General features: G+C 46.7%; 1 pseudogene; it reads left to right on the forward strand.

Annotated features, from left to right (window-relative positions):
- Positions 1–671: 671 nt before the first annotated feature.
- On the forward strand, positions 672–195,814 carry LOC141157737 (meiotic recombination protein DMC1/LIM15 homolog; annotated as a pseudogene).
- Positions 195,815–225,248: the final 29,434 nt, after the last annotated feature.

Below are 225,248 nucleotides of genomic sequence, written 5' to 3' on the forward strand. Positions count from 1 at the left end.
ACCCAGATACAGTGAGCCATTTCACATACTACTGACCCCTGCCACTTCTGTCAAGCTCCAAGGCAAAGATGCTTGGATCAACGCCATCCAGTGAAAAAGGTCCTGATCCCCGGCAGCAGCAAAGATGATGACCCTGCCCCTTTGGACCATGCTGATGGCAATTGCATCCCTTGCCCTAACTCTCAATGAAGTACTAAAAGAGGACTGGGACAACAAACTGATAAGTATCACCAAGTCCTGCTGCGAGATATGGACTCTAAAGACTGTCCTAAGAACTGCTGAATATGCACCCATAGCCCAATATCCTGTAATACTATGTCATATCTCGCAGTGACCCTAACCCCATATGAGGCTTTCAACTATAGCTGTTTCCATGAAGAGACTTTTGATACTTCCGGTTACGCTGGAGGAAACCTCACTAGCAGCCATGTGGTATTGGCCAAGATTGTGAGGTGGGTGGAGAGTCCATGGTTACAGATAAATCTTATGGGTAGCTTAAAACATTGATATGAGCTGGACCTAGTACAAGGTAAATTTATAACACACAGGGTTAAGAAGTTTCCAGTAGGTGAGATTCCAGTAAAGCCTGCGATGCCCACACTCCGAGGACTAGGAAAGGTGTGAGAGCACTTCTATGATTCATGATGATAGACTTTTTCAGAAAAATAACCATGGAGTTTTGGACAATAGTGAGTTCTGGCTTACAGATTCTGCCCAGACTTGTGAACGACTTGACCCATTTAATTACCCTTCTGAGTCTAAGACATGCTGAAGGAATGAGGTTGGTTTTCCAAACAACCGAACTTGGTGTGCCAAACCTCCGATGCAAGGACTTTTGACTTATATACATTGTCTTGGGAGACCAATTGATATCATACCCTGCATATTCCCTAAGGATTTATATCTAGTATGTGGTCACCAGGCCTATAAATGGCTTTTCTCAGGTGCAGAGGGAACCCGCACCTTAGCATGCCTTATGCCTGCTGCATTCATACTTCTGCATGGTGACCTAGATATAAATGCTGTCCCCAAATATTCTCTATACAAATGAGCTGCAGACAACCACCCCAGACGTAATGGTAGACCTCATATAGTGGAAATGGGGATAGGGAATAAGAGTATATTTATTTACCCTTTCATTACATAAATGTTGGTACTGCTAATGAATATAACAGCTAGATCTGGTATATTTGTTATGACATCACTATATAGAGAGATGTGCAAGATAAGACATCATAGCCCGTCAGTTAACACTTCAGCAAAATATCACAGTGCTCCTCCAGTAAACACATATGATGACATTTAAACAAGGTATCCGTCGGTGAACGGGATCTGTCCCCTCCAGGTTCACATAGCATGGGGAAGTAGCTGATGGATAAATTGTCTGTAAATAATAAAAAGGAAGGAATTGTTATGGTAAATATTTATACCTTAATTTGATTATTATTTTAAACAATTAAATCTACCCATATATATTTGATAATTTAATATTTTAATATTAGCTTTATAAGTGTTATTCATAAAAGCATTAACACGGGGCATTGTATGTTATATAGAGCTGTCTTTCTGTTACAGCTTTCCTCTGTTTTTTTTTTCCAGTGCATAGTTAATTGGACAGAGCTAGTTTAATTCAAGGACATCTGCATCAGTTTCCAGAATTTACGACATAGTGATTTCCAATTAAAATACTTTCTGTGTTAGGAAAGGCACGTAGTCATCCCCTTTCTTCTGAGGGTGTAATAAAATACTTGTTGCTTGGGATCTGAGGGCAGACAAGAATTGTACACTCAGACAGTGGCTGTGTGTTATTTTCTTTTCTCCGATGCATCGTATTTATTTTATTTTATTTATTTAATTTGTACCAAAGATGGCAGATTTGGAGATAATTTGTATCTCAATCCAAATTAGCTCTTCTTGTAAGGGGCTACCACGACTTTACCTTTGACAGTCGGGTGCGTGAGACGCCATACATAACAGAATTGTAACTGAAGAAAAGCACGTTTTTCTTTTTTGTTAGTTGAGTGGCATAGGGATGCTTTACCTGATAAGTTATCTAAGGTGAGGTCTAATGTTAAATTGAGATCTCCACATAGAATCACTGTACCCTAGACTATGGGAAGTGCTTTGTCTATTAGGTCAAGTAAGAATTGGGCTTGACTTTGATTATCAGCATATGCATTAATAATTGTGAAGAGCCTGTTTTCAATTCTTAACATTAGATCTCAGTGGGTCCAGTGGCCCCTTGTAGAAGGGGGGTACAGTCATGTGTGGCGCCCCTGATGGTTCAGTCGCCACAGAGGTACTGCATCTCACCCAGAGGTGTGGTATCCCACTCTCAGGTAAGGATAGAGTGCTGCCCGGGACCCTAACACCTGCATCCAACACATCCACTTCAGTAGGGCAGGGCGAGATTGCTCCTAAGGGAGAGCACAGTCCCGGGTCCCTGGCTGGAGTGGAGGGGAACCAAGTGAGGGGGAACCATGTAGTGGGTGTGGGTGGAGGAAGAAGTTCAGGGGAGCACTTGTTAGGAAGATATAAAAGAGGGAACCATCTTGGAAAGTGAGGAGAGTCCGAGAAGCCAGTCTGAGAAGGAGGAGTAGAGGGAGCAGGGGCTCTGCACGAGCTCTGCACCAGTGCGGGCCTAGCCAGGGAGGCCCAAGACTGAGGAGAGGAAGAAAGAGAGAGGAGCAGGAAGGAAGGCTCCAGGAGGAACGAGGGGATTCTAGGGGTACGGGCAGTGCTGGAGGCCACCCGTACGCCCGAATCTACCTGGTGTGGAAGGATCAAGCCACAGAGGGGACCGGCTCCTAAACTAGTGGAGAACTACAAGGCTCAGCTAGAAACCGGAGGCTGCTGTACTTGAAAGGTGCAGTGGCCACAACCACAATTACATCGCCGAAAAGGTGGCCACAGAGGGTCCAGGGGACTGCAGGTCGCCCGACAAGACCCGAGGCTACCGGATTGGGACACTGATTGTGAGACGTAGGGCAGGAGGGCGAGAGCCAGCGCAGAAAGATGACTGAGGAAGGCACATAGAAAGGGGTCCTGTCAGGCACTCTTGAACCACCTGAGGGATTGCTGAACCCCATACCTGGTGAACGCAGCGCGACGTGGGAAGTTACACCGGTACCTGTAACTTGGATTGCAACAACTGTGAGTAAAACCTGAAGACTGCACTCCATTGTCTCCATGAATTACTGCTGCACCATCACCCCCTGCACTACACAGCACTACAACGCCCAGAAACATCCATAACATCTCAGTACAGCCCTGGAGCTAAGCTCTACCTGTGGAGAGCTAAACCAACTCTGCTGCATTTACACCAGCTCCAGAGGACCTGCTCCGCAGCGGTGGCTCCATATAGACGCATACCACAGGTGGCGTCACAAATAATATTGAGCGAGCACTAAAATGCTCGGGTGCTCGAAGCTCGGGCCAAGCTCACCGTGACACTCGGGTGCTCGACCCGAGCAACGAGCCCAATGTTAGTCTATGGGAGACCCGAGCATTTTTGCGGCAGCACCACCCGGCAATCTGTAGAAAGCCTAAAAAGTGCCCAAGACAATAGTGACAGTGCTCAAATGACATGGGGACAGCATGGGGATCGCCCCAGGAAGCATTTCTGACCCCCAGGTCACTGTTGTCAATAACATGGTCAGAGGTATTAAGCCACTTTTACGGGCTCACAATAAAACGTTCAAAAACTAAACTGAAACTGCTTTCCTGTGAAATATGTTAAGGAAGTTCCTTTCCAGGGTAAAGACTTGTGTATAAGGTAAAATAAATAGCCAAAAACAAAAATACTCCTCCACACCTTGGGCTATGTTCACAAGTAGCATTTTTTATGCATTTTTGCACTTTTGTATTGCTTTCAACCGTGACAAATGCATTCACCAGGAAATGTCATTTTAACATTTTACAACCTTATCTGGCCATGTGCTGTGTGACACATGCATACAGTGCTGAAAAGACATGAGAACAGCATGGGGAAGACCCCTGGAAGCATCTCCGACACCCAGGTCACTGCCTAAAAGTGTGCCCATCAAAAGTGATCCTTGCCGCATCAGAAGATGCAGACTTGCAACTATCCCCGTGCAAGTCCTTGTCCCAGGGTAGTGTTCAATTGTACCTCCCCCATTCTCTGCCACCCACCCCCAGGCTGCAATACCATACTGCTTGCTTGCTTGCACTTGAAATTGGGCCTTTTAGGCATGTGGAGGCGGAATCTGGCCACCACGTCATGGCTGCGTCGGCGGCCTGGTATCCATACTCAGTCCCCAGCCGCCTGGCGGCCGGGTGTCCACGCTTGGTCTCCAGTCGCCAGGGGGCGGCCGGGTGTCCATACTTGGTCCCCAGCCGCTCTGCGGCCGGGTGCCCACACATGGTCCCCAGCCGCCTGGGGGCGGCCAGGTGTCCATAAGCGGTCCCCAGCCGCCCCTATTTGAAGGACAGCCTAACCACAAACACGTGGACAAGTGAATGTGGCCAGGGATGGTCCATCTCACTGACGCCTTCACACTGGGTTAATATTGTGGAAGCCAGGACACAGTTGGACAATGAGATGCAACACGTCCTTCAGAAATAGAGGATTGCGGGTCCTGGGTCACTCAGGCTTAAACACAAAGTTCAGAAGGTTGACAGCAGCAGTAGTGGGCCTTCTACACAGCGAGTAAATTATTCATGATCATGAGGCCATCCATCTCCTTAGCTTTCTGTTCCTTGGAATGCAAGCGCATGTATGTAGTAGCTTCTAGGCCTGAGGTGGTCAGCGTTTTGGCGCATATCCTACCTCCTCCGAGGATTGCTGGATGTTTTCCTGCTACTATCCCAGTTCTATGACTCCCGTTAAAACAAAGCTTCAGGTGATGAATGATGGATGAGGTGGTGGCAAAGAAGAAAGAGCAGGATGAACCCGGACCATTCAAATCAATATCAGGCCAGTCAACCACACATGTCTTGTAGGATATGGTTCTGGACCAAAAGGAGCAGTTCGGCTACACAGTTATAGGGCATACAGTGAGTGCAATGCCTACCAAAAATTTCAAGGCACTCCAATGCCCCTTGGAAGTGACATGGAGGTCAGAGGGCCTTAAATAAACCATTTTTTCCATTTATAGCAACTGGGTCTCCTGTACACTGTTGGCCTAAGCAGTGAATGGAAGGCTTTCCAAAAATTATGTGAAACTGTTATGCCCCTTGAAACAGACGCGGATTACAGCGTACTAAAAACCTTCTACCCATTATTGGGGAGTGGGTCTCCCTTAGTGTTCACCTATGCATTGAAAAGCAAAAGCTGACTAAAATTAGGAGGAAATGCATTGCCCGTTGGAAGAGTCGTGGAGGTTAGAGTTAATTAAAAACAACATTTCAATGCTCCTTGGAAGAGCTGTGGAGTTCAGAGTGGTTTAACAAGACGATTTTAATGCCCCTTGGAAGAGACGTGGAGGTCACAGTAGCTTAACAAGACGGTTTTAATGCCCCTTGGAAGAGTGGTGGAGGTTACAATGGAATAAAAAGACAATATCAATGCCCATTGGAAGAGTGGTGGAGGTCGCAGTAGCTTAACAAGACTGTTTTAATGCCCCTTGGAAGAGTGGTGGAGGTCGCAGTGGAATAAAAAGACAATATCAATGATCCTTGGAAGAGTGGTGGAGGTCGCAGTGGAATAAAAAGACAATATCAATGCCCCATGGTAGAGACGTGGAGGTCACAGTAGCTTAACAAGACGGTTTTAATGCCCTTTGGAAGAGACGTGGAGGTCACAGTAGCTTAACAAGACGGTTTTAATGCCCCTTGGAAGAAAGGTGGATGTCACAGTAGCTTAACAAGACGGTTTTAATGCCCTTTGGAAGAGACGTGAAGGTCACAGTAGCTTAACAAGACGGTTTTAATGCCCCTTGGAAGAGTGGTGAAGATCGCAGTGGAATAAAAAGACAATATAATGCCCCATGGAAGAGACGTGGAGGTCTCAGTAGCTTAACAAGACGGTTTTAATGCCCCTTGGAAGAAACGTGGAGGTCACAGTAACTTAACAAGACGGTTTTAATGCCCCTTGGAAGAGTTGTGGAGGTTGCAGTAGCTTAACAAGACGGTTTTAATGCCCCTTGGAAGAGTGGTGGAGGTCGCAGTGGAATAAAAAGACAATATCAAAGATCCTTGGAAGAGTGGTGGAGGTCGCAGTGGAATAAAAAGACAAAATCAATGCCCCATGGAAAAGACGTGGAGGTCACAGTAGCTTAACAAGACGGTTTTAATGCCCTTTGGAAGAGACGTGGAGGTCCCAGTAGCTTAACAAGACGGTTTTAATGCCCTTTGGAAGAGACGTGGAGGTCACAGTAGCTTAACAAGACAGTTTTAATGCCCCTTGGAAGAGACGTGGAGGTCACAGTAGCTTAACAAGACAGTGTTAATGCCCCTTGGAAGAGGGGTGGAGGTCGCAGTGGAATAAAAAGGCAATATCAATGCCCCTTGGAAGAGTGGTGGAGGTCGCAGTGGAATAAAAAGACAATATCAATGCCCCTTGGAAGAGTGGTGGAGGTCATAGTGGAATAAAAAGACAATATCAATGCCCCGTGGAAGAGACGTGGAGGTCACAGTAGCTTACAAAATGCCCCTTGGAAGAGACGTGGAGGTCACAGTAGCTTAACAAGACAGTTTTAATGCCCCTTGGAAGAGACGTGGAGGTCACAGTAGCTTAACAAGACGGTTTTAATGCCCCTTGGAAGAGTGGTGGAGGTCACAGTGGAATAAAAAGACAATATCAATGCCCCTTGGAAGAGTGTTGGAGGTCGCAGTGGAATAAAAAGACAATATCAATGCCCCTTGGAAGAGTGGTGGAGGTTACAGTGGAATAAAAAGACAGTATCAATGCCCCTTGGAAGAGTGGTGGAGGTGGCAGCAGCTTAACAACATGGTTTTAATGCCCCTTGGAAGAGTGGTGGAGGTCGCAGTGGAATAAAAAGACAATATCAATGCCCCTTGGAAGAGTGGTGGAGGTCGCAGTGGAATAAAAAGACAATATCAATGCCCCCTGGAAGAATGGTGGAGGTCGCAGTGGAATAAAAAGACAATATCAATGCCCCGTGGAAGAGACGTGGAGGTCACAGTAGCTTAACAAGACGGTTTTAATGCCCCTTGGAAGAGACATGGAGGTCACAGTAGCTTAACAAGACAGTTTTAATGCCCCTTGGAAAAGACGTGGAGGTCACAGTAGCTTAACAAGACTGTTTTAATGCCCCTTGGAAAAGACGTGGAGGTCACAGTAGCTTAACAAGATGGTTTTAATGCCCCTTGGAAGAGTGGTGGAAGTCGCAGTGGAATAAAAAGACAATATCAATGCCCCTTGGAAGAGACGTGGAGGTCACAGTAGCTTAACAAGACAGTTTTAATGCCCCTTGGAAAAGACGTGGAGGTCACAGTAGCTTAACAAGACGGTTTTAATGCCCCTTGGAAGAGTGGTGGAGGTCACAGTCGAATAAAAAGACAATATCAATGCCCCTTGGAAGAGTGGTGGAGGTCGCAGTGGAATAAAAAGATAATATTAATGCCCCTTGGAAGAGTGGTGGAGGTTACAGTGGAATAAAAAGACAATATCAATGCCCCTTGGAAGAGTGGTGGAGGTTGCAGTAGCTTAACAAGATGGTTTTAATGCCCCTTGGAAGAGTGGTGGAGGTCGCAGTGTAATAAAAAGACAATATCAATGCCCCTTGGACGAGTGGTGGAGGTCGCAGTGGAATAAAAAGACAATATCAATGCCCCTTGGAAGAGTGGTGGAGGTCGCAGTGGAATAAAAAGACAATATCAATGCCCCGTGGAAGAGACGTGGAGGTCACAGTAGCTTAACAAGACGGTTTTAATGCCCCTTGGAAGAGACGTGGAGGTCACAGTAGCTTAGCAAGACAGTTTTAATGCCCCTTGGAAAAGACCTGGAGGTCACAGTAGCTTAACAAGATGGTTTTAATGCCCCTTGGAAAGACGTGGAGGTCACAGTAGCTTAACAAGACGGTTTTAATGCCCCTTGGAAGAGTGGTGGAAGTCGCAGTGGAATAAAAAGACAATATCAATGCCCCTTGGAATAGTGGTGGAGGTCGCAGTGGAATAAAAAGACAATATCAATGCCCCTTGGAAGAGACGTGTAGGTCACAGTAGCTTAACAAGACGGTTTTAATGCCCCTTGGAAGAGTGGTGGAGGTCGCACTGGAATAAAAAGACAATATCAATGCCCCTTGGAAGAGTGGTGGAGGTCGCAGTAGCTTAACAAGACGGTTTTAATGCCCCTTGGAAGAGTGGTGGAGGTCGCAGTGGAATAAAAAGACAATATCAATGCCCCGTGGAAGAGACGTGGAGGTCACAGTAGCTTAACAAGACGGTTTTAATGCCCCTTGGAAGAGACGTGGAGGTCACAGTAGCTTAGCAAGACAGTTTTAATGCCCCTTGGAAAAGACCTGGAGGTCACAGTAGCTTAACAAGATGGTTTTAATGCCCCTTGGAAAGACGTGGAGGTCACAGTAGCTTAACAAGACGGTTTTAATGCCCCTTGGAAGAGTGGTGGAAGTCGCAGTGGAATAAAAAGACAACATCAATGCCCCTTGGAATAGTGGTGGAGGTCGCAGTGGAATAAAAAGACAATATCAATGCCCCTTGGAAGAGACGTGTAGGTCACAGTAGCTTAACAAGACGGTTTTAATGCCCCTTGGAAGAGTGGTGGAGGTCGCACTGGAATAAAAAGACAATATCAATGCCCCTTGGAAGAGTGGTGGAGGTCGCAGTAGCTTAACAAGACGGTTTTAATGCCCCTTGGAAGAGTGGTGGAGGTCGCAGTGGAATAAAAAGACAATATCAAGGCCCCATGGAAGAGACGTGGAGGTCACAGTAGCTTAACAAGACGGTTTTAATGCCCCTTGGAAGAGACGTGGAGGTCACAGTAGCTTAACAAGACGGTTTTAATGCCCCTTGGAAGAGTGGTGGAGGTCGCAGTGGAATAAAAAGACAATATCAATGCCCCATGGAAGAGACGTGGAGGTCACAGTAGCTTAAGAAGACGGTTTTAATGCCCCTTGGAAGAGACGTGGAGGTCACAGTAGCTTAACAAGATGGTTTTAATTCCCCTTACAAGAGCCATGCAGTACAGGATATTAAAAACATTATTTCCATTATTGGGGAGTGGGTCTCCCACAGTCTATGCCTATGGCTTCCAAACAAAAGCTGCCAAAAATTAGGACAGAGGAACCTGCAATGCTGGCAACACGGACCACAGTCACCCTGGTTGTATAGTGGTCGTGTACGCTGGGGATAAGGAGAAGAGCAAAAAACAGGCGAAATGAGGAAGCGTATACCCATGTGTGGGTGTGAAGCGGTGCATGGGAATACACCTCCTTAAACAACACAGTGGATTTGACTTTATGTTACTCTGCTGTCATTTGGTGGTGATGAAAATTCTGGCCAATCCAGCCCTTGTTCATTTTGATAAGGGTCAGCTTGTCAGCATTGTCATTTGACAGGCTTATCAGTTATAATTCCCCCAGCGGCACTAAAAACACGCTCCGATAACATAGGCAGGGCAGGCCAGGACCTCCAAGGTGTACAGAGCGAGTTCATTCCAAGTGTCCAGCTTGGATACCCAATAATTAAAAGGCACAGAGGAATCACGGAGGACGCTGGTACGGTCGGCAAGGTACTCCCTCACCATCTTTTGAAACTTTCCACTCCTTGTGAGAGTACCCCGTACCTCAGGGCCTGTAAGATGGGCGGGTCTCAGAAAACTGTCCCAGAACATTGACAGTGTTCCCCTGCCTCTGCTGGATTGGAGTTGCGTCTCTCTCGCCTGTACGCCTTGGTTGGTCAATGAACTGTGACCTCTGCCGCTAGCGTGTTCAGATGGGAATTTTTTTAACATTTCTGCAGCAAGGGCCTTCTGGTACTGCCCCATTTTTGTAGACCTCTCCACCTCAGGAATAAGAGAGTGAAAGTTCCCCGTGTAGCGGGGGTCTAAAAGTGTCACCAACCAGTAATGACTGTCACCCAACATTTTGACAACGCGAGGGTCATGGTTAAGGCAGCGTAACAAAGTCAGCCATGCGTGCCAGACTGGTAACGGCCAAGACTTTCGTGTCCTCACCAAGATGACGGCTGACCATGCTCTCCTCCTCCTCCTCCCCCCTGTCCTCAGGCCACCCACGTTGAACCGACGGTATGACAGTTGTACAGGTACTACCGTCTACAGCGCATGATACCAGCTCCTGTTCTTCCTCCTCCTCCTCTCCCTCATTGTCCCCCAATGCACGTTGGGATGAGATGAGGCTGGGCTGTGTGTAATCGCCTGCTATGGGTTCTTGATCCATCTCATCATACTCTGGCTGCAATGCCTCCTCTTTAATTCTCTGCAGAGAGCGTTGCACAAGACAGACAAGTGGGATGCTGACGCTAATGATGGAGTCATCGCCACTCACCATCTTGGTGGACTCCTCAAAGTTTGTCAGGATGGTACATATGTCAGACATCCAGGTCCACTCCTGAGGGCTTATATGTGGAGTCTGACCTGAATATTGACGGCCTTGTTGCAGCTGGTACTCCACAACTGCTCTCTTCTGCTCACAAATTCTTTGCAACATGTGGAGGGTAGAGTTCCAATGTGTGGGAACATCACACACCAGTCGGTGTGCCGGAAGCTTCAAACGCTGCTGTAACACAGCAAGGGCAGTGGAAGCTGTAGCCGACTTCCAAAAATGAGCTGACAGGCGGCGTACTTTGACGAGCAGATTTGGCAACTCGGGGTACGATTTAAGAAACCGCTGAACCACAAGATTAAGCACATGAGCCAGGCATGGTACGTGTGTGATCTCACCTCGCCTCAGAGCCGCCACCAGGTTACGGCCATTGTACCACACTACCATGCCTGCATGTAGGTTCAGCGGTCTCAGCCACAGATCTGCCTGCTCTTTCACAGCTGTCCACATCTCACAAGCAGTGTGAGGTTTATCACCTAAGCTTATGAGTTTCAGCACAGCCTGTTGCCGCTTGGTTGAGGCAGTACTGCAGTGCTTCCAGCTTGTTGATGATGTGGTGATATCTGAGATGGAGGCTGAACATGAGGAGGAGGAGGATTATATACAGTAGCTGTACACTGTGGGGGAACTCTGACTGACATAGGGCCAGCAATCCTCGGTGTGGGGAGGATGTGTTCCGTCCCAAGATCCGACTGGGTCCTGGCTTCCACTATGTTTACCCAGTGTGCTGTCACGGAGATGTACCGTCCCTGGCCACAAACACCTGTCCACGTGTCCGTTGTCAGGTGGACTCTCCAAGTAACTGCATTGTTGAGGGCGCGGCAGATGTTTTGGGACACGTGCTTGTGTAGTGCGGGGATGGCACACCGGGCAAAATAGTGTCGGCTCGGGACCGAGTACCGAGGGATGGCCACCGCCATAAGGTTGCGGAAGGATTCCGTTTCCACCAGCCTAAAAGGCAGCATTTCCAACGCAAGCAGTCGTGAAATGTGCGAATTTAGGACTGTGGCCTGTGGGGCGTTGGCTGCGAATTTGCACTTTCGTTCAAAGCTCTGGGATAAGGACAATTGAACGCTGCGGTGGGATGTGGACGTGGATGTTGATGCTGTTTCTTGAGAAACTGCCATAACAAGTGAAGACTGAGAGGAGGGGGCATTTTTGCATGCTGAATGGACAGGGGATAGCCTTGCACGCACAACAGGGGGTTCTCTTACAGGCACAACAGCGGAAGAAGCAATGGTGACACCCGCTGACACTGGTCGTGGACCCTGGGGTTCGCCCCACAAAGTCGAGTGCTTTGCTGCCATATGCCTGATCATGCTGGTGGTGGTTAGGCTGATAGTTTTGTCACCCCTGCTGATGCTGGCCTGGCAGGTGGTACTGTAGCGCCCCGAGGGTTCGGCCGCTACAGGGGTATAGCACCTCTGCCAGAGGTGTGGTATTCCACTCCCAGGTAAGGATGGAGTATGGACCCGGTCTCAGTTAGCTGCATATAGCACACTCACCCCATTTCCGAGGGACAGCTCAACGGTACTCCCATTAGACAGAAATGCAGGTACGACAGACCATGTCCCTGGCTGGAGTGGGGAGGGGGGAGGAATACCCAGTGATGTAGGAGCAGATAGGGGTTGGTTCCTGAGCGTAGGTAGGAGCCCATTGGTTGCTGGTCACCTGGGCTCATGGCTAGAGGGAGGTATATAAGGTGGGCACCATCTTAGATCAGGGTTCAGTTCAGTCTGTGCGGAGAGAGGAGAAGACAGGGAGTAGAGGCTCTGTAGGAGCTCTACTCCAGAGTGGGCCTAGTGAGAGGCTGAGGAGGAGAGTGGAGAGAGAGAGGAGGTGAAGGGGAGCTGGGGTTACGTCTCAGCCCAGCTCCACGAGAAAGGAGAAGGAGAAACAGAAAAGAGGAGGAAGAGACAGAGGAACAGAGGGGCTCAGGAACAAGAAGGTGGAAGGGACCCTAAGAACCCACGAGAATACAGGCTGAAGGGTCAGACAGATTAAGGGTGCCGGATCCCAAGTTGGTGGAGGAGAAACTACCCTCAGCCAAAGACCGGACGTCGTGATCATTTATTGGTGCGACACCTCATTAAACCTGCTAGGAAGGCACCATATAGAACAGCGGGGAACGGGATCCACGTTTACCCGCACAAGTTCTCGGCAGCTGGACAAAAGTGGGTCACTGGTGAGGCAGGCTAGAGGAAGGATTGAAGGGGGTCCTGAGCCATACTTCTGAGCTGCCTGGGAGTTGACTGAGCCCCTCACCTGGTGGACGCAGCACGGCTTGGGCAGTCATTGCCAGCTGAAGTGACTTGGATATTAACCGTGAGTAAAGACCCTGGACTGCAGTACGTTGTCTGTGTGCTTTTTCGCTCCTCCGGCACTACCGGTACTGGGACTCTCACCACCATCACCCCCACCATCCACTACACTGCCCTGGGGCCGCACTCTTCCCGTGGGGAGTCACACCATCCCAGCTGCATACATCATCAGCCCCAGCGGACTGCCTTGCAGCGGCAGTTCCTAATAACCGCAATCCACGGGTGGCGTAGTCGGACATTATCAACAGCACATAGCAGACTACCATTGGTCTGACCACCCTGAGCCACGGAGCCGGGTTGCCACTACTACCCCCATCGTCTCCCTATTGCCCGGATCCGAGTGCCCCACGGCCCAGGGGGCGAGTCAGTACAAATGGCCTTTTTGGGGTTATCAGCAGAGTCTTTAAAAAACTCCAGACTCTGGAAGACCTACCGGTTGTACTGGCAACGTCCCTCGTGTTGGTGTTACGGGGAACAGTTGCCCGCCTTCTGTCTGCGGCCACCACACTGCTTCTTCCTGCCTGTTGGGGTACTCTGCCTCCCTCCCCCTGTGTGCTGCTGGCCTCGCTCTGCGTGTCCTCCTGCCACTTCGGGTCAGTTACTAGATCATCCACCACCTCCTCCTCTTCCACTTCCGCACCACGGTCCTCCTCCTCATTTCGTGGCAATTGTGTCTCGTCATCGTCCACCTCTTGTGACAAATTACCAGCGTCGTCTTTCTGTGGCTGTGGCTGTTCAAATATTTGGCCATCGCTACATGAGATCTCCTCTTCCACCACTTCAAGCGGAGCAGGCGAGGGGCACAAATATGGAAATGGACCAGTGAACAGCTCTTCAGACTGTCCAACTGTGGGATCAGTTGCTGTCTGACGACAGGGAGGAAGGAGCATCAGGGTGAGGAGGAGTATGCAGTCGAGACTCACGGCTACTAAGACTTGACCGTGTGGAAGACAGACCGGAGGTGGTGGTGCCCAGGTAACTGGAAGTATTCTGCTATCCAATTAATATCCTGTTCACACTGATCAGTTCGCAATAGTGGTGCTGTTGTGTGCTTCCCTAGTAATTCGGTCAAGAACTGGGAGCGAGAAGATGTGGCTGTTGGTTGTGGCACATTTTCACCTTGGCCACGGCCCCATCCTCTGCACGCACCATCACCAGAACGTCCAGTTCCACGTCCCTTGCCATGCACCTTGCCCATTGTAAATGAAGTAAAATAGCTTACACTCGCACTATCAATGGCAAAAGGGTCATAAAAAGGAGATTTGAACCGTGGAAGAGGAAAACCACAGTTCTAGTTCTCTGGCCTTACACCAGACTCTTTTAAACAGATATATTGGTGTCTGAATAGTCAGCGAGACACTGAAAATGTTTTTTTTATGCAAAAAAGTGGAGAATACAGAGATTTGAACCGTGGAACTGCAAAACCACAGTTATAATTTCCTGGTGTATACCAGACTTGTTAAAATAGATATATTTGTGTCTGAACAGTCAGCGACACACTCAAACTGTTTTTTTTTTATGGAAAAAAAGGCAAGCAGGTTGATAACACCCAGATTTGAACCGTGGAAGAGGAAAAACACAGTTCTATTTCTCTGGCCTACACCAGACTCTTTTAAACAGATATATTGGTGTCTAAACAGTCAGCGAGACACTGAAAATGGTTTTTTTTTTATGCAAAAAAAGACAAAAAAGGGTAGAATACAGAGATTTGAACCGTGGAACTGCAAAACCACAGTTATAATTTCCTGGTGTATACCAGACTTGTTAAAATAGATATGTGGCACCCCAGAGGGTCTGGTTGCCACAGTGGTAGTAATACCATGTCTGGGAGCAAAACAGGAGTTTCTTGGTCAGGGAACACACTATAGGCAACACCTCCTGCTCCAGACCAGAAAAGGGGAGGATCCTGCCCTATATAACTGGATCTGGAGGTGGGGTTGAGTCTGAGTCTGTTCAGTGTGAGGAGTCAAGCAGGACACTAAGGAGCAAGTGACGCGCCCCCTGGGCTGTGTGTGTTTTGGGATACCCGGAACCGGACCCATTGTGGATGCTGGGGGGTTGTAGTCCTTGCGTGGCGAGGACCCGGTCCCGTGGCTCAGGGCAGTCAACTCCAATGGTCAATTGGCAGCTTAACAGGTCTTGCTCTCATTAGGTAAGCCGGGGTGCAGTTGGTAGAACCCACTGGGATATGGTTATACAAGTCCATCAGAACCGGCAGTTTCTCAGGCCACAGGCTGCGTTCCTCCAGGGGCAACGTCTTGAGCAGGTCCAGTACTACCTGGTTCATTTTCTATTCTATTTACTATTCTGTGCGTTGGCTCCTGCAGATTCTGTAGACTGGGGCGCCTCCTCTTGGTGATAAGTGATAGCAGGGCGCCTGGAGGCCGCAACACCACCGGGTACGGGTTCTCGGAGTACCCGGATGGCTCTGTCCTTAAACTGTGCAAAGTCTAACCCAGGGTTCTGCAGGGCCATCAGGCGTAACTGAGTTCTGTGGGTGCTGGACAGCAGACCCTCAATGAATTGTTCAGTCAGCAGTTCATCTGCATTCCTCACACTATCAGGGTCTGCCTGCTTGATGGCTCTCAGGGCCTCTTGCAAGTTCAAAGCATAGTCTCTTATACTGTCTTGGGCCCGCTGCTTGCACCCATAAAATCTCATTTTGATCTCTGCTGAGGTGCGGGTATCAAAAGTGTCCTTTAGACGGGCTAAAATCTCCTTCACGGTCCCCTTGTCCCTGACTGACCAGGACTTTACTTCTCGTTGGGCCGCGCCGGTTAACTGGCCTATCAGTATGGTCACTTTTTGTTCCTCCGTCAGGGGGTACACCTTGAATAGGCTCTCCTTAAAGTCGCTCAGGATATGCGACTCCCCTGAGTACTGGGGCAACCAGGCCGCTCCAGGGATATAAGGCATCGTGAACGGCGTTACTGCGGCAGCGGCCGCGCTGGCGGTGACAGTTCCCTCCGCTTCCGTCACCCTCTTCCCCCCTAGTCAACCATGGCCTACGTTCCGTTGCTTTTCTTCTGTAGCCCGCGGCTCCGCAGGGGATCGTCGGGGTTGAGGACCTTGCGCAGCGTCCTGGTGACATCAGCGTCCGCTCGGCTCCTTTCAGGACCTTGCGCAGCGTCCGTGCGTAAGGCGGGGCTCCAGTTCTCGCGCGCCTTCGTCGTCCACGCCCCTCTTCTTCCCGCGCAGCGTCCCAGAGATGGCGCCTGATGGCGGGAAAATGGCCGCGGATGGCGGGAAACTCCACCAAAGTAAGTTTTACAGTCTTTCTTCAGGCACGCAGTACCCGTTGGTGGCGGGCACGAAATCCTGCCGACTACGCCAAAAGTTGACACGCCCCCTGGGCCGTGTGTGTGTGGGGATACCCGGAACCGGACCCTTTGCGGATGCTGGGGGTTGTAGTCCTTGCGTGGCGGGGACCCGGTCCCGTGGCTCAGGGTAGTCAACTCAAATGGTGGTCTATTTGTGTGGTTTTATGATATTTAAATGTCCGACTACGCCACCCGTGGATTGCGGTCAGAGAGTACCGCCGCTGCAGGGCAGACCGCTGAGGCTGATATTGGAAATGCAGCAGAGAATAGTATAACTCCCCACAGGAGGAGTATAGCCTCAGGGCAGAAAGTAGGGATGTTGGTGGTGATGGTGCGCGGGAGCAGCAGTAACCACACGGAGTCTGTCATGCAAGTCAGGGTCTTTACTGTTGGTGGTATTAAAGGACCCATCCGGAATACAGGTTAACAATGGAGGCCTGGTCAGTCTGAGAGCAACTGGGAAATCCCGCTGGTCAGGGGGAGTTTGTAGGCCTACCGTGCTGACTTCACTCTTTCTTGGCTATCCTGCTGTAGTGTAGTCCCTGAGTGTACCGTGTTGTTCTCACCCGTATGACTGGCGACTCGGGCCTTCCGTGCTTCTCACCCCTCCAGGGCAGTAATGGTCCCTCTCGTGTGGCTGAGCCTCCAGGCTTCCTTGGGCCAGAGGACTTGAAGTCCCCTGCGTGGTGGTTTTCTGCTGCTGGGCTTATAACCCTCACAGCCTCGGACTCCAGTGTCCGGCTTAGTAAGTCTCTGGTCAGGACAAACTCTGCTAGTTCCCCTCCTGGCCTCATGTTCCTCCTCTGCCTACAGGGACTCCTCAGTCTGCTGCTGACCTGTCCCTGTCTCTGGAACTAGACTCTGGCTGGTCTCTGGCTTCACTGACTAACCCCGCCCCAGATCCAGTTTATAAAGGGCCGGTTTCTCTCCTCCCTGGACTGAGGCAGGAGGTGCTGCATGCTAATTGTCCCTAACCAGGGAACCTCCCACCTGCTCTCAGACATGACATTGCTGCCACTGTGGCGACCAGACCTGGGGTGCCACACAAGGAGCTGAGGACTGGAGCTGGCAGAGCTCATCCTGGCCAGTGTACACCGAGAACCGGACACCGGAGTCCAAGGCTGTGGGATCCTTCAAGCCCAGGAGCAGATACCGCAAGGCTGGAGATTGCAGGTCTCCTGGACCCCAGAAGCCCGGAGGCTCAGCCACACGAAAGGACCAGTACCGCCACAGAGGAGCGAAGAATACACGGGATTTGAGTCGCCAGTAGTGTTGAGCGATACCTTCCGATATCAGGAAATATCGTATCGGATTGGATCGGACCGATACCCAAAAAGTATCGGATATCGCCGATTCCGATACCGGAAACCAATGCAAGGACACAAATATCAGAATGAAAATAAACCCTTTCTTTCCTTGTAGGTTAATTCTACATGAAGGAAAACAACTAAGAATAATGTAGAATGTATTACCCGAAAAGCCGACAATTCATCAGCGGCATACACCGGTACCCGACAATTTACAACAGAAAGAATGGAGCTTCACACATAGATTAGATAGATAGAAACATGTCAGTCACATATATATCAAGTACAGTGACAGTGTTGATTACTGTACTTGTCATTTAGTGTAAAGGATTTATAAAAAAAAAATAATAGTGTTTTCATGCACCGTCTCTTTAAAAAAGCCGGCCGGCAATTCAACAGCGGTACCCGACAATTTAGAATAGAAGGAATAGAGAATCACACATAGATTAGATAGATAGAAACATGCCAGTCACATATATATGAAGTACAGTGACAGTGTTGATTACTGTACTTGTCATTTAGTGTTAAAATAAAGGATTTAATTAAAAAAAAATTGGCACGGGGGTCCCCGTAATTTTAGGCTCTAGCGGAGGTTAAGCAAACAGCTGGGGCAGATGTTTGAAGCCTGGGAAGGGGATAATACCCATGGAGCTTCCCAGGCTACTAATATCAGCCCCCAGCTGAATACCTAGCCTTTACTAGCTATTAAAATGGGGGAACCCCCCAAAAAACTGACGTAGGGTCCACCCTAATTTAATAGCTAGCAAAGGCTAGGCAGACAGCTGGGGGCTGATATTAATAGCCCAGGAAGGGTGCCATTAATATTGCCCCCCTCCCAGGCTAGAAACACCAGCCGTCAGCCGCCCCAGAAATGGCGCATCCATAGGATGCGCCAATTCTGGCACTTAGCCTCGCTCTTCCCACTGCCCTGTAGGGGTGGCAGTGGGGTAATAGGGCTGGGGTTGATGTCAGCTTATAATGCCAGCTGACATCAAGCCCAGGTTAGTAATGTAGAGGCGTCTATAAGACACCCCCATTACTAACCCCATAGCCAAAGTTAAAAAAACACAAACACCCAGAAAAAAGTCCTTTAATTGAAATAAACACACAATTCTTTATTGTTCTAAATTAAACCATACTTACCATTACGCCCATTCCAGCTGAAGCCAACGATCTCCTGCAATAAAAGAAAAATAATAAAGCAACATCATCCTTACCTTTCCATGGTTCCCATGACAGCTTCAGCTCTGCTACATCGAGATGACAGGCTGGACCGCTGCAGAACGCTGCCATCCAGCCTGTCATCCCGCAGACACTGAGAAGCGCAGGCATGCTTGCACTCCTCAGTGTCTCGCTGTGAAGGCATAAAGATGAGCCGAGGTCATGTCCAATGAACTCGGCTCACCTCATGCACGTCACTGACAGCGTGGGAAAATTCTCCTGCACTCAGCGCTTCAGCGTGAGAATTCTCCCACGCTGTCAGTGACGTGCATGAGGTGAGCTGAGATCATTGGACATGACCTCACCTCATGCACGTCACTGACAGCGTGGGAAAATTCTCCTGCACTCAGCGCTTCAGCGTGAGAATTTTCCCACGCTGTCAGTGACGTGTATGAGGTGAGGTCATGTCCAATGATCCCAGCTCACCTCATGCACGTCACTGACAGCGTGGGAGAATTCTCACGCTGAAGCTCTGAGTGCAGGAGAATTTTCCCACGCTGTCAGTGACGTGCATGAGGTGAGCCGAGTTCATTGGACATGACCTCGGTTCATCTTTATGCAGTCACAGCGAGACACTGAGGAGCGCAAGCATGCCTGCTCTTCTCAGTGTCTGCGGGATGACAGGCTGGATGGCAGCGTTCTGCAGCGGTCCAGCCTGTCATCTCGATGTAGCAGAGCTGAAGCTGTCGTGGGAACCATGGAAAGGTAAGGATGAGGTTACTTTATTATTTTTCTTTTATTGCAGGAGATCGTTGGCTTCAGCTGGAATGGGCGTGATGGTAAGTATGGTTTAATTTAGAACAATAAAGAATTGTGTGTTTATTTCAATTAAAGGACTTTATTCTGGGTGTTTGTGTTTTTTTTAAATACTTTACTAGAAATTCATGGTGGTCATGTCTAATATTGGCGTGACCCCATGAATTTCGGGCTTAGGGTCAGCTGATAATGCCAAGCTGGCCCTAACCCCTTTATTACCCAGTGAGCCACCGCACCAGGGCCCTGGATGAGTTGGGTACAGCGCCAGAAGATGACGCTTCTATGAAAGCGCCATTTTCCAGGGTGGCTGCGGACTGCAAATTGCAGCGGGGGTGGCCCAGAAAGCTTGGGCCTCCCAGCGCTGCGGATTCCAGCCCCCAGCTGCCTAGTTGTACCTGGCTGGACACAAAAACAGGGCGAAGCCCCACTTCAATTTTTTTTTAATTATTTCATGAAATAATTTAAAAAAAAAGGGCTTCTCTATATTGTTGTGTCCGGCCAGGTACAAATAGGCAGCTGGTGGTTGTAGGCAGCCCGTTCCTGCCTGCTGTACCTGGCTGGACACAAATATAGGGCGAAGCCCCACGTCAATTTTTTTTAAATTATTTCATGAAATAATTTTAAAAAAAAAGGGCTTCCCTATATTGTTGTGTCCGGCCAGGTACAAATAGGCAGCTGGGAGTTGGGGGCAGCCCGTTCCTGGATGCTGTACCTGGCTGGCATACAAAAATATGGCAAAGCCCACGTCAAAATTTTTGGGAAAAATTAATTAAAAAATAAATAATAATTTAGGGACTGCATCTTTATTAACCCCTCAAGTGTCATTTAGTGTTAAAATAAAGGATTTATTAAAAATAAAATTGGCGTGGGATCCTCCATAATTTTAGTCTCTAGCAGAGGTTAAGCAGACGGCTGGGGCAGATGTTTGAAGCCTGGGAAGGGGGTAATACCCACGGAGCTTCCCAGGCTACTAATATCAGCCCCCAGCTGAATACCTAGCCTTTACTAGCTATTAAAATGGGAGACCCCCCAAAAAAATGACGTGGGGTCCCCCCTATTTTAATAGCTAGCAAAGGCTAGGCAGACAGCTGGGGGCTGATATTAATAGCACAGGAAGGGTGCCATGAATATTGGCCCCCTCCCAGGCTAGAAACACCAGCCGTCAGCCGCCCCAGAAATGGCGCATCCATAGGATGTGCCAATTCTGGCACTTAGCCTCGCTCTTCCACGCTGCCCTGGTGCGGTGGCAGGGGGTAATAGTGGTGGGGTTCATGTCAGCACCAGCTGCCATGAAGCCCAGGTTAGTAATGATGGGCATCTATAAGACACCCCCATTACTAACCTACAAAGTGTTAAAAATAAAAAACACACACTACACCCAGAAAAAAAAAAAATTATTTGAAATAAAACACACCATTTTATTTAATTCTTAGTTTACTAAAAAAAAAATAGTTACCTGTTCACGTTCCTGCGCTGATCTCCCATGCACAGCTGTCACATCTGGAGATGTGACAGCTGTCATTGCTGCTGTAAGCTCACGCTGCCGGGAACACGTCCTCTCCCGGCAGCGTGAGCCCTGACTGAGGTCACCGGAGTGCATTCAGTCAGCGCAGCTCCGGAGACCTCCTTTACGGCACTGCTGTACCGTGGGAATTTCTCACGGTACAACGTGGCCGTAAAGCAGCTAACCGGAGCAGCGCTGCCTGAACTCCGGCGAACCCGCGAGGCTGCTTTACGACCCCATCATTCTAGCCGCGGCGGCGGTTCAGAGCGGTCACATTCTATGTGGCTGCTCTAAACTGGAGATCTTCGTGGGACACTCGTGCACTACTACGAGGGGTAAGGATAAGGTTGTGGTTTATTATTTTATATTTTATTACAGGAGATCGATGGCTTCGGGGAATTAGGTGTCTAGGTGAGTATAGGTGTATTTTTTTATTTTTTATTTTATTTTAGGTGACGATCGGCGGGGACAGGTAATGTATGAACTAATTTATTTTAGGTAACCACTCGCCACCAATGACATGCATTTAAAATTTATTGGGGACCAAAAACAAAAAAAAAATATGGGGGCCTAAAAAAATAAAACATGTATAGGGGCAAAAATATAAACCTATGGGGGCCAAAATAACATATGGGGCAGTTTAAATAGCAGGATCAGGCTGATGGGAACTACTGCTCCCATCAAGCTGATCCTGCTGGCACGAGTGGACGGGGGACAGACATAGGCCGATGGGAGTAGTAGTGTCACATCGGCCTATGTTTGCCTGCACGCACACACCCGCAGACATCGCACGGACACCGCGCACACCCGCACACACCCGCAGACATCGCACAGACACCGCACACACACACCGTACACATCGCACAGACACCCACACACACCAATCATGACGGGTCTGGGAGGTGAGGCTGACCTGTGCGGCCGTGGGAAAGTTCATGTGAGTTCATGCAATGCAGTCAAGCATGAACTCACATGAACCCTCCGAGGGCACCGCGGCGACTTCAAATGAACAGCTGATCGGCATCACCTGATACCTCAGCTGTTCATTTGAAATAACCGGCGGGAAAGCGCAGCACAGAACGGGAAAGCCGGCGGTGAAGTCTTTTCACTGCCGGCTTCCCCGCCCTGGTTCTTCGCTCCCCGCTTCTTGGTGCTGTGCTCCCCGCCCGGTCCTAACTTACGATCGGGATGGGAGGTGGCGAGGGGAGCGGAGGATCGGGGTGGGAGGCTGCTGGGAAGCAGTATGGGGCTGTGTGATTGTTTAAAAGCCGGCGGCTTTTTACCGCCCGGCGGCTTTTAAACAATCAGGAGAATTCTCTCACGCTGGGATGGGATTCTGATGACAGGCTGGATCGCAGCTGAGCGCTGCCATCCAGCTTGTCATCCTTGAGAGACACTGCAGAGCGCAGGCATTATGGGAACTTCCGATTCCGGTATTCGATATTCTAAAAGTATCGGAATTAAGTATCGGAATTCCGATACCGCGAATATCGGCCGATACCCGATATTTCAGTATCGGAATGCTCAACACTAGTCGCCAGCCATACGGGTGAGCACAGCACGTCACACTCAGGGACGTGGGCTACAACACGACTATAAGTGGGATAGCCAACAGAGTACAGTCAGAACGGCAGGCCTACAACTCCACCTGGCCAGGGGAATTCTAGGATTGCTCCCAGACTGACCAGGCCCTCATCCCTAGCAAGTACTCCCATTGGGGCCTATATAATTACCACCAGTAAAGACCCTAGGACTGCACTGCAACGACTCCGTGTTATCTTTACTGATCCCGGCACTATCACCACCATCATCCATTCATGCTGCCCTGAAGCTACACTCTTCCTGTGGGGAGTCACATCACCTTGCTGCACACACCATCAGCTTCAGTGGACTGCTCCGCAGCGGCGGTTCCCAATAACCGCATTCCACAGGTGGTGTAGTCGGACTATTTAAACCAGATACACATAGACTACCCTGGTTTGACCGCCCTGGGTCACGGACCGGGTCGCCGCCACGGTGACTACTACCCCCAGCATCTACAAGGCCCGGCTCCGGGTATCCCCATGGCCCAGGGGGCGCGTCAGATATATTTGTGTCTGAACAGTCAGCGACACACTCAAACTGTTTTTTGTTTATGGAAAAAAGGCAAGCAGGTTGATAACACCCAGATTTGAACCGTGGAAGAGGAAAACCACAGTTCTAGTTCTCTGGCCTACACCAGACTCTTTTAAACAGATATATTGGTGTCTGAACAGTCAGCGTGACACTGAAAATGTTTTTTTTTATGCAAAAAAGACAAAAAAGTGGATAATACAGAGATTTGAACCGTGGAACTGCAAAACCACAGTTATAATTTCCTGGTGTTTACCAGACTTGTTAAAATAGATATATTTGTGTCTGAACAGTCAGCGACACACTCAAACTGTTTTTGTTTTTTTTATGGGAAAAAGGCAAGCAGGTTGATAACACCCAGATTTGAACCGTGGAAGAGGAAAAACACAGTTCCAGTTCTATGGCCTACACCAGACTCTTTTAAACAGATATATTGGTGTCTGAACAGTCAGCGAGACACTGAAAATGTTTTTTTTTTTTGTAATAAAGTTGAGAATACCGAGATTTGAACCGTGGAACTGCAAAACCACAGTTATAATTTCCTGGTGTATACCAGACTTGTTAAAATAGATATATTTGTGTCTGAACAGTCAGCAACACACTCAAACTGTTTTTTTTGGGGGGAAAAAAAGGCAAGCCGGTTGATAGCACCCAGATTTGAACTGTGGAAGAGGAAAAACACAGTTCTATTTCTCTGGCCTACACCAGACTCTTTTAAACAGACATATTGGTGTCTGAACAGTCAGTGAGATACTGAAAATGTTTTTTTTTTATGCAAAAAAGCGGAGAATACAGAGATTTGAACCGTGGAACTGCAAAACCACAGTTATAATTTCCTGGTGTATACCAGACTTGTTAAAATAGATATATTTGTGTCTGAACAGTCAGCGACACACACAAACTGTTTTTTTTTTATGGAAAAAAGGCAAGCAGGTTGATAACACCCAGATTTGAACCATGGAAGAGGAAAAACACAGTTCTAGTTCTCTGGCCTACACCAGACTCTTTTAAACAGACATATTGGTGTCTGAACAGTCAGCGAGACACTGAAAATGTTTTTTTTATGCAAAAAATACAAAAAAGTGGAGAATACAGAGATTTGAACCGTGGAACTGCAAAACCACAGTTATAATCTCCTGGTGTATACCCGACTTTTTAAAATAGATATATTTCTGTCTGAACAGTCAACGACACACTCAAACTGTTTTTTTTTATGGAAAAAAAGTCAAGCAGGTTGATAACACCCAGATTTGAACTGTGGAAGAGAAAAAACACAGTTCTAGTTCTCTGGCCTACGCCACTGTTTTAAACAGATATATTGGTGTCTGAACAGTCAGCGAGACACTGAAAATGTTTTTTTTTATGCAAAAAAGTGGAGAATACAGAGATTTGAACTGTGGAACTGCAAAACCACAGTTATAATTTCCTGGTGTATACCAGACTTGTTAAAATAGATATATTTGTGTCTGAACAGTCAGCGACACACTCAAACTGTTTTTTTTTTATGGAAAAAAGGCAAGCAGGTTGATAACACCCAGATTTGAACCGTGGAAGAGGAAAAACACAGTTCTAGTTCTCTGGCGTACACCAGACTCTTTTAAACAGATATATTGGTGTCTGAACAGTCAGCGAGACACTGAAAATGTTTTTTTTTATGCAAAAAAGACAAAAGAGTGGAGAATACAGAGATTTGAACCATGGAACTGCAAAACCACAGTTATAATTTCCTGGTGTATACCAGTCTTGTTAAAATAGATATATTTGTGTCTGAACAGTCAGCGACACACTCAAACTGTTTTTTTTATGGAAAAAAGGCAAGCAGGTTGATAACACCCAGATTTGAACTGTGGAAGAGGAAAAACACAGTGTTAGTTCTCTGGCCTACACCAGACTCTTTTAAACAGATATATTGGTGTCTGAACAGTCAGCGAGACACTCAATTTTTTTTTTTTTTTGGGGGGGGGGATACCAAAAGATTAATAAGACAGGTATTTGTACAGTCTGACTGAGGAAAAAAAACAAACAGGATTTAGATGAAAAAAAAAGGATTTTTCCTGGCCCCTGAGACCTGGGGTTAAGTCTAGCAATTTGACCAGCAGGAGCACACAGGACTGTAATGCAGTGTTTGTTGGTATAACCACTGTGTAACCTATACAGCCTGCCTGTCTGATATCTGGGATGGATATTAGTCCTGAGAAGGACTGTTTGTTTGATTTAGCAGGCTTTAGAGACCCTACACTAACTATTTTGCAGTATAAATCTCTCCCTAGCTCTGCAGCACTGACCCTACACTGTCTGATCCGGAGTGACTGGTCCAAGATGGCGGTGCCCGGTTTTAAATACTCGAGATGATGCTGTGCGGCCAGCCAATCACTGTAATGCCCACAAACAACATGGCTGCGGTATTGCAGTGACTGGCTGGCAATCCCTGCATGCTCATTGGCTCTGTAAAGAGCGCCAAACTTGCAGGGCGGAGACCCGAGCTCCCGCCCGAGTAACCCGGAAATTCTTGGTGCTCGCCGAACATCCCGAGTAGTGAGATGCTCGGGCGAGTACCGAGCAGTGTCGAGCATGCTCGCTCAACACTAGTCACGAACTGTATGTAAAAACTATAGATCCCCTGTAAATAATCCCCCTTTTGATTGACCGCCCTGGGTCACGGACCGGGTCACCGCCACTGTGACATCACCCCTAGCAACGACCGGCCCGGCACCGAGTACCCCACGGCCCAGGGGGCGCGTCACATGCGTCTAGGTTCAAACCCTTGAGCCTGTGCTTTATTGTTAGTTTCTCTGTCCACCAAGCTACAGCAGTTACACCTTTTCTCTGTCTGTTTAGTTTCTGTTATCCTTGCTTCAGTCTTTTTAGGATAACAGGTGTTTTCTTTTACTCATTTGTCTGCCCTATCACCTTTCGGGTGTAGCTTTATATACTTTCCCCCTACTGGTATTTCCTGCTGGTGATAGTCTCATTTGGATGTCTAGCCATACTGCTGTAGTTTTAGCCAGCCAGTGAAAGACCAGCTAGGGTTTATCTCTTTGCTGTTTATGTTCTTTATCCTGCACATATCTTCTGTTTTCTTTTTAGGAAGTAGGCGGCATAATTTCTAACAGTACGTAGTTAATCCTTTATTTTTTATTTCGTGGTTGTTTTACTCCCTTTGGGATCTCTTTCCATTTCAGCACACTTTCCCTTCTATTGTTAATATACATACTACTCTGCCTTCCGGTTCTTTAGGAGTTGTGTGAAGCGCTCAATGACCTTTCAGGCAACCTAGGTCTGAATTTTCATCATCTAGTCTGTGGTTATGGATATCTCAGCTCACATAGTAACCACTAGGGACTGCTGGGTCAGGATCTTCAGTCTGTACAGGAACCGGCAAGGTCAGTTGCAATTTTGAGTGTGTTACCTATTTTCCCGAGTGAGTTGCTACACCATCATAACAAGGAGCAGGGGGACACATGTGAGCCCCCGGACAGTCATGTGGGTGGTGGGCACCGCGGCTGTCTATGTGAGCTACAGGATAAGCTCTATTATTAGTCACATACATTTTTGTGGGGCTGTGACCAAGTGATGTTTTGTTTTTGCGCTTTTATTTCCACTCCCCCTTCTTCTAAGAACCGCAATTTTTTTTATTTTTCCATCTAAATAGCCATATATAGGATTGTTATTTGCATGACAAGTTGTAGTTTTGAATGACATCATTAATTTTACCATATAACAAACTGATCAGTGGGATACAAATCAGCACTAGTCACAAGTCTGCCATTACTTTTTGGGCTTCATTTTTACAGCGTTCATTGTTCAGATAAAATTATCTGATAACTTCTTGGTCTACTGAGGCTGTTGATGCTTTTGCTGCACTCACGACAGCTTTCTCTAAAGTTCCTATCCTCAGTCAAGCCGATGTTGATTTTTCTTTGACATAGCTCCCTGGTACTTAGAACAAGGAGTATGATGGGGAGCTGTTGTTGGGTTCCAGACGTGTCAGACGTCGACGACAACATCACGTTAAATGGAAAGGTTTTGGCCTGGAGAATATTGCTGGGGTTGATGCAAGAGATTTGCATGCTGGCCGCCTAGTGAGGGAGTTCTGTCTGCAGCATCAGCGGTTGGGGATCTCTTCGGGTCCAATGGAACCTCGTAGAAGGGGGGTACTGTCATACTCCTGGATTTGATCCCTTGAGTTTGTGTTCTGTGGTCGGCTCTATTTTCTGCAGAGCCACAGGAGACACACCTTTTCACTGGGTGTTTAGGTTCTGCTATTCTGGCTGCAGTCTGTTTAGCTTAACACGGATGTTTTCATTTCTCTGCCTATCACCTGTTGGGTGCAGCTTTATATTCTGTCCTCCTACTAGCGTTTTCTGCTGGTGATAGTGACGCGCCCCCTGGGCCGTGGGGTACTCGGCGCAGGGCCGGTCGTTGCTAGGGGAGATGTAACAGTGGCGGTGACCCGGTCCGTGACCCAGGGTGGTCAGTAAAAAGGGGATTATTACAGGGGATTTATATATATAGTTTGTGACACCACCTGTGGTATGCGGCTAAAGGGAGCCGCCGCTGCGGAGCAGGTCCTCTGCAGCGGATGTTAGTGCAGCAAAGCTCAGGTTGCACTGTCCAGCTTACAGCCTCCCTCGTCGTGCTGCGTTCACCAAGCAGGGTTCAGCAATCCCTCAGGTAGTTCAAGAGTGCCTGACAGGACCCCTTTCTATATGCCTTCCTCAGTCGTCTTCCTGCGCTGGCTCTCACCCTCCTGCCCTGCGCCTCACAATCAGTGTCCCAATCCGGTAGACTCAGGTCTTGTCGGGCGACCTGCAGTCCCCTGGACCTTCTGTGGCCACCTTTTCGGCGATGTAATTGTGGTTGTGGCCACTGCACCTTGCAAGTACAGCAGCCTCCGGTTCCTAGCTGAGCCTTGTAATTCTCCACAAGTTTAGGGGCCGGTCCCCTCTGCGGCTTGATCCCTCCACACCAGGTAGATTCGGGCGTAAGGATGGCCTCCAGCACTGCCCATACCCCTAGGATCCCTTCATTCCTCTTGGAGCCTTCCTTCCTGCTCCTCTCCTCAGTCTTGGGCCTCTCTGCTAGGCCCACTCTGGGGCAGAGCTCGTGCAGAGCCCCTGCTCCCCTCACTTTCCTCCTCCAACCAACCTGTCTTTTCAAGTTGGTTCCCTCTTTTATATCACTTCCTTTCCTGTGCTCCTCTCATCTACGTCCTCCACCCACACCCACTACATGGTTCCCTCTCACTTGGTTCCCCTCCACTCCAGCCAGGGACCAGGGACTGTGCTCTCCCTTAGGAGCAATCTCGCCCTGCCCTACTGAAGTGGATGTGTTGGATGCAGGTGTTAGGGTCCCGGGCAGCACTCTATCCTTACCTGAGAGTGGGATACCACACCTCTGGATGAGATGCAGTACCTCTGTGGTGACTCAACCCTTAGGGGTGCCACAATAGATTCTGGTGATCTGACATTCTATTGATGTTTGAGCCAGTCTGTGAGGTTTCAGCTAAGGATTTTCACTTTGTTATACTTTGCACCTATCTTTTGTTTATCTTTAGGAAGTAGACAGTGTATTTGTTAACAGTACTTGCTGTACTCTTTGTTTGGTAATTCATTATTTACTTTACTCACTCCGGGATCTTTCGTTTGTTCAGCACACTTCTCTTGTAGGTAATTCACACTCTGCTCTGTCCTCCATTTCTTTAGGAGGAACCTGAAGTTTAGGAGTTGCCATCTCCTAGTATGTGGTTAGGGTTATCACTGTACCCGCAGGCACCACTAGGGACCGCGGAGTCAGGATATCTAGTCTGTACAGGAACCGCCAGAGTCAGTTGCAGTTTTTTAGTATGTAACCTATTTTCCAGAGTGAGTTGCTACACAGGCATAACAGTAGGAGCACTATAATATACCCTTGTGTATGTGGCTCATTCCAGTTAATGAAAGTTTTTTGGTACACTAAGTTTTTTGTCTGGATATTTGAACATACCGTCCTGTGACAGGGTCTGATAGGGCAGTCAGAGAGAGCCGATGCTGAGTGGGGCCGCCATTTGCGTACTGCGTAGGGTACCAACCTCTGTGGCAAGGCAGGGACACTATAGCTATTTATTAGGGTTGTTATAGCCTTTATGAATTTATCTATTGGGAGCTTCCAGACAAATATATTCGTATTGGCCAGATTTATTTGTTTTTAATTCACTTTAGGAGTTTTTAGAGGTTTAAAATAAAAGTGATGTTTTATCATGACTATTTGACCATAGTGTGTAAGTTGGTGAATATGTTAGAATTGTTCTTGCACTGGTTTGACTATAATTCGGTGAATACTAAATACTGTATTACCCAGTGTGAAATAAAAATAGCATGTACTGAACTCCGTTCCAGCAATGTTGGCGCCGGGTCTCCCAAGGTTTGAATGACATTGTTATGCCATGTGAGTGCTGCAGCCAATCAGCAGCTGCTACTTCGCTCTTACTCCCCTTGGACGAAACTTGCATGTGCAAGTGAAGTGAGAGAATTGTAGCCCTTTAGCAACCTCTGATTGACTGCAGCTTTCATGTGGCATAACAATGTCACGTAAGTCCTGGGAGACCTGGCGCCAAAATTGCTGAAAGGCTGCCAATGAGGGAAGTAACTGTTATTTTTATTTTACATTGAAAAATAAAGTATTTAAGAAGTGGTTGTCCAAGTAGTGCACAACCCCTTTAATTAGTGCTATAAAATCTTGTCTCCAAGACATTTGTTAAAGTAAAATTGACAACCACTTTCACAGTATAAAAAGAGATTTAAAGATATTGGGTGTGGGGAGGGGGTGAGGAATTAGTATGCCCAAATTCTTATATTTATTATGCGTTTTAGTCATGATCTGTGGCTCGTACTACTAAGGACGTACCTTTGTGTGACTCAGTATACAATACTGTGCACCAAAAAATGCACCATCATTTTTACTCAAATGTCGGACAAAAAGTAAGCCTACTAATGGGTGGAGTTAACTTTCAGTAGACAGTCTAGATATGCGCCAATTTCATCAAACAACATGAACCACTGTGATAAATATGTAATAAAGTTTTAAAGGGGGATTTATAATGATGAGCATTTGTGTGCGGGTTATGAACTAACCGCACGCTGCAGTAAGGTGCAGAAATTAAAAAAGGAAAATGAAAGGTACAGCAGCTACAAGCTTTCACCTATTTCAGCTACAATGAATGCCATTTTTCTGGTGTACATTGTAGTATATTTGTCTTGTGGCGGCTGATCCTTTTCCAGTTTTGCTAGCCCCGCTTACATTTTTTTTTTAAAAGGGTCAAAGCTGTTGCAAATATTGCAAAATTTTGAGGCAAAGGCCCCTTGCACTAAATTTGGTAACTTTTTGATGCAAGAAAACTAGCACAAAGGGAATGATAAATTCCCCCACACTGTCTAAAAATAGTTTTAGTAAATTGGCTAAATGATTACTGTTATGGTTAATATTTTATAGCTTGCTTTGATCATAAATTAAACAATTTATATATATACAGTACAGACCAAAAGTTTGGACACACCTTCTCATTTAAAGATTTTTTCTGTATTTTCATGACTATGAAAATTGTACATTCACACTGAAGGCATCAAAACTATGAATTAACACATGTGGAATTATATACTTAACAAAAAAGTGTGAAACAACTGAAAATATGTCTTATATTCTAGGTTCTTCAAAGTAGCCACCTTTTGATTTGATGACTGCTGTGCACAGTCTTGGCATTCATAGTTTTGATGCCTTCAGTGTGAATGTACAATCTTCATAGTCATGAAAATTCAGAAAAATCTTTAAATGAGAAAGTGTGTCCAAAGTTTTGGTCTGCACTATATATATATATATATATATATATATATATATATATATATATATATATATATATATGTAGATCTAACCCCCCCAGCTTTGTTTTCACCTTCCTGACGAGGCCACATTTTACAATTCTGACCAGTGTCATTTTATGAGGCAATAACTCTGAAACATTTCAATGTATAACAGTAATTCTGAGAGTTAGTGGTAATTTTAGGCCAATATTTTTTGCGTTTGTTTGTGAAAATATCAGAATCTGGGCGAAAATATTGAAAAGTTTGCAATTTTTAAACTTTTAATTTATATGCCCTTAAACCAGATAGTTATATCAGACAACATAGTTAATAAATAACATTTACCACATGTCTACTTTACATCAGCATCATTTTTAAAATTACATTTTACAACAAAATTTACAAAAACAATTTTTTTTAGGGACAACATCACATTTGAAGTGACTTTGAGAGGCCTATGTGATAGAAATACCCCAAAGTGACACTATTTTTAATAACTGCAACCCTCAAAGTGCTCAAAACCACATTCAATAAGTTTATTAACCCTTCAAATGCTTCACAGGAATTAAAGCAATATAAAATAAATACATTTAAATTTAAATTTTTCCCACAAAATTTTTGATTTAGCCCCAAATTTTGCATTTTTCAAGTGTTACAGGAGAAAATGGACCATACAATTTCTTCTGAGTGTGCCGATACCCCATATGTGGTGAAAAACTACTTTTTCGGGGCACGGCAGGACTCTGAAGGGAAGGATCATCATTTGACTTCTGGAACGCAAAATTGACTTGAATCGATAGCAGACACGATGTTGTGTTTGCCCAGCCTCTGATGTGCCTAAACAGTGAAACCACCCCACAAGTGGCCCCATTTTAAAAACCATATTCCTTGAGGAACTTATCTAGAGGTGTGGTGAGCACCTTAAACCCAGAGGTGCTTCACAGAATTTTATAATGTTGAGCCATGAAAAGGAAAAAAATAATTGTTTCCCTCAAAAATGTTGGTTTTGCTCCAAATTTTTAATTTTCACAAGGTTAACAGGAAAAAATGGACCATACCATTTCTTGTGCAATTTCTTCTGAGTACACTGATACCCCATATGTGGTGGAAAACTACTATTTGGGTGCACGGCAGAGCTCGGAAGGTAAAAGAGCTCCGTATGACTTTTAGAGCGCAAAATTGGCTGGAATCGAGAGCAGATGCCATGTCGCATTTGCAGTGCCCCTGATGTGCCTAAACAATGGAAACCCCACACAAGTGACTCCATTTTTGAGACTACACCCCTCAAGGAACTTACGTAGAGGTGTGATGCGCACCTTGAATCCACAAGTGCTTTAAAGAATTTTATAACATTGAGTTGTGAAAATGAAAAAAATACATGTTTCAAGCAAAAATGTTGGTTTTGCCCCAAATTTTTAATTTTCACAAGGGTAACTGGAGAAAATGGACTGTACAATCTTTTGTACAATTTCTCTTTAGGACATAGATACCCCATATGCGGTGGAAAACTACTGTTTGGGTACATGGCAGGGCTCAGGAGGGAAGGAACGCCAACTGAATACTGGTGCTCAATTTTTGCTGGATACCATGTGACATTTGAAGAGCCCCTAACATGCCAAGACAGCAGACAACCCCAAAAGTGACCCCAATTTAGAAACTACCCCTCTACACATCTAGGGGTGTAGTGAGCATTTTTCACCTTCAGTAGATTCAAAGAATTATATAACATTCGGCTGAATAAATGGAAAATTACCATTTTTTCCACTAAAATGTTGCTTTGCCACCAAGTTTTTAATTTTCCAAAAGGAGAAATAGGAAAAAATGAATGGTACAATTTGTTATGCAATTTCTCCTGAGTACGCCAATACCGCATATGCGGTCAAAAACTTCACAATTGGGCGGTGAAGAATATATAATTGCATTTTTAATTTTTGTAAAGGCTAATAGGAAACATGGACATCACAGTTTGTTGTGCAATTTCTCCTGAGTGAGCCAATACCCTACATGTAATCGGGAACTACTTTTTAGGCACAGTGGAAAGCTCAGAAAGGAAGGAGTGCCATATTAACCCCTTAACAACATTAGATGGACTAATACGTGTCTGTGCCCTGGGACTTAAGAGCCAGACCCGTATTAGTACGTCATATCTTTAATGCGGCACCGCGACTTAAGTCGCGGTGACAGCATTAAAGTTACGGTGCCATCTTACCTCTGGGTAGATGGCGTCATCATCCCGGGGGGTGTCGCCGCCCCCCCCGCACCAGCGATCGCTGTGATTGGCTGTTCAAATCTGAACAGCCAATCACAGCATTTCTCACTGTTTCTGGCAATGTGATTGCCGGAAACAGTGATCTGCAGCCTAGGATCGGTGCTCCTAAGAGCACCGATCCTAGGCTGTTGCTAGGACACCCCAGCCCTGGCCCCAGACTGCTATGATCGGTGCGATCGCCGATCACATCGATCGCACCGATCGTAGCGCGACCGTGCGGTGACAGGGCGGTCATGGGGCGGTGACCGGCTTGTGACCTGCCTGTCACCGCCCTATGACCCCCTGTAATGTGATTCAAGCCCCCAGACTGCTGTGATTGGAGCGATCGATGATGACATCGATCGCTCCAATCAGAGTACCTGAATACAGGTGACCGGCGATCACAGGGATGTGTCACCTCTCTGTGACCCCCTGTGGTGCGTGCTCTGCTCCAGCTATGTCTGATTGGTGCAATCAGTGTCACCAATCAGATGGCTGGGGCACAGCATGCACCACAGGGGGTCACAGAGAGGTGATACCTCCCTGTGACCGCCTGGTCACCTGTATTCAGGAACTCTGATTGGAGCAATCAATGTCATCAATGATTGCTCCAATCAGATTACCTCCACCTGTCACCACCCCATCATCACCCTGTGACCGCCCTGCAGACCCTCACACTTGGTGAGGATTTCTAAAGAGCGGTCACATCTGATGTGTCTGTGCTGGGCCTTGTAGTGCCGCAGAATATTCTGTGACACCACAAGACCATCTTCTCACCCATTCCAGTCGCTGCTGCTGCTGCCGCTGCTCCTGGATCTTCTGCTCCAGCGTCCTGGATCTTCTGCTCCAGCGTCCTGGATCTTCTGCTCCTGACCTGTTGTGGTTCCTGCTCCAGAGCCTGCTGCTGATCCTGCAGAGAAGACTTTGGTAAGTCTGTTCTCCCCTCATCCACCCCAATCCCCCCTCCCCCCTCTTTTTACCCCCCTTTACCTTTTTTTCTGCTTCCTGCAGCAGTCTCCAGCTCTGGTCCGAGTCTCCAGCTCCGCTCCCGGTCACCAGCTTCGGGTTCCTGGTCACCAGCGCCGGGCTCCCGGTCTCCTGCTCTGGGCTCCCGGCCTCCTGCTCCGGTCTCCTGCTCTGGGTCTTCTGTTCCAGTCCTGCTGACCCTTTGGTAAGTCCATCTCTGATCTCCCCTCATCCACCCCAATCCCCCTCTTCCCACTCCCCTGTCTTTTACCCCTCTTCCCACTCCCCTGTCTTTTTACCCCCCTTCCCACCCCAATCCGCCTCACCCCAGTGTCCCTGTTAATTCTTTTGGTTCTGATCTCCAGCTCCAGTACCGGTTTCCTGCTCCGGGCTCCTGGTCTCCTGCTCCGGGCTCCCGGTCTCCTGCTCCGGGCTCCTGCTCCGGGCTCCTGCTCCGGGCTCCTGGTCTCCTGCTCCGGGCTCCTGCTCCGGGCTCCTGGTCTCCTGCTCCGGGCTCCTGCTCCGGGCTCCCGGTCTCCTGCTCCGGGCTCCCGGGCTCCTGCTCCGGGCTCCCGGTCACCAGCGCCGGGCTCCTGCTCCAGGCTCCCGGTCCTGAAAGAAGAACAGAGAGGACTTTGGTAAGTAATCTCTGATCTCCCCTCATCCAACCCAATTCCCCTCTTCCCAATCCCCACACATCTGTGCGCACATCCAGCAGCCGCCGAGTATTGATCGGTGACATAGTTCACCAATCCACACTCGTGCTCGCTGTTTGCACCACATACAGTATTTCCTTTTTCCCCACACTCTAAATAAAGTACTGACACACACACACACTCTCAATAAAGTATTGACACACATGCACCACATACATAACTAACAATGTCCTGCTCATCCCAAACTCGGTATTCAGCGGAGGAGGCATACGCTATTCTTGCCTCCGACACTGACAGCGAGGGTGAGGATCCCACATTTCTTTGTTTTTCCGACTCCTCGTCGTCTTCCTCCTTCTCTTCTTCCTCCTCTTCTTCAGGTTCTGCTGGCCCGCCCCGCCGTCGTCGCAGGAGAGATGTTCCAGCGCCCCCCACTACTGAGCCTATATGGACTTCGCCCCCCGAAAATTATGAGCCGCTGATTCCTGATTTCGTGGCGGAATCAGGAATCAAGTTTGACACCACCGGCCTCACAGAAATAGACTTTTTCAAAGTATTTTTCTCTGAGGATTTTATAAACCTCATGGTGGGCCAAACTAATTTATATGCTCATCAATTTTTAGAACAAAACCCCTCTTCATCATTTTCTAACTGGTCTCCTGTAGACGCAGTAGAAATGATGAAGTTTTGGGGCCTGGTCCTTCTTATGGGGATCTTGAAGAAGCCCGAGCTTCGGCAATACTGGAGTGTTGACGTTTTGTATAACACTCCAGTGTTCCGAATGGTCATGCCCCGGACAATCTTTCAGGCCATCTACAAGTTCTTGCATTACCAAGATAATGCAAGGTGTCCTGCACACGATGACCCGAACTTTGATCGTCTTTTCAAAGTTCGGCCGGTCATCGAACACTTCAACAACAAGTTTGGTGAAGTGTACGTGCCCCAAAGGGACATCTGTGTGGATGAGTCCTTAATTTCTTTTAAGGGGCGGCTTGGATTCCGGCAGTACCTGCCCAGTAAGAGGGCAAGGTACGGGATCAAGCTGTATAAACTTTGTGAGAGTACCTCAGGATACACTCACAAGTTTAGAGTTTATGAAGGGAAGGACTCCCGGATTGAACCCCCTGAATGCCCCCCTGTTCTGGGAGTGAGTGGGAAAATTGTGTGGGACTTGGTGCACCCACTGCTTGATACAGGTTATCACCTCTACGTGGATAACTTTTATACAAGTATCCTGCTCTTCAAGTCCCTCTCTGCGCGACGTACCGCAGCCTGCGGTACTGTCCGCAAAAATCAGAAAGGCCTCCCAAAGACGCTAATTGGGCAGCTGCTCAGAAGGGGTGAGAGCAGAGCCCAATGTAGCGACCACCTGTTGATGGTCAAGTACAAGGACAAAAGGGATGTCCTTTTCTTGACCACCATACATGGTGATGGCAGCACCCTCAGCACTGTACGAGGTTCCACTACACAGGTCGCCAAACCTGACTGTCTAGTGGGGTACAACAAGTACATGGGGGGAGTTGATCTCTCTGATCAAGTCCTCCAGCCGTACAGTGCTTTGAGAAAGGCCAGAGTGTGGTACAAGAAGCTGGCCGTGTACATTGTACAGATGGCAATGCACAACGCTTTCCTTCTGTCACAATGTGCAGGCCAGACTTCTGCGTCGTATCTTCAGTTTCAGGAAACAGTAATCAAGGCCCTGATATTTGGCAGCGGTGACAGAACAGGCCCCAGTACTTCTGGAATTGAAGGACCGAGAATTGTACCAGGCCAGCATTTCCCAGGGCAGATCCCTCACAGCGGAAAAAAAGGAAAGTCACAAAAGAGGTGCCGAGTGTGTTATAAAAGTGGAATACGCAAGGTCATCATTTATCAATGTAACACCTGCCCTGACAAACCTGGCCAGTGTATGAAAGACTGCTTCAAAAGGTACCATACTTCGATGGACTATTAAATTAATTTCTGACGTATGACAACCTGACGAACACTACACAGCTGACGTACTGTTCGTCAGGTTGTCATACGTCAGTTGTGTAGTGTTCGTCAGGTTGGCCTATACAACTGATGTATAACACTACATTACAAAATTCAAAAATCAACTACCACTACCAAAAAGGGGGCACTTGTTGGGCATTTCACTGTTTAGGCACATCAGGGCTCTGAGAACATGACATGACGCCCGCAGACCATTCCATCAAAGTCTGCGTTCAAAAGCATCACTCCTTCCCTTCCGAGCCCTTACATGCACCCAAACAGTAGTTTTTTTCCAACACATGGGGTGTATGCGTACTCAGGAGAAATTGCACAACAACTTATAGGGTGCAATTTCTCCTGGTACCCTTGTGAAAATATTTTTTTTTGCATTTTTGTGGAAAAAATGTTTTTTTTATTTTCACAAGTCAACATTATGATTTTCTGTGAAGCACCTGGGGGTTCAATGGGCTCACCAAACATCTATATAAGTTCCCTGGGGGGTCTAGTTTCCAAAATGGGGTCACTTGTGGGGGAGATCCAATGTTTAGACACACAGGGGCTCTCCAAACGTGACATGGTTCCAATTTGTTAGGGGACACCATGTTGCGTTTGGAGAGCCCCTGTGTGCCCAAACATTGGAGCTCCCCAACAAGTGACCCCATTTTGGAAACTAGACCCCCCAAGGCACCTATCTAGATGCATAATGAGCACTTGGAACCTCCAGGTGCTTCATAAATTGATTCATAAAAATGAAAAAGTGTTTTTTTTTTCACTTTCTCATTTTTACGAATCAATTTGTGAAGCACCTGGGGGTTCCAAGTACTCACTATGCATCTAGATAGGTGCCCTGTGGGGTCTAGTTTCCAAAATGGGGTCACTTGTGGGGGAACTCCAATGTTTGGGCACACAGGGACTCTCCAAATGCAACATTGTGTCCGCTAACAAATTGAATGGAAAATCGGCTCAAATTGTTAGCGGACACCTTTCCCACGATGCAGAAATTGTCCGGATTTTTTCCTCAATGTTTCTGCATCTCCCTGGCAGAAAAAACGCATGCGGATTTTACATGCGTTTTTCCTGCCAGGGACAAGCAGAAGTGAAGCGTTCTTCACATGCATTTCCGCATGCAGGTTGTCAAGCGCTTTCCAAGCGATTTTAGCATCACTTGGAAAGTGCTTGACAACTTGGTCACACTATATAAATCCATGCAAACGGCATGGATTTATATAGTGTGACCGTAAAAGAATGGTAAAATATAAAAAATAAATATTATACTTACCTTCTGATGGCCCCCGGTGTCCTTATCCGATCTGTCCTGGCTTGCCAGCAGCTTGCGGTAGTCTAAAAGGACCTGCCATGACGTCATTTAGTCATGTGACGGGTCACACAACCGCCGACGTCAGCGGTCGCGTGACCCGTCACATGACGAAATGATGTGATGGCAGGACCTTTTAGACGATCGCGAGCTGCCGGCAAGCCAGGACACATCGCTATGGAGACCGGGGGCCATTGACTCGCCCCCTGGGCCGAGCGGCACCCGGAACCGGGCTTCTGGGGTTGTAGTCTCCGTGGCGGCGATCCTGTCCCGTGGCTCAGGGTGGTCAGGCCAATGGCGGTCTTTGTGGGGGTTTTAGGGGTTAGTGTCCGACTATGCCACCCGTGGATTGCGGTCAGGGTGTAACGCCGCTGCGAGGCAGTCCGCTGAGGCTGGTGTGGTGTGCGCAGCAAAAGATGGGATAACTCCCCACGGTGAGAAAGCAGGAACGACTCAGAGTCTTTGCAGTGCAGTTCAGGGTCTTTACTGGTGACAATAAGGCAGACCCTCCCGGGAGTACTGGCTAGCATAAGGGGCCTGGTCAGTCTGTGAGCAAGCAGGAGTTCCCCTGGCCAGGTGGAGTTGTAGGCCTCCCCGTCTATCTGCACTCTTCCTGGCTACCTTGCTGTAAGCGAGTGGAAGTAGCCCACGTCCCTGAGTATACCGTGTGGTGCTCACCCGTATGGCTGGTGACTTGGGGCCTTCTGATAGCCTCCACTCCTCGATGGCGGTGCTGGTCCCTTCCTTGTGACTGAGCCTCCGGGCTTCTATGGCCAGAGGACCTGGAATCCCCTGCCGGCTGGTTTCTTCTGCTGGGTGAATATACGTCCCCACAGCCTCGGACTCCGTTGTCCGGTAGTAGTCTCTTCAGCCAGGACGAGCAATATCTCTGCTCCCAGTCCCTGGCACTCAGCTCCTGCTCCTACAGAGCTCCTGCTGTTTCTCTCCCTGTGTCTGCTTGTTCTCCCTAACCCCGCCCCAGACCCAGTTTATAAGGGCAGATACCTCCCCTCCCAGGACTGGGCAGGAGGTGTTGCATGCTTAAGGGCTCCTGACCAGGAAACCTCCCACTTGCTCTCAGACGTAATATTTCTATTACTGTGGCAACCAGACCCCTGGGGTGCCACATTCCCCCCTAGTAAATTTTAGTACTCCGGGGCTAAACACATTTTTAAAACATAATAACAGGGTATAAACAATAATACAATAACACATATACAATAAGTTTTCGTTTTTAGAGGTCACGGCGCGTCCGTGACCGGGTGTCCATGTCACCCACAACGGTGAAGTTTTGGCACAGAGTAGGGGACCTGTCCAAAGCAAACCCCAAACGTTGGCCCTGGGCGTGGCTGCAAGGCGAAGCGGACTACTTTGGACCACATGGGGCCATGCCAGACAGGTTTTTCTTCCGTGGTCGTCTCCGCAAGAGGCACAAGGTGCAACTATTTTACAATTTAGTTCCGGTTACTCAGCGTCCATAACCTGTCAGTCCAAATAAACCTGCAGGGTAACTAGAGAAACATAATCAGTAAACAGGCAACCAAAACATCAATTTACAGGTAAATTCACTTTACATTTTAGATTCTCCAGCGTGCGGGCATCTGTCCTCTAGTGCTCCTGGTGTACCTACGTAACCCACTATCTGGTTCTGCACTACAGGGTGTAGAAGGTGTTGCGGGCAGGCCTGGCAGCTTTCTGTGTACTCTTTGGCTTACTAGGGGCATGACAGGCTCACTACTAGCAGAGGGTTGATTCTCCTGGGCTGCTGGTATGGATTCTTCTGCCTCCTGGGCCGGCTGCTCTTCTGACACTCCCTGTTCTTCTGTAGGCCCTTGAGTGGCTGGCTGGAGAAAGGTGAGGACGGGTACCACGACTGCATTGTTGATTTGAGTCCAGGACCGGGGAAAGTCTCCGAGTACAGTACTGATCATTTCTTCCCTCTCCTCTGCGGGTTGAGGGTTCTCTTGATCTTCGTCAGGGCTTTGCAGCTGCTCGGGACACTTTTTCAGGTGGTCTCTGGAGACAATGGCTGTGGTCTCTCCTCCATCCTTATTGATGACACCTACTTTTGGGTTCTCATGGCTTGAGGGCAGTATGGTGTATGGGTCCTTCTCCCACTGGTCGTCCAACTTGTGGAGCCGCCTCTTTCTCTTCAAGACCTGCTCTCTAGGTACCAGGGGAACAGCGGGAGCATACTGGTTATAAGCCTTCTCTTGCCTTTCTCTTGCTTGAGACAGACTTCGCTCGACGCTCTCCTGTACTTTCTGATACTGCTGCTGCCGTTCTGTATCCCAGTCTGCCTCTGGCGAGGTGTCCTCAGGTGTCAGGACTCCCATATCCAGGTCAATGGGCAGCTTACCAGGTCTTGCTCTCATTAGGTAAGCCGGGGTACAGTTGGTGGAACCTACGGGGATGTGATTGTACAAGTCCACCAAATCAGGCAGTTTTTCAGGCCACAGATTGCGTTCCTCCAGGGGCAACGATTTTAGCAAGTCTATCACCACCTGGTTCATTTTCTCACATAGTAAGTTGGTCTGAGGGTGATAGGGCGTTGTTCTTATCTTCCTGCAGCCATACAGATTGCAGAACTCTTGGAAGACCTCCGCTTCGAAGGCTGGTCCTTGGTCCATCAGCACTTGCTCCGGATACCCGTGTGGACGGCAGAAGTGCAGCTAGAAGGCTCTGGCTGCTGTCTGAGCCGTTAAGTCTTTGACAGGGACCACCACCAGGAACCGGGAGTATTGATCTATGATGGTGAGGGCGTAGATGTACCCAGATTTGCTTGGAGCCAGTTTCACATGGTCCAGGGATACCAGTTCCAGTGGCTGCCTGGTGATGATGGGCTGCAGGGGAGTCTTCTGGCTGACACGGTCTCTTCTTCTTAGGCTGCACGGGCCACAGTCTCTGCACCACCTCTCGATGGCTCCTCTCATGCCTACCCAGTAGAACCGTTCACGCAACAAGAACCACAGTTTTTTCCATCCGAAGTGTCCTGCTCCGTCGTGGTATGCCTCCAGAACCATAGCCGCGTCTCGTCTTGGGACCACTACCTTCCAGGTCAGCTCATGTGTTCTAGAGTTGACCATTCTCCGGCACAGCTTCTCCTTGTAAAGGAACAGCTTACTTTTCTCCTTCCACAGTTGCTTGGTCTCCTCCGGAGCGTCTGGATCAAGACGGGCATCAGCCTGTGTCAGCATTCCCTTCACCAGACGGACTGCGGGATCACTGTCTTGTGTTTCTGCCCAGCTGTAGTGGGGTAGGGGATTGAACGTAGCAGAGCGCCTGTCCCTCACACGGTGGGAATACAGGGTAATCCCATGACGGTGGAACGCAGGGAGTTCGACTTCTTCTAGTTCTTCTGGATCTACCCCTACGTTCGGTAAGTTTGGCATCCTGGACAGGGCATCCGCGTTGGCATTTGAGCGTCCCGCCCGGTATTTGATGGTGAATTCATAGTTGGACAGGCGGGCCATCCATCTCTGCTCCAGGGCACCTAGTTTTGCAGTGTTCAGGTGTGTCAACGGGTTGTTATCCGTGTACACGGTGAACTTGGAAGAGGCAAGGTAATGCTTGAAACGTTCGGTCACTGCCCACACCACCACCAGAAACTCTAGCTTGAATGAGCTATAATTCTCAGGGTTTCTCTCTGTGGGCCGTAGTTTTCGGCTGGCGTAAGCGATTACCCGTTCTTTTCCCTGCTGGATCTGGGACAGTACGGATCCTAGCCCGATGTTGCTCGAGTCCGTGTGGAGGATAAAGGGCTGGCCGTAGTCAGGGTACGCCAGGATTTCATCCCCCGTGAGGGCCATCTTCAGCTGGCGGAAGGACTCCTCTTCCAGCTTTTCCCACCTGAAGGGCAGCTTCTGGTTTTTGGCCTTCCTGGATTGAGCTATCAGGAGGTCCTGCATAGGGGCTGCCATTTTAGTGAAACCGGGAATAAATCTTCGGTAGTAGCCTACCAACCCGAGGAACTGCCGCACTTCCTTTATGCTGGAGGGTCTTGGCCAGTCCTTAATCACGGTGATCTTATCGGGGTCGGGAGCCACTCCGTCAGCACTCACCACGTGTCCCAGGTACTGCACCTTTGGTTTCAGGAGGTGACACTTGGAGGGTTTCACCTTTAGGCCGTAGCTTGCCAGGGCGTCAAACACTTCTGCCAGGTGTTTCAGGTGGTCCTCATAGGTTTTGGAATAAACGATGACATCGTCCAGGTATAACAGGACCGTCTCGAAATTCCGGTGTCCCAGACAGCATTCCATCAACCGCTGGAAGGTTCCTGGTGCATTGCAGAGCCCGAACGGCATACAGTTGAACTCGCTGAGACCCATCGGGGTGGTGAATGCAGTCTTCTCCTTGTCTGCCTCTGCTACAGGAACCTGCCAGTACTCGCTAGTAAGATCCAAAGTGGAGAAGAAGTTAGCAGATTTGAATGCAGCTAAAGATTCTTCTATTCTAGGTAACGGGTACGCATCTTTGTGTGTGATACGGTTGACCTTTCTGTAGTCTACACACATTCTCATTGTGTTGTCCTTCTTTTTCACTAGAACTAGTGGAGCTGCCCAGGGGCTACAGCAGTCCCTGATTACCCCAGCCTCCTTCATGTCCCGCAACATCCCCTTTGCATGCTGATAGTGTGCAGAGGGTACAGGTCGGTATCTTTCCTTTATGGGTGGATGGTCTCCTGTGGGGATGTGATGTTCTACCCCCTTTACTCGCCCGAAGTCTAGCGGGTGTTTACTAAAGACTCTTTCGTACTCCTGAACCACCCGGTAGACTCCCTGTTTTTGGTGTGAGGGGGTGGAGTCAGTACCCAAATGCAGTTGCTGACACCAGTCCTCCATTTGTTTCTTAGAGCCGTTACCTTCCTCTGGTTGAGATGGAGGCAAGGGTTCCACGGCCCTTACAGAATTTTGGTTTATGGTGAACAATTAGGCTAGCATGGCATACCGGGGCAGGTATACTTCTCTCTCCCCAATATTTATGATGCGGACAGGCACCCTCCCATGGCGTACATCGACCACCCCCCGTGCTGTCAAAATGGTGGGCCTACTGTCTGAGTAAACGGGTTCCACCATTGCTTGGTAGTCTCTACCTCTCAGACCAATAGCTGCCCGGCACCAGATCATCATCTCACTTTTCGAGGGCATGGCAATAGGGAACGGGTCACACATTCTCACGCTACCTATCTCACCACCGGATTTTTCCACTTGTTGCCGCTTCATCAGTGCCCGGATCTCTTTTTGGAGAACACGCTGCTGGCTGGAACTGGCGTTCTTGGCAACCTGCTGTAAAATGAGAATCACCTCTGTAAGACAATTTTCAATCACGTTAGTCCCCAAGGTGATTTTAGGGTGACTCTAATGACGGTCTATGTCCACAATAATTAGTCCTTGTGCCGCCAGTTCGACTTTACCGATCTTAATGGTAACCTCTTTGAATCCCACCTGCGGCACGGGCTGACCATTGCTGGCGATGATACTCAGGTCGTCATCTGGGTAGCGGGTTATGTCCGAGTCATTCCAGTACCGCTTAAAGAGCACGTAGGGGATGGTAGTCACCTGTGACCCAGTGTCCAATAGGGCACTCATAGGAATGCCATCCAGTACCACAGGCAAGACCGGACGTCCCCCTACGTATTTATCACGCCAGTTCGATGGGCCTGATGATCTTATACCTGGGGGTTGGCCTTCTACCCCAGGTTGTGCCCGTTTAAATGACAGTACCTTGCCATGTGTCCGGGTTGATTGCAGCGGCGGCAGATGGGTTGTCCATCCTCGTTGTATCTGTCGCTGGGTCTTCCTCTGGACGTTGGGATCCTCCTCTGTCGGCGCCACGGGACGTCCTCCGGTCCGGATGCCAGCTGGATCTTTCCTGGAGGAGAGACCTGTAAAGACTGCACAGTTCTGGTTAGCGCGGCTACGATTTTGGTTAACTCTTGGACCTGATGGTGCAGGTCTGTAGCCGGGTTGTTATCCAAAGCCTGTGCACCAGCTCCTACAGACTCTGTAGACAAGGGCGCCGCCTCCTGGTGATAGGTAATAGCAGGGCGCCGGTGGGTTACAGCGCTACCCGGTGCCGGTTCTCGGAGCACCCGGATGGCCCTGTCTTTGAACTTTGCAAAGTCTAAACCAGGGTTCTGCAAGGCCATTGCACGTAACTGGGTTCGGTGGGCGTTGGACAGCAGGCCCTCAATGAATTGTTCAGTTAACAGTTCATCTGCATTCCGCACACTGTCAGGGTCTGCCTGTTTAATGGCTCCCAGGGCCTCTTGCAAATTCAAAGCATAGTCTCTTATACTGTCTTGGTCCCGCTGCTTGCACCCATAAAATTTCATTTTGATCTCTGCTGAGGTGCGGGTATCAAAAGTGTCCCTCAGACGGGCTAAGATCTCCTTCACGGTCTCCTTGTCCCTGACTGACCAGGACTTTACTTCACGTTGGGCTGCCCCGGTTAGCTGGCCTACCAATATGCTCACTTTTTGTCCCTCTGTCAGGGGGTGTACTTTAAACAGGCTGTACAGTCTCTCTTTAAAGTCGCTTAGGGAATATAGGGCATCGTGAATGGCATTACTGCGGCAGCGGCCGCGCTGGTGGTAGAGGGTCCCTCCATGTCTGTCATCTTCCTCCCCCCTAGTTAAGTGTGGCCTACCTTCTGTTGCTTCTTCTCCGTAGGCCGTGGCTCCGCAGACGATCGTCAGGGTGGAGGACCTTGCGTCGCGCTCTGGTGACGTCAATGTCGCTCCCTCTCCCTTCCAGGACCTTGCGCAGCGTCGGTGCGTAGGGTGGAGCTTCAGGTCTCGCGCGCTTTCGGTGTCCACGCCCCTCTTCTTCCCGCGCAGCGTCCTGAAGATGGCTTCCGATGGCGGGAAAACGGCTGAAGATGGCGGGAACCGACTGAAGATGGCGGGAACCGACTGAAGATGGCGGGGAACGGCTCCGGATGGCGGGGACCTTCACCACGGCAGGTATGACAGTCTTTTGAAGGCGCGCAGTACCCGGTGGTTGCGGGCACGAAATCCTTCTGACTACGCCAAAGCTGACTCGCCCCCTGGGCCGAGGGGCACCCGGAACCGGGCTTCTGGGGTTGTAGTCTCCGTGGCGGCAACCCGGTCCCGTGGCTCAGGGTGGTCAGGCCAATGGCGGTCTTTTGTGGGGGTTTTAGGGGTTAGTGTCCGACTACGCCACCCGTGGATTGCGGTCAGGGTGTAGCGCCGCTGCGAGGCAGTCCGCTGGTGCTGGTGTGGTGTGCGCAGCAAAAGATGGGATAACTCCCCACAGGAAGAGTATAGCCTCAGGGCAGGGAATGTGGATGATGGGAGTGATGGTGCACGGGCGTCCCAGTACTAGTAGTGCTGTATGCGGTGAGAAAGCAGGAACGACTCAGAGTCTTTGCAGTGCAGTTCAGGGTCTTTACTGGTGACGATAAGGCAGACCCTCCCGGGAGTACTGGCTAGCATAAGGGGCCTGGTCAGTCTGTGAACAAACAGGAGTTCCCCTTTCCAGGTGGTGTTGTAGGCCTCCCCGTCTATCTGCACTCTTCCTGGCTACCTTGCTGTAAGCAAGTGGAAGTAGCCCACGTCCCTGAGTATACCGTGTGGTGCTCACCCGTATGGCTGGTGACTTGGGGCCTTCTGATAGCCTCCGCTCCTCGATGGCGGTGCTGGTCCCTTCCTTGTGACTGAGCCTCCGGGCTTCTATGGCCAGAGGACAAGGAATCCCCTGCCGGCTGGTTTCTGCTGCTGAATGAATATACGTCCCCACAGCCTCGGACTCCGTTGTCCGGTAGTAGTCTCTTCAGCCAGGACGAGCAATATCTCTGCTTCCAGTCCCTGGCACTCAGCTCCTGCTCCTACAGAGCTCCTGCTGTTTCTCTCCCTGTGTCTGCTTGTTCTCCCTAACCCCGCCCCAGACCCAGTTTATAAGGGCAGATTCCTCCCCTCCCAGGACTGGGCAGGAGGTGTTGCATGCTTAAGTGCATTACTGTGGCAACCAGACCCCTGGGGTGTCACACCATCAGAAGGTGAGTATAATGTATATTTTTTACTTTATTCTTTTTTTTTACAGGTACTATAGTACCCGGGTTTGGATGAGAGTCTCCTCTTCTCCAAACCCGGGTACCATCCGCACATTGAACCGCTTGAAATCCGCAAGTGCTCATGTAGTGAGGCGGAAGTCATACGGTCCAATGCAAGTCAATGGCGGCGAAAACGCCGCGATTCTGAAAAATAATTGGTAGTGCTGCGTATTTTTCCACAATGATAATCCGCAGCGGAAATTTCCGCAGCATGTGCATAGCACATGCGGATTATCATTGCGGAACATTGCAGACCTTCTACCAAGCATTTTTTATGCATTTCCACAGTGGAATTGACCCTGCGGAAACGCTTAAAAAACGCATCGTGGGCACACAGCCTTAGACACACTGTGGGGCTCAGGAGGGAGGGAGGCATTTGGATTTGGGAGTGGAGAATTCGCTGGATTTCTTTTGGGTGGGGGCGAGGAGCCAATTTGCTTTTCCAGAGCCTTTGTGCTACCAGTAACGTGGAAGTCCCTATATTTCTGTTAACAGATGATGGACCTGAGTGGGGACTTGCTTTTCTTGTGGACTAAGTTGAAGCTTTTATTGGGAACATTTTACATAGCATTTTGGATCACATTTATCCTGTGCTCTATGCTGAACACTTACATTGGGGTTTTCATCTAAATGGCCGAATTGCGTGATTCAGATGAAACCCGCCAGGGATCCATTCACTATAATGAGGCAGCAGAGTTACTCTGGACTCAATCTGGCCTTTGTTCAGCAGTGTCCTGCTTTTCAGAGGTGCTCAAAACTTTGGCCGACCGCCCTTTTATGCACGCTTAAAAAGACGGACACCCCCGGATCATAGGACAGACGGCGTCCACGGTGCCTTCATCTGCCTCATTATAGGGAATCTTCCGTCGTGGGTTCCACCTGAATCACGTCCTTACTGCGATCTTTGGGAGGCAGAATGAACACATGAACATCAGATCAAGACTTGCTTTTTTAAATTTTTTACGCCGTTGCTCGTGCGGTTTAAGATTACACGACTTTATTCTTCGAGTCGGTGCAATTACAGGGATACCAGATTTATGTCAGGTTTTTATGTTAGTCTGCTATCATATACTAAAAGACACTTTTTTGCAAAAAAATGTTTTTGCATCGCCATATTTTGAGACCTATAATTTTTCTATATTTCTGCTGACAGAATCATGTGAGGGCTTGTTTTTTGAGAAGAAGTTGACGTTTTTATAGATACTATTTATACTGAGCTCTCGGCAGCGATCGTATAGGCACTAGAGATGAGCGAATATTTCAATGTTCGGTTCAGATTACAATATTTGCAATATTCACCGAACACCATTGGATTCAATGGGAGGCAAAACCAAACGCATACACAACACCTTCAAACGGGCCTAAAAACTGCCAAAACAGATCAAATTAGGGGCAGACACCAGGAAAGTGGCATCAATTGACCCAGAGTACAAGTAGTATAATTATTATTATTTATTATTTTAGCGCCATTTATTCCATGGCACTTTACATGTGAAAAGGAGTCACCGACTGGTACAAGAAGAGACAGGACCCTGCCCACGAGGGCGTAAAAACAATCTACATGAGATGGGTGAGGATACAGTAGGTGAGGGTACAGCTGGTCGTGCAGCAGTATGGTGTGTTATGCACACGCCCGGACTGACTGGCGTGTGCGGGTGTTGTGGTTCCACTGGACCATGGACCGGAGAATGCCTGGAGGGGCGTGACTAAGTATCTGGCCGATCCGACCAAGGTGGCACGACGGCATACGACGCCAGTGCACCAGGGAGAAACCGGGCAGAGGGACCAGGTGCTACTCCAGGTCAAACTCCGGACACGGGGGTTGACCCACACTGGGATTACTGGAACAGGCAGGTTAGGCTGGCACAGACTGGTGGATGTAAGCAAACACGGCAGGTATGCAGATGGGTGGATACAGGCGAGTATGCAGGCAGGGAGGTACTGGCCGAAAGGACGGGCTGGAGCACAGAGAGGTTAAGACTCAGTACAGACTGGGTCACAGAACCGCAGATGCGGTAGACAACCACAGCAGAGAGGGAACGCCCGAAGCGGTGGGCAAGAACAGAGCAGGACGGGGCTGCAGGAGCAGCGAGCACAAGCAGGGCAGGGCGGAAACCGCAGAAGCAGTAAGCAAGATAAGAGCAGAGCAGAAACCGCAGGAGCGGCAAGCAAGGCAAGAGCAGAGTGAAAACCGCAAGAGCGGCAAGCTAAGCAGGAGCAGAGCGGACACCGCAGAGCGGTAAACAAGGCAGGAGCAGAGTAGAAACCGCAAGAGCGGCAAGCTAAGCAGGAGCAGAGCGGACACCGCAGAGCGGTAAACAAGGCAGGAGCAGAGCGGAAACCGCAAGAGCGGCAAGCTAAGCAGGAGCAGAGCGGACACCGCAGAGCGGTAAACAAGGCAAGGGGATAGGACTCTGTTCACAAAGAACAGACGGAGAAGGAAAGGCAGAACCAGAAGCACGCACAGTACTTACATAGAAGTAGCGAGCGTACACTAAATTCACAACAGAGGTACAGAGACGACGAGAAGGAATTTAGGAGCGGGTTCAGACTCTGCAGAAAGACGCAGAAAACAGACATAGAGGGAAAAGGGAGACAAGGTTAAAGTAGAAACGAGGCACAGACAACAGGGAACAGAGGAACGGGAAGAGAGACAGCAAGGCAGGAGCACAAACAGGACTCTGTTCAGACGGGAACAGATACCGCAAGGCAGGAACACAAACAGGACTCTGTTCAGACGGGAACAGATACCGCAAGGCAGAGACACAAACAGGACTCTGTTCAGACGGGAACAGATACCGAAAGGCAGGAACACAAACAGGACTCTGTTCAGACGGGAACAGATACCGCAAGGCAGAGACACAAACAGGACTCTGTTCAGACGGGAACAGATACCGAAAGGCAGGAACACAAACAGGACTCTGTTCAGACGGGAACAGATACCGCAAGGCAGAGACACAAACAGGACTCTGTTCAGACGGGAACAGATACCGCAAGGCACAGACAGGCAGATCTAGGAATACGGCCCCTAGAAGGCGAAAGAACAGGCAAGAAGCGTGTTCACAAGAACAGACCACAGTTCAGACACAGAACTGGAAACAGGCAGGAAAACAGGATAGGACCTGGCATGTCAGAGACAAAAAGCCAACTGACAAGAAACAATGCTCAGGCGCCAACTTGAGGAAGAAGGTGGTATAAATACCCAAAGATGGACAGCAATAGGCTGAAGGTGCAACAGGGGCACGTCCGCAGCAGGTACAAGAAACAGGAAGTTCAGCGGGCGTCGCCCTATGCAGCCAAAGTGGAGCAGAGCAGAGCACAAGGAAAGAAGCCAGACCAGGAAGCTGGGCGGGAGATGAAGTTTGCGATCTTGCATGATGAGAGATGGAACACCATGCAAGAACGCCGCCAGGTATGCTACAGTACCCCCCCCTTACGCCCCCTCTTCTTCAGGCCTGCAAGGATCTTCCGCAGGGAATTTGGGGGCCAATCCCTCTCTTCAAGGAGATTACTTCTATTGTCCACAGGAGGAGACAAAACTGGTCTCATAATCTGGATGGCTAGGATGCGACTTCCCATCCAGCCATCTTCAGCAACAGATGAAACGGGTGAAGTACCAGAAACAGCACACAAAAAAGTCTCTCTACATTTATTTTTAGGCAGCACCCCAAAAAGTTCAGGAGACAACTGGAGGTCTTCTGCCGGGTTGGAGGGGTGCAGAGACTCGGGGGTAGCCTCTGCTTCGGGGTACATCTTGTCAAGCTCACAGGATGAAATGGGCAAAGTATCAGGTACAAGGTGTAGAGAAGACACTGCCTCTTTGTTATGTGGTGGTACCCCGGAGGATTCAGGAAACAACTGGGGGTCCTCCGCCAGGTTGGAGGGATACCGAGACTCGAGGGTAACCTCTGCTTCGGAGTACACAAGGTCAGACTCACTGGAAGAAGCGGGCGAGGTATCAGGTACCGAGTAAAGGAGAGTCTCTGTCCATTCGCTATCAGGTAGCACCCCGGAGGGTTCAGGAGACGACTGGAGGTCCTCCGCCTGGTCGGAGGGGTGTAGAAACTCGGGGGTAACCTCTGCTTCGGAGTACACTAGGTAGGACTCACTGGAAGAAGCGGGCGAGGTATCAGGTACCGAGTAAAGGAGAATCTCAGTCCATTCGCTATCAGGTAGCACCCCGAAGGGTTCAGGAGACGACTGGAGGTCCTCCACCTGGTCGGAGGGGTGTAGAGACTCGGGGGTAACCTCTGCTTCGGAGTACACTAGGTCGGACTCACTGGAAGAAGCGGGCGAGGTATCAGGTACAGAGAATAGGAGAGTCTCTGTCCTTTCGCTACCAGGTAGCACCCCGAAGGGTTCTGGAGACAACTGGAGGTCCTCCGCCTGGTCAGAGGGGTGTAGAGACTCGGGAGTAACTACCACTTTGAGGCACCCATTGTCAGGCCCACAGGACTGAGCGGACGAAGTATCGGGTACCGGGTTTAGGGAAGTCTCTCTCCAATTGTCATCGAGTGGTATCCCGGAGGATTCAGGAGGCAACAAGGGGTCCTCCGCCAGGTAGTGGAGGGTATACAGACTCGGAGGTAAACACAGCTTCGGAGCATCCTTGGACATGCACACTGGTTAAAGTGGGTGTAGAATCTGATGCCAGGTGCAGGAAGCTCTCCTGTGTGGACTCTGGATGGGTAGCAGTCTCTTCTGGCTGGAGAACTGGTGCACCACCCACGCACATCACCCGCTGGGGCTTCTCCGGGATACAGGAAGATGAAGCTTCAGTAGGGACTTCAAGGTTGGGGTCAGGGGGTCTCAGGGAGGACAGACCCTGGCGTGACGGCTTGCCTCTGCGTCTAGCACGTCTGGACTGCCTCTTGAGGTTGGGAGCAGTATTCCGGAGAGTGTAGTCATCCTGAGTGGATTCAGGGCAAGCAACAGTCTTTTCGGGCAGGAGAACTTGTGCGCTACCTATGCACATTACCCGTCGGGGCTGCTCCGGGATACAGGGAAGTGAAGCTTCAGCAGGGGCTTCAGGGTTAGGATCATCGAAAGCCAAAAGGAAGGCCACCAGGAAGGCCTGTAGGTCAAGAACGATAGGATCCTGTGCTTCCCATAGGGGGTTGATCCATTCCAAGGCATCACCCGCTAGGTTGGACATTATAAATCCCACCTTAACCCGATCAGAAGAATAAGCATTAGCATAGAACCGGAACTGCAGCAAGCATTGCCACACAAACGCACGGCATTGTTTTGGATCCCCGTAGTACCATGGTGGATCCGCGGGAGCAGGTGCAGCTTCAGCAGGGACTCCAGGGTTGGGGTCATCGAAGACCATTAGGAAGGCCACCAGGAAGGCCTGCAGGTCAAGGACGATAGGATCCCAAGCTTCCCATAGGGGGGTGACCCACTTCAAGGCATCCCCCGCTAGGTAGTCAATTATAAATGCCACTTTAGACCAATCAGAAGGAAAAGAAAGAGGGTAGAACTTGAAGTGCAGCATGCATTGCTCCATAAATGCACGACTTTGTTTTGGATCCCCATAGTACTGGGGCGGATCCGCAGGAACGGGTGCAGAAAGCTCCATCTGGACGGGTGCGAAATTAGCCTGGAACTCAGCTAGAGAAAAAAAAAAATTATTTATTTATTTTTAATGCACGTATTAGCTGGAAAACGTCTCAGAGAGCGAAGGCCGTGGGGCTCAACGGGAACCATGGCCTGAGCATGCTGTTATGCACACGCCCGGACTGACTGGCGTGTGCGGGTGTTGTGGTTCCACTGGACCATGGACCGGAGAGTGCCTGGAGGGGCGTGACTAAGTATCTGGCCGATCCGACCAAGGTGGCACGACGGCATACGACGCCAGTGCACCAGGGAGAAACCGGGCAGAGGGACCAGGTGCTACTCCAGGTCAAACTCCGGACACGGGGGTTGACCCACACTGGGATTACTGGAACAGGCAGGTTAGGCTGGCACAGACTGGTGGATGTAAGCAAACACAGCAGGTATGCATATGGGTGGATACAGGCGAGTATGCAGGCAGGGAGGTACTGGCCGAAAGGACGGGCTGGAGCACAGAGAGGTTAAGACCCAGTACAGACTGGGTCACAGAACCGCAGATGCGGTAGACAACCACAGCAGAGAGGGAACGCCCGAAGCGGTGGGAAAGAACAGAGCAGGACGGGGCTGCAGGAGCAGCGAGCACAAGCAGGGCAGGGCGGAAACCGCAGAAGCAGTAAGCAAGATAAGAGCAGAGCAGAAACCGCAGGAGCGGCAAGCAAGGCAAGAGCAGAGTGAAAACCGCAAGAGCGGCAAGCTAAGCAGGAGCAGAGCGGACACCGCAGAGCGGTAAACAAGGCAGGAGCAGAGCAGAAACCGCAGGAGCGGCAAGCAAGGCAAGAGCAGAGTGAAAACCGCAAAAGCGGCAAGCTAAGCAGGAGCAGAGCGGACACCGCAGAGCGGTAAACAAGGCAGGAGCAGAGCAGAAACCGCAAGAGCGGCAAGCTAAGCAGGAGCAGAGCGTACACCGCAGAGCGGTAAACAAGGCAGGAGCAGAGTAGAAACCGCAAGAGCGGCAAGCTAAGCAGGAGCAGAGCAGACACCGCAGAGCGGTAAACAAGGCAGGAGCAGAGCGGAAACCGCAAGAGCGGCAAGCTAAGCAGGAGCAGAGCGGACACCGCAGAGCGGTAAACAAGGCAGGAGCAGAGCAGAAACCGCAAGAGCGGCAAGCTAAGCAGGAGCAGAGCGGACACCGCAGAGCGGTAAACAAGGCAAGGGGATAGGACTCTGTTCACAAAGAACAGACGGAGAAGGAAAGGCAGAACCAGAAGCACGCACAGTACTTACATAGAAGTAGCGAGCGTACACTAAATTCACAACAGAGGTACAGAGACGACGAGAAGGAATTTAGGAGCGGGTTCAGACTCTGCAGAAAGACGCAGAAAACAAACATAGAGGGAAAAGGGAGACAAGGTTAAAGTAGAAACGAGGCACAGACAACAGGGAACAGAGGAACGGGAACAGAGACAGCAAGGCAGGAACACAAACAGGACTCTGTTCAGACGGGAACAGATACCGCAAGGCAGGAACACAAACAGGACTCTGTTCAGACGGGAACAGATACCGCAAGGCAGGAACACAAACAGGACTCTGTTCAGAAGGGAACAGATACCGCAAGGCAGAGACACAAACAGGACTCTGTTCAGACGGGAACAGATACCGAAAGGCAGGAACACAAACAGGACTCTGTTCAGACGGGAACAGATACCGCAAGGCAGAGACACAAACAGGACTCTGTTCAGACGGGAACAGATACCGAAAGGCAGGAACACAAACAGGACTCTGTTCAGACGGGAACAGATACCGCAAGGCAGAGACACAAACGGGACTCTGTTCAGACGGAAACAGATACCGCAAGGCACAGACAGGCAGATCTAGGAATACGGCCCCTAGAAGGCGAAAGAACAGGCAAGAAGCGTGTTCACAAGAACAGACCACAGTTCAGACACAGAACTGGAAAACAGGCAGGAAAACAGGATAGGACCTGGCATGTCAGAGACAAAAAGCCAACTGACAAGAAACAATGCTCAGGCGCCATCTTGAGGAAGAAGGTGGTATAAATACCCAAAGATGGACAGCAATAGGCTGAAGGTGCAACAGGGGCGCGTCCGCAGCAGGTACAAGAAACAGGAAGTTCAGCGGGCGTCGCCCTATGCAGCCAAAGTGGAGCAGAGCAGAGCACAAGGAAAGAAGCCAGACCAGGAAGCTGGGCGGGAGATGAAGTTTGCGATCTTGTGACGCGCCCCCTGGGACATATTCCTTTTTGAGGGGAATACCCGGCACCGGATCAGATGGGGGGTTGTAGTCTCCGAGCGGCTGTGACCCGGCCCCGTGCCCAGGGCGTCAAGCTCAGTGTTATGTGGCAGTCCTACAGATGTTATTAAGAGTTCTTTTGTGTCGACTACGCCACCCGTTGTGATGCGGTCACTGTGGCCGCCGCTGCAGCAGGGTCCGCTGAGGCTGATGGTGGGTGCGCAGCTTGGTGGGATAACCCCCAACGGGAGGGGTATAGCCTCAGAGGGGACAGGCGCAGAGGATGGGGGTTGTGGTGGTGTAGTGCAGACGGCAGTGAAGACAGAGTCGGGTTGTGCAGTTAAGGGTGTTTACTTACTGCAGATGTTGTACTGGTCACTCCAGCTGCTAGTGACCACCCGAGCCGTGCTGCGTCCACCAGGTCCTGGATCCAGCCAACCCCCAAACAAGTCCGGAGCGTGGCCCTGAGCTCTCTTTCTGTCCCGTTCTCTGGCCGTCCCCACCAGTAATCCACCTAGGTCCAGCTCCCTCGGGCCTTCTGTTGGGACACCCTTGGCCCTGGGTTCCCTGACCCTTCATGTGGTGTGCCTTCGGGGTGGATGTGATGGGTGGCCGTGGCAGATGCTGCCCACGGCCTCCGGTCTCTGGCTAGGGTGTGTTTTCTGCCCCCACCAGCTTGGGTTCCGGTACCCTGTGCCGACTCCTCACCCGGTGCTTTAATTTGGGTTCTTGGGTCCTCTCTGTTCTCCCCTCTGGGTACTCCTTCTCTGCTCCTCTCTCACTCAGGGTCTCTCTTCTCCCTTGCTGCAGGCTGACTTCCTCTCTGCTTGCTGTCTGCTCCTCTGCAGCTGTCTTGCTGTCTCCAACTGACTTGTTCTCTGCATCTGACTGACTCTCTGCATCTGATCCTCTGCATCTGACCCTGATCTTAGTTGGTGCCCACCTTATATACACCCTCTATGTGTGAGCTCAGGTGACCAGCACCCAATGAGCTCCTATCTTTACCCAGGCTGCTCCCCCTATCTGCCCCTACACTACTTGGGATGTACCACCCCCCTCCCACTCCAGCCAGGAACAGACTCGGTCGTACCTGCACATTTCTAAGTGGGAGTACCGTTGGTCTGTTCCCCGGAAATGGGATGTGTGTAGTGCATGCAGCCTACCGAGCTCAGTTCCACACTCCATCCTTACCCGGGAGTGGAATATCACACCTCTGGGTTGAGGTGCAATACCCCTGTAGCAGCCGAATCCTCAGGGTGCTACACTTGCATGATGAGAGATGGAACACCATGCAAGAACGCCGCCAGGTATGCTACATGGTGGAGCAAGGGTTACTGCAGGTTGTACGTTTGTCGGAAGAAGTGGGTGCTCAGCTTCCTTTTGAAGGTTTCCACAGTAGGTGAGAGTCTGATGTGTTGGGGTAGAGTGTTCCATAGTAGGGGAGATGCACAGGATAAATCTTGTAAGCGATTGTGGCAAGAAGAGATAAGAGGGAAGTAGAGAATTAGATCTTGTGAGGTTGTGCGCAGGTAAGAACAGGCAGACTAAGTTACAGATGTATGGAGGAGGCAGGTTTTTGATGGCTTTGTATGCCAAAGTTAGGCTTTTCAAATATAGTCTCTGGGCAACGGGGAGTCAGCGCAGGGATTGACAGAGGGGAGACGCCAGGAAATAGTGGGGTGACAGATAAGTTAGTCCACCGGCAGAGTTTAGGATAGATTGGCAGGAGTGGTAGAAAGGAGGCCACAGAAAAGGAGGTTGCAGTAGTCGAGGCGGGAGATAATGATGGCATGCACTGGTGGTTTTGTAGATTCATGGTTGAGGAATGTGTGGATCCCGTAGATATTTTGGAGTTGGAGTCGAGAGCAAGTGGAAAGGGCTTGGATCTGTGATTTGAAAGAGAAATCAGAGTCAAGCTTGCGGGACTAGGGAGAGTAGGCAGCCATTGACTTTGATGGATAGTTCAGTTGGGGGGATGAATAAGATCAGGGCCGCCATCAGGGCATTACTGCCCTTACTGTTGTATGGGGCCCGGTGAACAGCAGTAAAGAGCAGGGCCCGGTCCGGGGCCCCCTTGCTCTTGGGCTTCTGCTAACCAGGCCCGGGGGTATCGTGTGCCATTGCTGTGTGCCTGCATGCCGCCGCCGTCTCCTCCACGCAGGGAACCTTGGAGCTGCACGGCTGTCAAAACTGAACGGCCGTGCAGCTCCAGGGGAGTCCCTCCTCCCCTTCAGTGACACACTGCAGATGGCCGTACGCAATGACGTCATCGCGTACTCTCCGGCATTCAGCGCAAGGATGCTGCCAGGTCAGAAGTGGAGCTACAGAGATCGTATAACACTTAAGTATGAAAACTTTATTTTTTTTATAGAACTAAATGGTCTTGGGGGACAGTACATGATGAACTGGGAGTGAGGGAGAGCTAATGATGAACTGAGAGTGTTAGCTAATGATGAACTGGAAGTGGAGGAGGGGAGCTAATGATGAACTGGGAGTGGGGGGTGGGGAGAGCACATGAGAAACTGGGATTGGTGGATGGTGAGAGCTTATGATGAACTGGGAGTGGGGGTGGGGAGAGCACATGATGAACTGGGAGTGGGGGGTGGGGAGAACAAATGAATAGGGGGTGGGGAGAGCAAATGACGAATTGGGAGTGGGGGTAGTGAGAGCTAATAATGAATTGGGAGTGGGGGTAGTGAGAGCTAATAATGAATTGGGAGTCGGGGTAGGGAAAGCTAATGATGAATTGACAGTGGGGGTGGGGAGAGCACATGATGAACTGAGAGTGGAGGTGGGGAGAGCTAATGATGGATTGGGAGTGGAGGGTGGAAAGAGCAAATGGCGAAGTGGGGGTGGGGAGAGCAAATAATGAATTCTGGGTGGGGGAGCTCAAATAATGATAACTTGGGGGTGGTAGACTTGGGACAGCAAATTATGAATTGAAGGTGTGGGTGGGAAGAGCAAATGATGACTTGACGGTTTAGGGGGAGAGCAAATAATAATGAATTGAGGGTGGGGGCAACAAATGCTGATGAATTGGGGGTGAGGAGAATAAATAATGATGAACTGGGGGTGGGAGAGAGAGAGAGGACATGACAAAATGAATTAGGGTGGAGGGGGGCATGTAAATATAGTGAATCGGGAGAATGGGGAACGTTAAGGATGCAGGAGTGTGACTGGTAATGAATTGAGTGAAAGAGTACAGGTTCTAATTAATTTATATATTTATTAGGTGGGGAAAGTGGCTTTTTACAGTTAGTGGGGGCACAGTGGTGGATTACAATTTATATTTGGAATGGTGTGTTGTATAATAAATATATATTAATGGTGGGTGCATGTCTGTATTCACCTGTGTAGTGTAGAAGTTGGGGAATGTACTCTAGATAACTGTGTGTTATTTAATGCAGAGATGAGTTCTGGTTGGAAGAAGTGATCACGGTCTGTGCTGGATGAAGGAGAAAAGCGAAGATGAAGGACTTCAACTAGAGACGTCACTGGTAAGTCACTAATTAATTTATATATTTATTAGTTGGGGAAAGTGGCTTTTTACAGTTAGTGGGGGCACAGTGGTGGATTACAATTTATATTTGGAATGGTGTGTTGTATAATAACTATATATTAATGGTGGGTGCATGTCTGTATTCACCTGTGTAGTGTAGAAGTTGGAGAATGTGCTCTAGATAAATGTGTGTTATTTTATGCAGAGATGAGTTCTGGTTGGAAGAAGTGATTGCGGTCTGTGCTGGATGAAGGAGAAAAGCGAAGATGAAGGACTTCAACTAGAGACGTCACTGGTAAGTCAATGTGTTATCTGTACACTGACACTATACACTATATACTATGTACAGAGCTCCTTTGTATAATGTCACTGGTGATCACTGTATTACCTGTACACAAACACTATATATAGAGCTCCTGGGTATAATATCACTGATGATCTCTGTATTATCTGTACACTGACACTATATACAGAGCCCCTGTGTATGTCATCATTGGTGATCACTGTATTACCTGTACACTGACACTATACACTGGATACTATGTACAGAGCTCCTGTGAATAATGGCACTCATTATATTAGTATTTTGTTCTTTTTTATTAATGTTCGGTATTGTAGTATTCGGCCACTATGTGGTGGCAATATGTGGTCTGGTCACGGTGAGGAGGTATTTGTTTCTTTTATGTGGTATCATTCAGTCACTGTGGTGGTAATATGTGGTCTAGTCCTTTATTCCTTGTATGTGGTATTATTCGGTCACTATATGGTGGCAATATGTGGTCTGGTCATGGTGTGACGGCATTTGTTCCTTGTATGTGGTATTATTCGGTCACTATATGGTGGCAATATGTGGTCTGGTCATGGTGTGATGGCATTTGTTCCTTGTATGTGGTAATATTCGGTCACTATATGGTGGCAATATGTGGTCTGGTCATGGTGTGATGGTATTTGTTCCTTGTATGTGGTAATATTCGGTCACTATGTGGTGGTAATATGTGGTCTGGCCATGGTGTGACGGTATTTGTCCCTTGTATGTGATATTATTGGTCATTTTAAAAAATGTATGTGACACATTCCTTTAAAGAAAAATAAATAAAAATATACCTAAAGAAAGTACTAAATATTTTAAAAAATGTTTAATATGTTAGAGTAGAGTAGGGCCCAGCCAGAACAGTCTCCTTGTTGTGATGGCAGCTTAAAAAATCTTTTAGCCAAAACAAAAGCTGCTGGCTATGTATGTGATATGGTGTTCAATGTGAACTGTTAATGTGTGATTGGTGAGGACATGGTGCAGAAGTGGAGTTTTCCAAGAGTGGGCGGTGGGACTATGGAAGGTTCAAGAATTGGGGGCGGAGCTGGTGTGGAGCCTGGGCGGAGTCTCAAGGGGGCCCAAAAATTTTGCCAGTATGGGGCCCTGAAATTTCTAGTGGCAGCCTTGAATGAGATGGTGGAAAGATGATGAATTCATTTTTATTTGATTTGATTTATCCATGTTAAGTTTTAGAAATCTAGCAGAGAAGAAAGATGAAATAGCGGACACACATTGTGGGATTCTGGTTAGTAGGGAGGTTATATCAGGTTCAGAGAGGTCAATCTGTGTGTCCTCAGCATAGAGGTGATACTGAAAACCGTGAGACTCTATGAGCTGTCTCTGGCCGAAGGTGTAGATGGAGAAGAGTAGGGGTCCTAGAACTGAACCTTGGGGGACACCGACACATAGGGGGCGAGATGAGGAGGTGGTGTGTGAGTGTGAGATACTGAATGTCCTGTCTGTTAGGTACGAGGAGATCCAACAAAGGGCCAAGTCTGTTATGCCAAGAGATCAAAAAGTCTGTAGTAAGAGGGAAAGGTCCACTGTGTCGAAGGCAGATGCCAGGTCCAGGAGGAGGAGGACAAACTAGCATCGCTTGGATTTGGCGGTAAGTAGATCGTTGGTGACTATAGTCAGGGCAGTTTCAGTCGAATGGTGCGGTCGGAAGCCAGATTTTAAGCGGTCAAAGAGGGAGCAGGAGGAGAGGTGGGAGGACAATTAAAAATGGATGTGTTGTTCCAGTAGTTTGGAGGCATAGGGGAGAAGTGAGATGGGGTGATAGCGAGACACAGAGGATGGGTCAAGGGAGGGCTTTTTGAGGATGGGTGTGATCGAGGTATGTTTGAATCATGAGGGGAAGACACAAGTTGTCAGTGACAGGTTGAAGAGGTGGTTTAGGCTTGGGATGAAGACTGTGGTAAGGTTTGGAATGAGGTGGGACAGTATTGGGTCAAGTTCACAGGCAGTGAGATGTGATTTGGAGAGTAAGGCCACGGCCTCACTATCAGTATTTGGTCAGTATTCATTCAATATTTTTTCTCAGGAGTGGGAGCCTATACCACGTGAGGAACAATCAGAGAAAAAGTATAATAGAAACAAGTGCAACAATTCTGTATTTATCACCCCCTCCTGGTTTCGTCTCCCACTCTTGTGACAAAATACTGACTGAATACTGACCAAATACTGATAGTGGGGCTGTGCCCTAAAGATGATCTTCCGTGACAGCGGAGAAGCTGGTTTTGGAGGAGGAGAGTTGAGTAGTTATTGTTACGGATCAGGGTGGTGGAACCTCTGTGCCGCGGTGCAAGGAGGGACCCAGAGGGGCGTGACTAAGTATCAACTCAGACCGACCCTGGTCGTACGGCGGCTAACGACTCCGTGACCAGGGAGGGACCGAGCAGAGGGACCAGGTGCTACTCTGGGGACGACCTTGTAAGAGAGCAGGTGACTCCCACGGGTCAGCAGACTGGGACTGACTGGTATAGCGGATAGACACAACAGGCAGGCAGAAGTCTCTGGATAGTTGACGGGTGGTCACGGCAAGTGACGGCAGGAGTCTCTAGATGGTCTCGGCAAGTGCTCCCAGGTGGGCGGGCTGGCAGGCACGGCAGGTAACAGGCAAGTGCTCCCAGGTTAGCGGGCTGGCAGGCACGGCAGGTAACAGGCAGGTAACAGGCAAGTGCTCCCAGGTGAACGGGCTGGCAGGCACGGCAGGTAACAGGCAAGTGCTCCCAGGTGAGTGGGCTGGCTGGCACAGCAGGTAACAGGCAGGTAACAGGCAGGTAACAGGCAGGTAACAGGCAGGAAACAGGCAGGAAACAGGCTGGTGGGCAAGACTGGTAGTCAGGCTAGCAGCGGGACCTGAGGGCTGAAGCTGAGGTCAGAAACACTGTGCAACAACTTTCGTTTGGGCACCTCCATTTTGGAGGAGGTGCCTTATATATGGGAGGACCCTCGGCTGTTGGCCGGGGAGTCCTTAGGACGGCGCGTGCGGCCCCTTTAAGAGAGAGGGAGCGCGCGCCCTAAGCACACTGCCGGGGAAGCTGTGCGAGCTGGCAGCAGCAAGAAGAGGAGCGCAGGAGGACGCCACGCGGGGAGGTGAGAAGGACGGCGTCTCTGCCTGGCAGGGGGCAGAGACGCCGATGCTACAGTACCCCCCCCCCCCTTTACGCCCCCTCTTTTTTAGGCCAGAAAGAAATTTTTCAATGAGAAGTGGGGCATGGATGTTCTCCCTGGGTTCCCAAGTTCTCTCCTCTGGGCCAAACCCCTTCCAATCCACCAGAAAAAAGGTTTTTCCTCTTACCCTCTTGGTGGCCAGAATATTCTCTACCTCAAACACGTCCTCAGCAGAAACCGGAGCAGGGGAAGAACCTGGATTATTGGAAAAAGAGTTAAAGACAACTGGTTTGAGGAGAGATACGTGGAAGCAGTGGGGAATCCGTAAGGTGGCTGGGAGTTTTAACTTGTAGGCCACTGGATTGATTTGCCTAAGGACTTCAAATGGACCAATGAACCGGGGGCCCAACTTGTAGGAGGGTATTTTGAGCCGAACATGTTTGGAGGAGAGCCAAACCTTGTTTCCCGGACGGAATTGAGGCGGATCCAGATGTCTCTTGTCAGCATGTCTCTTCATCCGCTCGGAGGACTGAAGAAGTGCGGACCTAGTACTCTCCCAAATGGTGGAAAATTCGCTGACCAGAGACTCCGCGGCAGGGTTGTCCACAGAAGCGGAGACGGGAAACGGAATCCGGGGATGTTGACCATAAACTATAAAGAACGGAGACTTGGAAGATGATTCGCTCTCATGGTTGTTGTAGGAGAATTCGGCCCATGGCAGGAGATCCACCCAATCAGTATGGTGAGCATTAACAAAGTGACGGAGGTAGCTGGTAAGGATCTGGTTGATCCGCTCCACTTGACCATTGGACTGTGGATGATAAGCGGAGGAGAAATCCAGGGTGACATCCAGCAGCTTACACGTAGCTCGCCAGAAACGAGAGGTGAACTGAACCCCTCGGTCCGACACGATGTGGAGGGGTAGGCCATGGAGACGGAAGATGTGCAGGAAGAAGTCCTTAGCTAGCACTGATGCAGACAGGAGACTAGGCAGAGGGATGAAGTGAGCCATTTTTGAAAAGCGGTCGGCGACCACCCAAATGACTGTATAACCGGCAGAGACAGGGAGATCTGTGATAAAGTCCATAGCAATGTGTTGCCACGTAGCATCAGGTACGGGAAGAGGCAGGAGATGACCGGCTGGTAGATGTCTGGGAACTTTGTTGCGGGCACAGGACGAACAGGCTGAGACGAAGTCTACCACATCCTTGCGCAGGGTAGGCAACCAGTAATGCCGGGCGATGAGCAAGAAGGTCTTCTTTTAGCCGGCATGGCCGGCTAGTTTAGATGAATGACCCCAGCGAAGAACCTTCACATGATCCGGTACTGCTACAAATGTCTTACCGGGTGGAAGACGAGTCAGATCCAAGGGGGCCACATTCATCACTTTGGAGGGGTCGATGATGTGCATATGCTCCTCCTCTTGATCGGAGGACAAGAAGGAACGGGACAAGGCGTTGGCTTTGACATTATTGTCCGCCGGGCGGAAGTGTAGGACGAAGTCGAAGCGGGCGAAGAACAAAGACCACCGGGCCTGGCGCGGGTTGAGTCTTTGGGCATTCTGGAGATATGCCAGGTTTTTGTGATCCGTATAGATGATCACCGGGTATAGAGCCCCTTCAAGGAGGTAACGCCACTCCTCCAGCGCCAATTTAACGGCTAACAGTTCTCAGTCTCCTATAGAGTAGTTGCGCTCCGAGGAGTAGAGTTTGGAGAAGAAGCCGCAGGTTACCATTCTCCCGGAAGAAGACTTTTGGGTGAGCACCGCTCCGGCTCCAGAGGAGGAAGCATCAACCTCCAGGTAGAACTGTTTGTTGCAATCTGGGCGGTGCAGCACTGGGGCCAAGGAGAAGGCTTGCTTTAAGAAAAGGAAGGCCTCCTCAGCTTCGGGTGACCATTCGTTGGGACTTGCTCCCTTACGGGTGAGCGCAGATATGGGAGCTGTCCGAGAAGAGAAGTGCGGGATGAAGAGACGATAGTAGTTGGCGAAGCTCAGGAATCGCTGAATCGCCTTCAACCCCTCTGGACTGGGCCACTTTAGGACAGCAGAGAGCTTCTCAGGATCCATTCATAGGCCTGTCTGGGAGATAACGTAGCCCAGTAATGGAAGAGAGGTCTGCTTGAAGAGGCACTTCTCGTATTTTGCATAGAGATGGTTCTGCCTGAGCCTAAGCAGGACCTGACGAACATCCATCCAGTGTGTGGGAAGATCCGGAGAGAAGACCAAGATATCGTCCAGGTATGCCACCATGCAAGAGTAAAGAAGATCACGGAAGATGTCGTTGACCAATTCTTGGAAGACAGCGGGAGCATTGCAGAGACCGAAGGGCATCACACGGGACTCATAGTGACCGTCCCGGGTATTGAATGCTGTCTTCCACTCATCTCCTTGACAGATTCGGGCCAGGTTATACGCTCCACGTAGATCCAGCTTGAAAAGATCCTGGTGCTCTTAAGGCGATCAAACAACTCGGAGATGAGCGGCAGGGGATATTTGTTTTTTACCGTGATCTGATTGAGTCCTCTATAATCAATACAGGGGCATAGCGCACCATCCTTCTTTTTGACAAAGAAGAATCTGGCTCCAGCCGGGGAGGTAGATTTCTGGATGAATCCCCTAGCCAGATTCTCCTCAATGTACTCAGACATGGCCCGGGTTTCGGCCGCCGACAACGGGTAAATACGCCCACGGGGTGGAGTGGCGCCAGGTACCAGGTCGATCGGGCAATCATATGGCCTATGAGGTGGCAGTGTCTCTGCTTCCTTTTTATCGAAGACATGCTGGATGGTCACCGGAAGGAGTCTTCCATCAACGGAGGCGACGGACAATGGTTCAGCCAGAGGTTTGGTGGGAATTCGGTATCTCTCTACCAAGGACTGGGAAATGAGCTTTCCAGCAGCTCCAGAATCCAGAAGAGCAATTTCAAAGAGACGGTTCTCTCCCCAGGAGATAGAGACAGACAAAGTCAGGGATGGAGAGGGCTTACTTTTGCCTAGGACGACCTCTCCGAGCGGTCCTAGACACTGAAGTTTCCCGGCCTCTCCGGGCAGGAACGGATCAGGTGCTCGTTACTGCCACAATAGAAACAGCTCCCCTCAGCTTGACGTGACGCTTGGCGAGATTTGACCATCTTGGTCTGGTCGATCTGCATGGGTTCGGGCGAGTGCGCCCGGGGAGTGACTGGTTGAGAGGCGGGTCTCTGGAAAGTAGGAGCAACGCGGAGGAATTTTCCCTCCCGGGTGGTCTCTTTGGTGCGTTCTTGGAACCGGATGTCAATCCGGGTAGCGAGTGACACCAGGTCATCCAGGGTGGTAGGAATGTCCCGACCGGCTAGCTCATCCTTAATCCGGCCGGAAAGGCCCTCCCAGAAGACGGACACCAGAGCCTCGTTATCCCAGGCAAGCTCAGAAGCGAGGGTACGAAACCGTATGGCATATTGGCCCACGGTGAGACTCTCTTGGCGAAGACGCAGCAGAGAGGAGGCTGAAGAGGATTTTCGTCCTGGTTCATCGAAGACTTTCCGGAAAGCAGCGAGGAAAGACGATAGGTCGGACACCAGGGGATCCCCTCTCTCCCACAGGGGATTTAGCCATGCCAGTGCTTCCCCAGTGAGATGGGACATGATGAATGCCACCTTGGCCCGGTCGGAGATGAACTGATGTGCCAAGAGTTCAAAGTGCAGGGTGCACTGGTTTATGAAACCCCGAGCTAAGGCGGGGTTGCCAGAAAAACGTGGAGGTGCCGAGAGCCGGGGTCCATAGCAGGACGCCGTACTAGGAGTAGTTGGTGGAGCCGCGGAAGTAGGCGCTGCCTGACCAGAGAAGGACACAGACGGATCGGATAATGCACCTAGGCGAGAGTTAACAGACCGCAGGTAGGACAGGACCGACTCCTGTTGAGCCCTCTGACGTAAGACCTCCTGTTGCAGGTCGGATATTGTGGGGTTCTGGGGGCCACCGGGTTCCATGGCCCGAGCAAACTGTTACTGAACCGGGTGGTGGAACCTCTGGGCCGTGGTGCAAGGAGGGACCCAGAGGGGCGTGGCTAAGTATCAACTCAGACCGACCCTGGTCGTACGGCGGCTAACGACTCCGTGACCAGGGAGGGACCGAGCAGAGGGACCAGGTGCTACTCTGGGGACGACCTTGTAAGAGAGCAGGTGACTCCCACGGGTCAGCAGACTGGGACTGACCGGTACAGCGGATGGACACAACAGGCAGGCAGAAATCTCTGGATAGTTGACGGGTGGTCACGGCAAGTGACGGCAGGAGTCTCTAGATGGTCACGGCAAGTGCTCCCAGGTGAGCGGGCTGGCAGGCACGGCAGGTAACAGGCAGGTAACAGGCAAGTGCTCCCAGGTGGGCGGGCTGGCAGGCACGGCAGGTAACAGGCAGGTAACAGGCAAGTGCTCCCAGATGAACAGGCTGGCAGGCACCGCAGGTAACAGGCAGGTAACAGGCAAGTGCTTCCAGGTGAGCGGGCTGGCTGGCACGGCAGGTAACTGGCAGGTAACAGGCAAGTGCTCCCAGGTGAGCGGGCTGGCAGGCACGGCAGGTAACAGGCAGGTAACAGGCAAGTGCTCCCAGGTGAACGGGCTGGCAGGCACCGCAGGTAACAGGCAGGTAACAGGCAAGTGCTCCCAGGTGAGCGGGCTGGCTGGCACGGCAGGTAACAGGCAGGTAACAGGCAGGAAACAGGCAGGAAACAGGCTGGCGAGCAAGACTGGTAGTCAGGCTAGCAGCGGGACCTGAGGGCTGAAGCAGAGGTCAGAAACACTGTACAACAACTTTTGCTCGGGCACCTCCATTTTGGAGGAGGCGCCTTATATATGGGAGGACCCTCGGCTATTGGCCGGGGAGTCCTTAGGACGGCGCGCGGCTGTTATGAACTGCTACAAGCACTAAGGAAAGATAGGAAAACTGTCCCTACAATAGGACTAAGCTGATTCCCTATGATGCAGCGGGGGACCTGTTCCTTGTGAACAGACCCACCTAAGTCCTCGGCTAGTCTGAACGCAGACCTCTAGATATAAGGGAGGGGTCCCTACAAGAACTAACGACTGGGATATAGTTGGACACCTCCTAGCAGAAATTGTAGCAGAGCAAAGACAAACAAACAAAAAGTACTAGTGGTCAAAAGACCAAGCAAACTACAGAGTAAGGTACAAGGCACCTGACTAGCTTAAGAGTAAATGTAACACTGAAGTCCAGCAAGGCCAGGAGGGCGGAGCTGGATTATATAGGCAAAAAGTCATGTGACCAGCAAAATAGAAAAAAAACTAACAGGAGGGTTTTAACAGTACCCCCTCTTCTATGAGGATCCTCCGGATCCTCCAAGCCCAGGTCTATCAGGAAACCTCCTGTGAAACGCTCCGACAAGTCTAGGAGCAGAGACATCATCCGCCCTTACCCAGGAGTTATCCTCGGTACCGAAACCTTTCCAAGCGACGAGATACTGAAATATCCCTCTATGCCATCTAGAATTAAGAATGCGAGAAATTTCATATTCACCGTCTTCCTCCATCGGAGGAACAGAGACAGTGGCGTCCCTATCAGAAACATCAGCTTTTTTCAATAAGGAAACATGTAACACCGGATTAATCTTCCAGGAGGTAGGAACCTTCAACCTAACAGCAGATTGGTTAACTACCTGAAGCACCTTAAACGGACCTACAGACTTCGGGCCCAATTTCTTAGAAGGAATCCTCAACCGCAGATTCCTAGAGGACAACCAGACCATGTCACCAACAGTAAACAAAACCTCTTGACGTTTCCTGTCAAAGTACCTCTTGAATTTTTTGTTAGCCTCTTGAAGGTTGAGACGTGCATCAGTCCAAACTCTCTCCAAATCACCGGAAAAATTCTCCTCCTCCGGCACAGCTGATACCAATTTGGAGAATGACCCAAACAACGGATGTCTCCCAGTACAACAAAAAAAAGGAGAACACTCAGCAGAAGAGGATGTATGGTTGTTAAGAGCAAATTCCGCCAGTGGCAGAAACTCAGACCACCCCTCTTGATTGTCAGCCACAAAACAACGCAAAAACTGTTCAACATCCGGGTTCTTTCTTTCTGTCTGTCCATTAGACTCAGGATGATAACCAGATGAAAATGACAAATGGACTCCCAACCTGTCACAAAAGGCACGCCAAAAATGAGCCACGAACTGAGGTCCCCTATCGGAAACAATGTCGGTAGGAACGCCATGGAGCCTGACAATATCCTTAACAAAAGCCTTAGCGAGTGTCTTGGCGCAGGGCAGTTTGATGAAGGGAATCAAGTGACACATCTTGCTAAAACGGTCCACGACCACCCAGATGACAGTGAAACCCTCAGAGGAAGGAAGGTCAGTAATAAAATCCATAGCAAGATGCGTCCAAGGTGCACTAGGAACCTCCAGAGGGCAAAGCAACCCCGCAGCAGGAGCATGTGAAGACTTAGATCTAGCACACACAGTACATTGACGCACCCACTTAATGACTTCTTTCTGCCACCCAGGCTACCAAAAACTGCGACCTACAAGTCTCTTAGTCTCCGAAATTCCTGGATGACCTGCCAACCGAGACTCATGACACTCCACAAACAAATCTCTCCTAAAGTTCCTAGGCACAAACAACCTCCCATGGGGAGTGTTAGATGGGGCATCCTCCTGGGCTTTCAGAATCCCATCTTCCAAAACGGAGTCCAATGCTGCTATCACAACACCTTCCTGTAAAATGCTCTCCTCCTCCTCGGTACCAACCATGGGAGAAAAACTGCGAGATAAAGCATCAGCTTTTACATTCTTGGTACCCGGGATGTAAGTAACAGAAACATTAAACCGCGAAAAAAAAAGTGCCCACTTAGCCTGACGGGCATTCAATTGTTTGGCAGCATCAAGATAGATCAGATTCTTATGATCAGTGAAAACCTGAATGGGAAATCTAGCACCTTCCAAGAAATGACACCAATGTTCAAACGCGAGTTTAATCGCCAGCAATTCCCGATTACCGACATCGTAATTAAGTTCGGTCTCAGAAAATTTTTTTGAAAAAAAAGCACAGGGATGTACTCCATCCTTGTTTTCCTGAGACAAAACAGCACCGACGCCTTCCGAAGAAGCATCAACCTCGACCAAAAAAGGCTTGGTCTCATCAGGCTGCATAAGGATGGAGGCAGAGCTAAACCTCTCCTTGAGATACACAAAAGCTTCAATGGCCTCAGTAGTCCACTGGACCGTATTCGCACCTTTCCTGGTGAGATCAGTCAGCGGCTTAACAATTATAGAAAAATTCTTAATGAATTTTCTGTAATAATTGGCGAAACCCAAAAATCTCTGTATCGATTTCAAACCAATAGGCCTAGGCCATTCCTGCACAGCCTGAATCTTCACCGGGTCCATCTCAAAGCCTTCGCTGGAGACAATGTAGCCTAAAAACTAATTCTCTGCACAGCGAACTCACATTTCTCCAGCTTAGCAAAAAGTGAATTGTCACTTAACAACTGCAATACCTCACGTACGCTCTGCCAATGAGACTCCAGATCCGGCGAATAAATCAAAATGTTATCCAAATACACCACCACATTCTTACCGATCAGCGGTCTTAGGATGTCATTAATAAGGTTCTGAAAAAACGCTGGTGCGTTGGTAAGACCAAAGGGCATAACCAGATTTTCAAAATGACCCACCGGAGTGTTAAAAGCAGTTTTCCACTCATCACCTTCCTTCATACGTGACAAATTGTATGCCCCCCGGAGATCTATCTTAGAGAACCACTTGGCCCCCACTAACTGGTTGAACAAGTCAGGAATTAATGGCAGTGGGTAGGAATTACGTACTGTAATTTGTTCGCGAAAGTCCAGACATGGACTTAAACCGCCGTCCTTTTTTTTTTACAAAAAAAATCCAACAGCCACTGGTGACTTAGAAGGTCTAATGTGACCAGCGGCCAAGCTTGTCTGTGTGTATTCCTCCAAGGCCTTTCTCTCAGGGATAGTAAGATTAAATAAGCGACTCTTGGGAAGAGTTGCTCCAGGGACAAACTCAATAGTACAATCATAGTCCCTATGAGGAGGCAAAACTTGCGACTCCTCCTCAGAAAAAAACTTCCAAACATCCTGAATATGTACAGGTAATTCCCCTCTTTCCACAGCAGCAATGCGACCGTTACAACATCTATCATAACACTTAGGACTCCAAGACTTAATTTCATTGGTAGACCAGTCCAGTACAGGATTGTGCAATTTTAACCAAGGTAACCCCAAAACCACTGGAGCAGGCAAATTATTTAATACCGCCAAATCCAAATTCTCTTGGTGGATACCATTAATGGTGAGGGGAAATTTAAAAACCTTGTGAGTAATACATTTCAAGGGAGAGCCATCAACAGCAACCACAGAAATAGGAGATGACAAAAGTTTGGATTCTAATTTATTTTTTTCCAAAAAACCCTCATCAATCACATTGAGTGTAGAACCACAATCCACCAATACCCGAAATTCAATCAACTCCTCCTGGAATGAGGTACTTCCAGAAAGAAATACTCATTTTGAGTTTAAACAAGCTATGCGGGCGTAACTCACCTCCTTTTTTTTTTCTTTGCTCAAGCGAAGAACACAGTTCTTAATAAAGTGGTCAGATTTACCGCAATAAAAACACAATCCTTTAGCAAACCTGCGGTCTTTTTCCTGAGAGTGGGGTGACATCGCCCCAATCTCCATCGGTTCTCCACCCTCCGAGCAGACCCTCTGAAAACTAGGAGCTGCCATAGCAGTAGATTTCTCTTCATTAATCCTAGCACGCAGTCTCCTGTCCACACGTATGGCTAATTGCATTGCCTCCTGCAAGGTCCCAGGTTTTGGGAAGGCAATCAGCAGATCCTTAACCCTTTCACCTAGACCAGCAAGAAACAAACATTTTAATGCTGAGTCTTTCCATTCCACTTCAGCCGACCATCTTCTGAAGTATGTACAATAATTTTCCACATCACCTGATCCCTGCTTCAAACGTCTTAATTCAGTTTCAGCAGATGAGACTCGATCAGGATCATCATACAACAACCCCATAGCAGAAAAAAAATCTTCCACAGATCTAAAACACGGATTATTAGGTTGTAGAGAAAAGGCCCATCCCTGTGGTTCTTTGCGCAAAAGTGACAATATAAACCCAATGCGCTGTGATTCATTCCCCGAGGATCTGGGTCTTAAACGAAAATATAATAAACAAGCGTTTTTAAAGGAAAAAAAATCTTGCCATTTACCATAAAAAAAATCTGGCAGTCCTACCTTTGGTTTGACAAAATGCGCTCCAGGACAGCTACTCACGTGTTGCTGGAGCTCGGCCACCTTCAAAGACAGTCCCTGCAGGCGTTGAGCCAACTCCTGAACCGACACCATGCTGAAATCTGGATTTCTTTCCTTAGAGTGTTTTATTTTTGGGCTGGACTTACTGTTATGAACTGCTACAAGCACTAAGGAAAGATAGGAAAACTGTCCCTACAATAGGACTAAGCTGATTCCCTACGATGCAGTGGGGGACCTGTTCCTTGTGAACAGACCCACCTAAGTCCTCGGCTAGTCTGAACGCAGACCTATAGATATAAGGGAGGGGTCCCTACAAGAACTAAGGACTGGGATATAGTTGGACACCTCCTAGCAGAAATTGTAGCAGAGCAAAGACAAGCAAACAAAAAGTACTAGTGGTCAAAAGACCAAGCAAACTACAGAGTAAGGTACAAGGCACCTGGCTAGCTTAAGAGTAAATGTAACACTGAAGTCCAGCAAGGCCAGGAGGGCGGAGCTGGATTATATAGGCAAAAAGTCATGTGACCAGCAAAATAGAAAAAAAACTAACAGGAGGGTTCTAACAGCGGCCCCTTTAAGAGAGAGGGAGCGCACGCGCGCCCTAAGCACAGTGCCCAGGAAGCTGCACGCGCCGGCAGCAGCAGGAAGAGGAGCGCAGGAGGATGCCGCGCGGGGAGTGGGGAGGTGAGAAGGATGGCGTCTCTGCCTGGCAGGGGGCAGAGACACCGATGCTACAGTTATGAGGCGCTGTGGGGACTTTAAGCAAAAGTTTTGCCTTACATTGTCAATTTTCTGCTTGAAGAATGAGGCAAAGTCTTCAGCTGAGATGGGAGGAGAGGGAGGGGGAGCTGGTGGATGGAGGAGCAATTGAAAGTACTGAATAGCTGTTTAGGGTTGTGAGACAGGTATGATTTGAGAGATGAGAAGTAGGTTTGTTTTGCTGTAGTGAGCAATTGTGCAGCATTTTGACAACTTCTGTTACTGGACGGGCTACTCCACTCCCTTTCTTTGGCAGCCGTACTCTTTGTAGATGAGGGCCAGAAAGAACATGTTCTTCAGTAGATGGCAAGCGCTATATCAAGTGGCCTCTGCTTCTCTTCCTCCACCTTAACATCACACACAGTACAGTCTTCAGATGTGGCACCCCAATTACCCTTGTTTTCCACCGCGTCACAACTCTCCAACCGCCCAACTGACTGTGGAGAATCACAGATGGGCGAGTCTGCAGAGCTGTTCACACATTCTACTCCGGAACATCAGAGGTCTGATCCAAAGCTTCACAGACTCAAGATGGGGAAAGCATGTGCAGCGATGCCTAACATTTTTTTCAGTTTGATCCAGGGCTGGATGAAGTAGGGTCCGAGCAGAATCCAAACCCTCGTCACCAGACGTTAACCCCTGGGGGTGGAGGTGATCCTGATGAGACTCAGATACTTAAGGCACACGCGGACTTTTCTGTGCTGTCAGGGCAGGGAGAGGAGGAGGGTGACTCTCAGGGCGAGGAGTGGGAGAACAGAGAGGATGATGATGAGGTTGTAGATCTCACTTGGTGTAAACCCAGAGGCATGCAGCTGAGTATCTCAGCACAGAAGGTGGAGGAAGACGAGGAGGTTATGTTGCAGCTTCCAGCACAGACACAGAGTTATGCAACCACGACAAGCACTGCATCCTCAGCCCCAACTCTGTCCGTGGCCAGCAGCGTTCGCGGGTCTGCACTTGACTACTCTGGGTCTTTTTTGAGACCGCAAAAATTTATACAACTCATGTTATCTGCCAACTTTCTTAAAAACTACAGAGTAGAGTAAAAAAAGCAATAATTTGACTACTACATGCATGAACTGGCACATGCTCGATCAACATATGTTTATCTGGGAATCTCACTGTTCTATAATGCAGACTAGCGGGTCTCGTCAACCACCCGCCACCCCATCAACCGCATCTTCTGCTTCTTCCTCTGCCGTCACCGTGGCCAGTGTTCTCACACAGATCTCCGGCCACAGAACCTACACTTGTTTACCCGCAACAGTTGGAGTGAGTGAGAACCCGTCAGCAGTTATGGAAGTAGACATGAAGGAAGCAAAAAGTGGCAATAATAAAATATAGTGGGTTTAGGAGGCGCTATCGGCTAGTCACTAGCAAAGCAGCGAATTAGTGGACAGGGAACCACCGGTGTCCAAGTTGAGGTAGGGTTAAAATAATTTGTGTAAATTCGCGCTAATGGTAGTGGGTTTGGAGAAAGAAAACCAGAGGTGGATAACTTGATTTGCTTAGAGCTTTTATTGAGAAGATATAAAATATCAAATATAAAATATATGAGGGTGGGGGAAAAAATATATTTTTAAAAGGGTGATATGTATCACCCGGATTAATGTACAAATTTCTTTAAAATGCACCAGGCTAATTTTATAAAAACATAAAAAATAATATATAATATATAAAGAAATTTAATGATTGGAATTAATCTTCCTTCTCAGATACGACGGGTAGGTTAGATCGGCTGGGCCTGTTGATGGGTACTTGTAGAATGTGGATAGGGACTCTCGTAGTGCCTATAGCAAGAGAAGGGGAGAGAGGGTAGTAGTTTAGTGGGTATAGTTGTCTCGTAGTGTTCCACTGAGTCAACAGTTATAAAATTATAAAATTATAAAATTACCTGCTATTGATGCAGCAATCAGCAGGTAGTAGAGGGTACGCAGGGTATCCAATTGGGTTGTTTCTGGAAGTGGATCTAGGAGGAACAATAAAGGAGATGTCTGAATTGAAGAATAATGGGTGATGCACGATTATCTGGTCGGTCTAGTAGGGGTACCTGTGGAGGTGGAGTAGGAGGTAGACTTCGTAGTTATTGTTGCAGGTGGGACAAACCTCCTTGGGTAGTGGTGCCAGTAGGATAGAAATGAATCTAGATCGTTCTGAAGGAAAAAGGATAATATTAGGAATATAGTAACGATAGTACAGGCTATTGCCTGGGTTAAATAGAGTAGGTACCTGTAATGCCGGAAATTGGCAGGAAGTGTACAAAGAATCTCCCAGAGGGAATTCAGAAAAAGTTAGGGTTTATTTTAATAATATTGTCCCCTTAGATGGGTTCAGTAACTGGTTTTGGTTGCACCAGGAGGCTCTGGATGGGCCAGACAGGTCAGTGTCTAGTAGACTACCATATAGCAGGAGGCTCTGGTTCTAAAAATAAGTTAGCGATAAGTTAGTGATTAGTAGTGTCAGTCTTGGCAGTTTTACCAAGTTTATCACAGTGGATGCTTTATATTATGATATAAAGTTTTAATTACCTGCCAGGTAGCTGGTATAGAATATGGTGACTGGTCTGAGTGATGTCTCAAGTAGGTCGAGGTTTCTGATACTGTTAGCCGGAGATAGGTAAAGTACGGGGCTACAGCTGCATCAGGTGGCTCTGGCTGACCTAGAGATGGTCGGCGTCTAGCGGACTAAATAAGATCAACAAAAAGGTAAATAGAGCTGACAGGTTGGTCACTAGTCACTATTGTATATTTTTAGTACCTAGAATATGGTCTGGATGGCAGCAGGGTGGTTCAGCAGGAGGCTGTGGCTGATAGTACTTTGCCAGGTTGCTAGAGGGTACGGAGTGTATAGTGGAACTGCAGGTGCTGCTGGGAGGAGATGGATTATAGTCACGGTAAGGCTGTGGTGTGCGGTGGGGCCGTGGCCCGATTCTACTTACAGTACATTGTCCCGCGATGTCAGGTGGTGTCAGTGTTCCGGGGCGAAAGCGGAGTCCCGGCCGGTGACTGCCGCGTATTCGCCTGTTCCGGGTAGCAGATGTTCTGAATTGTAGGAATATAGATAGGGAAATCCCTATACTGGTCTAAGAAAAAAACAAACCTATTGTTTGTCTCATCTTCTGCAAATTCTCAGTGCTACATTAATTTTAATATTGGTATCATTCCTTGTGTGTAATAGACTGTATAAGCATTACAGTATTCAAACAATTGTCATATGTTATATTCTTATATTATTACCAGCTATTGAACCCATTATACGCCCGGGTGGCGAGCATTTTTATTGGTACATTTTAAATTTTATTAATGGCGCAGGAGTCAGCACGTTCGCATTTGTTTTAAAGACTTCTGCGAATTCGCATATACAGTGTCTTCAATAAAATGGCGCTGCAGTGTGGTATGCATAAGTGCTGACTCCGGTGCCTCACTGCGCTGGCGCCACCCATCCCGTCCAGCATATATAAGATGTACTGAGAATACAGGGGGTGTACTCACTTATGCTGAGCGCTGTATATATAACAGTGAGAATACAGGGGGGTGTACTCACTTACGCTGAATGCTGTATATATAACGTACTGAGAATACAGAGGTGTACTCACTTATGCTGAACGCTGTATATATAACATACTGAGAGTACAGAGGGGTGTACTTACTTATGCTGAACGCTGCATATATAACGTGCTGAGAATACAGGGGGTGTACTTACTTATGCTGAACGCTGCATATATAACATGCTGAGAATACAGGGGGGTGTACTTACTTATGCTGAACGCTGTATGTATAAAGTACTGAGAATACAGGGGGTGTACTGACTTATGCTGAACGCTGTATGTATAAAGTACTGAGAATACAGGGGGTGTACTGACTTATGCTGAACGCTGTATATATAACGTACTGAGAATACAGGGGGGTGTACTGACTTATGCTGAACGCTGTATATATAACGTACTGAGAATACAGGGGGTGTACTCACTCGTGCTGAACGCTGTATATATAACGTACTGAGAGTACAGGGGGGTGTACTTATGCTGAACGCTGTATGTATAAAGTACTGAGAATAAAGGGGGTGTACTGACTTATTCTGAACACTGCATATATAACGTGCTGAGAATACAGGGGGGTGTACTTACTTATGCTGAACGCTGTATGTATAATGTGCTGAGAATACAGGGGGGTGTACTTACTTATGCTGAACGCTGTATATATAACGTACTGAGAGTACAGGGGGGTGTACTCACTTATGCTGAACGCTGTATATATAACGTACTGTGAATACAGGGGGGTGTACTTACTTATGCTGAGCGCTGTATATATAACATACTGAGAGTACAGGGGGGTGTACTTATGATGAACGCTGTATATATAACGTACTGAGAATACAAGGGGTGTACTCACTTATGCTGAACGCTGTATATATAACGTACTGTGAATACAGGGGGCTGTACTTACTTATGCTGAGCGCTGTATATATAACATACTGAGAGTACAGGGGGTGTACTTACTTATGCTGAACACTGTGTGTATAATGTACTGAGAATACAGGAGGGTGTACTTACTTATGCTGAACGCTGTATGTATAACGTACTGAGAATACAGGGGGTGTACTCACTCGTGCTGAACGCTGTATATATAACGTACTGAGAGTACAGGTGGGTGTACTTACTTATGCTGAACGCTGTATGTATAAAGTACTGAGAATACAGGGGGTGTACTGACTTATGCTGAACGCTGCATATATAACTTGCTGAGAATACAGGGGGGTGTACTTACTTATGCTGAACGCTGTATGTATAAAGTACTGAGAATACAGGGGGGTGTACTTACTTATGCTGAACGCTGTATGTATAACGTACTGAGAATACAGGGGGGTGTACTCACTTATGTTGAATGCTGTATATATAACGTACTGAGAATACAGGGGGGTGTACTCACTTATGCTGAACGCTGTATATATAACGTACTGAGAGTACAGGTGGGTGTACTTACTTATGCTGAACGCTGTATGTATAAAGTACTGAGAATACAGGGGGTGTACTGACTTATGCTGAACGCTGCATATATAACTTGCTGAGAATACAGGGGGGTGTACTTACTTATGCTGAACGCTGTATGTATAAAGTACTGAGAATACAGGAGGGTGTACTTACTTATGCTGAACGCTGTATGTATAACGTACTGAGAATACAGGGGGGTGTACTGACTTATGTTGAATGCTGTATATAAAACGTACTGAGAGTACAGGGGGGTGTACTGACTTATGCTGAATGCTGTATATATAATGCAGGGGCGGACACAGACTGTAGTGGGCCCCTGTGCAAGAAATTTTGGGGGGCCCCCCTGCCCTTCATAAGGCAACAAAGTTATGTAAACATAACCCCCCATGTGCATCTCTCACCCCCCCATGTGCATCTCTCATCCCACCCATGTGCAGCTCTCACCCCCCGTGCATCTCTCATCCCCCCCATGTGCATCTCTCATCCCCCCCATGTGCATCTCTCACCCCCCATGTGCATCTCTCACCCCCCCATGTGCATCTCTCACCCCCCATGTGCATCTCTCACCCCCCCATGTGCATCTCTCACCCCCCCATGTGCATCTCTCACCCCCCCATGTGCATCTCTCACCCCCCCATGTGCATCTCTCACCCCCCCATGTGCATCTCTCACCCCCCATGTGCATCTCTCACCCCCCCATGTGCATCTCTCACCCCCCCCCATGCATCTCTGATTCCCCCCACTCCTAGTTAATTAATTGTATTTAAAAAAAATAAAACTTGTTATACTTACCCCCATGCAATCCCTGCAGAATCCTGGCGCTCGTCCACGTCGCTGCCACCAGGTTCTCCTGACGTTCGGCCATGTGACGGCGCCACATACATAGCCATCAGCTTTTGTTTTGGCCAAAAGATTTTTAAAGCCGCCACCACGATAAGGTAGACTCTTCTGGGCGGGCCCTACTCTAACCTATTAAAATTTTCTTAAAATATCCAATACTCTTTTTAGATATATTTTTATTTAGTTTTCTTTAAGGGAATGTGTCATATACATTTTTTTTTTAAATGACCAATAATACCACATACAGGGAATACCGCCACACCATGACCAGACCACATATTACCACAACATAGTGACCGAATAATACCACACAGAAGGGAGAAAAACTGCCACACCATGACCAGACCACATATTACCACTACATTACTAATATTACCACCACATTACTAATATTACCATAAGTGTCATTATACACGGGAGCTCTATACATGGTATGTATAACGTAAGTGTCCAGGTAATCTAGTGATCACCAGTGAAATTATACACAGGAGCTCTGTATATAGTGTCAGTGTACAGGTAATACAGTGATCACCAGTGACATTATACACAGGAGCTCTGTATATAGTGTACAGGTAATACAGTGATCATCAGTGACATTATACACAGGAGCTCTGTATATAGTGTCAGTGTACAGGTAATACAGGGATCACCAGTGACATTATACACAGGAGCTCTGTATATAGTGTCAGTGTACAGGTAATACAGTGATCACCAGTGAAATTATACACAGGAGCTCTGTATATAGTGTCAGTGTACAGGTAATACAGTGATCACCAGTGACATTATACACAGGAGCTCTGTATATAGTGTCAGTGTACAGGTAATACAGTGATCACCAGTGACATTATACACAGTGTACATGTAATAGACTGACTCACCGGTGACGTCTCTAGGTGAAGTCCTTCATCTTCGCTTTTCTCCTTCATCCAGCACAGACCGCCATCACGTCTTCCAGCCAGGACTCGTCTCTGCATAAAATAACACAGTTATCTAGAGCACATTCCCCAACTTCTACATTATGCAGCTGAATACAGACGTGCATCCACCATCAATATATGGTTAGTTATTATGCAACCTACCATTCCAAATATAAATTGTAATCCACCACTGTGCCCCCATTAACTGTAAATAGGCACTTAATATATAGAATCATAGAATGGTAGAGTTGGAAGGGACCTCCTGGGTCATCTGGTCCAACCCCCTGCTCAAAGCAGGATTCACTAGATCATCTCAGACAGATGTCTGTCCAGCCTCTGTTTGAAGACGTCCATTGAAGGGGAACTCACCACCTCTCGTGGCAGCCTGTTCCACTCATTAATCACCCTAACTGTCAAAAAGTTTTTTCTAATATCTAATCTGTGTCTCCTCCCATTTAGTTTCATCCCATTGCTTCTAGTCTTTCCTTGTGCAAATGAGAATAAAGATGATCCTTCTACAATGTGACAGCCCTTGACATATTTGTAGACAGCTATTAAGTCTCCTCTCAGTCTTCTTTTTTGCAAGCTAAACATTCCCAAATCCTGCAACCGTTCCTCATAGGACATGGTTTGCAGACCAGTCACCATTCTGGTCGCTCTTCTCTGAACTTGCTCCAGTTTGTCTATGTCTTTTTTAAAATGTGGTGCCCAAAACTGTACACAGTATTCCAGATGAGGTCTGACCAAAGAGGAGTAAAGACCGATAATGACTTCACGTGATCTAGACTGTATGCTTCTGTTAATACATCCCAGAATTGTATTTGCCTTTTTTGCTGCTGCATCACACTGTTGACTCATGTTTAGTCTATGATCTATTAGTATACCTAAGTCTTTTTCACATGTACTGTTGCTTAGCTCTATTCCTCCCATTCTGTATATGCTTTTTTCATTTTTATTGCCCAGATGTAGTACTTTGCATTTTTCCCTGTTAAAAACCATTCTGTTGGTTGCTGCCCACTGCTCCAGTTTATTTAGGTCTTTTTGAATCCTCTCTCTCTCTTCTCTAGTATTAGCTATCCCTCCTAGCTTTGTGTCATCAGCAAATTTAATCAGTTTACCCTCAATTCCTTCATCTAAATCATTGATAAAGATGTTGAACAATACAGGTCCCAGGACAGAGCCCTGTGGTACCCCACTTGAGACATTCATCCAGCTGGATGTGAAGCCATTTACAACCACCCTTTGAGTCCGATCACTAAGCCAGTTATGAATCCACCTAACAGTTGCCTGGTCCATTGCATACTTGGTCATTTTTTCAATAAGGATGGTGTGAGATATTTTGTCAAATGCTTTGCTGAAGTCAAGATATACTATATCTACAGCATTTCCCTGATCCACCCAGTCAGTGATTCTGTCATAGAAGGAAATTAAGTTAGTCTGACATGACTTGTTAGTTACAAACCCATGCTGACTCTGATTAATCACTTCATTCTTATCCATGTACTTACATACATGTTGTTTAATAATTTGTTCAAAGATCTTTCCTGGTATAGAAGTCAGACTCACCGGCCTATAGTTCCCTGGGTCCACCTTCTTCCCCTTTTTGAAGATAGGAACAACATTTGCTCTTCTCCAGTCTTCTGGGACTTCTCCTGTTCTCCAAGAATTTTCAAAGATTATGGAGAGTGGTTCTAAAATTTCTTCTACGATCTCCTTCAGTACTCTGGGGTGTAATTCATCTGGACCTGGAGACTTGAACTCATTTATGTTAGCTAAATATTCCCTCACAATCTTTCTGTTTACAGATAACTTGGATTCCTCTATTCCTTTAAAAGGACAGTGAAGATCAGTTGATGTTACATTTTCTTTCTGAGAGAAAACAGATGCAAAATAGGAATTAAAAAGTTTGGCCTTCTCAACATCCTCTCTTACCATTTCTCCATTTTCATCCTGTAAAAATCCTATAGCATCTTTGAATTTTCTTTTACTTTTGACATACCCCCAAAATCCTTTTTTATTGCTTTTGACATCTCTTGCAAGCCTTAATTCATTGTCAGCTTTAGCTAACCTGATACGTGCCCTGCAGGATCTGCAGACTGCATTATAATCTTCTTTAGATATGCCTCCCTCTTTCCATTTAATAAACATTTCTTTCTTTCTTTTTAGCATGTGTTTAAGTTCTGTGTTCATCCATCCTGGTTTCCTTAAATGCTTCCCATTCTTCCTACTTTTCGGGATTGTTAACGATTGTGCTTTGAGAATCTCATTTTTAAAAATTTCCCATCCTTCCTGGACATTTTTGTCCTTAAGGACATCCAGCCATTGGATCCCTCCTATTCTCTTTCTGAGTCTCTTAAAATCTGCCTTTCTAAAATCTAACCTTGAAGTCTGAGTCTTCACATGTCTTCCTCCTCTAGTTATCCAAAATTCTATAATAGCATGATCGCTGCCTCCTAGGGTCCCAGCCACCTTTACCTCCTCAACCATTTCCTCCCTGTTTATAAGGATTAGATCCAAAGTAGCAGATCCCCTTGTTTTCTCCCCTACCTTTTGGAAGATAAAGTTGTCAGCAAGAGAGGATAAGAATTTGCTTGACCTGTTAGTTTTACTTGAGAGAGATTCCCAACAAATGTCTGGATAGTTGAAATCTCCCATGACCACTACGTCATATTTTTTGGAGAACTTGGTCATTTGATACATAAAGAGTTCATCCATATCTTCAGCTTGCCCAGGTGGCCTGTAGTAAATGCCTACAATGGTGTCCTTTCCGTTGTTCTCTCCTTGTATTCTTACCCAAACAGTTTCCACAGAACTCCCAGTCTCTGAAGCTTCAATCTCTGTGCAGATATACGCTTTTCTAACATACAATGCAACACCTCCTCCTCGTTTATCAAGTCTGTTTCTTGCAAATAAGTTGTATCCTTTTAGCCTTTTATTCCAATCATGTGTATCGTCCCACCAAGTTTCAGTGATTCCAATGACATCATATTCCTTTTCCTGCATTAGTAGTTCCAATTCTCCTTGTTTGTTGCCCATGCTTTGTGCATTTGTATAAAAACATTTTAGTTTGTGATTGGTTTCTCTTCCTCCCATATTTTTATTATTTAAATTGTTTTGTCTTTGTTCTTCCTTTCCACTTCCAGTAGCAGAGATCTCAATAGTATTTGTCAGCTGTATGGCTTTTTCTGGCCTTTTGCTTCCCTTCCCACATTGTTCTAGTTTAAAGCTCTTCTGATGAGTGTAGCAAGGCGACTTCCAAATACATGTTTTCCAGTTTTCGTAAGGTGCACCCCATCTCTAGCAAGTAGTCCATCGTATAGGTAATTCATTCCGTGATCCAGAAATCCAAATCCTTGTTGACGGCACCATCGACGTAGCCAGTTGTTCACCTGTAGAATCTTATTCCACCTCATTGTTCCATGGCCATCCACTGGGAGGATGGATGAGAAGACCACCTGCGCTCCCAATTCTTTCACTTTCTTGCCTAAGTCTTCAAAGTCACTGCAGATGGTTTCCAGGTCCTTTCTTGCGGTGTCATTTGTCCCCACATGTATTAGCAGGAATGGGTAGTGATCTGTAGGTCTGAAGAGTCTTGATATCCTGTCAGACACATCTTTAATTTTTGCTCCTGGAAGACAGCACATTTCTCTTGAGGTTATGTCTGGTCTGCAGATAGCGGCCTCTGTTCCTCTTAACAGGGAATCCCCCATGACCACCGCTCTCCGTTTTTTCTTCACAACATTCTTCTTTCTCCATCCAGGAGGATTCTGAGGGCTTACAAGGTTATTCATTGCTGGCAAAGTCTTATTTTGCTGTATTTCTTCATGGTTCTCCTGCGTGAGAGCCTGGTACTGGTTCCTGAGCAGTATGGGTGCTGACTGCCTCTCGATCCTCCTGCTTCTGTGGGTCACATGCTTCCATTCCTCTGTTTCGTCAGGTGCAGTTCGAATTTCTTCTCTTTCTGAATCATGAAGAGATAATTCTGCTCTGTCTAAGAACTCTTCACCTTCCTTAATGATTTTCAAGGTAGTTAACCTCTCTTCTAGATTTCGCAACTTTTCCTCCAACAGGGACACAAGCTTGCATTTCTGGCATGTGAAGTTTGGCTTTTCCACTGGCAAGTCTGTGAACATGTAGCAGGATATTCAGCTCACCAAATGGCTCCTGGACTCTTCCATGTTCTTATTGTTAATGTTCTGAAAACAGTGAAAAAAGCTTAAAAAAAAAGCTTCAAAATGCGGCGCGCGGTTTACCGATGTCCTCTTTTCAGCTCCAACAGTCAAAATCCAGTGTTCTTTGAGCTCGCGGAGACTCTTCACTTACCCCAAAATGCAGTGGGAATATGCAAATTATCTCCTCAGGACTCCTCCCCTGGTTTACCGATGTCCACTTTTCAGCTCCAACAGTCAAAATCCAGTGTTCTTTGAGCTCGCGGAGACTCTTCACTTACCCCAAAATGCAGTGGGAATATGCAAATTATCTCCTCAGGACTCCTCCCCTGGTTTACCGATGTCCTCTTTTCAGCTCCAACAGCCAAAATCCAGTGTTCTTTGAGCTCGCGGAGACTCTTCACTTACCCCAAAATGCAGTGGGAATATGCAAATTATCTCCTCAGGACTCCTTCCCTGGTTGTATATAATTTAATTAGAACCTCTACTCTTTCCGCCAATTTGTTACCAGTCACACTCCTGCATCCGCAACGCCCCCTACTCTATACTTCCTGCTCCCCGCATTCAATATTTACATGCACCCCCTGCCCCAATTCATTATATCATGTCCGTGCTCTCCCCACCCCATCATCATTTATCATTTACTCTCCCCCACCCCACATTCGTTATGTGCAGCTCATTATCCCCCTACTCCCAATTCCCCCATGTGCAGCTCTCATACCCCCCATGTGCACATCTCTCACCCCCTCCCCCACATGTGCCCCTCTCTCACCCCCCTCCCCCACATGTGCCCCTCTCGCCCCCCCCTCCCCCACATGTGCCCCTCTCGCCCCCCCCCACATGTGCCCCTCTCGCCCCCCCCACATGTGCCCCTCTCATCCCCCTCCCCCACATGTGCCCCTCTCTCATCCCCCTCCACCACATGTGCACCTCTCTCATCCCCCTCCACCACATGTGCACCTCTCTCATCCCCCTCCACCACATGTGCACCTCTCTCATCCCCCTCCACCACATGTGCATCTCCCATCTCCCCCCCACACATGTGCATCTCCCATCTCCCCCCCACCACATGTGCATCTCCCATCCCCCCCCACACATGTGCATCTCCCATCTCCCCCCCCCACACATGTGCATCTCCCATCTCCCCCCCACACATGTGCATCTCCCTTCCCCCCCCACACATGTGCATCTCCCATCTCCCCCCCCACACATGTGCATCTCCCATCTCCCCCCCACACAAATGTGCATCTCCCATCCCCCCCCCACACACATGTGCATCTCCCATCTCCCCCCCCACACACATGTGCATCTCCCATCTCCCCCCCCACACACACACATGTGCATCTTTCCCCCCCCCCCCACACACACACACATGTGCATCTCCCATCTCCCCCCCCCACACACATGTGCATCTCCCATCTCCCCCCCCCACAAACACACACACACACACACATGTGCATCTCCCATCTCTCCACTCCTAGTTAATTGTATTTTAAAAAAAAATAAAACTTGTTATACTTACCCCCATGCGATCCATGCAGAATCCTGGCGCTCGTCCAAATCGCTGACAGCAGGTTCTCCTGACTTCCGGTCATGTGACGGCACCGTCACATGACCGGAAGTCAGGGGAATCATGAAGGCGCTGCTGCAACAGCGCAGCTCAGCGCTGAAATGTCCCGGACCCGGCGCATAGCATGGGGCCGGGGGCCCCATGAGGAGAGAGACGCACAAGAGGGGGGCCCCCGAGGGGGCCCCTACCGGCCGGGCCCCATACTGGAGTCAGGGCAGTCATGCCCTGATGGCGGCCCTGCTGGAGGCTGGAGGGGCCCCCTCTCCCTCGGGGCCCCCGTTCAATGAACCGGCTGCACGGGCGGTAGTTCCGCCCCTGATATAATGTACTGAGAGTACAGGGGGGTGTACTCACTTATGCTGAACGCTGTATATATAACGTACTGTGAATACAGGGGGGTGTACTTACTTATGCTGAGCGCTGTATATATAACATACTGAGAGTGCAGGGGGTGTACTTACTTATGCTGAACGCTGTATATATAATGTACTGAGAATATAGGGGGGTGTACTCACTTATGCTGAACGCTATATATATAATGTACTGTGAATGCAGGGGGGTGTACTTACTTATGCTGAGCGCTGTATATATAACGTACTGAGAGTACAGGGGGTGTACTTACTTATGCTGAACGCTGTAAGTATAAAGTACTGAGAATACAGGGGGTGTACTTATGCTGAACGCTGTATATATAACGTACTGAGAATACAGGGGCGTGTACTTACTTATGCTGAACGCTGTATGTATAACTTACTGAGAATACAGGGGGATGTACTTACTTATGCTGAACACTGTATGTATAACGTACTGAGAGTACAGGGGGATGTACTTACTTATGCTGAACGCTGTATATATAACGTACTGAGAATACAGCGGGTGTACTTACTTATGCTGAATGCTGTATATATAACGTACTGAGAGTACAGGGGGGTGTACTCACTTATGCAGAACGCTGTATATATAACGTACTGTGAATACAGGGGGGTGTACTTGTGTCACCCTGGCTTGGATGCCACAAATATATTAAAGCTGTGTCTGAGAGCAAGTGGGAGTTTCTCTAGTCAGGGGACCATTAGCATGCAATGCCTCCTGTCTCAGGCCAGTAGGGGGAGCTGGCTGCCCCTATAAAAGCTGGTACTGGGGGCAGGGTTAGAGAGAACTGGATGACCTGTCTCAGCACTGAGACGTGTCCCGGAGCAGAGCAGGGACAGAAAGTTGTATTGCACCTAAGAGGAAGTGTGGCAGGAGGAGAGCCACAAGCCAGAGACAAGAGGCGAAGTGAGCCTGTCTTGGCAGATAAAGGACTTAATTTACCAGACTTTGGTGTCTGAGGCTGGGAGGATTCCACATTCTCCAGCAGATAACCAGTCCGCAGGGGACTGTATATTCCTTGGCCTAAGAAGCCTGAAGGCCCTGCCACAACAGAAGGGACCAGGAAAGCCGTACCAGGCCGGGAGCAGAAAGGAACCCACGTTGCAGGCCATACAGGCGAGAGTACACGGAGAGCTCGGAAACGTGGGCTGTTACCCTATAAGGAGGAGATAGCCAGAGGGAGCGCAGAAAGCACGGTAGGCCTACACCCTCACCCTGACCAGGGCCAATCTCCCAATTGCTCTCAGACATCCAGGTCCCCTCCTAGCCGGGACTGTTTATGGGTCAGTTTACCTGTTTTAGTAAAGACCCTGGACTGCAACCTGTTGTCTGTTGTCTGTGTGCTCCTTCGCACCTCCAGCACTACCGGTACTGGGACTCTCACCACCATCACTCCCACCATCCATTATACTGCCCTGGGGCTGCACTCTTCCCGTGGGGAGTCACACTACCCTAGCTGCACACCTCGTCAGCCCCAGCGGTCTGCATGCAGCGGCGGCACCTAATAACCGCAATCCACGGGTGGCGTAGTCGGACATTATCAACAGCACATAACGGACTACCACTGGCCTGACCACCGGGTCGCCACTACTACTCCCATCGTCTCCCTGTTGCCCGGTTCCGAGTGCCCCACGGCCCAGGGGGCGAGTCAGCTTTGGCGTAGTCGGCAGGATTGTAACCAACCCGCCACAAACGGGTATTGCGTGCCTAGAAAAGACTTTGCACTTACCTGAAAAGAGGTTTCCCGCCATCCGGAGCCGTTTCCCGCCATTTCCAGCCGTCTCCCACCATCTTCCATCGGTTCCCGCCATCTTCAGCCGTTTTCCCGCCATCGGACGCCATCTTCAGGACGCCGCGCGGGAAGAAGAGGGGCGTGGAGGTCCAAACCACACGAGACCCGAAGCTCCGCCCCACGCACCGACGCTGCGCAAGGTCCTGGAAGGGAGAGAGAGCGACGCTGACGTCATCATGACGCGACGCAAGGTCCTCATCCAGAGCAGCAGCAGCGGAGCCGCGGCCTACAGAAGAGGATCGTCGGAAGGTAGGCCACGCTTAACTAGGGGTGAGGAAGATGTCGGACACAGAGGCGCCCACTACCACCAACACAGCTGCAGCAGCTTTGATGCCCTTTTCACTGCCCTACATCCCTGGAGCGGCCTGGCTGCCAAGTACTCAGGGGAGCCCCATGCCCTAACTGACTTTAAGGAAAGGCTGTACAGTTTGTTCCAAGTCTACCCCCTGACAGAGGAACAGAAGGTCAGCATACTAACAGGGCAGTTAACTGGTGCAGCCCAAAGGGAGGTAAAATCATGGCCCACTGAGGAGAAAAGGACTGTGAAGGGTATTCTGGCCCGGCTGCGGGGTACCTTTGACACACGTACCTCTGCTGAGATTAAAATGAGGTTCTATGGATGTAAGCAGCGGGCACAGGACAGCATCAGAGACTATGCCCTAAATCTGCAGGAAGCCTTGAGGGCTATTCAACAAACTGACCCTGGCAGTGTGCAGGAAACGGATAAGCTGCTAACAGAACAATTCATAGAAGGTCTGCTATCTAGCGCCCACAGGGCCCAACTGCGCCTCATGTTCTTTCAGAACCCCGACCTGACCTTTGCCCAATTTAAGGACAGGGCCATAAGGGTGCTCCGTGATTCTGCAACCAGTGGCGCTATAAACCCCCGGCGCCCTGCTCTCACCTACCACCAGGCGGCGGCGCCCTCCTCTATGGACCCCGTGGGGCTGATGCACAGGCCCTGAATCAAGCCCCGTCGAAATACCTGCACCACCAAGTCCAGGAGCTGACCAGGAGCGTCGCGGCGTTGACCAGGACCGTCCAGGTGTTGCAAGTGGACCCGTCAAGACCCATCGAGTTGGCTTCAAGTCCGTAGAATGTCCCGTGGCGTCGACAGAGGAGGATCCCGTCATTCCGAGGGAGGCCCACAGACCGCTACGCAGAGGATGGACTGCCCATTTGCCGTCGATGCAACCAGCCTGGACACATTTCCAGGTACTGTAATTTAAACGGGTCCAACCTGGGGCAGAGTGCCAACCCCCAGGCATAAGATCACCAGGCCCTTATAATTGGCGTGATAAGTACGTTGGGGGGCGCCCGGTTTTACCTGTGGTGCTGGACGGTATCCCCATGAGCGCCTTGCTGGATACTGGGTCGCAAGTAACCACTATCCCTTATGTACTTTTTAAGCAGTATTGGACTGATGCTGATATCACACAGTATCCAGACAGTAACTTGAGCATCATCGCCAGTAATGGCTTGCCCGTGCCGCAGATGGGGTTCAAGGAGATGACCATTAAAATTGGTAAAGTTGAACTACCGGCACAGGGAGTAATTATTGTGGACATTGACCGTCGTGAAAGTCACCCTAAAATAACTGTGGGTACTAACGTGATTGAAATTGTCTTTCAGAGGTAATTGTAATTCTACAACAGGTGGCGGTGAATGCTAGTTCCAGCCAACAGAGAGTCCTCAACAAGGAGATAAAAGCCCTGATGAGACGGCAGCAGGTAGAACTGTCTGGTGGTGAGATCGGTAGCGTAAGACTGAGTGACCCATTCCCCATTTCCATGCCTCCCAAAAGTGAAATGATGATCTGGTGTCGGACTGCAATCATGTTGAGAGGTAGAGACTACCAAGTCATGGTAGAACCCGTGTACTCAGACAGCAGGCCCACCATTTTGACAGCCCGGGGGGTGGTTAATGAGTGGAACAGGCTGCCACGAGAAGTGGTGAGTTCCCCTTCAATGGACGTCTTCAAACAGAGGCTGGACAGACATCTGTCTGAGATGATCTAGTGAATCCTGCTTTGAGCAGGGGGTTGGACCAGATGACCCAGGAGGTCCCTTCCAACTCTACCATTCTATGATTCTATGATTCTATGATTCTATGATCATGGGAGGTTGCCCGTCCGCATCCTCAACATTGGGGAGAGGGAGGTACACTTACCCAGGTAGGCTACACTCGCCAAACTGTTTGTTGTCGAACACAAAGCTATCAGGGCCATGGAACCCTTGCCTCCATCTCCACAGGTGGAGGGTAATGGCTCCCAGAAACAAAAGGAGGACTGGTGCCAGAAACTCCACGTGGGTGCTGACTCCACTCCCCTGCACCAAAAACAAGGAGTCTACCGGGTGGTACAGGAGTACGAGAGCGTCTTTAGTAAGCACCCGCTAGACTTCGGCAGAGTAAAAGGGATAGAACACCACATCCCCACAGGGAGCCACCCACCGATAAAAAAAAGACACCGACCTGTACCCCCTGCACATTATCAGAACGCAAAGGGCATGCTAAGAGAAATGAAGGAAGCTGGGGTCATTAGAGATAGCTGTAGCCCCTGGGCAGCCCCCTTGGTTCTGGTGAAAAAGAAGGACGGCACCATGAGAATGTGCGTGGACTATAGACAAATCAACCGTATCACCCACAAATACGCATATCCGTTGCCTAGAATAGAGGAGTCTTTAGCCACACTAAAATCAGCTAACTTCTTTTCTACTTTGGACCTTACTAGCGGGTACTGGCAGGTTCCTGTGGCAGAGGCTGACAAGGAGAAGACCGCCTTCACCACCCCGATGGGACTGAGCGAATTCAACTGCATGCCTTTCGGGCTCTGCAACGCACCAGGGACCTTCCAGCGGCTGATGGAATGCTGTCTAGGGCACCGAAACTTCGAGACGGTCCTCCTTTACCTGGATGACGTGATCGTCTATTCAAAGACCTACGAGGACCACCTAAAGCACCTGGCCGAGGTGTTCGAAGCCCTGGCAGGCTATGGCCTGAAGGTGAAACCATCGAAGTGTCACCTGCTGAAACCAAAGGTCCAGTACCTAGGGCACGTGGTAAGTGCGGAAGGAGTAGCCCCCGACCTTGACAAGGTCACGGCAATCAAGAGCTGGCCCAGCCCCTCGAACATCAAAGAGGTGAGACAGTTTCTCGGGTTGGTAGGCTACTACCGAAGGTTCATCCCCGGGTTCACTAAGATGGCAGCTCCTATGCAGGACCTCCTGATCGGACAGTCTAAGTCCAGGAGTCAAAAGCCACCCTTCAAGTGGGATAAACCGGAAGAGGAGTCCTTCCGCCAGCTAAAGATGGCCCTCACGGGGGATGAGATCCTGGCCTACCCTGTGTTATGTTCTGCTACCAGAGCTAAGGAAAGAGAGGAGATCTGTCCCTACGATAGAACTCAGCTTAATCCCTACGATGTAACAGGGGACCTGATCCTGCGATCAGACCTGCTAAAGTCCTAAGCTAGTCTGTACGGAGACCTATAGATGTGGGGAAGGAATCCCTACAAGTACTAAGGACTGGGAGGAATATGGGACACCTCCTAACAGAAATAGTAGCAGACAGACGAACAAACAAAATATATAGAACATTGAGGTCAGTAGACCAAGCAAACTAACAGAGCAAGACACAGAGCACAGGCTAGCTAGAAAGTAGATATACAATGAAGTCCAGCAAAGCCAGAAGGGCGGAGCAGGATTAAATAGGCCAACAAGGTCATGTGACCAGCAAAGGAAAAAAAACCTAAGAGCAAGGTTCTAACAGTACCCCCCCTTCTAAGAGGATCCTCCGGATCCCCTAGGACCAGGCTTATCAGGAAATCTCCTGTGAAACGCTCTGATAAGTCTGGACGCGGAAACATCATCTGACCTCACCCAAGAGTTATCCTCGGGACCGAAACCTTTCCAGGCCACAAGATACTGCAAACTACCTCTATACCGTCTAGAGTTAAGGATGCGAGAAATTTCATATTCCCCGTCCTCCACCACCGGAGGAACAGAGGCAGAGGCGTCACAATCCGATACAACAGCTTTTTTCAACAGAGAGACATGAAATACCGGATTAATTTTCCAGGAGGTAGGAACCTCCAACCTAACAGCAGATTGGTTGACAACCTGAAGCACCTTAAAGGGCCCTACAAACTTGGGACCCAATTTCTTAGAAGGAATCCTCAACCGCAGATTCCTAGAGGACAACCAAACCATGTCACCAACAGCGAACAAAACCTCCTGTCGTTTCCTATCAAAGTAGTCTTTAGATTTTCTGTTGGCCTCCTGAAGATTACCACGCACATCCGTCCAAACTCTCTCCAAATCACCGGAAAAATTCTCCTCCTCAGGCACGGAATATCCCAACTTGGAGAACGACCCAAACGACGGATGTCTCCCAGAACAACAAAAAAAAGGCGAACAACCAGCAGAAGAAGATGTATGATTGTTCAGAGCAAATTCAGCAAGTGGCAGAAACTCAGACCACCCCTCTTGATTGTCTGCCACAAAACAACGCAAGAACTGCTCAACATCCTGGTTTTTCCTTTCTGTCTGGCCATTAGATTCAGGATGATATCCGGACGAGAACGACAAATGAACTCCCAACTAGTGTTGAGCATTCCGATACTGAAATATCGGGTATCGGCCGATATTCGCGGTATCGGAATTCCGATACTTAATTCCGATACTATTGCAATATCGTATACCGGAATCGGAAGTTCCCATAATGCAATGAGACATTTTCATTTTATTCAGCCAATGAGGATCCTAAGAAGTGTGGGCACATCCTGTTAGGCATGTAGGCATCTTAACTAATGGCATGGCTGTGATTGGCTGCTGAAATGATGTCATGATGCACTATAAAAGCCACCGCCGCCATTTTGAGCTCACTCTGCTGTGAATTCAGTTAGGGATAGGACGCTGTTGTTCTGAGGGACAGTTTTAGCTACCTATTTGCTCTATACTGCTTTACCCAAGCTACTTTCTAAATCACTGTGCCTTGCAGTGCTAGTGCACAGTTCCCTGTGCTGTTCACCGCTATCTGCAAGGTCTGTGTGTGTGAGCGCAGCTCACCCTGTAGTGTGTGCTTCAGCCAAGTCTGGTTGTAGTGCACTCAGTGTGTGTCACTGCCTCATACATTGTCCTTTTTTGCCAATTCATAATTTTTCCTGATATCTCCTATTAGTGTGGTGGTTCCATCTGTATTCAGCTAAATTGGTTCCAAACACACTATATAGGAGTAGATAGAGAAATTTTTTTCCGTCTTGCAGCACTAGTGCACAGTGCTCTGCATCTGTACTGTTCACCGCTGTCTGCAAGGTCTGGTGTGTGAGTGCAGCTCACCCTGTAGTGTGTGCTTCAACCCCGTCTGGTTGTAGTGCACTCAGTGTGTGTCACTGCCTCATACATTGTCCTTTATTGCCAATTCATAATTTTTCCTGATATCTCCTATTAGTGTGGTGGTTCCATCTGTATTCAGCTAAATTGGTTCCAAACACACTATATAGGAGTAGATAGAGAAATTTTTTTCCGTCTTGCAGCACTAGTGCACAGTGCTCTGCATCTGTACTGTTCACCGCTGTCTGCAAGGTCTGGTGTGTGAGTGCAGCTCACCCTGTAGTGTGTGCTTCAACCCCGTCTGGTTGTAGTGCACTCAGTGTGTGTCACTGCCTCATACATTGTCCTTTATTGCCAATTCATAATTTTTCCTGATATCTCCTATTAGTGTGGTGGTTCCATCTGTATTCAGCTAAATTGGTTCCAAACACACTATATAGGAGTAGATAGAGAATTTTTTTTCCGTCTTGCAGCACTAGTGCACAGTGCTCTGCATCTGTACTGTTCACCGCTGTCTGCAAGGTCTGGTGTGTGAGTGCAGCTCACCCTGTAGTGTGTGCTTCAACCCCGTCTGGTTGTAGTGCACTCAGTGTGTGTCACTGCCTCATACATTGTCCTTTATTGCCAATTCATAATTTTTCCTGATATCTCCTATTAGTGTGGTGGTTCCATCCATATTCAGCTAAATTGATTCCAAACACACTATATAGGAGTAGATAGAGGAGCCTTTCTGCAGCATTGGGCCCTGCAGCCCCAGCCAGATTAGTATTAGCCTATTTTTTGCAGCCTCATCTATTGCATTGTAGGTTACCTTCCTACATTGTAATAGCTACAAAAAGTTTGTGATACTATCGTTATTACATCTTTAGGCACATCCAGTGTCTTTTTGTGACAAAAAAAACCTAAATAAAGTTCACCAAACACTCCACTTTACAGTTGTGTAGGCCACATTAGCTCATATTAAAGTCTAGTCCACACTTTATAAAATTAGTGTTTCTTATACCTGTTAGCAGCTGTTCAGGAATAAGCACACTAAGCCCTTAGTACTTTTCTGCCTATCTTTATCAGTCTACCAAGATGAAGAAGGCAGGGAGTAAGGCATGTGGTCGTGGTCGTGGGCGTGGGCGTGGAGTTTCTGCAGGGAGAGGACGTGAGGATTCTGTGCCTGCAGGGAGAGGACGTGGGGATTCTGTGCCTGCTGCGGGCACCAGTGACTCAGCATCCCCCAGTTTTACCAGGGAACAGTCCTTTATGCGCAGCTTTGTAGGAGCTAGCCGTACCCCACTGCTGCGCGAGGACCAAATTGAAGCCGTTGTCGGATGGATGGCAGCTAACGCATCGACTTCAATTAGTTCCAGATCCTCTCAGGTCCTGAGCACTGAAGAGCACCCATCTGTCTCTTCACCACCTGCCAAATTGCCCAGGCAGTCAGAGAGCCCTGGACAGGAGCCATCTCTACTTCTGTTCTCTGAATCTCTTGGCTTGGAAAGAGGGGGCCAGCCAAGCAGAATTCGAGAATTTGAAGAAGAGGTAGTATGCAGTGATGCGCAACCGTTTTGTCTCTCTGAATCTGAAGAGGCGGGTGGGCCAGTGCCTATGGTCAGCAGCACACCTCAGTACGCATCTGATGATGAGACTCAGGTGCCACTTTCTGGTGCGTACTGTGCTGTCGAGACTACCCAGGAGAAGCAGTTGTTTGAAGAGGGTGGTGTAGATGATGAGGTCCTTGACCCATCATGGCGTGAGGGACAGGAAGGTGGTGGGAGCAGCTCTGAGGAAGAGATTCCCCGAACGGCCCAAAAAGGAGGGAGAGGGAGGGGGCAGACTTGGTTGCCTGTAGCCTCCACTTCGGCACCCATTAGGAGCATGGCTCTTCCAAAATCCAAAGCGGGCGCTCCCAAGACTTGCAGTGCCTGGTCCTTTTTTGACACAGTTGCAGATGACATTTGCTTTGTCAAATGCAAGCTGTGTAATCAGAAGGTGAAAAGAGGGAAAAGTGTCAGCAACCTCAATACCACAAATATGTGGAAACATGTGCGGACCAAGCACGTGGTGGAGTTACACAAACACACTGAAGACCTAGGCCAACCTACAGCGCCACCTACCACCTCTTCAGCTCGTGTTGTAGCCTCTTCCTCCAGCTCACACACAGCTGTTTCGGCTTCCTCACAGGATCGCCATGGAAGAATCTCTGGCACTGTTGTACAGAGACACAGTGTAATTCCACCCACAGCACCACTTTCCCAGTCATCCTCACACTCCCAGGCCAGTCTACAGCCATCGTTAGCACAGGCATGGGAGAAAAGGCGCCCATACTCGGCAAACCACCCCCGAGCACAGGCTCTGAATGCTGGCATTGCTAAACTACTGGCCCTTGAAATGCTATCATTCAGGCTGGTGGAGACTGACACATTCCGTAACTTTATGGCATTGGCAGTCCCACAATACAACGTGCCCAGCCGCTTTTATTTCAGCAGGCAAGCCGTCCCTGCCCTGCAACATCATGTGGAGGGAAAAATTAAACATGCGCTACAAAACGCCGTCAGTAGCAAGGTCCACCTGACCACTGATGCGTGGACCAGTAAGCATGGACAGGGACGATACCTTTCCCTCACTGCCCATTGGGTAAATGTTGTGGAGCCGGGTACAGATCTTGAGAGTGGCGCTGTACGTGTTCTGCCAACTCCAAGGATTGCAGGAATCCAGTCTGTACACATTGACTCCTCCTCATACTCCAGTTCCTCTGAATCAGCGCTGCAGGAGCCGTCACGGTCTACCTCCACATCGACCCGTGAACGGTTACCTGTTATGATGACCGATATGAGCACAGCCGTGGCCAAACGTCAACAGGCCGTATTAAAATTAATTTCTTTGGGGAATCGAAGCCACACAGCGCAGGAGCTCTGGAATGCCATCAAGCAGCAGAGTGACGTGTGGTTTGTGCCAGCGAATCTCCAGCCAGGCATGGTAGTGTGTGACAATGGCCGAAATCTGGTGGCAGCTCTGGGCCTAGGCAACCTCACTCACATCCCATGTCTGGCACATGTGCTCAACTTGGTCGTGCAGAGTTTTTTGAGGGACTATCCGGATCTTGATGCACTGCTTCACAAGGTCCGCATAGAGTGCGCTCACTTGCGGCGTTCCAGCAATGCAAGATCACGCATTGCAGCTCTGCAGCGCCGATTATGTCTTCCGGAACATCGCATCATATGTGACCTACCCACCAGGTGGAATTCAACGTTACATATGTTGGAGAGGTTGTGTGAGCAGCAGGCAGCAGTAATGGAGTACCAGCTGCAGCAGGCGCAAACAAGTCGCAGTGCGCGCCGTTCACACTTCACCACCACTGAGTGGGCCTCTATGAAGGACATTTGCCACGTTTTGCGTGCCTTCGATTATTCCACGCGGATGGCGAGTGCAGATGATGCACTAGTCAGCATGACTATCCCCCTTATCTGCCTGCTTGAAAAAACACTGCAAGCACTAAGGGACGAGGTTTTGGAAGAGGTGGAGGATGAGGAGTCACAAATGCCATCTGCTTCTCTACAGTCTGCGCAATGTGGTTCCTCACAAAGGCCTAGGCAGGGGACACTTTGTGAGGAGGATGAGGAGGAGTCAATGGATGAGGAAGACATCTGTCCAGAGGAGGGAGGTACACAATGCTCTAGTAGTCAGTATCTAGAGCGAGGGTGGAGTGATGCAGAGCAGGCAGAGATCACGCCTCAAGCAGGGGACAGCGTTTCTTGGCCAGTTGGCAGTCTGCAGCACATGGTTGATTTCATGCTGCAGTGCCTCAGAAACGACCGCCGCATCGCCCACATTCTCAACACGGCTGATTATTGGGTGTCCACCCTCCTAGATCCTCGCTACCGGGACAACTTACAAAGCCTCATAACACCATTGAACCGGGAGCGTAAAATGCGGGAGTACCAAGACGCACTGGTGCATTCCATCATGTTCTCCATTCCAACCGAGAGCAGTGCTGCTAGTGCTTTACAAAGCAGCTCAGTGCGTCGAGGCAGTGGAGGAAGCTCTGCACAAAGAGGGAGCAGAAGCAGCGCCTCAGCACAAGGCAAGACCAGTATGGCCGAAATGTGGCAAAGTTTTGTGTCCCCGCCGCCACAAATGTCTACACCATCACAGACAGCTCCAGTCAGCAGGAGGCAACGTTTCCGTCAGATGGTGACAGACTACATGTCTTGCCCTCTTAGTGTACTCCCAGACGGCTCTTCTCCCTTCAAGTTTTGGGTCTGTAAGCTGGATACATGGCCAGAGCTTAGTCAGTATGCACTGGAGGTGCTAGCTTGCCCTGCTGCTAGTGTATTATCGGAACGCGTCTTTAGTGCCGCAGGTGGTGTACTAACAGACCGTCGCATGCGACTATCCTCCGATAACGTTGACCGGCTTACTTTTCTCAAAATGAACAAGGCCTGGATCTCTCATGAATTTGCCAGTCCTCTTCCAGAATAAATAATTGGTTGGCAACAGTATCCAGGTCTCCTGTTCTGTTCATGTTTCTACCACCTGAACTGTAATCCCTGAGCTCCAACACCGCCAGTTGGCGCTCGGAAGTGCCGTCTGCACAGTCAACACTTGCTGCCGTGTTATTGGGGTTCAGTAACGTCAGCTGTTCTCCTGCTGTGCGGACGGCAATTTCTCCTGATTTGTCCACATCCACTGTACTACACATTTTAAAGTTGCTCCAATTACTCCTCTGGCTCCTCTGTTTTCATTCTTATCCCTGGGCTCCAGCACTGCCAGTTGGCGCTCGGAAGTGCTGTCTGCACAGTCAACACTTGCTACCATGTTATTGGGGTTCAGTAACGTCAGCTGTTCCCCTGCTGTGCGGACGGCAATTTCTCCTGCTCTGTCCACATTCTCACTACTACAGATTTTAAAGTTGCTCCAATTACACCTCTGGCTCCTCTGTTTTCAGTATTATCCCTGAGCTCCAACACCGCCAGTTGGCGCACGGAAGTGCCGTCTGCACAGTCAACACTTGCTGCCGTGTTATTGGGGTTCAGTAACGTCAGCTGTTCTCCTGCTGTGCGGACGGCAATTTCTCCTGCTTTGTCCAAATCCACTGTACTACACATTTTAAAGTTGCTCGAATTACACCTCTGGCTCCTCTGTTTTCATTCTTATCCCTGGGCTCCAGCACCGCCAGTTGGCGCTCGGAAGTGCCGTCTGCACAGTCAACACTTGCTGCCGTGTTATTGGGGTTCAGTAACGTCAGCTGTTCCCCTGCTGTGCGGACGGCAATTTCTCCTGCTCTGTCCACATTCTCACTACTACAGATTTTAAAGTTGCTCCAATTACACCTCTGGCTCCTCTGTTTTCATTCTTATCCCTGGGCTCCAGCACCGCCAGTTGGCGCTCGGAAGTGCTGTCTGCACAGTCAACACTTGCTACCATGTTATTGGGGTTCAGTAACGTCAGCTGTTCCCCTGCTGTGCGGACGGCAATTTCTCCTGCTCTGTCCACATTCTCACTACTACAGATTTTAAAGTTGCTCCAATTACACCTCTGGCTCCTCTGTTTTCATTCTTATCCCTGGGCTCCAGCACCGCCAGTTGGCGCTCGGAAGTGCCGTCTGCACAGTCAACACTTGCTGCGGTGTTATTGGGGTTCGGTAACGTCAGCTGTTCCCCTGCTGTGTTCACGGCAATTTCTCCTGCTCTGTCCATATTCACTGTGCTACTTATTTAAAACTTGCTCCAATTACACCTCTGGCTCCTCCGTTTTTAGTATTTACCCTGGGCTCCAATACCGCTAGTTGCTGCTCAGAAGTGCCGTCTGCACAGTCAACGCTTGCTCCAGTGTTATTGGGATTCAGTAACGTCAGCTGATCCCCAGCTGTGTGTCCGGCAAATTCTCCTGCTTTGTCCACATCCACTGTAGTACGGATTTAAAACCTCCTCCAAATACACCTCTGGCTCTTCTGTTTTTAGTATTTACCCTGGGCTCCAGCACCGCCAGCTGGTTCTCGGCAGTTCCATTGGCTCTTGTACCTTCTGCTACCCATCCGGGTTCCAGTACCGTCAGCTGGTTCTCGGCAGTGTCTTTGGCACGGGTACTCCCTCCTGCCCAGCCTGGTTCCAGCACGCCAGCTGTTTCCGGGTAGTGTCAACGTCACTTTGCCTCCAATGCGTTGTCCTGTCGTGTTGCGGTCGGGTTAGCCGACTCTATGGTGCCTGCAGTTTAGGTGACTCCTATGTGGGCTGCGGGATCTGGCAATGAAGGCTGGTTCCATAGTGCCAATAGGACAAGCACCCTCTGTAGGACTGTGGGTTTTGGTAACTGCGGCCGGCTCGCGGCCTTGAACTTTTTTTTTACATGGGTACCTTCTGCTACCCATCCGGGTTCCAGTACCGTCAGCTGGTTCTCGGCAGTGCCTTTGGATTAGGTGCCTCCTTCTCGGTATCCAAGTTCCACCAACGTCTGCTGGTCCTTGGTAGTGCTTTCTGGCACAGGTACCTCCTGCTTAGTAACCGAGTTCCAGTAACATCAGCTGGTCCTCGGTAGTTCCATTGGCTCTTGTACCTTCTGCTACCCATCCGGGTTCCAGTACCGTCAGCTGGTCCTCGGTAGTTCCATTTGCTCTTGTATCTTCTGCTACCCATCCGGGTTCCAGTACCGTCAGCTGGTCCTCGGTAGTTCCATTTGCTCTTGTATCTTCTGCTACCCATCCGGGTTCCAGTACCGTCAGCTGGTTCTCGGCAGTGCCTTTGGATTAGGTGCCTCCTTCTCGGTATCCAAGTTCCACCAACGTCTGCTGGTCCTTGGTAGTGCTTTCTGGCACAGGTACCTCCTGCTTAGTAACCGAGTTCCAGTAACATCAGCTGGTCCTCGGTAGTTCCATTGGCTCTTGTACCTTCTGCTACCCATCCGGGTTCTAGTACCGTCAGCTGGTCCTCGGTAGTTCCATTTGCTCTTGTATCTTCTGCTACCCATCCGGGTTCCAGTACCGTCAGCTGGTTCTCGGCAGTGTCTTTGGCACGGGTACTCCCTCCTGCCCAGCCTGGTTCCAGCACGCCAGCTGTTTCCGGGTAGTGTCAACGTCACTTTGCCTCCAATGCGTTGTCCTGTCGTGTTGCGGTCGGGTTAGCCGACTCTATGGTGCCTGCAGTTTAGGTGACTCCTATGTGGGCTGCGGGATCTGGCAATGAAGGCTGGTTCCATAGTGCCAATAGGACAAGCACCCTCTGTAGGACTGTGGGTTTTGGTAACTGCGGCCGGCTCGCGGCCTTGAACTTTTTTTTTACATGGGTACCTTCTGCTACCCATCCGGGTTCCAGTACCGTCAGCTGGTTCTCGGCAGTGCCTTTGGATTAGGTGCCTCCTTCTCGGTATCCAAGTTCCACCAACGTCTGCTGGTCCTTGGTAGTGCTTTCTGGCACAGGTACCTCCTGCTTAGTAACCGAGTTCCAGTAACATCAGCTGGTCCTCGGTAGTTCCATTGGCTCTTGTACCTTCTGCTACCCATCCGGGTTCCAGTACCGTCAGCTGGTCCTCGGTAGTTCCATTTGCTCTTGTATCTTCTGCTACCCATCCGGGTTCCAGTACCGTCAGCTGGTTCTCGGCAGTGTCTTTGGCACGGGTACTCCCTCCTGCCCAGCCTGGTTCCAGCACGCCAGCTGTTTCCGGGTAGTGTCAACGTCACTTTGCCTCCAATGCGTTGTCCTGTCGTGTTGCGGTCGGGTTAGCCGACTCTATGGTGCCTGCAGTTTAGGTGACTCCTATGTGGGCTGCGGGATCTGGCAATGAAGGCTGGTTCCATAGTGCCAATAGGACAAGCACCCTCTGTAGGACTGTGGGTTTTGGTAACTGCGGCCGGCTCGCGGCCTTGAACTTTTTTTTTACATGGGTACCTTCTGCTACCCATCCGGGTTCCAGTACCGTCAGCTGGTTCTCGGCAGTGCCTTTGGATTAGGTGCCTCCTTCTCGGTATCCAAGTTCCACCAACGTCTGCTGGTCCTTGGTAGTGCTTTCTGGCACAGGTACCTCCTGCTTAGTAACCGAGTTCCAGTAACATCAGCTGGTCCTCGGTAGTTCCATTGGCTCTTGTACCTTCTGCTACCCATCCGGGTTCCAGTAACATCAGCTGGTCCTCGGTAGTTCCATTGGCTCTTGTACCTTCTGCTACCCATCCGGGTTCCAGTACCGTCAGCTGGTTCTCGGCAGTGTCTTTGGCACGGGTACTCCCTCCTGCCCAGCCTGGTTCCAGCACGCCAGCTGTTTCCGGGTAGTGTCAACGTCACTTTGCCTCCAATGCGTTGTCCTGTCGTGTTGCGGTCGGGTTAGCCGACTCTATGGTGCCTGCAGTTTAGGTGACTCCTATGTGGGCTGCGGGATCTGGCAATGAAGGCTGGTTCCATAGTGCCAATAGGACAAGCACCCTCTGTAGGACTGTGGGTTTTGGTAACTGCGGCCGGCTCGCGGCCTTGAACTTTTTTTTTACATGGGTACCTTCTGCTACCCATCCGGGTTCCAGTACCGTCAGCTGGTTCTCGGCAGTGCCTTTGGATTAGGTGCCTCCTTCTCGGTATCCAAGTTCCACCAACGTCTGCTGGTCCTTGGTAGTGCTTTCTGGCACAGGTACCTCCTGCTTAGTAACCGAGTTCCAGTAACATCAGCTGGTCCTCGGTAGTTCCATTGGCTCTTGTACCTTCTGCTACCCATCCGGGTTCCAGTACCGTCAGCTGGTCCTCGGTAGTTCCATTTGCTCTTGTATCTTCTGCTACCCATCCGGGTTCCAGTACCGTCAGCTGGTTCTCGGCAGTGTCTTTGGCACGGGTACTCCCTCCTGCCCAGCCTGGTTCCAGCACGCCAGCTGTTTCCGGGTAGTGTCAACGTCACTTTGCCTCCAATGCGTTGTCCTGTCGTGTTGCGGTCGGGTTAGCCGACTCTATGGTGCCTGCAGTTTAGGTGACTCCTATGTGGGCTGCGGGATCTGGCAATGAAGGCTGGTTCCATAGTGCCAATAGGACAAGCACCCTCTGTAGGACTGTGGGTTTTGGTAACTGCGGCCGGCTCGCGGCCTTGAACTTTTTTTTTACATGGGTACCTTCTGCTACCCATCCGGGTTCCAGTACCGTCAGCTGGTTCTCGGCAGTGCCTTTGGATTAGGTGCCTCCTTCTCGGTATCCAAGTTCCACCAACGTCTGCTGGTCCTTGGTAGTGCTTTCTGGCACAGGTACCTCCTGCTTAGTAACCGAGTTCCAGTAACATCAGCTGGTCCTCGGTAGTTCCATTGGCTCTTGTACCTTCTGCTACCCATCCGGGTTCCAGTAACATCAGCTGGTCCTCGGTAGTTCCATTGGCTCTTGTACCTTCTGCTACCCATCCGGGTTCCAGTACCGTCAGCTGGTTCTCGGCAGTGTCTTTGGCACGGGTACTCCCTCCTGCCCAGCCTGGTTCCAGCACGCCAGCTGTTTCCGGGTAGTGTCAACGTCACTTTGCCTCCAATGCGTTGTCCTGTCGTGTTGCGGTCGGGTTAGCCGACTCTATGGTGCCTGCAGTTTAGGTGACTCCTATGTGGGCTGCGGGATCTGGCAATGAAGGCTGGTTCCATAGTGCCAATAGGACAAGCACCCTCTGTAGGACTGTGGGTTTTGGTAACTGCGGCCGGCTCGCGGCCTTGAACTTTTTTTTTACATGGGTACCTTCTGCTACCCATCCGGGTTCCAGTACCGTCAGCTGGTTCTCGGCAGTGCCTTTGGATTAGGTGCCTCCTTCTCGGTATCCAAGTTCCACCAACGTCTGCTGGTCCTTGGTAGTGCTTTCTGGCACAGGTACCTCCTGCTTAGTAACCGAGTTCCAGTAACATCAGCTGGTCCTCGGTAGTTCCATTGGCTCTTGTACCTTCTGCTACCCATCCGGGTTCCAGTACCGTCAGCTGGTCCTCGGTAGTTCCATTTGCTCTTGTATCTTCTGCTACCCATCCGGGTTCCAGTACCGTCAGCTGGTTCTCGGCAGTGTCTTTGGCACGGGTACTCCCTCCTGCCCAGCCTGGTTCCAGCACGCCAGCTGTTTCCGGGTAGTGTCAACGTCACTTTGCCTCCAATGCGTTGTCCTGTCGTGTTGCGGTCGGGTTAGCCGACTCTATGGTGCCTGCAGTTTAGGTGACTCCTATGTGGGCTGCGGGATCTGGCAATGAAGGCTGGTTCCATAGTGCCAATAGGACAAGCACCCTCTGTAGGACTGTGGGTTTTGGTAACTGCGGCCGGCTCGCGGCCTTGAACTTTTTTTTTACATGGGTACCTTCTGCTACCCATCCGGGTTCCAGTACCGTCAGCTGGTTCTCGGCAGTGCCTTTGGATTAGGTGCCTCCTTCTCGGTATCCAAGTTCCACCAACGTCTGCTGGTCCTTGGTAGTGCTTTCTGGCACAGGTACCTCCTGCTTAGTAACCGAGTTCCAGTAACATCAGCTGGTCCTCGGTAGTTCCATTGGCTCTTGTACCTTCTGCTACCCATCCGGGTTCCAGTAACATCAGCTGGTCCTCGGTAGTTCCATTGGCTCTTGTACCTTCTGCTACCCATCCGGGTTCCAGTACCGTCAGCTGGTTCTCGGCAGTGCCTTTGGATTAGGTGCCTCCTTCTCGGTATCCAAGTTCCACCAACGTCTGCTGGTCCTTGGTAGTGCTTTCTGGCACAGGTACCTCCTGCTTAGTAACCGAGTTCCAGTAACATCAGCTGGTCCTCGGTAGTTCCATTGGCTCTTGTACCTTCTGCTATCCATCCGGGTTCCAGTACCGTCAGCTGGTCCTCGGTAGTTCCTCAGCTTTCTTGTACCTTCTGCTACATTTCCAAGTTCAAGCTTTTTGAAATGGTTCTTGGTAATCACTCTGGATCTCCCTGACGAGGACCCTGAAGACGAGGACCCTGAAGACCAACCCTAAGAAGACGAGGACCCCGAAGACAATGACCCTGAAGACGAGGACCCTGAAGACCACCCCGAAGAAGACGAGGACCCTGAAGACCACCCCGAAGAAGACGAGGACCCTGAAGACCACCCCGAAGAAGACGAGGACCCCGAAGACGAGGACCCAGAAGACCAACCCGAAGAAGACGAGGACCCCGAAGACGAGGACCCCCGAAGACGACGACCCTGAAGACCACCCCGAAGAAGACCAAGAAGATGACCCTGAAGAAGTTGACCAAGAAGACAAAGAAGAGAAGACAAGCACCAAGATACAGAAAAACAAGAGACAGAAAACCAAGAAGCAGAAATACAAGAAGCTGCAGAACAAAAAGCGGAAGAACATTAAGCATAAGACTAAAAATCAGAGCAAAAGATAATATCTAAATTATAAGCAGAAGATGACTAAGCAGTGTATGGGGGTGAGTCCGTTCCTCCTCGTGGTGCCCCTGGAAAAGACCTGCTGCTGCAGGCCAAACTGAACGCGGACAAATCCTGTTGTAAATCTTTTGTGACGGGCAGAACGAAAGGTGTAATGTCCAACCTTTTATAGATAACAACTACAGGAATGCCTGTCACAAATAAGAATATGATGAAGAAGAAGAATATGAAGAAGATGAAGAAGTAGAATATGAAGAATGTAAAAAAAAGAATAATACGAAGAAGGTGAAGAAGAAGAAGGTGAAGAAGAAGTGGATGAAAAAGATGCTGAGGATGATGAAGGAGAAAGTGTGGGAGAAGTAAAAAAGAAGGTGAAGAGCATGGAAGTAGTGAAACATAAATATCTGACAAAATATAAAAATACTTAACATAGTTAATATTTCCGTAACTCAGAACATAATAAAAAAATATTAATTCCTGCTATTCCATTTGACTGGGCTAAACCTCTATGCCTTTATTGTCTCCCCCACCTCCCCCAATACATTCTACATTATTCTTAGTTGTTTTCCTTCATGTAGAAATAACCTACAAGGAAAGAAAGGGTTTATTTTAATTCCGATATTTATGTCCCATTGACTTGCATTGGTTTCCGGTATCGGAATCGGCGATATCCGATACTTTTTCGGTATCGGTCCGATCCAATCCGATCCGATATTTCCCGATATCGGAAGGTATCGCTCAACACTACTCCCAACCTATCACAAAAGGCACGCCAAAAACGAGCCACGAACTGAGGACCCCTATCAGAAACAATGTCAGTAGGAACGCCATGAAGTCTGACAATTTCCTTGACAAAGGCCTTAGCGAGAGTTTTAGCGCAGGGCAGTTTGACGAAAGGAACCAAGTGACACATCTTGCTAAAACGGTCCACGACCACCCAGATGACAGTAAAACCCTCAGAGGGGGGAAGGTCAGTTATAAAGTCCATAGCCAAATGTGTCCAAGGAGCACTGGGAACCTCCAAAGGACAAAGCAACCCCGCAGCAGGAGTATGTGAGGACTTAGATCTAGCACATATAGTACATTGACGCACCCACTTAATGACTTCCTTCTGCCATCCAGGCCACCAAAAACTGCGACCCACCAGTCTCTTGGTCTCAGAGATTCCGGGATGACCTGCCAACCGAGATTCGTGACACTCAACAAACAAATCTCTCCTAAAGGTCCCAGGCACAAACAACCTCCCATGAGGAGTGTTAGAAGGGGCATTCTCCTGTGCTTTAAGAATCTCATTTTCCAAAACGGAGTCCAAAGCAGCTATCACAACACCTTCTTGTAAAATGTTCTCCTCTTTCTCAGCACCGACTATGGGAGAAAAACTGCGAGACAAGGCATCCGCCTTAACATTCTTAGTACCAGGGATGTAAGTAACGGAGAAATTAAACCGCGAGAAAAACAGTGCCCACCTAGCCTGACGGGCATTCAGGCGCTTGGCAGCATCAAGATATATCAGATTTTTATGATCCGTAAGAACCTGAACGGGAAATTCCGCACCTTCCAAGAAGTGTCGCCAGTGTTCAAATGCGAGTTTAATAGCCAATAATTCCCGATTACCAATATCGTAATTCAGTTCAGTCTCCGAAAAATTTTTTGAAAAAAAGGCACAGGGATGTAATCCATCCCCGTTATCCTGAGACAATACTGCGCCAACCCCCACAGAGGAAGCATCAACCTCAACCAAAAACGGCCTAGTCACATCAGGCTGCATAAGGATGGGAGCAGAGGTGAACCTCTCCTTGAGATACACAAAAGCTTCAATGGCCTCAGAAGACCACTGAACCGCATCAGCACCTTTCCTGGTGAGATCAGTCAGAGGTTTGACAATACTAGAAAAATTTTTTATGAATTTTCTGTAGTAATTGGCGAAACCCAAAAACCTCTGTATCGATTTCAAACCAATAGGCCTAGGCCATTCCTGCACAGCCTGAACCTTAACCGGATCCATCTCAAAACCTTTGCTGGAGATAATGTAGCCCCAAAAACTAATTCTCTGTACAGCGAACTCACATTTCTCCAGCTTAGCAAAAAGCGAATTGTCCATTAATAACTGTAATACCTCACGCACGCTCCGCCAATGAGACTCCAGATCCGGCGAATAAATCAAAATGTCATCCAAATACACAACCACATTTTTGCCGATCAAAGGTCTAAGGATGTCATTAATCAGATTCTGAAAAAATGCAGGAGCATTAGTAAGACCAAAAGGCATAACCAGATTCTCAAAATGACCCACAGGAGTGTTAAAAGCAGTCTTCCATTCGTCACCCTCCTTCATGCGCAACAGATTGTATGCCCCCTTAAGGTCAATTTTAGAGAACCACTTGGCCCCCATTAACTGGTTAAACAGATCAGGAATCAATGGCAGTGGGTAAGGATTGCGTACAGTAATTTTGTTAATCTCACGAAAATCCAGACAAGGACGTAAACCGCCGTCCTTTTTTTTTACAAAAAAAAATCCAACCGCCACAGGAAACTTAGAGGGCCTAATGTGACCGGCGGCCAAACTTGTCTGTATGTATTCCTCCAAAGCCTTCCTCTCAGGAATAGTAAGGTTAAATAAACGACTTTTAGGAAGAGTCGCTCCAGGGACAAATTCAATAGAACAATCATAGTCTCTATGGGGAGGCAAAACCTGCGATTCCTTCTCAGAAAAAACTCTCCAAAAATCCTGAATAGGAACAGGCAATTCTCCCCTATCCAAAGCTGCAATACGCCCGTTACAACACTTGTCATAACATTTATGGCTCCAGGATTTAATTTCACTGGTAGACCAATCCAGTACAGGATTGTGAAATTTTAACCAGGGCAATCCCAATATTACTGGAGAAGGCAAGTTATTCAACACTACCAAATCCAATTTCTCATGGTGAACACCATTAACAGTGAGAGGAAATTCACAGACCTTGAGAGTAATATTCTTCAAAGGGGAACCATCCACAGAAACCACAGCAATGGGGGATGATAAAGGTTCAGGTTCTAAATTGAGTCTTTCCACGAATCCCCCATCAATTACATTCAGAGTAGACCCGCAATCAACAAACACCCGAAATTCCATTAATTTTTTCTGAGCAATCGTGGAAGCAGCTAAAAATATACCCTTGGAATTTAAACAGGCAATACGGGCGTGACTGACCATTTTTTTTTCTTTCTTCATACGAAGCTCACAGCCTTTAATCAAATGACCAGATTTTCCGCAATAGAAACACAAGCCTTCAGAAAATCGACGGTCTTTTTCTTGAGAGCGAGGTGCCACCGATCCAATCTCCATCGGTTCACCACTGTTAGTACACACATTCTCATAACCAGAAACTGACATAGCAGAGGATTTGCTCTCATTAACCCTAGCATGCAGTCTCCTATCCACCCGTATAGCTAATTGCATAGCCTGTTGCAAATCTTCAGGTGTAGGATAAGCAATTAGCAGGTCTTTAACCCTTTCACTGAGCCCAGCAAGAAATAGACTTTTCAGAGCAGAATCGTTCCACCCTGTTTGAGTAGACCAACGACGGAAATGAGTACAATATTTTTCCACATTACCTGATCCCTGTTTTAAACGTCTCAACTCAGTCTCAGCTGATGCGACACGGTCAGGATCATCATATAATAGTCCCAAAGCAGAAAAAAAAACTATCCACTGATCTGAAGCATGTATCACTAGGTTGCAAAGAAAAGGCCCACTCCTGAGGCTCTTTGCGCAAAAGTGACATTATGAACCCTACGCGCTGGGATTCATCCCCAGAGGACTTAGGTCTCAAACGAAAATACAATAAGCAAGCATTTTTGAATGAAAAAAATTCTCGGTGTTCACCAAAAAAAAAATCCGGCAAACATACCTTAGGCTCCAAGAAATGTGCTCCAGGACAGTTACTCACGTGCTGACGGAGCTCGGCCACCTCCAGAGAGAGTCCCTGCAGGCGATGAACCAAATCCTGAACCAACACCATGATGGAACAGAAAAATCTTTCCTTAGAGAATTTGCTGGCTGGACTTACTGTTATGTTCTGCTACCAGAGCTAAGGAAAGAGAGGAGATCTGTCCCTACGATAGAACTCAGCTTAATCCCTACGATGTAACAGGGGACCTGATCCTGCGATCAGACCTGCTAAAGTCCTAAGCTAGTCTGTACGGAGACCTATAGATGTGGGGAAGGAATCCCTACAAGTACTAAGGACTGGGAGGAATATGGGACACCTCCTAACAGAAATAGTAGCAGACAGACGAACAAACAAAATATATAGAACATTGAGGTCAGTAGACCAAGCAAACTAACAGAGCAAGACACAGAGCACAGGCTAGCTAGAAAGTAGATATACAATGAAGTCCAGCAAAGCCAGAAGGGCGGAGCAGGATTAAATAGGCCAACAAGGTCATGTGACCAGCAAAGGAAAAAAAAACCTAAGAGCAAGGTTCTAACACCCTGATTATGGCCAGCCTTTCATTCTCCACACAGACGCCAGTAATGTGGGACTGGGAGCCGTACTGTCCCAAAACCAACAGGGCAGAGAACGGGTGATCGCATACGGCAGCCGGAAGCTGAGGCCCACCGAGAGGAACCCGGAGAATTACAGCTCCTTCAAGCTAGAATTCTTGGCGGTGGTGTGGGCCGTGACGGAACGCTTCAAGCATTACCTGGCCTCCGCGAAGTTCACCGTGTACACGGACAACAACCCGTTGACACACCTGGACAATGCAAGACTGGGTGCCCTGGAACAGCGGTGGATGGCCCGTCTCTCCAGCTATGACTTCGTGATCAAGTACCGGGCAGGCAAAACCAATGCCAACGCGGACGCCCTATCAAGAATGCCTCACTTACCTGAAGATGACGAAGACCCAGAAGAGCTGGAGTAGGTAGAACTCCCCGCGTTCCACCGGTATGGAGCCGCTCAATACTCCCACCGCGTGAAGGAGGAGGATCTAACAGCCGTGATGATCAATCCCCTACCTCACCACAGCTGGGCCGAGACCCAAGATAGTGACCCTGCAGTCCGCCTGGTGAAAGATCTGCTGACCCGGGAAGACGCCCACTTAGATCCGGACGCCCCAGAGGAAGCCAAGCAGCTATGGAAAGAGAAGAGCAAGCTGTTCCTCTACGAAGGCAAGTTGTGCAGAAGGATTGTCAACCACCGGACGCACGAGCTGACCTGGCAAGTCGTTGTCCCAAGGCGGGATGCAGCTATGGTCCTGGGGGCTTACCATGACAGAGCGGGGCACTTCGGTTGGAAGAAACTGGAGTTCCTGCTAAGGGGAAGGTTCTTTTGGGTCGGCATGAGTGGAGCTGTAGAAAAATGGTGCAGAGACTGTGGCCCTTGTCACCTAAGGAGGAAGGACCGTGCCAGCCAGAAGACACCCTTGAGGCCCATCGTCACCACGCAGCCTCTTGAGCTGGTAGCTCTGGACCATGACAAATTGGCTCCCCGCCGGTCAGGATACATCTATGCCCTGACAATCGTGGACCACTATTCCCGTTTTCTAGTGGTGGTCCCGGTAAAGGACTTGACAGCCCAAACAGCGGCCAGAGCCTTCCAGCAATACTTCTGCCGTCCACACGGGTATCCGGAACAGGTCCTGACAGACCAGGGTCCAGCGTTCGAGGCTGAAATCTTCCAGGAGTTCTGCAACCTCTATGGCTGTAAGAAAATTCATACAACGCCTTACCACCCACAAACCAACGGGATGTGTGAGAAGATGAACAATATAGTCATTGATCTCCTGAAGACGTTGCCCCTGGAGGAACGCAGCCTGTGGCCAGAAAAACTGCTGGACCCGATAGAATTATACAATCATATCCCGGTGAACGCTACCAACTGCACCCCGGCTTATCTGATGCGAGCCAGACCAGGTAAGCTGCCCGTAGACCTGGAGATGGGAGTCCTAACACCTGAGGACACCTCCCCGGATGCGGACTGGGATACGGAAAGGCAACTGCAGTACAAGAAGGTACAGGAGAGTGTGGAGAGGAGCCTGGCCCAGGTGAGAGAAAGGCAAGAAAGACTCTTCAACCAACACGCCCCTGCTGGTCCCCTAGAACCTGGTGAGCAAGTCCTAAAGCGAAAAAGAAGACTACATAAGTTGGATGACCAGTGGGAAAGGGAACCCTACACCGTACTGCAGTCTGACCACGACAACCCGAAGGTGTGCGTGATCACCAAGGACGGAGGAGAAACCACTAGTACAGTCTCCAGAGACCACCTCAAAAGGTGCCCCGAGCAACTCCGTAGTGCAGAAGAGGATCAGAGTGACCTTGAACCCGCAGAGGACAAGGAAGAAATGATCAGCACCGTTCTCGGAGAGTTCCCTCAGTTCTGGACTTGCATAAATGATGCCATAGTGGTTCCCGTCCTGCATTTCCTGCAACCGGCACAGCAACAACCAACACCAGAGTCGGAAGGTGAAGAAGAGCAAGCGGTTCCAGAGGCAGAAGAGCCTGTACCAACAGCCCAGGAGAGTCAACCCTCTGCTGACAGCGAGCCTGCCATGCCTGTGGTAAGCCAAAGGACCCGCAGACAGCTGCCTGCCCTACCTGTACACCCAGCTGGTAGCTGTACCCCTAACGCTAGTGGGGAAAGCCAGGTCAGTCCACCACCAGACAGTGGGTTAAGGAGGTCAACCAGGAGCACAAAGGGGCAGATACCCGCTCGCTGGAAAATATAGGGCGTACTAAAATTGTAAATAACCCTGTTGCCAAATGTTGAATTGTTTGCCAAGTTACATGCGAGATTAGTAATTGTGTGTTTCAGTTCCTTACAGTTGCCGTACAGACTCGAAGGTTATGGACTTTTAATAACCGGGACCTTGTATGGACTGCGTTCGGAGCCTAACCCAGGAATGAACTAAGACAGTAAAGGACTTGGGGTAGGACAGACCCCCACCTGGTTAAGGCTCCCTGTTGTGTTGGTGATATGGACACCCGGTCACAGACCACACTGTGACCTTAAGAACTCAATCTGTGCGTCGTCTGTCTGTTAATGTTTTATGGTCTTGTATATTATCTTTGTTTACTGTTTAGTCCCGGAGTACTAAATTCGACTAGGGGGGAATGTGTCACCCTGGCCTGGATGCCACAAATATATTAAAGCTGTGTCTGAGAGCAAGGGGGAGGTTCTCTAGTCAGGGGAACATTAGCATGCAATGCCTCCTGTCTCAGGCCAGTAGGGGGAGCTGTCTGCCCCTATTAAAGCTGGTACTGGGGGCAGGGTTAGAGAGAACTGGATGACCTGTCTCAGCACTGAGACATGTCCCGGAGCAGAGCAGGGACAGAAAGTTGTATTGCACCTAAGAGGAAGTGTGGCAGGAGGAGAGCCACAAGCCAGAGACAAGAGGCGAAGTGAGCCTGTCTTGGCAGATAAAGGACTTAATTTACCAGACTTTGGTGTCTGAGGCTGGGAGGATTCCACATTCTCCAGCAGATAACCAGTCCGCAGGGGACTGTATATTCCTTGGCCTAAGAAGCCTGAAGGCCCTGCCACAACAGAAGGGACCAGGAAAGCCGTACCAGGCCGGGAGCAGAAAGGAACCCACGTTGCAGGCCATACAGGCGAGAGTACACGGAGAGCTCGGAAACGTGGGCTGTTACCCTATAAGGAGGAGATAGCCAGAAGGAGCGCAGAAAGCACGGTAGGCCTACACCCTCACCCTGACCAGGGCCAATCTCCCAATTGCTCTCAGACATCCAGGTCCCCTCCTAGCCGGGACTGTTTATGGGTCAGTTTACCTGTTTTAGTAAAGACCCTGGACTGCAACCTGTTGTCTGTGTGCTCCTTCGCGCCTCCAGCACTACCGGTACTGGGACTCTCACCACCATCACTCCCACCATCCATTATACTGCCCTGGGGCTGCACTCTTCCCGTGGGGAGTCACACTACCCTAGCTGCACACCTCATCAGCCCCAGCGGTCTGCATGCAGCGGCGGCACCAAATAACCGGAATCCACGGGTGGCGTAGTCGGACATTATCAACAGCACATAACGGACTACCACTGGCCTGACCACCCTAAGCCACGGACCGGGTCGCCACTACTACTCCCATCGTCTCCCTGTTGCCCGGTTCCGAGTGCCCCACGGCCCAGGGGGCGAGTCATACTTACTTATGCTGAGCGCTGTATATATAACGTACTGAGAGTACAGGGAGGTGTACTTACTTCTGCTGAACGCTGTATATATAACTTACTGAGAATACAGGGGGTGTACTTACTTATGCTGAACGCTGTACATATAACGTACTGAGAGTACAGGGGGGTTGTACTTACTTCTGCTGAACGCTGTATATATAATGTACAGTGAATACAAGGGGGTGTGCTTACTTACGCTGAGAGCTGCATGTATAATGTACTGAGAGTACAGGGGGTGTACTTACTTATGCTGAACGCTGTATGTATAAAGTACTGAGAGTACAGGGGGGTGTACTTACTTATGCTGAACGCTGTATATATAACGTACTGAGAATACAGGGGGTGTACTTACTTATGCTGAACGCTGTATATATAACGTACTGAGAGTACAGGGGGGTGAACTTACTTATGCTGAACGCTGTATGTATAAAGTACTGAGAATACAGGGGGTTTACTTACTTATGCTGAACGCTGTATATATAACGTACTGAGAATACAGGGGGGTGCACTTACTTATGCTGAACGCTGTATATATAACGTACTGAGAATGCAGGGGAGTGTACTTACTTATGCTGAACGCTGTATATAAAACGTACTGAGAGTACAGGGAGGTGTACTTACTTCTGCTGAACGCTGTATATATAACTTACTGAGAATACAGGGGGTGTACTTACTTATGCTGAACGCTGTACATATAAAGTACTGAGAGTACAGGGGGGGTGTACTTACTTCTGCTGAACGCTGTATATATAATGTACTGTGAATACAAGGGGGTGTACTTACTTACGCTGAGAGCTGTATGTATAATGTACTGAGAGTACAGGGGGTGTACTTACTTATGCTGAACGCTGTATGTATAAAGTACTGAGAATACAGGGGGGTGTACTTACTTATGCTGAATGCTGTATATATAACGTACTGAGAATACAGGGGCGTGTAATTATGCTGAACGCTGTATATATAACGTACTGAGAGTACAGGGGGGGTGTACTTACTTATGCTGAACGCTGTATATATAACGTACTGAGAGTACAGGGGGTGTACTTACTTATGCTGAACACTGTATGTATAATGTACTGAGAATACAGGGGGTGTACTTACTTATGATGAATGCTGTATATATAACGTACTGAGAGTACAGGGGGGTGTACTTACTTATGCTGAACGCTGTATGTATAAAGTACTGAGAATACAGGGGGTGTACTTACTTATGCTGAACGCTGTATATATAACGTACTGAGAATACTGGGGGGTGCACTTACTTATGCTGAACGCTGTATATATAACGTACTGAGAATACAGGGGGTGTACTTACTTATGATGAACGCTGTATATATAACGTACTGAGAGTACAGGGGGGTGTACTTACTTATGCTGAACGCTGTATGTATAAAGTACTGAGAATACAGGGGGTGTACTTACTTATGCTGAACGCTGTATATATAACGTACTGAGAATACAGGGGGGTGCACTTACTTATGCTGAACGCTGTATATATAACGTACTGAGAGTACAGGGGGGTGTACTTACTTATGCTGTACGCTGTATATGCAATGTACTGAGAGTACAGGGGGTGTACTTACTTATGCTGAACGCTGTATATATAACGTACTGAGAATACAGGGGGGTGTACTTACTTATGCTAAATGCTGTATATATAACGTACTGAGAATACAGGGGGGTGTAATTACTTATGCTGAACGCTGTATATATAATGTACTGAGAGTACAGGGGGGTGTACCTACTTATGCTGAACGCTGTATGTATAACGTACTGAGAATACAGGGGGGTGTACTCACTTATACTGAGCGCTGTATATATAACGTACTGTGAATACAGGGGGGTGTACTTACTTATGCTGAACGCTGTATGTATAACGTACTGAGAGTACAGTGGGGTGTACTTACTTATGCTGAACGCTGTATATATAACGTACTGAGAATACAGGGGGGTGCACTTACTTATGCTGAACGCTGTATATATAACGTACTGAGAATACAGGGGGTGTACTTACTTATGATGAACGCTGTATATATAACGTACTGAGAGTACAGGGGGGTGTACTTACTTATGCTGAGCGCTGTATGTATAAAGTACTGAGAATACAGGGGGTGTACTTACTTATGCTGAACGCTGTATATATAACGTACTGAGAGTACAGGGGGGTGTACTTACTTATGCTGAACGCTGTATATATAACGTACTGTGAATACAGGGGGGTGTACTTACTTATGCTGAGCGCTGTATATATAAGGTACTGAGAGTAGAGGGGAGTGTACTTACTTATGCTGAATGCTGTATATATAACGTACTGAGAGTACAGGGGGGTGTACTTACTTATGCTGAGCGCTGTATATATAACGTACTGAGAGTACAGGGGAGTGTACTTATGCTGAATGCTGTATATATAACGTACTGAGAGTACAGGGGGTGTACTTACTTATGCTGAACGCTGTATGTATCAAGTACTGAGAGTACAGGGGGGTGTACTCACTTATGCTGAGCGCTGTATATATAATGTACAGTGAATACAAGGGGGTGTACTTACTTACGCTGAGAGCTGTATGTATAATGTACTGAGAGTACAGGGGGTGTACTTACTTATGCTGAACGCTGTATGTATAAAGTACTGAGAGTACAGGGGGGTGTACTTACTTATGCTGAACGCTGTATATATAACGTACTGAGAGTACAGGGGGGTGTACTTACTTATGCTGAACGCTGTATATATAAAGTACTGAGAATACAGGGGTTGTACTTACTTATGCTGAACGCTGTATATATAACATACTGAGAGTACAGGGGGGTGTACTTACTTATGCTGAACGCTGTATGTATAAAGTACTGAGAATACAGGGGGTGTACTTACTTATGCTGAACGCTGTATATATAACGTACTGAAAATACAGGGGGGTGTACTTATTTATGCTGAACGCTGTATATATAACGTACTGACAGTACAGGGGGGTGTACTTATGCTGAAAGCTGTATATATAACGTACTGAGAGTACAGGGGGGTGTACTTACTTATGCTGAACACTGTATGTATAATGTACTGAGAATACAGGGGGTGTACTCACTTATGCTGAACGCTGTATATATAACGTACTGAGAATACAGGGGGTGTACTCACTTATGCTGAACGCTGTATATATAACGTACTGAGAATACAGGGGGGTGTACTGACTTATGCTGAACGCTGTAGGTATAATGTACTGAGAGTACAGGGGGGTGTTCTGACTTATGCTGAACGCTGTATATATAACATGCTGAGAATACAGGGGGGTGTACTTACTTATGCTGAACGCTGTATATACAATGCACTGAGAGTACAGGGGGGTGTACTTACTTATGCTGAACGCTGTATATATAACGTACTAAGAATACTGGGGGTGTACTTACTTATGCTGAACGCTGTATATATAACGTACTGAGAGTCCGGGGGGGTGTACTTACTTATGCTGAACGCTGTATATATAACGTACTGTGAATACAGGGGGGTGTACTTACTTATGCTGAGCGCTGTATATATAACGTACTGAGAGTACAGGGGGGTGTACTTACTTATGCTGAACGCTGTATATATAACGTACTGAGAGTACAGGGGGGTGTACTTACTTATGCTGAACGTTGTATGTATAAAGTACTGAGAATACAGGGGGTGTACTTACTTATGCTGAACGCTGTATATATAACATACTGAGAGTACAGGGGGGTGTACTTACTTATGCTGAACGCTGTATGTATAAAGTACTGAGAATACAGAGGGTGTACTTACTTATGCTGAACGCTGTATATATAACGTACTGAGAATACAGGGGGGTGTACTTACTTATGCTGAACGCTGTATATATAACGTACTGAGAATACAGGGGGGTGTACTTATGCTGAAAGCTGTATATATAACGTACTGAGAGTACAGAGGGTGTACTTACTTATGCTGAACGCTGTATATATAACGTACTGAGAATACAGGGGGGTGTACTTACTTATGCTGAACGCTGTATATATAACGTACTGAGAATACAGGGGGGTGTACTTATGCTGAACGCTGTATATATAACGTACTGAGAGTACAGGGGGGTGTACTGACTTATGCTCAACGCTGTATATATAACGTGCTGAGAATACAGGGGGGTGTACTTACTTATGCTGAACGCTCTATATATAACGTACTGAGAGTACAGGGGGGTGTACTTACTTATGCTGAACGCTGTATATACAATGTACTGAGAATACAGGGGGTGTACTTACTTATGCTGAACGCTGTATGTATAATGTACTGAGAATACAGGGGGTGTACTCACTTATGCTGAACGCTGTATGTATAATGTACTGAGAGTACAGGGGGGTGTACTGACTTATGCTGAACGCTGTATATATAACGTACTGAGAGTACAGGGGGGTGTACTGACTTATGCTGAACGCTGTATATATAACGTACTGAGAGTACAGGGGGGGTTACTTACTAATGCTGAACACTGTATGTATAATGTACTGAAAATACAGGGGGTGTACTGACTTATGCTGAACGCTGTATGTATAATGTACTGAGAGTACAGGGGGGTGTACTGACTTATGCTGAACGCTGTATATATAACGTGCTGAGAATACAGGGGGGTGTACTTACTTATGCTGAACGCTCTATATATAACGTACTGAGAGTACAGGGGGGTGTACTTACTTATGCTGAACGCTGTATATACAATGTACTGAGAATACAGGGGGTGTACTTACTTATGCTGAACGCTGTATATATAACGTACTGAGAATACAGGGGGGTGTACTTACTTATGCTGAGCGCTGTATATATAATGTACTGTGAATACAGGGGGGTGTACTTACTTATGCTGACCGCTGTATATATAACGTACTGAGAATACAGTGGGGTGTACTTACTTATGCTAAATGCTGTATATATAACGTACTGAAAATACAGGGGGGTGTACTTACTTATGCTGAACGCTTTATATATAACGTACTATGAATACAGGGGGGTGTACTTACTTATGCTAAATGCTGTATATATAACGTACTGAGAATACAGGGGGTGTACTTACTTATGCTGAACGCTGTATATACAATGTACTGAGAGTACAGGGGGGTGTACTTACTTATGCTAAATGCTGTATATATAACGTACTGAGAATACAGGGGGTGTACTTACTTATGCTGAACGCTGTATATACAATGTACTGAGAATACAGGGGGTGTACTTACTTATGCTAAATGCTGTATATATAACGTACTGAGAATACAGTGGGGTGTACTTACTTATGCTAAATGCTGTATATATAACGTACTGAGAATACAGTGGGGTGTACTTACTTATGCTAAATGCTGTATATATAACGTACTGAGAATACAGGGGGTGTACTTACTTATGCTGAACGCTTTATATATAACGTACTATGAATACAGGGGGGTGTACTTACTTATGCTGAACGCTGTATATATAACGTACTGAGAGTACAGGGGGGTGTACTTGCTTATGCTGAGCGCTGTATATATAACGTACTGTGAATACAGGGGGGTGTACTTACTTACGCTGAGAGCTGTTTGTATAATGTACTGAGAGTACAGGGGGTGTACTTACTTATGCTGAACGCTGTATGTATAAAGTACTGAGAGTACAGGGGGGTGCAATTACTTATGCTGAACGCTGTATATATAGCGTACCGAGAATACAGGGGGTGTACTTACTTATGCTGAACGCTGTATATAAAACGTACTGAGAGTACAGGGGGGTTTACTTACTTATGCTGAACGCTGTATATACAATGTACTGAGAGTACATGGGGGGTGTACTGACTTATGCTGAACGCTGTATATAAAACTTGCTGAGAATACAGGGGGGTGTACTTACTTATTCTGAACGCTGTATATATAACGTACTGAGAATACAGGGGGGTGTACTTACTTATGCTGAACGCTGTATATATAACGTACTGAGAGTACAGGGGGGTGTACTTACTTATGCTGAACGCTGTATGTTTAATGTACTGAGAGTACAGGGGGTGTACTTACTTCTGCTGAACGCTGTATATATAACGTACTGAGAGTACAGGGGGTGTACTTACTTCTGCTGAACGCTGTATATATAACGTACTGAGAATACAGTGGGGTGTACTTACTTATGCTAAATGCTGTATATATAACGTACTGAGAATACAGGGGGTGTACTTACTTATGTTGAATGCTGTATATATAACTTACTGAGAGTACAGGGGGTGTATTACTTATGCTGAACGCTGTATATATAACGTACTGAGAATACAGGGGGTGTACTTACTTATGCTGAACGCTGTATATATAACGTACTGAGAATTCAGGGGGTGTACTTACTTATGCTGAACGCTGTATATATAGCGTACCGAGATTACAGGGGGTGTACTTACTTATGCTGAACGCTGTATATATAACGTACTGAGAGTACAGGGGGGTGTACTTACATATGCTGAACGCCGTATATATAACATACTGTGAATACAGGGGGGTGTACTTACTTATGCAGAGCGCTGTATATATAACGTACTGAGAGTACAGGGGGGTGTACTTACTTTTGCTGAACGCTGTATATATAACGTACTGAGAGTACAGGGGGGTGTACTTACTTATGCTGAACGCTGTATGTATAAAGTACTGAGAATATAGGGGGTGTACTTACTTATGCTGAACGCTGTATATATAACGTACTGAGAATACAGAGGGGTGTACTTACTTATGCTGAACGCTGTATATATAACGTACTGAGAATACAGGGGGTGTACTTACTTATGCTGAACACTGTATATATAACGTACTGAGAGTACAGGGGGGGTACTTACTTATGCTGAGCGCTGTATATATAACGTACTGAGAGTACAGGGGGGGTGTACTTACTTATGCTGAACACTGTATGTTTAATGTACTGAGAATACAGGGGGGTGTACTTACTTATGCTGAACGCTGTATATATAACGTACTGAGAGTACAGGGGGGTGTACTTACTTATGCTGAACGCTGTATATCTAATGTACTGAGAGTACAGGGGGGTGTACTGACTTATGCTGAACGCTGTATATATAATGTACTGAGAGTACAGGGGGGTGTACTGACTTATGCTGAACGCTGTATATATAACATACTGAGAGTACAGGGGGGTGTAGTGACTTATGCTGAACGCTGTATATATAACGTACTGAGAGTACAGGGGGTGTACTTACTTATGCTGAACGCTGTATATATAACGTACTGAGAATACAGGGGGGTGTACTTACTTATGCTAAATGCTGTATATATAACGCACTGAGAATACAGGGGGTGTACTTACTTATGCTAAACGCTGTATATATAACGTACTGAGAATACAGGGGGGTGTACTTACTTATGCTGAACGCTGTATGTATAACGTACTGAGAATACAGGGGGGTGTACTTACTTATGCTAAATGCTGTATATATAACATACTGAGAATACAGGGGGTGTACTTACTTATGCTGAACGCTGTATATATAACGTACTGAGAGTACAGGGGGGTGTACTCACTTATGCTGAACGCTGTATATACAATGTACTGAGAGTACAGGGGGTGTACTTATGCTGAACGCTGTATATATAACGTACTGAGAATACAGGGGGGTGTACTTACTTATGCTAAATGCTGTATATATAACGCACTGAGAATACAGGGGGTGTACTTACTTATGCTAAATGCTGTATATATAACATACTGAGAATACAGGGGGTGTACTTACTTATGCTGAGCGCTGTATATATAACGTACTGAGAGTACAGGGGGGTGTACTTACTTATGCTGAACGCTGTATATACAATGTACTGAGAGTACAGGGGGTGTACTTATGCTGAACGCTGTATATATAACGTACTGAGAATACAGGGGGGTGTACTTACTTATGCTAAATGCTGTATATATAACGCACTGAGAATACAGGGGGTGTACTTACTTATGCTAAACGCTGTATATATAACGTACTGAGAATACAGGGGGGTGTACTTACTTATGCTGAACGCTGTATGTATAACGTACTGAGAATACAGGGGGGTGTACTTACTTACGCTGAGAGCTGTATGTATAATGTACTGAGAGTACAGGGGGGTGTACTTACTTATGTTGAACGCTGTATATATAAAGTACTGAGAGTACAGGGGGGTGTACTTACTTATGCTGAACGCTGTATATATAAACTACTGAGAATACAGGGGGTGTTCTTACTTATGCTGAACGCTGTATATATAACGTACTGAGAGTACAGGGGGGCGTACTTATGCTGAACGCTGTATATATAACGTGCTGAGAGTACAGGGGGGTGTACTTACTTATGCTGAACGCTGTATGTATAAAGTACTGAGAATACAGGGGGTGTACTTACTTATGCTGAACGCTGTATATATAACGTACTGAGAATACAGAGGGGTGTACTTACTTATGCTGAACGCTGTATATATAACGTACTGACAATACAGGGGGGTGTACTTACTTATGCTGAACGCTGTATATATAACGTACTGAGAGTAAAGGGTGGGTGTACTTACTCATGCTGATCGCTGTATATATAACGTACTGAGAGTACAGGGGGGTGTACTTACTTATGCTGAATACTGTATGTTTAATATACTGAGAATACAGGGGGTGTACTCACTTATGCTGAACGCTGTATATATAACGTACTGAGAGTACAGGGGGGTGTACTTACTTATGCTGAACGCTGTATATATAACGTACTGAGAGTACAGGGGGGTGTACTTACTTATGCTGAACGCTGTATATATAACGTACTGTGAATACAGGGGGGTGTACTTACTTATGCTGAACGCTGTATATATAACGTGCTGAGAATACAGGGGGGTGTACTTACTTATGCTAAATGCTGTATATATAACGTACTGAGAATACAGGGGGGTGTACTTACTTATGCTGAACGCTGTATATATAACGTAGAGATTACAGGGGGGTGTACTGACTTATGCTGAACGCTGTATATACAATGTTCTGAGAGTACAGGGGGTGTACTTACTTATGCTGAACGCTGTATATATAACGTACTGAGAATACAGGGGGTGTACTTACTTATGCTGAACCCTGTATATATAACGTACTGAGAATACAGGGGGTGTACTTACTTATGCTGAACCCTGTATATATAACGTACTGAGAATACAGGGGGTGTAGTTACTTATACTGAACGTTGTATGTATAACGTACTGAGGCTACAGGGGGGTGTACTTACTTATGCTAAATGCTGTATATATAACGTACTGAGAATACAGGGGGGTGTACTTACTTATGCTGAACGCTGTATATATAACGTACTGAGAGTACAGGGGGGTGTACTTATTTATGCTGAACACTGTATGTTTAATTTACTGAGAATACAGGGGGGTGTACTCACTTATGCTGAACGCTGTATATATAACGTACTGAGGGAACCGGGGGGTCTACTTACTTATGCTGAACGCTGTATATACAATGTACTGAGAGTACAGGGGGGTGTACTTACTTATGCTAAATGCTGTATATATAACGTGCTGAGAATACAGGGGGGTGTACTTACTTATGCTGAACGCTGTATATATAACGTACTGAGAATACAGAGGGGTGTACTTACTTATGCTGAACGCTGTATATATAACGTACTGACAATACAGGGGGGTGTACTTACTTATGCTGAACGCTGTATATATAACGTACTGAGAGTAAAGGGTGGGTGTACTTACTCATGCTGATCGCTGTATATATAACGTACTGAGAGTACAGGGGGGTGTACTTACTTATGCTGAATACTGTAGGTTTAATATACTGAGAATACAGGGGGTGTACTCACTTATGCTGAACGCTGTATATATAACGTACTGAGAGTACAGGGGGGTGTACTTACTTATGCTGAACGCTGTATATATAACGTACTGAGAGTACAGGGGGGTGTACTTACTTATGCTGAACGCTGTATATATAACGTACTGTGAATACAGGGGGGTGTACTTACTTATGCTGAACGCTGTATATATAACGTGCTGAGAATACAGGGGGGTGTACTTACTTATGCTAAATGCTGTATATATAACGTACTGAGAATACAGGGGGGTGTACTTACTTATGCTGAACGCTGTATATATAACGTAGAGATTACAGGGGGGTGTACTGACTTATGCTGAACGCTGTATATACAATGTTCTGAGAGTACAGGGGGTGTACTTACTTATGCTGAACGCTGTATATATAACGTACTGAGAATACAGGGGGTGTACTTACTTATGCTGAACCCTGTATATATAACGTACTGAGAATACAGGGGGTGTACTTACTTATACTGAACGTTGTATGTATAACGTACTGAGGCTACAGGGGGGTGTACTTACTTATGCTAAATGCTGTATATATAACGTACTGAGAATACAGGGGGGTGTACTTACTTATGCTGAACGCTGTATATATAACGTACTGAGAGTACAGGGGGGTGTACTTATTTATGCTGAACACTGTATGTTTAATTTACTGAGAATACAGGGGGGTGTACTCACTTATGCTGAACGCTGTATATATAACGTACTGAGGGAACCGGGGGGTCTACTTACTTATGCTGAACGCTGTATATACAATGTACTGAGAGTACAGGGGGGTGTACTTACTTATGCTAAATGCTGTATATATAACGTGCTGAGAATACAGGGGGGTGTACTTACTTATGCTAAATGCTGTATATATAACGTACTGAGAATACAGGGGGGTGTACTTACTTATGCTGAACGCTGTATATATAACGTAGAGAGTACAGGGGGGTGTACTGACTTATGCTGAACGCTGTATATACAATGTTCTGAGAGTACAGGGGGTGTACTTACTTATGCTGAACGCTGTATATATAACGTACTGAGAATACAGGGGGTGTACTTACTTATGCTGAACGCTGTATATATAACGTACTGAGAATACAGGGGGTGTACTTACTTATACTGAACGCTGTATGTATAACGTACTGAGACTACAGGGGGTGTACTTATTTATGCTAAATGCTGTATATATAACGTACTGAGAATACAGGGGTTGTACTTACTTATGCTGAACGCTGTATATATAACGTACGAGAATACAGGGGGTGTACTTATACTGAACGCTGTATATACAATGTACTGAGAGTACAGAGGGGTGTACTTACTTATGCTGAACGCTGTATACATAACGTACTGAGAATACAGGGGGGTGTACTTACTTATGCTAAATGCTGTATATATAACGTACTGAGAATACAGGGGGGTGTACTTACTTATGCTGAACGCTGTATATATAACGTACTGAGAGTACAGGGGGGTGTACTTATTTATGCTGAACACTGTATGTTTAATGTACTGAGAATACAGCGGGGTGTACTCACTTATGCTGAACGCTGTATATATAACGTACTGAGAGAACCGGGGGGTCTACTTACTTATGCTGAATGCTGTATATACAATGTACTGAGAGTACAGGGGGGTGTACTTACTTATGCTAAATGCTGTATATATAACGTACTGAGAATACAGGGGGGTGTACTTACTTATGCTAAATGCTGTATATATAACGTACTGAGAATACAGGGGGGTGTACCTACTTATGCTAAATGCTGTATATATAACGTACTGAGAATACAGGGGGGTGTACTTACTTATGCTGAACGCTGTATATATAACGTACTGAGAGTACAAGGGGGTGTACTTACTTATGCTAAATGCTGTATATATAACGTACTGAGAATACAGGGGGGTGTACTTACTTATGCTGAACGCTGTATGTATAACGTACTGAGAGAACAGGGGGTGTACTTACTTATGCTGAACGCTGTATGTATAATGTACTAAGAATACAGGGGGGTGTGCTTACTTATGCTAAATGCTGCATATATAACGTACTGAGAATACAGGGGGGTTTACTTACTTATGCTGAGCGCTGTATATACAGTCATATGAAAAAGTTTGGGCACCCCTATTAATCTTAAGCTTAATGTTCTATAAAAATTGGTGTTTTTGCAACAGCTATTTCAGTTTGATATATGTAATAACTGTTGGATACAGTAATGTTTCTGCCTTGAAATGAGTTTCATTGTACTAACAGAAAATGTGCAATCTGCATTCAAACAAAATTTGACAGGTGCATAAGTATGGGCACCTCACCAGAAAAGTGACATTAATAGTTAGTAGATCCTCCTTTTGCAAAAATAACAGCCTCTAGTCGCTTCCTGTAGCTTTTAATGAGTTCCTGGATCCTGGATGAAGGTATTTTTGACCATTCCTCTTTACAAAACAGTTCCAGTTCAGTTAAGTTTGATGGTCGCCGAGCATGGACAGCCCTCTTCAAATGATCCCACAGATGTTCAATGATATTCAGGTCTGGGGACTGGGATGGCCATTCCAGAACATTGCAGTTGTTCCTCTGCATGAATGCCTGAGTAGATTTGGAGCGGTGTTTTGGATCATTGTCTTGCTGAAAGATCCATCCACTTTGTAACTTCATATTTATCACTGATTCTTGAACACTATTGTCAAGAATCTGCTGATACTGAGTGGAATCCATGCGTCCCTCAACTTTAACAAGATTCCCAGTGCCAGCATTGACCACACAGCCCCAAAGCATGATGGAACCTCCACCAAATTTTACTGTGGGTAGCAAGTGTTTTTCTTGGAATGCTGTGTTTTTTTGCCACCATGCATAACGCCTTTTTGTATGACCAAATAACTCAATCTTGATTTCATCAGTCCACAGGACCTTCTTCCAAAAAGAAATTGGCTTCTCCAAATGTGCTTTTGCATACCTCAGCCAACTCTGTTTGTGGCGTGCTTGCAGAAACGGCTTCTTTCGCATCACTCTCCCATACAGCTTCTCCTTGTGCAAAGTGCCTTGTATAGTTGACCGATGCACAGTGACACCATCTGCAGCAAGTTGATGCTGCAGCTCTCTGGAGGTGGTCTGAGGATTGTCCTTGACTGATCTCACCATTCTTCTTCTCTGCCTTTCTGATGTTTTTCTTGGCCTGCCACTTCTGGCCTTAACAAGAACTGTCCCTGTGTTCTTCCATTTCCTTACTATGTTCCTCACAGTGGAAACTGACAGGTTAAATCTCTGAGACAGCTTTTTGTATGCTTCCCCTGAACAACTATGTTGAATAATCTTTGTTTTCAGATCATTTGACAGTTGTTTTGAGGAGCACATGATGCCACTCTTCAGAGGAGATTCAAACAGGAGAACAACTTGCAAGTGGCCACTTTAAGTAGCTTTTCTCATGATTGCATACACCTGGCTATAAAGTTCAAAGCTCCATGAGGTTACAAAACCAAAAAAAGTGCTTTAGTAAGTCAGTAAAAAGTAGGTAGGAGTATTTAAAACAAGAAAATGATAAGGGTGCCCATACTTATGCACCTTTCAAATTTTGTTTGAATGCAGATTGCACATTTTCTGTTAGTACAATAAACCTCATTTCAAGGCAGAAACATTACTGTGTCCAACAGTTATTACATATATCAAACTGAAATAGCTGTTGCAAAAACCCCAATTTTTATAAAACATTAAGCTTAAGATTAATAGGGGTGCCCAAACTTTTTCATATAACTGTATAACGTACTGAGAGTACAGGGGGGTGTACTTACTTATTCTGAACGCTGTATATATAACGTACTGAGAGTACAGGGGGTGTACTTACTTATGCTGAACGCTGTATGTATAATGTACTGAGAGTACAGGGGGGTGTACTTACTTATGGTGAACGCTGTATGTATAATGTACTGTGAATACAGGGGGTGTACTTACTTATGCTGAACGCTGTATATATAACGTACTGTGAATACAGGGGGTGTACTTACTTATGCTGAACGCTGTATATATAACGTACTGTGAATACAGGGGGGTGTACTTACTTATGCTGAACGCTGTATGTGTAAAGTACTGAGAATACAGTGGGGTGTACTTACTTATGCTGAACGCTGTATATATAACGTACTGTGAATACAGGGGGTGTACTTACTTATGCTGAGCGCTGTATGTATAACGTACTGTGAATACAGGGCGTGTACTTACTTATGCTGAACGCTGTATATATAACGTACTGTGAATACAGGGGGGTTTACTTACTTATGCTGATCGCTGTATATATAACGTACTGTGAATACAGGGGGGTGTACTTACTTATGCTGAACGCTGTATATATAACTTACTGTGAATACAGGGGGTTGTACTTACTTATGCTGAACGCTGTATGTATAACGTTCTGTGAATACAGGGGGGTGTACTTACTTATGCTGAACGCTGTATAAATAACGTACTGTGAATACTGGGGGGTGTACTTACTTATGCTGAACGCTGTATATATAACGTACTGTGAATACAGGGGGTGTACTTACTTATGCTGAATGCTGTATGTATAACGTTCTGTGAATACAGGGGGGTGTAACGACTTATGCTGAGCGCTGTATGTATAATGTACTGTGAATACAGGGGGGTGTACTTACTTATGCTGAACGCTGTATGTATAATGTACTGTGAATACAGGGGGTGTACTTACTTATGCTGAACGCTGTATATATAACGTACTGAGAATACAGGGGGGTGTACTGACTGATGCTGAACGCTGTATGTATAACGTACTGTGAATACAGGGGGGTGTACTTACTTATGCTGAACGCTGTATATATAACGTACTGTGAATATAGGGGGGTGTATTTACTTATGCTGAACGCTGTATATATAACGTACTGTGAACACAGGGGGGTGTACTTACTTATGCTGAACGCTGTATGTATAAAGTACTGAGAATATAAGGGGTGTACTTACTTATGCTGAATGCTGTATATATAACGTACTGAGAATACAGAGGGGTGTACTTACTTATGCTGAACGCTGTATATATAACGTACTGAGAATACAGGGGGTGTACTTACTTATGCTGAACACTGTATATATAACGTACTGAGAGTACAGGGGGGGTACTTACTTATGCTGAGCGCTGTATATATAACGTACTTAGAGTACGGGGGGGTGTACTTACTTATGCTGAACACTGTATGTTTAATGTACTGAGAATACAGGGGGGTGTACTTACTTATGCTGAACGCTGTATATATAACGTACTGAGAGTACAGGGGGGGTGTACTTACTTATGCTGAGCGCTGTATATATAATGTACTGAGAGTACAGGGGGGGTGTACTTACTTATGCTGAGCGCTGTATATATAACGTACTGAGAGTACAGGGGGGGTGTACTTACTTATGCTGAACGCTGTATATATAATGTACTGAGAGTACAGGGGGGGTGTACTTACTTATGCTGAGCGCTGTATATATAACGTACTGAGAGTACAGGGGGGTGTACTTACTTATGCTGAACGCTGTATATATAATGTACTGAGAGTACAGGGGGGTGTACTGACTTATGCTGAACGCTGTATATATAACGTACTGAGAGTACAGGGTGGTGTAGTGACTTATGCTGAGCGCTGTATATATAACGTACTGAGAGTACAGGGGGGTGTACTTACTTATGCTGAACGCTGTATATACAATGTACTGAGAATACAGGGGGGTGTACTTACTTATGCTAAATGCTGTATATATAACGTACTGAGAATACAGGGGGGTGTACTTACTTATGCTGAACGCTGTATATATAACGTACTGAGAATACAGGGGGGTGTACTTACTTTTGCTGAACGCTGTATATATAACGTACTGAGAGTACAGGGGGGTGTACTTACTTATGCTGAACGCTGTATGTATAAAGTACTGAGAATATAAGGGGTGTACTTACTTATGCTGAATGCTGTATATATAACGTACTGAGAATACAGAGGGGTGTACTTACTTATGCTGAACGCTGTATATATAACGTACTGAGAATACAGGGGGTGTACTTACTTATGCTGAACACTGTATATATAACGTACTGAGAGTACAGGGGGGGTACTTACTTATGCTGAGCGCTGTATATATAACGTACTTAGAGTACAGGGGGGGTGTACTTATGCTGAACACTGTATGTTTAATGTACTGAGAAAACAGGGGGGTGTACTTACTTATGCTGAACGCTGTATATATAACGTACTGAGAGTACAGGGGGGGTGTACTTACTTATGCTGAGCGCTGTATATATAACGTACTTAGAGTACAGGGGGGTGTACTTACTTATGCTGAACGCTGTATATATAATGTACTGAGAGTACAGGGGGGGTGTACTTACTTATGCTGAGCGCTGTATATATAACGTACTGAGAGTACAGGGGGGTGTACTTACTTATGCTGAACGCTGTATATATAATGTACTGAGAGTACAGGGGGGTGTACTGACTTATGCTGAACGCTGTATATATAACGTACTGAGAGTACAGGGGGGTGTAGTGACTTATGCTGAGCGCTGTATATATAACGTACTGAGAGTACAGGGGGGTGTACTTACTTATGCTGAACGCTGTATATACAATGTACTGAGAATACAGGGGGGTGTACTTACTTATGCTAAATGCTGTATATATAACGTACTGAGAATACAGGGGGGTGTACTTACTTATGCTGAACGCTGTATATATAACATACTGAGAATACAGGGGGGTGTACTTACTTATGCTAAATGCTGGCAATGTGAACTGAGGTCTAAGATGGTAGACATGCAAGAAATAGGAGCATGTTCACACTAGCAAAAAAGAAACAAAACCTACAAAAGACAAAAATATATCTCATACCCTACCATCATTATATATAAATGTAAAGCAAAGTTGCATAATAAATATAGGGTACTTAGTGAACTATTTTTGATCAAAAAAAGTATACAAGCCGTCCCACCAGCGGCAAGGTGACCCTAAATTGGGACGGTACCTATACTGCCTATATTAAAAACCTTACTGTATATCAAAGTTGAAGCAATGCATATAAAAGGGTAGACAAATAGGACCGGGTCCCAACTCCAGACCACGCAGGCCCGTGGTAAGCTACATACATACCAGTCAGCTCAACAAAGGGGATGCCACACCCTTAAATTGCACAGAATGCAAACAAGACAAAAAAACAGGCAATGTGAACTGAGGTCTAAGATGGTAGACATGCAAGAAATAGGAGCATGTTCACACTAGCAAAAAAGAAACAAAACCTACAAAAGACAAAAATATATCTCATACCCTACCATCATTATATATAAATGTAAAGCAAAGTTGCATAATAAATATAGGGTACTAGTGAACTATTTTTGATCAAAAAAAGTATACAAGCCGTCCCACCAGCGGCAAGGTGACCCTAAATTGGGACGGTACCTATACTGGTATGTATGTAGCTTACCACGGGCCTGCGTGGTCTGGAGTTGGGACCCGGTCCTATTTGTCTACCCTTTTATATGCATTGCTTCAACTTTGATATACAGTAAGGTTTTTAATATAGGCAGTATAGGTACCGTCCCAATTTAGGGTCACCTTGCCGCTGGTGGGACGGCTTGTATACTTTTTTTGATCAAAAATAGTTCACTAAGTACCCTATATTTATTATGCAACTTTGCTTTACATTTATATATAATGATGGTAGGGTATGAGATATATTTTTGTCTTTTGTAGGTTTTTTTTATGCTAAATGCTGTATATATAACGCACTGAGAATACAGGGGGGTGTACTTACTTATGCTAAACGCTATATGTATAACGTACTGAGAATACAGGGGGGTGTACTTACTTATGCTAAATGCTGTATATATAACATACTGAGAATACAGGGGGTGTACTTACTTATGCTGAACGCTGTATATATAACGTACTGAGAGTACAGGGGGGTGTACTTATGCTGAACGCTGTATATACAATGTACTGAGAGTACAGGGGGGTGTACTTACTTATGCTGAACGCTGTATATACAATGTACTGAGAGTACAGGGGTGTGTACTTACTTATGCTGAACGCTGTATATATAACGTACTGAGAATAAAGGGGGGTGTACTTACTTATGCTAAATGCTGTATATATAACGTACTGAGAATACAGGGGGGTGTACTTATGCTGAACGCTGTATATATAACGTACTGAGAGTACAGGGGGGTGTACTTACTTATGCTGAACGCTGTATATACAATGTACTGAGAGTACAGGGGGGTGTACTTACTTATGCTGAACGCTGTATATATAACGTACTGTGAATACAGGGGGGTGTACTTACTTACGCTGAGAGCTGTATGTATAATGTACTGAAAGTACAGGGGGGTGTACTTACTTATGCTGAACGCTGTATATATAAACTACTGAGAATTCAGGGGGTGTTCTTACTTATGCTGAACGCTGTATATATAACGTACTGAGAGTACAGGGGGGGTGTACTTATGCTGAACGCTGTATATATAACGTACTGTGAATACAGGGGGGTGTACTTACTTATGCTGAGCGCTGTATATATAACGTACTGAGAGTACAGGGGGGCGTACTTATGCTGAATGCTGTATATATAACGTGCTGAGAGTACAGGGGGGTGTACTTACTTATGCTGAACGCTGTATGTATAAAGTACTGAGAATACAGCGGGTGTACTTACTTATGCTGAACGCTGTATATATAACGTACTGAGAATACAGAGGGGTGTACTTACTTATGCTGAACGCTGTATATATAACGTACTGACAATACAGGGGGGTGTACTTATGCTGAACGCTGTATATATAACGTACTGAGAGTAAAGGGTGGGTGTACTTACTCATGCTGATCGCTGTATATATAACGTACTGAGAGTACAGGGGGGTGTACTTACTTATGCTGAATACTGTATGTTTAATGTACTGAGAATACAGGGGGTGTACTCACTTATGCTGAACGCTGTATATAAAACGTACTGCGAATACAGGGGGGTGTACTTACTTATGCTGAACGCTGTATATATAACGTACTGAGAATACAGGGGGGTGTACTTACTTATGCTGAACGCTGTATATATAACGTACTGAGAATACATGGGGGTGTACTTATGCTGAACGCTGTATATATAACGTACTGAGAATACAGGGGGGTGTACTTACTTATGCTGAACGCTGTATATATAACGTACTGAGAATACAGGGGGGTGTACTTACTTATGCTAAATGCTGTATATATAACGTACTGAGAATACAGGGGGGTGTACTTATGCTGAACGCTGTATATATAACGTCGAGAGTACAGGGGGGTGTACTGACTTATGCTGAACGCTGTATATACAATGTTCTGAGAGTACAGGGGGTGTACTTACTTATGCTGAACGCTGTATATATAACGTACTGAGAATACAGGGGGTGTACTTACTTATGCTGAACGCTGTATGTATAACGTACTGAGACTACAGGGGGGTGTACTTACTTATGCTAAATGCTGTATATATAACGTACTGAGAATACAGGGGGGTGTACTTACTTATGCTGAACGCTGTATATATAACGTACGAGAATACAGGGGGTATACTTATACTGAACGCTGTATATACAATGTACTGAGAGTACAGAGGGGTGTACTTACTTATGCTGAACGCTGTATACATAACGTACTGAGAATACAGGGGGGTGTACTTACTTATGCTAAATGCTGTATATATAACGTACTGAGAATACAGGGGGGTGTACTTACTTATGCTGAACGCTGTATATATAACGTACTGAGAGAACAGGGGGGTGTACTTATTTATGCTGAACACTGTATGTTTAATGTACTGAGAATACAGGGGGGTGTACTCACTTATGCTGAACGCTGTATATATAACGTACTGAGAGAACCGGGGGGTCTACTTACTTATGCTGAACGCTGTATATACAATGTACTGAGAGTACAGAGGGGTGTACTTACTTATGCTGAACGCTGTATACATAACGTACTGAGAATACAGGGGGGTGTACTTACTTATGCTAAATGCTGTATATATAACGTGCTGAGAATACAGGGGGGTGTACTTACTTATGCTAAATGCTGTATATATAACGTACTGAGAATACAGGGGGGTGTACTTATGCTGAACGCTGTATATATAACGTAGAGAGTACAGGGGGGTGTACTGACTTATGCTGAACGCTGTATATACAATGTTCTGAGAGTACAGGGGGTGGACTTACTTATGCTGAACGCTGTATATATAACGTACTGAGAATACAGGGGGTGTACTTACTTATGCTGAACGCTGTATATACAATGTACTGAGAGTACAGGGTGGTGTACTTACTTATGCTAAATGCTGTATATATAACGTGCTGAGAATACAGGGGGGTGTACTTACTTATGCTAAATGCTGTATATATAACGTACTGAGAATACAGGGGGGTGTACTTATGCTGAACGCTGTATATATAACGTAGAGAGTACAGGGGGGTGTACTGAGTTATGCTGAACGCTGTATATACAATGTTCTGAGAGTACAGGGGGTGTACTTACTTATGCTGAGCGCTGTATATATAACGTACTGAGAATACAGGGGGTGTGCTTACTTATACTGAACCCTGTATATATAATGTACTGAGAATACAGGGGGTGTACTTACTTATACTGAACGCTGTATGTATAACGTACTGAGACTACAGGGGGGTGTACTTACTTATGCTAAATGCTGTATATATAACGTACTGAGAATACAGGGGGGTGTGCTTACTTATGCTGAACGCTGTATATATAACGTACTGAGAGTACAGGGGGTGTACTTATTTATGCTGAACACTGTATGTTTAATGTACTGAGAATACAGGGGGGTGTACTCACTTATGCTGAACGCTGTATATATAACGTACTGAGAGAACCGGGGGGTCTACTTACTTATGCTGAACGCTGTATATACAATGTACTGAGAGTACAGGGGGGTGTACTTACTTATGCTAAATGCTGTATATATAACGTACTGAGAATACAGGGGGGTATACTTACTTATGCTGAACGCTGCATATATAACGTACTGAGAATACAGGGGGGTGTACTTACTTATGCTGAACGCTGTATGTATAACGTTCTGTGAATACAGGGGGGTGTACTTACTTTTGCTGAACGCTGTATAAATAACGTACTGTGAATACAGGGGGGTGTACTTACTTATGCTGAACGCTGTATATATAACGTACTGTGAATACAGGGGGTGTACTTACTTATGCTGAATGCTGTATGTATAACGTTCTGTGAATACAGGGGGGTGTACTGACTTATGCTGAGCGCTGTATGTAGAATGTACTGTGAATACAGGGGGGTGTACTTACTTATGCTGAACGCTGTATGTATAATGTACTGTGAATACAGGGGGGTGTACTTACTTATGATGAACGCTGTATATATAACGTACTGTGAATACAGGGGTTGTACTTACTTATGCTGAACGCTGTATGTATAATGTACTGTGAATACAGGGGGGTGTACTTACTTATGCTGAACGCTGTATATATAACGTACTGTGAATACAGGGGGGTGTACTTACTTATGCTGAACGCTGTATATATAACGTACTGTGAATACAGGGGGTGTACTTACTTATGCTGAACGCTGTATATATAACGTACTGTGAATACAGGGGGGTGTACTTACTTATGCTGATCGCTGTATATATAACGTACTGTGAATACAGGTGGGTGTACTTACTTATGCTGAACGCTGTATATATAACGTACTGTGAATACAGGGGGGTGTACTTATGCTGAACGCTGTATGTATAACGTTCTGTGAATACAGGGGGGTGTACTTACTAATGCTGAACGCTGTATAAATAACGTACTGTGAATACAGGGGGGTGTACTTACTTATGCTGAACGCTGTATATATAACGTACTGTGAATACAGGGGGTGTACTTACTTATGCTGAATGCTGTATGTATAACGTTCTGTGAATACAGGGGGGTGTACTGACTTATGCTGAGCGCTGTATGTAGAATGTACTGTGAATACAGGGGGGTGTACTGACTTATGCTGAGCGCTGTATGTAGAATGTACTGTGAATACAGGGGGGTGTACTTACTTATGCTGAACGCTGTATATATAACGTACTGTGAATACAGGGGGTGTACTTACTTATGCTGAGCGCTGTATGTATAATGTACTGTGAATACAGGGGGGTGTACTTATGCTGAACGCTGTATATATAACGTACTGTGAATACAGGGGGTGTACTTACTTATGCTGAGCGCTGTATGTATAATGTACTGTGAATACAGGGGGGTGTACTTATGCTGAACGCTGTATAAATAACGTACTGTGAATACAGGGGGGTGTACTTACTTATGCTGAACGCTGTATATATAACGTACTGTGAATACAGGGGGTGTACTTACTTATGCTGAACGCTGTATATATAACGTACTTAGAGTACAGGGGGGGTGTACTTACTTATGCTGAACACTGTATGTTTAATGTACTGAGAATACAGGGGGGTGTACTTACTTATGCTGAACGCTGTATATATAACGTACTGAGAGTACAGGGGGGGTGTACTTACTTATGCTGAGCGCTGTATATATAACGTACTTAGAGTACAGGGGGGTGTACTTACTTATGCTGAACGCTGTATATATAATGTACTGAGAGTACAGGGGGGGTGTACTTACTTATGCTGAGCGCTGTATATATAACGTACTGAGAGTACAGGGGGGTGTACTTACTTATGCTGAACGCTGTATATATAATGTACTGAGAGTACAGGGGGGTGTACTGACTTATGCTGAACGCTGTATATATAACGTACTGAGAGTACAGGGGGGTGTAGTGACTTATGCTGAGCGCTGTATATATAACGTACTGAGAGTACAGGGGGGTGTACTTACTTATGCTGAACGCTGTATATACAATGTACTGAGAATACAGGGGGGTGTACTTACTTATGCTAAATGCTGTATATATAACGTACTGAGAATACAGGGGGGTGTACTTACTTATGCTGAACGCTGTATATATAACGTACTGAGAATACAGGGGGGTGTACTTACTTATGCTAAATGCTGGCAATGTGAACTGAGGTCTAAGATGGTAGACATGCAAGAAATAGGAGCATGTTCACACTAGCAAAAAAGAAACAAAACCTACAAAAGACAAAAATATATCTCATACCCTACCATCATTATATATAAATGTAAAGCAAAGTTGCATAATAAATATAGGGTACTTAGTGAACTATTTTTGATCAAAAAAAGTATACAAGCCGTCCCACCAGCGGCAAGGTGACCCTAAATTGGGACGGTACCTATACTGCCTATATTAAAAACCTTACTGTATATCAAAGTTGAAGCAATGCATATAAAAGGGTAGACAAATAGGACCGGGTCCCAACTCCAGACCACGCAGGCCCGTGGTAAGCTACATACATACCAGTCAGCTCAACAAAGGGGATGCCACACCCTTAAATTGCACAGAATGCAAACAAGACAAAAAAACAGGCAATGTGAACTGAGGTCTAAGATGGTAGACATGCAAGAAATAGGAGCATGTTCACACTAGCAAAAAAGAAACAAAACCTACAAAAGACAAAAATATATCTCATACCCTACCATCATTATATATAAATGTAAAGCAAAGTTGCATAATAAATATAGGGTACTAGTGAACTATTTTTGATCAAAAAAAGTATACAAGCCGTCCCACCAGCGGCAAGGTGACCCTAAATTGGGACGGTACCTATACTGGTATGTATGTAGCTTACCACGGGCCTGCGTGGTCTGGAGTTGGTACCCGGTCCTATTTGTCTACCCTTTTATATGCATTGCTTCAACTTTGATATACAGTAAGGTTTTTAATATAGGCAGTATAGGTACCGTCCCAATTTAGGGTCACCTTGCCGCTGGTGGGACGGCTTGTATACTTTTTTTGATCAAAAATAGTTCACTAAGTACCCTAAATTTATTATGCAACTTTGCTTTACATTTATATATAATGATGGTAGGGTATGAGATATATTTTTGTCTTTTGTAGGTTTTTTTTATGCTAAATGCTGTATATATAACGCACTGAGAATACAGGGGGGTGTACTTACTTATGCTAAACGCTGTATATATAACGTACTGAGAATACAGGGGGGTGTACTTACTTATGCTGAACGCTATATGTATAACGTACTGAGAATACAGGGGGGTGTACTTACTTATGCTAAATGCTGTATATATAACATACTGAGAATACAGGGGGTGTACTTACTTATGCTGAACGCTGTATATATAACGTACTGAGAGTACAGGGGGGTGTACTTATGCTGAACGCTGTATATACAATGTACTGAGAATACAGGGGGGTGTACTTACTTATGCTGAACGCTGTATATACAATGTACTGAGCACAGGGGTGTGTACTTACTTATGCTGAACGCTGTATATATAACGTACTGAGAATAAAGGGGGTGTACTTACTTATGCTAAATGCTGTATATATAACGTACTGAGAATACAGGGGGGTGTACTTATGCTGAACGCTGTATATATAACGTACTGAGAGTACAGGGGGGTGTACTTACTTATGCTGAACGCTGTATATACAATGTACTGAGAGTACAGGGGGGTGTACATACTTATGCTGAACGCTGTATATATAACGTACTGTGAATACAGGGGGGTGTACTTACTTACGCTGAGAGCTGTATGTATAATGTACTGAAAGTACAGGGGGGTGTACTTACTTATGCTGAACGCTGTATATATAAACTACTGAGAATTCAGGGGGTGTTCTTACTTATGCTGAACGCTGTATATATAACGTACTGAGAGTACAGGGGGGGTGTACTTATGCTGAACGCTGTATATATAACGTACTGTGAATACAGGGGGGTGTACTTACTTATGCTGAGCGCTGTATATATAACGTACTGAGAGTACAGGGGGGCGTACTTATGCTGAACGCTGTATATATAACGTGCTGAGAGTACAGGGGGGTGTACTTACTTATGCTGAACGCTGTATGTATAAAGTACTGAGAATACAGCGGGTGTACTTACTTATGCTGAACGCTGTATATATAACGTACTGAGAATACAGAGGGGTGTACTTACTTATGCTGAACGCTGTATATATAACGTACTGACAATACAGGGGGGTGTACTTATGCTGAACGCTGTATATATAACGTACTGAGAGTAAAGGGTGGGTGTACTTACTCATGCTGATCGCTGTATATATAACGTACTGAGAGTACAGGGGGATGTACTTACTTATGCTGAATACTGTATGTTTAATGTACTGAGAATACAGGGGGTGTACTCACTTATGCTGAACGCTGTATATAAAACGTACTGCGAATACAGGGGGGTGTACTTACTTATGCTGAACGCTGTATATATAACGTACTGAGAATACAGGGGGGTGTACTTAGTTATGCTGAACGCTGTATATATAACGTTATGAGAATACAGGGGGGTGTACTTATGCTGAACGCTGTATATATAACGTACTGAGAATACAGGGGGTGTACTTACTTATGCTGAACGCTGTATATATAACGTACTGAGAATACAGGGGGGTGTACTTACTTATGCTAAATGCTGTATATATAACGTACTGAGAATACAGGGGGGTGTACTTATGCTGAACGCTGTATATATAACGTCGAGAGTACAGGGGGGTGTACTGACTTATGCTGAACGCTGTATATAAATGTTCTGAGAGTCCAGGGGGTGTACTTACTTATGCTGAACGCTGTATATATAACGTACTGAGAATACAGGGGGTGTACTTACTTATGCTGAACGCTGTATATATAACGTACTGAGAATACAGGGGGTGTACTTACTTATACTGAACGCTGTATGTATAACGTACTGAGACTACAGGGGGGTGTACTTACTTATGCTAAATGCTGTATATATAACGTACTGAGAATACAGGGGGGTGTACTTACTTATGCTGAACGCTGTATATATAACGTACGAGAATACAGGGGGTGTACTTATACTGAACGCTGTATATACAATGTACTGAGAGCACAGAGGCGTGTACTTACTTATGCTGAACGCTGTATACATAACGTACTGAGAATACAGGGGGGTGTACTTACTTATGCTAAATGCTGTATATATAACGTACTGAGAATACAGGGGGGTGTACTTACTTATGCTGAACGCTGTATATATAACGTACTGAGAGAACAGGGGGGTGTACTTATTTATGCTGAACACTGTATGTTTAATGTACTGAGAATACAGGGGGGTGTACTCACTTATGCTGAACGCTGTATATATAACGTACTGAGAGAACCGGGGGGTCTACTTACTTATGCTGAACGCTGTATATACAATGTACTGAGAGTACAGGGTGGTGTACTTACTTATGCTAAATGCTGTATATATAACGTGCTGAGAATACAGGGGGGTGTACTTACTTATGCTAAATGCTGTATATATAACGTACTGAGAATACAGGGGGGTGTACTTACTTATGCTGAACGCTGTATATATAACGTAGAGAGTACAGGGGGGTGTACTGACTTATGCTGAACGCTGTATATACAATGTTCTGAGAGTACAGGGGGTGGACTTACTTATGCTGAACGCTGTATATATAACGTACTGAGAATACAGGGGGTGTACTTACTTATGCTGAACGCTGTATATACAATGTACTGAGAGTACAGGGTGGTGTACTTACTTATGCTAAATGCTGTATATATAACGTGCTGAGAATACAGGGGGGTGTACTTACTTATGCTAAATGCTGTATATATAACGTACTGAGAATACAGGGGGGTGTACTTATGCTGAACGCTGTATATATAACGTAGAGAGTACAGGGGGGTGTACTGAGTTATGCTGAACGCTGTATATACAATGTTCTGAGTACAGGGGGTGTACTTACTTATGCTGAGCGCTGTATATATAACGTACTGAGAATACAGGGGGTGTGCTTACTTATGCTGAACCCTGTATATATAATGTACTGAGAATACAGGGGGTGTACTTACTTATACTGAACGCTGTATGTATAACGTACTGAGACTACAGGGGGGTGTACTTACTTATGCTAAATGCTGTATATATAACGTACTGAGAATACAGGGGGGTGTGCTTACTTATGCTGAACGCTGTATATATAACGTACTGAGAGTACAGGGGGTGTACTTATTTATGCTGAACACTGTATGTTTAATGTACTGAGAATACAGGGGGGTGTACTCACTTATGCTGAACGCTGTATATATAACGTACTGAGAGAACCGGGGGGTCTACTTACTTATGCTGAACGCTGTATATACAATGTACTGAGAGTACAGGGGGGTGTACTTACTTATGCTAAATGCTGTATATATAACGTACTGAGAATACAGGGGGGTATACTTACTTATGCTGAACGCTGCATATATAACGTACTGAGAATACAGGGGGGTGTACTTACTTATGCTAAATGCTGTATATATAACGTACTGTGAATACAGGGGGGTGTACTTACTTATGCTGAACGCTGTATGTATAACGTTCTGTGAATACAGGGGGGTGTACTTACTTTTGCTGAACGCTGTATAAATAACGTACTGTGAATACAGGGGGGTGTACTTACTTATGCTTAACGCTGTATATATAACGTACTGTGAATACAGGGGGTGTACTTACTTATGCTGAATGCTGTATGTATAACGTTCTGTGAATACAGGGGGGTGTACTGACTTATGCTGAGCGCTGTATGTAGAATGTACTGTGAATACAGGGGGGTGTACTTACTTATGCTGAACGCTGTATGTATAATGTACTGTGAATACAAGTGGGTGTACTTATTTATGATGAACGCTGTATATATAACGTACTGTGAATACAGGGGTTGTACTTACTTATGCTGAACGCTGTATGTATAATGTACTGTGAATACAGGGGGGTGTACTTACTTATGCTGAACGCTGTATATATAACGTACTGTGAATACAGGGGGGTGTACTTACTTATGCTGAACGCTGTATATATAACGTACTGTGAATACAGGGGGTGTACTTACTTATGCTGAACGCTGTATATATAACGTACTGTGAATACAGGGGGGTGTACTTACTTATGCTGATCGCTGTATATATAACGTACTGTGAATACAGGTGGGTGTACTTACTTATGCTGAACGCTGTATATATAACGTACTGTGAATACAGGGGGGTGTACTTATGCTGAACGCTGTATGTATAACGTTCTGTGAATACAGGGGGGTGTACTTACTAATGCTGAACGCTGTATAAATAACGTACTGTGAATACAGGGGGGTGTACTTATGCTGAACGCTGTATATATAACGTACTGTGAATACAGGGGGTGTACTTACTTATGCTGAATGCTGTATGTATAACGTTCTGTGAATACAGGGGGGTGTACTGACTTATGCTGAGCGCTGTATGTAGAATGTACTGTGAATACAGGGGGGTGTACTTACTTATGCTGAACGCTGTATATATAACGTACTGTGAATACAGGGGGTGTACTTACTTATGCTGAGCGCTGTATGTATAATGTACTGTGAATACAGGGGGGTGTACTTATGCTGAACGCTGTATATATAACGTACTGTGAATACAGGGGGTGTACTTACTTATGCTGAGCGCTGTATGTATAATGTACTGTGAATACAGGGGGGTGTACTTATGCTGAACGCTGTATAAATAACGTACTGTGAATACAGGGGGGTGTACTTACTTATGCTGAACGCTGTATATATAACGTACTGTGAATACAGGGGGTGTACTTACTTATGCTGAATGCTGTATGTATAACGTTCTGTGAATACAGGGGGGTGTACTGACTTATGCTGAGCGCTGTATGTAGAATGTACTGTGAATACAGGGGGGTGTACTTACTTATGCTGAACGCTGTATATATAACGTACTGTGAATACAGGGGGTGTACTTACTTATGCTGAACGCTGTATGTATAATGTACTGTGAATACAGGGGGGTGTACTTACTTATGCTGAACGCTGTATATATAACGTACTGTGAATACAGGGGGGTGTACTTACTTATGCTGAACGCTGTATATATAACGTACTGTGAATACAGGGGGGTGTACTTACTTATGCTAAATGCTGTATATATAACGTACTGTGAATACAGGGGGTGTACTTACTTATGCTGAACGCTGTATATATAGCGTACTGTGAATACAGGGGGGTGTGCTTACTTATGCTGAACGCTGTATATATAACGTACTGTGAATACAGGGGGTGTACTTACTTATGCTGAACGCTGTATATATAACGTACTGTGAATACAGGGGGTGTACTTACTTATGCTGAATGCTGTATGTATAACGTTCTGTGAATACAGGGGGGTGTACTGACTTATGCTGAGCGCTGTATGTAGAATGTACTGTGAATACAGGGGGGTGTACTTACTTATGCTGAACGCTGTATATATAACGTACTGTGAATACAGGGGGGTGTACTTATGCTGAACGCTGTATGTATAACGTACTGTGAATACAGGGGGTGTTCTTACTTATGCTGAACGCTGTATGTATAAGGTTCTGTGAATACAGGGGGTGTACTTACTTATGCTGAACGCTGTATGTATAACGTACTGTGAATACAGGGGGTGTACTGACTTATGCTGAGCGCTGTATGTATAACATCCTGTGAATACAGGGGGTGTACTGACTTATGCTGAGCGCTGTATGTATAACGTCCTGTGAATACAGGGGGGTGTACTGCCTTATTCTGAGCGCTGTATGTATAACGTTCTGTGAATACAGGGGGTGTACTGACTTATGCTGAGCGCTGTATGTATAACGTACTGAGAATACAGGGGGTGTACTGACTTATGCTGAACGCTGTATATATAACGTACTGTGAATACAGGGGGTGTACTGACTTATGCTGAGCGCTGTATGTATAACGTCCTGTGAATACAGGAGGGTGTAGTGACTTATGCTGAACCCTGTATGTATAACGTACTGTGAATACAGGGGGTGTGCTGACTTATGCTGAGCGCTGTATGTATAACGTTCTGTGAATACAGGGGGGTGTACTGACTTATGCTGAGCGCTGTATGTATAACGTACTGAGAATACAGGGGGTGTACTGACTTATGCTGAACGCTGTATATATAACGTACTGTGAATACAGGGGGTGTACTGACTTATGCTGAGCGCTGTATGTATAACGTCCTGTGAATACAGGGGGGTGTAGTGACTTATGCTGAACGCTGTATGTATAACGTACTGTGAATACAGGGGGTGTACTGACTTATGCTGAGCGCTGTATGTATAACGTTCTGTGAATACAGGGGGTGTACTGACTAATGCTGAGCGCTGTATGTATAACGTACTGTGAATATGTGGCACCCCAGGGGTCTGGTCTCCACAGTAATAGCAATGTTATGTCTGAGAGCAGGTGGGAGGTCTCTTGGTCAGGAATCCTATGCATGCCACACCTCCTGCCCAGTCCTGGGAGGGGAAGAACTTCCCCTATATAAAACTGGGGCTGAGGCAGGGTTAGAGAGAAGAGAAGGGAAGAGTTGAGAAGAAGAGAAGCAGCATAGGAAAGAAAGATCAGGAGCTCTGTGGGAGCAGGCTAAAAGGAATCAGGGGCTGGCAGCTGAAGAGCTCGCCCTGATTGAAGAGTTACTACCGGACCCGGAGTCCGAGGCTGTGGGGATTAACCCAGACCCAGCAGCAGAAACCGCCCGGCAGGGGATTTCAGGTCCTCTGGCCAAGAAACCCGAAGGCACGGTCACACGCAAGGGACCAGCACCGCCGTCGTGGAGCGGAAGCCACTAGAAGGCCCCGAGTCACCGGCCATACGGGTGAGCACCACACGGTACACTCAGGGACATGGGCTACTTTTACCCGCCTCTAGCAAGGTAGCCAGAAGAGTACGATTAGTTGGGGAGGCCTACAACTCCGCCTGGCCAAGGGGGATCCCATCTGCTCAAGGACTGACCAGGCCCCGACCGCTAGCCAGTACTCCGGGAGGGTCTGTCTTTGTCACCAGTAAAGACCCTGAACTACACCGCATCGTCTCTGAGTGGTTCCTGCTACCCCCATCATCCACGTCGGCTGCCCTGAGGCCATACCCCTCCCGTTGGGGGTTATACCATCTACGCTGCACTATCCTACCACCGGCCTCAGCGGTCTGCCCTGCAGCGGCAGCTCCATAGCTGCATTCAACGGGTGGCGTAGTCGTCCTACAACTACTGCTAATATACCGCCACTTAGTCTGACTCCCTGGGCACGGACCGGGTCTCCGCCACGAGACTACTACCCCCAACAGGCCCGGCTCCGGGTAGTCCCCGCGTGCGCAACGCTACACCAAGTAGGCCCAGGGGTGCGTCAGCTTTTGGCGTAGTCGGCAGGATTTCGTGCCCGCAACCACCGGGTACTGCGTGCCTGAAAAAGACTGTTCAAACTTACCAGTGGTGAAGATTCCCGCCATCCGGCGCCATTTTCAGCCTTCTTCCCGCCTTCCGTGGAGTTTTCCCGCCGTTGGACGCCATCTTGAAGACGCCGCGCGGGAAGAAGAGGGGCGTGGACTCCAAAAGCGCGCGAGAACTGAAGCCCCGCCTCACGTCCAGACGTCGCGTAAGGTCCTGGAAGGAGCCCAGCAGACGCTGACGTCACAGGAGCGCGACGGAAGGTCCTCAACCCTGACGATCCACTGCGGAGCCGCGGCCTACGGAAGAGGATCATCGCAAGGTAGGCCACGGTCCACTAGGGGGGAGAAAGATGTCGGATACGGAGGAGAGCTTCACTGCCTCAACCCCCGCCAGCGCCACCGCTGCTGCAGTCATGCCTTTCACCATGCCCTATATCCCGGGAGCAGCCTGGCTACCCCAGTACTCAGGGGAGTCACATACCCTGAATGACTTTAAAGAAAAGCTGGATAGCCTCTTCCAGGTGTACCCCCTCACAGAGGAGCAAAAAGTGAGCATCCTGGTGGCCCAACTAACCGGGGCAGCCCAAAGGGAGGTAAAGTCCTGGCCACCTGGGAGGAAGACTGTCGCGGGGATACTAACCCGGCCGAGGGACACCTTTGATACCCGCACCTCAGCCGAGATTAAGCTTAGATTCTATGGGTGCAAGCAGCGAGCACATGAGAGTATAAGGGACTATGCACTAAACCTACAAGAGGCCCTGAGAGCCATTAAGCAGGCCGACCCTGACGGCGTGGGAAACGAGGACAGGCTGTTGACCGAACAATTTATAGAGGGACTATATTGCAATGCCCACCGAACCCAGTTGCGGGCAATGGCCTTACAGGATCCTCATCTGGACTTTGCACAGTTCAAAGACAGAGCCATCCGGGTGCTCCGAGAACCGGCACCGGGTGGCGTTGTGACCCACAGGCGCCCAGCTATCACTTACCACCAGGAGGCGGAGCCCTTGTCGGCAGGGCCTGTGGGGGCTGATGCGCAGGCTTTGAACAATGACCCGGCTCCAGACCTGCACCATCAGGTCCAAGAGCTAGCTAAAAGCGTTGCTGCGCTAACCCGAACTGTGCAGTCTTTACAGGTTTCCACTCCAGGGAAGATCCAGCTGGCATCCGGACCGGAGGACATCCCGTGGCGTCGACCAAGGAGGACCCCACCGGCCAGAGGAAGACCCAGCGACCGATACAACGAGGACGGACGACCCATCTGCCGCCGCTGCAATCAACCCGGACATATGGCAAGGTACTGTCCTTTAAACTGGCACAACCTGGGGTAGAGGGCCAACCCCCAGGAAAAAGATCACCAGGCCCATCGAGCTGGCGCGACAAATATGTGGGAGGACGTCCAGTCTTGCCTGTGGTACTGGATGGCATCCCTATGAGTGCCCTACTGGACACCGGGTCACAGGTCACCACCATCCCGTACGTGCTCTTCAAGCAGTACTGGAATGACTCGGATATAACCCGCTATCCAGACGACGACTTGAGTATCATCGCCAGTAATGGTCAGCCCGTGCCACAGATCGGATTTAAAGAAATGACCATTAAAATCGGTAGAGTCGAACTGGCAGCACAGGGACTGATCATTGTAGACATTGACAAGCGCGAGAGTCACCCAAAGATAACTCTAGGAACTAATGTGATTGAAAATTGTCTTGCAGAGGTGATTTTCATTTTACAGCAGGTTGCCAAGAACGCCAGCTCCGGCCAGCAGCGAGTGCTCCAGAAAGAGATCCGGGCACTGATGCGACCGCAACAAGTGGAACTCTCCGGCGGTGAGATTGGTAGCGTAAGAATGTGTGACCCTTTCCCTATTGCCATACCCCCGAAAAGTGAAATGATGATTTGGTGCCGGGCAGCTATTGGTCTGAGAGGTAGAGATTACCAGGCCATGGTAGAGCCAGTCTACTCAGACAGTAGGCCCACCATTTTGACAGCCCGGGGGGTAGTTGATGTACGTCATGGGAGGGTACCCGTTCGCATAATAAATATCGGGAAAAGGGAAATATACCTGCCCCGGTATGCTACGCTAGCCAAATTATATACTATCAACCAAAATTCTATACAGTCTGTGGAACCCTTGCCTCCATCTCACCCGGAGGAAGGTAACGGCTCTACGAAAATAATGGAGGATTGGTGTCAGCAACTACATTTGGGTACTGACTCCACTCCCTCCCACCAGAAACAGGGAGTCTACCGGGTGGTTCAAGAGTACGAGAGAGTGTTTAGTAAACACCCGTTAGACTTCGGGCGAGTCAAGGGGGTAGAACACCACATCCCCACGGGAGACCATCCTCCCATAAAAGAGAGGTATCGACCCGTACCCCCTGCACACTACCAACACGCCAAGGGGATGCTTAGAGACATGAAGGAGGCTGGGGTAATCAGGGATAGCTGTAGCCCCTGGGCAGCTCCACTAGTCTTAGTCAAAAAGAAATACAACACCATGAGAATGTGTGTAGATTACCGGAAAATTAACCGTATCACACACAAAGATGCGTACCCCTTACCAAGAATAGAGGAGTCTTTGGCTGCTTTAAAATCTGCTAACTTCTTCTCCACCTTGGATCTCACTAGTGGGTACTGGCAGGTTCCTGTAGCAGAGGCGGACCGGGAGAAGACCGCATTCACCACCCCGATGGGACTTAGCGAGTTTACCTGCTAAGTTTGGACTCTGCAACGCACCAGGAACCTTCCAGCGACTGATGGAGTGCTGTCTGGGACACCGGAACTTTGAGACGGTCCTGTTATACCTGGACGATGTTATTGTCTACTCCAAGACCTAAGAGGACCACCTGAAACACCTGGCGGAAGTGTTCGAAGCTCTGGCATGTTACGGCCTAAAGGTGAAACCCTCCAAGTGTCACCTCCTGAAGCCAAAGGTGCAGTACCTGGGACACGTGGTGAGTGCTGACGGAGTGGCTCCCGACCCTGATAAGATCACCACAATTAAGGAATGGCCAAGCCCCTCCAGCGTAAAGGAAGTGAGGCAGTTCCTCGGGTTGGTAGGCTACTACCGAAGGTTCATACCCGGTTTCACCAAGAAGGCAGCTCCTATGCAGGACCTCCTGATAGGCCAGTCCAGGAAGGCCAAGAACCAGAAGCCACCCTTCAGATGGGAGAAGCTGGAAGAAGAGTCCTTCCGCCAGCTGAAGATTGCCCTCACGGGGGATGAAATCCTGGCGTACCCGGATTACAGCCAGCCCTTTATCCTCTACACCGACGCCAGTAACATCGGGCTAGGAGCCGTACTGTCCCAGATCCAGCAGGGGAAAGAACGGGTAATTGCTTACGCCAGCCGAAAACTGCGACCCACCGAAAGAAACCCTGAGAATTACAGCTCATTTAAGCTAGAGTTCCTGGCAGTGGTGTGGGCAGTCACCGAACGCTTTAAGCACTACCTTGCTGCTTCCCGGTTCACCGTGTACACGGATAACAACCCGTTGACACACCTGGACACTGCAAGACTCGGTGCCCTAGAGCAGAGATGGATGGCCCGCTTGTCCAACTATGAGTTTACAATCAAATACCGGGCAGGACGCTCCAATACCAACGCGGACGCCCTGTCCAGGATGCCGAACCTACCGGACGTAGGGGAAGATTCAGAGGAACTGGAAGAAGTTGAACTCCCCGCGTTCCACCGTCATGGGACTATCCAGTATTCCCACCGTGTAAGGAGTAAGCAATCCGTTACGTTCAACCCGTTACCTCATTACAACTGGGCGGAGACGCAAGACAGTGACCCTGCCGTCCGACTGGTAAAGGAGATGCTGACTCGGCCAGATGCACGCCTTGACCCAGACGCTCCGGAGGAAGCCAAGCAACTGTGGGCTGAGAAGAGTCGACTGTTCCTTTACAAGGGGAAGTTGTGCCGCAGAATGGTTAACTCCCGGACGCATGAACTAATCTGGCAAGTAGTGGTGCCAAGAAGAGACGCAGCTATGGTGATGGAGGCATACCACGACGGAGCTGGGCACTTCGGATGGAAGAAGCTGGAGTTTCTGCTGCGCGGGCGGTTCCATTGGGTAGGCATGAGAGGGACCATCGAGAGGTGGTGCAGAGACTGTGGCCCATGCAACTTAAGAAGGAGGGACCGTGCCAGCCAGAAGACTCCCCTGCGGTCCATCATCACCAGACAGCCGTTGGAACTGGTAGCCTTGGATCATGTAAAGCTGACCCCAAGCAGAAGTGGCTACGTCTACGCATTAACCATCGTGGATCACTACTCCCGGTTCTTGGTTGTCGTCCCCGTCAAGGATTTAACGGCTCACACAGCAGCTAGAGCCTTCCAGCAGCACTTCTGCCGTCCGCATGGATACCCGGAGCAGGTGCTGACGGACCAGGGGCCTGCCTTTGAAGCGGAGGTCTTCCAGGAGTTCTGCACCCTGTATGGATGCCGGAAGATTAGAACAACACCCTATCACCCGCAAACTAATGGACTTTGTGAGAAAATGAACCAGGTGGTGATAGATCTCCTGAAAACATTGCCCCTGGAGGAACGCAGTCTGTGGCCTGAAAAGCTGCCCGACCTGGTGGACCTATACAACCACATCCCTGTAGGTTCCACCAACTGTACCCCGGCTTACATAATGAGGGCAAGACCTGGTAAGCTTCCTGTTGATCTGGAGATGGGAGTCCTGACACCCGAGGACACTTCACCAGAAGCAGACTGGGACACAGAGAGGCAGCAGCAGTACCGGAAAGTACAGGAGAGCGTGGAGCGAAGTCTCTGTCAAGCTAGGGAAAGACAAGAGAAAACTTACAACCAGTATGCTCCCGCTGTTCCCCTGGTGCCCGGAGAGCAGGTCTTGAAGAGGAAAAGACGGCTCCACAAGTTGGACGACCAGTGGGAGAAGGACCCGTACACCGTACTGCCCTCAAGCCACGACAACCCGAAGATCTGTACAATCAGTAAAGACGGAGGGGAAACCACAGCCATTGTATCCCGGGATCACCTGAAGAAGTGTCCCGAACAGCTACGGAACCCTGAAGAGGAACAAGAGGACCCTCGACCCGTAGAGGAAAGGGAAGATATGGTTAGTACTGTGCTCGGAGACTTCCCTCGGTCTTGGACTCAAGTCAATGGTGCTGTTGTGGTACCCGTCCTCACGTTCCTCCAACCAGCATCCCAAGTGCCTATGGAGACACAGGTAGAACTGGAAGAACAGCCGGTCCAGGAGGCAGAAGACCCTACACAAGCAGACCCGGAGAATCAACCCTCTGCTTATAGTGAGCCTGCCATACCCCTAGTGAGCCAAAGAGTCCGTAGACGGCTGCCCAGTTTACCCTTGACAGCTCCTATACCCTGTAGCTCAGGACCAGTGAGTCAGCTCCGTAGGTCCACTAGGGTCACTAGAGGCCAGTTGCCCATACGTTGGAGGATCTAAGTGTTTAGATTGTTTATTAATGTTTATCTGTCTATTGTTGCTTGTATATAATTATGTGTTTCTAGTTATTTATAGGAGTCTTTGGTGGATTTACCGGGAATCCTTTGTGTACATATGTTGGAGCGTAACCAGGAATGGACTAAAGACTGTTAAGGACTCGGGGTAGGGCAGACCCCTACCTGGTTACGGCTCCCGGTCTCTTGGTGAAATGGACACCTTTGTTTTCTTCAAAGACTGCACCCGGTTGCGGACACGCCGTGACCATCATAATGTGTTTTTCTTTGTTATGCTGTTTTTGTTTATAACTTGTTATGTTTTTCTAAAAATATGTTTAGTCCCGGAGTACTAAATTTCACTAGGGGGGAATGTGGCACCCCAGGGGTCTGGTCTCCACAGTAATAGCAATGTTATGTCTGAGAGCAGGTGGGAGGTCTCTTGGTCAGGAATCCTATGCATGCCACACCTCCTGCCCAGTCATGGGAGGGGAAGAACTTCCCCTATATAAAACTGGGGCTGAGGCAGGGTTAGAGAGAAGAGAAGAGAAGAGTTGAGAAGAAGAGAAGCAGCATAGGAAAGAAAGATCAGGAGCTCTGTGGGAGCAGGCTAAAAGGAATCAGGGGCTGGCAGCTGAAGAGCTCGCCCTGATTGAAGAGTTACTACCGGACCCGGAGTCCGAGGCTGTGGGGATTAACCCAGACCCAGCAGCAGAAACCGCCCGGCAGGGGATTTCAGGTCCTCTGGCCAAGAAACCCGAAGGCACGGTCACACGCAAGGGACCAGCACCGCCGTCGTGGAGCGGAAGCCACTAGAAGGCCCCGAGTCACCGGCCATACGGGTGAGCACCACACGGTACACTCAGGGACGTGGGCTACTTTTACCCGCCTCTAGCAAGGTAGCCAGAAAAGTACGATTAGTTGGGGAGGCCTACAACTCCGCCTGGCCAAGGGGGATCCCATCTGCTCAAGGACTGACCAGGCCCCGACCGCTAGCCAGTACTCCGGGAGGGTCTATCTTTGTCACCAGTAAAGACCCTGAACTACACCGCATCGTCTCTGAGTGGTTCCTGCTACCCCCATCATCCACGTCGGCTGCCCTGAGGCCATACCCCTCCCGTTGGGGGTTATACCATCTACGCTGCACTATCCTACCACCGGCCTCAGCGGTCTGCCCTGCAGCGGCAGCTCCATAGCTGCATTCAACGGGTGGCGTAGTCGTCCTACATCTACTGCTAATATACCGCCACTTAGTCTGACTCCCTGGGCACGGACCGGGTCTCCGCCACGAGACTACTACCCCCAACAGGCCCGGCTCCGGGTAGTCCCCACGTGCGCAACGCTACACCAAGTAGGCCCAGGGGTGCGTCAAATACAGGGGGTGTACTGACTTATGCTGAACGCTGTATGTATAACGTCCTGTGAATACAGGGGGTGTACTGACTTATGCTGAGCGCTGTATGTATAACGTCCTGTGAATACAGGGGGTGCACTGACTTATGCTGAACGCTGTATGTATAACGTCCTGTGAATACAGGGGGTGTACTGACTTATGCTGAACGCTGTATGTATAACGTCCTGTGAATACAGGGGGTGTACTGACTTATGCTGAGCGCTGTATGTATAATGTACTGATAATATAGGAGTGTACTAGTGAATGTGTCTCTCTCTTGCTCTCTCTCTTGTCCTGGACATCTTGTCGTCATGGCGCCACACTGAGCATGCTCAGTCTATCAAGGCTTCGGACCGAAACACACATCCCTTGGTTATATTATTATTTCATTTGGTGTCATAACATTAGTACATTTCTAGAAACAATTATTCCTTAATAATGTTTGCAGCCGCCCAGATCGTCTTCGAGATATAGCTGATCGATTTGGTGTGGATCATGATGCAATGCTCGACAATGTGTTATATGCCCGAGCTTATACAAGTAAGAGACAAAACATGTTTAACCCCTTCACCCCCCAACCCAGTTTTCACCTTCATGACCAGGCCAAATTTTATAATTCTTTCCAGTGTCACTTTATATGGTAATAACTCTGGAACGCTTCAATATATCACAGTGATTCTGATATACACTGCTCAAAAAAATAAAGGGAGCACTCAAATAACACATCCTAGATCTGAATGAATGAAATATTCTCATTGAATACTTTGTTCTGTACAAAGTTGAATGTGCTGACAACAAAATCACACAAAAATCATCAATGGAAATCAAATGTATTAACCAATGGAGGCCTGGGTTTGGAGTCACCCCCAAAATAAATTAAAGTGGAAAAACACACTACAGGCTGATCCAACTTTGATGTAATGTCCTTAAAACCAGTCAAAATGAGGCTCAGTATTGTGTGTGGCCTCCACGTGCCTGTATGACCTCCCTACAACGCCTGGGCATGCTCCTGATGAGGTTGCGGATGGTCTCCTGTGGGATCTCCTCCAAACCTGGACTAAAGCATCCGCCAACTCCTGGACAGTCTGTCGTGCAACGTGACGTTGGTGGATGGAGTGAGACATGATGTCCCAGATGTGCTCAATCGGATTCAGGTCTGGGGAACGGGCGGGCCAGTCCATAGCTTCAATGCCTTCATCTTGCAGGACCTGCTGACACACTCCGGCCTCATGAGGTCTGGCATTGTCCTGCATTAGGAGGAACCCAGGGCCAACCGCACCAGCATATGGTCTCACAAGAGGTCTGAGGATCTCAACTCAGTACCTAACGGCAGTCAGGCTTCCTCTGGCGAGCACATGGAGGGCTGTCACGTCTGTCACATGTGCTCAGTGTAAACCTGCTTTCATCTGTGAAGAGCACAGGGCGCCAGTGGCGACTTTGCCCATCCTGGTGTTCTGTGGCAAATGCAAAGCGTTCTGCACGGTGTTGGGCTGTGAGCACAACCCCCATCTGTGGACGTCAGGCCCTCATACTGACGCGCCCCTGGGCCTGCTGTGTCGTGCGGCATCGCGCGCACGGGGGCTTACCCGGAGCCGGATCAGATGGGGGTAGTAGTCTCGTGGCGGTGACCCGGTCCGTGCCCAGGGAGTCAAACTGAGCGGCAGTCTTTAGCAGTAGATGTTAGAATGTTCGACTACGCCACCCGTTGAATGCGGCTATGAAGCCGCCGCTGCAGGGCAGACCGCTGAGGCCGGTGGTAAGGTTGTGCAGCGTAGCTGGTAGAACCCCCAACGGGAGGGGTATGACCTCAGGGCAGCAGATGTAGAAGATAGTGGTAGTGAGGGTGCAGCAAGGAAGTTCAGAGACGTGTGGTGCAGTTTCAAGGCTTTTACTCACAGGTGTTGCTCCGGTCACTTCGGCCAAGAGTGACCACCCGAGCCGTGCTGCGTCCACCAGGTGCGGGACTCGGACAACTCCCAGGCAGTTCCAGAGCGTGGTCCCAAGCTCCCCTCTATTCCTTCCTACGGGCCGTCCTCACCAGGGACCCACCTTTGTCCGGCTCCCTCGGGTCTTTTGGTGGCGAAACCTTTCCCGGCTTCCCTGACCCTATGCGTGGTTTGCCTTCCTGGTGGATATGGTGAGGGGTCGCGCCAAAACTTGTCCACGACCTCCGGTTCCTGGCTAAGGATGTTTAGCCTCTGCCAGTTTGGGATCCGGTACCCTCTTCTGCCAACCCTTCACCCGTTAACTTGTTCTCTTGTGGGATCTCAGGGTTCCCTCTATTCTTATGTCTCTGGGCCTTTCTTGGTGTTTCTGTTCCTCCTCTCTGTGCTTCAGGCCTGGCTCTGGAGCTGGGCCCAGACGGAGCCACAGCTCCCCCTCAGCCCTCTCTGGCTGAGCTCCTCTCCGAACAGACCCTCCTCTGAACAGGACCCTGTCTAAAGATGGTGCCCACCTCTTATACTCCCTCTGACACCCGAGCCCAGGTGACTAGCACCCAATGGGCTCCTTCCTATGCCCAGAGTCCCTCCCCTGACTGCTCCTACACTACTGGGATGTTCCTCCCCCCCTCCCACTCCAGCCAGGGACAGACGCTGTCGTACCTGCACATCTATCTGGTGGGAGTACCGTTGTTCTGTCCCCCGGAAATGGGATGAGTGTAGTGCATGCAACTAACTGAGCTCGGTCCCACACTCCATCCTTACCCGGGAGTGGAATACCACACCTCTGGTTTGAGGTGCAATACCCCTGTAGCAGCCGAGTCCTCGGGGTGCTACATTCCCCCCTGGTAAATCACAGCACGTCCTCGGGCTGTAAAAGAACAAAACAAAACATACAAAATTTTTTTAAAGTACACACTAACATATAAAACATTATAAAAAAACATTATCAGAAAATATAACGTTACAGGTAACTTCTTATATTATCATTTTTGCAGTATAAACTTTCAATATAAAACTCTTTTATATAAAACGTTCTTGTTCTTCCGGCCACGGTGCAACTTGTGACCGGGTAAAGTGCAACAGTCACTAGAGAAAAACAGTTCCCCATAAAACCAGAAGGGGGCGCTTTAAGAAGCGCAACTATTTACAGGGTATGGCCGCTCTCAGTCCTCGGCCAGTGGGAATAGGGGAATGGCTGCTCACAGTCCTCAGCCTGGTAAGGGATAGGGGCACACAGGAAACAGTTCCTTTAAACAGTTCCACACTAGTCCCAACGGGGACCACACTTCTCTTAGCAGCATGTCAAATACCCATACGGGTAACTTATTTACATTACTTGGTTTATGCTACTTCCCTTCAGTAGCGGTGTCCTCTCCTTGTCTCCTCCTGAGGGTAGTCTTCAGACCCGTCCGGGTCCTCTTGATCTTCCCCATACTGCAACTCCTCCTCCGTCAACCGGTGCACGTGAAGGGCGTATGGTCCTTTGGCACACTGGTGCCGGGTGAAGGTAACCTCATCACCCGGGTAGAGGTCACGTCCTCGGTGTCCCTCCGGCAGGTGGCTCTCAACATCCCTGCGGGTAACAAAGACATCGCCGGGGGTTCTGTGATCCCGGATAAAGCCCCAGCCGTGCTCCATTTGAAACTTTATTACAGTACCGGTGGCGCGGGGACCGTGGGCCGCACGGCGGTTTCGTCGGGTCCGGCTTTTCTGCTCCGCGCTTTGGACCTGCAGCCATTCCTCGCGGATCCGCCTCTCTCGCCGTTCCCTCTGAAAGACTTCCAGTTGTTGTCGGCAACACTCCTCACGTTGGGCTGCGGCCGCCCGTGTCTCTTGGGTGAACCCCATGAGGTTTTCACCGGTGGGGTCCCATGCAAATTGGGCCTCCTCCAGCGGGAGCGGAACAATTTTGGCGGGTGCCGGAGCCGGGATCAGAGGCTCACACAGAGGCCATTCCTTTCGGAGTCGGGGGTTAACGTACTCCGGTGGCCAAACGAAAGGCAGCCCGTCCGGGCTAGTATGCTGCGCAAACAGATCTTCGCCCAGGGGCAGCATTGTGGAAGTTGAGGGCACTGGAGGAGCAGCGGCGCCCGGATTCACCAGGCCTTGCGACCAGGCCGGTGGCACTCTGAAGGTGAAAGGTACTGTGGAGACGGCAGCGCCCTGGGGTACTCGGCCCTGCGACCAGGCCGGGGGCACTTCCTCTTTTGCCGCGCTCAGGGTCAAGGGGCGTGGCGTAACAGAGGGCGCGACCGCGGCTCCTGCCGCTTGAGGCCTAGTTGGAAGCAGCGGCGGTGCGGCAACGGGCGCGGTAAGTGGAACTTCGGGCTCTGCGACGGGGAGCTGGGGCAGGCTTGCGGCTACGGGGCACGGGGTGATGACGTCCCCATTACCTGCTTCCATCTCTGCGGCTCCCTCCGCGGCGTCGTCTCCGGCCTCCGTTCCTCCTGCACCATCCTCAGGGGCAGACACGCTCCACGTTGCGGGTGGCATCCTCTGCTGGCGGGTTCCAGCCTGCTGGACCATCTCTCTCCTCCACTCGGCCAGCGCTTCTTGCTGTACCCGGGCCATCTTCCGGGCCAAGGCCTCCAGCGCGGTCTGTGCACGCTCCCGATTTATGGGGAGCTGTGCCAGGATCTCCACCAGGCCTTCTGGGGTGGCAGCCTGCAACAGGTTCCGGACCACAGGGTCGGTGCTGATTGACTCTTCCTCCATCTCCGGGTGCGATCTGTCCAGACTCCTCCAAGCCGCACCCATCTTCTTGGTTTTGTTCTGTATCCGCCCCCATTGAGGGTGGTCCCGGGGCAACTTAGTGATTGTCAGTTCCAGGGGCAGCCCTCTCACACTGATGGACATTTCTATCATTGCAGTCTCTGCTGGTGGGGGCGGTTTCCGCTTTTGGAGCCATTCCTGGACCTGGCCCACGATGGGAGGTGGCCTCTTGCCACCCTCTGGCACGCCCATAATGGAGTCCGCTCTGCCAGGGCGGGAAATCGTCTCAGATGGCGGGAATCGTCTCCTTATGGCGGGAAACTCCGTGGATGGCGGGAAAAGGCTGCAGATGGCGGGCAAACGGCGGGAAACGATCCGAGATGGCGTCCGATGGCGGGGACCCTCCGGAATTGGCGGGAGACTCCTTTTTACGGTAAATGTGAACTTTTCTTCAGGCACGCAGTACCCGTCGGTTGCGGGCACGTAATCCTGCCGACTACGCCAAAGTTGACGCGCCCCTGGGCCTGCTGTGTCGTGCGGCATCGCGTGCACGGGGGCTTACCCGGAGCCGGATCAGATGGGGGTAGTAGTCTCGTGGCGGTGACCCGGTCCGTGCCCAGGGAGTCAAACTGAGCGGCAGTCTTTAGCAGTAGATGTTAGAATGTTCGACTACGCCACCCGTTGAATGCGGCTATGAAGCCGCCGCTGCAGGGCAGACCGCTGAGGCCGGTGGTAAGGTTGTGCAGCGTAGCTGGTAGAACCCCCAACGGGAGGGGTATGACCTCAGGGCAGCAGATGTAGAAGATAGTGGTAGTGAGGGTGCAGCAAGGAAGTTCAGAGACGTGTGGTGCAGTTTCAAGGCTTTTACTCACAGGTGTTGCTCCGGTCACTTCGGCCAAGAGTGACCACCCGAGCCGTGCTGCGTCCACCAGGTGCGGGACTCGGCCAACTCCCAGGCAGTTCCAGAGCGTGGTCCCAAGCTCCCCTCTATTCCTTTCTACGGGCCGTCCTCACCAGGGACCCACCTTTGTCCGGCTCCCTCGGGTCTTTTGGTGGCGAAACCTTTCCCGGCTTCCCTGACCCTATGCGTGGTTTGCCTTCCTGGTGGATATTGTGAGGGGTCGCGCCAAAACTTGTCCACGACCTCCGGTTCCTGGCTAAGGATGTTTAGCCTCTACCAGTTTGGGATCCGGTACCCTCTTCTGCCAACCCTTCACCCGTTAACTTGTTCTCTTGTGGGATCTCAGGGTTCCCTCTATTCTTATGTCTCTGGGCCTTTCTTGGTGTTTCTGTTCCTCCTCTCTGTGCTTCAGGCCTGGCTCTGGAGCTGGGCCCAGACGGAGCCACAGCTCCCCCTCAGCCCTCTCTGGCTGAGCTCCTCTCCGAACAGACCCTCCTCTGAACAGGACCCTGTCTAAAGATGGTGCCCACCTCTTATACTCCCTCTGACACCCGAGCCCAGGTGACTAGCACCCAATGGGCTCCTTCCTATGCCCAGAGTCCCTCCCCTGACTGCTCCTACACTACTGGGATGTTCCTCCCCCCCTCCCACTCCAGCCAGGGACAGACGCTGTCGTACCTGCACATCTATCTGGTGGGAGTACCGTTGTTCTGTCCCCCGGAAATGGGATGAGTGTAGTGCATGCAACTAACTGAGCTCGGTCCCACACTCCATCCTTACCCGGGAGTGGAATACCACACCTCTGGTTTGAGGTGCAATACCCCTGTAGCAGCCGAGTCCTCGGGGTGCTGCAATACCACCCTCATGGAGTCGGTTTTTAACAGTTTGTGCAGACACATGCACATTTCTGGCCTGCTGGAGGTCATTTTGCAGGGCTCTGGCAGTGCTCCTCCTGTTCCTCCTTGCACAAAGGCAGAGGTAGCGGTCCTGCTGCTGGGTTTTTGCCCTCCTACGGCCCCCTCCACGTCTCCTGGTGTACTAGCCTGTCTCCTGGTAGCGCCTCCAGCCTCTGGACACTACGCTGACAGACACAGCAAACCTTCTTGCCACAGCTTGCATTGATGTGCCATCCTGGATGAGCGGCACTACCTGAGCAACTACTGTGGGTTGTTGAGTCTGTCTCATGCTACCATAGGTGTGAAAGCTCATCCAACATTCAAAGGTGACCAAAACATCAGCCAGAAAGCATTGGTACTGAGATGTGGTCTGTGGTCCCCACCTGCAGAACCACTCCTTTATTGAGGAGTGGTTCTGCAGGTGATAATTGCCAATAATTTCCATCTATTGTCTATTCCATTTGCACAACAGCATGTGAAATTGATTGTCAATCAGTTTTGCTTCCTAAGTGGACAGTTTGATTTCACAGAAGTTTGATTTACTTGGAGTTATATTCTGTTGTTTAAGTGTTCCCTTTATTTTTTTGAGCAGTGTATATGCTAGTTTTCTCGTGACAGTGTACTTCGTGATAGTGGTAAAATTTGTTCAATATGACTTGCGTTTATTTTTGAAAATATTGGAAATTTGGCGAAAATGCTGAAAATGTAGCAATTTTCAAACTTTTAATTCTTATGCCCTTAAACCAGAGTTATGTCACACAAAATAGTTAATAAATAACATTTACCACATGTCTACTTTACGTATGCATCATTTTTTAAACATAATTTTTTTGTTAAGAAGTTAGAAGGGTTAAAAGTTGATCTGCAATTTCTCATTTTTCCAACAAAATTTACAAAACCATTTTTTAGGGACCACATTTGAAGTGACATTAGGGGGCCTATATGACAGAAAATATCCAAAAGTGACACTATTCTAAAAACGGCAACCCTCAAAGTCCTCAAACCACATTCAAGAAGTTTATTAACCCTACAGGTGCTTCACAGGAATTAATGCAACGTGGAAGGAAAAAAAAAATGAACATTTTACTTTTTTTTCACAAAAATTTTCCTTTATCCTCATTTTTTTTTATTTTCACAATGGTAGTAGGAGAAAGTGAACTCCAAAATTTGTTCAATTTCTCCTGAGTACGCATATACCCCATATGGGGAGGAAAACTACTGTTTGGACGCATGGCAGGGCTCGGAAGGGGAGGAGTTCCGTTTGACTTTTTGAATGCAAAAATGGCTGGTATCAGCAGTGGACGCCATCTTGCGTTTGGAGAGCCCCCAATGTGCCTAAACAGTGGAAACCTCTCACAAGTGACCCCATTTAGGAAACTAGACCCCTCAGGGAATTTATCTAGATGGGCAGTGAGTGCCTTGAACCCCGAGGTGCTTCACAAAAGTTTATAACGTTGAGCCGAGAAAATGAAAACTCATATTTTTACCACAAAAACTTTTTTTAGCCTCAATTTTTTGATTTTCGCAAGGGTAATAGGAGAAATTGCACCAATTTGTTGAACAATTTCTCCTGAGTACGTTGATACCCCATATGTGTTGGAAAATTACTGTTTGGGTGCACGGCAGGGCTCGGAAGGGAAGGAGCACTGTTTAACTGTCACGCCAGGTATGAGTGCAACACAGAATCACTCCAGGTGTGAGTGCAACACAAGGGCGAAAGGGAGCCCAAACACTAGGGAAAGGGAGAAGTGGTGACCTCCTAAACTGTACTAGCGTCACCCTGACTTCCCCTAATGTCCCTATATAGCCTCTTTAGCTGTCGCCGATCACGTGCCTTGCCCTACTATCTCTGGCGTAAGGCTATAGCTGGGGAAGGAAGGAGATGAGCACTAGTCAACCTCTGCTAGCACTCTAAAGACAAAAGGGGAAGACAACACAGGGGAATTACAATAGCTTTAGAAGAAACTCCAACAGGGCACACGGCCTCAAGACTCCAAAGAGGACGTGATGCTACTTCAGCCAAGTTCCAAGTAGGAATGAGTATAACTGCCCACCTGGAGAGACCAGATATATATATATATATATATATATATATATATATATATATAATATAATATATATACACACACACCCAGGCCAGAGGGAGGTAGTCGCTGGGTCTGCAATGCAAAACGTGGAGACCTCCTACAAGCCACTTCAGGACGACTGTCTATCACCTCTGACACACCCGTGACAGTACCCCCCCATCTACGTGTGGCTTCTGGACACTCAGGTTCGGGGTTCCCAGGAAAAGAGGTGTGAAAAGAGCAAACCAATTTGGGAGCGTTCACCTCTGACGCTGAAACCCACGTCCTCTCCACTAGACCATAGCCTTTTCAGTGCACCAAGTATTGCAGAGAACGATGTTGGAGACGAGAATCTGCTATCCTTAATCTCGAGCTCCAAATTACCATCAACCATTACTGGGGGCGGTGATAGAGGTGAGGGCTCAAGGGGCTCTACGTACCTTTTGAGTAAGGACCTGTCGAACACATTGTGAATCTTAAAGGCCCGAGGAAGTTCAAGACGAAACGCTGCTGGGTTAATGACGGCGGTAATTTTATAGGGACCAATAAACCTAGGTCCCAGCTTCCAGGAAGGAACTTTCAATCTTATATTCTACACAAAGTCATTCCATTTGGAATCTGTTGCCCATCTACAGAATTCCGAACTGTATGTTTCCAATGACCGAATCCCCTGCTGAAGGTGACGTAGCTTAGACTCAGCCAAGGCGACTCGGTCAGGGTCATCAGAGATAAGGGCAAGAGCTCCAAAAAAAACCTCCACAGATTGGAGACAAACTGTCCTGCGGTAATGAAAACGCCCATGACTGAGGATCGCCCTGCAGTAGAGAGATCACAATATCAACCCGTTGCTCCTCATTACCGGAGGAGTAGGGACGAAGTTTTAAGTACAATTTGCATGCCTCCTTAAACACAAAAAACTTGTCCCTACCTCCTGAAAATCTGTCCGGGAGGGCAATCTTGGTTTCAGACTGGACAGGTCTACCAGCAGAAACCCCTACATTGGCGGCCTGTAACCGGTGATACTGCTGCTGAACCTCATGTGCAGCAGGCCTTCATGGTGGTAAAATAGCTGCTAGGAAACCACTGCTAAGGACAGGCAACAAGCAGAAGAGACTTGTTTGGGCTAAAGAACACAAGGAATGGACATTAGACCAGTGGAAATCTGTGCTTTGGTCTGATGAGTCCAAATTTGAGATCTTTGGTTCCAACCACCGTGTCTATTTGCGACGCAGAAAAGGTGAACGGATGGACTCTACATGCCTGGTTCCCACCGTGAAGCATGGAGGAGGAGGTGTGATGGTGTGGGGGTGCTTTGCTGGTGACACTGTTGGGGATTTATTCAAAATTGAAGGCATACTGAACCCGCATGGTTACCACAGCATCTTGCAGCGGCATGCTATTGCATCCGGTTGGCATTTAGTTGGACCATCATTTATTTTTCAACAGGACAATGACCCCAAACACACCTCCAGGCTATGTAAGGGCTATTTGACCAAGAAGGAGTGGTTTGGGGTGAGCTGGACCGCAGAATGAAGGCAAAAGGTATTGGCACTGTTTGAAAAATCATGTGATGTTTTTCTAATTCGTGTAATTAACAGCACCTGTAACTTACCTGTGGCACTTAACAGGTGTTGGCAATAATTAAATCACACTTGCATTCCAGTTAACATGGATTAAAGTTGACTCAACCTCTGTCCTGTGTCATTGTGTGTACCACATTGAGCATGGAGAAAATAAAGAAGACCAAAGAACTGTCTGATGACTTGAGAAACCAAATTGTGAGGAAGCATGAGCAATCTCAAGGCTACAAGTCCATCTCCAAAGACCTGAATGTTCCTGTGTCTTCCGTGCGCAGTGTCATCAAGAAGTTTAAAGCCCATGGCACTGTGGCTAACCTCCCTAGATGTTGAGGTAAAAGAAAAATTTACGAGAGATTTCAACGCAAGATTGTGCGGATGGTGGATAAAGAACCTCGACTAACATCCAAACAAGTTCAAGCTGCCCTGCAGTCCGAGGGTACAACAGTGTCAACCCGTACTATCCGTCAGCGTCTGAATGAAAAGGGACTGTATGGTAGGATACCCAGGAAGACCTCACTTCTTACCCTGAGAAATAAAAAAGCCAGGCTGGAGTTTGCCAAAACTTACCTGAGAAAGCCTAAAACGTTTTGGAAGAATGTTCTCTGGTCAGATGAGACAAAAGTAGAGCTTTTTGGCAAAAAGCATCAACATAGAGTGTACAGGAAAAAAAAAGAGGCATTCAAAGAAAAGAACACGGTACTTACAGTCAAACATGGCGGAGGTTCCTTGATGTTTTGGGGTTGCTTTGCTGCCTCTGGCACTGGACTGCTTGGCCGTGTGCATGGCATTATGAAGTCTGAAGACCACCAACAAATTTTGCAGCATAATGTAGGGCCCAGTGTGAGAAAGCTGGGTCTCCCTCAGAGGTCATAGGTCTTCCAGCAGGACAATGACCCAAAACACACTTCCAAAAGCACTATAAAATGGTTTGAGAGAAAGCACTGGAGACTTCTAAGGTGGCCAGCAATGAGTCCAGACCTGAATCCCATAGAACACCTGTGGAGAGATCTCAAAATGGTAGTTTGGAGAAGGCACCCTTCAAATATCAGGGACCTGGAGCAGTTTGCCAAAGAAGAATGGTCTACAATTCCAGCAGAGCATTGTAAGAAACTCATTGATGGTTACCGGAAGCGGTTGTTCGCAGTTATTTTGGCTAAAGGTTGTGCAACCAAGTATTAGGCTGAGGGTGCCAATACTTTTGTCTGGCCCATTTTTGGAGTTTTGTGTGAAATGATCAATGATTTGATTTTTGCTTCATTCTCTTTTGTGTTTTTTCCTTGCAAGCAAATTAAATGAAGATAATAATACCAAAGAATTTGTGATTGCAATCATTTTCAGGAAGAAACTGAGTATTATCTGACAGAATTGCAGGGGTGCCAATACTTTTGGCCACCACTGTAAGACATATTTTCAGTTATTTCACACTTTTTTGTTAAGTATATAATTGCATATGTGTTAATTCATAGTTTTGATGCCTTCAGTGTGAATGTACAATTTTCATAGTCAAGAAAATACAGAAAAATCTTTAAATGAGAAGGTGTGTCCAAACTTTTGGTCTGTACTGTATATAAAAAAAATGAAAAAGTAATCCAATAAAATAAAAATACTGTACCCATAAATAAATATTATAAAAAAAAACCCAAAACAATAAAAGTACACATATTTGGTATCACCACGTCCATAACGACCTGACCTATAAAACTGTCCCACTAGTTAACCTATTTAGTGAACATGGTAAAGAAAAAAGGAAGCAAAAAACGATGCTTTATCATACCGCCAAACAAAAAATGGAATAAAATGTAATCAAAAATACGAATGTAAATAAAAATGGTACCGCTGAAAACGTCATCTTATCCCGCAAAAAACAAGCTGCCATATAGCTCCATCAGCCAAAAAGTAAAAGTTATAGCTCTCAGAATAAAGCAATGCAAAAAATTATTTTTTCTATAATATAGTTTTTATTGTATAAAAGCGTCAAAACATAAAAAAACTATATAAATATGGTACCACTGTAAACTTACTGACCCGAAGAATAATGCTGCCTCATCAATTTTACCACACACGGAACGGCATCACGGTTGTGCTAGGGTTAGGGTTGTGCTAGGGTTAGGGTTGTGCTAAGGTTGTGTTGGGGTTAGGATTTTTTCAAATGTAAAGAAAAAAATGACAATATGGCGACTAGTGTTGAGTGCAAGTGCTCACTACTTGAGTTTGCATCGGGTGCTCGGGTATGCACTGAGTATCGCAGATGCTCGAGTGACATGCTCGAGTCTCCGCCCCATATGTTTCGTGGCTGTTATACAACCATAAAAAGACGCGGGGATTGCCTGCCATGCATGGGAAATCCCCGCATGTTGTTTTTTTTTGGGTGTCTAACAACCGTGAAACATGCAGGGCGGAGACTCGAGCATGTCACTCCAGCACCCGCAATACTTGGTGCATACCCGAGTACCCGATGCAAGCTCAAGTAGCGAGTATTTGCTTTCATTCATTTTATTCAATATGATGACCTAATGTTATCAAATTCTGTGTCGTACCTCTGGGTTTAAAATGTTCATTATACCCCTTGATAAAATCCTTGAGAGGTCTAGTTTCCAAAATTGGGTCACTTGTGGGGGGTTTGCACTGTTTAGGCGCATCGGGGGCTCTCCAGATGCAACGTGTCGTCCGCTCTCAATTCCAGCCAATTTTGTGTTCAAAAAGTCAGTGCTCCTTCCCTTCTGAACCCTGCCGTGCGCTTAAACAATAGTTTTTCCCCACATATTGGGTATTGGCGTACTCAGGAGAAATTGCACAATAAATTATATGGTGCAATTTCTCCTGTTACCCCTATGAAAATGCAAAATTGGGGACTGAAAAACATTTTTGTGGGAAAAATGTGAAAATTTTATTATTTTTTTTACGGCTGAATGTGAAGCACCTGGGGGTTCAAGGAGCTCACTACCATCTAGATAAGTTCTCTGAGGGGTCTAGTTTCCAAAATGGTGTCACTTGTGTGGGGTTTCCACTGTTTAAGCACATCAGGTGCTCCCCAAACGCGACTTGGCGTCGGCTAATTATTCAATCAAATTTTACATTCAAAAAGTCAAATGGCGCTCTTTCCGAACTCTGCCGTGCGCCCAAACAGTGGTTTTCTCCCACATGTGGGGTATCGGCTTCCTCAGGAGATATTGCTCAACAAATTTGGGGTCCATTTTTTTCCTGTTACCCTTGCAAAAGTAAAAAAATTGGGTCAAAAATAACATTTTTTTGTGAAAATTTTTTCTCCTTCCCCCATGATGGCACCATGGAGAGAAAGGGAATCCGCCCTTAAAGAACAGTAAACCTACAGATAAAAAGGGCGGTACCTCTCTCCCTCATCAGTTGGTTTCCTGTCCTTGACGGGGACCTACAGCTTTCTAAGAAGAAAGAAGAATCATGAAATGACATACCAGCCCCAGCCAGTCTGGCTCAGGCAGCGGGGGTTCCCTGCCTCAGCTGGCACGGTGTCCTGAAGCGCCACCACTGAGGTCAGTGGGCCTCCAGGGTGGCAGGGAGACGCGGCGCAGAAGAAGGCTGAAGCCGCTGCGTTCTCTGGTGGTGTTGGGTGCCCAGGGCGGTGAGTAGGCCTGGGACTTCTGGGTCCCATTACGCAGAAGCGCGCTCGCCGAGCGCCTCCCCGTGACGCGTGCCCTGATGCACCACTGGGGAGTTGGCGTGACTGGGCGCGCGCTTGCTGGGCGCCTCCCCCTGACACTAGCCGCAAGGCTGGGTGCGCACATCGGACGTGCCGCGTGCCGCGGTGCATCTCTGGGAGCGGCGCATCTGAACGCAGGCACGGGATCCCTGGACACATTGCACCCACCGCCCAACCTGGAGAATAGCAGCAGGAGGGCGTCCCCCATACTGGAGAGGTGCGCGCCCATATCCCCCAGGGGGAGGGTGCAGCACACAAAGGCCCCACGGCTGGCTGATGGGAAATTCAAGCCAGGTGAGGAGGGGTGGAGCCCTATAGGGGTTTAAATACTGGGGTTAAGCACTGGGAAAGTTCTTCCTTAACACACTCTGGCACTATCTATGAGCGAGCAGGAGCTAGAGGAGGTGCAGTCCCTGCATCCCCACTCACCTCCACCACCGCAACAAGGGAAGCGTGCCAAAGGAACCCCCAGTGACCCTTCACTCCAGCACGGCCAAGGTAACAGCGGAAGCGGGCGTTCCGGCAGGTCTTCGCAACGCGGCAAGGACTCCAGTGGGGCATCAACCTCGAGGAAAAACCCATCTACAGGAACGAGTTCCTCTCCAAATCCGGCACTCCCTCTTACAGCAGGATGGTAAGTGATCTTTGTGAAAGCTCACTTTACAATTTGGGCCCCTTCTTTTTCCTCTCTCATCAGGGCGGGAAGAGTACGGGCAAGTCCAAACACACATGGGAGAAGAGACTATACAGCTCTTGTAATGAACAGACAATTTGCGAGGAGACCCCTAAGTTCGCCTCAGAGCTCAGATCCTTGATTAAATCCCAGGTAGAAAATACTTTCAAGTCCCTGCAGAAGGGGGGGGGGTGGGAAACAGGAGAAAACCCGCAATCTGTCCCCGGTATCAGGATCTAGCAGTTTGGATGGAGAGGGGGTAGACACAGATTCGTCCTTCTTATCTTTATCCTCATCATCTTCCGGGGGTGGAGGGGGACGTAGCTGTTTTCCTATAGAGGGTACAGGCAATTTAATTAAAGCAGTTAGGTCCACCATGGGGTTGGTAGATCCTCGCCCCAAGAGATCGGTCCAGGACATGATGTTCAGTGGCCTTGAACAAAAGAAAAGAAGATCTTTCCCTCTCAATGATAAAGTCCACTCCCTGATTAAAAGAGAATGGAAAAAGACGGAAAGAAAGGGCCTGTTGTCCCCAAAGAGGAAATACCCTTTTGAGGACCCGCTATGTTCATTCTGGGGAAAAGCAGCAAAATTAGATGTGGCAAAAGCTAAAGCCTCTAAAAAATTTTCCCTGCCGTTTGAGGACATGGGGGTACTAAAAGACCCAATGGATAAGGAGGTCGCAGGGGGAGGGTTAAAACCCGCAGTTGCAGACACATATACAGCCAGATCATTAATGGTCTGGCTAGACCAACTAGAGGCACAACTTAAAAACAAAACATCCAGGGATAACTTATTAGGCTCCATCCCAGTAATGAAGGGCGCAGCAGCATTTTTGGCTGATGCGTCAGCTGACTCTGTTAGGCTGGCAGCCAGAGCAGCGGGCTTCTCTAATGCAGCCAGATGGGCCCGATGGCTTAAATGCCACCAAACAAAATTAAAGCTGTGTTCCATTCCTTGCGAGGGTGAGTTCCTATTTGGACCTACTCCCTACTCTTGATGATATTCTCAACAAGGCTGGGGATAACAAGAAACGTTTCCCTGTCCTCTCCAGTACTTCATACAGGGAAGCCCTTTCGGAGCAGAAAATTTATACGCTGGAAACCCCCCAAAGACCAGGATAGGTAGGAGGATAGGAAGAAAAAAACTAAAGGATTTATGTTTAACAGACCCCCCCCCCTTCCCCCCAGTGACAACACAGAAAACCCACCCAATAAGGATCAGCCCCAGGTGTGGGGGAGACTTCTTCTTTTCCTCCCAGACTGGGAAAAGATATCAAACAGCTCTTGGATTTTAGACCTGATAAAAACAGGTCTAAAATTTCAGTTTCACTCCATTCCCAGACCAAACTTTGTCATAACCCCCAAGAGGTCATCAGAAGTAGAAAAATCAGCACTAGAACAAGAAATCCTAGGTCTAATAGAAAGAGCCGTCCTTCAAGAAGTCTCTGCCCAGGAGAAAGGCGAAGAATTCTACTCCCCTCTGTTCCTAAGGAAAAAACTGGACGGGACTTTCAGAACAATTGTAAACCTGAAGAAATTGAACACATTTCTGAAGGTTCAAACCTTCAAGATGGAGTCAAAATCGTCAGTAAAACTGTTATTCCCAGGCTGTTTTATGGCTATCCTGGATCTGAAGGATGCCTATTATCACGTCCCCATGCACAGAAATTACCTGAAATTCCTAAGGGTAGCAATATCGATAAAGGGAATAGTCAAACACTACCAGTATACGGCCCTCCCATTCGGTCTAGCTATAGCCCCAAGGGTTTTCACAAAAATAGTGGCGGAGGTAATAGCCCATCTAAGGGAGCAAAACATTCTGATTACCCCTTACCTGGATGATTTGCTGAGGCAACTCTTTCAATCATTGCAAGGACCAACTGGCAAGGGTCATAGATTCCTTGACAAATTTGGGCTGGCTTCTCAACCTAAAAAAGTCCAAGTTGGAGCTGGACCAAGTACAAGAGTATCTAGGCATTTTATTAGATTCGAGGAATCAGGAGTGCCGTCTCCCGGCAGGGAATATTCAGAAAATGATAGCTCGGATATCTCAAGTAAAGGACCACCCCTCTATGACTCTGCGAAAAGCAATGTGAATACACCCATCAGCTGTCGTTCCATAAAGGGAGATGGAAAACGAAGGAACAAAATAAAAATAAATATAAAAAGTACCCCCATGTAGAAAATAGCCCGTAATAACCTCTGTCAACGGAGGTAGTGAATCACCTGACGTGCGGTGGCGTAGAAGGAGTGAGGTGTGTCTACCTGTTTGTGTATCTCCTTTATCTGTGCCACAGCCTTTGCACTACATCGCGGTGTTTTCTTTAGGTCCTATTACTACACATTAAGTCTCTATGTCACTACATGATATATGTCAGATAACCTGTTCCTTGTACCATTCCTCCGTTGTCGGAGGTTATTACGGGCTATTTTCTACATGGGGGTACTTTTTATATTTATTTTTATTTTGTTTCTTCGTTTTCCATCTCCCTTTATGGAACGACAGCTGATGGGTGTATTCTCATTAGAGATTTTAATGTTATATATATATTTATATTGTTCTTACCTAATGTGAACGCTTACTTATTAGTAAGTAATATTCCTTTCATGTATTTACTCCATTTGACTGATACATTTGACTATTCTGTATATTGATTATTTATACATCTCTACACTACATTATTTGTAATACGTGTCTTAATACATGTTTTTTGTACTCACTTTTTATATTGGTGACACTCATTGATAAAGTTTTGTTGAAGGTTTTTGCACACGGCCTCAGGTGCAAAGGTTATGTTGTTTTTTTTTTGTTTTTTTTCTGCTCTTCCTTTTTGAACACAACTTTTTTTTTTCACTTTATGTCTGTATATAAATGGAGTGTTTCAGTGCATGCATTGATATATCTGTTGGTGCCCTGATGAAGGGGTGTGGAACACCCAGAAACGCGTAGGCATTTACCAATAAACAAGGATTTTATTATATGTTCCTGATTTGAGGATTTTTCAGCGGCGCGGATGTATATCTCTACCTTCACCGCCTTTGGATTTATTCTGGTCCTGTGGGACACCTATTGGAGATCCGCTGCAGCTGCCTTTTATATGTTATGGTAGTTGTGTCCTCACACAACCTAACCAGGTGAGAACCACCTTTTTACTATTATTCCCTATGTCTACAGGTGTAACCCTATTGGGCTTGCGCTCTCTCTCTCTTTGTATTCCCTCTACATTCTTTAAACACTACCGGCTGAATCTAGCACCTTCTTCAGACCTTACTTTTGGTAGAAGGGTTCTGGAAGTGGTGGTGCCTCCCTAAACGACACCTCTCTGCAATTCTCTCTATGGTGCCCTCATGGGGGAAGGAGAAAGACGTAGTTACTTACCGGTAATGGGATTTCTCGTACATTCCCTCCCTTCATGCATGGGTGTACACACTTATCTGTTACTTATATGTAGTCAGAGGTGTGCCTGGTAAACTCCTTAAAAATTTTACATTTTGTTACTAACCTGGGGTCCTCTCTGTGCTCTGTAAACAACTGATGAGGGAGAGAGGTACCGCCCTTTTAATCTGTAGGTTTCCTGTCCTTGAAGGGCAGATCCCATCTCTCTCCGTGGTGCCGTCATGGGCTCTGAGAAATGCCGTTATCGGTAAGTGACTACGTATTATTTTTTTTCCACATTACAAAAATTCCTGTGAAGCACCTGAAGGGTTAATAAACTTCTCGATTGTGGTATGAGCACCTTGAGGGGTGCAGTTTTTAGAATGGTGTCACTTTTGGGTATTTTCTGTCTTAAAGGCCCCTCAAAGTCTCTTCAAATGTGACGTGGTCCCTAAAAAAATGAGAAATCGCTAGTCAACTTTTAACCCTTATAACTTACTAACAATAAAAACTTTTGGTTCCAAAAATGTGCTGATGTAACGTAAACCTGTGGGAAATGTTATTTATTAACTATTTTGTGTGACATATCTCTAATTTAACGACATGAAAATTGCAAAATTTTCACAATTTTCACCAAATTGCCGTTTTTTTTTCACAAATAAACACAAGTCATATCGAAGAAAGTTTACCACTATCGTGAAGTACAATATGTCACAAAAAAGCAATCTCAGAATCAGTGGGATCCGTTGAAGCGTTCCAGAGTTATTACTTCATAAAGTGACAGTGGTCAGAATTGTAAGAATTGGCCTGGTCATTAATGTGCAAACCACCCTCGGGGGTAAAGGGGTTAAGCCCATGTTGATTATATAACTGCATCTTGAATATCTTTTTGTAACCAACTGAAATGCCAAGACTTGTGTCACTGTCCAAATAATTCTGGACCTAACTGAATGTACACTATGATGGCAATAAAACACTAAATTGCTAAGAGCTAAGCAACAGCTGGTATATTTTCTTAAATCATTGTTTTTATCATAGGTGAACATCAGATGGAGTTTATGGATTATGTGGCTGCTAAATTTCATGAAGAAGCTGGTATTTTTAAGCTTTTGGTAAACAAAAAGATTACAAATAAGTATCTGTCTAATCTATTTATCTATGAAATCTATCTGTCTGGTAGGGTCCCAAAAATAGGTTGCCACGCAGTCGAAAGGTGGCTGTTTCCATTAATAGTTTAAAAATTCACTAAAAACTTATTGTTATGGCCACATGTTATACTGAGTCATTTTTGTAGTGCAAATGATTGATTTCTATCTACTACTTAGCTCGCAACAGCTTCAGTAAAAAAGCATACATTGATTTATCAATGTTGAACACAACTCAATGATTAGCAGCATTAGAAACCCCTTAGGGTATGGGCCCAAGATCAGGCTGTATCAGCATTTTGGATGCATCGTATTTTCGCTGCGTCCGATCGCGCAGATAAATCCGCATGTGTTCATTGAACACATGCGGAGTTACCTTATCCTGTACATTCTATTGTGGAAATTTCTGTTGCTGAGACTAGCATTTCCACAACAGAAATTGACATGCTGTGGCTTGTAAATCCACGCCGCGGGTGAGTTAACGCGGCATCAAATAGAAGCACTGTGGGCACGGGATTTATAGAAATCCCATCCACTGTGCTTCTACTCTAGAACGCAGCATTTTGGACGCAGCGCAGGTGAGCTGCATCCAAAACGCTGCTATTACGGATCCTGGGTGCGCAGCCTTATTCACACATTGCAATAGAAAAAAATGTAACCCCTTTTTGACTAAACTCATTTTTGATTTTGTGCTTTTCTTTGAGGTAGGGAATGTGTAAAATTAGATAAATGATGATGCTGCAAACATATCAGAGGTGGTAGATGAACAGGATTCAAGAGGGTTGAACCTTTTAGAAAGTGACAAACTCTGTTACCTCAGAGCCAAAAAGTTGGGTCCCTTCTACTCGGGATGGAAATCCCAGAGTGGGGATTGAATATCATTTTTACTGTCTGAACCTGTGAGGCTTTGTCATTCTATAATGTTGAGTGTTTCTTTAAGGTTGAGGTCAGATGGCCGTTAGGGTTATCCAAGAGAATCAGGCCATTTATGCAAATGACACTTGGTGATCAGAGTGTCAGCATTGTGTGATCCGATACGAGAGAGAATCGGAGCAATCTGTGAGGAGAAGTGACGCGCCCCCTGGGCCGTGTGTGCACGCATGGGGGTTACCCGGAGCCGGGTCTCTGGGGGTTGTAGTCTCCGTGGCGGCGACCCGGTCCCGTGGCTCAGGGTGGTCAAACCAGTGGCAGTCTTTTATATGTTTTAGGTTAATGTCCGACTACGCCACCCGTGGATTGCGGTCAGGGTGTACCGCAGCTGCGAGGCAGACTGCTGAGGCTGGTGTTGTGTGCGCAGCAGAGAATGGGACAACTCCCCATGGAAGGAGTATAGCCTCAGCGCAGTGAGTGTGGATGATGGGAGTGATGGTGCACGGGTGTAGCGTCTGTCTGCACTCTTCCTGGCTACCTTGCTGTAAGCGAGTGGAAGTAGCCCACGTCCCTGAGCGTACCGTGTAGTGCTCACCCGTATGGCTGGTGACTTGGGGCCTTCTGATAGCCTCTGCTCCTCGATGGCGGTGCTGGTCCCATGCTCGTGACTGAGCCTCCGGGCTTCTATGGCCAGAGGACCTGGAATCCCCTGCCGACTGGTTTCTGCTGCTGGACTTAGAGATCCTCACAGCCTCGGACTCCGTTGTCCGGTAGTAGTGTCTTCAGCCAGGACGAGCTATATCTGCTTCCAGTCCCTGGCACTCAGCTCCTGCTCCTACAGAGTTCCTAGCTGTTGCTTTCCCTGTGTCTGCAACTTCACTCTCTACTCTCTCTGGAGCTTCACTTTCTCCTCTAACCCCGCCCGAGATCCAGTTTATATAGGGCAGGTTCCTCCCCTATCTGGTCTGGGACAGGAGGTGTTGCATGTTCAAGGGCTCCTGACCAGGGAACCTCCCACTTGCTCTCAGACGTGATATTTCTATCACTGTGGCAACCAGACCCCTCTGGTGCCACATTCCCCCCTAGTGAAATTTAGTACTCTGGGACTAAACACATTTTTGAAACATAATATAACAGGGTATAAACAATAATACAACAACATATGTACAAGAAGTTTAGTCTTTAGAGGTCACGGCGCGTCCGTAACCGGGTGTCCATGTCACCCAACGAGGTGAAGTCTTGCACGGTTCGGGGACCTGTCCAAAGCAAACCCCAAATGTTGGCCCTGGGCGTGGCTGCAAGGTGAAGCGAACTACTTTGGACCACATGGGGCCACGCCAGACAGGTTTTTCTTCCGTGGCCGTCTTCGCAAGAGGCACCAAGTGCAACTATTTACAATGTAGTTCCGGTTATTCAGCGTCCATAACCTGACAGTCCAAATAAACCTGCAGGGTAACTAGAGGAACATAATTAATAAACAGGCAACAAAAACATAAACCATTTTCAGCATTTGCAATTTACAGGTTAATCCACATTCTAGATTCTCCAGCGAGCGGGCATCTGTCCTCTAGTGCTCCTGGTGGACCTACGTAACCCACTATCTGGCTCTGCACTACAGGGTGTAGGAGGTGTTGCGGGTAGGCCTGGCAGCTTCCTGCGTACTCTTTGGCTTACTAGGGGCACGACAGGCTCACTACTAGCAGAGGGTTGATTCTCCTGAGCTGCTGGTATGGATTCTTCTGCCTCCTGGGCCGGCTGCTCTTCCGACACTCCCTGTTCTTCTGTAGGCCCTTGAGGGGCTGGCTGGAGAAAGGTGAGGACAGGTACCACGACTGAGCTGTTGATCTGAGTCCAGGATCGGGGAAAGTCTCCGAGTACGGTACTGATCATTTCTTCCCTTTCCTCTGCGGGTTGAGAGTTCTCTTAATCTTCATCAGTGCTTTGCAACTGCTCGGGACACTTTTTCAGGTGGTCTCTGGAGACAATGGCCGTGGTTTCTCCTCCATCCTTACTGATTATACAGATTTTTGGATTCTCATGGCGTGAAGGCAGTACGGTGTACGGTTCTTTCTCCCACTGATCATCCAACTTATGGAGCCGCCTCTTTCTCTTCAAGACCTGCTCTCCAGGTACCAGGGGAACAGCGGGAGCATGCTGGTTATAAGTCTTCTCTTGCCTTTCTCTTGCTTGATACAGACTTCGCTCGACGCTCTCTTGAACTTTCCGGTACTACTGCTGCCGTTCTGTATCCCAGTCTGCCTCTGGCGAGGTGTCCTCTGGTGTCAGGACTCCCATATCCAGGTCAATAGGCAGCTTACCAGGTCTTGCTCTCATTAGGTAAGCCAGGGTACAGTTGGTGGAACTTACTGGGATGTGGTTATACAGGTCCACCAGATCAGGCAGTTTCCCAGGCCACAGATTACGTTCTTCCAGGGGCAACGTTTTTAGCAAGTCTATCACCACCTGGTTCATTTTTTCACATAGTCCGTTGATCTGAGGGTGATAGGGCGTTGTTCTTATCTTCCTGCAGCCATACAGGTTGCAGAACTCCTGGAAGACCTCCGCTTCGAAGGCTGGTCCTTGGTCCGTCAACACTTGCTCCGGATACCCGTGTGGATGGCAGAAGTGCAGCTGGAAGGCTCTGGCTGCTGTTTGAGCTGTCAAGTCTTTGACAGGGACCACCACCAGGAACCGGGAGTAGTGATCTACGATGGTGAGGGCGTAGATGTACCCAGATCTGCTCGGAGCCAGTTTCACATGGTCCAGAGCTACCAGCTCCAGAGGCTGCCTGGTGATGTTGGGCTGCAGAGGAGTCTTCTGGCTGGCACGGTCCTTCCTTTTTAGGTTGCACGGGCCACAGTCTCTGCACCATCTCTCGATGGCTCCTCTCATGCCTACCTAGAAGAACCGTCCACGCAACAGGAACTCCAGCTTCTTCCATCCGAAGTGCCCTGCCCCGTCGTGGTATGCCTCCAGAACCATAGCCGCGTCTCGTCTCGGGACAACTACCTGCTAGGTCAGCTCATGTGTTCGGGAGTTGACCACTCTCTGGCACAGCTTCTCTTTGTAAAGAAACAGCTTACTTTTCGCTTTCCACAGTTGCTTGGTCTCCTCCGGAGCGTCTGGGTCAAGGCGGGCATCAGCCTGTGTCAGCATTTCCTTCACCAGACGGACTGCGGGGTCACTGTCTTGCGTCTCCGCCCAGCCGTAGTGGGGTAAGGGATTGAACGTAGCAGAGTGCCTGTCCCTTACACGGTGGGAATACTGGGTAATCCCATGACGGTGGAACGCCGGGAGTTCGATCTCTTCTAGTTCTTCTAGATCTTCTCCTCTGTCCAGTAAGTTTGGCATCCTGGACAGGACATCCGCGTTGGCATTTGAGCGTCCCGCCCGGTATTTGATGGTGAATTCATAGTTGGACAGGCGGGCCATCTATCTCTGCTCCAGGGCACCAAGTTTTGCAGTGTCCAGGTGTGTCAACGGGTTGTTATCCGTGTACACGGTGAACTTGGAAGAGGCAAGGTAATGCTTGAAACGTTCGGTCACTGCCCACACCACTGCCAGGAACTCTAGCTTGAAGGAGCTATAATTCTCAGGGTTCCTTTCTGTGGGCCTTAGTTTCCGGCTGGCGTAAGCGATTACCCGTTCTCTCCCCTGCTGAATCTGGGACAGTATGGCTCCTAGCCCGATGTTGCTTGCGTCCATGTGGAGGATAAAGGGTTGGCCGTAGTCAGGGTACGCCAGGACTTCATCCCCCGTGAGGGCCATCTTCAGCTGGCGGAAGGACTCCTCTTCCAGCTTTTCCCACCTGAAGGGTGGCTTCTGGGTTTTGGCCTTCCTGGACTGGCCTATCAGGAGGTCCTGCATAGGAGCTGCCATTCTGGTGAAACCGGGAATGAATCTTCGGTAGTAGCCTACCAACCCGAGGAACTGCCGCACTTCCTTTACGCTGGAGGGTCTTGGCCAGTCCTTAATCACAGTGATCTTATCGGGGTCGGGAGCCACTCCGTCAGCACTCACCACGTGTCCCAGATACTGTACTTTTGGTTTCAGTAGATGAGACTTGTAGGGTTTCACCTTTAGGCCGTAGCTTGCCAGGACGTCAAACACTTCTGCCAGGTGTTTCAGATGGTCCTCGTAGGTCTTGGAATAAACGATGACATCATCCAGGTATAACAGGACCGCCTCGAAATTCCGGTGTCCCAGACAGCATTCCATCAACCGCTGGAAGGTCCCCGGTGCGTTGGAGAGCCCGAACGGCATACAGTTGAATTCACTGAGACCCATCGGGGTGGTAAACGCGGTCTTCTCCTTGTCCGCCTCTGCTACAGGAACCTGCCAGTACCCGCTAGTAAGATCCAAAGTGGAGAAGAAGTTAGCAGATTTTAATGCAGCTAAAGATTCTTCTATCCTAGGTAACGGGTACGCATCTTTGTGTGTGATTCGGTTGACCTTTCTGTAGTCTACACACATTCTCATGGTGTTGTCTTTCTTTTTCACTAGAACTAGTGGAGCTGCCCATGGGCTACAGCTGTCCCTGATTACCCCAGCCTCCTTCATGTCTCGCAACATCCCCTTTGCATGCTGATAGTGTGCAGGGGGTACAGGTCGGTATCTTTCTTTTATGGGTGGATGGTCTCCTGTGGGGATGTGATGTTCTACCCCCTTTACTCGCCCGAAGTCTAGCAGGTGTTTACTAAAGACTCTTTTGTACTCCTGAACCACCCGGTAGACTCCCTGTTTTTGGTGTGATGGAGTGGAGTCAGTACCCAAATGCAGCTGCTGACACCAGTCCTCCATATGTTTCTTAGAGCCGTTACCTTCCTCTGATTGAGACGGAGGTAAGAGTTCTACGGCCTTTACAGAATTTTGGTTTATGGTGAACAATTTGGCTAGCGTGGCATACCGGGGCAGGTATACTTCTCTCTCCCCGATATTTAAGATGCGGACAGGCACCCCCCCATGGCGTACATCGAGCACCCCCCGTGCTGTCAAAATGGTGGGCCTACTGTCCAAGTAGACGGGTTCGACCATTGCTTGGTAGTCTCTACCTCTTAGACCAATAGCTGCCCGGCACCATATCATCATCTCACTTTTCGGGGGCATGGCAATAAGGAACGGGTCACACATTCTCATGCTACCAATCTCACCACCAGATAGTTCCACCTGTTGCCGTTTCATCAACGCCCGGATCTCCTTTTGTAGGACACGCTGCTGGCTGGAACTGACGTTCATGGCAACCTGCTGTAAAATGAGAATTATCTCTGCAAGACAATTTTCAATCACGTTAGTACCCAAGCTTATTTTAGGGTGACTCTCACGACGGTCAATGTCCACAATAATCAGTCCTTGTGCCGCCAGTTCAACTTTACCGATTTTAATGGTCACCTCTTTGAATCCCACCTGCGGCACGGGCTGACCATTGCTGGCGATGATACTCAGGTCGTCATCTGGGTAGCGGGTTATGTCCGAGTCATTCCAGTACCGCTTAAAGAGCACATAAGGGATGGTAGTCACCTGTGACCCGGTGTCTAGTAGGGCAATCATAAGAATGCCATCCAGTACCACAGGCAAGACTGGACGTCCCCCTACGTATTTATCACGCCAGTTCGATGGGCCTGATGATCTTATACATGGGGGTTGGCCCTCTGCCCCAGGTTGTGCCCGTTTAAATGACAGTACCTTGCCATATGTCCTGGTTGATTGCAGCGGCGGCTGATGGGTTGCCCGTCCTCGTTGTATTGGTCGCTGGGTCTTCCTCTGGACGATGGGATCCTCCTCTGTCGGCACCACGGGACGTCCTCCGGTCCGGATGCCAGCTGGATCTTTCCTGGAGGAGAGACCTGTAAAGACTGCACATTTCTGGTTAGCGCGGCAACGCTTTTGGTTAGCTCTTGGACCTGATGGTGCAGGTCTGTAGCCGGGTTGTTGTCCAAAGCCTGCGCATCAGCTCCCACAGGCCCTGCAGACAAGGGCGCTGCCTCCTTGGGATAAGTGATAGCGGGGCGCCTTTGGGTTACAGTGCCACCCGGTGCCGGTTCTCGGAGCACCCGGATGGCTCTGTCCTTGAACTGTGCAAAATCTAAATCAGGGTCCTGTAGGGCCATTGCCCGCAACTGGGTTTGGTGGGCATTGGACAGTAGACCCTCTATGAATTGTTCAGTCAACAGCTTATCTTCATTCCGCACGCTGTCAGGGTCTGCCTGCTTAATGACTCTCAGGGCCTCCTGCAAGTTCAAAGCATAGTCCCTTATACTTTCTTGTGCCCGTTGCTTGCACCCGTAAAATCTTAGTTTAAACTCTGCTGAGGTGCGGGTATCAAAAGTGTCCTTTAGACGGGCCAGTATTTCTCTGACAGTCCCCTTCTCCCGTGGTGGCCAGGACTTAACCTCCCTTTGGGCTGCTCCGATTAACTGGCCCACCAAGATGCTCACTTTTTGCTCTTCTGTCAGGGGGTATACTTGGAAGAGGCTGTTTAGCCTTTCCTTAAAGTCACTTAGGGTGTGTGACTCCCCTGAGTACTGGGGTAGCCATGCCGCTCCGGGGATATATGGCATCGTGAACGGCATCACTGCGGCAGCAGCCGCGCTGGCGGTGGGAGCTCCCTCCATTCCTGGTATCTTCCGCCCCCCTAGTTAACCGTGGCCTACCTCTTGTTGCTCTTCCTCCGTCGGCCGCGGCTCCGCAAGTGATCGTCGGGGTTGAGGACCTTGCGTCGCGTGCTGATGACGTCGGCGTCCGCTGTGCTCCTTCCAGGACCTTGCGCAGCGTCCGTGCGTAAGGCGGGGCTTCAGCTCTCGCGCGCTTTCGTTGTCCATGCCCCTCTTCTTCCCGCGCGGCATCCCGAAGATGGCGCCTAATGGCGGGAAAACGACTGCGGATGGCGGGAAAACGGCTGCGGATGGCTGGAAACTTCACCACGGCAGGTATGACAGTCTTTTGAAGGCACGCAGTACCCGGTGGTTGCGGGCACAAAATCCTGCCGACTACGCCAAAGTTGACGCGCCCCCTGGGCCGTGTGTGCACGCATGGGGGTTACCCGGAGCTGGGTCTCTAGGGGCTGTAGTCTCCGTGGCGGCGACCCGGTCAAACCAGTGGCAGTCTTTTATATGTTTTAGGTTAATGTCCGACTACGCCACCCGTGAATTGCGGTCAGGGTGTACCGCCGCTGCGAGGCAGACCGCTGAGGCTGGTGTTGTGTGTGCAGCAGAGAATGGGACAACTCACCACGGGAGGAGTATAGCCTCAGGGCAGTGAGTGTGGATGACGGGAGTGATGGTGCACGGGTGTAGCTGGAACGACTCAGAGTCTTTGCAGTGCAGTACAGGGTCTTTACTGATGATGATAAGGCGGACCCTCCCGGGAGTACTGGCTAGCATAAGAGGCCGGGTCAGTCTGTGAACAAACAGGAGTTCCCCTGGCCAGGTGGAGTTGTAGGCCTCCCCGTCTGTCTGCACTCTTCCTGGCTACCTTGCTGTAAGCGAGTGGAAGTAGCCCACGTCCCTGAGCGTACCGTGTAGTGCTCACCCGTATGGCTGGTGACTTGGGGCCTTCTGATATCCTCCGCTCCTCGATGGCGGTGCTGGTCCCTTGCTCGTGACTGAGCCTCCGGGCTTCTATGGCCAGAGGACCTGGAATCCCCTGCCAGCTGGTTTCTGCTGCTGGACTTAGAGATCCTCACAGCCTCGGACTCCGTTGTCCGGTAGTAGTGTCTTCAGCCAGGACGAGCTATATCTGCTTCCAGTCCCTGGCACTCAGCTCCTGCTCCTACAGAGTTCCTAGCTGTTGCTTTCCCTGTGTCTGCAATTTCACTCTCTACTCTCTCTGGAACTTCACTTTCTCCTCTACCCCCGCCCCAGATCCAGTTTATATATGGCAGATTCCTCCCCTATCTGGTCTGGGACAGGAGGTGTTGCATGTTCAAGGGCTCCTGACCAGGGAACCTCCCACTTGCTCTCAGACGTGATATTTTTATCACTGTGGCAACCAGACCCCTGGGGTGCCACAGAAGATGGAGAACAAAATTTCTCCATCCTCTCCATTATCAGTGCTCGGAAATCGGACTGCATCCATAACAAGGAAAGGTAGAGGGCACCACCATAAATAAAGTCGGGATCTACTTATCACATACCCAGTGCAGAACATGGAAAAAGCAAAGAAAAAGAAGGTATGCAAAGACAAGGATCACCTGACTAAAATATATATTTATTTATTAAATGACACCCAAGGCCAAAACAAAGACATATTAAAAAACACTTAAAAAGTAAAAATGGCCATAACAGTATAACAAAGCAAAAAACAACACCTGTTCACACCTATTTCTTGTTTTGGAAGTGCCGTCAGTTTTTTCTGTTTCTATGTATAAACTTTGACTGAGCACTCCGCTTCTATGTCACAGGCGATTTTAATTGCAGCAGGATCTTATTATCCCGCACACAAGCAGACATAGTCACTTAGAGATGAGTTTACATTGATAGGGTCCTGGTATTTTTGAGAAACGCCTTACCGTGGCTACCAGGTACACATGAATTGGCCAATTTATGCACTAAGATTTCTCACTTATTTCTATTTTCCCAAAGCAGTAATGCTATTCATATTTCTTATATTTCATGTTTGTATACTTAGCTTCCCAGTGTGCTGCTTTGTTTGTTAATTAATAACAGTATAACGGACCACAACACTATAGTGTTGAAGTCTAATCCACCCGTCTGTAAGATGGTACATAAGGTACCAATGATCAGTAAGCCAAATGTTATGGCCATTTGTGCTTTTTTTTAAGTATTTTTAATATGTCTTTGTTCTGGCTTGTGTGTCATTTAATAAATAAATATATATTTTAGTCAGGTTATCCTTGTCTTTGTACACCTTCTTTTTGCTTGTTTTTTCCATAATCGGACTGCATCCGAATCAGATATCATTTCAGTGTAGTCTGATGGTTTCCATGCACTCATTGCCTTGCAGCGCCAAGTGTGATCCAAATATCGCTTCAAACTTGGACAAGCTGCAATTTTTTTCCTCGGACCAAGCAAAAAATTGGACCTGTGTGCGGCCTCATAGACTAACATTGGTCCGAGTGCAACCTGATGTTTTGTTGGATCGCGCTCAGACAGTGGTGTCAGCGATCCCTAAGCCATTCATGCAGAGATTAAAGTATGCTGTTGGTTGAACTGTTGTTTAACAAACTGTTGTAATACCGACAGTGCCATATACATCTTAGTCCATATTGCCCATTCAACTTGGCCATATATATATATGTTCAGTGACAATGGGCACAAAACAAAAATTATTTCTGAAAATATTCTTTCAACAAAAGGTCTTTTATGAATGATTGATCTTTCATTGAACAAAAGATCTTCTTCCAACTTTCAGCCTAAGACTATTTGGTCAGTATTCGGTCAGTATTTTTTCTCAGGAGTGGGAGCCAAAACCAGGAGTGGGTGATAAATGCAGAATTGGTGACTTGTTTCTGTCATACCTTTTCTCTGATTGTTCCTCACCTGGTTTTGGCTCCCACTCCTGAGAAAAAATACTGACCAATTACTGATAGTGGGGCCATGGGCTAATAAACAGAACTGACTTCATTTCAAATGATGATACTCTTTGTTTGGTTGGTTAAAACAATAGTTCGTTCTTCCGTATTTTCCTGAGGAATGTCCGTTTTGGTTGAAAAAATTAATTTTCATTGACTTTAAAGCGAATATGTCACCAGATTTTTGACACCACACCTGAGAGCAGCAAAATGTACAATAGAGCGAGCCAAAGACCGTTTCCAGCGATGTGTCCCTTACATGGCTGCTTGCCGTAGTTTTGATAATCTTCTACAGATAACAGTGATTTTATCACTAGAGGACTAGTAAACTTGCTGTCATGTAGTCCGCCATATTCAGGATCTCTGTATAACCCCGCCCTACCACTGATTGCTAGCTTTCTGCCTATGCACAGTTTACACGGAAAGCTGCCAATCAGTGGTGTGAGCGGATTATACAGAGCTCAGCATTCAGGTAACTGGTAGATCTGCAGCAGATAAAACTGTGATTTTAGCAAAATTGCACCATGCAACCCAATAAGTGACGCATCGTTACAATCAGGGTCTCTGCCTCTACATCATGCTGCTCTGACAGATTCCCGTTAAAGCGAATATGGCAGCAGGATTTACCCCTATTTACTGATTACAGAGCTGCATTTGTCATTTCACACTAATTTCTAGCGACCCCAATGTTTAGGCAAGTTCTTAGCACAATCAGAAAATCACTTTATTATTATTGTGGTGCTAGATATTATAATTAGCTGGACTAGTCTAAGAGGCATGCACTTAGGCCCCTATTCATCATTGTTAAAGGGAATCTGTCACCCCCTGGGACCTATCGGACCTCTAATATGGGCATACAGGTGATAGAAATGTAAATCTATTGTCACGCCAGGTGTGGGAAAGACTTAGTGCAACACTGAGGGAAGAGGGAAAGGGAGCCCAGACACTAGGGAAAGGGGGAAGTGGAGACCTCCTAGTCTAGTCTAGTGTCACCTTGTCTCAACTACCATCCCTATATTGCCTCTACAGCAATTGCTGCACACATGCCTCGCCCTGTCTTTCCCTGGCTTATGGCTAAGGCTAGGGATGGGAGGAGATGAGCACTAGTCGATCTCAGCTAAACACTATAGAAAACAAGGGTAGACAAACAGTGGGGATTGCTTAGCTTTATACGACTCCAAATGTGCACACGGACTCAAGCTTCAGAGAGGACGAAGCACTGCTCCTGCCAAAACCTCACAAGTAGAAATGAATATAGCCGACACCTCCCTCTCAGACACACCAGGTATATATACACCCAGGCCAGGAGCTAATTAGCAAGAGGGAGGTACTGCAACTGCAGGGCGACTGTCTGTCACTTCTGATACACCCGTGACATCTATACATACCTGTATGGCCCATATTAGAGGTCTGCTTGTTTTGAAATATCTTTTTATGAAATTTGTTTTCCTATGCTTGGCATCCGGGGGACGCCAAGAATTCCCTGCATACTTACTTGGAGACGCCAAGAAATCCCCACCTACCTACTTAATTTACATATTCCCCCTTCCTCTGCCATCCCGTGCATGTCACAGGGCCCTGTGATGTGCAGTCTAAGTCTGCATATCCCCCGCATGCGCAATGCGCCTATAACGTAAGGCGTATTTTTTTTTCTCTCGGCCCTATTTTACACTGCTGGGCTCTAGTGCACAGTTTACTTACAATGGTAAAGTATACACTAAAAAGGTAAAAGACAGAATTTAACTGAATCCTTCAACAGATTGAATGCTCATAATGCAAAATAAATGGCAACGAATTTTCAGCCATGTCAGACTATTAAGCAATTTCTATATCCACCGCTCACATTTTCACCATTTTTCTGTTACAATATATATTAATTTGAGACCATGCATTGCCATTTTTTACAGTATGCATTTTTTTTTTGACACTTCACAGACTGTAGAAGTGAAATCCTATGTTTTGAATATTTAACTTCTAGTTTTTGAAAATAAAAAGAAGTTATTTTTAACTTATTTAAAGGCTATGCTAACTTTGTCAGTAATGTTCAGGCTATGATCAATTTCTGATCTTGATTTCAGATTATTGATTCAATAATGGCTCTCTTCCGAGTGGATTTTAGTGGGCGTGGAGAGTTGGCTGAAGACAGCAGAAACTAGCTCAGATGCTGTCTAGGCTTCAGAAAATTTCAGAAGGTGAGTTTCCTAAATTAATAACATTTTGTTAATTTAAAAGACAGCAATCACTTCAACAAGCACCTTGCCAAATACTGTCTGCTTTTGTATACAGGATTTATAAGCAAATACTCATACATATGGTGGTATCATGTCACAAGGCAAAATTGATAACTATGTGGCTTGGTGAACAAAACATTGAAATTTTGGATAATTGACCAGGAAACTTCCCAGATCTCAATCACGTTGAGTTGGGCTGTGGTCAAGCAAAAAATGGGTGGACAAACAAAAACACCAAAATCGTGATAAAGCACTGATTAGACAAAAATGGGCTGTCATCAGTCAGGATTTGGCCCAGAAAATGATATCCAGCTACCAGAGTGAAGGGCAGATATCTTTAAAAATAACGATCAACCCTGTAAATTTTATGCGTTTGCATAAACTTGATGTATTTGTCAATAAAAGTAAAAAATGTATAAAATGCTGATAATTGTACGTCAGTAACCATAGAAATATCCAACTAAAAGATCTAAAAACACCAGAATTTGTCAGTCTTAAACATTTGGCCGCAACTTTATTTTCATGTGGCACCTGTAACAGCTTATTCTGCAGCCCATTCTTTAAAGCGATTCTGTCAGCACCGAATGACTGTTCAAACCAAGTACAGGCTCTCAGTGCTTCACGGCGGGGCCAATCATTTAAATACACCTTCTCACCTGTTTGGTTTTCATCTATAGGCTGGTCTTCTTTGGCTCTATGAAGACTGAGCTGTCAATCAAAGAAGAGGGGGACATACAGGGGCAGATACAGGGAAAAACAAGCAGATGGAAGGTGTACAAGTATTTAAATGATTAGCCCCGCCGTAATGCACCGAGCGGCGGGACTTAGTTTGAACAGTCATTCTGTGCTGTCCGTTCAAGGTCTCATGCAGACAAGAATATTATATAAACATGTGCTATCCAAGCTAAAATTGGCACACGTACATAAAAAACGGACACAGAGAGGGCATATGGATGACAATATGGATGAAAAATGGACGATTTTTCCTATGCTTTTTTAAACTCTGGTTAAGGGCTCGCTCACATGAACGTATAACACGGCCGAGTGCTAGCCGATGTTTTATTACTTGGACCAATGTTATACTGTGGGGCAGTGCACTCAGATGTCATCCAAGTACAGTCCTACATCCGTGGCCACAAACAATGGAGAGGATGGAGAAATTACGTTCTCCATCTTCTCCACCCCTGTGATCCGATTCTCGCATGGGAGATAATCGCATTACACTTAGATTACACTCTCCTGAGTACACCGATACCTCATATGTGGAGGAAAACTACTTTTGAGGCACAGTGCAAAGCCCAGAAGGGAAGAAGCGCCATGTTGGAGTTCAGATGTTGCTGGAATGGTTTGAGGGTGCCATGTCACATTGACAGAGCCCCTGAGGTGTCAGAACAGCGGAAACACTCCATAATTGATGTCATTTTACAAACTACATCTCTCAATGAATTCATCTAGGGGGTGCAGTGAGCATGTTGACACCACATGTGCCTCACAGAAATTTATATCATTGGGTGGTGAAAGATGAAAAATTACATTTTTACCGCTGAACTGTTTTAGCCCCAAATTTTTAATTTTTATAAGTGCTAATAGGAAAAAATGGACATCTCAGTTTGTTGTGCAATTTCTCCTGAGTATGCGAATACCTTACATGTAATCGGGAATTTGAGGCACAGTACAAAACTAAGAAGGGAATGAGTGCCATAATTTAGTGCAGATTTTACTGCCATGATTTTTAGGTGCCATGACCCACTGGGAAAGTGGACTTTGAGGGGGCCTACATATTGGAAATTCCCCCAAAGTGATACCATTTTAAAAACCGCACCCCTCAAATACTTTAAAACTGTTGTCAGGAAATTTTTTAACCCTTCAGTTGCTACACAGAAATTAATACAAAGTGAAAAAAAAAATTCAATTAAATTTTACCACTAAAATCTTGCTTTAGCCCCAAATTTCTCACTTTTGCAAGAGGTAACACCAAAAAGTAGACCCTACAGTTTGTTACCCACTTTCTTACGAATGCGTCGATTCCACACATGTAGTCAAAAAGTTCTGTTTGGACAAACGGCAGAGCTCGGAGTGGAAGGAGCAATATTTGAATTTTGGAACACAAATTTGGCTGAAAGTGATGGTGGGCACCATGTCGAATTTGCAGGGCTCCTAAGGTGCCTAAACAGCAGAAATCCCCAGATAACTGATCCCATTTTGGAAACTACACCCTCAAGCATTTTATCTAGGGGTATAGTGAGAATTTTTAACCTACAGGTACGACACAGAATTTGATAACATTAGGTGATCATATTGAAAAAGTTAATTTTTTTCACAACAATCTTGCTTTAGCCCAAAATTTCTCACTTTTGCAAGAGGTAACACCAAAAAATGGACCCTACAGTTAGTTACCAATTTTCTTATGAGCGTGGCGATACCCCATATGTACAGGTGCATCTCACTAAATTAGAATATCGTCAAAAAGTTAATTTATTTCAGTTCTTCAATACAAAAAGTGAAACTCATATTATATAGTCATTACAAACAGAGTGATCTATTTCAAGTGTTCATTTGTATTAATGTTGATGATTATGGCTTACAGCCAATGAAAACACAAAAGTCATTATCTCAGTAAATTAGAATACTTTATAACAGTTTGAAAAATGTTTTTAAAATCTGAAATGTTGGCCTACTGAAATGTATGTTCAGTAAATGCACTCAATACTTGGTCAGGGCTCCTTTTGCATCAATTACTGCAGCAATGCGGCGTGGCATGGAGTCGATCAGCCTGTGGCACTGCTGAGGTGTTTTGGAAGCCCGGGTTGCTTTCATAGCAGCCTTCAGCTCGTCTGCATTGTTGGGTCTGGTGTCTCTCATCTTCTTCTTGACAATACCCCATAGACTCTCTATGGGGTTAAGGTCAGGCAAGTTTGCTGGCCAATCAAGCACAGTGATACTGTTGTTTTTAAACCAGGTATTGGTACTTTTGGCAGTGTGGACAGGTGCCAAGTCTTGCTGGAGAATGACATTTCCATCTCCAAAAGCTTGTCGGCAGGGAGAAGCATGAAGTGCTCTAAAATTTCCTGGTAGACGGCTGCACCGACTCTGGTCTTGATAAAACACAGTGGACCTACACCAGCAGATGACATGGCTCCCCAAAACATCACTGATTGTGGAAACTTCACAGTAGACCTCAAGCAGCTTTGATTGTGGCCTCTCCACTCTTCCTCCAGACTCTGGGACCTTGATTTCCAAATGAAATGCAAAATTTACTTTGCATTTACTTAGTGTCAATGACTGCCTTCTGGACATCTGTCAAGTCAGCAGTCTTCTCCATGATTGTGGAGCCTATTGAAACAGACTAAGGGACCTTTTTAAATGCTTAGGAAGCCTTTGCAGGTGTTTTTTGTTAATCTAATTTACTGAGTTAATGACTTTTGTGTTTTCATTGGCTGTAAGCCATAATCATCAACATTAACACAAATGAACACTTGAAATAGATCACTCTGTTTGTAATAACTCTATATAATATATGAGTTTCACTTTTTGTATTGAAGAACTGAAATAAATTAACTTTTTGATGATGTTCTAATTTAGTGAGATGCACCTGCAGTCAAAAAGTTCTGTTTAGACAAACAGTAGGGCTCAGATCGGAAGGAGCAATATTTGAATTTTGGAGCACAAATTAGCTGAAATAAATTGCGGGTGACATGTCACATTTGCAGGGCCTCTGAGGCGCCCAAACAGCAGAAGCCTCCCACAATTGACCCTATTTTGGAAACTGCACCCACAAGGATAGGGTCCATCACAGTGATCAAATGGAACCAATAGGAAAAATTCCTCCTGTTGCCATGTGACGGCCGACAGGTATCGTCATCTTTTTTCTGGAAAAGGAGACGGAGGGCCAGGGGATGGATCAGCAGGACCCAGGGAATGGCGGAGGTAGCGGGGAGGGGTTTGGGGACATCATTTCTCTCTCCTCTGACATGTATATCATGTCAGAAGAGAGAGAAATTATTTTAATAGCTGGCACACTTTTTTTTTTTACTTGATCGCCGTTTTTCATTGAATAACAGCGATCACGTGATCGGGGACTGGAAAATATGGCCCTGATCATGTTCTCCCCAGGTAGCTGAGACCCTGGAGATTTTTGGACTCTGGGGGGCGCTATAGACCTATTCCCGATTGCCGTTTTAAAACGGCAATGAGGGAATAAGGCCCCTAAGCGGCCGCTGTTTTAATTTGTATCGGCGGTCGTTAAGGGGTTAAAGCACTGCTTTACAGCTTCCGTGCATATATTTTGTTATGTACATGAGAACAAATCCAATTTGATTCTACAATGAAATAACTTTTCTAATTGTGCCATTTATTTCTTTAGAGTACAATGTTGCTGTATTTATTACAAATCAGATGACTGCTGATCCAGGGGCCACAATGACGTAAGTTACAATTCAAGTTTGAATGGTAGAAATCACAAATTTTACGGTCACATCACTTTGATATGATCTATATCACATCATGTCACATTCAGGGAGAAAAATAAAATGGAGACACCAATATTGGTTTCCAAAAATGATGAAGAAAGGAATCCAGTAGGCAATGTGGTTTGTCCTGATGAAGAAGTCTGTGAACTTTGAAATGCGTTGATAATTAAAAAACACAATTCTCTACACGTTGCCTCTTGGATTCCTTTCTTCATCATTTTTGGAAACCAATATTGGTGTCTTCGGAGCAGAAAAGATCTATTCTCCTTTTTATCCTTCTCTCTGAATGCTTCCTTGGATCTGCAGCAGTAGTTTTCTGAACTTTTTATGGTGTTGTGGACCCACAACCTTCCTTGGTGAGCACATCTCTGCATCTACTGTTCTCCCATTCTCTATCCTTGTAAGACCCTATTTTGCGCTATTGTCGTCCAGCTTTCCTATTGGACATCATATCACATGGCATTCCCACTGATCAGCTGTTATTTGCTCTAGTGGCCACATGAATTAAACACATGTAATAATGCTGCTGGACATATTCATCAAGATTAAGAGTCCACTGCCAGGTATTGCAGAGGAGGTTCTATTCAAAAGACCCAGCATCAGCTGCTACACATTGATTGGAGCTGCACTTTGTTGCTCTGTTCCATGTGCTTACATCTGGCAGCCAACACAGCAAATAACCTATCGGTGGGAGCCCCAGGTATCAGCCACCACCGATATCATATTTATGACCTATCCTTCCGATAGGTCATCAATATGATATAACCAGACAACACCTTTACACCTGTCATGTCCAAGGATTTCAGATATGGCAAAAAAGGCAATGTTTTTTAAATCATCTTTGCGTGTGGCTGTTTATCCTTTATTTGCACCAAATTTGCTCTTTCTCCAATTTTTACTCAATTCCTCCACTTGAGTGAGAATTGCAACTTTTTAAAAACTTCTCCATCCACAAATCAAAAGTGGAAAGAGCAGCATAAAATATATAATTATAACCTCAATTTGACTGAAAAGACTCAATGTCAGGGTATTTACCGTCATCAGTGCAAAATAGGAGTACTGGTTGGCTAGGCAAAAGGGCTTTGTCAGGGAGTCCAAGAAGTATAATTTCTGTTTGTGAAGAGAGCCAAATTGGTAAATGTAAACCCGTAAGACATGCATATTGGATGGATGTAACCCTAATTATCATAAACCTATAAATATACTGAACATTATGAAGTTACTACATAGTGTGTTCCAATCTGAAAACAGAAAAAAGCATGCAGGGTATATATACAGTACATCTGTATAATACCATATGGGGACCAGTATTTTATACGTATCGCCACAGCAACAGGGGTAATTTTGTTGCAATTGTGGCATCCTATTAAAGTACTATCGAGTTCAAGTGAGGGCTTTAGGATGACCCATTATTTCACAAATATTTGTAAGGCCTCACTCAGATATTCATAAATCACGTCTTGTGTTCTATCTGTGTTTCATACCTTTCAAAAGCCATGGTGTGGTTCAGAGTTGGGCTAATTTTTTTGAGTGGAATTGAGTTCTACTTGAATTTTACAAAAATCCGTATTTTCCAGAATGTGGATTTTTTGTAATTCCCTCTTTGCAAACTAAGCAAAATTCAGTCTGATGACCGCCATTTTACTGAACTGGAGTGGGCTGGAATAAGGTTACAAACAATAAATTAAACAATGCTCACCTTGCCGGCCACCTCTACTACTTGCTCATACCCGTATGGTCCTTGGTGCATTTTCTTACCACCGATGTGTGCTGAAACCCCAGGCATCTTCACGCTAGGCCGAGATTTCTGGTTTTGACAAGGCCTGGTATGACACTGCGCATGCGTGAGGATGTCCTTGACCTAGTCGCAGCCAGAAGTCCCTGTCCAGAGTGCATGTCGTAATGTCACGACGTACACTGCGACTTTAGGACCTGCATTCTAAACCGTGACTTCCAGCCCCGACTTGGCAAAGCAGATATCTGCACACGCATGTTATAAGCTTATGATGTGCGACATCTACATCTTACGTTTACTATGCCCTGGGGATCTCTCCAGACCCTAAAGCATAATAAGAGACATTCAATTAATGCAGAATACGGCATGCAAAAACAATCGCAGCATGCTGCTATTGCATCCGTGAATCGGATCACACACACCCATTAAGCCTATGGATGCATGTGAAACATCGCACTGCACTTAGATATCACCCGAGTGCAGTGCGATTCCTGCAGATGCCGGCAATGGAGGAGGTGGAGAAATTAATTTTTCCGTCTCCTCCGCGGCTGTGCTGCGATCTTCTCATGCGAGAGGATTGAAGCACCGAGCACGGACTGTCGGATCCCACTTGCAGCCGAGCAGGAGCATATCCCGCTTGCGTCTCCGGCCTAAGAAATAATCTAGTGCATGCTGTGATTTTTTTCATGTACAAATTTTGTCAGTGAAAAAAAAACGCTCATCTGAGCAGCCAATTGAATAACATTTGGCCATAGTGCTATCCATGTACCGTTCATTTTAACACAGACAGTACTCAGACCGAAAATACGCTCATGTGAACCTACCCTGACAATGACCAAACACTGATGAAACTCAAACTGCTTTGCAAACTAGAAAAAGCACTGATGTTTGAAAGAGGCCTAAAGAAACTTGTGACAATGGGACTGAATGAAAACCCTGAATTTATTATTTAAGAGGTGTGTTCCAATACTTTTGCCTATATAGTATATTTCAGCACAATAAACTGTGCAAGTATGTAAACATTTTTGGGGGTATTTATCATAAGTTTTTTTTTAAGTTAGTATTGTTTATGGCTGCATTTGAACAAAATTTATCAATGTCATACTATGTTTTATGAATGTGGAACATCTTAAGATATTAAAACTTTTGTCTACAAATGTCACTCCTGTGTTTATGCCACCCCATTACTGGAGTGAGTTTGACACTTTTCTTTTAAAATTTTTAGAAAATCACAATTCATACATTTGGCTAAGCTCTCATTTGCATAGATATTTTTAACGTGCTGAAGGGCGGCAGCTGTGGGCAGAGCACTTGTCTGTGGCACCCTGGCACATTACATGAAAGTGGAGGTCCTGGTGGGGTGTGTGGACTTGTGCTGTGTGGACATTACTTCCGTTCAGGCCGCATGTGACCTATGTTGCTGGTTTACCAGTACAAGATGTTTCACAATTCAGTGAGGGAGACCACCATTAAAAAATAAACTGTTTACTGAGCAACAACTTGATGATGATTATATACAAGGGACAGCAGGTACAAAGCCGTATGAACGTTTCCTTTGCAACTTGAAGCATTTTCCACAGTTTACTTCCTCAGTATCTCTATGTCGACTGTTTTTCCCTACTTCACAACTCAGCTTCGACACTACAGTCCTGATCAACAAGTGTCATCTACTTGTTCTGCGGTTCCGCATCCTCTTTCCACTACTGGTGCCCTGAAACTCCTGCTGGGAACCCTTCACTAGTCCCACATACTAAGTCCTGCTTAGGCCCGTTACCTTCCAGCATTATAAGCTCGGGGTCTCGTGGCTAGGCTTCCTCTCCTAGGAATCGTCTCTGGAAGGCTACTCTGTCTCTTAGTCTCTTGTCATTCGGATCTCGCTATCCCTTCTCTTCAGTCTCCTCTCATTTAGGGTCACCCCTGAATGCGGCTCTGTTCACTCCAGGCCCTATCTAACTCTCTGTTAGGAAGTTCTCCACTGTCTTCCCAGATAGTCCCTCCCATTCTGGGTTAGTCACAAACATTAACTCTAACTGTTCCGATTGTCAAACTACAAATATCTAACACACATCATAATTCACATTACTTATCATTAATACTTATTACATTTTACATGACATCTCACATTACACCATATAAGACATTTCACAACATTGAAACTTCAAGGGGAAAAGTGGGCAGCATGTCCATATACTTAAATAACCACACTCACTTTGAATAGTGGTGGGAGCATTGTAAAATGAGATAAAGTTGCAATTTTTTTGTGCAAAAATTTGGTGTAAAACGCTTCATAAATTTTCCACATTGTATATATTCCTCCAGATACTCATAACTATTTGCAAATGTATGAGATGCATACATTACATTATGGGCTGTGCCCATTACATCAAATGCAATGAACAAATTCTCTGATTGTCCATCAGTTGTATGTGTAAAAGATAAAGTGGCTGTTCCAGGAATAATAATGAGATACATGGAGGGGCGTAATGACTGCGGTCGCCGCTGCGACCGGGCCTGGCAGGTGAGGGCCAAGGCCCGCAAACGCCAGCAAAAGCTTCAGCTGGATGTGCGTCCTATACTACTATGGATGTCTATGTGGGTGCATTATACTACTATGGATGTCTGTGGGGGTGCATTATACTACTATGAATGTCTATGGGGTGCATTATACTACTATGTATGTATATGGGGGTGCATTATACTACTATAGATGTCTATGGGGTGCATTATACTACTATGGATGTCTATGGGGTGCATTATACTACTATGGATGTGTATAGGGTGCATTATACTACTATGGATGTCTATGTGGGTGCATTATACTACTATGAATGTCTGTGGGGGTGCATTATACTACTATGAATGTCTATGGGGTGCATTATACTACTATGTATGTATATGGGGGTGCATTATACTACTATAGATGTCTATGGGGTGCATTATACTACTATGGATGTCTATGGGGTGCATTATACTACTATGGATGTGTATAGGGTGCATTATACTACTATGGATGTCTATGTGGGTGCATTATACTACTATGGATGTCTGTGGGGGTGCATTATACTACTATGGATGTCTATGGGATTGCATTATAAAACTATAGATGTTTATGGGCTACATTATACTAATATTGATGTCTATGGGGGTGCATTATACTACAGTTGATGCCTATGGGATGCATTATACTACTATAGATGTCTGTGGAGTGCATTAGACTACTATGGATGTCTATGGGGGTGCATTATGCTGCTATAGATGTCTATGGGGTGCATTATACTACAGTCGATGCCTATGGGATGCATTATACTACTATGGATGTCTATGGGGTGCATTAGACTACTATGGATCTATATGGGGGTGCATTATACTGCTAAAGATGTCTATGGGGTGCATTATACTACTATGGATGTCTCTGGGGGTGTGTTATACTACTATGCATGTCTATGTGGTGCATTATACTACTATGGATGTCTGTGGGGTGCATTATACTACTATGGATGTGTCTATGGGGTGCATTATACTACCATGGATGTGTCTATGGGGTGCATTATACTACTATGGATGTCTATGGGGGTGCATTATACTACTGCTGATGTCTATGGGGGTGCATTATACTACTATTGTTGACTATGGGGGTGCATTATACTTTATGGATGACTATGAGCTGTGCATTATACTTTATGGAGGACTATGACCTGTGCAGTATATTATATAGAGAACTATGGAGACTGCGTTTATACTTCTTCTATGGAGCCACATGACTTCTATGTACGCCCCTGGTGAGTACAGTATAATGGTTTATTTTCTTCTCTACATTAAAGAACAGCGGCAGAACGGGGAACATATGTACCAGGATGGGGGATATTCAGTATATCATGATGGTGCCAAGGATAAGAGACATCTATACCAGGATGGGGGCAGGGGGCCGGTCCAAATTTTGCACCGGGGCCCATCAGACTATAGCTACGACACTGGATACATGCTTGATACATGGTCCAATGATTTCTTTGGAAAAGATGTCACTAGATTTTTAGTTTTGGTTCTTTATTCCTCTTAGATCTTTTGGAATCTTCTGCGTCTAATCCGTTGTCACCCCCATGCTATGTACAATATGTGCATGATATCCTATGAAATATTATACAAGTTGTCACTGGGTCCTATCCGGTATCACACAATCAGCAGAGCCAGAGATGAGTGAACAGTGGCAAGAACCTTTATTACATGCAAACCGAAAGGGCCATGAACAATCCACCACACAGAGGGTAAAATACTCCAGGAACATGGATACAGTCCAGTAATGGGATAAATGCCCCGGGGGATAAGAGTCAAGCAATCCACCAGACGGAGGATGAAATAGTCTAGATACGTTTCCATATAGACTCCTCCAGCAGTATTTCCAGGGCAATCCGGGTTTCTCCAAGTCTCTCCGGAGTGCTGGCCTTCACATCAGCGTCCCACAAAGGACCTATCTTGCTGGTTTCTCTCCCCAGAAGGATAGAAAATTCCTCTTCATGCCCACATTTGTGTTTCAAGTCATCATCCACAGGTCAGGGGGGGAGATGGCAGGAGCTCACCTCTCATTGTTTGAATATTTAATCAACCTGCATAGTTTGTCCTCCTCTGCTCTGCAGGTCAACAAGCCACAGGGTCCCATACAATGGTCAATCAACATATCAAACATCGATTGTTCAATGATCCTACGTCCCTGTTTTGCAAAGATAGCAGACAATACCCTGTAGGAGCTGATATAAGATGCAAACAGCAGCCATTCAAAAGTATCAAGAGTAAACTTTTAAAACTCATAAGACAACAGTCTTTAGACGTCTGGATAATTAAGATTAAATGCTGTGTAGTCACCTTAGAGGGAATACACAGAATGATACAGAGCAACAAGACAACACTCCGAAATTCAATAAAAATATTAACATAGACAGAATGATACCCCACACACCATATCACACCATCACAAACACTATAAAGACCATGATCACGGTTTGAAATGGTAATATACATAATAATGGTTTAATATATAAGATGATTGTTTATATTTAGTTTTCAAAAACCTCTTTTTCTCTAGCTTTCAAGCAGATCCCAATAAGCCCATTGGAGGCCATATACTTGCACATGCTTCAACAACAAGAATCAGCTTAAGAAAAGGAAGAGGCGAGCTGCGTATTGGTAAAATTTATGACAGGTGATGACAAAGATGTCCACATTGCTTTTTTTCCATCTATGTGCTCTAATGGAGCATATGAATAGGGGTTGTCCAAGGGCTCATTTAGATGTCACGTCTTCTCATACGAGTGCTATATTTTTCATGTGCGGATTAAATGTGTTTTTACTGCGTTTCTACTGCAGAAATGCACTAAAAGCAAATATGCAATTTTTATCTGTGGATTTTCTGCATCTCATTCAACTTTACGGGTTAAAACAGCAGTTAAAACATATATTTACCGCAATTGAAATGAACATGCTACGGAATTCAAAAACACACCACAGGTTCATTTCTACAGTGTTAAATATCAGCACAGCGGGCATGAGATTTGCATAAAACACATCCACTTTGCTGTTTCTGTAATGTGCTGCATTTTTGTGTGTGAAAATAGCGCAACAAATTCTCACTGTGGGAAACTTAGCCTAAGCATCCACTCACATCTGATTACATATGGGAACCATATTCTTTGTCAGATCCTTTGTACAATTGGATACCACTGGTGCGTGGCAACCTTTTAAACAATAATGTCTTAAGCAGACAGTCTATTTAAACTAATCTGAAATTAGTAACATTTGGCAGATTCTATGAGATTCTGTACACCCCGGTCAGGAAAAAATGGCATGTTTCATCCCCCTCAAGATGAGAATATCCTTCACCATATAGAGCACATATGTTATTGCACATTGGACTCGCTGTATGCCCGAGGCATAGCCCATAAAGGTTGTTTCCAATATAACAAAAGTGATAGCTTATTGCTTTGATATGCCTTTGACGCGCCCCCTGGGCCAGTGCTGTAGTGCGGCGCGCGTGCGTGCGGGGAATACCCGGAGCCGGATCCGATGGGGGTAGTAGTCTTCGTGTGGCGGTGACCCGGTCCGTGCCCAGGGTGGTCAAACTAAGTGGCAGTTATTGGTATGATGGTATTAGTGTCCGACTACGCCACCCGTTGAATGCGGCTATGAAGCCGCCGCTGCAGGGCAGTCCGCTGAGGCCGGTGGTACGGATGTGCAGCGTGGATGGTATAACCCCCAACGGGAGGGGTATAGCCTCAGGGCAGCTGATGAAGCAGGAAAAGATGGTAGTAGTAGTGGTGGTGTGACAAGGAAGCTCAGAGACGTGCAATTGCAGTTTTCACAGCTTTACTCACAGTTCTTTATCAGGTCCCTTGTGTACAGCTAGGACCACCCGAGCCGTGCTGCGTCCACCAGGTCCGGGACTCGGCCAACTACCAGGCAGTTCCAGAGCGTGGTCCTGAGCTCCCCTCTCTTCCTTTCTACTGGCCGTCCCCACCAGGGATCCACCTTTGTCCAGCTCCCTCGGGCCTTCTGGTGGTGAAACCTTTCCCGGTTTCCCTGACCCTATATGGTATGCCTTCCTGGTAGATATGGCGAGGGGTCGCGCCAAAACTTGTCCACGACCTCCGGTTCCTGGCTAAGGATAATTGGCCTCCACCAGTTTGGGATCCGGCACCCTGTTCTGCCAACCCTTCACCCGTTATTTCGTGGGATCTCAGGGTTCCCTCTCTCTTGCGTCTCTGGGCCTTTCCTGGTGTTTCTGTTCCTTCTTCCTCTGACTTCTCTCTCTCTCCCTCTCTCAGCTTCAGGCCTCCACTCCAGGCCTGACTCTGGAGCTGGGCCCAGACTGAGCCACAGCTCCCTATCAGCCCTCTCTGGCTGAGCTCCTCTCTGCACAGAACAGACCCTGTCCTAAGATGGTGCCCACCTTATATACTCCCTCTGACACCCGAGCCCAGGTGACGAGCAACCAATGGGCTCCTACCTCTGCCCAGAGTCCCTCCCCTCTCTGCTCCTACACCACTAGGATGTTCCTCCCCCCTCCCCACTCCAGCCAGGGACAGAAGCTGTCGTACCTGCACATCTATCTGGTGGGAGTACCGTTGATCTGTCCCCCGGAAATGGGGTGAGTGTGGTGCATGCAGCTAACTGAGCCCAGTTCCACACTCCATCCTTACCCGGGAGTGGAATACCACACCTCTGGTCTGAGGTGCAATACCCCTGTAGCAGCCGAGTCCTCGGGGTGCTACACCTTCACTTTGTAACACCTAAATAACACCTAAAAGTAAGGTCCAATAACATAATCTATTACCACTGGAAATCAGTCTCATATTGTTCATATGAGTTTCTATATTTTAGATCCAGCTTCGATAAATTAGCATAATGCTGCTCTAAAACCTAACTTTTGTCAATTTAAAACATTAAAAGTGTGCATTCTCCTTTCAGTGATATATACAAATGCATATTCAATATTTGGTAACCCTCTTTTAATATGTCAACCACACACTGTATCATCTCTCATTGGAAAGGTGATAAATTGGCTTGATGGAGAATGTTTCTTTACATTTTTGAGATATCTATTGAGCATACTGTCTTAATCAATATAGATCTCAGCGTCTGATAAGCCTGTAACTAATATTAAAGTGGTTGTCCACTACTAGTGACGGCACCGTTTCAGCAGTTTTGGCACTGGCTCTCCAAGGGGCTCATGTGACATTGCTGTCACGCAATCCTTGTGGCCATTCAGCGCTGGCTTCACTCTCCTTCTCCTACGGACGTAATTGACATCCTGAGGAAGTGAGAGCTGCGACTGGTCTCTCACTTCCTCCGGATGTCTTGATTTGTGTACTTAATTAGTTGTGTACTTAATTAGTAGCATGACTCTTAAGGGAATACTGTATATTTAGGAATATGCCCATTAATTTTATTACACAATATAACCATATTTTAGAAGTGATTACCATATCTACAGTTAATACACTACATAGATGACATTACTGATTCTGCCAGTCTAACGGAATCCTGAAAGCTGAGGTCGATCAATGGTCACTGATTGGTCACGTGAAATAACTGTCATGGTACAGTCAGCAAATGCAGCGATTGCAGCTATCCCAGGAACGGAGCAGTTGCAGGAGATAAGTAATATTTTCATTTTATGATCGGCTGTGCAGCTATTATAAAGGGATTATCTCTGTGCTTAGTTGCAGGAGGCAGTTCGCTGCTGTAGATTGACAGATTGTCTATCTGTTGCCTCTGGTCTGAATTGAGCATCCTCTCATGCAGCTATCACAAGCAGTTTTGTCTTTGCAACATGGGAAAAGAGCAAGTTCACTGAGCCTGGTTGGATCCAGCGAAACGGTCATTTTCATAGCTGCACGAGGAGGCTATAAAGCATACATATATGTGTGCTTCTTACCTAGGTAACAGGCCACACCAAGACTGCAGGGTAGTCGGGAACCTAGGCAATGAGCTGTACACGATAGAAAAAAAATCTCTGCGTTCTTGAGAACAGAAAATAATTGTAATAAAAAGTAAATAGCAATATTGCTTGTTTTTACTACCACATTGCAATTGTAGCCACATACAGTAAAAACGTGAGACAACCTCTTTAAGAATGCGTTGTCCAGTAGTGGACAACCCTTTTAAGAAAGTGTGCACAACAGTCATCCCAAAAATTTAAAGAGACATTCCCCAATATTGAAAGGAGGAAGTATACGATCTACCAAACAAATTGATCACCTTCTCAATTAAAAATAATGTTTAACTTGTATAGCCGGCATAAGCCGCTGAGCCCAGTGAATGGCTATAGCAGCTACATGCGCTTGTACTCACGCCACCGCTACAGTCTGTAAACAATCACTGGGAGCAGCGTCTGAGAGCCATCACTAGAGCAGGGGCCAGTAAGTGGACCTCATTGAAGCCTAATGGATAAAAAATATTAACAGAAAACCCATTTTACTTTGACAAGTATGTTAAATCCTAAAATGAAAAATTAGAAGATATCAGTAAAAAATATTTCCTTTTTTTTGTTGATAGCCCTGAAATGCCAGAAAATGAAGCCACATTTGCAATCACTGCTGGTGGTATTAACGATGCAAAGGAGTGATACCTGATTTATACAAACTATTTAAAAAGGTTTAATATCTACTTGCAGTTTTCTAGTAATTTGATTATATAACTACTGCAGAAATGTTTTAACATATTTTTATTAATTGGTTCAATGGTTTAATTTACAAAAAAGGTTGGTCGTTTAAAGTAATTGTTTTATGTGTGTATTTATGCATATTTATTTATATGCTGACCATAGAAGTATTGTACCTTATAGTTAAACAATCTCTGTAGGATAACACAGGTTTCTTATATATGCAGAAGATATGGTGGTGCTCTGCATCAAATTGCTGTTTCAAGAAAAGATAAAAACCAAGATGGCTCTTGGCAAAAGTAAAATCTCTTTCTTAATACAAAAGGCTTAAAATAGCAGTACTTGCTGTTTAGAGATTTGTAAGCATTGTGGATTAATAAATAAGAAAATATTTTATTTTTGACAAGTGACACATCTTTTGTTATCTCTTGTTGGATTATTAATGTGTAGGTTTGCCTGTATAGATGACTTCTATAGACTCAAAACAGTGATAATATTCAAGAATTAAACAATTGAAAAAATGTTATTTTCATGCTTGATTGCTGTTCATCTTCAAAGAAATAAATAAGCCAAGTTTTACAGGCTGAAGATGCTTCAGGGAATTCTGGTTTCTTTTTTCACCAAGCGTCTTGCGTGTAGTTTTTTCAGTCATTTCCTGTGCGTTTTTTTCTGATGGTTCTGGCCACTGACATGTTTTCCCATGGTTTTTGTGACATCTTTTGTACTGTCGTTTTCCGGTTGTTTTTTTCACTCCATTGAATAATGAAGAAACCGCTAGTGTTTTTTTAAAGCAAAAACAATGTCAAAATGCTTCAAAAAATGTCCGGGCATCGCTTTACTTTTTACATTGATTTGTGTTGTATAGTACAGTGTGGCTTCCGAACAGAAAAAGGCAGAAGAATGGACATGTCACTTAATTGCTTGGCAGTTTTAGAAACCTGAAACGGTTAAAACATGAACATATGCATGTGGCACCCCAGGGGTCTGGTTTCCCACAGTAATGTAATGTTATGTCTGAGAGCAGGTGGGAGGTCCTTTGGTCAGGGATCCTGTGCATGCCACACCTCCTGCCCAGTCTTGGGAGGGGAAGACCTTCCCCTATATAAACCCGGGGCTGAAGCAGGGTTAGTCAGTCAAGGAGAGTAGAGACAAGAAACAGTCACAGGAAGAAACAGCAGAAGCTCAGTGGGAGCAATACTACTACAAGTCAGGGGCTGGCAGCTGCAGAGCTCGCCCTGACTGAGAAGCTTTCTTACCGGACCCGGCGTCCGAGGCTGTGGGGACTAACTCTTACCCAGCAGCAGAAGCCGACCGGCAGGGGATTTCAGGTCCTCAGGCCCAGAAACCCGAAGGCACGGTCACACGCGTGGGACCAGCGCCGCCATCGTGGAGCGGAAGCCATTAGAAGGCCCCGAGTCACCGGCCATACGGGTGAGCACCACACGGTACACTCAGGGACGTGGGCTACTTATATCCGCTTCTAGCAAGGTAGCCAGAAGAGTACAGTCAGTTTGGGAGGCCTACAACTCCGCCTGGCCAGGGGAGATCCCATCTGCTCAAGGACTGACCAGGCCCCGTTCGCTAGCAAGTACTCCGGGAGGGTCTATCGTTGTTACCAGTAAAGACCCTGAATTACACCGCACCGTCTGAGTGGTTCCTGCTACGCTCATCTTCCACGTCGGCTGCCCTGAGGCCATACCCCTCCCGTTGGGGGTTATACTATCACGCTGCACAATTCTACACCGGCCTCAGCGGTCTGCCCTGCAGCGGCAGCTCCATAGCTGCAAATCAACGGGTGGCGTAGTCGACACTCAAATAACATCTATCAAGACTGCCACACACTGAGTTGACTCCCTGGGCACGGACCGGGTCCCCGCCACTCGGAGACTACAACCCTCATCTGATCCGGTTCCGGGTAAGCCCCCGTGCGCGAGACGCTGCGCGACACAGCAGGCCCAGGAGCGCGTCATGCACAGCAAGTTCTTTTCAAACACATATGTTCATTGTTTTGAGTATTTTGTGACATGTTTTTCAGGCAGTCGATTGCAGTGTAATAAATTCTGATTTCAATGTTCAAACACTATGAGAGAGAGAGAGCGGTTGCCATGATCATATCGAAACCCCAATTTTAAGATATAACTTTTATTGATCATGTTAAAAAAAGGTCTCAAGACCATAAAAAGACACACAAAACAGTATACACAAAACCACAATAATTTGTGATGACAAAACCTAATTCTTACTGATGTCCTACACTTCCCCTGGACTCTCCCTGCGTACCAGCGGAGGTTGGCACCCTAAGGGGGGAACGTTGTGGCGCCCCTGCTCCTCGGCGGTTCACCCTGTGGTCCCTCACCAAGTCCCTATCTATATATACCGTGAGGAAACCTAGCACTATACAGAGTCCAATCTCAAATACTAAGGGAAAGTGCAGGTACGATAAGGTTAGATCACAAAATATAAACAAGGATATATAAAGATGTATGGGTAACTCCAACAAAGATCACATGTCTCTGGACAAGGTTTATTTTTTGAAAAAAAACTCTTAGCCCAATAAAAAATACAAAATAGGCCAAATCTTAGTAAAGTGCAGTGTGTTTATATAGACATCTGTTAGTACAAATTAGCGCACATAGGACCTACACCCATATGATTTAGGTGCTGAGATTTAATATGCAACACATGATAGTATTCTTGATAAATAAAAGGAATTGTACTTATCCAAAGAGATTGTGTCCCTGGTCATAGATATTCCCCTATCACCTCATTGCCTCGACGCGTTTCGCCAAACACTGGCTTATCAGGAGGACCAAAAGATAATGGATGTGTGGATATCAGAAAGAGCGGTTGCCACCTCTCACCACTGCTCTGGATGTAGCAGAGTCGGGGATAGTTGTGGAACCTCCTTATTATGGATTTACGGTGGACCCTTGTAGATTACTTTTATTTTTGCTAATAAATGGGTAAAGGAGGGTAATTGTGCTTTTTACAATTAAAGGACTGTTCTCTGTGTTCGTGTTTATTTCTTTTTCTGACTGATACCTCTCAATTATTAGCCCCCGGGCTTGAGGTCAGCTGACATTACACAGCTGAAATCAACCCCAAAACCATTACCCTGATTGCCCACGCACCAGGGCAATTGGGAAAAGCCGAGGCTAAGCGCCAGAATTGGTGCGTCTAATGGATGCGCCATTTCTGGGGTGGCTGAGGGCTGGTGCTATGAGTCTGGGAAAGGGCCAATATCCATGGGCTCTTCCCAGCCTATTAATATCAGCCCGCAGCTGTCTGCTTAGCCTTTGCTGGTTATTAAAAATAGGGGGAACCCCACATTTTTTTTCTTTTATTTATTCTCTGCTAAATAGAAGTACAGAAACCTATGCACGCAAAACACCGATTATATATCTCACTGACATATATTTATCCTATCTATCCATTCACACTGATATGTACTTGCCACACAGACCTCACTGGTACTGGTTTTTCCTGTACCAGAATCACCAGGACGTGTGAATGGGGCCTAACTCTGTTTACTCATTATACCATACTACAGGAGACTGGTAAGGCTTAGAACCCACATACAGAAACTCACCATGTCTGTGCTAGATTTTTAGAACCCACAATAGAGTGCAATCTAAGCTCCACACTCTAATTTTCTGATACACTTTGGCCATGCTCTTTTCCTATAACTATATATCTGCTCCTTTCTTGCAAAACCAAACTCCCAGAATCCTGAAGAAGTTTGGTTTCATAGTAAATGGGAAGGGAATAGAGGAAGACAAGTGCCACTTCCTAAAGAGTATAGCCTCTGACTATAGTTGACCTATGCTTGTGAAGCCCAGAAGAATCCTTTGCAGGTATGGACAAGTGCACGCACCAAATGGCGTTTAGTGCAGAATACAATTATGTATCTCATGTACAGTGATCACATGACATTCTGGTGTTTTGATATGATGAGCCCTTTGATCTATTCATTCTTAAAATGACCAGATTTTTAGCCATTAACCTGTACTGTAATAAAAATCTAAAGATACAATAGGTTAAACTAAGAATAAGTAGCTTCCAAGAGCGATGGGGTTAGTAATGGGGGTGTCTGACTTACACCTCTCGATTACTAACCCCTGGGCTTGATGTTGGCAGACATTACACAGCTGACATCAGCCCCAAAACCATTAACCCGATTGCCAAAGCACCAGGGCAATCTGGAAGAGCCTAGGCTAAGCGGAAGAATTCTTTATTTACAAATTGCCATAAGGCAAATAAGCCCTAACTAAAGGTTCTGTGATTATTTAAAAGGAAATCTTTATTATTTATTTATCACATGATCAACTTATGTGCAATATTAAAAAACAAGTTTGTGTTGGTCCTTGAAACAATTTCCAAATACTGAGTTAGAGCTTTAGATAATACTTCCAATACCAGTGAAATGGGGAGACTCACAGCCAGAGAGCGAGAGAGATATTGTTGGTGTGGGATAACTCCTAATGGACAAATGTCTCACAGAGATTTGGCTCTAGGCTGTTTCTAGTAGTTGGTCTATCCCTCAATAGCAATCTCATTCATACTGACTTTTGATCTTATACAGTTCCTCAACCAGTACAAAGTAGCTAGTGACATAAATAATCTGGCCAAGTAACAACTGGCTGGTCATTAGTTTCCCCTATTCTATGTAGCTCACTGTGATTATGGTAACACAAAGCAACTCAGTAAATGGTGTGGCCACGGACCAACGCCTCATTGAATAGTATGGACCAACTCTCAAACATTGCTAATAAAAATTATCAGCTGCCTCCCCAACTAGTTTAGCCATCACTGGCTTCATCAGGGAGTTGAGGCTACAATGAAAAGTGGGTGGAACCCTAGGGTTTATAAAACATAGGTTAGTGATGTCATACAGGTCCTGTGAAGGAAATCATCCTTAAATCTAATAACATTGGTAGACCCACATGTCAATCACTAAACAGAACCTAATAGGTTCTCCAAAGTTATAAGGAGGTTACTGACCTGTCCAAGGCCTTTGTCAGTTCACCATCAGCACCAATGGTTAAAATCTTCCAGGTCAAGCTTGTCAATAATAGTTTATTCATCCTTTTGGCGCCAAAATTATCAGGGCCAATGGTAGAGCCCTTCCAAGTTGAACAGCGTGGTGTTTAAGGACCTTCCCGGTCACATGGTATTAATCGCACATGCGCATTTGCGCTCTGATCACAAAGTCTCAGAAAGTACCTGCCATTTACTAGCCACAGTCATATTGCACAATTGTGAAGGACCTGCAGTGTCACATGATCTTATTCGCCGCACCTTATTGGCAGATAGATATTACATCACAAAAGGAACTTTTGGTCACCATTATCTATGCTATAGTGATATAGGCACCCACAGGCCTCCGTACTGAGTGCACGCCACTTACCATGTGACAGCGCGTCACCCTGCCACTCTCGCGCACTTTCAAGCGAAAGCGCGCCTTCTCACCCTCTCTCTCTCTCCCACTCTGCCTACCCGGAAGCACGCGAGTTGCGGCGGTCACCGGCCGGGACTCCGCTCTCGCTCCGGGCCCCATCACCTCCTGACATCACCGCGGGACTGCAGACTGTAAGTAACCTCGGGCCTCGGCCCCCACCGCCTGCTACCACACGAAACTGCCTGGAATAGATACCCTAACCTCCGCTATTCTATCCTTGGCAGACTCACAGACTACGCGGTCTGCCCTATACTCACCTTGCAACCATAGCCTCCTGCTACATCACAGCATCGTGATAGCATTATCTGACTACCCAGCCAGAGACCCCTGCTATATCAACCCTGCAACCAGAACCTTCTGCTGCACCAGAACACTTTATGGCAGGACCCATCACTGCCTGACCGACTGACCACCCAGTCAGAGCCTCTTACTGTACCCATTTGGCATCCAGGACCAGAGCCTCCTACTATAGAACTATTGCTGCATAAATAATACATCCAGAGCCTCCTGCTGCACCTTCCGTACGACCGGAACACCTGATGCACCTGTCCTCTTATGCCAGCAATATATGAAATAAGGTAAATAACAAGGTTAACAAACATAGAAGCTGCAGACTAATCCTACTATACCTCAAACCCTAACCCTCCCTAAATTTTCAAACAGGACAAAGGGTACAACATAGACACCACGTCGCCAGTACCGCCAGAAGCACCTTGCTGCTCCTCTCCTACAGGGACAGGGACAAGCCAGAGGCACCTGCTGCATCTCTAAAAAGGACAAATATAATTATTAAACCTAAAATAGAATAAGTCTACCTTAGGGTAAGTCCTAACCCTATCGTATCACCCGAAAACCGAGTACCTACAACATTAAACCTATTACTTCTGCGACCCTAGGACCTCGAGCCCTTTTTCAAAAAACCATCCCGGACCAGTCCATCTCCTTAGTTGGCTCCCTGTGGATCACGGTCCAAGAAACACATCCGCACGTCTCTGTTCTTGTTACCCACTGATTGCCACAACAACAGCAGGTAAAGTACATCTCCCACTAGTAACCTTTAGTCAATTACTCCTAAGTTCTAACTTACTTTTCCTGCACCTCAGCTATCTACCATCATCTCCTACTGACACTAGAGTCCATCGTCGAAAGGCCTTCAAGGTTGCCACAAGGAGATACAGACCGATCATAACAGGTAACCCATACCAAAACCAACCTACCAAGAATAGATACCCTAAGTACCGTATTACCATACGGTACTACTATACCCTAACACGGTTCCTCTTCCACCTGGTCCACCCTTCTGCCTCCCAAGTATCGACTACCTCAAGACCCAATGGGAAGCCGTTTTATCAATTAATCTAGAACCATATTTATTTATTTATATTTATTTACTCATTTTTACCAATTCCTTATATTGTCTATTTTAGCCTTTTAGAAAAAATCTTTTTAAGCACCTGTATCAATAAAGTACATTTTAGTTATTTATTCTCCCGAAGTCCTTCATTCACTACCGCTAGCGTGAATTTTAAACCATAGGTTATTTTATCTAGTATATCTACTACGGACACTTAGTGGTTCCCTGTCCAAAAATTCGCTGCCTTTGATAGTGAGTAGCCTAATAGCGCCTCCAACACCTACAACTCTTTAATCCTCATAAACTTCCCTACTATTTCTTATTTTTGTTAGTACTTTTATATTATTAACATCATTGAATGATTTAAACATTATCATAATGAATTTTAATTAATTTTAATTACAGTTAGAAATCGTCACACCCTGTCCATTTTATATATGAAAATCCAGCATTGTAGTTATCAAATAACAGGAACTAACCTTCACAATTACATTAATAAATTAATCATGATTAAATTATGGTCCCATAATTAATAATGCACGTTTTTTACTTTTAATATTTTTAATATATATTTAACGTACATTAAATTAGGCAGGTTCATAATTAGTAATAAGCGTATATCAACTTAATGGTGGTTCTTAAATAAAACAGAGAAATTTCCTCTACTTATCAATAAAGGCTGTATAAGAGAAGCCTTCATTAAGTCCAATGGTGCTTCTAGAATTTAGGCGAAATATACATTTAGATTCCTCTTGGAGGAGCAACCTATCCAAGTTGCTTCCTCGTGGACCCAGGGTCATTTGTCTAATTCGTCAGAAACATAAATTAAGGGGGTCTGTATGATGTTTGGATCTCATATGTAATGATAGAGGTGTGTCCACTTTTGTATTTATGGTACTAATATGTTTAGATATCCTTTGTCTAAACTCTTGGATCGCCTTGCCCACGTATAATTTTGAACAGGGGCATTTTGCTACATAAATTATTCCTCTCGATTTGCAATTAATCTTATCTTTAATAGCAATCTTCCGACCATCATATGGATTAACAAATTCTTTAATGCTAGGTAAGTACTTGCAAAACGTACAGGAATTACATGGATAAGAGCCTGTTTGTGATTTATGGAGCCAATTGGACTTTGGTTGAGATTTAATATCTGGTGTAAAATGGCTATGCACTAGTTGTTCACGTAGATTTGGGCCTCTACGGTAAGTTACTGATGGTATTGTGCCAATAACCTCCTTCAAGTCTGTATCCGCTCTAAGAATCGGCCAGAATTTCTTAAGGATATATTCACCGCTTCTGTCGCTTGCCTATCAAATGTGCCGATAAATCTAATTAACAGGTTCTCTTTTTCTCTCCTTGATCTAATAGGGTGTCTCTATCAGTTGCTTTTACTCTATTGAATGCTTTGTATAACATTTTTTAGGATATCCCCTTTCTGTAAAGCGCTTAAAGAGATTACAACATTCTCTACCGAAAATGTTGTTATCCGAACAGTTCCAGCGAGCTCTCAGATTCTGTCCTATTGATATCCCTGCCTTGAGGGGCAGGGGGTGCCAGCTATTCCAGTAAAGGAAACTGTTTGTGGTCGTGGGTTTCCTGAAAATTTCGGTATGGCTATAGATATCATCATTGTAGCCTCAACCCCCTGATGAAGCCATTGATGGCAAAACTAGTTGGGGAGGCAGCAATGTTTGAGAGTTTATCCATAGCAACACAAACTTGTGTTTTTAATATTGCACATAAGTTGCTAAGGTGACAAATAAATAATAAAGATTACCTTTTAATAATCACAGAACCTTTAGTTAGGGCTTATTTGCCCTATGGCAATTTGTAAATACAGAATCAATACCATACGCTGGTAACTAGTAATATTTAGTAAAGGCTAAGCAGATAGCTGTGAGCTGATATTAATAGTCTGGGAAGCTCCATGGTTATTGGCCCCTTCCTAGACTATTAAGACCAGCTCACAGCTGTGTTGTTTCCCTTAGCTGGTTATTAAAAATAAGGGTGACCTCAATCTATTTTTTTTTTTTCATTTCTTTTTATTTATTAGCTAAATACATGTACAATAAAATACACACACAAAGCACTGATCATACAGTAGGGAAAATAAGTATTTGATACACTGCCAATTTTGCAAGTTTTCCCACCTACATAGAATGGAGAGGTCTGTAATTTTTATCGTAGGTACATTTCAACTGTGAGAGACCTGTATTAATTGCACCTGTTTGAACCCGTTAACTGTATAAAAGACACCTGTCCACACAATCAATCACACAATCAAAGAGCTGTCTAAGGACACCAACGACAAAATTGTAGACCTGTACTGACTTATTGATGAAGTAATTGATGCAAAAGGAGCCCCGACCAAGTATTGAGTGCATTTACTGAACATACAGTACATTTCAGTAGGCCAACATTACGGATTTTAAAAACATTTTTCAATCTGTTGTTATAAAGTATTCTAATTTACTGAGATAATGACTTTTGTGTTTTCATTGGCTGTAAGCCATAATCATTGACATTATCAGAAATAAACTGTCACGGGTGTGTAAGAGGTGACAGACAGTCGCCCTGCAATGGTTTGCAGGAGATCTCCACGTTTGGCAATGCAGACAGCTGCCTAGATAGGAGGCTGTGTTTAGGACCCAGCGACAACCTCCCTTTAGTCTGGGTGTATATATACCTAGTGTGTCTAGGTGGGGGTCGCCGGTTATATTCATTTCTGCTTTGAACTTGGCTGAAGCAGCATCACGTCCTCTCTGGAGTCTTGAGGCCATGTGTCCTGTTGAAGTTCTTCTAAAGCTGAGTTGTTGTTCCGCTATGTTATCTTTCCCTTTTCTCTTTAGAGTGCTAGTGGAGGTTGACTAGTGCTCATCTCCTTCCACCCCCAGCTATAGCCTTACGCCAGGGATAGTAGGGTGAGGCACGTGATCAGCGACAGCTGAGGAGGCTGTATAGGGACGTTAGGGGGAGACAGGGTGATGCTAGTCCAGATTAGGAGGTCACCTCTTCCCCCTTTCCCTAGTGTCTGGGCTCCCTTTCCCTTTCCCCTCTGTGTTGCACTCACACCTGGCGTGACTCTCTGTGTTGCACTCACACCTGGTGTGACATAAACACTTGAAATAGATCACTCTGTTTGTAATGACTCTTTGTAATATATGAGTTTCACTTTTTGTATTAAAGAACTGAAATAAATTAACTTTTTGATGATATTCTAATTTAGTGAGATGCACCTGTACATACTGAGGTGTTACTCCCTGGCTGCGCTTGTATTAATAAAACACAGTAAAGGGGGACATTTATTAAAACTGGTGAAAGTAAGAGTGAAGCAGTGACCCATAGTAATCAGGAATCAGCCCTGACGAGTACCTGCACTTTACACCTTTGTCTACAAGAATTGGTATTGCTGCACCTACAGAATAACAACCTGAACTATCAAATTTATACATTATTTCTCCTGCACAAATAATTCTTCAAAAAACTCAAAAAGTGTACCAAAGAGGCATTTCTTTCTTCATCCCGTCCTTCAAAAACAGAGTTAACAAACTTATACAGATTAAAAATGAACCAAAAAGTCTGATGTGTCCCAAAATGCTACCAATGAAAAGTACATAAAATGTATCCACACATTACATGTACCCTGTGCTCTTAAGGAGTTAAAGGTAAAATACTTATCCATTCAGATATAAAATAAATCTAGTACTAGCACATGATGGTGAATGGTCCTGTTTATTGCTGGTAAATGTCCTCTTAGGTTCCTCTCGGCCACTAGTGGTTGGTGTGAGCTCCGCCGAGGGCAGAATACGACAAGCTGCCATTCTCTTGTTGTGTTTATCCATTGGCACTCAGGAGAGGAAAAACCCCTGTGGGGGAAACCTCTAGGGAACCATGGCCTAAGGATAAGTGCCCTTCCCTGGGAGCACTAGGCAGCATGTCATCTAGAAGCGCTGGTCCACGGTCATTTTATTGACTCCTGGTAGGATTTTCTTGGTCTCCAGCTTCTTGTATTCGGACACTGCAGATCGCCATAATCCAGCAAAACCCCCAGCCCGGATTACAGCAGGGAGGAGGAATGGGTATGGCTGCACGTTACACTGCAAGTCACGGCCCTCAGGATACTCCTAGTGGTGATGGTGGAATATCAACCAGTGAACAGTGGTTTTCAGAGCTGTTCACTTCCAGCGTTTTATTCTCCTCCTGAGATTGTGGAAAGCGTTCTTCACAATACTGCCAAATGTTCTGCCAGGAGAGATAATAGGTTAGAAACAATTCTTATATCCCAATAAGACATATAAAATGGGGTTATCCCAATAGTAAAACGCCTCCAGGTTTTTCCTGTGGGCCAATCAGCAGACTGTAAGCAGCAGTCAGTAAGAGGTTTCCCACACTACACTCTGCTGACAGATTCAAAGGATAAGAGAGTAGCCTTGAAAAGCTCCCTAATTCCTGTCCCATTTACACTGACTCACCTGCGATGGGGTATTACAGGTTTTGGTATCTGTTTTATGACCTTCCATCCGTCACTGGCAAATGTGAATCCACAGAAGAGTTTTTGATCTGTTTCGGCCATTGGTGGTTTAATGGCTTCACTGAAGGACAGGACATCTTTCATTATATTTGATGTCATCACTGGTGGCTGCGGAAAGAAAATACAAGAACCAGTGGTCATAAAGAAGACACACAATAGAGATGTACAGCTGCCACCATCTTCTCTGGGTGATATACGTACAGGTGGTAGTTGGAATGGTGGACATGATCCAGCCCCCTCTATATCTGTCCAGTTGATCTCCATGAAGAAGGGATGATCCCTGATGTTGTCCACAGCTACTTGCCGACTCTCTGGTGACTTATCCAAGAGCTGGAAACAAATAATGAAGAATTCAGTCTCCAGTTGATTTCCATTTGCATTGTTGTGTTTTTCGTTATATTTACCCCTTTTATTACTTAGATGTGTATTTATACTCACCCCCTCTATGATGGCTTTGATATGGGGGTCTAGTCCTTTTGGAAAGGCAGGATCATCATTGATCAGTGCCTTTATGGTGGTGTCATAAACTACACCTATATAAAATGGATATCTGCCAGTAGCCATCTCATATATCACCACACCAGCAGAGAACCAGTCCACTGCCGTGTTGTAGGGCTTCTCTAGAAGAATCTGTGAAGACATGAAGACAATAAGAATTTTGTCCAGACACCAGAAGACATGGAGATGTCCTGCCTTGTACTCAATGATAAGCCAGGGATGTGTAGATGCTTCCTTACCTCAGGAGCCATGTATAAAAGACTCCCGACCTGATCTGAAGCCTTCGCATTGCCAAAGATGTTCCTCACGGCCAGACCGAAATCAGCAATCTTCAAGTGACCGTTGCTGTCTAGTAAGATGTTCTCTGGTTTTATGTCTCTGATAGAGGAAAGAGTTTATAAAATATCATAATTATTAGATTAGCCGGGCTGAGGACCCAATGATGGCCTGAGATACTAAGTGTCTACAGGGAGCATGAGGATAAGGGTATGGGAGGATTTATATCCGTTTTACACAGAGTAAGACTGCACTTACCTGTGTATGATGCCTCTGGAGTGGAGAAACTGCAGCCCACAGATTATCTCAGCTGCAATAAATCTGATGGGAAAAAAATAGAAAATCATCAACAACCAACATTTCATCCACTAAACTAAGAGACTAATGACTTAAAGCCAGATGTTCCTGACAACCATCATCTTCATCTAATACATCCATATTCTGTCTTACCTGGTGGTTGGAATGGTAAATGGGGCATTTGTTGCCATGAGGTCTCTAAGGTCTCCTCCACTGAGATATTCCATGACATAGAAGACGTAGTCCTGTGATAAAACAGAGGCGATAATAGGGGTTATTGCCATATTCTAGATATGCGGCACTGGTTATAATCTTACAATACATGTAATACTATGGTAGTGACCTAGAACATTGCACACAGATTGGCACATAGACTGACATTCATAGAACACATAGAAGACTCAGAGCTGTTGGATTATGACCTTCTTACCTGGGACTGGAAGGTGGCAAAAGCCCGAGTAATGAATGGACTATTCCTAGTCATCTCCAGGACCTGTCGCTCTATCAGAACGTTGTCTCCTAAGTTCTCAAGTAAGAGCCTCTTCTTCACCATCTTCACTGCCAGTTGTTGTTGGCAGGCCTGGTGTGTGGCCAACATGACCTGTAGGATAGAGAACATTAGAAATGGAGGAAAGGCCTGTTCTGCCACGAGACGTGATGAGAAGATGAGGCAGTGATGTTCCTAGAGTCATATTACATACATGATGATGACGTCACAGCAATTCCGAATACTTACTTTACCATATCCACCCTCTCCAATCATTTTATGGAAGGTGAAGCTCTCCAGTCCAGTCACAATGATGGAGGATTCAGCTGGGGTTGTCCCTGGTAGAGAGAGGAGAAATAAGATGTAACATTCCTATATAGTGCAATGTGGCCTCCAATAAGAATTACAACATATAGGGGTAGAACAATATTAAAGGGTATCAAATAGAAAAGGCACCAAAATCATAATAAGCGGGATCTTCCAAATGTGAACAATCCTGGCAATGGCTACTGTGGGGAATATTGGCTTTCGGTGTCTTAGATCTGAACTCACCTGACAGCTGCTCAGTGTCAGTAATGGGGGACACACTGGATCCATCGTCAGTTTTGTCCCCCATTGCTACTCCCCTTTTCCTCTTGTTCATGATACTCTCCTGTATTGGGCTTCCAGGTCTTTTTGAAGCCTTGATAATGCTTTGGTTGGCGCCATTTTTTTCACTCTCATGTGTTTCTGCTCTCCTCTTTTTTGGCACCTCATCTATTCTCACTCCCTTTCTCTTCCTCCAAATCTCCATATTCAGCGCCATAGATGTCTGTTTGGGCTGAAGAAGGTCCTGTTCACCTCAGTAGCTCTCCAGGATGGCCCTTGGAACTGCTCCTCTAACAAGCCTTCTATAATACGGTCTTATATTTTATACAAAACCAAAATTTGCCAAGCGCAAGTAAAAGTTGCCTTCACCCACCAAGTGATGAAGACATGTGAACAATATTCAGGCTGCAGTGACATTTTGATGACTATTCCATGACATCACAAAGTCAATTGTGACATCATCATACTCTAAAGGTCATATGACATGACAGAGGGACCAAAGCCAAAGGTCATGTGACATCACAGAGGGACCAGTGACATCATCAGCCTAGCTGAGAGACATGTGCTCTTCAACAGTTATAAAGTCTCTGTCATTTATCAGTGTTTGTTGAAGCTATTGTAAAAAAATAAACTTTTTCTATACATGAAATTTATTTGATATTTTTTTATTGTTTTTTTTATTGTTTATTTTTTTGCTCCATTTATCAATCACATTAAATAATCTAAATGATTTAAAGACTTGATTAATACAGTAAAACATCTGTAACGGAAGCTCTTTGTTGCCCATATCAACCAATCATGGAGCAGCTGTAATTTTAGCAGATTGATGTATTGTTGCTGCCCTTAACATCAAGCATGGTGGGTCTGCTGGGGGACGTCAGTCCCTTTGTGTGTTTCTCACTGTGGCTATATGTCATGAGATGGTATCAGAGCCCAAATATACAGTTAGGACCATATATATTTGGACAGAGACAACATTTTTCTAATTTTGGTTCTAGACATTACCACAATGAATTTTAAACAAAACAATTCAGATGCAGTTGAAGTTCAGACTTTCAGCTTTCATTTGAGGGTATCCACATTAAAATTGGATGAAGGGTTTAGGAGTTTCAGCTCCTTAACATGTGCCACCCTGTTTTTAAAGGGACCAAAAGTAATTGGACAGATTAAATAATTGTAAATAATATGTTCATTTCTAGTACTTGGTTGAAAACCCTTTGTTGGCAATGACTGCCTGAAGTATTGAACTCATGGACATCACCAGATGCTGTGTTTCCTCCTTTTGATGCTCTGCCAGGCCTTCACTGCGGTGGTTTTCAGTTGCTGTTTGTTTGTGGGCCTTTCTGTCTGAAGTTTAGTCTTTAACAAGTGAAATGCATGCTCAATTGGGTTGAGATCAGGTGACTGACTTGGCCATTCAAGAATATTCCACTTCTGTGCTTTAATAAACTCCTGGGTTGCTTTGGCTTTATGTTTTGGGTCATTGTCCATCTGTAGAATGAAACGACGACCAATCAGTTTGGCTGCATTTGGCTGGATCTGAGCACACAGTATGGCTCTGAATACATCAGAATTCATTTGGCTGCTTCTGTCCTGTGTCACATCATCAATAAACACTAGTGACCCAGTGCCACTGACAGCCATGCATGCCCAAGCCATCACACTGCCTCCGCCGTGTTTTACAGATGATGTGGTATGCTTTGGATCATGAGCTGTACCACGCCTTCGCCATACTTTTCTCTTTCCATCATTCTGGTAGAGGTTGATCTTGGTTTCATCTGTCCAAAGAATGTTCTTCCAGACCTGTGCTGGCTTTTTTAGATGTTTTTTAGCAAAGTCCAGTCTAGCCTTTTTCTTCTTAATGCTTATGAGTGGCTTGCACCGTGCAGTGAACCCTCCGTATTTACTTTCATGCAGTCTTCTCTTTATGGTAGATTTGGATATTGATACGCCTACCTCCTGGAGAGTGTTGTTCACTTGGTTGGCTGTTGTGAAGGGGTTTCTCTTCACCATGGAGATGATTCTGCGATCATCCACCACTGTTGTCTTCCGTGGGCGCCCAGGTCTTTTTGCATTGATGAGTTCACCAGTGCTTTCTTTCTTTCTCAGGATGTACCAAACTGTAGATTTTGCCACTCCTAATATTGTAGCAATTTCTCAGAGGTTTTTTTTCTGTTTTTGCAGCTTAAGGATGGCTTGTTTCACCTGCATGGAGAGCTCCTTTGACCGCATGTTTACTTTACAGCAAAACCTTCCAAATGCAAGCACCACATCTCAAATCAACTCCAGGTCTTTTATCTGCTTAATTGAGAATGACATAACGAAGGGATTGCCCATACCTGTCCATGAAATAGCCTTGGAGTCAATTGTCCAATTACTTTTGGTCCCTTTAAAAACAGGGTGGCACATGTTAAGGAGCTGGAACTCCTAAACCCTTAATCCAATTTTAATGTGGATACCCTCAAATGAAAGCTGAAAGTCTGAACTTCAACTGCATCTGAATTGTTATGTTTAAAATTCATTGTGGTAATGTCTAGAACCAAATTAGAAAAATATTGTCTCTGTCCAAATATATATGGACCTAACTGTATACTCATAGAAGCAGGGGTGGATTAAGAGTAGCCAGGGCCCCGGCAGTTTAAAAGGCGTGGGCCCCCCCGCTGACAGAAATAGCAGTGAGTGTACCGCGCCGCACACATTTTCCCCTTATGAACAGCATATGGTAAAAATATATAACATAGCGCCATACATAATAGGGCAGGGGTGGGAGATTAATTTTCAGAAGGGGCCACATGAGAGGCCGTGACTATTGTGGAGGCCGAACAATAGGCTGAAATTAATTCTGCTCAATATTAACATATTAATTATAATTATTTTTAATTTTATTTGTATCACTTAATATTGAGCAGAATTAATATGCTGACGTAACCTATATACAGTACGAGCCCCCACATAGTCCCCTCAATCAACAACCAAAGCAATCAACCTATGGGGCCTTCATACATGTAAACCTTAACAAAACAAAAAAAAACCTCTAAAAAAATTCTCTTTATTTTAAAAACTCAATTCATAAAGACAATAATGATGAGAGAACATGCTCAGATAACTTGTTATCCCTGCACGCTCGGGTGTTATCCGAGTATCTTGTAGTGCTCGGATAATATATTCGAGTCCCTGCGGCTGCATGTTTTGTTTTTGTCTGTTAGACAACCACAACACTTAACAAACAGGCAATCCCGCATGTGTTGTATCTGTCTAAAAGCAGATACAACATTATATGTATAGACCCTATAGGGCCTGAACAGTTGTGCACTTAGCTTAATGGCATCTTCTTTCGACGCTTTTTCTCCTCCTTTGGTCATTCAGGGATTCGTCAGGGAATTCCTTCAATCAGGACAAGAAAAGGAGACCATAAGCCGAACTGCAATGAGTATAACAGCTCACAGGTCCAGGCAATATGCCCCACATAGCCCCCTACATACAATATGAGCCTCCACACAGCCCTCCATATACAGTATGAACCCACACACAGCCCCCTACATACAGTATGAGCCCCCACACAGCCCCTTACATACAATATGAGCCCCCACACAGCCCCCCCATATACAGTAGGAGCCCACACACAGCCGCCTACATACAGTATGAGCCCCCATAGCCCTGTACATACAGTAGGAGCCCACACACAGCCCCCTACATACAGTATAGGCCCCCCATAGCCCTGTACATATAGTAGGAGCCCACACACAGCCCGCTACATACAGTATGAGCCCCCCATAGCGCTTTACATACAGTATGAGTCCACACACAGCCCCTACATACAGTATGAGTCCACACACAGCCCCCTACATACAATATGAGCCCCCACACATCCCTCCATATACAGTATGAGCTCCCACATAACTCTCTTTATACAGTATAAATCCACACAAAGTCCCCTACATACAATGACACCACAGTCCCCCAATATACAGTATGAGCCTCCAACATAGCCCCCTACATACAGTATGAGCTCCTTACATACACTATGACACCACACAGTCCCCCAATATACAGTATGAGCCTCCACATAGCCTCCTATATACAGTATGAGATTCCACACACAGCACCCAATATACAGTATGAGCCCTCACATAGCTAGCAATATGCAGTATGAGCCCCTACATAGCCACAGTAAGAACTCTTGCACAGCCCCATAGATACAGTATGAGCGCACACATATCTCCCTTTATACAGTATGAAACCACACAAAGTCCCCTACATACAATGACACCACAGTCCAATATACAGTATGAGCCCCCTACATTCAACATGAACCCCCACACAGCCATGCACATACAGTATGAGTCCTCACATAGCTCCCAATATATGGTATGAGCCCCACATAGCTCTTTGCAGCCCCCAAACCCACAGGATAACATTAATCTGTAGCCCCCAAGATAATATACTATGCAGCCACTAGCAGCCCCCAAGGTCACATACCCTGTGCCCCTTCCCCCATGGTCACATACCATGTGGCCACCACCATGGTCACATACCCTGCTGCCCCCCATGGTCCCATACCCTGCAGCCCTCCCCCCATGGTCCCATACCCTGCTGCCCCCCATGGTGCCATACCCTGCAGCCCTCCCATGGTCATATACCCTGCTGCCCCCCATTGTCACATACCCTGCAACCCCCCCATGGTCACATACCCTGCTTCCCCCCATGGTCCCATACCCTGCTGCCCTCCCCCCATGGTCCAATACCCTGCAGTCCTCTCTTGGTCACATACCCTGCAGCCCCCCCCATGATCCCATACCCTGCAGCCCTCCCTTGGTCACATACCCTGCTGCCCCCCATGGTCCCATACCCTGCTGCCCCCCATGGTCACATACCCTGCAGGACCCCCATGGTCACATACAATGCAGCCCTCCCATGGTCATATACCATGCTGCCCCCTCATGGTCACATAACTTGCGCCTCCCCCCATGGTCACATACCCTGTAGCCCCCCCTATGGTCATATGTCTTATGGTCCCCCCCATGATCACATACCCTGCAGCCCACAGTGTGACATGCCCAATTCACTCTCACAGAACAGGAAGCAGTTATTTGCTTCTTACTGTCACCAGGAGCTGTCAGCAGGAGGAAACAGGAAGAAAGGCAGCACTGAACACAAGAGGAGCAGGGGGTGGAGCCAGCACCACAGGGGAATCCCAGGGGCTCCGTGCGTGAGTACAGCAAACGTGGGCACGCAGAGTGTGCTGCGTGTACGTGTCTGCTGCATTGTCCTGTAGGCGGCGCACCTAATATTATAATGAGGGCAGTCTGGCCATGGGCCCCATCGGAGCTCCGGGCCCAAGGCTGTAGCCCAGATTGCCCTCATTATAATCCGCCTATGCATAGAACATATCAGTCCACTTTATGAGCATGAGGTGAACTTTAGTGTTGTATTTGTTCAAATATATGTACAATAGATAGCAGGTACACAATGCATTATTCACATCTACATTTAGCAGAGGCAGAGGCTTTATGATTACAAGTGTTATGGTTAATTTTTTTATATGTAGATTCATTATTTATTTAGGAAAACAATCTATTCTATATGCAGTGGTGGCCAAAAGTATTGGCACACCTACAATTCTGCCAGATAATACTCAGTTTCTTCCTGAAAATGATTGCAATTACAAATTCTTTGGTATTATTATCTTCATTTAATTTGTCTTCAATGAAAAAACACAAAAAGAATTGTCCTAAAGCCAAATTGGATACAATTCCACACCAAACCTAAAAAAGGGGGTGGACAAAAGTATTGGCACTGTTTGAAAAATCATGTGATGCTTCTCTAATTCGTGTAATTAATAGCACCTGTAACTTACCTGTGGCACCTAACAGGTGTTGGCAATAACTAAATCACACTTGCAGCCAGTTATCATGGATTAAAGTTGACTCAACCTCTGTTCTGTGTCCTTGTGTGTACCACATTGAGCATGAAAAAAGAAAGAAGACCAAAGAACTGTCTGAGGACTTGAGAAACCAAATTATGAGGAAGCATGAGCAATCTCAAGGCTACAAGTCCATCTCCAAAGACCTGAATGTTCCTGTGTCTTCCGTGCGCAGTGTCATCAAGAAGTTTAAAGCCCATGACACTGTGGCTAACCTCCCTAGATGTGGACGGAAAAGAAAAATTGACGAGAGATTTCAACGCAAGATTGTGCGGATGGTGGATAAAGAACCTCGACTAACATCCAAACTAGTTCAAGCTGCCCTGCAGTCCAAGGGTACAACAGTGTCAACCCGTACTATCCCGTACTCCTTTGGAAGTGCATTGAGGTGAAGGGTACATTGCTGGAAAAGGAAGAAAAAAAAAAAAAAAAACTCTTTAAATCTCTTAGTTTGCGAGTGTGAACGAGCTGCGTGTGTCCGGAGCGTAAGTGCGAATGAAAGTAAGTGTGTGACTTGTTTTTCAGTGAAGAGGTATTTGGGAATCCTGCAGAAAATACCTGTGTGAATTGCGGTGAGTGCTGCATTGTGACCTGCTGAGTGCTTTTCTACCTGTTTAGATTTATTGGGCTTTTTAAAACCTATTTTCTCACTACAGTTTTAGTTTCTTAGTTTACTACCTGTGTATTTAAGGGTTAACTACATTGCACTAAAATCCTGAGGTGTAGATTTACTCACAAGGGGTTAATTAAGGGGAAGGGGTCATAATTAAGGGTTTATAAGGGGCAGCTGGTTGGACATCAAGTCCTTTGGAAGTGCATTGAGGTGAAGGGTACATTGCTGGAAAAGGAAGAAAAAAAAAAAAAAACCTCTTTAAATCTCTTAGTTTGCGAGTGTGAACGAGCTGCGTGTGTCCGGAGCGTAAGTGCGAACGAAAGTAAGTGTGTGACTTGTTTTTCAGTGACTTTGGATTCAGGGAGTTTGGAAGGGAGGACTTAGGACTGAATTGCTGACTGTATTTCATTCTTTCTTTACTTTACTTTTTACTTAATTAATCCACCTGACCTGCTTATCTGATTCCCCCGTCCATACTTGACACTTAACTGATCCCCCGCCGATATCTAATTGATACACTTGCACATCCCTGATCGATCCCTGTCCATACACCTATATATAAATAATTGTGTTTTGCACTTGTATATATATACTGACTGTATCCCCATATTTAGAATGACGTCCATTTTGGCCGGAGCCGTGCAGTGTACATCTTGCGCAATGTATGCATTCCGTGAGCAACCGCTCGAGGATCCATACTGCTGCGAGAGATGTGAGCATATCGTGCACTTGGAAGCCCAAATTCTGGATCTAAGTGCTCAGATAGCGGTACTGAGGAGCATCGACAACATGGAACGGAGTTTGCTGCTCACCGAGCAGACACTCAATGGGTCAATACTGGGGGTGGAGCATAGAGGGGAAGTGCAGGCTGAACAGGCAGGGAGCTGGATAACAGTTAGGAGGGATAGAGGGAAGAAGTATAGGAAGGCTGGTTCAGAACCGGCATTATTGGAGCACAACAGATCCTCTGACCGCCGGGGGAGTGTATGCTCCAGTAATGAGGGGGAGGGGGGAAGTGTAGGGCAGGCAAGACAGGTTCTGGTAGTGGGTGACTCTATTATTAGGGGGACAGACAGGGCAATCTGTCACAAAGACCGGGATCGCCGAACGGTGTGCTGCCTCCCTGGCGCTCGAGTCCGGCACATCGCGGATCGGGTTGACAGGTTACTGGGTGGGGCTGGCGAAGACCCAGCGGTCATGGTCCACATCGGCACCAATGACAAAGTGAGTGGTAGATGGAGGGTCCTTAAAAATGATTTCAGGGACCTAGGTAGGAAGCTTAGGGCAAGGACCTCCAAGGTAGTTTTCTCAGAAATACTACCAATCCCGCGAGCCACACAGGAGCGCCAACGGGAAGTTAGGGAGGTGAATAAGTGGCTAAAGAGTTGGTGCAAGGCAGAAGGGTTTGGGTTCATGGAGAACTGGGCCGACTTCGCGGTCGGCTACAGGCTCTACCGTAGGGACGGGCTGCACCTCAATGGGGAGGGTGCAGCGGTGCTGGGGAAGAAGATGGCTAATAGGTTGGAGGAGTTTTTAAACTAGAGACGGGGGGGGGGAACCAAGGAAATAGGTGGGATGTGAGGCAAGCAAGGGGGAAGGGGAGAAGTGAATATAATGAGGGTGGAGAGGGGGGTGGGGATAGCACAGTTAGATCGTTAGAGAAGAATAGGATGCTAAATAACCCCAAAGTTTTATCTTGCATGCTGACCAACGCAAGAAGCCTGACCAATAAGGCGGGAGAGCTGCAGGCGCTTATATCGGAGGAGAGGTATGACATCGTAGGTATAACAGAGACTTGGCTAGACGATAGCTACGACTGGGCGGTAAATTTATTAGATTATAGTTTATTTAGAAGGGACCGGAAACAGGGGAAAGGCGGAGGAGTCTGCTTATATGTAAAGTCATGTCTAAAACCCAGACTAAGGGAAGATATAGGAGAGGGAGAAGAGGGGGTCGAGTCCATGTGGGTAGAGATAGAGGGAACTAAAAATAATAATAAAATATTACTGGGGGTCTGCTATAAGCCACCAAATATAACAGAGGAGAATGAGAATCTGCTATTAGGACAAATAGACAAAGTAGCAAAACATAATGAAGTGATTGTAATGGGGGATTTCAACTACCCGGATATTGACTGGGAAACAGAAACCTGTAGATCTCAGAAAGGAAAAAGGTTCTTGACAAATATTAAGGATAATTATCTCTCCCAACTAGTGCAGGAACCAACGAGAGGGAAGGCCGTGTTGGACTTAATATTGACTAATAGGCCTGATAGAATAACTGAGGTACAGATAGGGGGGCACCTAGGTAATAGCGACCATAATATTATCGACTTCAAAATGCCCTTCAGTAGGGTTATCAATAAGGGAACAACAAAAACATTAAACTTTAGGAGGGCGAAGTTTGATCAGCTGAAAGAAAGCCTTCAACTTATTGACTGGGACAAAGTTCTTAATCAATGGAATACGAATAGTAAATGGGAAACCTTCAAAAGAATTCTGAATACTCAGTGCGAGAGGTATATACCGTATGGGAATAAAAGGGCCAGAAATAAGAGGAAGCCAATATGGTTGAACAAGAACGTAAAAGGGGCGTTAAATAGCAAAAAAGAGGCATTCAAGAGATTAAAACAGGAAAACAGTAAGGAGGCACTAATGTGTTACAAGGAAAAAACGAGAACCTGTAAAAAACAAATAAAAATAGCGAAGGAGGAAACAGAGAAACGTATTGCTAGGGAAAGTAGATCAAATCCCAAACTGTTCTTTACGTATATAAATAGTAAAAGGATTAAATCGGATAATATTGGACCGATAAAAAGTGAGGAAGGCAAAATCATAGAGAAAGATGAGGATAAAGCTAATCTATTAAATAATTTTTTTTCGACAACTTTCACAAAGGAAATCGAACTAACAGGAGAAATGAGAAGTGACAAACTTAATCCTCCACTAAGTATGACAAATCTAACCCAAGCTGGGGTACAGAAACGCCTCAGTAGCATTAAAATAAACAAATCACCAGGACCTGATGGCATACACCCACGGGTACTAAGGGAACTAAGTAATGTGATAGACAGACCGTTATATCTTATATTTAAGGACTCTGTTGAGACTGGGTCTGTGCCACTTGATTGGCGACAGGCGAATGTAGTGCCAATATTCAAAAAGGGAGCGAAAAGTGACGCCGGAAACTATCGGCCGGTGAGTCTGACGTCCGTTGTGGGCAAAATTTTTGAAAGCTTCTTTAAAGAGGCAATTACGGAGCATCTTGATGCTAATAATCTTTTAATCCCGAACCAACATGGATTCATGAGGAATCGCTCCTGCCAAACAAACCTGATTGACTTCTACGAGGAGGTTAGCTCTCGAGTAGATCAGGGGGAACCAGTGGATGTCGTGTATCTCGACTTATCAAAAGCGTTCGATAGCGTGCTACATAATAGGTTGGTATACAAAATGAGAATGATGGGGCTGGGGGAAAATGTCTGCAAGTGGGTAGCTAACTGGCTAAAGGATAGAAGGCAGAGGGTGGTTATAAATGGAATATACTCGGATTGGGTAAGCGTCACTAGTGGGGTACCACAGGGGTCTGTACTAGCCCAATGTTATTTAATATCTTTATTAACGACATGGTCAACGGGATAAATAGTAAAATATCAATATTTGCAGATTACATAAAGTTATGTAAAACAATTAATACAAAAGAGGACAGTGCAGACCTACAGAGGGATTTGGATAAGCTGGATAGGTGGAGCATTAAATGGCAAATGAGGTTTAACGAGGAGAAATGTAAGGTCATATATATGGGAAGGAAAAATGGAAGTCACCAGTACTCACTGAATGGGAAATCATTGGGGAATTCAGAGATGGAGAAGGACTTGGGCATCTTGATTGATAGCAAACTAAATTGGAGTGCCCAAAGTCAGGCCGCTGCTGTAAGGGCAAACAGGGTAATGGGATGTATCAGAAGAGGTATAGCTGCAAAGGATGAGAACATTGTTCTTCCACTGTACAAAGCACTGGTCAGACCACACTTGGAATACTGTGCTCAGTTATGGGCCCCAATATATAGAAAGGATATAAATGAGCTTGAAAAGGTACAAAGGAGGGCAACAAAATTAATAAAGGGAATGGAGGGACTGCAATACCCAGAGAGGTTGGCAAAACTAGGACTATTCAGCCTGGAAAAGAGAAGGTTGAGGGGGGACATAATAAATGTGTACAAATATGTTAGGGGACAGTATAGAGATCTTGCCCGGGATTTGTTCAAAAGGAGGGATATTACGGTAACAAGAGGGCACTCACTAAGACTGGAAGAGAAAAGGTTTCAGCACCAGCATAGGAAGGGGTTCTTTACGGTAAGAGCAGTGAGAATATGGAATTCACTGAGTGAGGAGACGGTAATGTCGGATTCACTACACCAGTTCGAGCGGGGACTGGATGCATTTCTAGATACCAGGCAGATTTCAGCACTACTTAAAAATAAAATAAAATAGTAGGTTGATACAGGGATTTATTCTGACTGCTGGTTTCAGAGTCGGGAGGGAATTTTTCCTCAGGTGAAGATTGGCCAAATCATTTGGGGTTTTTGCCCTCCTCTGGATCAACTTTAGCAATTACAGAACTAACAGGTCGAACTTGATGGACGCAAGTCTTTATTCGGCTTTACAAACTATGTTTACAAACTATGTTACTATCCGTCGGTGTCTGAATGAAAAGGGACTGTATGGTAGGATACCGAGGAAGACCCTACTTCTTACCCCGAGACATAAAAAAGCCAGGCTGGAGTTTGCCAAAACTTACCTGAGAAAGCCTAAAACGTTTTGGAAGAATGTTCTCTGGTCAGATGAGACAAAAGTAGAGCTTTTTGGCAAAAAGCATCGACATAGAGTGTACAGGAAAAAAAAAGAGGCATTCAAACAAAAGAACACGGTCCCTACAGTCAAACATGGCGGAGGTTCCCTGATGTTTTGGGGTTGCTTTGCTGCCTCTGGCACTGGACTGCTTGACTGTGTGCATGGCATTATGAAGTCTGAAGACTACCAAGAAATTTTGCAGCATAATGTAGGGCCCAGTGTGAGAAAGCTGGGTCTCCCTCAGAGGTCATGGGTCTTCCAGCAGGACAATGACCCAAAACACACTTCCAAAAGCACTATAAAATGGTTTGAGAGAAAGCACTGGAGACTTCTAAGGTGGCCAGCAATGAGTCCAGACCTGAATCCCATAGAACACCTGTGGAGAGATCTCAAAATGGCAGTTTGGAGAAGGCACCCTTCAAATATCAGGGACCTGGAGCAGTTTGCCAAAGAAGAATGGTCTACAATTCCAGCGGAGCATTGTAAGAAACTCATTGATGGTTACCGGAAGCGGTTGTTCGCAGTTATTTTGGCTAAAGGTTGTGCAACCAAGTATTAGGCTGAGGGTGCCAATACTTTTGTCTAGCCCATTTTTGGAGTTTTGTGTGAAATGATCAATGATTTGATTTTTGCTTCATTCTCTTTTGTGTTTTTTCCTTGCAAGCAAATCAAATGAAGATAATGATAAGAAAGAATTTGTGATTGCAATCATTTTCAGGAAGATACTGAGTATTATCTGATAGAATTGCAGGGGTGCCAAAACTTTTGGCCACCACTGTAGTCTTTGCTTAAGACTTGCATCATGGAATGTCTGACTAAGATACTGGTTTGCTGTGAATTCCCTGACAAGAAGGTTTTACGTTGGGCCAAGGGAAGCGTGTTATCACTGATTGTCTATTTTGTTTTCCTGTTCAGTTGTATGCAAGAATTGTAGTTTCCTTTTTGTCTAGCTAATAAATGTGGTGAGTCTTAGTTGCCACACAGAAGACTCTACCTGCTGACAATGCATTCGCATGTATTTTGTCTCTCTCCCTTCATCGATGAAGTATTTTAATTTGAATCTCACTGGCAATGTGAAGACCCTTTGCTGTCTATTCCAAAGTTCTCCTTAATAACAAAGAGGGTCTCCATAACACAAGTTACGTCAATAAGCTTGCAAGGCATCCTTCCCTAAAGGGAACCTGTCATGTCATTTGTATAATTTAAACTGTCCCAGGTCACAATTAGTGATGCAATGTGCATCACTAACATGCTTTTTCCATGAAAATCTCTGCTGTACTCATTTGCCAAAACCACTATATACTTATAACTTACTTGCTCATTCAGTCATAGGGGTGTTCTTTCCTGTATTCAGTCAAGGTAGTCGCCGCCTACTCAAATTTGCATTCTGTCCGAGTGTTTGCGGCGGCTTTCAAATTACACGCTTGCGCAGTTTTCAGTATTATCCAGCTTGTGCAGTGTGTGTGTGTGTGACATCCGCGCTTGCACAATGTGCAGGTTTAAGCCGCGCTTGCGCGTTGTCCAGGGGGTCCAGTACAGCACAGCATCCACCGCTCACTTTCCCAATGAATGCAGAGGAGAGGGAAAGCGCGCGGTGGATGCTGGGATTTGACGTGCTGTGAAACCCTGCCCACAGCCCATCAATCAGCGGGGAGCGCGTCACTGAGTCACGCCCGGCTGCAGCCATTACTAGACATGACATCAGCGGATGCCAGAGCCAGCTGAAGCCGAGTCATGTGATGCCTGGTGAGCGGTCAGCAATAGTGCAGCTCACAGGCAAGACGCACAGCAGAAAGTATTTACCAAAAAACGTATTTCTACTGTTTAAATATATTGGAGTATTCTCCATAGTAGTGGATAACCTCTTTAATTAAAACTCCCATGTCCGGTCTGCATGTTGCCTCTTCAGCCCACTTTTCTAGCTGTCTAGGTTACATCTTGTAATATTTTACCTTTAGGCAATAATAATAATCTTTGTTTTTATATAGTACCAACATATTCTGCAGCGCTTTACATACATTAACATCACTGTCCCCATTGGGGCTCACAATCTAAATTCCCTATCAGTATGTCCCCACGAAAACACGGGGAGAACATACAAACTCCTTGCAGATGCCATCTTTGCTTTATTGATAAGTTTAGAAGAAATAGTGCCTCAAGTGAATTAGGGACGGTTAGGCCAGTTATCCTCTTGGGAAGAAGGACCACTTGTATCCAAAAATTCTTTATTGTAGGACACTCCCACCAAATGTGCGTCATCGTCCCCTCTCCCACTCCACACCTCCAACATCTGGCGACAATGAATGAAATACCTTGCACGCCAAAATACAGCACGCCGAAAGGGTTAATGAGGCATACTCGCTCATCACTAATCTCTATTGATTTTTTCCAGTAGGAGTTTAAAGTTGAGCTTGAATTATTGGGAGAGATCTCTATGAACTTGAATTCCCAGATATTTTATTCCGTGATTTGGCCAGGCAAAGGAAAAATTAGATTGGATAAACGCCTGTGTATCACTGGAAAAGGAAACGTTTACGCTTCAGATTTGGATGTATTGACCATAAAATTCGACCAGGTGCCAAAGTGATCTATTTCAGCCATAACTGAGGGAATGGATGTGTGCGGTTGGGTAATATATAGCAGAACATCGTCCGCGAACACCATGCATTTGTATTCTGTCTGCCCTATGGTGATTCCTTTAATATCAGGGCTTTCATGGAGTAACCACACCTGATGCAAGTATATATTTTTAGCTAGCAGAGCCTGTAACCTATTCACCAGCATTTTAGCATATATTTGCAACAGCAAATTTAGAGGGAGCTTCTGTATGCCAATTCTATTAGTTTGTTAGCTTCTTGTTGAGCTGCTACTAGATCTCAAAGTATTGCCGAGGAACGGGCACGTTGGGCCAGCTCAAGGGATTCTACTTTACGGAGAGCGAGGTTAGGATCATGTGACCTATCGAAGTCGATCGCAGCATTGCGGGGGCAAGGGGAGGTGATCGCAATACTCACCTCCTCTCCCGGCCTCCTGCACTGTCTGCCGCTGCTTCCCGGATGTTGCCATGACAACCCGATGTCGTCATGACAACATCCGGATCACCAGACACCAGGAAGATATTTTGGTCATGCGCAGTGCATGACCAAAGTATCTTCTGCATCTGCAGCGCTGACAGCCTGTATAGCACAGGGATGGTGCTCCATCCCTATGCTATGCAGGCGATCAGAATAAAAAAGTGAAAGTCCCATAGTGGGACAAAGTATAAAGTAAAAAAAGTATCAGAAAGTGAAAAAAAAAAAAAAAATTGGAAAAATATAAAAAAATAAAATAAAAAAAATAATCCACCAAATAATGTACCCATCAATAAATATTATTATGAAAAAAAAAACAAAAAAACCCCAATAAAAGTACACATATTTGGTATCGCCACGTCCTGAACGACCTGACCTATAAAATTGTCCCACTAGTTAACCCCTTCAGTGAACACGGTAAAAAAATAAATAAAAAACAAAGCAAAAACAATGCTTTATCAACATACCACCAAACAAAAAATGGAATAACACGCGATCAAAAAAACTAATATAAATAAAAATGGTACCGCTGAAAACGTCATCTTGTCCTGCAAAAAACAAGCTGCCATACAGCTCCATCAGCCAAAAAATAAAAAAGTTCTAGCTCTCAGAATAAAGCGATGCAAAAAAATATTTTTTCTATAAAATAGCTTTTATTGTGTAAAAGCGCCTAAACATAGAAAAATGATATAAATGTGGTATCGCTGTAAACGTACTGACCCGAAAAATGAAGCTACAGTGCCGGCAAAAAAAATCTTCACATTTGTGCAGTAAAAAAAAACTTTACGTGTAAAATCCGCATCATGATTTCACTTCTTAAAAGTGCACACAATGAAGGATATAATCAAAAACTATATAATAGCAAAACTGGCTTAGTAAAATGTAAATATCAATACTAATTAATTAAAATACTAATTGTAACGAAATAGCCACAATAAAACACTTGAACGTTAAGATTTTGTGGTTTAGTTGAATTTGTAAAGATTTTTTTTGCCGGCACTGTACCTTATCAATTTTACCACATGCGGAACAGCATAAAAATTTAAAAAAAAAAAACAATTCCTGAATTGTTGGTTTTTGTTTACTCTGCCTACCAAAAATCAGAATAGAAAGCGATCAAAAAATGTCACGTGCCTGAAAATGGCACCAATAAAAACGTCAACTCATCCCGCAAAAAACAAGCCATCAATTGCACCTGTTTGAACCCGTTAACTGTATAAAAGACACCTGTCCACACAATCAATCACACAATCAAAGAGCTGTCTAAGGACACCAACGACAAAATTGTAGACCTCTACTGACTTATTGATGAAGTAATTGATGCAAAAGGAGCCCCGACCAAGTACTGAGTGCATTTACTGAACATACAGTACATTTCAGTAGGCCAACATTACGGATTTTAAAAACATTTTTCAATCTGTTGTTATAAAGTATTCTAATTTACTGAGATAATGACTTTTGTGTTTTCATTGGCTGTAAGCCATAATCATTGACATTATCAGAAATAAACTGTCACGGGTGTGTAAGAGGTGACAGACAGTCGCCCTGCAATGGTTTGCAGGAGATCTCCATGTTTGGCAATGCAGACAGCTGCCTAGATAGGAGGCTGTGTTTAGGACCCAGCGACAACCTCCCTTTAGTCTGGGTGTATATATACCTGATGTGTCTAGGTGGGCGTCGCCGGTTATATTCATTTCTGCTTTGAACTTGGCTGAATCAGTATCACGTCCTCTCTGGAGTCTTGAGGCCGTGTGTCCTGTTGGAGTTCTTCTAAAGCTGAGTTGTTGTTCCGCTATGTTGTCTTCCCCTTTTCTCTTTAGAGTGCTAGTGGAGGTTGACTAGTGCTCATCTCCTTCCACCCCCAGCTATAGCCTTACGCCAGGGATAGTAGGGTGAGGCACGTGATCAGCGACAGCTGAGGAGGCTGTATAGGTGTAATGCAGGTACCGGAATGCAACGCACA

Source organism: Phyllobates terribilis, unplaced genomic scaffold, assembly GCF_046119375.1.
Source record: "Phyllobates terribilis strain yellow unplaced genomic scaffold, ASM4611937v1 Scaffold_8__6_contigs__length_399053987, whole genome shotgun sequence".
NCBI lineage: Eukaryota > Metazoa > Chordata > Amphibia > Anura > Dendrobatidae > Phyllobates > Phyllobates terribilis.